Source organism: Anguilla rostrata, chromosome 9, assembly GCF_018555375.3.
Source record: "Anguilla rostrata isolate EN2019 chromosome 9, ASM1855537v3, whole genome shotgun sequence".
NCBI lineage: Eukaryota > Metazoa > Chordata > Actinopteri > Anguilliformes > Anguillidae > Anguilla > Anguilla rostrata.
In genome coordinates, this window is record NC_057941.1 from 15052710 (window position 1) to 15341067 (window position 288358).

At 43.0% G+C, this 288358-nt stretch overlaps 2 protein-coding genes and 1 long non-coding RNA gene across 14 annotated transcripts; all 3 read right to left on the bottom strand.

Moving 5' to 3' along the window:
- Positions 1 to 6743: 6743 nt before the first annotated feature.
- On the bottom strand, positions 6744 to 12607 carry LOC135263023 (uncharacterized). The gene is made up of 3 exons (XR_010332371.1): positions 12268 to 12607; positions 10605 to 10711; positions 6744 to 8467 (listed from the first exon to the last, which is right to left on the bottom strand). It is a non-coding gene; the product is annotated as an uncharacterized LOC135263023 (long non-coding RNA).
- A 6786-nt stretch (positions 12608 to 19393) lies between these two features.
- On the bottom strand, positions 19394 to 193041 carry LOC135263024 (ecto-NOX disulfide-thiol exchanger 2-like). 12 transcript variants are annotated; one of them, XM_064350561.1, is made up of 18 exons: positions 192872 to 193020; positions 177983 to 178110; positions 153737 to 153884; positions 141780 to 141879; positions 96495 to 96638; positions 68341 to 68472; positions 57818 to 57973; positions 50355 to 50561; positions 49868 to 50101; positions 46884 to 47096; positions 40152 to 40258; positions 36121 to 36235; positions 33287 to 33477; positions 31648 to 31788; positions 27616 to 27672; positions 26731 to 26836; positions 25204 to 25289; positions 19394 to 23322 (listed from the first exon to the last, which is right to left on the bottom strand). In XM_064350561.1, the coding sequence occupies exons 4-18, from the start codon at positions 141811 to 141813 to the stop codon at positions 23191 to 23193; spliced, it is 2055 nt and encodes a 684-aa protein (XP_064206631.1). In that variant the 5' UTR covers positions 141814 to 141879; positions 153737 to 153884; positions 177983 to 178110; positions 192872 to 193020; the 3' UTR covers positions 19394 to 23190. The 12 variants fall into 12 exon arrangements, with proteins under 12 accessions (XP_064206631.1, XP_064206634.1, XP_064206633.1 ...); XM_064350564.1 differs by having other exon boundaries at positions 153698 to 153884; XM_064350563.1 differs by lacking the exon at positions 177983 to 178110 and adding an exon at positions 171666 to 171766 and having other exon boundaries at positions 192872 to 193008.
- An 8896-nt stretch (positions 193042 to 201937) lies between these two features.
- Positions 201938 to 212458, bottom strand: LOC135263026 (matrix-remodeling-associated protein 5-like). Its single transcript, XM_064350573.1, has 6 exons — positions 212246 to 212458; positions 211582 to 211711; positions 210677 to 211067; positions 206914 to 210288; positions 205653 to 206556; positions 201938 to 204608 (listed from the first exon to the last, which is right to left on the bottom strand). Exons 1-6 carry the CDS (start codon positions 212434 to 212436, stop codon positions 202700 to 202702), a joined length of 6900 nt encoding a protein of 2299 aa, XP_064206643.1. The 5' UTR covers positions 212437 to 212458; the 3' UTR covers positions 201938 to 202699.
- Positions 212459 to 288358: the final 75900 nt, after the last annotated feature.

Here is a 288358-nt window from a genome sequence, read left to right on the forward strand (position 1 = left end):
AGTTAAGGTGTGGAAAGGAGGGGGGGTGTGGGAGTCAGGCTCATTTATGACAAGGACTGGCCTATCTAAAAGTGGACAGTGTGCTTATTAAGTGACCTTATGTTGTTGAAAACTCCGCTAAGAACCATTATATTATTATTATAAGATTAATTATTTTAGCCTCTTTCTAATGAGGCCAAGCATAAATATATTAGGAGGCAATTCAGCTGTTGAATACCTCTAAAATGTGGAAATGTATTTGTCCAGGACGGAGTGTAGCACAGTGGGTAAGGAACTAGACTTGTAACCGAAAGGTCGCAGTGACTCCGGTAAGGACATGCGTTGTACTGAGCAAGGTATTTAAACCTGCTGTCAGTATATATCCAGCTGTATAAACGGATACAATGTAAAATGCTATGTTAAAAAGTTGTGTAAGTCGCTCTGGATAAGAGCGTCTGCTAAATGCCTGTAATGTAATGTGCTTTTAACAACAGCTGTGATGGTTGTAAATTTCAACTGACAGGCCTGAACAACCAATTCTACATAGACATTAGGACTTGCAGTTGATGATCTCAATCGAATGTCACGGATTGCCATTCAGACTTGAAATGGAGGGAAAAAAATCCTGACCCTTATGGTGATCTGTGGCCACGCTGAGCCCAGACACCCAATAAATAGCTTTATGTTTGGTGTCTCTTCTGTGACAAACTGCAGGAGGTGGAACCCACAGATCACATGCCTAGATTAGGGTATCAGTGTAACTTTAATTTCCTTTTATGTTTGTGAAGGGGAGAACAGGCGCCATTTGTAGAAACAATACAATATTGTATCCAATTCACTGTTTCTCTTTCTGAGGCCATAATCTAAACACACTTGATATCTGACACCAAGATGGCGAAACAAACTTCAGAGGAATCAATATATATGAAAACAGCTTATGTTTTTTAAAGTAGAAATAAGTAAACCAAAATAATGTATTTTGTCAGTCAGTTTGCAGTTTTACACCGTTTCATTCTTCAATAATAAGTTCATTTTCAACACTTTTTTTTGTACTGTAGAACACTTACTTGCTCTGTGGCAGGCTGTATTAATGCACACAGGGGGGTGTGTTGGCGGCGCGTTGTGAGCTTCTCTGCTTGACGTAGTTCTCACTGAGAACAATGTATGCTTCCACTTTTAAAAAATCTGTCAACTGGTAACAGGTTGATGGAAAATTCCGTAAATGAATGTCGCCTTCAGGTTATGCAGTTATTAATTTGAGGGTGGTTATTATCTGGACATTTCAAAGCTTGATTGTGTGGTCCCATTAGACTGCATTGCAAACCAGAGTGGAAGTCATTACTGATCAGCATGGTGGAAATAGTTCTGAAAAATTGGTACAAGTTGAAAAAAAAGTTTAGCTCATAGTGCTTTTATATGTCCCTTTTTAATATGCTTGGGACAGTGATTGACAGCTTGGGTTGTTTTCTCTGCCATATATGAAACCAAAGCTGTATAGCAATGCTTCAGATCCTGGTGTGCTTAACTAAATTAGACAAGAGTGCAGGCCAAGCATGCCTGTGTAATTCAATGTGTGCAGGAAATGTTCCCTTTGAACCTGTGGCTCTTCGTAATGAGTAATATATTTCTTTGTGTGGGTAATGGAATGAGAAGTTGCATGTGTGGGGGAAAAAGTAAATTAAAAAGGCCAGAAAAATGGCTAAGCAAGCACTGGGTGCAACATGGCATAAGATGAATTCCTTTAAGCGGTTTGGAAAGATGAAAAAGGGCAATTGGCTTCTGTGCTCAGAAACGCTGGAGTGTTTGGAAGGAACAATGAGTATACAGTTCTGCTGCTACTAAATAAATTCATATCTCATCTCTGTACCCTGATTTCAGGCACAGTCAGATTTTTTCTCTGAGAACAAGCCATGCTAATTTGTCAACTGTGGAAGTGTCCTTATAGGATGCCATCCTGGAACATTTCTTATTAGGGGCTGCTGGGGCACAAAGAGACTGAATGCAGGGTCTGGAGTGTGGGTGGGGCAGCAGCCACCTGTTGCTGCTGCAGAAACTCCTTTTGCAGCCGAGACAGACGGGGACCATCTCTGAATCAGTCCACACAAAGCACCCTTAAACGCTGAACATTTGGGATGAGTGAGTTCTGTGGAACAATTGGTGGCCAAATCCAGTCCAATTCCAAGGAATGAGCCCTGGAAATTCCAGTTAGCATATACAGAGGGAACAGTACAACCAGTCTGGGAGGGGTGCCATTGCATCCCCGTGTGCGAGCCATAAGTGGTATAGCCCTGGGAAATGTTCGACAACAAGAGGAAGAAGACAAGTATTGCAGAAAGCAAGCTAGCATTTTCTGTGAGTATCTCGTAGTAAGTCACTGGAAAGCTTGAGGATTGCATGAGAGGCTAGACAAAATGTGTATTAAGGGTTGGGCATCACCTGGCACACTTGTTGTCCTGCTGTAAAGTAGGGACAGAGCAAGGATGAACAGCTTGGTCATGCATTGGGGATTTGAGATGTGAGTCAGACCTGCATTGAGTGCCCACCACGTCATCCAGTCTCATCCGCTTGGTGTGCAGTTGCTGTTGCTGGTTTTGCCATGTGTACGACTGGGTACTGCTGTTGCTCCATTCCCATCATGCCAGCCCTGGCATTGTGGGCATCATCCCGGGGTTCATGGTCAAGTTAGGTATAAACTTACCCGTGAAGAGGTTTACCCTATGAGACCCATTGTGACAAAAATTTAACCTTTCTTTTCAGGCACCCATGAGACACCACTTGGCAAATATCACTTTAGAACAATATTTCCCAATTCCTTAGACCCTGCACTCTATCTTATTGCTCCAAACTTTAATAATAATAATGTTCATTTTCAACACTTTTTTTGCACTATAGAAACACTTACTTGCTCTGTGGCAGGCTGTATTAATGCACACAGGGGGGGTGTGTTGGCGGCGCGTCGTGCGCTTCTCTGCTTGACGTATGTATCCTTCCGCTTTTAAAAAATCTGTCAACTGCAATTTTAAATGCCTGGTAACAGGCTGATGGAAAATTCCATAAATAAATGTCACCTTCAGGCTATGCAGTTATTAATTTGAGGGTGGTTATTTTCTGGACATTTCAAAGCTTGTTTGTGTGGTCCCATTAGACTGCATTGTTAAGCACAGTGGATGTCATTACTGATCAGCATGGTGGAAAGGGGAGGAACACCAGAGAATGTCAGACTCCAGTGCTGAAGAAACAAATCATTGAAGGTAAAGTCCCGATTTTCACATTTGAGCTTTGCCAATCAAAATGAGTCATTTTCACAATTTAGACAAAGCATGAGCATCCATGAGAATTAGCAAACACCTTCTTGTGTTCTTGTGAGCTCATGCTTCCATAAAGCTTCCACATCTGGTCACTATTCACAAAAAGATTTTCTGAGTTTCTCTGGTAGCAAGCCTCCTACCCAAGCTATTAAAGCCAGCAGACTGAAAGAGCACTCGGAACCCAATTGATAACTCAGCATTCCATGCTTGTAACAAGTGTGTTGTGAATGCTTTGGCGTGTGGCGTCTATTACACCCTGCTGTGTTGCTGGCTGTGTAGTCCTGGCCAGGGAAGAAAACAAAACACATTCTTATAAAAACTCTATTTGAAATCTGCAGAGATATTCAGATATAATGTTTTCTTTTGCAAATGATATTTTACTCAAGCATACCCCAAGACAGTCTTGTGCTCCCACTCAAAGCGTATCTGGTTAAAGGTGGCTTCAAAGAGACTTTTCCATAGCGACGTCTTTTCTCTGGAAACATCATTGCATGGATGGCTCCTGCTCCATGGGGGGCAATGGGAGAGTCTCCAGATAGTAGCTGTGCAGTTTGGGTTTCAGGTGCATATGGTATAGCAGGAGGCAAAGCTGTTCCTTGAGCTTGGCCACTTCGCAGTCCACTTGCCTTGTCTAGCCCCAGGTCAAGGTGGCCGACTGCTTCAGTTTTTTTTTTTTTTGTTCTAATTTTCTAATCAGTTTGTGGTCACACTGCATGAATACAGGTGTGCACATGCATGAGGGTCTACTTCTTCCATTTCTGTCAGTACCTCTCCTTGTGGGAGGAGGAACCCAGGTGCATGGCCCTTCTCCAGTCCCTTTCCTGTGGCCTTAAGTATATGGCCTGGCACCAACGTGGGCAGCTTGGCGGTCTTTGGGGCCACCAGCCAAACCCCCGCGTGTTCTGATGAGCTGCAAGCAAACACATGCACGCACCCACGCATACTGCTCAAAGGGTGGCAAAGCTCACAGCCACACTGGTGGTTAGTGGTGAGAAAATATATTTTGAACAAAAACAAAAAGAAAAAAGTCCTCCAGTCTATCCTTTGTGAGTCATACCTGTGGGTGTTGTGCAAATATAGCTACAAAAGAACAGCTGGCTTGCTGTGACATCTGACAGTTTAAGCAATCTGTCGCAGTGTTATAGTTAGAAGTATTCCCTAAACTGAAGTTACTTTACAGAGATATTGTTGCTATTGACATTGCTGTTAAAACTATTATTTCTCAGCAGATACCCTACCACTATTTTTTTTGCAGGGGAAACAGAGGAACTGAATTCACCAGAACACCTGTCTAGACATCTAGGTGAGGAGGACATTGGATGAAGTGAAAACATCTGAATGAACTTGGAGGCTCAAACCACCATCCACCCTCAATGAAAGCCCCTGCTGGTGGTGCTGGTGCCCTTTCTGCTCTGGGCAAACTAAAAAGTACACTACAAAGTATGGCATTAGTCTTTGCAGACTGCACATATTTTAATTTTGATCTAGGAAATGTGGGATATTCTAAATGTTTGCATTCCCCTTTAAAACCCAGACTCTGTTTTCATTCTAACCTATTAACATTGAATTGAATTAAAACTCACAAAAAACACATTATGAGGCCTTATATATATGGGATTTTCTTGTTTTCAGGATGCCACAGCTGCATGAAATATTTATCCTGGAAGAAGAGTTCAGAATGAGAGAGTCACTTTAAGCTTCTGTAGTGGGGGAAAAAAAAGTTTTGGATTAAAAAACAATATGGCAGAGACATTCCTCTCGTTCATGAGTGAACCAGATGTGAGATAATGGCCGTAGAGCTATACAGTAGTCCAGCTCTTAGAAAACAGTGAAAGAGTGTTTCTTCTGAGCCAATGAGCAAAGGGCCAGCAGGAACATTGCAGCCTGCTGGGATTTACCTTGTAGATGCTGACACTGCAGAATGTTGTTCTTGGTACTTTCCCTTGGTGATTTTACTGCATGCTAACATTTTCACCAGACTGTAGTAGCAAGAAGTTGCACTCAAGAGTTTTCTGCAAGCTTCAAATAGCAAGTTAAATACATTAAAAGCACAACAAAGATGGTAATCGTTGCAGACAAGTGGTTGTGGTTCTCACCTGCTGGCAGATGCTCAGCAGCACATACATGGGCTGTGCGTCTGTCACATACACGGCCTGTGCATCTGTCACATACATGGCCTGTGTGTCTGTCACATACATGGCCTGTGTGTCTGTCACATACATGGCCTGTGCATCTGTCACATACATGGCCTGTGTGTCTGCCAGGCTTTTAGGAGCTGATGTCATGCTTGACCATGCTGTCCAGCCCAGCAGGGTGAGGGAAACCTTTGACTCTGTTTGTCCTGGTAACACACACACATGCACACACATACATGTGATTGCAGAATGATTACCCAGTAGCCCACATTAATTTCTGAATAAAAATCTAAGCCATTTTCTCAAAACTGTATATTGCCCATAGGGTATTCAATTTATCACAACTTTAACAATAGATATAGCTACATAATTTTACATACTACTTCTTAAATGTTATAGCTAGGATGTGACAGATATGTTTTGTCATTTTCATTTTATATGGCATTTTATCTGTAAAAATAGGTCAAAAACATATTTTTCAGCATGTATCCTACATATTGTTTTTGGAATAATTAATTTAAAAAAACAATATTTTGACAAAAGCCTCTGACAAGCCCTAACTATTCAGTTATTGATCGCATAAAAAAATCCCAGAATCACATGGTCCCTACTCCTCCAGCTGCTGTTCAGATCACTGGGGCAGCGGGTGAGGGGGCCTGCGCCCAGAAATGGATAACACAGAACTTTGGCATGCGTGCAAAAATGAAGAGTACGCTGTGTGCTGACAGGCAACCCTGCTCTGTGTTTAACCCTCCCACTGCTAAGATTCTGCAGTGGAACACAAAGACCGTAGCAGATAACACAGCACACAGGATTACTTATGAATTTAACTTCTTTGTGTGCCCAGCAAGCAGACTAATGAAGATAAAGACTTAAACGAAGATTCTCAGTGATCAAAAGCAGTATGGAACTTTTGGGAGACTGAAGAAAACCAGAATCTACCAGAATGTCAGGGTTGTTCAGGAAGGCCCTCATGCATACAGAATGGTTGGGATTGCTACGTACGGAACCAAATCTTCACACTGTTGGGCAATGAGGATGGCGATGAAGGACACCGAGGAAATAGGACTGGATAGGTTGGTGACCTGGACAAATCAGAGAGAGATGGCACATACCAATAGTTCAAAGTATGGATGGAAATATCAATGCACTGCACATACATGGTTAATGAGGTATGGATGCCAAGTGAGTGTTACAGCCTCAATGCCAGCCTGGTTTTTTGGGGGGGGGGGGGGGGGGGGGTTCCCCACTCTTAATATCTTTCAAAACTTGAATCTGACATTATGGCTTAAAAACACTGGACTGTTGCCCTTCCTCATTAAGCACTGACGTGCAGTGCAGGAGCTGTAATGTCAGCTACAGTTTGTGACAGTTGGAGTGTCGCCCACTCATGTTCACATTGCACAGCAGGTTGTTGAAGCTGCAGTTTCTCTTGTTAGAGGAACAGAGGGCCATAAGGGAATGCAGTCACGCTGTGCTGAGGGAGCGACAGTACACAGTCAGCTCTGCATCCAGGATGCCAATGTCCTTCACCCTGCCAAGTCAAGTACGGAGCCAAAATTTTTTTACTTTCATGCCACTGTGAGTCCTTGTGGGTAAGGACCCAAGGTTGTAGCCAGAAGAATGCAGGTTCAAATTGTCATTGCTGGGGAACCTACTGGCTTCAAACTACTTTGGCAAAAATATTGCCAAGAATTATCATTGTTGTGTTTCCCACATATGAAGCACTTCTGAGCAATGGCTTTTGCACATGGACAGAACTAGCAATGTGTCAGTTGGCAATTGTAAGTTGGCAATTATAGAGGAGCAAAGTGCTTCTCACCAACCAGGATTAGAGAGAAAAGAGAGAGGAGATGGTCAAAGGGGGTTGGAAAGAAAATATTTTGTGACCAAAAGTAGTTGGTAGCTCCTGTTTTCCACCTCAAAATGTCAAAAGGTAATTAACTACTACAGCCATTACAGGAATTTGAATGTAGTTGAACCAGCAGGAAACTGCTGTAAAATTTAATTAAACTACTAGTTTAAACTACATGTGATCTACTCCCCAACATTGCAGATTGTTTGCGGGGCAGTTGCGTTTCACTCATATAGCCGGCTCCCTAGCCTGAATTGCTTCAGTACATCTTCACGATCAGCTTAGCATAAGAGTAAGGCAATTGGGTTTGTAAGGTTGCGGGTTTGATTCCCAGGGAGGGGGCACTGCGCTTGTAGCCTTGAGCAAGGATTTTACCCTCAATTGCTTCAGTAGATCAGCAGCTGTATAAATGGACTGTAATAAAAGGATGTAGGTTTTGTAAATCACTCTGTAAGAGAGCATCTGCTAAGTGCCTAAATGTAATGTAATGAATATATGAGCCATGAGTAAGAGCAGCCAGGGCTTGATAACAGCCACTAGCTCTGTTTACACAAGCCAATGCCGTGTGTGGGGAAACAAGGGTGGAAACAACCAGAAAATGAAGGCGTTTTACTTTTTCCCGCAGGTAAGTCTGGAGAGGAAAGCCAGCAGAGGAAAAAACCAGAATGAGTGAAAGTTTATCAACCAAAAGTGGTCTATTGCCATTTGTGATTTATTATGTTTGTTGGTAGACCATCCATTTTGTGATAAGCTGCTTTTTTAAGGGTATGGCAAGTGCTTGATCTCCTTTAGTATTTACATACTGTTTTACATCCTTGTATTGCCTCATTCCCTTATTGAATTATTGATTACTTTGTTGGTTTGTTAATTCATAAATGAATGAAGTTTTCCTATACAACAGCCGTCATTTATCATTCATGAGTAAGACATGATGGTGTTAAAAGCTAAAAATCAGTTAAATCTGTAAAAAAAAAATGATCCTGATTTGCTTAGTGGTCTCTTCTGCTGAGTTACATCACAAGGTAGTTGGGAGTGCACAAGTATTGTCAAAATGATGTTGTTGAGGATCTTGAAGTTGTGGGTGGAGAGCTTGCTGACCGTGCCCTCTGGTGCCCCAGCATATCGGAATCAGACGGGTCGATGTTGCTGTAGATGGTGTTCCCCTTGGATTTTCCTCAGAACAAAATTTGCTGCAGGAGGAAAGGGGAGATGAGGTGAGCTGTGAGCTGTTGAGGGCCCGTAGTACCCGGAGACAGAAGATTGAGGCTACATGTGATGGTAATGAGCTGGTTTGGGGCTTAGTCATTGACAGCATGTCTCACCTGATTATCTTGCTGAACTAACTCTCGAGGTGACTGCAGGAGGTGGTCTGACTGGTCTCACTCACATACTGCAAAAATCAGTGGCCAAGGCAGCTCGCGGAATATTGTGCCAGCAGGACATTTCAAGCGTTTTACGGTGACTCACTAGCATTCCAATAAAAATAACTTTTTGCCATAACTTTCCAACTCACAATAATAGCACAATAAATAAGGTTCGCCCAAAATGGATGGAAATATTCTCAAAGTAAAGTCTGATAGTCTGCACTTGAACCTCATATGCAGCATTTCATTTCTAATCCAATGTGCTGGGGTACAGTGCCAAAACAACAAACAATGTGTCACTGTCCAAATACGGACTGCACTGTATATCTTGAAGTCAATTAGCTGTAGACACTGAGCTCAGCCCCTATGCTGCTCATAATAAGGGAATACTCCATGGGGTCAAAGATAAACTGGATGTGCTGGATCAGGAGCAGGTGATATGACAACCCTAAAGCAAAGCTGCTGATCAGTTCCAGAGTGTTCCTGCCAATCCATCACAATGCAGACCAAAACATGCACTCCTTCAAACTAAAGGGTCGTGAGAAATGACTGCAACAATAAATGAACTACTGTAACTCATGTTAGTTAACTAACCAATTACGTAATGACAGCTGAGTAAGAGAAATGTATGCGTGTAATTCTTCAAACCAGAAAGGAATTTTTCAGAGACCTGACCTAAGAGGTGACCTGCTGATTGGAGAGAAAGAGTGGGATTTATGATTTGTTTTCTTTTAATATGGTGTGTCATGACTCCATGGTTGTTTGTACCATTTTAATATTGTGTTCTCAAATGTTTCCTTGTCTGTGGCAGGACTCCTCTGAAAAAGAGACCTTGGTGTCAGTAGGACCTCCCTGCATAAAACAAAGCTGAATCTATAAATAAAAATATCCTCAGCTGTGGGGATATTCTGGCTATCTCCTGTTCTTCCTCTGTCCTTTCTCTCACACTGCTGTGGTCAGAAACACAAGGGCAGCGCTTAATGATGCTGCTTCGTCCAACTGCGGCTCATTTCCAACCAGCACTCAGCATCTGAACTCTAATATCTCAGAAACTAAGCATTAGCATTCACTCTTTCAGGAATAGGCAATCACAGCTTGAACCAGGCAAGTAGCCCTGGCAAGAGGTGCACAGTGTGTTAAGCACAGATTCTGGCATGCAGTGGGAAACATAACCCAATTCAAGTAATAAAACCGAATGTGATTACAAAAGCCACCTGTTCAAAATAGACAAGGCTTTGTTGAAATGACTGAATGACTCAATTTAAAAGTACGGCTTGCCCCTTCTCTGACTGTGGAAAAGGTCAGACACCAGATGAACAGAAGACTGAGGCAGCAATCTACAGCGAGATGAATCACACAGAAATTATATATATATATATATATATATATATATATATGCTGAGCAAGCCCAGCTGACCTCGATTTTGAATCAAGATGGCAAGAGGAAAAGAACTAAGTGAGTTTGAAAGAGAGTTCATTATTGGGGCACAGATGGCAGGAGCTTCAGTCACAAAGACTACTCAACTGCCTAGTGTTTCAAAAGGAACAGTGATTAAAGTGACATCTGCATTTAGATCTATGTGAAAGACATCAGTAAATAGGGTTGGAAATGTTGGTCAAAAGTACATTTCTATCAACATTTTTACATTTCTACCCTGATGGGATTGATCTCTTCCAGGACGACAATGCCCCCATATAGCATACAGTTGATTGCTGAAAGAACATCTTGCAGAAAGTTCATTGTGGAAGAACACCTGTTCATAAAGTTGGTTAATGCGAAACATTAATGTCAACAAACTCATCTGAAAGCCATCATTCAGTAACATTTGCCCTAAAGCACTGAACACTCCCAAAATATTTCAAATAGTATTGAAAAATAATGACAACGGGTGACTACACTTTGTTGAACCAATGGGAGACTGTATCTTGTACCAGCCTCCAATGTTCTTTTCCAGTTCAGTACCTGCAGAATGACTTTGCCAATCTTTCTGATGGAGTGCTTCATCTTGTCCTCTGTTTCCCCAGGCCATACTGCAGCACCAGGCACTGGTTACACTGGGTGATCATCTCCTGGCAAGAGAGAAAGACAGAGTCTGGTCATACCAGGTGCGAGTATCAAAGTGGATTTGTCACAGACGGATGACAAAAAAACAGCCAAAATGCAGGGAAAAAAATACACTGCATTGATGCGTTCTGTAAACACAGATATTCTGACGTCTTTTTAAGATTACAAGGGACTTGACCCGGACTAGAACTACAACAAAATAATTACTCCTGTTTCTTTGAGCCAATCATCTTTCGGTGTCTGACATTTGTGTTTTTTATTGATTATTTGGATGGCAGGTATGCCATCCTGCCAAGTTATGCCTTGGCTAGGCGGCATGCCCCATACCTATACAGCACAGAGAGTTTGGTGCTTTTCAGGGTTCCCTACCAAAATAACCACAATGACCACAGACTCTCAGCCCTCAAAAACATGCATTTCTGTACCTTCTGACCCCATTTCAACAGACAGAATTAACAAACAACTTCACACGTTCACACAATAATGCCCCAGACATTTTTCCTCCTTCCTGCCAATCACATCAAAACAAATGCTGCTGGCCCACAAACAACACGTCTCCCCATTGGACATTCAGGTACATAAGTGAATAAAAACATTGGATGCACATGCAAAATGTATCAAGTTCCTTGAAACACTTCAGACAAACCTGGGTAGCATTGCTTTGAAATACAGCTTGTTTAATTTGTGTGAGCAAAGCCAATATTGTTCCTTGTAACTTGGCATAATTTTGATATCAATACTTTTAATGGCAGGCCTAGATTTGATATGACCTACAGACTGTGGTTGTAAGTGTGAATAACTTGCCATTTTTGAATGCTGAAAATAAGGTTTTCATGAGATAACATTGGTAGCATTCTAAGAGAAAGTGTTTAAGTTGAATATGAAGTCGAAAATGTCATGCTCGAGCTAGCTTGCTCAGCAAGAGTCAATTTTAAAAAATCACTCCTTTGTATTTAAAATAATATATAAAATAATATATTATTATACAGCATGCAGCATGTGCTGCAATTGTTTCGACCTACCCCGAGGAAATGGCATATGACTATTCTGCTGAATTGCGCTGCATTTGATTTAATCTTCAAAACCCCATACTTTTTCAGTAGTCCATAAAAGGACATGCACACATAAGAGAGTGGATATTGGGGACCTATAAGATCTTTAAGGATTCTCCCTTTATTCCACCTAATACTCTTGTGGACTCTGGCACTAACAAAATGTATGTGCTTCTCCAGTGCAAAGCACTATTATTGTATGTGCTTCTCCAGTGCAAAGCACTATTATTTTTATATGCTTGTGTAAGCTTTCCCAATTTTGTTTCCTGAAGTCAGAAGAAAGCTCAGCATTAGCATTTGAAAGCTCTTCCAGTCCCATTTTTTTAAATAGGCCACACCATTTGTGTCTTGCCTTGATTTACGATCTGCATTTTAAACACAGTCAACAAGTCACACACAATGTTCACCATTTCTCAAAAATCACCGTCATTCCCAGTGTTGTGCAAGTAGGAAAAAAACTACTTTTGCATTCCCATAAGAAATAATGGAGCAATTCTGTTTATAAATACCCGAATGTGAAACTGGAAGTTCAAGTACGACGAAAGGCGTTAACTTGTCAGGGGACTTTCCAAAGAGCAACCCAGTGTGCCGCTGGATACGGAAGGGATATCGCTGTTCTAAAAGTGCTCGAGAGGGGGATTGTCAAGATCTGATGTTCAGTAATAACATTTTGTTTAGCTTCCTTTCAACAATAATGTTTAAAAGTGAATCATGACTTCAGACAGTGAAAGTAATATTTATAATCCGTTGAAAGAAAACATCTCACTCCTGACGACCAAGCAAGACCAGCTAAGAAAATGGAATGTTTTCGTTCTGATCTTGAGTCTCATTCTTGGAGCGGAAGTAATAGTAACAACATTCCTCCTGTACGATTTGTCTGAAGAAATAAATCAGGTAAATGTTATTTTATATAGGTAGGCTACAGTTAAAGAAGATAATGGGATAGGCCTATTTACTTGCGGGATTTTTAAAGCAAAATATTCGCTGTAAATGAGTTTAGGCATGACATCGTGCTAAGCTAAAGTTCAGATTTATTGTTAGTATACATTTCCCTTCTGTTGGCTATTATTAGATTCACTTCTTATTTTACTTTTCATGAAATGAAGGTGAGAGGCAGTTCCTACTTTCGTCCAATGAAATGATCTGTAGACTTTAATCCACATACATGTGGACGCCAAACATAGTTAATAAAATAAAATAATATGACTGGACTGTGGAAAACGGTTGCCTGCCATACATTCTCCGAAGTCCTGTAAAGCGCATTAACTCTTGAATTACAAATTTTCAGAGCATCACATTTTCATTCACACAGGCTCAAGAGGAGGCCATAGTTGGCGAGTACCCGTTCCACTGCCTTTACCAGCTTGTTAATCCTCAGTATCAGGAGAGCGCTTCGCTCAACAACCAGAGTCTTGCAAGTTGCGACTTGTGGATTCACGAATTAAGGAGGAGTGCACACAAGGTAAGGCGAACATTGAGACTGTTACAGACTGCATTATTAACAAACGAATATTGCGTATAATATTGAAACTCTGACATAGTTTACTTTTATTTCAGCAACTTCTATCTGACATCAGGAATGCCCTGTACAGACAGCTAACCGGTAATTAGTTATATATGCAGTTCCATTATAAGGCATTTAAACATTAAAACCAATTGTTTTACACACCTGATGTTTTGACAATTGACAGTGTGCATGGTTAACACTTATATGTATTATATGTATTCTTTATGAACCCCCCCCCCCCCACAGCCAGCAACATAACACTCTCTCAATCTAAGAAACCTGTCATTCACATGGGGGCTGAGCAAGAACTGAGACAGTTTCCTAACTGGCTGAAAAATGGTAAGCGAAAATCAGTAAATATGGAGGCTTCTCGCATTTAAAACAAAACTTGACAAAACAAGAATTATAAATGTGTGTCAGGTTCCACAGCAATGATGCAACTGAATTTCTCATCACACCTTTCTTTGAGTTAGATGGGGAAAACAACATCAGAAGAACAAAGGATAATCTTCGCTGGGACAACATTAATGGATTATCTGTTCAGCAAGGGATGATGGGATACAGCCCAGATGGAGAGATTGTGATATATCACGAGGGACTTTACTTTGTCTATTCCCAGGTTTACTTCCAACTTCTTCCGTCAATCCAAGAAAAACATTCACAGCATTTTCTGCAGTATATTTACAAGAAGACTGCATCATACCAGGAGCCTATCCTGCTCTCCAAAGCAGTCGTGACAAAATGCTGGAACACAGCACCTGATTTGCAACTGTTCTCTAGCCACCAGGGGGCACTCTTTCACCTACAACAGGGAGACAAGCTGTCCCTCCAAGTAACCAACATCCAAACTGTGCGGTTGCAAGAGGATTCAACTTTCTTTGGAGCCTTTATGATAAACTAAATGGAGAAACTATACTCAGAACCTACAACTGTTTCCAAAAGTTTTCCAAAAGTAACTGTAAAGAAATGTTACCATTGTGTCAAATTAATGTGATTCTAATATTCCTCAGTGCCTTGTTTCTGGAATAACTAGGCAACAATCAAAAAAGTACATATGAGAAGGCCAATAAATTCAACTAAAAATATAACGTATGAAGTATATGTGATTTACTTCTGGCTGGTTATCCCTAAATAACAGGTTTCAGTAAATCTAAGTCTGCTGTATGTTTTTTTTCTTTCTCAATAAATACAATAAACATGATGAGTGGTGTGTAAACACTGTCTAACCCTGCTCCTGGAGATCTACTGTCCTGTAGGTTTTAACTCCAATGCTAACAAAGCACACCTCATTCAACAGCTAGAGATCTTGTTGAGCTGCTAATTAGTAGAATCAAGTGTGACAAATCAGGGTTGAAATGAAAACCAACAGGACAGTAGATGTCCAGAAACAGGGTTGGCCAGACCTGAAATACAGCATTGGTCCATGATGCATAGAGGTGTTCCAAGGACCAGAATTGAATCCTGAAGTGCCAGTGAGCATTTTTTTGTTTATGTTTTGTATCTGTGTATTGTGTATCTATGTGTGTGCACTGAAAATGCAAATAAAGAAAAAAATTCAAATCATAGATAAATTGATTACATTCAATGCCACTTGTTCATCTTTGAAATATGTACCTTTTTGTATTCTTTATAGAAAAGATAACTGATCTCTGATGCTTCATATGACACTCGATCAAGTACGAAGAAAAACAGTGACTCACATCAGTTGCCACTCTCTGAAATGATGCATGAGCTGCACGGATTTTGTTCCCTGGACTATAAAGGAAGCCTTGAGATTTGGAGTTTGCCTTTGCCATGTTTTGAGGGGCAGCTGACAGGCTCTTGCTGTCCTGTGATATTATGAGCTGAAAGCTTTCGGCTGAGACAGACTTGGTGATGCTGCTTGGAGGAGAGACTGGGCCAGGGAAGAGGGAGACCATCAAAGTATTTTGTCAGGATTAATCCAAAAGTCAGCTTGGAGACTCCTTGAATTTTCTCTTTGTTTTGTAACTCACCAAGTTATTGGCTGGCAAGGTGTAGCGCATGTGTACTTTAAAGGATACCACAAAACAAAACTGTCACCATTGCCTTCCAATACCAGAAATTGCCAGATGGCATTTCAAAATGATCAACTGATTTGCATTTTTGTAGTAAACACATTTATATTTAAGCTGAAACACAGATCTAAAATATGTGTTATGCTTATCATTTGACAAATCAGGTAGTGTCACCTGACATAGCAAATCTTTTTTTCTTGGTAGGCCAAAATGAAAGTTATCAGTTACCCAAATTGCAAAATAGGGTGAGATTTTGAACAGAATAAACTGTACACATCAGCAGGAACATTTTACAGTTCAGTCATGAAAATGACTCAGACTGACTGCGCTACAGGGAGAAAAGATGAAACGCCCATACACTCCAAATGCTCTCTCCAATGAAGGAGGGTTATAAACTGTGCTCCTATCATGTAAAAGCTATAATTCAAAAATGGCTGATTAAATGCCCTGTCGAGTGGTTGTGTTTTAAAGGATCATTTTGGCATAGAGTAATTGTTAGCTATATAGCCTCTTGAAGACAAAAGCATAGCCTGCTTAACAATGTCCATGTTGTCAGTACTGATACATAGACCTTTTGGCATGTTGGGGGAACAAATCTCTAAAACCTTGCTGAGATGCAAAACAATGCCGTTTATGGATATTGGTGATATATTGTAGAAGTGAGAATTTGTTAGAAATATGACAATCCAGCCGTTTCAACAGCTAGCACCCTCATTTAATGTCCGGCACTCTGAATACAGGGCAAAAGTGCATCAACAGTGAAAACTCCTCACTTATCCAACATGTAAAATATATTTATTTGATTTAATTTGTTAATACTTATCAAAGATACCAATCATCAATTAAATTGCCAAATTTGTTAATAGGCAGATCAACCTGTTGAACCAACCTTAATCAAAATGTAGAACTCACAACCAGATTAGAGATTTTTAAAATTACAATACATATTAAATGTCTAAAGGCAGGTCAGACAAGTACTAGCTTATCTAAATGCTGACAAATTTACTCATTAAGGTTGAATTATTGTTGAAAGCTGAGGTAAGCACCATGATATTATTATTATTATGAAAATACTATTGGTTTTTGCCTCTTTCTAATGAGACCAAACATGAATATGTCAGGAGGTAATTCAGCTCACTATTCATGACAAAAATAGAATTTACTTCTGCTTTTAACAAGAGAGGTGATAGTTGCAGGCAATAATATTTAAGTCCAGCCAGTAATGCAATCGCCATCTTCAAGCAAAATATTATATCCATGTGACAAGACCAGTCGTACCACATGGACCTCCACTTGAAACTGGAACTGTATCTGAAAATGTAAATTCCAAACTGCCAGGCCTCAACAACCATTATCTAGACCAGTGGTTTTCAAACTCGGCCCTGGAGGCCCCTATGTTTGCTGGTTTTCATTCCAACCACAATTGCAATCCCAGAATTTTAACAAGCTGTTAATTTTTCTTAATTGGCTGCATTTCATGCTTTAGAGAGATCATTTACTCTCTTAAACCACATTATGCCAGAAATAGCTATGCATGCCATGAATAATAAAATTCCCATGTTCATATTGTGCTATATTGAGCTATCCCACAAATAAAACATTTCTACAGTGTATAGAGAAGTCTTAGTATTTATTCTGATGTATAACCATTGGCTACTCTTGCTCACATTTATATTGCCTTAGGCTCAAATTGTATAGTTTTACAGGTCCTGTGGGAGATTGACTATGTCAAATGACATCACCTGAGTTTTCAGATGCTAGGTGCATCACATATTTCAGGTGTCTGTTTCAGCATAAATACTTTTTAAATGCATGCTATAAATGTTATCTGGCTATTGGGATTCATGGTACGGGAAGCCAACGGTGACAATTTTGTTTTGGGGTAGTTCTTAATTTATACATATGCCATGCCTTGCCAGCCAAGAACTTGGTGGGTGACAGAACAAAGAGAAGATTCAAGTCTCCAAGCTGACTTTTGGATTGATCCTGACAAAATACTTTGTCAGGACTGATGTCTCCCTCTTCCCCGGCCCAGCCTCTCCTCCAAGCACCATCACCAAGTCTGTCTCAGCCGAAAGCTTTCAGCTCATAATGCCACAGGACAGCAAGAGCCTGTCAGCTGCCCTTCAAAAAATGGAGAGGCAAACTCCAAATCTCAAGGCTTCCTTCATAATCCAGAGGGCAAAACTCCTGCTCTCTCCTTCAAATGTGATAGTGCAGCACCTGCTGCAGTCAGCCCTACAGGTGGGAGTTGTTTATTTTATAGATTTTCCCTACTCATATGTATTTAAACTTTATACAGCACTATCCTGTGTAATTGTCACGCTATGCTGCAGCTAGTATCGATACAAAACTAATGAAGCACAGGAAGGTCACATTTTACAGGATATTTGAGTGCATGATGTCTTAGACAGCGATGCCATACATCTTGCTTTCCTATTGTGACCTAAAGTATTGACTGCTTTTTTATTTTTGTAATAAAAATCTGATGAATGAGCCTGTGAATGTGTCTTGGACCCTGAGATTGCAGCTGCTTGTTTTACGTGGCCTCTTTACTGTGTCTGTACCAGAATGTAGCACCTTCACAGTTCTGCTCCAATGCCTACGCACACTCCCTCGCCCAGCCCATGCCCAGCCCAGCCCAGCCAACTCCCACGCCCAGCACAACCCAGCCTGTGGCCAACAGAACGTATGTATTCAGGCGTCTCATCCGAGATAATCTCACCAAAGAGTCTTATGTTCAGAGCACTGCAGAACACAATGGCGCTTATGGCCGCACCCGCAGAAAGTAGAACCTTCAAACAATCCAACACTTGCACAGAATATTCACTATACACTCCTAATACACTAATACACTCCAGTCCTGGCCATGCTTGGAGACCTATTTTACTGTTATTAATAGTACCTTGAATACCTACTTGATGACTTCCACATATATAAAATAAAAAAGGCTCTGGCCAGTAAAGTAACACAACTGAACATGGTAGGCACGTGTTATTCAGTTGTGCTAGCCCCAAGATTAATTTATCTTCCCCCTTCTTATTTCTTCCCTTCATTCACAGGTCACCAATTAAAATCAGTAAATTGAAGTGCTAAATGACAGATTTTCAGAAGTAGAATAATTAAAACTAACCCTTTAGCCTCGTATAGCTGAGTATTGCATGGGTGTCACAGAATTGCACCTTTACAAAGATTAATAGCAAAGAACTAATCAGTTCCATACATGCTCATGCCTTTGCAATCAAGTGATCTCTTTCCACCAGAGGTCAGAAATGTGTAGCTAATCAAGGTGCCAATTTGAACTCATTTTAGGAGGGAGAACACCTTTCATTCAGGTGATGAGGACTGCACACACTTAAGGCGTATCATTTTATTGATAAAAACAAATTGGAGCAAGATGTGTAAATGGCCCACTTAAGATTTGTTTTGCAAAGTGGTTTGTTTAGCATTAATGTGAAGTAGAAAAGAATCACTTGAAATAAGCATGAATTTCTACAGGATTTACACATTTTTAGCTTCTCCAAAATGCATGAACCAGTTGTTCAGAACAGACCTGACCTGTGGGGTTTCAAACAAACACTTATGCAGAAGCTCTACATTGCTGTGCTTGACATTGAGGCAAATGTATTTTATAATTACCCTTTGACCTTCACTCAGTGATTTTTATCCTTTCTGTTAGAAATTGACACATTTTATATTCAGGTTTTAGGTATCACATTTTAAAAGCTTACATTATTTAATATACAATCCGTTTATACAGCTGGATGTTTACCGAAGCAAATAAGGTTAAGTACCTTTCTCAAGGATACAATTATTAAACGGAGTGGTCCAGCCATTTCATTCCAATTATAAGGGCAGCTTTAAAATAAGCTATCATTTTTCTGTTATTAGTGAGGCAATATATGAGCAAGGCAAATTCCTGAATCAAGTAAGCAGATACCACAGAACTAGCACTCTGCGAAAGCCGTTTAAACCAAGCCAATAAGCACAAATCTGTATATTACAGAAGCACAATGTGGATTTAAGTAATTTAATTACCACTCCAACTTGTGCACGTACAAAATAAAAAAGAAATTAAAAAACACACTGGGGAAATTTACTAAAAACAGCTTTATTTCTAAAAATACATTTTTCAACAATACAGATGCTCACCTTCTGTACAAATATTTTTTTTTCCTCCTGAAAGATTAGAGGATTCAGGCCTACAGAGACTTTGAAGTGAGACTGTCAATTGTTAAAAACAGCAAAGCAGCACGCCAGCCCAAGAGCAACAAGAGTTTTTATATCAAATGTGTAAATATGACAAAATATTGCAAAAAAGCTATGGTTGAAGCAGCGTTAACATAACTGCAGCGACAACTCCAACATGCTAGCCAAGTTCACATGAGTAAATCTGAAATTAACCTATGATAGCATATTTAGGATTATAGTTTTTTTTTCTTTTTGGTAGAACGCTCACATGAAAGATAAATTGTGACAAAATAAGCATCCCCGTCTGTTGCACTTCGCTCTGCATTCGCCAAATGAATTGCCTCTCCTCCTGATTCAGTAGACAGAAAATCCCTTTAAGCAATGCTTTGGACACTGAACACCATTCAGAACTTCACGACAGCCAAATGGCTCTCCGACTGTGGTCTGACATTCTGCGGTTTTAGGGCACTAAACACAAAGATTTATGGCACTAGTGACGTCTAAACTCTCGCCAAAAAGTTGCGTTCAGCAGTGTGAAGACTTCAACCTTGAGAGCTTGACACACTTTTACCAGTGGGGGGAGGTACTGAATCAAGTCAAATCTCTGCGTTACGCTTCAAGGTCTGTTTTTAAAGCCTTGATTTATCTTTTGATTACCTCAATCCTCATTGCGACAGCCGTCATCTTTCACAGCTTCTCTTGGCTCGTTGCATGAACAGATGGACGCTGGTAGTCATCTACTCCTGCTGGATGAAGAGACCGGGGGGGGGGGGGGGGGGGGGGGGGTGACTGTTTTCCTGAAATGTTGATTCAACTTGTGTGTTCCCACCCAGTGTTTAAACACACTTGCCACACGGGATACCCCCGCCCACTACTGTTGCTGGGCATCAGCAGATACCATATAATTAGCTAATTTCAGTGACAGCAGGAATTCATTTCATCAGCCACAAGTTTAATGGAAATATTTCACGTGCGGACCATTGCCTTCCCTTCAGCTCCAATTCATCAGCACGACGGCAGAAATGTGTGCGGACTTGGAGAGATTTTAAAGGCTCCGGGGTCCTCGCTGGTTAACAGTTGCCGCTTTGTACTTCTGACATGTTCTCGCACTACTGTTCACTCTCCTTCACACGGACCTCTCTTCTAGGAAATCATCCGGTAACTGAATTTCCCATTTATTCAGTGGTAATATGATTTAGGCCTGACAGGGCTTTGTCAATTCTAATTCAATTTGAATGCCATAAATGACATACTGTACAACTTTGCATTTAACTAATGCGAGAAAGCAGATTGTGAAAATATATAGTGCATTTCAGAGGAACTCCAGTGAGATACAATTGGTCTATTTACTTCATTTGATTCCCAAACTAAAAAAAAAAACAGGTTTCTTACAAGACTTCAATTATTTATGTTCGATTCACTGCTCCAGTGTTTCCCTACTATTTAACTGTGCATTAAATAACAGACTTAGGATACGACTACTTAACAGTGAAACCTGCTACAATTGTACATCTGTATTCCCCGCATTTCAATGTAGAACAGAAAGTCTCAACGGTCTTGAGAGGGCCCATGAATTAATGGGGATACGTCTCAACAGAATCACTTTGTTTTAGTGCATTTCAACAGTGCAGATTTACTTCACATTATGGAAGAAAAATGAACAAAGCAGGATGTTTTTGTCCGCACAAACACTTCACCCTGCACATATGTACAATCTACATTTTCATGTTATTTTGAACAAAAAGCCTTTTGAACACAAGCAAGAAGGAAAAAGAACCCAACATATGCATCTGGGTGATAGGGTCTCAATATGACAGTCAAAAAAGGCCTTGTATTTGGTTAGGCTATTTAAAGGGAAACATCAGAAACATAATGAATGTACAAGACACCCCAAACACAAAGGAGCACATTAACACAGCCACCAAAATATACTTTGGCAATATCAGAAGAATCCAACTTTCAAGCACACTGCAGATTAGGACGGTGAAAGCGTTTTGCAGACGTTGGCCTGAAGGACACCCCTCTACCCTCAATGGTATGTTCCTTTTCGAGGGGTTGAGAACCAGTGTTACGTGTGACCTGTGCACTTGGATTAAACTCCACACTGGAATTCAGTAAGTCCTGGTACTGAAGAGTTTCAGAAATGATAAGATTGGAGAAATGTATTATTATTGTTTTTCTTTTGAGGGGGAGGGGTGGTACAATTGTACAGAAAGCAGAGATAAGCACTTGGATGTAATGGAGTGCACACATAACCTTAGGAAACAAATGGCCAACAACTGAAAATCATATGTAACAAATATAAGGTTTCCTAGAGCGACAAAAATGTAACAAATCTGCACGCGACTATAACTGCCAGCATTATTTACATCACTGAATGTGGGCTCCCAATGAGCTTGCCGGAGGCATAGAAAAAATCTGTCCCAACGTGCTGTCCGGCTTCTCTTCAACCAATTAAAAAGTGACGACCCCAGGAGCTGATGACTCAGAGGCCTCCAGTAAAGCACATCCTGCAGAAAGAAAAACACCCTATCCCATTTCCCTGACCACGGTGGCGGTGCAGTCCTGCACAGCGAGGCCTCGGAGACGGCAGCCCCGCTGGGACAGAGAAATGGATTTGACATTTCCGAGTAATAAATGACCCGAGGGAGGAGGAGGAGGAAAAAAAAAAAAAAAAACAATAAAAAAAACCATAAAAAAAAGCAATGGAACCGAAGAGAAAAAAGGAACGGGAGAAACAGTACTAACCGAAGCACCGAAAAAAAGGTCACAGATGCACTTTCCTCCAATTAACTTCCCCTCTTTCTCTCTGGAGGACCACCGTGCCGGGCCCACGCCCTCTGCCACCTTCTCCCGTGGCAGGAAGCAGGCGTCTCCATGGGAACGGGAACTAGCAACGTCCCATTGGGTCGGCCACCGACCTGTGGAGAACTGTGCGCGCTCTCCGATGCGTTGTCCCTCTGCTTGCTGGTACAGGCAGTCCAAATGGCATCAGAGGGGGGGAGGGGGTCGGTGGTGGGTCAGCAGTAACGCCCCCCCCCCAGGCTCAAGCAGGCGGGACACTGTGCCCGGTGACAAAGCTGAAGCCCTGTCCCAGAGAAGTCTCTCTGCAGCCTTGCAACTCACAATACGGGAAAATAAAACATACTGCACCTGCTTTTCTCCAAAATACTGGAATCTTTTTTTTTCTTCTTTTTTTCTTTTTAAATAACAATCTCCCCAAGGAAATGGCAAACTTGTATAAAAAAATTAAAACACTTTTTTAATGTTTTATCTCTTATATAAAATTTCAAGTCTTTTTTATGCGTTGTCACAAGAACACAACCTTATTGAGCAACTGTGAAACGTACAGTGTAATATATATATATTATATATATGCACATATTTTCAACAGGAAAGAAAAGGAGTAGAGAGAGATTAAGAGAAAGAGTGACAGAATGAAAGAAACGTATAGCAAACCCTGATAGTCCCCCTGTTGCCCAGACCCTCCTGCGTGGTCCAGGATGGAACAGACACGCCGTGAGTCGGGCGGTGTGGCGTTGTGCCCGCGAGGAGCGCCACAGTCCGGCTCCTCTGTGCGTGACCCACGGGCTGGTTCCCCTCCCCCCCCGCCCTCGTCAGGCAAGGGGGCGGGCGAGCGGTCAAAAGTGCCCCGCGCTCGCCGCTGCGAGTTCTTCCCTTCCCTCCCCCCCGGCCACCTACGCCGTCTTGATCCCCTCGAACCCGCAGAACTTCCAGCGCTTCTCCAGGCTGGCGCCCACGCCCGTCAGCTCCTGCATGAACGTGCGCGGCAGGCGGCCCAGCAGGGCCTCCACCTCCGCGGTGCTGATCTGAGGGGGGGAACAGAACCGGGGCGCGGTCAGGAACGTTCCAACCACAAACCTGCTCTGGATACACCTTAGCAACCCACTGGAGATGACAATCCTTTAACAACCCTGCAATGCTCTTCCACCAGGCAGCATCGGGTAGAAACTACCTGTTCTGTGATAATTCAGATGCCTTTTGAAAGGCTGCCATTCCAGAAGAACTGGTACTGGGGCCAGATTAATGGGGTGGAGACCAGTTTAAAGGTGCAAGCATCATAAATTTGGCAGTGTATAAGGTCTTGGGTCTTGGACAAAACAAAGAATGAGTGGGCTAATGTGGGCTACAGATGTGAAAGCAGTTGTTATATGCTCTATTAACTGCCAATGAGTAAAAACGTTACTGGGGCTCATGGAATAAAATCGCCGTTGTGAGGTTGTTTGTGGTGAATTTAATAACTGTCTGAGGTGGCTTCCTGGCACTGTGCTCTGTTTCGGAGGTTCAGAGGAGATCACAAAGAACCACTGACTGCTCGACAAAAATACACTATCATGTTTTATTCACTGGCTGTGTGAGTGAGTCAGCCTGGTCTTCAGTGGCACAATTTCAATTAGCCATCCATTAGTGTGCTTCCGAGTGGTGGTGGTGCGGTGGGTGAACTCGCATGTTGATGGGCTTTGCCACTCTCCACTCAACACTGAAAAGGGTCTTTGGTTGTGTAAGGCTAGGCAAAGACATCGGCATCACTGGGATACAGCAAAGCGGTCCCATATCTGACCCATGAGGGACGACTGAGCACAGCATCTTCTCAAGCCTAATTAAAATCTCACATCAGGACCAGGGTATTGCTCCTTCACTAATGTGTCAAGAGTGCCGCGGGAAATTAAACGCACCGCTGGCTGGAGGCTTGTACTGAACGCCACAGTTCAGCGGTTGGGCGTTGTGAACATTGAAGGGCATCTCTCTGAGGATGTTTGAGAGCAGGATAATCACATCGCTAATGACGGGGAGTGGCCAAGGGGCCAAGACTGCTATTTGTTTTTGAAGCTCACTTGCTGGTCTAGGTGAGAGACGATGCTCACTAGCGCTAGTGCGGTTGGCTCCAGTACAGGACTTCCACATGCGTCAAGTCAATAGTACCAATGCGGTCGAAATACAAAGTCAGTCATTTTTCTCACGATAATATGTAGTCACAATATGTTTTTTATCGTCTAAGACTCCCCATGTGCCTATTTGTTTAGTTATAGTGTTTGTTATTGTCTATTTTAATATTCTGTGAACCAATCAGGGACAGTTTGTGTTGTTTGTCATTGCGCATCACTTGGAAGTGGCCAGTATCTCACACAAATAGTGGATGACCTGGACCTGCCTGAACATCATAACCATATAAGGGCCCTCCCTTTTTCCTCCTGCGCAGCCTCTGCCTCAAATTTGTACAACACAGCAGCACAAAAACTGCACTCCTCCTGCTTCAAAAAGCACAAGGACGAGGAGGGCGTGGATGTTGACGTTACGCTACTTTCTCCAGTCGGGCGGAACGAGAAACAGTTTTACATTACATTATTTATTCCGCAGATGCATTTATCCAAAGCGACCGAAGGTCGCTGGAACAACTACAAAACACACGTCCATCAAGGTGCAATACTCATTATGTAACTATGTAACAGATATCCATAGCCATGAACGCATTAAGTCCAGTTCACACAGAAAGCATAGGCTCGGTCAGAAAGTTGTGGTAAGTCAAACTAGGAGGCATGACGAGGAGCTACAGCATCAAGATAACAGCTCTGCTCCTACATTTGCTGCGAGACCCAGTGGTGTACACCGATGCCACAGGCCATGCATGTTTGGTGGGTGTTAGTTGACTGTGTGAGGCCTCGGGGCTCAGGTCGAGCAGACAGCTGTACCTTAGTGTCCATGCACTGTAAGTAGGAGCAGATGTACTCGATGCTGGCTCCGAACGGGTGGACGTGGAGGAAGGTGGAGATGATTCCTGAGGAGGGAAACGGCGAAAACCGAGTTAATCCACGCAAGCACATACAAGAAAACAATTTACATTCCCTTTTAAGCACCAGCATGTTCCTGGACTCATTTCTGATGCAGATCATAATACAGAACAAACCTCCCCATACAGCATATGGAAATACACATAATAGGGAAATATATTTATAGTACAATTACAGAGTGCTCGCGGTTCCCTGTTGTTCGTTTACTCCGATCCAGATAATTACAAGCTGCTCTTGACGCAGAAACTCTGAAGTCCTCTCGTAATTATGGACTAACAAATCAATGGAGGGCTTGAATTAATGAATTCTGGGGTCCAATCAAGCCAGGCAGAAAAAAAAAAGTCAGTGGTGTCTGAAGTTTCCTGAACCAGTTGTCATTACCGGATAATGTGCTCACCTCCTCAGATCCAGCCCATTAAAAGGAGTGCTTAATTACTCCTCATTCCCTGTAAGTCCTCATGCCTCCTCTCCAGCTTATTAAAACAAATATGCTGAGCTTTTAGGCAGGGGCGGGGCGCGTCTTGCCGTGGGGCTAGCTTCTTAGGCACCCTGCCCTCGCATCTCCGTAGAGTCTAGTCCAGGGGTCGGCCATTTTTAACGGGAACTTGCGTGTTTTTTTCCCAAAATTCACTTCGATTTGCCAGCCGAATGGACGTGAGGAACGAGGCCCGTTTCTTAGCGTGCGAGTCCGAGCGCTCGCTAGGTGCCTCTCTTTGGGTTCCAGCACCTTTGAGAGGTCTCGCTAAGTACGTCTGACGGAAGGCGCGGCCTAACCGCGTGCCAGTCTCCTCTCCTTGAAGTATCAGAGCTGGTGAGCTCCGGAGAAGCAGCCCATTAGCTACCTAACCGTCTCTCAGCTAATCACTACACTCTGGCATGTAATCAGCCCACACCCCAGAAACTCACACTTTTCAAAAACAGACTGCGGCAGTATGGCGTCCGCCCGCACGCGTTTGTTCCCCCCCCCCCGCGAGGCCTGCAGTCTGTCGCCCGCGCCTTGTCGACGTTCCTCGACCCCGGGACCCGTGCGGTCTTGGATTTAGCGGGCCCGGCTCTCGTCGCGGGCAGGAAGACGAATGGCGGAGCTGCGGGACCTGTTCCCGGAACGCGGGGTGTGGAACTGAGCCAGGCAGCGGTCGGGGGAACATCGACAGGCAGCCGGCGCGCGGTCATTAAGGAGCCGAGGTGACAAAGGGCTCCTTTTGCCAGGCAATTAGCATATGTGAAACAGCGTGGAGAGGATAAGAAATAATGGAATGAAGACAACTGTGTGCTCTTACGGAAAGGCTAATAAAATGATGAAGCTGGAGAGAGACATAGATTCTGGATGCTATCTTTCCTGCAGCAATAAAACACCTGTTCTACTGACAAACTCGCTTCCCTGTTGCATGTCTCTAATCCCCTCAAAGGCCCCCTCCCTCCACTTACCCACAAGCAAGGCCTCTCTTTCTGACTGGATGGGGCTGGTGGGGGCCACCTCTGGGGGACTCTCCTTCTCCTGCGTGCAGGACAGCACCGTCGGTGCGGCCGATTCCTGCACAACAACAGGCTTTAGTCCACATGTGCCCAGCTCAGTCTGGAGATGCTTTAAGCTTTGCTAAACCAGAAAGCGTAAATACATCCGCAGTGACAGGACTGTCAATATAAAACTTTCCTCAAGCATCAGCATGTTTACATGTGGGTGGAAAAAAGGTTGCATTCAACATTCATTACGGCAACCCTGGTGACTGAGTACACTTCACACCTGGCTGATAGGCCTCGTTTCTACCTGCTCCGCGCTCACGTAAAGATATCATCTGGAGAGCTGAGAATATGCTGAGGAGCGGGGAAAGACGTGCGCGGCCGAATCGTTAGCGCTCAGAACAGACCGAGCACTGATGAGAGCAAATGAGGAGAGAGGGCAGGAAAGAGAAACGAGAGAGAGCCTTCGGCAATCCCTCTCGCCTCCGCGAAAAAGGGAGGAAACCGAAGATCTGAAGGAGCATGACTGCTAGCGGCGCTAATGATCAAGCAGTTGTTTGCCACTGCCTCTTGACAAGCCAGCAGGGGGTCCTGGAGGCTCACGCTGCGTAGCAGGCTGCGCGGGTTCAAGGGCACCTGTCCACAGCTGACACCTCCACCTCTGCCCCCGCACCCGCCGCTGCCCCAGCACGTCAGGCGGCGGGGGCTTGATTTCCGAGCCCGAGTGTGCCTGTGTGAGTTCATCTTACTCTGCAGCACTGGCCTGACACAAAGAGCTGAGAGAGGGTTGGGGGAGGGGAGGGGTGCTGCGGGGAGAAAGGGCGACTCGGGGCCTCCTCCGCCCGAACTTACGCTGGCTTGAGCGGCGCTCTCCTCCATGCCTCCGTCATCCTGCTCTGCTGACTCCAGCTGAAGGAAAAAATTAGGAAAGCAGTGAGTGAGACGTGACATCATGCATGTGGGCATACCCACGGATGCACATGCACACGCACACAGACACAGACACACACAGGCACACACACACAAACTCTGCTGTTGAAAAGTTTTCCATCCTTTCTAACTTTAATGAAAAACAACTTGATTCACGAGCTGCTGCCATTAGATATAAATGTGGTTGTGCAGACCTGAAGCCCGACCAATGCATTCGACAGACCAAATGGTATAAAATTGTCAGCAACCTATATTCACTGCTGTTGAGACAATGGCACCTTCTGGAGATTGGCTAGGAAGTAAATTGCAGTCTACCGCCACGCACTGTCATGCCAAAAAACAATCCATCAATCAATGCTTTTAAAACTATTTTGAACCTTCTGTTGGAATGAGATAAAGTTCAACAAGTGGGCAGTAGATGAAGGAGTTCTGAAAGCATTTAAATAACAATGTTTTATTTTAATGAGAATACCAGTGACAGAGTTTAAAAATGATAGCAGGGGAGCCTCAAAATAAAGCAGAGGATGAGAATGAACAGCTATAGAACAACACAGACACTGCAATTCCTCACTAAATCGCTGAATAATTAATTACATCCTAACAGAACTTAATTACATCCTTACACTCTACTATTTAAACGTGCACTGTAGCTTTCATTTATATATTTAAAACAGATTCTTGATACATTGTGACAAAGTTCATTTTGTTGTGTAAATTTCATCAAAGCCAACCATCATTAAGTAAAGGATTTACAATTTGCCACTCTATTGATTTGAAATAATAAAGCATCATCCGACCATAAGGCCTGGAAATATAAATATGTCAAACCGAGAGGAACATCCGTACCCACAGGAAACAGACGGCTTTGCGTTAGATGGGTTTGCGAGTTAAGACGGCAAATTGGCACCGTCGGTCTTCTGCTTGCCTGTGCGAGCCATCTGATTCCCGTCCAAACAAGTCACATTCATTTATTCTGAATACGAAACCGAACTGCGAGACTAATTTTTCCTCTCACCGAGCGAAAAACTAATCCATTCTGCGGCAGCCGCCGACGTTGCTGGGGAAACGGCATGGTAATGTATAACTAAACGAAAGTTTTTTCGGCTGGATGGCGAGGGGGGATTCTCACATCGTAGTCACGCGCGGGCTCTGTTTGTTTATAGGAGACTGAAGGAAACTGAACTCGAGCTTGTACGGCACATTATGGGGGTTTCCGCTTGGCCTTTTATTAAAGACCCATTTTTAAACAGTGTCTGGCTGGAAGAGAGCCCATTTCCGGAAATAAACTTCAATGCCCGAAATCCCTTTTACTCACCACTGCGATGTTGGCCGTTTGTCAGAAACTTCGGCAAGTACCAAAATTATCCTCTATCGCACATAAAAACTGTCTGGTTCAAAAACATACACTGGAACTGAAAGGATATTTCAGTATAATAATAGCATTGCTGAACAAACTTTTTTATTTTATTTTTACCCGAAACGTATTTTCTTGCGTTAAATTCGTTTCGAGTAATTCAGAAAAGGCAGTCTGTACAACAATGCTGTTTCCAGAGGTTGTACTGCCTTTAAACAGATTAATTCCGCAGTGTTCATTCACAATTCTGTATATATCCTGATGTGGGCCCTGGTGCAAATTTTTTGTTGGGGTCCCAGTCGCCACACTCAGACATACATCCTCTCCTTCATCACACAGACCTAAATGTTATATTAATCACAAAAAAGTTGAAATGTTTGTGTTCGACAAAGCCTGAAAAGACTGGGAATTTAACTGATCAGTCCTAGTGCTAAATTATGTTGCCGTTGTTAGCGTTAGGGCTGATCAATTAGGCTAAATTTCCTGTCTTTTGAGGCTTTGGGCAAATGCAGACATTTCACTTAAAACTGTTATTTTTTTTTACTTTTTACACCAGGAGGGTTAATTAATACTTGGTATTATTATGCAGATAAACTTCACAGGAAATTTTCGTATAAAATTCAACACATCGTATCAAATATTCAAATCATATTCTCTGTAACACTGCACTACATATGCACTAAGTGAAAACATACACAAAAATAGGAATAATGTTTTTTAAAAAAACACAAAATGAACTATCACTAATATGCTGGCAGGAAAAAGGTAATCTCAATACAAAAAAAAGAAAAGAAAATGAAACAATTGTTTGACGTGGCAAAGCCCTTAATATCTGATGTTATATTTTTCAAATATTTTTCAATGACTGAAACTCATTTTAAGTTAATTTCATTTTAATTAGAGTGCAAATCAGATATGGGTCATCCACATTTCTCCCCAAGAGCCTTTTCACCAAGCCAGACTTATTAATGTAGACCCCTTCTCCCTGGCAGACAGTTTCTGCGAGATAATAGCATTTTATCTGACTACCATTTGGATTATGGGACCGCAGTGTGAAGGAGGCGTTGATGAGTGTTCTGTGAATTGTGCCAACGGGGCTGTAGAGGAATGCCACCAGCTATCCTGGGTCAATTATCTCATTAGCTATAAACACCAATGCTGGTTTAACTGTCCATTAGACAGCAGTAAAACATTTTATATAGGGACACAAGACCTTCTTCTACAAGCTTATCAAAAAAGTTTGCGAGAATGCCGTGAAACAAATGAGTAGTCCATTTAAATAATTAAAAGCAATGGATCCATAAACGGACACTGGCCTAAATGCACACCCCTGGTGTAATGCCGGGCGCAGCTCTTATAAAAGTCAGCCCTGAAACTCAGCCCTGAAACTGCGGGATAGGTGTTTATTTCAGGCTCTCAGAAGACACAAACGTGGCGCACAGATGCTGGCTCAGTTTCGGAGCCGTCATTTCCCAGCCTGGCTGGCCTGCTATGTGGCTGGGAGCACCGCTCGCCCACGTAATTCAAAAATAATGACTTGGGTGAACCTGCCATCCATTAAGTGGCGGCAGCCCTCCCTCTCACTCAAACCTGCCACAGAGGATGCGTGAGTGTGGGTGCATGCGTGTGTGTGTGTGTGTGTGCGTGCGTGTGTGTGTACGCATGCACACTTGAGAGAAAGTGGGAGAGAGAGATATTGTGTGTGCGTGTGTGTGAGTGAGTGAGTGAGTGAGTGTGTGTGTGTGTGTGCGTGCGTGTGTACACATGCACACTTGAGAGAAAGTGGGAGAGAGAGATATTGTGTGTGTGCGCGTGTGTGTGAGTGAGTGTGTGTGTGTGCGCGTGTACAGCAAGAGAAAGTGGGGAAGCTATTTGCTAGACCTGCTGGGGAGGGCTGTGAGAAGCAAGAACAATAAAAGCGAAAGTCAGGTTACTGGTTAGCTGAACGATTCGCAGGAGAGAGGCTACTGCACTGATAATGATTCCCTGCATATGTACCAAGTGAAATTCAGTTAGTGGTCAATTCAACGGAATGTAAACAGATGTAAATAAAAATGAAAATATAATACAAAGCATCAAACTACAAATTATCACTGCTGCAAAAATGTAAGCATCAAACAAAAATTAGTCATATTTTCCATTTAAAAAATGGTGACTTCAGGTAACTGAAAAAAAGATTCATCATAATGAAAGATGCCTCAGAACAGAATTGATTAACAATCTAATGAGATCCCAGGTACTACTGGAGCTTGATTCTCGGCTAATTCTACTGTAGGAGGCTACCACAAGATATTCCAGTCACTGTTCTTCTAATTGGTATTCATACCACTTCTAAAGTCACGAACATTTCAGAGTGCTGAATGCCCTCTGTTCAAAATGATTTTGTACCCCAGAGGTTGGAAACAGATGGTCCCTTACAAAGACAGTAGTTTCCACCTTCTGTGACCAACCTACTGAATTTTCAGAGAGTGAGGGCGCTTGGCACAGACCCGAGGTGGGTGAGTCAGAGGTAGAAGGGCACCGTGACAGATGTTTGGGCGGTGGAGCGGGACAGTGTGAGGACGTCTGGCCCTCACCAGGGGCGGATGTGTGACTCTGACCTGGGGCGGCTGCGTCGGGGGAAAGGCCAGCGCTCTCTCCTGCAGGCTCTGCACTTGGGTCTCCAGCTGCTGCTTCTCTTCGGAGCTCTTCTCCAGCTCCGCCTCCCGCTGCTTCAGCTCCTCTCGGATCTTCAGCAGTTGCTGCGAACAGACAGGAAGTGATTATGGCCCAGATTCTGAGCAAACAGACAAGAAGTGCATAAGCACCAGATTCTGAGCAAACAGAGAGGAAGTGCCTAAGAACCAAATTCTGAGCAAACTGACATGAAGTGTCCAAGCCTCAGATTATGAACAGATAGACAGGAAGTGTCTATGCACCAGATTCTGACCAAACAGACAGGAAGTCCCTAATTACCAGGTTCTCAGCTAACAGACAGGAAGGACCTAAGTACCAGATTCTGAGGGCTCTCCATATTTCTAGTCCAGGACCACAACTGGGCCCAGATATTCACCACCGAGGCCCCCAAGTGTAATAAACCATCCTCCCCCATATCTCTCCCATATCTCCCTCATATCTCCCACCTATCCACATAACAGGCTTCTTTCTTTGTTCTTTCTTTTTCCACCAGAGCAGCTGATATCGTTCTCGATAGATAAGGCTTTATGAAAAGTGGGGGGAGGAAAAAAAACAAAGAACTTTGCTTTCATATGCTTTTCTAATCTCAGAGGGGGCCGGCGTCCCGAAATTCATAAGATGCGAGTCGGAGGCCCTCCTATTCTTTATTCGATACTGGTGGTGAGGATTGTGCGCGTCTCTCCCAGCACCTGTTCATCACACAGCGGCCGTCTGGGCCTCAGCTCCGCATCTGATACAATCGAACAGAGGGGCGAGGAGATGATATGAGCCGCAGGTGATGGGATCCGGCTACGTATCCTTTTGATTTTTTTAAAAAATTTTTTTTACAAAGCCGCGTGTCCCATGAATAGCTCTAGCATGTCCTCGCCGAAAAGGATTTCTCACAAAGCTAGACAGAAAGAAAGAAAGAATGAAAGAAAGGAAGCTTTCGCCAGGAGCAAAGGTATAAATGGCTCATGCCGGAGATCGAAAATTGGAATTAGAGCGAGCTAACAAAAAGAACAGGAGCCTCCCAATCAGCAAGAAGACCATGACCACGCAGAGCAGGACAAAGTGGTCTCATCTAATCTGGGAGGCGTGAGCGGAGCAGACGCGCTCGATATTTCAGCGCGTGACCGCGCCCGGCGGGGGGAAGCCGTATTCAACCGCCGACGCGCCGAAGAGCCCGGGCTTTCTCCCCTTTCTCTCTCTCTCTTTTCTCTCGCCCGTTCTCCGGTTCGCTCCCGTCACGGCCTCATTACTCACGGCGCGCGCCACCTCGGGGCGGGGTAATGAGGCCGGCAGGTCGCGCCCGGCTGGGCCGCTGGGGGCCGTCTCCTGGCTCTGTGTGAAGGGGAAATGGGCCGTGGGTTCCCTGTAAAACACTTCCCGCCGGCGCCGCTGAAGCTCGCCCATTTCGCGCGCAGCGTTTCGGAAAAACTCGCAGATTGGCTTCGCCGTTTACGGCGCACGGCGCTCGGTCGCGGGAAAAAACGGCTCCCGGGGCCCGTCCCGGCGGGCGTGCGTGCGTGTGTCCCCTCCTCCCCCGCCCCGCCCGCCCGCCCGCGGCGGCCTCCTCCGCACCTTCTGCATGCCCTGCAGGGCCTGCTGCAGGAAGCTGAGCTGCTGCTGGCGCGTGGCTTCCTCCTCGCTGTGCTGCGGCTGCGCCTTGCCCTGCTCCTGCTTCAGCAGCTCCACCTCGTTCCTGTACGCGTCCAGCTGGCAGCGCAGGCTGTCGTTCTCCTCCTTCAGGGCCTCCGCCTGCGCCGCCGGGCCTGCGCCCCAAAACGAGGGGGGGTGCAGAGTGAGAGACAGAGACAGGGAGGGATGGATAGAGAGAGACAGAGAGAGAGAGGGAGAGCAGAGAGAGAGGGAGGGAAGGATGGATAGCGAGGGAGGGAGGGATGGATAGTGAGGGAGGGAGGGGGAGAAAGAGAGAGAGGAATGAGGGGGAAAGGGAGGGGAGGAGAGAGGGTGGGAGGGAGAGAGTGTGGGAGAGAGGGTGGGAGGGAGGGAGACAGTGTGTGGGAGGGAGAGGGTGGAAGAGAGAGGGGGCGAGAGGGAGAGAGAGGGTAAGTGAAATAATAAGAGAACGGAGGAAGAGGGTGAAGAAAAATAAAATCAAAACTTCAGCACTGAACAGTTATTTATCCGCACATTTAAGTCATTCATACATGCAGGTAATCACACCGATTAGCACAGATTAAATAAAACACAGTTAAAACTTCAGTTCACATCGGCTTAATGTGCCGTGTGCGTTATTGCCAAGCCGTAATTAAATTTATGGAACGGGGACCTTTCCAGTGCGGGAGAAGGGGAGATGTTAAATTAGGGACCCATTTGCACTGAAGCGCATTACAAAAGCAGGGCCACTGGAAACCTCCGTTAATGTTTCCAGGCATAAATTTCATTAGAAACGCATTAAAAATCATTATCTGTTATAATGCTTCTGTAAACGTGACAAGGGCTCCTCGGCCGGGTCTGATCTAAAAGTCGGTGTCAATAGAGGGGAGGTGGGTAACAGGATGTACGAAGTGAGTGACAGAGCAGGTGACATCAGAGCCGAGCTCTTCAGTCACACGTGGGGAGTCTTACAAGGTGCTCCAGGCACCGTCGTCTTAAGAGGGTGTCCTCCTTGCACAGGCGTGTGAAGGGTTACGAGCGGTTTAACCGCGGTCATGAACGCAAGGAGACGTATCTCATTGTCTTGGCTGAAGGGTGGTGGGAGGGGGGGGGTGTACGGGGCAGGAGGAATAGCTCATAGAAGCCTCGTCTGTTGCCGTCGGCGACGTGGCAGGTTGTTATATCGACCACGGCGGCTCAACGATCTAGACGGGGGGCGGGGGGGGAAGAAACACGCTCCGTTTGTCCGCTGCGGCGTATCAATTGTCAGGAGGAGCTACCCCGCTGTCATTAATTGGCTTTCAAGAAGGTGTAAAGAAAGCCAAGGAGAGCAGGTGTCCTCCTCTAGCTGAGCAGTAGATGTTTTCCATGTCTGGGCTGCGTGGGCTGGTGTTAGGGTAAAACATGATAAGAAGGAAATCTGACAACATTACAAAGCGGGCCTCGTCTCCACTCCCAGGCTCTCCAGGGGCAAACCTTTCGGAACGCACCTGTCAGGGTAAATATAAGGTTGCGGAGCGGCGCCTCCTTTACAGTCGACCCCGTCGCCTCTCTCCGTCTTCCCTTCAAAACGGCTGACAGCGGCCCGAACGTGATCATTATCCGCTTCCTTTTAATAGACGGGAGCGAAGAACGAGCTCGTGCGAAGACGAAGACCCGGTAAACGTACGAATGCATCTGCATGCCATCTGCATATCAATGAGACGCAATGTCACGTTAGCGAGGGCGCGTGCGGAGCTCTGAAAGCAAGGCCGAGCACGGTGACGGGGGGCGCTCGCCGTTTAAGGGGCATGGTGACGTGTGGGGGGGGCGGGGTGGATATGACGTCCAGCCGTCCCACTGCTCCTACGACCTTTCCGAAAACTCATCCGTCCGGAGTCCAGCGAGGCACGTTACTCTGTATATAGCAGTGCGTGTGCATGTCATTGCATACACACAAGCATGCGTGTGCATGTATGTACACGTGTGTTCAGATGCGCACATCTGGGTGCACGGAAATATCTGCACCCATTTTCAGGGGCTTCCATGCAAATCGCCGCGCGAATCCATTTTGCCAGCCAGGCGTGGCCGGTGTGCGGCAATTCGTTTTATCCTCTCAGAGTGAGCCACTCGCCCGGGCTGTTCGCTGGTTCCTAACGGAGAATGACCCGTGCTACAGCGGAAATGTTCCGCGGTCAGACATGCGGCGGCACTGGCAACAGGCGAGGGGGGGGGGGGGGGGCTGAAACCTTCCAAATTGCTTTGACTTTGTACCTTCAGGGAGGAGACCCATTGGGTGAGCTCCATTAAGCCCAATGCAGATGGCTCCAGCTGACACCGCGTGCCCCCGCAGCGTGAGGCGGGAGACCGAGGGGCCGTCAGATCAGCTCCGGGGCTCCGAGCCGCCGCCTTGTACGAGCGAGCGGGCGGAGGAGGAGGAGGAGGAAGGTGCCTTCGGCTCGGCCGATGAAAAGACCGGAGCGGGAGGCAATTAAACTGTCTCTGCAGGTGCTTGCCATTGACTTATCTGGACCGTTCTGAAGACAGAACAAATCAGCCTCGGTTCTCTTCCAGGTCCCCTGCTTTATGGGCGCACGCAATCAGAGCCAGAGTCAGACCTCATAAATCCACCTAATTACAAACATATCTGTTTAGGGAGTTTGATGGCTCATTCAAGAGGCACCCCTTGAGACTTTGTGGGACGCGTCTCAGGAGCGGGCCGGGTTTAAGGTTCCGATAATGGAGGACCGACGCCTCCTTTTGGATCGGACCGCACTGCGGCGTCTGCCAGCATTTTTTTTTTTGTGCTGCAGTACCTGAGTCCTCAGAGTCCTTGCCCTCCGAAATGTCCTCCATGTCGTCATCCGACATCTCCATCTCTTCCTCTCTGCGGATGCCCATCAGCTCCTCGTTGTGGATGTTGCGGATTTCCTGCCAGAGAAGGAGGGGAGGGGGGAGAGCAGAGGGGACGGCTTAAGATTTAGCATTAATCTTGTACACTTTAACAGCCTAACGTTAGGTCTCAAACTTTCCCACAGTTTGGCCTGGATTCAGTGCAGGTAAATTAAATTGTTCATTTGTTCTTCGCAGTCATTGGGAAATGGCCAATTTGTGTTTGTGCTTAAAAAAATGAACCTTTGCATTTAATGCAAGCAAAAGTTAAAGGGCGTATGTCTAGCGCAGGGGTGCACAACAACATTTCATGATTTAGTGCCAACTTCTGCTCAGTTATTTAATTAGCTCAATCAAATCTTGACATTTGCACCAGCTAAAGTCACAGACTGCAAGTTTATCCTAAAGGCTTTACTGTGTTCAAGTACAGGAGTGAACCAGTGTAGTTTATAGAGTTGTTTATAGAGCTTTCAGAAATCTAAAACAATTGGTTGGAACAAAAACCAGCGCGCAGACTAACCTTCCAGGACCGGAGTTGAGCACCCTTGTGCTAGCGTATGATAATTCACATCATTCACAATCCATGGAACATCTAAAAGAGAGCTGCAAAGCCCTTTTGCCGTTGAGTAATGGAGCAGCAGCTCCAGAAACCCTGTGCTGAAAAGGTAAGGTCAGGGAGACGACTGGAAGCTGGTTCTGTCTGTCTGCTCACAGACCGCAGACCTGACGTTACGGTGGGTTTGCTGCAGTTAGGGGCTTCGTCTCCCAACTGTCGCCCGTACGGCCGAACGCAGCGGGCTTCGCCCCGCGGAAGCGCTGCGCTGGGGGCGACCCCGGGGGGCCCGTGCAGATGGCAACAGATGCCAGGCCCCGCTGCGCTAGGCACGGAATCCGGAGGGCCGGGTTGGCACGGCGAACGCGCGGCGGTTAGCGAGTGTTTGCCGAGAGCGGGCGCTCCCCGGCAACACGGGGAAAAAAAAAAACAGCGTGCAAACACAGCCATCTGTTCGGCGCCGCGCGACACGTGATCTCCTGCCGCGCCTCGGGGTCCAAGCAGGTAGCGCGAAAAACAAACAGAGCCATCTGCTGGTGGGGGAGATAAATCCCAGCGCCAAAGCCGCCGCAGCAGGGGCGTGGCCAGTCTCTTTAAGGCTGGCTTTAGACCTTCCGAAACGGGGTGTGGCCTCTGCAACCTCGGGCATGTCGTTCAGGACAAGAACTCCCGGTGGGTCTCCGCCAGCCTATTTTGCCCACAGGGGGGAGACACCGAGTCCGAGCTCTACAACCATTACTTACCGCAGCCAAAGCCAACACGCAGGGCGGCCAAACCAGACTTACCTAGGAGTCTAGCCTCCTGTTAACCGATAGACTTCACTGAAACACTCAGGAAAAAACATGGTCTGACACAAGCAATGTCATACCTCTACACTACCTTACCTTATGTAAACACAGTTCACTGCAGCTCTGAAACCCCCATCACCTTGAGAGGGCTGGCGACTGAACTGCATGGGCGCTGGGGTCACGACCCCCAGGTCCCAAACGAGGGAGGCACGAGGGATGGACTGAAGAACCGAGGACGCCCAGAGCAGCTCGTCCCGCAAGCACCGTTCTGATCCCGCCCCATCTTCCTAAACTCGGCCTACAGCCGAGCTCAGCCCGCCGTGACAGTCCCCCTTTCTTATTCTGTTATTTCTGCCACAGATCTTAGCCATGGTCCTTGCTAAGGGGACCCTTTTTGCACTCAATGTCATGGGGGACAGACATGTTTAGTCCCTTTTAGTACAAAAAAGGAAAAGGAAAAACCAAGGGGGTGTCCGCTCGCTGCAGCGACAGAGGGGGTTTGAGCACTTAAAAGTTACGAAATGCAGAGCGGACTCCTTTTTTCAAAATTCCCTTGGTAACTGCGGTGGGAACGAAAATCGCACGAAACAGAAATACCATTTAAATCAAAAGACTCTTTAAATTAAATGACCGGGCTGAGGGAGGACCCTGGGGTTCAATAACTGCTACAGCCCGGAGCCACGGGTTTCTCTTTAATCCAGAGGTTACGCACGCGGCTCTACTGGCTGCCGCGGCACCGAGTGTTAATCAAGCTCTGCCCTTATATGGGCAGCCGCGCGGGCGACGCAGCTGCTGTTGTAACACGGATCAGCGCGAGGGCGATCCCGAGGACAGGAACGTCTGTCGTCGCGCAGTCAGCGGGGCCGAAAGAGCGGCGTACGACCCGCCCCTCTCTCTGGAGGACGCGTCGCGCTCTTCAGCGGGAATGATATCCAGTAACGTCCACCAGACAACGGCTGCGGTAACGAGCGTCGCGACGGGCCGCCACTCGCGGACTGAAGCCGGGACTGCGCCGGCGATGATCTGAAGTCAGGGCGCCGGCCCCTCTCGCCCGCTTGTGTAAAACTGCCACGAGTCGCGCCGCTCTGAAAATGACCTCCGTGAAAACACAGGAAATCACCCCCATGGGGCTGCTGGGAAAAAAAAAAAATACATTCTGAATATCGGCACTGACAAAAGGCCAATTAAACTTTTAGAGATGGAAGGATCCAAAATCTGAGCTTACCTTTGTATTTGAAATGCGCAAAACCCATTAAAAGTGGAGGGAGCTTCTACATTTGATTTTCAGAGCGCCTTCCTGGGGCCTAGTCACACTTAAATATCACAGAGCCTCTCCCTGCCAAGGCCCCACGTCCCTGTGGCATAGACCAACGCCATATAATTCAAGTGTGCCGTGCCCAACCGCAGATATAACAGACACGCTATCCGCAGCAACAGTGCCATGGACATTGACAGGGGTCGCGCTAGTCCTTGGAACGCTACGTCTTTAGAACACAGGACAAAATACGATTTTTACACCAATTCACTTGGGTTCTTAAAAATATTATATTTTTGCCAAAATATGGCAACACTTTGACCTTTTTCCTGCATAAAATAAGCAGTCATGCGCTAACGCGACCACTGTTTGAGTATCACTTTGGAAAGGACACAGGCAAGGCAACACTTCAGACGTGTCTCTCACCCTTCAGCAGTGGGCTGATGACATCGGCGGCGATGCAGAGTGATTGCTACCTTTGTACCCAACCTGTTAAATAAACACTCCTGACCCTATAACATTCTGTAAAACTGTGCTTTACCTGTGTATCAAATCGAGATTAGGCACTTCTTTAAACACAAAAGATCATATTTACCCACGCAGCCCTGAGAGGCTTGTACCCAATTATACTCACTGACAGCCATAATAATCAGGCATTCAACGCCCCTGACTGGGAAAGAAGGCAAAAAAAGAAGAAATGACTGATGGTGTCAACAATGAGCAATGAAAGAAGTACAACCAATGCAGCCTGTGGGTAGAGACCTGTTAAATGAATCCAATTCTCTCTCTCAAGATGGATGACCCAGAGTTTTGATGAACTGCGGCAGCTTAAAATTTGACTGATCAGATCCTATAATGGGTCCCCATTAAAGAGGACTGCTAAGTGTTAACCTGGCTGTGGCTTTGGGAAGCATGCAGTGCGATCAACAAGTTTCTTGTTTTGCTACATGGCTAACACATTTACCAATTACCAGTTTCAGTGACCTTTTTCTATTGGCATCTTTGAGAACCCCATTAGACGAGTTTACCTTCTACAGGAGAACATGCAGTCCCGGGTGATTAGCACCTGCTCACTGCACTCCCCTGAGTGTTACCAACCCCTTGCTCCACCACACAACAAATGTTCTGTTGAGGCGAGAGAGACGATGAACTCCAGAGAAGACAGGTGAGGAGGGGGGAGGTCAGGAGAAGGGAAGAAGAGGTTGGGGGAAGGAAGGGGGATGGGGGGTAGTTCAGAGGAAGGTGTTGGAAGCAGAACAAACAGAATGATGTGCAGAAGGAGACTCTTACTGTACAAATGAAGAGAAACTTGGAGGGGGGGAAAAGTCGGAAGGGGGGGAGCAACTGAAAGAGACCCACCTCTGCTTGCTTGCGCCACACGTCCAGGTTCTTGCGCTGGGCTTTGGAGAAATGGTCCCATGCCTTTTGTTTGGAAGCAGCGTGGAATACAGACACAATCTGCTCAACTGGGGGGGATGCGGGGGGCCCAGTTTGAACCGTCCAGGGGGGAAGAGACGTTGGCGAGTGGGAGGGAGCAGAGGAGTAAAAAATTGGAATCAGGCAGGAGGGCAGTCACGCTCGCTTCTCCCCGCTGCAGCGCGGGGGGGTGGGGAGGGGTAGGGGGGGCGGTGCGTCGGCGTCGAGCGCGGGACGGGGGGGACGGGGGGGTTTGTCCCGTCTCGAGGGCGACGGACGGCCCCCCGAAACGGCGGCCCGGCGCTGGTGCTGACGCGCTGCATGGGAAACAGACGGCTTACTGCGAGCCCCGCGCTAGCGCCCCGCGTTAGCGCCCCCGCTCACCCCAGAGCGACACTGCAGAGGGACGTGTCGGGACGCCGACTGCTCATTTCTTGCCCCCCTTTTGTCTTTCATTTCGCTTCTTGGGAATGCTATCACCAAGTTGCATCATGAAAGCCCCTGTCCCCAGTGCATTCTAGGGGGTTGGAGGTGGGGGTGTTTGAGGGATCTGAGAGGGAGATTTACAAGGAAAGCAATCACATTCCACCACACGCACTTGAAAATGAATTTCCCTGTACCTTATCTTCCCCCCGACTGCCGACAGTGCTCACTCCCGTACAGATCGGGTGTTTGGAATGCAATTATCAGTCTCCCAGCACACTGAATTTAACATTTTGCTTGTAACCGGTTCAGCTCATTTACTTCCTACAAGATGGATTAGACTGGTTGCATTATACCCCCACCCCCCCAAGTGCGATATCGCTTGTGTGGAGCATGGCGAAACGCCTGCGCGGAGCAAGAGCGTGGGCCTCGCCGTAAGCCGCCAATTTCATGCAGTGGTAACACACCTCCGACAGACGGCTGCACCCTCCTCTCGTGATAGGACGGACCCACCTCAGCAGAACACAGCACGCAACAGTCACGTCCAACCGCTTATCCGCGGGCACCAGTGGAATCTGTGATTGGGTGCGTGTGTGTGTACGTGCTTACGCATTAGCAGGGAAACCGTTTCAGTGGCTGAGGAACTGCCTCTTTCTAAGGGTCCCCTCCCACCCACCCCTTCACTTAGTGATGTTGGTGTGTGGTCATTGGGCCATGGCGCATTGCACCTGGTTCTGATCCATTCCAGCAGTGTCAGAGATCACGATGAGCTCCTCACCCAGCCCTTACACGCCAGTGCGACAGAGCAGGTCTGGAGATTTTTGTATTTGCATGTGTGTATTAGATACAGCTCCCAAGCGGAAGCAAGCTCAATATTTGCCAAAACATGCAACCGAAGGAGATTAATTATAACGCTTGAAGAAGATTAATTATGATACATTATGCTTTGAAAAGGATTCTGATAGGCGCCTTGGCTTCCTGCTTCTAAATGCGAATTAGGTTAATTCCACTGAGGTCAGCAGCATGCGATAGCAATTTAACGCAGTTTCTGCACTGAATAATATGTCCTAATAAAACATCCTCATTAGTAATTCCGCTGCATAATTGCACCATTCTTACCTCTGCTCACCCTGGTTCTGGCCAGGCTAAAAAAAAACCACATAGGAAGATGAGCCAAAACAAAAGATCACATACAACAAAACCCCCGGGTTTGGGCGACACGCGTTGGTTAAATTCACAGTGACCTCTGACCCCAGCGACCGAGCATGGACGGGACGCGAGGCAGTTGCGCGTTCCCCCGGGGACCCGAGGCGCGTCAGACGGGGGTCGTTTGTTCCGTTTGCATCCAGCCAGGTGGTTCGCTAACGGCTTCTTGAGCGGTTCCACTCCCTCCAGAACAAAGCATTAATTAGCCAATCCCCCACGACAACACAGCAGGGGCTCAGTGCTTCAGTTCTCATTGCTCTCTAGTCTACTTCCTATTTTAAAAAAATAACAGACTCTCAGTCTCATTGAAGTTCTCCGCCTTTCGTTTCTCCAGCGAAAAAGGCAGAAATTCATTCCAAAAAAATGACACTCAGCAGCGTTGTTCGTTGTGCCCTGGCATCCATAAAGGGAGGGGAGAAATCTGCCACAGTGCAGCACCCACACCCATTCAAAAACATTTCATTTCATTAAATGTAATGGAATGTGTTATTGTATTCAATTACTTGATGTTTTATGGCACTGTAAATCATACCTTATTCTGATTTACAACTTTTATTGAAACTTTTTTAACCTCCGCATCATGTCTAATTGCACATTCCACAGTGTCTGCTGCTCTGAGTCATTTATTTTCATAGGTCTTTCTCACTGTATGAAAAGCCCAGTACAGATAAAGACACTATCACAATCAAACACTAAGCACATGCAAGGTTTGTCTTACAATTCTATATAGCCTGCAGCCCATTATTGCTTTCCTCCTGAGGTTCTCTCAAAAAACCCGTTTAAGTCTCTGTGATTGGCTGGTAAACAGGGAACAGACGCCCCGTGGAGGGCTGGAAGCAGGAATGTCCTGGACATCTTCGGTCTGCTGGGCATGTCTCAGAGGGTGCCATTCTACTTCCGATTTCCCCACAGCGTAACCGAGCTTCAAAGGCACAAAGTTTACCATCATTTTTTCTGTCCAGGAGTTGAATAACTCATCCTAGAAGTTAGAACTCATTGGGGGGTGGGGGGGGGCTGACTTTCCATATTCTGGTCAGGAAAACAGCTCAAACTCCAGAGTAAGCTAAAATGTCAGGAAGAGAGAGCTTGGTGGTTGTATCGCGTGCGAGCGCGTCAGACGCTCTGTGTTGTGTGTTTAAAGGGAGCGGAGGGAGACAGCCCGCATCATTTCTCTTAATAACCTCGGGCTGGAAGAACACAGGAGTGAAAAAAAGGCCTGCCGTCTCCCAGCCCTCTCTGAGGTGAGAGGGCCGAGACGCGATCGATAGCTACTTCAGCACCCTTTAATTTGATGGAAGTAATCGATGTGGAAGGCAGGGGAAGGGGTGGAGCAAATGTGTCCCTGTGTGTGTTTATGAGCATGTGCGTGTATTTATGAGCATGTGCGTGTTTGTGTGTGTATACATTCTAGTTAGCGTGCGTGTTGGCGTGCCTGCGTGTTTGTCTGCAAGTGTGTGCGCCTGTGTGCGCGTGCGAGTGTGTGTGCGCGTGTGTGTGTGGTGGAGCACGTGCTCATGTGCGTGGGCACAAGCGCGAACACATGCGTATGCACATGCACGTACGCAAAAAAGAGCCCCACACATACACACGTGTACCAACACGCATACGTGAGTGTGTGTGAGATCGTGGCGATGGCGATGTTCGGCTCTCCCAGGCTCCCCCCACCCCACCACCCCCCACTATTCCTGGATTAGTCCCTCAGGGGAAACATCTTTATTGTTGTATCACCGTTATGTTTCTTTTTTTTGTGTGTTTGTACGGTCATTTATCAGCAGGAAAAACACTATTAACACTGGCAGCATCACCAAGGCTGGAGCCTGGTGGGGACCGTGGGGGCGGCGGCTTTTAAACAGACGCAGCTGCTACTTCTTCATTTTTATTTCTTTTTTTACTCCGGAGCGACGCTTTTCTCATAAAGACACAGGACTCCGCAAGAGTGATGAAACACATTCCCAATTCAAAAAAAAAAACGGGATATAGTCAAGTGCTTCAAGGCTGTGAAATCTGAAATAAATCCACCTCAGAAACTGTGGTGCTTTAAAGCGCGCCCTGAATAAGGGAATATGAATTCGTGTCACAGTTCCGAGCGGGCGGATTTGCTGGATGTGGGCAGAGAGAAATTTAATTCAGAGACAGGTTCTACATCTGGTTTTCCAGGCCAGGCTTTCCAACAGACAGAAAAATTGTGGATAAAGCACATTTTCATTATCTGTCCATTCAAAAATCAAAAAAGCCTAATTGCTCTAGAAGGCCTTATTAAACCTCAATCAAATTGGTCGTGCAAGCCTTTAAGTATACAGGGATCAGCAACTCACGGTCCTCGAGGGCCGAGAACTGCTGGTTTTCCACCCTCCCTTTGATTGGGAGTCAGGTGTAAAGACAGTCTGGACAATCAGTAGCACTAATTACCTGGGAGAAAAGAAAACCAGGGCTGGATTTGGATTTGAGGGCCAGAGTTGATGATCCCTGCTTTAAGATATCTCTCAAATGTTTCTTTATGGCCGGTCATATTTTCACAACAAAAAAAAAGCAAAAAACAACAATAAAAATAAATTATGGAAACACTATCTCAGTATCCATTACCAGCTGCACTCTGTCCAAACCAAAGAAAGGACTGTTTACGTTTACAGCTGATTATTTTGTCTGTAAATCAGCCCCTGGGTTCAATGTAAGGGTGGGAGAGATTGGTGGACGGTGGTAGTTGTATGTGTGGCTGCAGGGGATTGGTCACTACGCTGACACTGCTAGAATGTGGTGTTCAGAACGTCCCAGGCATGCTTGAGCCATGGCCCTCCACCTAGATCAGCAGACCGGCTCTCCCACTGCACTTCCTGTCTGCGGCCAGTTCATTATACAGATGGGTTGCCTCAGACCCCCAGACTGAAACAGGAAAGCGGAGGACCTCTCCTGGTTGTTAAAGCTCTGATAGGATGCCGTGTCTGTCAGAGGTGTGTTGTGTGGCTCGCTGCGTCATAACGACCTGTCGTCAGTCACCCGTCCTTCAGTTCTCTTCGGCCCCTACTCTGGGTTACTTACTTTGCTTCGATTGGCAGATTTTCTCCTTCGGGTCAGCTGGCCAGTGTTTAACTAAGCTGGAGGGATAAATTAGCCGGCGATACGCCACGCGGCTCCTTGACTTACACGCGCCAGGGCTTCTCGCGCCGTTAGCCGCTAAATACCCTGCAGCGATCGGTCGTGCTGTTTGCCGTCCGCTTACCAGTGTGGTACCAGATACTCCACCTGTGTCGCCATTAATGCAATTCTGCCCAAGACTGTCAGACTTCTTATGGACTTACCTCACTTTACCCCCGAGAAAACCTTTCGCCCTCTTAGTTAGAAAGTGCAGACAGCTGGCTTTTTTTTAAATGCAAGGCAGACCATGTGCTAATGTTTCAAGCCAAGTGTGTCTAAACAGTATGGCATTAGTGGGGGTCGTGTGTCACAGTGTTATTAGAAGTGTTAATAGAAAACATCATCCATTATTCAGTTGAAATATGTGCTTGATATGTGAATGGTGCTGTTCACGGGCACTTATAAAGAAAAGAAATAAAGGTCAGTCTAAAAGCATATGGAACATATTCCATTATGCATTAAAAGTACATTGGACATATAAAGTGAGCGCCATGATGTTTGGGACAAAGACGTTTTTTTCTTGGATTTGGCTCTGTACTGCACAATTTTAGATTTGTAATCAAACATCTCACGTGTGGTTAAAATGCACATTCTCAGATTTTATTAAGGGTATTTTTAAACATTTTGGTTTCAACATGTAGAAATTGCAGCACCATAATGTTTGGGACATAGTAATGCTATGTAAATGAAAGTAGTCATGCTTAGTGCTTTGTCACATATGCTTTGGATCCAGTGCTAACTAGTTGCCTGCATCTTGCAGCGCAGCCTCTAGTTCTGTTTGTGAAGTCTTCTGTGGACAGTAGTCATCGACAGTAGTCATCGACACATCTATGCCTACCTCCTGAAGAGTTTTTCTGATCTGTCAGACAACTATTTTGGGGCTTTTCTTCATTGTGGCGACAATTCTTTCGTCATAAATTGTATCACGTCCAGTGCAATTACTCAGCTCAAATCGAAAATTGTGGGGTGCAGAGCCAAATCAAGAAAAAAAAGACTTTGTCCCAAACATTGTGGAGTTCACTGTATAATCCTCGTAGCCACGGTGTGTATGTAGGTAGTGGGTATATAAGAGATTTTTTACATATCACAGTAATATGTGTCGTCCTGTATGTCAGCCAAATGGCACAATGGTACCACTGAAAAGTAAAACCTGAGTGTCAGCCGTGTCAAAGTCACCCCTCTGAAGGACAGTAGAGGTGTTAGTGAGGGGGGCACCTGGGGTAACTGGTAAAATTGGCCACTGAGCTGGACTGCTCTGCTCCCCATTTTGCCGTTGCCAAGACGACTAGGTGTGCAGACGGGCTAGCCGCTCGCTCCACAGGCCTGCCCATTGTACCCTGTGATCAGCTCCCTCCTCAGCCCAGAGGGCTGGCCTTGCTTTTTCAACCGCCTTCATTTACTGAAGTGCATCTCCCGCCGACAGCCACTCAGGCCCGGTGCACACGGCACGGTGTCTGTAACCGAGACAGGCTCTGCGGGCTGGCCGCTCTGCGGGAGCGACGCGGGCATCGTTACTGCCGTCGCGGCCCTTAATGGCAATTCCAGCACGGGGTGGATTCTCGCAGGGAGTGTCCCCTGCCTCTAAACTGCACTGCACTGATGTTTCCAGGCGCTTCAGCGCACAGGAGACAGAGCGAATGTGTGCTTAGCACCTGTCACCAGTTTACGGTAACGTTATCCTGAGAATGTAGGCTGTCATATGTGGAGCCTTGGTCTCTAATGATAAGAGATGCAAGGAAGTGCTATCTGAGAGCGCATCCAGGACAGAGACTGCATTCCGACGAATAACTCTTGAAGCAGAAATTCAAGGATGAGGTTGTGCATGTTTATCCTACCCCTGTGTTCCCACTGAATCCCTGTAGGGGGCAGCATGGGGAATGGCTCTCCAATGGAAGGCACATAGAGGGTACTCACATTGCACCAGGATGCCAGCCAGGGCGTTCTTGAACTTCTCCTTGGCCTCCTCCATCTCCTTCTCGTGGGCGGCCTTCTCGTTCATCAGCCGGCGGATGTGGCTGTTGGACGACTGGATCATGGAGTAGAAGTTGTTGGCGTTGCGGCGGTTGACCTCGCCCCGCTCCACCCAGGTCAGCAGGACGCGGACGGAATCGGGAAACTGGGAGTCGTCTGCGGAGCCAAGGAAATGGGGCGAGGCGGGGCGGGGGGAGGGGAGGGTGGGCAGGGAGGGAAATGGCGACCAGGTGGCAGGAAAGGGAGAGGTCGCGCAGTTAGAGAACAGAATGTGTCCCTGGCCGAGGCTTACGTGTCCACATCAGAAACCAATGCTGAAACCGATTAAGGACCAGCTGGACGGTGGGGCATTAAGGAAAAACAGTCGCGCCGGCGGAGAGAGCGCTATCATTCCTGACAGGGCGGAACAACGGGGCCATCAATCAAGAGGCAGGGCCGGAGGCTGGAAAGACCGCATGCTAAACAGAAACCGCTGGCTCAGCGGGCATCGCGAACCGCGCGAACTGCGCAAACCGCTAGCAGGTGCGCTCGGGTTTTCAGACGGCCGTTTCCGTCCCAGCCGGGGTTCAAAGCCCCTTTCAGACAGGCGCTTCCTGGCTGCGTGAGTGGCGGCGGCTGTGGCGGCCGAGATAAGGCTGAGTGGGTAGCGCACGTCACCTCGAGGAGGGGATTAGCCTTCTGTTTCTGCAGTCCGGCTGCGCTAACGTGCTCAGGACCCCGCTGCAATGACTGCACTGAAAGGGACTCTGGCCAGCATTCGGCTGGGAACTGGGACAGGTGACTATCTTCCCTTTTTCACAGAGGTGAAATCTTTTCCCCACACCGGACCCCTCCGCCCCTCCCCCCCCAACCCGCTACCTCTGTCCTGCTGGTTCAGGGGCCCACGGACAGATAAGGCGAAACTGAGAGGACGGCGTCGGCGGTTTTCGGTCGCTAGCGACGGCGAGACATTAGCCTTCGCGCCCATTCACACGGAGGCCGTCACGTGCTGCTGAACCGTTCGAGCGAAACGCACAATGCCCCCCCGGCCACGCCGATTCCACCGCCGCCGCTCGTAGCGTTTTCATCAAAATGGAGGGCGGGGGACGCGGGTGCTCGTCGCGGCATTTCGCCGGCGCCGCCGCGCGACGCCCCGCGCTGAAGGATTGCTGCAGATTAGCGCCACGGGGCATTTGATTTATTTACCGTGCGCCTGACCGCTGAAAGCCACGGGTCTGTCAAGCCATTTGCTTCAATGCTCCATCACCGCTTCCATACTGAATCAACGCGCCGCAAACACAACACGCCCTGCGGCGCTGCTGGAGGTCCACTGTGCCCTTTTGCTTTACACACCGCTAACGTAGCGGGGCCCTAGCGCACAGCGCAACGCGCTATCCTTTATATTCTTCATTAACAGACCGTATGTATTATCAATAGCATTCGATCACGTGACGGATTTCATGTCAAAATGCTGCAGTACGTAGAATCACCTCAGCTTATAGCGCTCGCTTCAACCGCGCGCAGAGAATTTTGATTCAGCAAACGATTCAGTCGGGGTCTCCGTTAGCCAGCCTTAGCCAACGCTTCCCAGGCTACGCTCAGCATGTTAGCAACTGGTCCGCACTTTTCTTAGCCTGCACAACAAATGTGGGGATGGTAGACCGGTCAAACGCCTGCCTCTACTCTGGCCACAGCTGTGACTGTTCTGTCTTATCCCACTCAGCCGTTAGAGAGAGGAGAGCAGCCGTTCTTCATTTGCATTACAGTGCAGCTTGTGAAAGCGGAGGGCTACGATTTAAAAATATTATTTGCTTTTTCTTCCCTCCCCCACCGTAAAACTGCAGAACGGACCGAACGCACCGGTCTCTGTGGGCCCGGGACCTGCAAAAACAACGATACGGAACCGCCCGACGCCGGTACCCTGAGAGAGCATGAATTTTTCAAATGGCTTTTACTGCAGCTCTCAGAGGGCGCATTTGAGTCAGCAGGATACCGTTGGGGGGAGAGGATGCTGGGAAATTGGAGGAATGGCGCTGTCACTCGTGCTCGAGGGAAACAACCCGGGTTCCCTTTGTAAAAATGAAAACCAGTAAAGGGCAGCTACCTGAGAACAATGCACACCAGTATCCATAACTGGATGATTTCAAGTCAGAGATGGTGGCTCGAAAGAGAGCTAGGACATCCCATTATGTTACAGTCCATTATTTATTTATTAAGATGGCAAACATGGCAATATAGGTCTAATGCTGGATGATGTATGCGGCCTATATCTTACATAAAGCTGCGTGTTCATGGGCGTGACTGTTGTCCCCCCGCTCATGGGTACAATGGCTGTAACCCACATGGGACTGAGACAGTAACAGATACAGACTATGCTTTTAATATTTCATAGGTGTTTTGACAACACTGTTTGTCATCCCAAAAAACAATTCCCTTATGCAAATGGAATACACAGAAAAAAAAATTATGAAAATAAAGTATTGCATCTGTTTATCCAGATATTGCAACACTGCTCAATACAGACAAATGCTGGTTTTATTGCCACTTTCAGATACTGCATTATATACAACACGTTTCTTAATCAGACTTTTTAAGTTAAGATATTTACATTATATTTCAGCATATACCCACAGCTATCTGCAGTGTTCTTTCAATCAGCAGCCAATTACGGCCTTGGGAACAAAGTGAGTGGATAGTTTAGCCAATCAACAGCTTTAATGATTCACTGGTGCAGAAACGCCACAAAAACCAGACCCTATGGCCGCTCAGGCTGGGACTGTTGGGGCCCCACAGTCCATAGCCACTGCACCAAGGATACTCAAACACGGCCCTCGAATCCAAATCCGGCCCTGGTTTTCTTTTCTCCCAGATAAAGGGAGGGTGGAAAACAGGCATTTCTCGGCCCACTGGGACCGCGGTTTGAGTGACGGGGCGCGAGGCGGTCCCACCTTTGATCTTGTCCCCCAGCTGGCTGCACTCGTGCTCGGAGTAGTGGACGATGGGGGGCGGGGACGGGGGGCGGAGCAGGTCCTCCTCGACGCGGCGGCGGTGGCGCTCCTCCCGCGCCAGCATGCGCTGCCGGCACTCCCACTCGTACAGGTCGTCCCGCGCCTGGGCGAAGTCCACGTGCAGCCGCCCCGTGTCCTTCTTGTCCGTGCTGGAGCCCAGCCTGATCCGGTAGCCTGAGGAGGAGGAAGGGGAAATGGGGGGGCGGGGGTGAGGAGTGGGGCGGGAAGAGGAAAAATCAGACGGCTGAACCCATTCTCACTCCTTTCCCTGTGGCGTCACATGTCGTAGTCCGGCCCTAGGCCTTCAGAAGTCAGTTCATTGCCCACTGGGCGCACCAATGGCTGGGGAGGGAGAAACGGAGACGGGGACCTCGTGGCGTGGGGGAGAGAAGGGGGGGGTTAGGGGGTCTCTCCTGGGGACGCTCACCGGACAGGAACATGGCCTTGTCCACCGTGTACTCCTCGGCGAAGCGGATGTGGCAGAAGTTCTTCTTGCTCTTGCGGACGGCGATGATCTCGCCGCACTGCTCGAACACCTCCACGATCAGCTGCTCCGTGGCGTTCTCCGGCAGGCCGCCCACAAACACCGTCTTGCAGCCGGGGGGCCTCTCCCTGGTGGCCGGGGGCGGCAGGTCTGCGGAGGAAGAGGAGGAAGAGGGTTAAGGCTTACTCGCAAAACCCACGAAAGCAACACACGTTTACTCATAAACCCTACCGCAGTTGAGCCAACAGCCAGTCAGACGCCGCCAGATCGCGACACCGCTGCGATGTCATGGAAACTTACGAGACTCCCATATCAACACAGGGGCTAATGAGAATGTTTTTGTGGCAGCACAGATAACCCGATGACCTTTTCAGTCCGCTCGAACCAGCCTAATTACCATTTGAAAGATGATTCCCTAATGTGCTGCCGGAAAATAACATGCAAATATCCATCGGGCACAGGCAACAGTTTAGCAACTCGAGGCACCCAATTTGCTGTCGCCGTGTGTGAAAGGCCCTGGAGATTTGTTCAGACAGGCCCGCTGGTTTCGTTACGTTAAAGATAAATTCAGAAAAGATAAAAAGTTGAAACCACGATAAGGCATTTTTTTTGAAACAAGTAATTTTCTCCCCAAGCTCCCACAAAATCACAAACACATCCGTTTATGAAATATTTAATATTTGTTGATGCTAGACGCTTTCCTGCATTCGTAATGAGTTTCGGGAAGAAAAGCAATCAATCCGCGCGATGGGAAACGGTTCGTTTCAGGCAGAAATCATTCGCGGACGCAGCGCCGCACAAATGACCCGACGCCCAAAGCCAATGACGCAGAAAGAGGCTGCCACTGCCAGTGTAAAAACCCCAAAAAACGCAGCCCGGTCTTCAAAAAACACCTGCGCCCAAGTCTGCCAACACAGTTTCATACATATTCAGCGCTCCACCGCGGTGCTCCCGCAACGAGAAAAAACCTCTTAGTCTTACGCTGCATTGTTTCAAATGGATTCGGATGAACCTGCACAAGGGCTTCACCGCACGTAGCTCAAATGTGCTAACATTTCATTCCATGAAATGGGGGAGGGGGGGGGAAACAAAACAAAAACAAGTTAATGAGCCTTGCGGTTCCGAAACTTAAGGGGTGAACGCATGCTGCGCATGCTCTGCTTGCCGCGCATGCTCTGCTTGCCATCACCAGATCCCCGGTGCTGCTAAACGTAGCTTCCGTCGTCACCTTTCCTTCAAGCGAAAACTTAATTGTGGCCTTTGTGTCAGGCGCGGCTATAAACAGCCAGCGCTAACGCGAGCGACAAGGCCGCGCTCCCTCTCCAAACCCCCTCAGGCCCTCTCACTCAGCTCATACGCCCAACACCAGAAATAGCCAGACGATAGCAGGGTACCGGGGGGTGGGGGGGGCTAATACTGAAAGGCTGCGAGGGCACTGGAGGGGCGGGCACACGGCCAGACCCCCTGAACCGCGGTGATGCCCGGCGACGCATGCCATCCATCACGGCCCGGATTATCTGGATACCCGTTTAATGCGCTGTTAATTTTAAAGATGAGCCCACCCCCCCCCACCCGCCCCACCCCCCCCCCCCCCACCCCCCACCGAACGCCCGCATGCGGGAAAGTCCGGGGCTCAGGGCCTGACACAAGCACCCGGCCTCGTTAGGACGGAGCAGGAGGCTGTCGGCCACGCTCCGTCGCAGCTCTGCTGAAGAGCGCCTCCCCGCCTCCCCCAAATGCCAGAGCGGCGCCCTTCAGGCCCCGGCGCTTGAACCCGCGGCAGGCAGCTGCGTGTAATCACAGCGGACGCAGCGCGGAGAACCCGCGGCGGCTCGACTTTCAAGATCGCGGCCGCATTCCGTTTCCCTCTTCCCGCTTGAATCCAATGCATCTCTTTGTGCTGCTGGCTAATCTTGCCGTGTACACACAGAACAGAGGGCGCTGTCACCCACGAACGCGAGCGATAAGGACCAATGAGGGCTCGCCGTGCACCCAGGCCCCGGACAGCCAGGAGTCAGACGCCTAGCGCTGATCGGCCCCAAACGAGCGGCGTGCTGTCGCAGGGCGTCCTGGCGCGTCGGAGAGGGCGAGCGGGCGACGGAACGCCGGAGGTGGCGGCGAGAATACCGAGAGGAGAGCCGGAGAGAGATGAGCGTCTGAGGGGGTGAGACGACGACGCTAAATGAGATGAGTAACTATGACGACGACGACGACAACAACAGGCAGCGGCGGGTGTGATGCACCCTGGGAAAACACCTGGCAGGATAGCTGCCGTTTTGCGTTTAGGAAAAGCGCTTTGTTACATTAGAGCCTTTACTCAATGAACAGGTGGCTTAAATAGGACGTGCTGTATACGGCACAGGGGTTCCTGCTGTGGACAGCCACCTCGCATACTGCAGCCGCTGCTGAGATACACTGCCGCAATACCCGCTCATGCACATGAGCAAATAAGAGTGAGTGTGTGTGTTTCTGTGTGAGGGAGGGAGAGAGAGAGAGAGAGAGAGAGAGAGAAACAGAGCGATATACTTTTGATGTTCCTTTATTGAAACACAAACACTTTCAACAACTACCTTAAAATCTACCCCCTACTCCCTATTTACAAACCCAAAACCCACTCCTGCCCACCCCCCAAAAATAAAACTAAGAGAGCGAGAGAGAGGGAGAGATAAACAGCATTCAGAGAGACAGCAAGGAAAAATGATTGTATGAAAGAGCAGGAGAGATGGGGAAACGGGGGGGGGCAAAGTGTGTTTCTGAGGAAACAGGACGGCACACTTGAGCTCTACCAGGCAGCCAAAAAAAGACAGGGGGGCAGACCACCCGACAGCAGCAAAAGACGGCGAACGCACACCTCTTCTGATTTGCATTTGTTTAACACCGTTTCCTCCTCAAAGGCTACCGTTGACTCACGGAGCCTGCTGAGCCAGGACTGAGAGAGAGAGAGAGAGCGACGGAGACGGGCGAACGGGGGGCCGCGCGGGGGGGGTTACTCGGCTTACCGAGAGCGGACGGGCGGCGCTCACGCGAGAGAGGTCACGACGGAGCGCCGCTTCATCACGCTCGGTGATGAAAACGCCGCAAATCAATCCGCGGTCCCCCCGTCTTACGAGACAGAGACGAATGGCTCCGTCCTCCCCTGGAGGGGGGGCTCCGAGTCGCGCAGCGCTGGCAGGCCCGTTTGGCGCGGCTCGCCGTAACCGGAGGGACGGCCAGCGACGTGCAACTCAGCGAGGCGCGTGCGCGCACGCAGCCCGTCAGAGTGAACACCTTATTTTATTAGTTCTGGGTGGACTTATCTGTATTTTCGCTTCATCTGCTTTTACGCTCAGCGCCGTGTTCCGTTTGTCTCGTATCAAGCGTTTGCCTGTAAATGGTTTCTTTGTAGCGACTGCAAAAAAAAGAGTAATTCTCGAGTTATGGTCGATTCTTCTGTTTACTATGCTGCGGCGAAACAATGCAACAAAGCAAACAGAAACTGAAAATGGAGGGAGGGAGAGGGAGAGAGAGGTCTACGTGTGTGTGTGTGTGTTTGTTTGTTTGTGCTTGAGTGTGCATGCATGCAAAGGAAGAGAAAGAAAGGTGGCCATTTCCTAAGAAGTGTTGTGTGACGCACACGCAATAAAAAGCAAAGGTCAGAGTTCTGGTTGTTTGAAGTTCTTGTTGCAATGCTTAGTGTGTAGCTGGGTGAAAGGGAAAGAAGGGTAGCTAGGACAGAGAGGAAAAGGAGGAGGAGGGGAGAGGGACGAAGAAACACTCATAACACACACACACACACACACACACAAACACAAACACATACAAGCACACACACACATTTATATATGTATGATATAGGATATTAGAGAATGAGAAAGAGCAACTAGAAGATGGTTTTCCTGGGATGGAAAACTACCAGTGTTGAGAAAGAGAGGGGTGGGCGGGGCAGACAGCAAGTGAGTGACATTCAGATGCATCCATTTGGCATGGGCTGATTTGCAGCCCAGGGTGAACATGTTAATGAGCTTAATGTTCGACTCCGCCCCTCACTTATGACATCAGCGGAATAACGAATGCCTGCGGAGCTCAAGCGCCTCCTCCATTCTCACACCGCCAGCGCGCTGAACGTGCAGCCTCCCCTGAGGAGGACGCCGCCTCTACGGACGCGCGGTACGCGTTTCCTGCGTCCCAGTTCTCCCGGTCCCGAAGTCCGCGTCCGTCGCCGACCGACTGCGAGGGAGTTTTCGGCGATCCGTCACACCCCCTCCCCCGCCCCCTCTCAGCCGCCACGCTTTTACGGTCCCCCTCTCCCTTCCCGGATCGCCCCAGGGACCTCCGTACTCATCCGAGCGCTGGTCCACCGCGTCTGCCAAAAACGCGACGCGCCGACGCGTCAGAGATGGAGGGATGAGAAGGGACGGGACGTTACTTTTTCTTTTCAGCATGGCTGCTCCGGAGGGAGTTGGTCAGACAAGGTCTCTACGGGGGGGTGGGGGGGGGGGGGGTGGGCGTAACGGTGTGCGAACAGAGATGCAGAGCGACAGCGTTTCCCCTGGCTACGAAGGGAGAGAGAGAGAGAGAGAGAGAGAGAGAGAGAGAGAGCAGGGAATGCTGCAGACTGAAAGGCTGCTTTCCGCAGGGGTGCCGCGCGGTTGGCCTAATGCTCTGCGACGGGCGACATACGCGCCTCGCCCCAGCCATGACGAGCGTACCCGTGAGGACATCGCCGCAAGGCCCCGCCCTGCCGAAACGCCTGGTCAGCACTCCCTGCAGGGCGTCCTCCGGAATGCTGTGGCGAAATCCCACGTGTTTCCGAGCCCTGGGGGGCCGGGAACAACGGGCGGGGCTTAACGAAGGGTGCGGACTCTGGCTCCTGGCGCTGAGACGGCCTGCCGCCCCAGCCTACTGCCACCCTACCGGACCGCAAAACAACGATTAACTGAGCATTACAAGTCTGTACAGAGGGGGGAGGTGAGGAGATGCCAGCGATCTGAAGCGCGCTGAGAAACCTTCCCCCACATCGCTGCCTAGAGCCTTAAGGCTGCAGAAGTTTCTCAACGGTCGCAATGTTGTGAAATCACCTTGAAAATCATAACACCCGCTGGCCCGGCCAGACGTCCAGTTTTTGACTGGAATGTTCGGTTTCCTCATTACACACGTCTGGTTTTGCGGTCCCTGTAATGTCCAGTCAGAGTAACTGACGGAAAGGAATTTAATTAGTGGACTTTAGCTGCCGTTGGTTCTGTAGTCCAATTACAGGACTACAGAACGATTACGTTAGCTACACTTAAACATCAGCTCCAGGAGTCCGTTCAAAACCTGACTACAATCGACTATCTTCGATTGGTCCCCACAGTAAAACACTTTGCCTTGTAAACACAAATTCAGGCTGAATCCCCGGATTTAGAACCAGGCGCTGTATTTCTTTCACAGCAGCTCTTTCTGTGATTGCAATTCTTTCTATAAAAAATAAAAAGTTGCCAACTTAACAGAACTGCGAGGGAGGGGTGGGGGTGGGGGTAAAAACTTCAGTTCGGTCCCACGGAAACCCCGGCTGCTCCTCCCTCGGGACGCCGCGTCACGGATCCGCAGGTCCTGAGGGAGCCAAATTAAGCGGGAGCGGACGGCGCTATCTGGGAGCGGTCACGCTTGATTAAAAGCCGTAAGGACGAGGCGGCGGCCGCCGCCCGGCGCAGTCTTCCCGCTCGAGGGGAAAGCCGGCTCCGTTTCCAAGGCCGCGCTCGCATTTCACTCGGGAAAGAGATAGCGGGCGAGGAGCGAGGCTCTGCTTAAGAGACATCTCCCCTCTAAGCCTCCCCTGCCTCTGGTGACAGATGGACGCGTGACAGCTTGAGCTGAGTTAGGAGACAGGGGGAGGCAGCAGAGGGGCTCCTCAGGCCCCCGGGTCCCGAGAGCCAGGGTCCTAACGGGGGAGGGGGCTGATGGATAGGGGTGTGGGGTGGCTGACGTCCTGGGGGAGGGGGCTGACGTTCAGGAGGAGGGGACTGACGTTTGGGGAGAGGGGACTGACGTTCAGGGAGAGGGGACTGATGCTTGGGGGTTGGGACTGACGTTCAGCGGGAGGGGACTGACGTTTGGGTTCGGGGGCTGGGACTGACGTTTGGGGGGAGCGCCCCAGCCGTGCTGACTGCGATATAAAATCTACAGCCTGCCAGCTGTGTGCTGACAGCAGCCACGCCCTACATCATGGTCTCCTGGCCTCCCTGTTACAGGTAATGCTGCTCACACCGGTGTGTGTATGTGTGTGTGTGTGTGCGTCACCCTGTGTGTGTGATGGCTGGGGAGACAGCAGCAGCAGCAGTAAAAGCCCTGGGAACATTCAGCTGAAACTGAATCTTTGAGCAGTGGTGACAGGCCTGTCCTGGTCTACTCCTGCCTCAGTGATGTCACAGTGATAATCAGGTCACAATAGTCGCACACTCATCCTCTGACAGGAAAGAGTGCACAAATGACTTAATTTTAGGACAAATTAGACAGACATTACATTTTCAAAAGACGTAAGCTCTTACTGGAATTTGTGCAAGCTCCCTTTGACCGACAATGCCTGTCAATATTTTCCCAAACAGGCTGCTTTTTTACAGAAAAGGATAATTTGTGAAGACACAGGCATGCACACACAGACACGCACGCACGCACAGACACACACACAGCACACACACACCTTTCCAAGCAAATGAACCACAGGAGAGGGGAAAAAAACAGGATGCTGCGCAGAGAGCATTCCCAGGCCCGGCAGCTCTCCCTCATAAAAGCCCGCACACCCAGCCGCACCTCCGCCGCGCCGGCTCGATGAAGCACGCCGCACGCTCCGCACGCAGCCGCTCCGCTGCGGAGTTTATAAAAGTGTCAAAATTCTAATGTCAAGTCGATACTCCCCCGCCGTCTCCCCGCGGGCACCTTCCTCGATTCCGGGAAAGGCCTCTTGTGGTTATTTTCGAGCTGTTTGACCACTTTTTAGGTCAGCCGATTGAAGACAATTCCTGCCCGTTAAAAAGCAAGAGGGGGCAAGAACAGATCTTTACCGGAGAATTGACGTGTCTGTTTGAGTCCGAACCGGCAGGAAATGAGACGGCGAGTATGCTGGGAGCTGTGGTTGGTGACACAGCGTTGCACAAAATAGAGGACACAAAGTCATGACGAATGCGGATTGGTGCTGATCAGAGATGGGCGGGGCTGGGGGTGGGGTTATGTGCAATGCTATTCAGTTGATAGTATATAATGCAAATTTAGCAAATTAATCTGTGGTACATGGATGCTGTTGCCACCTGAATTTGGTGAATTACTCATCAAAAAGCTACACGCAGGACAAAGCGTTCTTGGTGGAATAGAGGAAGGACTGGCGACCCCGCAGGGCAAGTGCGCTGAGAGGCAACCCGGCACACCGCGGTGGCGGGCGGAGGCGAACTTACTGGGGTTGGGCGGGAAAAGCGTGCAGCTCTTGCAGTGGATGATCTCCTTGACGATGGGCATGTCCTGCGAGATGGGCGGCGGCACCATGCCCAGGCCGGGCATCATGGGGTTCATGGGTGCGATGCCCGTCATCATGCCCAGGCTCGGGTCGAAATCTGCGGGGAGGACGGACAGACACGGGACAGGGGGACAGACGTGAGAGGCAGAAAAGCACAGCCGCAGAGGGCCGCTTAACGCGCTCCCTGAAACGAGCCAGAACAGCCGACTGTGCGTAACTTCCCACTTAAAATATACACTCACTCATGCCAGTTTACAATTTCACTGAAAACTGTGTCAGACGACCGCGGTCTGGGTAGTCACCCAGACATGAGCAAACAAGCCACCTGAAACTTTACCTAATGTGTTTTAAAAAGGCCTTCGGAAAGCACTGCTGATTGCCCGCTCTTCTCAGCGGCTGTACTGCTGGCTCGAGGACTGACGGCTCAGTCAGCCGTCGAGCCGGACGCACGCGGACTCTTCACCGCCGGCCTTATTCCCAGGCTACTGAGGCGTGTAAAATACCCCCCCCGCCCCCCGGGAACGCGGCGGCTGCCATTTGCGCTTATTGATTCCGGATGGCTCCTGATTCCCGCGAGCGGCCTTTTTTTTCCCTTTAATGGAAGCGACCGCGTCACTCTCGCTCTGAAGATCTCTCCGCACCTGTGCGGCTGCGGGGACTTCAAACCCCCGCCCGCGCTCCGTTTGTTCGGCTCGAGGGCGTCAAAGCGGCTTCCTGTCCTTTGTTGTGGGCCGCGCTGAGGAAAAAGCTATCCGTGCGAAATGCTATCCGTGCGAGGGGAAAAAAACGACATATATATATATATATATATATGGGAAAAGGTATGCTTGAAAACATCTGTAAACATACATGTGCATTGAGGTAGCAGCAAACAAACAGACAAAAAATAACAAAATAACTATAAATAAAAGCGAACATAGTGGAATATCAACGCAACATGTCAACGGTTACACGAACAGCTTAAGTCAACGTAGGTAATTTCAAATGAAACCCAATAATATTTCATAACACAAACGCGGTCTGAAACCACAACGAGGAAACAGCTCATGAAGATACAACTACGGACGACGTGCATTGTGTGATCTCTGTTTTTTTTCCTATGGAACAACAAAAACAGATTTGTTGTTCTGTATGACCGTGCAGGTGGACCGCAGAATGAAAACGAGCAGAGCAAGCCTACTGCGCAGAGAAGCGGGGAGACACGTTTGTGACGAGTGCCACCTGAGGTGGGTTGGAAATGACGTCGCCCATTAGAGACGCTGAGCCAAGGCCCTGGTTCACTGTGCCAATCTAAACTGTAATGAACAGGGGATTCTCTGGAGCACAGCTGAGATTTACAGTACGACTGCCTAAATTTAATTTCCCCCCCGCTGTAACTGCCAAAAGTGTGGTGGGTGTTGTGGTTCAGACAGGCTGCCCTGCATCACCGAGGTAGGTGCTACACACTGCTGGTGTGAGGCTGGTGTGCCTATTGCCTTAATCGTGAAGTGCTTTGAGATTATCGTTTTAATCTATGTCAAATTCATTATTCACCATAATTGTTTCTGTGTGTGTGTGTGTGTGCTCACGTGTGACAAATAGCAGGATTTTACCCAATCACTAGGGATGCTTTTGCTTAACTTCTCTTCAAACCTTTCTGCTATAACAATCTCCACCTTACTGGGAAGACTTTATTCTAGATGCAGGAGCATTGTTGCAGGGATTTGATTCCATTCAGCCAGTAGAGAATTAGTGACGTTGGGGACTGATTGGGCGATTAGGCTTGGCTTGCAGTTGGCTTTCCAATTAATCCCAAAGGTGTTGGATGGGGTTGAGGCCAGGGCTCTGTGCAGACCACTCAAGATCTTACAAACCGATCTCGACAAAACCATTTCTACATGGAGCTCGCTGTGTGTCCGGGGGCACTGTCATGCAGTAAAGGGTCTTCCCCAAACTGCTGCCACAAAGTTGAAAACAGAATCACAGAATCATCTAGAATGTCACTGCATTAAGATTTGCCTTAACTAAAGGGGCCTAGCCCAAACTATGACAACCCATACCAAGGGGTGTCCAGATACTTTTGGTCATAACGTGGTTGTGTAGGAAATGATCTTCTAAGAGTGTGGTCCCCTCCTAAAACACTGTCATCTAATCAACAGCACAGTCTCAAGACTCCTTGTTGCGAGATAACACTGGGAGATTAACTTTCTTAAGAGCCGGGCCGGCTGTCAATAAGAGAGAAAGAGTCATTTATCTCAGACCAGTGTTTAGCAACAAGTCTGAGGCTGACAATTCGGCGCGGGGCCCGCAGCTGCTCCAGTTCCCCGCTCGGGCCGGCAGGTGTGCGCCGTCGTCCCCGCCGTCGCCGCGTCGCCCCTCTGACAGGCGCGTTGGCGGTAAGTTATGGAACCCGCGCTTGGCTTCCGCCACTGCAAATCTGTTTAACAGCGCCATTCTGCACAGACACTTCACGGCCCCCAACGCGCATCTTCACAGTCACGCTTTAATTCTGTGCGGGGCCGTTACACATTCAGTACATGAGCAGAGGACAAGAGCCAGGCAAAAACAAGCTTTTTTTTGTGAACAATTGTGTTTATTTACTTTTATTTATTCCTCCCCAGGGAAAGAGGCTCCTTATCAAGTCTAGGCCATGTATTCTGGTACATTTTCTGCTGATGTGAGTGTGAAAAAATTCTCTAACTTCAGTATGTTATATTTGAAGGTAAAGGAGTACCACCGCTAATGATGCCCAGGGGTGGGGCTATGGAGGGGTTACTGCAGGGGAGGAGCTTTGGAAGAGGTGGGGTTATGGCAGGGGCGGGGCTTCGAGGGAAGAGGAAATGCAAGAGGAACAAACACAAACTTTCTCATGCCAGAAATTGGGGCCATGTCCGAATCAGCACACTTACCAACTTTTGTGTATACAAGTGATATCTAAATTGTATACCACTTGTATACTCAAGTGCGCCAATTCAGACAAGGCCTGGATCTTAGACTCTTATCCTCGAAGCTGGGACTGGTCTGTACAGATGAACAGAATTAACTCCACATGAAATGCTGCTGCATCACAACATGATTTCTGACTTACTTTTGTGCAAGGTCTCTTCTATTACCATTTATTGAAGGTATGCATTACTAAAAAGGCTGTTTTTCCCAGAAAATCATAATCAGCAATGATTGAAAGTCCTTCGGTGTGTATTGTAATGCAAAAGTTATGAGAACGTCCATCACTTTGCCATCTTCTCAAGTACCCCCTGGTGAAAGGCAAGAGTTCCTTGACATATTCACTATAATAACTATTTCTCTATTTTCTTAAAAGTACTAGGCTACATGTAATGCATTTTTTCATTCATTTTGAAATTGAATAAGTATTTCACTCTCTGATAAGACTAGTCCTTGAGGATTGCTTAGCTGTCTCTGCAAGCGCAGATTCTTGATGGACGTGCTTCAATAAAAACAGTTCCAACAGGTAGAATGTTTTCACGATGGTGCCCAAGCACCATGTTTCAGAAAACAAACCTGGTTTGACCTGGCTGCAGGTTCCCAACCAGAGAGGCGTTCAGGACACTGCAGGCTATCTTGCGCACATTTTAACAAGGGGACACATTTTTGCCCCATCCCTGGAAGTGCACTCCGTCGCTCTACATACAGTAAGGTAGAACGCCTTTCCAATGGGTTTGCCAGAAGTGATGACACTGAAAAAGAGGAATGCCAATCATGCAGAGGAGGGGTAAGAGAACTCCTCTGGGCACTAGACAGGGCAGACCTTTTAGCAAATACTGATCCACACAGTGGGAGAGTAATGGGTGGATGGTTGAGAACTGGGTTGGTAAAATGGAGAAACCGAAAAGTTCAGTTTACAGAAAAGTTCTGAGGAAACAGATGGCCTTGAAGCATTTGGGTAGGGAAACTTAATTTGTTGAAGTATTCCCTGATAATTTACTTATAACTGAATTAATTAATTTATACTCAGCACTCCTTATTAAAACTGCATTTAGGTTTTCCCATGTAGGAGAGTACTGGGAGGGTGAAGGAGGAAGTCCCACAACCCTTGCCAGAGTTCAGTGTAAGGACTTCCCTGTGGAGGGTGTGCAGGCGGAGATCAGAAAAAAACATGGCGAGTTTCCACGTATCCTGCAGCCAAAGACATCCCCAGCGCGTCCACTGCCAAGAGAGCTACAGAGGCAGGGGGGGCCTATCAATGAGCCAGCCCTGTTTTTAAACAGGAGGAAGTAAAGGGAAGCCCTTTGGGCCTGCTAAACGCACACACCTCACTGTATTCCCACATCTCGCTGCTTCATTGGTATGGGTCTGGACTGTGGGTCTTCTGAAGAATGTCCAGACTAAGCTCCTTACAAGGCGGCCTACTTATCTACGCGTGCCCGACGCAATTGGGAGTTTAACCTGAAAAGAGTAGTGCTGGATACAGGAGCCTGGTGCTATTCGGCAAACGAAAAGCGCATTAACAACGGGGCGTGGCGGTTCGGATGTTCTTTCAGTGCATCCTTCTGAGACTCGGAGGCCAAAGCCATCTCGACACCTGCCGCAATCACAACACTATCGGAAATCTAAGCGGGGGATCGATGACCCCGGGCGCTTTGAAGCGACTCATTGACTTTCATTACCGCCCGATCGGGCCGCCCCCGCAGCAGCTGAAAATGTCAGGAGCGGGGGAGCCGTCCGGGGACCCCACGGCGAGGACGCCGGGAAATTCCGCGGTATCGACGCGAGGGGTCCCGCCGCGGAGCCCCGCCGCTCGTTACCGGGACACGGGAGGGACGGGAGAGGAACGCGCAGCCGGGCCCTGCCCCTGGAGAAGGCCGCTGCATGCGGGCTGCGATTGAAGATTCATCAAGCGTAGCCCGCACCTTCGTGCTCCGCAGGAGGGTATTATTACGGGAGCGCTCGGGGGGGAGAGAAAAAATAATCTGGAATCGGGACGAACTCCCACCTGAACCGCAGAAATATCTGCCAAAAGTACCTTAATTCCGCACTCTCATCGGCTCCCAAATGAGTTGTTTTAAAGACTTTAAACGGATTCTTAAAAATTTAGCAAAACAAGCAGAAAACAGGGAACAGAGCTTATAAATGACACCAGATTCCATTTGCTCTTAGCATCTCCATTACTATTGCAAATGGCACAGTAATGCACCCTGTTACACCCTGATCTTTTTCCAAGCCCTTTTCTTCAGCCATGAAACGGACATAAAAGAGATGTTGAAAAACATCATGGCGCAGCAGGTCATATGAGGACAGTACTGAGGGACGGACTGTACTGGGCGGCAGAGTCAGGCTGGGAATACAAATATTATTTACAGAACATACACAATGAGAGAGGAAATGACTAGGAAGAAAAATCACAAAAAAAAGCTTTTATTCGTTTAGAGCTTGGTTAAGAAATTACAGAAATAAACAGCAAAAACAGCCCGTATGTAAACGCACGAACATAGAAAATCGTAATAACGCGGGGCACGGGGTGCAGATGGGAAAAAAGAAAGTTGTTTTTTTTTTTTTAAAAAAGGATCTGAGCTTGACGGTGATCTCGTCACCCCCACCCATCTTCCATCTTTCAACAAAGGAAAAATGGCCCATTCAGCTGGTTTTGTGATGAGATCAGTGTCTACAGTGTCTACTGAACCCGGAGCCCCAGGGGACCGGCTCACAGTATGGATGAAATGATTAAATCCGTGTATAACCCAAATTCAAATATATGGGGTGGGAAGGACATAAAATAAAATAAAGTCCATACAGAGCACGCCGCAAGACCTTCATCTGGCTCTCTCCTGGGCCAAAACAGAAACATCTTTGATAGATTCGTCCGAAAACTTCTTCCACTGCTCTCCTGTCGGCTGGCTGCAGCTCGGGGCCAAGATCCTGCCAGAGCCCGAACAGACTCAAAGAGATGACCCCCGAAAGCTCTCGCAGAGGCCACAAAGAGGACAAAAAATAAATAAACCCACAAACTTCAAAAGGGTGTTTTTACAGGCGGAGGGGGAACCTAACGTTCAGTGTGCAAAGGCATCTGCGTGGCGGGGGGGGGGGAGCTCTGGGGGCCAAGGGCCTTAATGGGAAAGGTAAAATAGAAAGGGGTCACGAGCTCAGGTAAAGAGAGTCAATAAAAATTTTTTAAAAACCCTAAAAAATTAACAAAAGTTCCTAGAAATCACAAGGCCAGAGGGGCTTCAGAGTGAGGCTCCCCAGAGTCATTACCTCAGCAGTATGGGAGACACGAGCCTGAAATCTCTAAAGCCACACGCCGCTGCAATTAGGACAGTACCTGCCCTATAAGAATGAGCGCTAAATGTGGGTACAATGCTAGCGCTAGTTCATCTGTCTGCATTGCAGGCACTTGGCTCAGACCCGCGTGTTGCCGTTTCTTTTCATCGGATCTTACACGACGCGGTCAAAAGACAGAAGGACTGATGAGAGAGATCTGCACCAGATTGAAATCGACTGCATTGTCATCCAATAAAAGGTTTTGTTTATTTCGTTTTTTTGGGAAATTTTGTTTCCACGCATTTTTTATATATCGTTACGCTCAGCAGAAATGAAAAACCAAACTCCCACACACTGTGTTAATTGCAGGTTCCGCTGATTAACTGCGGCGTTGAAAACCGCCCACGTTACAGTAAGCTGAACTTGAGCACTGCTGTGACCGCCTGACAAAGGCCTGCCGACTGAAATTTTAGCACGCTAACGTGAAACTTTAGTGAAAACAAACAAGCAGGACAGATTCCGGGAGCTGCTTTTAATTCCTGCTTCTATTTGGACATCGGGCACCGGTGGGTGAAGTTTCCAGGCGAGCACATATCCTCGCCCAATCGCTACACTTACGGACATCTTCATAAAACAGCTCCATATCAATAACACGAGCGAGAACTGGCTTTGTAAGTGAGCTCGTACTGGAGAGAACTGGAGGCACCGGCCCAGTCCTTTTTAACTTACGAGCAGCTGCAGATTGATTTTCTGTACAGAAACCGAACCGTGTCAGCTTTGAAGATCAAACGCAGCAAAAATGCTGGAGCTCCGTGGCCTCTCTTGGAAGACGTGAAACTTCGGACCATTCGTGCCTGAATGGAAACACATGGATATGCATAAGGCTATGCCTTACCAGCGCTCGTGCTCTGCTGAGTGGTGAGCAACCGACCCGCTCCCTGACTCGACCCAAAACAGAGATGTTTGCATTACGTGCAGCGGTGTTCTGTACGTGACATAGATTAATTGAGATGCAGGAGAGAAAGCGGTCCAGTTTATCGCCGTACATCACCGCATGCGATACGACTGGTGATAAATGACCGAATTTGTGCAGCCTAGCAACACAGGGCCCTATATCTGCCTGCAATGAAAACAACATGATTCAAACCGCTATGACAACCGCAAAAAAGGGGAATGTGATGTTTGTGTTTGCGTGTGTGCGCGTTTGCATGTGTGTGTGCGCGTGTGTGTGTTCGCATGGGCGAGCGCGCGGTGATGGAAATTATGATGATTTCTCATAATTTCTTTGTGAGGGGAACGGACAAAGTGCTGACGCAGCCGATTTGGGGCGGTAATTAAGTCGGCGGAAAGTTCGGTTTGGAGAAGCGGGAGGGAACAGCTGCGGCCCCGTGTGATTAATGGCCGAGCGGAGACGCCGCCATCCAGCATCCCTGTGACAGCGGAACAGCGCCGCGCCGCTATCGCCGCCCCGCTCAGTCTGACCCGCAATTAAGGGAGGGGAGTGTCAAAGGGACCGGGCGCGCCCGGGACCTCCACAGACAAGCCAAGTCGCTCGCGCTGCCGAGCAAGACACCGAGTCTTCAGTGTGACATGCTTACGAGACTCCAACCACTGCTCCTATCATTTGAAGCCAGCAGAACCACATGTGTAACTGTGTAGGAACTCGTGATGAGAGAAGCCGCAGTGTAATGGCTTAAGAAAGGGCTGAAAGGCTGAAGCACAGCAAAGCTCGTGTCTTGAAGGGATATTATGACATAACAAATAGGCCACGCCCCCTTTTCACTTCTCCCAAGGCCTCCCTGGACGGTAGGCCAACTGCACCACCGCAGGCAAGGAGGAAAAACGCCGAATTCAGCTAGCGAAATACGTCTTAACCGCCAATGACGCTGACGTCCTGGAAAAGAGCAGCTCTTCTCCGGGTTAGACTGATCGGAAGCGAAGACGCGCTTCGGGAGCCGCGCTCCGGTTCTTTGCGGGATGAATTAGCCGAGCAGACTGCGGCTCCGGTCCTGGCTCGGCTCACAGATCAGGGTGCTCAGCATCTCCGCCAGCGCGCCCGCATCAGTATTCCACCCAAACGCACATAACTCGCTCAGCAAAGTACATCATTCGCTCTTGAGAGGTGAGCTGCTGAGGAGGACGGATGAAGCGCACTCCAGGAAAATTAAGAAGATGAAAAGTGAAAGGTGCACTGAAAGGTGCATTATGGGGGACGTATTTTCTATAAACGATCGCTTGCAGACACAAATGAAGTTAAGGATGTGCTTCTCGACGTAGGCGGTTTGTCCGTGGTAGCATTTTCCATTGTTGCAACCGTCAGTTTTTCTTTTTTTTCCCATCTGTCAAAGTGAAAGTGCAGACGGTTGGAGCAGTGGACACTAGACACACCAGAAGCCAGATGTATCATCAGCAGTCAGCTCTGGAGTTCGACTGGCCTCTGGAGTGGAGGCGGATTTAGGCAAGCTGAAATCACGATTCCTAAATCACCTCTGAAGAGTTCTCCTAATGAAGACTGAATAAAATTTGCCTCTCTGCACGATGGCCAAACTACTGAAAAAATGATGTGCGCTTCTGCTGGCTTAACGATGCTGAAAATGTCATGATGAAAAGACAACCACGCCAGGGCCATGCTCCGTTTAACTCTTATCTGACATCCTCGGCTTCAAAATGTTAACCGAGTCGCAGTCCATCAACCCGAGTAACTCTCTTAACATTAAGTCAGCCATTAAACCAGGGACATTTGTAAATCCTGTCCTGGTAATATAAGTGCACAAATGAGACCCCACGATAACCACAACGCGGTTTCTTCATAAGGATTTAAAAGCTTTAAAACAGATGGAGGCTGCTAGTCCCAATACCTCTGTTTTCTGGGTGAGCTCACACAATGGGGAACAGGTGGCTGTGTCAAAGCCAGAACAGTTTATTTTTAGTGTTTCGTTTTTGGCATTTCTTGTATGAGTTTTTTTAATTTATTTTAAAGCGAAGCTAAATCACTGCAGTTGCACAGCGAGGGTCGAGCCCAGGTCCTGCCAGATCCGAGCACGCCCGGTGCATTGAGGGAGCGGCAAATTGGACGCCATTCTCGGCGATACACAGGGAACTGAATAGCACTAGGGTACAAATGGCCACATTTGGATAAAAACAGGGAAAATAAAACACAATATTTTTTAAAAAGCTACCAAGAACAAGATACGTAGCTACATAGTCAGTTAGCAGTTCATGTTCACGTTCAGTACAGCACGCTAACTACCTTAAAAACAAGCAAACAAATGAAAACTACAAACTACAGTACCACAAGTATACAATAATACAACTGTAATAATAATATAATATCTTATTAATAATGCATGCAATATAATAAGCTTATATGATTAGTTAGATATATTTGAATATGTTTTACTTACATTTACAGCAATTATAAAATCAATGTGCTAGAAAGGAAGAAGGCAGAGCCAGTTAACAAGACCACTAGAAAGCTACCTTCTTTATTGGTGACCGTAGGTTGGCGTTTGCTGTTGAAAGAAAATCTGGTGGCGACTGAGACTAGAGGTAAGTTTCAGTAACCTGCGTCAAAGAATCTTCAAATCGGTCTCAAATGACCGGTCAAATGACCACCAAAGAAAAAACATGGTTTTGCGGTTAAATGTGACAAATGACAAATGACTCAATTAAGACCCGTTTTATTCTGAATAATTTGCCACGTTCAGGTCAAAATTGAATAAAATAAATCATGACTCCTCTTCTGTCTCTTCAATTATGTAAGTTATAAAATGATGTCTCCATTTATTGTATTATCCAGTGTGAATTATATCAATCAGATGCAATAAGAAAAGTGAAATCTCAGCATATCACCAAGGTGAAAGCAACTCCTAACCAAGCATACTGATTCCTGCACACTGTTTAACGCTATGTTCAAATTGGCCCAATAAGGAAAACCAGACCCTCAAGACATTTTTCACAGCAGACCTCAGACTGATAACAGTGTCAAAATTGAGTTTCGCTGACTCAACAGCAACGCTCGTAAGCTTTGTCACAGGGAAAGTGGTCAACAGCAATTAATGTGACAGGTCGGAGCCGCCTGGGACCCGCCTCTGACCGTTACCGCAGCGACAGCAGACTCTTCTGAGAGCCGTGGGCGGTGAGAGCGGCGGTTCTGACACAGGCCATACTTAAAGGGAGGGCGGAAGACTTTGGCTGGTCTACTGGGAGACGTGATGTCGATGAGGCCTTTTGGAGAGCGAGATGAAATCGGGGGAGGGATCACGGTACCTGACATGAGGGGCTGACCGGTCATGCCCATTGGCGCCATCCCCAGATTGTTCATGGCAGTCGCCCAGGCGTTGGGGTCTGATATGGGCATTCCCATCTGGCTGGAGTCCATGGTCATGTTCCGAATTCCTTCTGCAGAAGAAAAAAAAAAAAAAAAAAACCGTTTCAGAAAACAATTCTGCCTTCTGAAGGTCCTACACATCGGAAGCGTGGAATGACTTCATTTCAGCAGTAACCTTACCATTCTCCCACACACGCACACACAGTAATCACCACCCCTGGCATTTCTAACCCCATTTCCAGCCAACAGATGATTCTTGCAAGGCAAAACAAACACACTGACGTCCCTCAGGAAATGTCAGACAAGTAAAAAGCCACTTTGCATATTAAATGCCAACCTCTGCCCCTAATCTCTATCTCCCTCTCACGACCCAGAAAACAAACTGGGCCTGTCATTCAATTAATCATAGCTTTGTTAGCTAAATCATTCCCCAAGATTACCAAACTGTTAAGAGTAATACCCTTATATGGGGCTTCCACACAGATTGAATCCTGACTGTGCCGGTGCCAACTGTGGCTGGTAACCCCTCAGGGTTAGGAAAGGCTTCAGTTTGCCAGGACACTCATCGCTCTCTAGCAACCCCTGCTGCTCTATCGAGAGCCTGCAGTCTGCTTCCTGAAGCTGCACATGAAGGGTGTTCCTTCCTCGGACTCGTGTCTGTGCAAGTTTGGCTTCTGGGCTGCAGTGAAAACAGCATCTGCCAATTTCACACTTTGGAGCAGCTGCAGAGATTTCAGCATGAGTGTGTAAGACTGGGCATTCCAAATTGGGGAGAAAAAAAGATGGGGGGGGGATAAAAAATAAATGTGTATAACATAAAGGTGCCATAGGGCTGAAGCAGCAGGGGAAGAGCCTAATCTCAATTCAGTGTACGCTCACACTCTCTGTAAAATAAGCTAAATAAGTAATGATGAGCCAGCCAGAGGGTTCAGAGAGACATTTTGCTGGAGGTCAGAGCCCCAAAAAGCTGATTCTGATGTCACACTACAGACAATAACAAAAAAAAAAAAAAAAACAGTCTCAGCTGAGACGAAAGGTATAGCAAAACTTGCTCCGCTCTGTATCCGGAAAAACTAAACTAGGCTATTCAACTCGACTGCGTTAGCAGTCAGACGCTATGCTGCCTGCTTAGTATCACAAAGGTGAAGGTGTTCACTGAAACAGTAGTAGGCCCCGGGCTTGCTTGTACAGCGGTGTGTAATGTTCACGGTGGATTTAAGCACGTCTGGTTGTTTGGAAAGAGCGGTTTCTGAAGCGGCGAGGTCAATCGATGCAATCGCCAGTCAGCGAGTGTGGTTCAATAGCGCACCAGGAATGCGCACGCTCAAACGAACCCCAGCGAGCTTTGGAAATTGAATTAAAGGGTTCTCCAAAATAGACCGACACTTCCACTTCATTTCATCACAAACCAAAAAACAAAACTAGATAAATAATACCTAGATCCCTAATATTGTATTCAGTAAAAATACCAAAAACTACATAGATATTTCAATCAATTTAATTTCAAGCAAAAATAATAGTTACACACACACACGCATACAGCCAACCATTTTCAGTCCAGGTTAAATACTAGTTAAATAATGAGCCACAATAGATGCTAAAGAAAAACATAGAGGAAAAAATCATATGGGTCATTAGACAGATACAAGAGCCTAGCACAAAGAAGTTAAATGAGCCATGCAAAAGAGTGAAATCAGACAACATGAGGTGGAAAGGCAGAAGATCCTGTTTATAGAAGAGGAGATGAATGGTAATTGGTGCCAGTGCAGAACCTAAGTTCCAGGGCAGGTCAATACATAACAGGGAAGCTTTTCTAAGAGAAAGACAAAATATTGAAATGTTAAAGTACTTGGATAGAGATAGGGACCTCCTAAAAAAAACAAAGTTGCTGCCTGAAGTGATGCTGGTGGGCCAGTAGGGAGAGATCTTCCCTCTGGTCAAATTAACCCCAATTAAGCACCAGGGAAGTGAAGACTGCACACACTAAACACCGAGAAACACCAGCCCCAGATGCAACGCTCAGATTCCCCACATGCCAAAAGCACAGCAGCCCACAATGCCCACCGCAATAGCTGTTAACTGGCTGATAACTCCCCCAAAGCTAACCAAACGTAAAGAAAAGAGGAGGGACACCCCATCTTCTCCTGGCCCTTGCATACTGAATGAACGATCAGGGGAGGATGCTTGGCCTGATTGGGTGGGGTGTGGAAAGGTGGAGGTGTGGAAGAGGGGTCAGACAAGGACTGGCCTTTCTAAAAGCTGACAAATTTACTTGCCTTAAGTTGGCCATGTGTTGTCGGAAGCAGAACTAAGCACAAGATTTATGGTATTAGCCGATTTTTAACAACACAAAACATCAGTATGTTAGGAGGTAATCCAACCAAGCTATTGAGTACCTATATAAAAATGAAGTTTAATACTGCTTCTAACAATAGAGGTGAAAGCTGTAGACAAATAATTGTTAATTCCAGCCAGTAGTAATCTTAGTAGTAATATTTGCCATGTAACAAAACCAAATCGCACCACATTAGTTTCCTGCTTCAAAAAATGTAAATTCCAACTGGCAGGCTTCAACAACCATTATAAATATAGACTATAATACTTTCAATTGATGACTTCAATAGGATGTCATAGATTGGCATTCAAACTTAAAATCAAAAAGGAAACTGATCCTTGTGGCATTCAGTGGCCATGGTGGATCCGTGAGTCCCAACAGTTTGGGTGTTCAGCGCTTCCTCTGAATATAATAAAAGTTTCAAGGAGAAAAGTCTCCAGGACACTTCAGGTTGTATACTGAGATAAGACCTGCAGCATCACTTTAATCGCCCCAAGGATGTTTCCTTTGATCTTTTTGGGGAGTGATAGAAAGAGAAACAGACAGCATTCCTATGGTTTGCCATATCAAATTATACTGTCTATCACTCTCTCAAAAGCTATAATGTAAAAACTAGATATCCTTCACCCCTCATCACTGTAAAATGCTTAGACTCTGAGAAAAGCGCATTATAAATGCAAGCCATCATTACTGAGAAAAAAAAAAAAACCCAGATATCTATGCAGACCTCAGGAGAAAATATGAAGTGTTGGGGAAAAAAGATGTAAAGTTAGAGGAATTCAGAATTTTACATGAAATCAAATAAGAACTACTGCTAAGAAGAGAGCCAGTTGCAAGAATGGGTTCTGCCCACTTTTGGAAAGGGACCGATCTTACAAATATAACATCAAGAAGTAGCACCAAAAGCAATCCAAAACTTAAGTTTTCTGAGGGAAAAAATCTCAACAGTCAAGAGCAAATCCTTGTTTTTTCAGCTGAAAAAACAGGGGAAAGAGATTCCACAGAGATAAAGGTCAACTGAAGGACATAGAAAAAAACAGAAAGAAATATGATATTAGACTACAAATGAAAAGGAATGCATCCCAGAGGAGATGACTGTGAGAAATGGAGAAATACGAGAGGAAACCAGAGAAAAAAACAAGCTTGGAAGAAAGCATAATATGCATTATCAGCAGATGCAGAGGGATGCAAGAGCTAGGACAGGACAAGGGTTTTGGGGAGGGGACAGAAGGCCGGTGGGAGAAGAGCGGAAGAGAATCCGAGACCGGAGCCAAGACAACATTTAACGAGGGACTGATGGGTGTGAACACACTGACGGCAGACCAAAACGAACCCAGAGCACCTTGTTGTCAGAAAATCATTGAATGCACCACAGAAGGAGTAATTGGGAAATAGTGAGTTAGTGTTTAATAGTTCAGCATTGCAGCGCTCATTGATTTTAACCTAATGGGAGGACCATGGCAGAGCTAGCTATGGCTGGCGGCACTGCATGGGGGGCGTAAAACCGGCTGGAGAGTCACGCGGGGGTGTGAGGGAGGGGTGACGGCATCTCGCGGCGTGTCAGTGGCCAGCCGTCGGGTGCCCGTGAGCCTGTTCAGCAGCGCATGAAGGGTCTTCCACCCACTTACGATCCTGTGAACCGCACTGTGATATAGTGGCGGCTGGACATTTTTAGGAGAGAGCACTTTGTTTGTCTGCGCTCTCCCAAATCAACAGCAGAGGTTTTTTCCTCAATGAACGTTAAGCCGTATGATTTGGCATACCAAAACTGGGAGTAAGCATTTAAAAAGGAGGAGAGGGGATGAGATTAAGCTTTATTAGCAGAGCCTGCATGTGCTCAATGGTATCGCAAATGACAGAGATGCGTCGACAGATGGACAAGGGCAGACGTGAAAGCGAGTAGAACATTTACGATTTAACACTTCTTTCATATCTGTAAAACACCTGTGAGTCACCAGAGTACACGTGTCTTTGCAAGAGAGCCGCACAGATGCTGGTGAGAACCCTGGCAAATTCCACATTACACAAAAAAAGTCTGCAATGATCTACACGCTACCTGGGGTGTCAAACGGTGTTTTTCGCAAAATGGCCTCCTAGCATTCTGCTCTGGTTCACATGACTAAAAATGGGAATATGAGCCATATTGTTAGCATAAGCTGTGGCAGGGCAAGAAGGGGTCATTCACACTCTGACAGACAAAAATTCTCCACGCGACATCCGGCGCTGAGAGGGCTGCTGCTAAGGCTCAGGCGGAATCGGTGCGGCGGCTGTCCCCCCAAGCCTCAAAACCAGGCTGAGCCGCTCCGTCGCGGCTCTGGCCCTTGTAATGAAGGCTAATGCAGTCACCGCGGTGCGTCCACCGCGCTAATTATGACCCTGCATTCGTATCGCCACGACACGGTGTGAGGCGCTGTTACCAGGTCAACTAAACTCCTCGATGAAGGAGCGGTCACATGGCTCGTTAACCGAACCCTCTCGGGGGGAGGAGGAGAGCGCTGCGAGCATTGCCTCGGGGGTACAGGTGACAGGCCGAGGTCCCCGCTTTTTCCACAGGGTGAACTGCGGTCGCAAAGACGGAACCTTCCAGAAAGCCCAAAAACTAGAAAAAAGTTTTCACAAACCCGCTAGTTTTGATTAGCCTTACACGACGTATGTGGAAAGCGTTCAACGATGATCCAATCAGACGGCAATCTTCAAAAGAACGACCTTCCTCGCCTCGCAAAAAATTTCACAATAGACCGTCTTCCTGTGACTTTTCATTTGAGGAGTGTCTGGCGGACGCTTGCGAACCTCAATCAAGGAGCTGTCCCTGCGCAGCCGGCGCCGCGGTGCCGAGCGTTTGAGAGCGGTCAGTCCTCCATTGAGCATTCCGGGCGGATGCTCTGGAACGGCTGGGCGGATCTGGAGAACGCTGACGCTCTGCATCTCAGATGCGGCACGCGTCCGAGCGACCCAGAGGGTGGGGCCCTGGCGTGCTCTCCCCCCCCGGCGCTCGTCTAATCCATCAGCTCCACAGACCGGAGGGGCAAAAGGGCACGGCCCAAAAGCAAGCCGACGCCACGCTCGTTCAGACGGAAGTGGTCCGGGAGGGATTTCTGAATTTGACCTTCACACTTCTGCGCTTTTAGTGAAGGCAGTTAAACTTTGACTCCTCCTCGTCTGACTCCAGTACTTTGGCATGTATCAAGCACAATGCAGGAATCTGCGGAGGAATTCCGTTGCATGAATAAACATTCTTGTATGGAAAAAAGGGAAAAAGAAGAACAGGCTTCCCTCTTCTGCACGTCTGTGAAATGCGGGGAGGTGTCCCTTTCAACAGACTTGGATTTCCAGTGCTAACGAGACTTGATAGTGAGGTGTGTATTGTCAAAATTAACAAATCTATCAGCACTCTTCTTAATGGCAACTGCCACCTACGATTCATTACGAAACGATGCCCCTAAGTCTCTTGCCGTCTCAGGATCAGATGTGAACTAGTAAAAAAAAAAAAAAGCTGTGCAGATGTATCAAAGGCAAGAACAAATTCTGGTAAATACATTTCCATTAAATAAAAGGCCTAAACAACAAACAACTTCACTGTAATGCCTGGTTTATACTTTATCGCACGACCCTTTCGACAAGTGTCACATGACAAAAATGACATATTTTCAATGGAAAAAAGTGTCGCACAGCTTTAGCATTTTATTATGTCGCAGAACTTCATACTTTGTCGCACAGTGTTGACTGGACAGCCAAATGGAACGCCATTGTGGATACGTCATTATTGTTGGTTTATCTGAATGACAGACCATAACATCAGCAGTTTGGCACCTCGTTACCATAGACAACAAAGCCCTATCCACAGCCCTTTGCAGAAGAATAAATTAAAAACTTTGAGCGACACTTTCATTTTTGTCGCACGACACTTCTCAAAACGGGTGTACGATGAAGTACAAATTAGGCTTAAGGGAGAGACCACAGCATGACCAAAGAAGGCTATACAGAGAAGAGGGAAGTAATCACAAGGAGAAGCATCCTTCAATGTGTGTACTGTGTGGATCTGTGGACAGATTATCCTGTAAAAAAAAAACACGCCTGCAATTTCACATGGATGAGGAAACGTCAGTCATACACTGACGCACGCAACTTTGAAACAGTACTTTCCTTCAAACAAGCAAATTATAACTTGCAAATGTAATTAATGTCACTACTGCACTCTTGGCCAAGGATGTTTGAACAAGAGTTCAAACATGGCAGACATGATAGACGGCGAGAAAGCATCTGTCAGAAGTCTACGCGAAACGATGACGAGCAGTAGCGCCCATCTCCTTTTGTGTCCAGCTGCCATGTAGGAAAATGTAAACGGTGCACGCAAAAGAAACCCTCATTGTGACCTCCCTGTGTTAAGAGCTGCCATGTATGGGCGTAGAGAGGGCGGAGCCCTGACGGTGCTGGAACAAATACGGGGTCAGCAAAACCTCCTGACGCCGGACGGAAAAAGGCCCTTCTTAACGGCGCTGAACTGACGAGGTACAGTCTACCCACGCCTGGATGTGGTCTGTGTGTATACGCAACAGGACAGAATGTGCTTCGTTTCTAAATAAGACTTGGCCTGTGGCAAAGACACAGGAGACGCTGTCCAGGCTTTAAACATGTGGTGGAAATGTATATACACAGAGATTTCGTGCAGCTGAAGCTCAGGGCTCTGAAGGCTTGTCTCGGTGTGAGATAGCATTGATCCAGGGGCCTGCAGTCTTTTCCGCTCATTCATCTCTATCTGAACAGGGCAAGCTCACGCAATGTCGCACACACATACACACACACACAGACACGTAATGCCACACACATACGCACACAAGCACACAGACACACACACAACCAGCACAAGCACACACACACACACACAGACATGTAATGTCACACACATACGCACACAAGACACAAGCACAGCACACAACACACAGCACAACACGCACACAACACCACACACGCAAATGCCACACACATATGCAAACAAGTATGCACGCACGCACGTACACACACACAGACACACTCACACAAGCACACTTGCACTTACATGCACGCATGCAAAAGCAAACAGACACACACAGGCGCACACACACATTCCAGCTCTTTTTGAAGACCTTAATTATTATTTACTACTTTTTCAGCTCGCTGTGAATGGTACGCACTGAGAACTCGGGGTGGGGCAGACAGCAGATTGATTGAACAGCCTGGATTAGGGCTAATGAAAGCCAGAGGATCTCGACGAAAAGCCTCGAAACGGTTGTCAAATCAAGGGAAGCCTACAGCCCTGTCTTTTCCTGTGGCGCTTTAAAAAACTGATGCCTACGAGCTGAGCATATCAAGTGACTCCAGGCTCCAGCTCACAAAACTCAATCAGCTCCTTCATGTTTATTCCAGAAAGAAATATTCATTTTCACCAGGCGTATGCGGGGGGGCCTGGTCAGGAACACCTCCGCAAGCATATGGACCTGATATTAATCACCCTAAAGTCAACACAGGGACCTCCCACTCGACACGGGAACCATCGTTTAGATGAGCACGGGCGAACAAATCTTTCCGCCATCCTCACGTTCCATAACAGGGGCATGAATCATTAATAAACATCTATTCAGTGGAACAGACAGGAGAAAGACTCCATATGGTACGGACCCGCCAAGTTAAAACAAACACCGAGGGCCAGACCGAGCCACGGCATCGGGTTCCGCACGTACGCGTCACCGTCACTGCTGCGATAGACAAAAGGCAACGGCGCACAGAGAAAAGAGCTACAAATTCATTTTCATAAATTTAGTGGAGTCTTTTTTTATTTTTTTTTTTAAGTGCTCTCCACTTACAAAGGAGTGTCAGTGATTTGCTTGGAAGTAGAAACAGCACTGACTCTATTTTATTTGCGAGACTAACTGCTAAGCGCTCTTGGAGGTAGAGTAATGGCAGCAGAATGAAGAGGCTAACCCCGGGCTTTTCTTATTTATTTCTCTTTGCTATTCATTCTCGCTTGGCTCTCTGCCGCTCTAGCAATTTGCCATCCCGGAGGAACGGCGCAGGTTCGAGGAGGCTTCTAGTACCCCCTCCACCACCAACCCGGCTAAGAAAGACAGCCCACTTGCAAAGGGTGGTTGCCTGGCCATGTCCGAGAAGGTGGCTGATGAACAGCACTGCGTTAATGCAAAGTTGTCTGAATAATTCATCCAGACGGCTCGGGGTCAGTGCAAACAACAACCGGCAGCCAAATGTCTCTTCGTCTTCCCTCAACAATGTATTTTTCCCTTAGTAAACAAGTAAACAAACCACCAGAACGCCTTATCGTGAAATATTTTGCAAAACGGCAGTTGTACTCGGGTGGTATCAGATTGTATCTATCATTCATGGTGGCAGATATTAAAGAGGCACCTGTGATAAAAGCTGCCATCTGCGTAACACGACACAGAAGTGCCACCCAAACCCAAGCCCTTTTCTTTATCTGATAGCACGAGTCACTTCCAGCTCTACTCAGGCATTCTCCAAATGACAGCAAGGGTATCTTCTTCTTGACACGTCTGTTCCAAGCCACACCAGCGTAGTATCAAACTTCCGGCAGTCTCTAAATACAGTAATACAATTAAAGAAGAACTCTTTAAAAGCCTCCTTCTTTCCCCACTGAATGCGCAATGCTCACATTTCAGAATGGTTTCCCAGTTTTCTGAAAGACTACAAGTGCTATCTTCACAAGTACATCACCGCGACTGATGTAACTTGGGAAAGGACATGAGCACGATCCTTCCAACTGACTCAAACTCGGTTCCTTCCTCTAGAGGAGGACGGGAGCCTTTGTGGACCTGGGTGCAGGCACAGGTCTGAATGAAATTTAGGTTTGAAGCTCTGCCCAGACAGATGAGAGATACCATGCCCTACCACGCCTCTCTCTCTCTCTATAGCACATACACGCATGCACATGCACGTACACACACATACAGAGCTAGGCCGGTTTCAGCCAAAGCAAGCATCAGACACCCTTGTGCACCTAATAATAATCCCTCTTCCCCGCTCTACGCTTTTCTTGGCCAAGGGCTGCAAAAGTACAAAGTTTGGGGTTGAGCCAAGGATAGTTTTGGTTAGCAGTCAAACAATGAATGGAAAGCTCTGGTCCAACAACATTCAGCACAAAACCATAATCTCTGTTGTACAAATGATACTATTAATAGATGGATAAACAGACAGACAAACAGACCGAAAGATAGATCAAATGAAAAGCACAGTGTTTTTGGATGTCTAAATTGAACAAAGAAGCAGTCACTTAAGCACAGGGATGGTGAACCGATTTTCCAGATGAAAAGAAGGAGCGATCAGTCATTCTGTGAGAAATCAGGAGAACTGTGAGCACATCTAAAATTAGTGCACAAAAATACAGAGGGCGGCCCACATAAAAAATATTTCAGTTGGATTTTCACAATACAAGTAAATGACTCAGGAGGAGAGATGACAAAGTAAACTGAGGAGCTGAGTTCTCATTTGTAACAAATATTATGGTGCGGTTTTCCTCTCTATTCCAAAAGTAGGGCACATCAATCTTCAGTAAGGATTTTAATCAAATAAAATATGGTTGAAACCAAGAAATTATAATGCCATGGAATTATATCACAGTGATTAAAAGGGCTTGCACGTTGTGTGCCAGGTCAAAATGGCAAATGATGAAGAGACAACCTCCAAGTATAGGTAATATGATTTTTGGCAAAAAATTAAAAGGATGAAACTCCCAAGAAAAAGGTCTTTTTACATAAGCCAATTGCACAGAGAATCTAGGTAATGTTGCTATGGGAGGTTGATCGGGTTCTTTGGCAACAAGAATATTGGCACACGTAAAAATGAACGGTGAACAATCCAACAATCTCTATGAAAACACACAGTAAAGGAATAGCCCAAAGCGAGAAGGCACTGGCTGACTTGCCAAGCCTGAGAAGTTCAGGTCTGGGTCTTGCCCTCAAAATGTGTGTGTGTGTGTGTGTGTTTTACTGAAAGCCAGGTCCACAGTATAGTAGAGATTTTTCACCATTCTGCCAACATGCTGGTATCTAAAGGCAAAGCGAAATTTGTTTGCCTCCAAGCCAGTCTCTAGGTGAAGAGGAACCATCGCCCCTCCAGAGACGGACAGCGAGGGGCGAAGAGAGGCCATTTCAGGCCTCAGCCCAGGCATGCTGGGGTTCCGAACCTGGCTCTGCCGCTCCCTCCCGTGGAAGACAAAAGCGCGCGGCTTCGCCTCAGACTCATCTCTGTTTATACGGCGCCGCTGAAATGAGTCGCCCCGTTCGACGGAGCCCTTCACGCTCTTCAGAGACCGCCTCCCCCCGTCTCTCTCCCCAGGGGGGCTCCTCCGTTTCGCCAGGGACGCGCGGCGCCCGGAGGAACACAGAGAGAGAGGGAGAGAGAGATTGCGCGACTCCCCTGAAATATTGATTCCCCTGGCTTTCGGGAGATAAAAACCCAGCTTCAAAGAGACGGGGTCCTGCAGACTGATTGAAAGAATACGCTATTATGAAAAAAAAAATGAAAAAAAAATCCTTTCAAGTCTGCGGTAATCCTTCGGCCCGCTTTTAAAAACTGACAAAGCAGGCGCACGCTCGCTCGCTCGCCTGCTCGCACACACACGCGAGGACGCACGCGGACGTAGGGCTCTCCAGCACGGAGACCGGATTCAGATGTTCTCGAGACTTCCTATTCCCACGCCTTGAATCAACAGAGACAGATAGCTCTTACTGTTCATTAGCGGTGAAATGAGAGGGGTGGAGGACGAGATAAGAGCTTTCTGATAGCTGCTCCAGCAGCCTGTCCGCTCGCCTCACTTCCCCGCTTATCTGCCGGCTTCTCCCCATTAAGCCTTTCATTAATCAGCGCGGGCCAATTAACAGAATTCAATTAGAATTTCAGCTAAGGGGGGGGTGGAGGGGAGGCTCTCGTCTGAAAGCGAGCACCAGAGAACCAGAGTTAGAAGTCAGCGTTAGATAACTCAATGTATTTCATTCATTTAGTTAATTCGATTATAATTTGGAACAATTTACTTACTTAATGTCCAAAAAAAAAAAAATTTTTTTTCTTTCTAAGTCTAAGCGTTCTTACAGCCTTTGCAATTGACCTGGACATACAATTAGTAAATGTTCATAGAGATGTGACACAACCCTCTTATGTACAATACAGCAACAAGGTTGGGTATGCTTCAGACGTGACAGAAAAGGCCCAGTGAACGAGTGCACAAGAGCGTGAGCGTTCATCACCTCACGCTATGGAGAAACGCGACAGGGAGGTCGCGACGATGACTTCAGACGAGACTCGTCAGCGACACAGGGGGTCCCGCCGTCTCCGCAGTCACAGGAGAGGAGGGTGGGGGGGGGTTCTCTATCAGTACGAACTTTCATCAGCTCCCGAGAGACGCATCCCCCGCACACTACGAGCCTCGTCGAAGCTCGGCGGGCCCCGCGGCGGCTCCTGACGCCGACGCGTGCCGCTCCGTCGCGCCGGCTCCGCTTTCATGGAAGCCGAGCGGGTTTAGTTCCCGCACCCCCCCGAGTGACAGACAGCCGCGGTGCTTTGAAGCAGACATCATTAGGCTCCCGTACAGGATATCATAACGTCTCTCAGTCCCACTGAAAGCGAGCTACGGCAACTGACTGATTTTCTATATTAGCTGTAGGTTTTTCCAGCCGGCTACTAATGCAACTACGGCAAACAGGAAATTATTACAGGGAGTGCGGCAGTGCAGTGCTGCTTTGTGTTCATTCATAACAATGGTACTGTTCATGCTTTCACCTAAAGAACGCACACATGGAGAGTAACTGTCATCCCCCAACAATATGAACCCCAACTGACTTTGTCCCCCAGGCGTAGGGTGGGTTCAGATTAGGCAAGGCTCCTCAAAGCCGTGATCTTTGCTTTGTGGAGTCCGTACGAGCTCTGCTGTAGTTCTGTGTTCACTGCATAGTGTGTCCTGCGGTAACTTGAGAGGCAAAATGAAGAATGACATATTTGGGATTTTAAAAAAAGAAGAAGAAAAATTGTTTCAAAAATGGATGTGAAATTTCATCCCGCTGTTACCCAGCTGGAAGTAGGATTCAGACTAAAAGTAAGTGTCCGTGGGGGAAGGAAAGTGAAAAATAAAAGCAGCAGCAGTGGAGCAGGAGCTGAGCCAAAGTTTAAAACGGCAGCAGGGAATGAAAGAGCAGGGCTAAAATGACAGTTCAGATAAATAAAGGGTGAACTAAAAACAATAACAGCTGAAGTAGGAGCCACAGTTAAAAGGCTGCAGAAGATGGAGAAGCACAGGAATATATGAGACATGCAGAAGCGAGTGAAATAGAGCAAATCAGGAGGCGGGGCTAAAGCCAAATGAAGAATGAGTAGAATGGTAGTTTTAATCATAGCTGTGGTGGGAAAGGAAGAAAAAAAAAAAGTTGAAGAAATTGAGGAGGAATAGAAAAAGAAAGGGGAAGAACACAACAGCGAAAAATGGGAAAGATAAAAATCTCACTTTAGCCTTTCCGCGGATCAGCCTCCAGTGAGGCGAGCGGAGCGTTGGCGGCAGACAGAGGGGAAGCTGTTGTTTGAACAGCGTAACACCTGCGATTCCTCAAGGGGAGAGATGAAACAAGGACACTAAAGGCTCGTGCTCTCAAACACCGTCCAAAGCCTCCTTCCGCGGGATCGGGGTGGGGGGGGGCGAGAGAGGGAGGCAGACGCACTCGCTCTCTCCCACAGCGCTCTGGGAATCTCGCTGACAGGTCAGTAAACTCGTTCATCACCCCAACGGGAGCCCCAGTTAAAACTCAATGCGTTTTCCGATTGATGCTTTGCAAAAGAGACAGGATAATTACTTCCAGCTTGTGTCTGGGATCAACTCTAAAGCATTCCTCTGGAAAAAAAAGAAAAGGCTCTGTTTTTTTCCCTTTTGTTTTTTGTTTTGACGTTGACTGTTACTGTTGAAGGCAAATTCAACCCCCAGTGAAGTAAAACATTTGGAGTTCAAGTTTAATTGTCATCGGCCACCAAGCTACACAACAGAAGAGGCATGTTTCTGATAGGCACTGCTAATTCAACAACACTGACTGAATTACAGGGTGACAAATAATTAGCAAGCAAACACTGTCAGGAAAGAAAGACAGCGCAAGTTATTATACTGAGTGAATGACAGTGTAAGATCTCAGCACTGATTGTTAGATGAGAAAAGCAGTGATGGAGTATCTATTATAGTTTTTAGACACCGCATGGTTTGCTTGTACCTTACAGCAGAACTAAACAGGGCTGCCCCGACCTGCTCTTTCGTAACGAGGTACCAAGCAGGGCCTACCTGCCGCTTGCTTTCCATTTCTGCAGCAATCACCATCATTGTCTCAATCCTGTCGTCTGATATACTATTGGCATCTTTATGTACAGTGGAATGGCTAAGGAACCTGGCTTGTAACTCAGAGATTGCGAGTTCGATTCCTCTCAGTACTGTTGGTTGCGTGAATGAGAAAAGCACTTCATCTAAAACTGCTGCAATTAATATCCAGCAGCATAATCGGACTGTATGTACAATATAAGCTCTGTAAATCACTCTGGATAACACCATCTGTTAAATGCCTAAATGTAATGTAATGCATTTATAAATACGTTGGACGCTCTTATCCAGTGAGTCTCACAAGGTCACTGCATACAAGACTCATAGAGCTCATTGTGAGAGCCCCCCGTGTATCTCACGGGCATAACAGACCAAGCCGACGGCACGGTTACGGTTACGTCACGGTTTAACCAGGCACATTTCCAAAGCTTAATACATACATGATGGAGAAAATACGTTTTCTCCCTCTTAAGCACTGCACTGCAGCCTGCTACTGAACTCACTCAGTCAAAACATGCGCACAGGATTCTGTGAATGGGCGTAGAGGAACAAACCGCGCTCTGTTTCCAGGAAACACACAATAATGGAACACCCATCCAGCAGGTGCTTGTTGTGACTGAAGTGCACTTTCAAAGAGCCGCAGGGCACTGCATGCACACTCAGCTAATAAAAGGCAGGCCATGCAGCGGGGAGACAAGCAAATGGCTGCCACCCACAGCGCCTCGCTCGTAAGCATTCGACTGCTCGGGTCTCCCAGCAGAAGAGACGTGTGACTGAACACAAAGGTGCCAGGTGTGGCTAGCGCTGCCAGACAACGGGCCTTTCCCCCCGTCTCTGGTCTACAGAAGAGACTGGGGATGCAGTCAGTAAGCGAATCACAAGGAGAGAAAGAGACGGCGACATGCTTAACTCATTGACCGGAGTGCTGGCTTGGGAATTATCGGAGTCCTGGTGGTGTTGTAGCCAGGGCCTTATCAACAGAAGCCACTTTTAAATGGGGGCGACCCATTAAGGACATTTCAGCAGCTAGGTAACCTTGTGCCACTCTCATTCCTCAGTAGAAGGGCGGAGCCATGCGCCACCAGGGACATCGGCCAATCAGTGGAAAAGACACCGACAAAGCCCAGCAACCGCAGAACCCTTCCCAGCTGTCATTCGCTCCGTAATCTGCGACTTTACCCACACACAGCGGAAGGGTTATTCATTATTTACCAAGGAGATGAAACAGCCACGGCTGCACAGCCATCAGGGCCACGGGATATTACGGATATATTAGCCAGGAGGAGAGCAGGCGAAGGGCAGGAGCTTTAGATGTTAGCTCCTTTGATAATGTGGCGCTCCGCAGATCGATTATGGGAGGGGAGATGCAGAGATTACTTTCTGCTCTGCTTATTTTTTCCGCGACGCGGCGAGAGAGAGAGAGAGAGAGAGAGAGGGGCGTGCGTCTGCCCTCGAACGCCACCCGTTGATCAATCTGCATGCCGCCAATGCTCAAGTCTGCCGCTACGTCCAGGATAAAGAAAGGATAAAGGCTCCAGTGAGTAATAAAAAGAACCGTAGCTGGAAATTAAATATTCAAAATAACAAACCCTGCTTTTCACCCTGAGCATGATAGTAACAGGTTATCCTCAACGCAATGTGCAAGGCACAACAGTGCAAATATGTTTTCTTAATACTTCCATCTACCAGATTCTTTCTTCGTTATTCTTTTTAATGGACAGATTGCACCGATCTTCTGTGGATAAGAGCTTAAACTTCAACCACATAGAACCTAACAGGACACATTTCACAGCCTCCTTCCACACTGCTAGGAAGCTAGTAACACAGCCCAAACGACCTTCAGGCAAGTGAACGTTTAAATCTTCAGCAAGCCGGCCATAACAGTTGAAGGCAGATTGCTGTCCCGCAATCACCCAGTCACCCAGTCACACGGGAAATGGGCAGCTACAATCCTGCAGGGACTGCTACAGCACGTATTAGCAGCACACACATAAAGCAACACAGGAAATGGTGGAGACACAGCCGACATGACCCAATTCATATGACCAGTCCCAAGACCCGCAATCAAATACCCGGCGTTTTTGTGCGTCAGACTGACACACAATCCAAGTTGTGGAGGCTTTTACTTTTGAATGTCTCAATGGCATTATCAAAAAAGTTACCACTTTACACATTTCAAACAGCTGAAGGAATTCAATTGTGGCTTTAATTGTAGGTAATTGTAGGTCATGTCAGACTACAACACAGAACATCCATTATTGTCCTCCTGTTCATCCCGGGTTCACATGATATAATTTTTCCTATGCTACTATGGATGCATAAGGCCGTGTGCTGGGCTGCTATTTGTTCCCTGGACTCCGAGAGCAGATTTGGACTCCGCAGGTCTGCGGACAGCGCTGGCAGTGGGACAAATTGGTTTTGAGGACACGCAGGGATGAACGGCATGGAGCGCGAGCCTCGCTTGCTCGCGCGTGCGAAAGCTGGTCAGAGCCTTTGGCCGGCCCCGCGCCGAGCCGAGCCGAGCCGACGGATTTAAGTCTTTGCGCCCACTCAGTCGTGCCAAGGAGGGGCCGACACCCGTCGAGAGAGAGGAGACTCCCGAGCTGTACCTCCAGCAAGGGGGGGGGGGGCTCCGAGCAGGCAGGGGAGCTCAAAGCGGGCGGCAAGGCTACCCGCGTTTGGCCGCTAATGGACGCCGCGCCGAGGGAAGGGATGCGGCGGATAAGGCGGCGCGCTCGGGCTGCGGCGCGATAAAAACGTCAGCTGGATATTTACATTAAGCTCCGGCGATAAGGGCTCCGCACACCGCACCGGCTCAGCGAGGAGCTGGGCGTTCGCCAGGGCCTCGTATCCAAGGAGAGCCCGATTGGCCCAGGCTCTCCCATTCCCACTTCTGTTGGGAGAGGGAAATAAATAAAACGATTTTCCACACCTTTATCTGATGTTATAATGCCGCTATATTAATGGCTTCAAAAAATGGATGAGACGGCGGAGGTGCCAAAATGCCTTTAAAAATGTCTGAGACTGGCTTATGAAAGACGACCTTGAAATATCTTTTTTTTTTTTTTTTTTTTGTTTGGTGGGGGACTCAGACAAGCGGACGAAATGAGGACACATGAAGGTGTCCATTACATGTGATGGCGGTGTAATCTCAGAAACCATACAATCATTCATCTCTCTAAGGGATTAATGGTCTGTACTCTGTCATTTCCACTGGGTTAGTGCACACACCAGGAGGAATGATGGAAAAGGAAGATTACCCGATAAACTAACACTATTCCTCAATAAACAGCACAGATGACCTGACACACACACCCATGAGTGTGTGTGCGTGCGTGCGTAAATAAATCTATTAATCATATTATAATAATCTGATAAATCTGGTTTCATGCATTAAAGCCTTCATCATGTTACATAAAATATGCTTGTTGTTTGCTTCAAATGTTCAAATGAAAATAATTTCTTTGGTATCACTATGCAGAAACTTTAAGCAGAATTCTATTTGTAATTATGGTTTTAGAACACAAGAGTACTTCAAATTTGAATAAATCAGAAAACAACTGTTTATGCTGCACTTTAAAACACAAACACACACACACACACGCACACATGCACAAACAGGAACAAGCACCTGTGAAATATTCTAATTTACACTAATAATAAGGGCAGACTGGCATCTCATTTACGGTGCAGTAAATGTACCAATGCTAACGGCTTGCATATTTTCCATACCACATTTGCAGCTGCATATTTAGCCTGCAGAATTTTAAAGACATATCTATTTTCTTTCCCCACGACAAGGTTGCATAGTGAGCATATTAACAGGATCCCGCAGGTCTGAAAAATGTAAGGTAAAAAAGCTGAGAGAGAGACTGATGCCAATTTTCCTTAGAACTATAAACTGATGTGATGACTTCTGGTTAACACTTAGCAACAATTCCATTTTAAATATCCATAATTCTCATAGCCAAATGATGTCATTTCATTTAATAAATATGCAATTCATTCAGGAAAAAAAAAACAGAATTTCTTGTATCCGTACTGCCACCGTAATACATACTATGTTCAGAACATAAAATCAAATTATTAGCCTATATTTTATAGCTTATTCATGTTCAGGGAGCCATAGAAATCTATATTAATTTTAATCCAAGGTCACCAAAAAATAAATAAATAAATGTATGTATGTATGTATTTATGTATTGAGAGATTTGTTTAATTCCTCACTAGCCATGGTAGAGACAACGGTATGTACACAGATTGCAGTTTTAGAAATAGTGTACTCCACACACTTTTCTTTAAAAAAAAAAAAAATTTTATAACCTTGAACAGATAATTTTTCACAAGAACAAATAGGTGAATTCCCAAACATGCTCTAGATGGCTTGCCTCGATTTACTTGTGCTAATATTCATTATTCATTACAAAGCACAACGAGGACTCATTTGCACAAAAAGAGAATAATTCATCCAACGACACAATTGCGGCTCATTCAGTAGGAATAATGTCACTCTCAATGGAAAATGACAAAGATAGCTACAAGATAGGGGAAAAAAAGAAGGCTGCACAAAACTCATTTGAACAGTACTGACATCCCACTGAAACAGGTCCAATGATTTCATTTTTTAATACGAAAGAATGAACTGAAAATAGAACCATATCCCTGGTGACTGACAGCTGTCACTTTAAAGACCATTTTCCTGTCTCGCCAGCCTGAATAATGTTTCTTGTTCAGTTTTTTTTTCTCTGAAATTAACAAACGGTTGATTCCGATCATGTTCTAGTTCATAAATAATATTTATAATCATCCATTTAAACCATGTTAGGCAATTAACCATGACAAGTTAGTAAGGTTTTATTAGTTTTCTTTGGGCGGCTGGGTTTTGGAAACAAAATGGCTTTATATATATATATATATATATAGAGAGAGAGAGAGAGAGAGAGAGAGAGAGAGAGGCTGATGGCACTGAACGGCCATTAAAAATCTCATTTTCTCATCCAGGAACAGGAAAAGGGGAGCACTTGCCAATTCAACCTCCTTCTTACACCTCATCCTGAGCAGAACGCAGGACATTTGAAGGACGGCAGGTGGCTCAACACCGTGGAACTAATGAAAGCTCCCCATCTTGGTAATTACATTAGGATGACACCAGCTACAAACCGCGGTAACGTATTCGCACCGGTCCCAAGGTTTCATCTCAGACCTTTCAAATGTTTTCCGCCTTTCTTCCTTCTTCCTAGTTTCTGAAATTGACTGTAAAGTGCAATTCGGAATAAGAACGACTGGCAAGCAGAGAAAGAATTATTCTGCCTCCTCTCTCCCCAAAGAAGATCGATATTCCCTGTTTTTACTCATTACGCAAAAAAATCCATTATGCGCAGGGTGTTGTGCTTTTATTAACTTCATTAATAAAGTTCTGTTTTGTAGTCCTACCTGAATAAGTGCATGAGGTATGAAACTCATTCTAGCAGACGAGGCAGAAAAAGATTTTACAAGCCAGCGCGCGAGTCTTCACACTGCTATAATAGCACGACAGCATAATGGTGTCAGCATCAATTCAGAAACACTGCATTAACATCTGCATCACCAGTCCCTGCACATTAATTTCAGCTCTTGAAAGACCTCCACGAGGTGCACAGGGCACAAGTAACGGCCTACCAAACATAAGACACAGAACGACGTAGACAGAACAGCTGGAAGCTCCTGAGGCTTGGGAAGCGTTTTCGGGCAACAGCCGCAACGCGTTTTAGCAAATGCCTTATTCAGGCGACAAGCCACGCCATACCATGCGATGTTTTGCAATGAAGCTGTGGTCAAGCATGTAAACGGAGGAGGTTAAAAGAGTAGAATGAGGAGCTCTGTGCTCAGCCCTTCACCCCATTACATTACATTTACATTACATTTATTTGGCAGACACATTTATCCAAAGCGACGTACAAAAAGTGCATTTCATTGTCATGGACAACTGCTAAACACAGGTTCAGTAAGGTACAATACTTATTTTGTACAGTTATTTCTAGCCAAGAACACAGTTTAGTTCACACAGTGAACACTATTCAGACCTAACCTCTGCAAAGCCAACTAGGCAGAAGAATAAGCTACAGTATTAGGACAAATACAAATTACTAAAAAGTTCTGGGATGGTGCAACATGTAACAAGTGTCATGAAAGAAGGGGGGAGGGGGGATTTAGAGTGCCTCCGTACTGGGAGAGAGAGGCAGATTGGGATTATGTTTGGGGCGGAACAGTAACGAAGGGGAAGGGCTTTTTCAATACCAATTGCTAAAATTGAGAAACGATGACAAAAAGAACTTCGCTAAAAGTGAACGAGGGGTGAGCCTGTCGGTACACCACTAAGGCAGCAGCTCCGTTTCTGGGACCAGACCGAGGTTCCCTGAGCAGCGTCCGTGCGAAGGGGTTGAGGAACAGGGGGAGAGGAGGGAAAGTTTGCGGGGCTTTCCGTAGGATGACCGACAGGGTGGGCGTGGGGGGGTGTGAGCGAGGGCTCCCCTGCTGGGGAGGGACGGGACCTCCTGCAGTCCCCTGCCCGCGTGGGCGTACTGCGCGACGAGGTCCAGCGGCCCCTCTTGCAGCGATGGGTACGCAATCTCCCAGGGAGTGATGAGTCATTGTTTACGCCGACATCGCCCCGCGAAGGGGGGGCACGCTCCATCAACGCGAGGTCCACACAGAGCCACGCTTCTCATCCAACTTCTGAGTAGGTACAGGGGACAAAGCAGACCTTTGTGATACGCTGTTCCTTTTGAGGTGCTTCCCTTGTTCATGCGCCAGCACATTTAGTTCAAAGAAATCAGCAAAGATTTTAAGAGCTCCCTTTGCCTCTTTCGCGCTCGCTCTGTCTCCGTCTCTCGCTCAGCTCCTCTTTGATTATAAAAATGTAGTTCTTTTATGACTCGCTTTCTCACCAAACTCAAGAGCAGATGGCAGCTCTGCAGATTCTCAAAATCACTCTAATTGGATGCATGCGTGTGGGGAGGCGTATTCTGAGAGGGTGTGATATTGTATCGCGGTCTCTCTACTTTTTCATCTTTTTCATAGATTTATTTGCTGAAGGAAAGGAATAGAAAGGTATATTAGTTTACTTCCTGCAACATTTTAAACATAAGCAAAAAACTGGTTACCCTTAAAATGGCTCAGAAGAGTGTTCTACAAAAGTATACTGTGTGATTGGTTAGATTCTCTTTCGGATTTAAACTATAAACCCTTCTGCCCTGCGATTCAGGCTAAATTAACATTAACAAGACACTAACAAAAAACCATAATAACAGGAAAAAAAGGCAGAAAAAGGGCTCAAGCTTAATACTTTTGACAACATACGGGTTTGAATTTGCTTAAAGAAGGCCTTCTAATTTCACTCGCAGCAACATTCAAGGGCACACTGCCTGGCACATTCACCTCCTGCTTTTCGCCTACGAAGCCGCCTATCAACTGTTAATGTGTTTTGTTTACATGATAGCAGAATTTCTTCATGAATAAGTCAGGTGCTGCTATCACAGAATTTCAGTTGGGGCTGAGCTGAATGTGACATGAAAACTGAACTGCAATGTCACATCCTGGGAGCATATCACCTCTGCTGCTAAGCATGGCAAACATCAAATCTGGCAAGATTTACCTAAATCTGCAGTAATTTTGGGTAAAAAAAGAAAAATTACCAAAAATGAATACAATATTTGCAAACTCAATTGCAAAATTGATTGAGTAGGCTTTTTCGCATTTCTGAACAGTTGGTGTTTTACAGGCCGTAAGATGGTGAAAATTGCATAACATGTAGCTAACAACTAATCTTCCCTGGAACTACCTGAGTATATAAATGTAATGGAATTTCTGTGATCCTTTCACCAACCAGAATAAATATAAATAAAAACCCCATAAAGCATCTCATTCTAAACCATCACCTTCAAAGACTTTGTGAAGATCTGTGATTTGTCATTGGCTGCTTGTCAGGGACAGTTCACCCGACCAGGGCCTTGTGTATGTGATTTTCACAATCAAAACTTAATTCTTCTCAATGACATTTTCAAAAGAAAGAATCAGCCATCGAGGTAGGACATTGGTCGGGAACAATATACATGCTTTAAAGAGAATTTTTGTTCATTTTAGTCAATGTCCTGTGTTTTACTGGAAAAAACTGTAGCTGTTAAACACAGCAGCCACTACTTTTCTATTACATTATATCAGATTATTGATTATATTCTGAAATGGAATATTAATTGAGATTACAGGCTATTTGTGAATTCTTTAATACATTCAGAACATACGGGTAGCCAGAATGTCAGCACCAAGACAGCTATGTGCTTCAAAAAAGAACCACGTATGCCATCATCAAATTCAGATTCAGTTAAATGAGAAGTATCAGTGTTCGTATGCAATAGTCAAATGGAGAAATCCAAACGGTACAGCAGCTCAGGGGTAATGAACACATTAAGGCCTGATGCACCACGCAAACAGAATGGCTGCGAATGGAGGGTGCCGCTTCGGCAGAGACCAATGCGTATTACACTGTGATCTAAAAGACGGAGGCTCTTCGCTGAGTTCAGTCCAGGTGGGGTCAGAACAGGGCAGAGTTAATTCCGCCAGTGACAACAACGCCTACGCTGTTTACAAAGATCCTAATTAGCGCCGCCTCGCAAGCTAGTCTGCACACAGCCACCCACTGAAACACACACAGAGGCTGTACCACACAGAAAAAAGATATTCAGGCAAACCTGCAGGCATATCGGCAACAATCTTACCCTACACTGATAACTGTACAGACATTCACAAGAGCACAGGCATGCAGAACAGCAGGCTAGAATCCATGCACATCCATTCCTTCTGCTGCGAGGCAGCTTGCCTGTGGTGTAATTAGGGCAGAGGGGATTGGCTCCTACGGCCACCTTCACCGCACACTCCCAAACCAAGGGCAGGCTAGCTCATCAGCCGCAGTTTAAGGCCGGTCTGCTCCGCCCCCTCACCCCGGCGGCCCGGTTAGCGGGGACGCGAGCGGGGATACGCGGCTCCCGCGCCGCCTCTCTTCAGGTCAACGGGAGCGAGCCAACCCCGTCGTCCCGCGGGGGTCTGGCGTCAGGAGAAGAACGCTAAAGCCTCGGGAAGAAGGGCGGTGACAAACAACCGCCGTCAGCCGCGCGGCGGCCGCGTATATACGCGCGGACGAGGGGCGACGGGACCGGCTTCTCTGCTCGTATATCAATAGCAGGCCCACGCCAATAACAATCCCGCCTCAGACCGTTCAGCAGGAGAAGCGCGCGCCTCTACTGTCTCTGCACTGTAACGATCACCACTGCAATTCGCAATTTAGCCGACCAACTTACTGAACTCCGTTTCACCCAGTAAACAAGCATCACAATTATTTTTACATTTCTCATGTCTGACAGACAGTCGCCAATGGCGCAAGTTTCTGAAGGTCAGTCTTCTTATAGAGGTATCAGAAATAATTACCCACATAAAAAGAAGTATTCCTCATGTTACTGCTGTGACAGAAACAGAGACAAAAGCCTGTCTGAGTCAGCAGAAGGCGAATCAGAAACTATTTGCTCGATGTGCCCCCAGGCTGCTGTCTGGTCTGATTGTCTTAAGCCGAAACAATGCGAGACATTTATCCTTTTGTTGAAAAAGTGTCCCTACAGAAATGCTATATAAATTACAAAGAATTGTCAAGGACCTTTGAGGACAATTACCACAGTATTCACAGACCTTATTTATGAATTAAAAAAAACATTCTAATGAAATGTTGCAAACAAGCTAATTAACCACATATTTTCCCCATTCAACATTCTATCCTTTACACAGTTTATCAGGGACAATGGAAAGATGGAGTCACAAGCCTTTGGGGGAGGGATAATAAAGAAGGAACAAACACAACAATAGAGGAGAAAACAAATGGGAACTTTTGAATATTTATACACGTCCACATTCGACACTTCTTCAACAATTACATTTGTCGCTGCATTAAAACCTCAATCACCTGGTTTCTTCAACTGCCTCATTCTATTATAAATGGTAATTTACAGCTGGTTATGTGAAAATCCCATGTGTATCTAAAATTACAATGGTGGCAGAGCCTTCTCTCAAAGAGAACAATCTCCCTATGTATGTGCGGGCTTCACACACTCTCTGTCTTTAAGTGTAGGGTTAAAACTTACCTCTTAGGTCAGGCCTATAGTTAGCCATTCCTATAGTCCTATAATCCTGTTAAATGGTGAAGTATAATCACAGAGTTCATTAAATTAAACATGCATGTCTGGCCTGGGTAGGAAGCTTAGCGTTAAGCGCCAAGCTCGCTTCAACGAAGCAGCCACGCAAGTTAGCTTAGCCTCACTGGTCAAGCTGGCCTTAACCTTGTCGTCTCTGTTTCTCCTGAGAACAGTGAAACTACTCCCTTCCAAGCATAGGTTCCATATGCTAACATGTAAGTTAATAACACAATAATAATAGTTGAAACTATATGTTCAAGTTCGAACTAAAGATACAGTCTGCTTTACTGGATTGATTCAGTCACAGCATTACTAACTTAAATACGGAGGCACATCCATTTAAAATGAAAGCTGTTACAGTACGTACTCAGCACACTCTAACAAACAGAACATTTCCAGGTAACAATGCCTTACTTGCTATTCCAGTAAAAAATAAAAATAAAATAAAATAATATAAAAACCCACATTAACAGCTCGTCTTCTACGGGTCTCCTCTGCATTTCACATTAAACACTGTCAATTCCTACTCTTACAGGTCTGCAATCTGAAGGAGAAGTTAAGACACTAACATACGCGAGTCCCTGAGCCCATACTATGTGAGGCAAAGACTACAATAAATAAAATAACACTGGTACTGAGCCATGCATTACATCTCATAACTACCCCCAAAAGGGAGGAAAGGAAATCAAAAAACAGAGAATAGAGACGGTGCAGAGTTTTTTCCCGATTGCAGTTAGAGTAAAAGTGCTGATACGCAATGGATGTGTTCAGCGACTCGCTGACAGCCTTTTGCCAGGCTCGAGGCTACGGGAAGGATGGGGAAAGAGGCTAATTTATTCTACGTTTCTCTTGCGCGGCTTTTAAATGGGTCACGGCAGTGTTCCCGAGGTATGCCTGCTGTTAGGAGGGCAGAGTTTCCGTTTATCTTCTCTGGCATCTCGTGCGCTCCCAAAGCTACAAATGTGTTTGCTTCGTTCATCTTCTCCAGTAGATATTAACTACAGTTCAAGTGAAATGATAAGGGTACTAAATGAGGTGCAATCAGTGAAACAGCGGAAGCTTGTTAGTCTATTGGGGAAACTATGGAACTTGGGCGATTTGCAGCACCGATATTTAGCATTTATTTGATAGGGACAGATACAACGTCATGTGTATATATATATATATATATATATATATATATACATTAAATACAAATTAAAATGATAATCTGATGTATTGTTGTACTATATTATGACATTTGTAGTTTATTCTAATTCTCAGTGCTTGTCCCTAGAAAGGAGTTTCTAATCATTACAAATGCCCGTTCTTCAGAAATAGTCATTATTTCCTAGCAAGGACAAATCATTGCTCATTACGTCTACCCCTGTCTGTGTCATCCTGTCCCTCAGAGAATTCTGCCTTTTATTAGCACAAAACATTCTGTATTACTTTCCAGATGTTAATTCCTGGCATTTCAATTTGCTTTACACTGATCCGAGACTGATTGCATAAAAGATAAAGGAAAATATAATGAAAGATCGAAACAGGGCATTAAAAGGTAAATGGCAATAAATTATATATTTTTAATATGCAATGAATAAGCACCCTTTTAATCCTAGGTAGTGGGTTTAGTCTATGTAACCCTGATAATGCGCAGCAATGAAATTATAGGTTAAAAATACTTTGAAAACGGCAAATATTTTTTTATTTTTCAGCAATCAGACATCAGCAATTTTGTGGTGCAGACACAACAAAATTGTGGTGTTTGAAAACAGTGGTAGCAAAATAACAAGTGGCAAAGGGTCACAATGGTTTGGAAACTGGGCTTCCAACTTCAAGGTTGTGTAGTCGATTCCCGAGAGGAAGGGTCAATTTACTCTTGAGCAAGGTACTTAATCTGAACTGCTTCAGCAGATACACAAAGTATAAATGGATTTTATAAAAATAATACAAGCTGTGTTATTGACACCGGAAAAAAAAACATCTGCTAAATTTGAAAGTAAAGGTAACACATTAACAAATAATATCTTACACCTGGCCATGGTCACTGGGGCCATGAGTGCAGAGGTGAATTTAAGGTGAATCGCGCCAAAACACTCTAGTCATTAGATTCCTTTCTTAAGCCCACAGAAAGGAACATGTTCTCCTTCAAATAGACAAATTTAATTTGCAGAGGAAATCTTTGATCTGAATATGCAGCAGCCTGGCTTTCATCTGCACAATTTTCTGCACCTTATCGCTTCAGTGTAGCACAAGAAGCACCAATTCTATTTAATTTCCTGTGGCAGTTAATGAAGTGATTCATTATATAGGCACAACAGAATGCAAAAGTTTTGGCACCCTTAGTCAGATTGCATGTTTTGTTGTTTGTCTAAGTGAAAAGGTTGTGTAAACACAACATATTTCTGTAAATGTTAATGTACATTACTTCTGACTTATTGAATGTATTAACAAATTGAAAAAAAGCAAAACCATTTAGATATATTCTTATAGCTTTTCTGTGCTTTGTACTATAAGAGCTTAGAGGAGAGCGTGTTTGTTGAGAGAACGCAGAACACCTTGAGAGGTTAGAAGGATTAGAGTGTACTTATTAAGCTCTGGAATCATTTTCACCTGGCTTAATTTAAGGCTTAATGAGTAAATCCAGTTTTGAGACCTTTTTTTTTATTAATGGACCAACTGGAAGGGTGCCAAAACTCATGTCAAATTTACAGTTTTATTCAACAAATAAATTCAGCAAATAAACAGCAATTGTGCATTAGAATGTGTAAGTTGTGCTTAGGTGCTTACCATGCACCGGTTGTGCTAACTTTTTTTACAAGATTCAAGAAAACATGCAATTTTACCAGAGGTGCCCAAACTTTTTCATACCACTATAGGCTGTGAACAATTTGATGCAAGATCCTTTACTACAATCTCATTCATAAATTTATTATTCTCAGTTTCCATAAGGATGTGAAATATATCACTTTATTTAAATTAGTTTCACAAGGGAACACGGATAATCAGACAGGACTGAATGCACTGCAGATGTCTGTAACAGCAATGGCTTGAAATGATACAAGTGGTTTTTTTTTGTGTAGTTTGAGAGAAGGCCCCAACCAGACCAATCAACAGAAGGCTTTGTCTTAACCCAGAGGTCGCTGTTCCAGGTTACAGTAATTCTGAGGCATTTAGGACAAACTGACCTATAAGGAACACTGCTTGTAAACGTGTGCCTCCACCCAAGTCTAACACCAACCCCTGAAGGGTCTGGGTTCTTCTGCAGACCCCTGTTCCCACAAAACTCAAGAGGCTCCACAGAACCTTCCAGATATCACCATTAAAATTGCAGGTATCACAGGTCTCTGCAGTAGCCATGTTTGGGGAACGAGGTTATTCTTTTTCCTTTAATAATTCATTGGCTGAGCTCAAAAGGTCATTCCAAGAGTATGCTGCACAAAATAAACTTGGAACACATTCAATGGTTCAACTACAAACATTTCAGATCGGGTTCCAATGTAGGCTTTACTTTACTTTTCAAAAGATTGAGCTATCTTGTTTGTTGAGAATAAATTAAATTTGGCTATGGAAAACAAGCCATGCTCTCAGTAAACAATTGTAAATGTCAATGATTTCCTTAATTTCCAGCTATGTTTTAGTTTACTATTATTTATACTATTTATACTACTATAGATGAGAGCTACAATATACAGTACTTGGGCACAATGAAGACAAATAGTTTAAATCACGCCGTCCAGCTAATGTACTGACTGTATTAAAAATTATTCAACTCCTCTTTCATTAGGAATGGGTTTTATTCCACTTCTTAATATGCAATTGAGATTACAGCTCATTCTTTTAATTAGCACATCATAATTCAAAATGAGACCTAATTTCATTAAGACAAATTGTGACAATTAGGCTGGCTGCAATTCAAGCACAGCATATTTGTTTCATCTTCAGATGATCTGCAGCAAATTAAAGTTTAAAACTTTTTTTGTTCTCAATTGTGTTCTTTGTTTTGTTTGTAAGCAACAGTTTGCGTAATTACAGTTCAGCCATTGCACTCTTGTCTCTGTAGTTACCTGTGTTGTACCATTCTTCTAAAAGCCTTTGTGAGCTGCACCTGCCGAACATTTACTTTCAGGAATACTGAAACCAACACAGAAAATCTGGCTCTCTTGGGAAGACATGAGGGTGATGGCCACGCATCCTCCAAAGCTACCATACCTGGGGGCAGGTTGGGTCTCTTCCTCTTCTTGCTGTTCTCTGCTCCGTTCTCCAGTGGACAGTCGGTCACCAGGGGCCCATTGGAGTTACTGAACTGTAGGGGTTCGTTGTTGGTGGCTGGGTCGAAGGGGAGCGGGTTCAAGCCTGTGCAAAACACAATAACAAACGTTCCCGTTTAACTTTGGCTCTCTATCACATGAAAGTGTCATTAAAAACAGATAAGGATTAACGTAGAGCGGGAAATACTCGGAGAAAATATGCACCATCAAAGCTAGTCCTTTTGTGAAGGTCTTGTATGGGAGGGTGAGCCAGAGTCAATTCAATGTGGGCTGATTGCAACTCTGTTCCTTACAATTCGGTGTCTTCACTTCACCACTAGGCATGTTTGATATGAGACACAACAAGATGAAATTGTATGAGTCATTCGGACTCATGCACAGCAGCTATTATGTACTCTAAACAGGTAGTTAACAGAATTCTAGCATGGAAATTTTTTCTTAATTGGCACAGGGGCCCAAGCCAACAGTCAATTAACGGAGACGGCTGGGCCGAGGAGAGACAAGGCTGGTAAAAATGAAATATTCAGCACCTCTAGGTTTTCCTTCGCCATGCTGGGGTTTGTTGTTCTAGAATAAACTGGAAAAATACCCAGCCAGGAAAAATAAGCATAGAATAGCCCCCAGCCTCCCCCCGCCCCTGCCAGATGGAAAGGGACTCGCAGCACAAATGCAGGACCTCGACAGGAACGGCGTAATCTTCAGGATCGCACCCCTGACGGAACTGCGATCGGCTCCTGCCGGGCTTCGTGTCGCCACGTCGGAACAGCTTGCGCCGAACAAACAGGCAGATTAAATCTCCCCACCGCTTTCCCCATCTTCGGGAAGATACGGAAGAATTCAGTCGCTGCCGAAACTTACAATAACCCCCGTAATGGATTTGCTAATGACAGAACAGCATAACAAAGTATTCCCAATAGTGTGGGGGAGGGGGCGGGGCTGTACAAACAAGGATGAAACAAATAACACATCCTTGTCTGGAGCTTGATTAAGTTCTTGGCAGACAAACTTGTGTAAATGAGATAGCAACGCCTGTTATCTTGTGATGATTCAGTGGCTAAAAGTCTCGATGAGGGAGAGGAATAATATCCCCAGCTGTCAGTAGGTCTGGGTACATCGTCTTGACTTGTATCATTTAAAGCACCATTGTAGCCCTGTCTTCTCCAGGACAAACGTGGAATGTTTCAGTATTTAAAACGAACTGAAATTGAAATAAAAAACTCACATTTTCCATCCATGGGTATGCCAGACTAAGGGAAGGAGTCAAAAGAGCAAAGCACTGAAATTAATTGAGAAGAACAGGCAAAGAAAAGAGGCAAAGAGCCTGAGCTGGACTGCCACTCCACAGACCACTGCTTAATGCATTCTGGAGCAATTCACGCAATCACTGGGAAAATGTTTCCAGGCAACCCTGAACCTTTCCAATACACATTTAAATGCAATTGTAGCCCATTGTTAGCTAAAGAGTGCAAAGCATTGTCGGTTAATGCATGAATACTAAATGCATAATTTGAAATGCAGATGATGAGTAAAAATCCATTTGAGGACGTAAAGTATGATGTGTAACTGGCAAATGCATTCTTGAATAAACGTTTTTAAATACCTGTGAAGGACTAGCTCCACTACCACTTAGGAACTCATCCATCTATTTCAATGGCACGTCCGAATCAGATAAAATGATATAGGGCAATAAGAAAGAACATAACCAAACAGGGAAGACATACACTAAAATATTTTTTTTTAATGAGCCAGCTGTCTATAAACTCAATAGACAGATATAAATAGATATTTTCACACGGAGCCTTTAGTGATTCTGCAAACAGAGCAACAGACTCAAAACGAGGCATAAAACATACATCTGTGGATGCACAAAGGCTATATTTTTGAAGAATATTTCTCCATCGTTGTTCCCAATGAGCAATTCCCCGATGCGTTTACAGGGGGGATTCTAAATGTCGCCGTCGATATACCGCTGCGTTTCTCTCACTATCCACCCATTGCGCTGATGTATTTGACGGGATAAGCAAAAGGACTGCTTCCCCAACAGCCTTTTCATTTCACTCTCCTCGTTATCCCCCCCAGATCCGCTTAAATTTTTCCCCATCTCTTTGCTAGGGGTGAATGAGTTTCCTTCATAATTTCATGTGATGTTTTTTAGCTTAGGGAAGCTTCGCATTGCTTTCCTCTGCCAGCTGGGCTTTGCGACACTGCACGTCTTACTGGCATTATTCTGCAACCTTTCTAAAAGATGCATAAAGGCAATAAGGGGTGACAGACTAGGCAAAAGTGAGGGAAATTATTTCCTGCTGGCATTTCCTCAGCCCAAGAGAGGACTGAGTCTATTCATAATTCTGCGGCTCTTCTACCAAAACATCACAGCAGTCGAGACAGAGGCCCTGTGACTCACAATAAATGCTAGCATTAAGTCTGTCTATCCACAAATAAGTGAACAAAGAAATAGTTTTTTTTTTTCTTTCCTGTTTTTCCACCCCTCAGTGCGGCACCAGTCTAGGGAGTCTCTGTCACAGCTCCTGATGCTGCATCAAACAGCAGCCCTCCCATGCAGACGCCCACGCACATCTGTCTGCCTCTGCTTGCTCAGCTCAGCCTATTGTCACCTGTCGACTGTGTCTGTCACACTAGCCCTTTACTTCCCCAGCAAACTCACAGGCATGGTGGGGTGGGAGTAATTTACCCAGGAAGCAAGCAGAAAGACACTAACAGGCAGCACACCGTGCTTAATAGCAATCACACTTTTTATTAGGTAGTGAAGGGAATGCTCTGCTTTCTGCTCTGCTTTTGGGTTTCATCGACGCTTCGTCGTGTTCCCCTGTGGTGGGAGTCCCTCTGTTTCGGGCTCCAGAACCGCTAGCTCATGGGCCTGGTGCCCGCAGCTGGAACTTAAATGTCAAACTAGAGAGGGTTCCGGAAGCATGACAGGGCAGAGGATTCATTAGCGCGCCCTGGAAGAAGCCCAACCTTGGGGTCTTAGCACTGAGGGACTCCAGCAGGGGCACTACACGTGGCGCTCTGCCAAATGAACCCGACAAGTGATGGATGATCAGTTTAAACACTCGGCATCTGGTCAAGCTTCGGAACATTCTGAAAGGACTTGACTGGCCTACACACAGCCATGACCTCAACCCCATCCAACACCATTGGAACAATTCGAAAGCTAACTGCAAGCCAGGCCTAATTGCCCAATCAGTGCCTGACCTCACAGATGCTCTTCTGGCTGAATGAAACCAAATCCCTCCTGCGATGCTCCAACATCTAGCATAAAGGATTCCCCAATGAGTGGGGGCTGTTAGAGAAGCAAAGGGTGGACCAAGTCCATATTAATGCCCATTATTTTGGATGAGATGTTGGATGTCAGGCGTCCACATTCTTTTGGCCATGTAGTGTATAAAGCATCAGGAAATCCTTGATGAGAGGGCAGATACTCATGTGCAACAAAAAATACAAAATAGGAACTAAAACTGCATGCTGGTACTGACATTTTGTTAGCATACAGTTGGTTGACAACAAATACGGTAATATACAGTATTGAAAGTTAGCTTGTAATAAATAGGAGCATCTGTGGCCTTAATATTGGACCTTATAACTCCAGGATAAATATGGTTCAAGGAAGGCATGAAGAGAACACCAGTGCCAAGTCTCATTAAAATCCAAGCACAAGAGCCTTTGTATAAGGGCAAAATTAGCATAAAGTTTCATCAAAAGGCATGCTCAGTTGGCCAAGTCTGAGACCAGAAATCAGAAGGAATCACAAGTATCTCTGACCTTAACTTTTCACTTTGTGACCTGGAAACTTTTGGAATTCTATAAAACAGTGATGACTGAACTTTCATCAACACCTAAACAAATATGGAAAACTTGAAAACAGGAAATAGGAGGGGAAAAAAAGATTTGGTGACCGTGGCCACTGACATCTTGACTTGAAAATTAGAAAGATTTTGGAAATTTTTATCCAACTGTATCAAAACCCCACATTGTGCATTCATGCTAGAGGGCACATTAATGAGTTCACCACCTACCTACAAAAAAGGAAAGCTATTTTCCCCTTTAGGGCTGGGTGATAGCGATCATCGCCACCATGTGGTGTATTGCTTTTTTTAAAGTTTTTTTTTCTTTAATTTTACCTGATGTGGGTGTGAACATCCAAACTTCAGAAACCACGTGAAATGTTTTGGGGGTAAAAACATCACTGGTGTTATCTATTGGGTAAGACAGCCAATCAGCAGCAAGGCCTTACAACTTCCACATGACTGACAAAAAGACATCACATGATCACATGGAGGCTATACGACCTTGCTGTCACTTGCCTGTTTTATCAACACTCAACAGTTATCAGAGGTGATGTTTTTTTTCTTCTGGGAGCATTTCACATGGACTCTGAAGTTTGGAAGTTTACTACCGCATCAGGTACAATTAAAGAAAAACAACAAAAGGCAATGGATCACATTGTGGCGATTATCAGTATTCCATTTGGTGATTATTGTTGTGGTATCAACCACCCCTAGCCTGAAATTCAATTAATTATGGTCGATGGTGGTAATGCTGGAGCGAAGAAACCCAAACGGTTTTAAAATCTTGTGTCCAAAGCAGGTGCTAGGACCCCACCCCTACCCCCTACCATGGTATCACCCTCTACACCTGAGGACAGCCCTGAGGGAACAACTAGAGGACAGAGACGTTGTGAAATTGGGGGGGGGGGGGGTTTGGACCCTAAGGGGCCTCTGCAGGGAACAGATGTTTCGCGAGAGGCTCGACGATCCCCATCACATTCGCAGCGCCACTGAAGCAGCTTTGCCTCTGATCAGCGCAAAGAGGGATCGACTCCACCAGCCTGAAGCCTCCGTGGCATGCAGCACAACGCGTGCCGGCAGGGGAGGAATTTCAAATCCAGCTGAAACTGGAACGAAGAGACCGGGGTTCCTGAGAAGCGCTCTCTGACACAGATCGCAGACATGTTTGGAACGCTTTCCAGGCGAGGCGTGTTACAGCGCTCCAGGTACACGTGTGTCCCACATGGGGCGTGGGCACGCCGACTCCTCCGCTGTCCTGCCGCTTTAATGTCACGGCATGTTCACCGTTTGCTTTCCCCACCCCGAAGCTAAATATAAAATGGGTGAAGCTGTCTCGTTTACGTGATTAATTCAAGGAAGACGCCGCCTCAGAAACCATATCAAACTTGCTCATTTGGAGCCCAAAATTGAGGCTGAGCCTGTTTATGACAGTGGGGTGGGGAAGCTTGAGACCATTAATCATCTCAGAGCGTGAAAAATAACAGCAGACAACAGAATTTATTTTGGGGAGAAAACAGCCACGCTTTTTCACAGATAATTAACACATGACCAAGTTATATTGTGTCCCCACTTTAAATTTGCCATCGATCTCAACTCGCCATTGTACCACTCACACCTGCACAAGGACTGCCAGAGCTGAAGCACTATAGGATAACCTGGCTGGCAGCCGGTGAGATGTATCTTTCAGACTGTTGCTTAGTGACAAATTACAAAGATAAGGCTTACTTCTTTTATTCTTTCTAACACACCCATAAAAAAGGCTGCCTTCAAGAAATTCAGCCCCAAAGCGTTTGGATGAAGCTGTATTTGTAAACTTTTGAAAATGTTAGCCTGTGAACGCTAGTCACAATAGAAACATATTAAACAGATTAGGTCTAATTGAGTCTTTACTGACAACCATACAAACAAAACGACAGAGAAACTTGCCAACGTAAACATTCATAAATAGACGCAGTCATTCCTCTTTTACCACACAAAGACGACAGGCAAGTACAACACACTAATGGATGATACATAAATAGTATTCAGAGGTCTGGTTTCCAGGCACAAAAACGTGGCCCCCTTGATTTAATTCACTAATGATTCCAAAATGAATGAGTTTTTCCGTGCAACCACCCACCAACGTGAGAACACATGCCGGCACAAGACCACAGCCCAAGAGCCTAAAACAGATGTGTTATTCGAAAAGGATGAGACCAGGTTTCTTCTTGCCCCTCGAGTTATGCTGTAGAATTAAGGCAAAAATCGTTACAGCTTCATGAACTGAGCAGGGAGTTATAAAATCCTAAATCTGTTTTATTACAAAAAATATCTTATTATGGAAAATCTGCCTTATTACGGCAGCTTCCAACTTCCGTGTACTTGGTTCCGCAAACCATGGAATGATACAGACCCCTCCCTGCTATGGTCCAGTCAGCTGAAAACAGCATTTAGGAAAATTGTGTCGTCTTTTATACCATACAGGGTTAACATTCTGCAGGTCATGGCCACTACACTGCCTTTTCTCAACCGTAAAAAAAAAAAAAATATATATATATATATATATATATATACATATATACATATCAGGTAAATATGATAGACGTGCAGACAGCAATCTTAGGACAGTTGAACTGGATTGTGTTGTAGATAATTATATGTGTGAGTTTGAGGAGAAAAAAATAGAGTAATTAAGGTTGACAAACGAATGAGCAAGATACAATGATTATTGTCCAGATGTTGCAGTTTCAACCCACATTCTTTTTATGTTAGATCGTGGGCTGGAAATCGTAATATATTAACAGTAAACATTGAAGTTGGCTCAGTCTTTTTTCAACCTCCAAAGTTTCTTTTCTTTCACTTATTTAAAACAAAAGCATATCATCCATTTTAATTCAACACAGAAAACTGCATTATATAAGATATTTGAGAACAGGCTAACTCAGATGGCAATGAAGATAATATCATTATCAGAAAAACACTTTCAAAATGTACAATATGAACTTGGACAGATATAATTAACATTCAAATCGCTACAATACAAGGCAGAGCTAGAGAGAACAGACTTCCTCTCATCTCAGGAATGCCAATCAGGGGTCAGCACTGTGAGTTGAGGTCCCAGAATGCATTAAGGCTTTTGAGCAAAGTGCCTGTTTTTATAGAAAACTCCCTGAGGATAGTTCAGGCTTCAGGTCCATACAGAACAGCATTTCACTGCTTGCGAACACACACACACTGGTGAATAAATAATGATCACCACCACAATCCAAAGCGCGGTCTAATTTCTCCCAAGGTCAAGTGACATGGCACTGGCATTCCCCTTTGTGCTGACAGCATGCACCCCAGGGTGTGCAAACTATAATTAGAGAAGAGTACAAGCTATACTCCACAAATGCTTTTTGAGCACGGTGTTGAAATGGAGTCACATGGTTACAAGGCAGCGTTAGATAAAGAACAAGAGAAGATGCATTAAATAAGTGGACCATTACGGGAAAAAGGAATTGCTGTCCTTAGGAGACCAGACACTGGCCCTCTCTCAATACACAGCCAAAAGTAACTCACACAGGGTTTGAAGTTTAGGATATTGAATAAAAAAAATTCACCTGGCTGATTTTGATTGTCACATCAACGCCGACATGCTAGTTGTCTTAGGGAGCTCATTAACATGGCTTTTCACCTGGTGCCAAGCATACACCAGAGTTATATTTAACGGATCAGTAGTCTATCAGAAGGGCGTCTGCCAAATGAATGTAATGTAATGTACTGTGTAGATATGCCATGATCGCAGGATTCAGGTGGAAAATGGAAAAAAGTGTAGCTCAGTTTTACAATAAATGAATGAATGAATGAATGAATGAAATTCAATGTCTCAAAACTAACAGTGTACATATACAGATACGCACAAGGAATAATTTTTTAATGACACACGCAAATATTTTGACAGATTTAATAACCCAGGTGAATAAGCCCAGATTCCAAGGTCTACATATGAGTGCAATGAAAGGAATTTAATGAGCAGCAGTGCCTTTCTTTTCTATAACCAGACCACTGAACGTGGAAGGGACTGTTGACCACCTTCCCTAGACATGCCTCTGCCACTTAGATTAAATCAGGGCCAAAGACGAAACGGACAGGGGCACAGGTATTACCGCGAAAGCATTCATTAAAAAATTAATTAAAGTACCACATGGGCAGCATCTGTGGAAATAGGCTCCATCTTGCAGTTTGACTTGAATGGTTTAAGGCAGACCTTCAGTTGGGTATCCACAGGGATTTCCTTGCTTAATCTGCTCAGAAATCAGATGAGATTAAGCAAAAACCAGTTGGTTCTGTAATGCGTTTTCACATTCAAACAGCTGAGTTTAATCGCCGCAGCCTGTGTTCAGGTAGCTGAACACTACTGGGGAATCCAGACAGGCAAACTTGTTCACAACTATCTGCTGGAAATGCGTAGGGGTAGAGACCACTGAGTGGGAAAATATGGGGATTCCAGACGGCTGTCAGAGCGGTCTGCTGCATCACTGGTGCGGTACTCTCTCACAGACAGGTATCTGTTGCCTGCGAGTGCCTTCAGTCATCGTTTAATTGCTCCGGCTTTTCCCAATCAAGGCGGGGATTCTCCCAGCTGGCGCTCCGCCGTGAGGCTGGCAGACGTTAAAGACTCGGAAGACGGAGGCTGTCACAGAGTAGCAAAGAGTACCATCGAGTACAAGAGAGGAACATAGAGGACCAGAGAGGACCATCGAAATGCTATAGTTCTGTTACTCTCATCAGGGTGGCATTTTGGAAAAGGTTCCCCCTCATACAGGCTGTGGCTGATTCAAGGCGTGCTCTCCAATGAATTCTTCTGAGGGGAGGAGGTGAATGTGTAATCTTAAGTAATGTAATTTGCCTGGAACGAGACAGTCGTATGCAGAAGCGGAAAAGTACAGATTTAAAAAGACAATACGGCTAGTTCAGCCACTTCGCCATGATTGCCAACCGCTAAGCAGGCAATGTTTGATGAGGGATTGTGTAGCATTTGACCCAAACAGAATATCATCATCAAATATTCCCCAAACTGAGTATGAATTTTATTTTCGCAATTGGCCTTTAAATAACTCTAGAGGACATGTCTGTACTATTAAACTAAGGCTAAAATTATGAATCATCCCACAAATTACAAATTAAATACTTCCACTTTTATTAACTTCTGAATTCTAAGATGCCTGACTGATATTGGTTAACTTTAAAGCACAATGAATGCCAATGTCCCTTCAACCAGAGTATACTTTAAACAAACGTTCATGAGCTGTGTACTGAGTGGTCACAATACAGATATAACCCAATCTATTTAAAAAGCTGCTAGAAGAGCAACACATTCTGTCATGGGTTAAATGGAAACATACTCGCTGGAAAACTAATGTAATCGGTATTCATTATATCGGTGACAAGGAGAATATTCATCTTCACCCTCTCTGTCATCCCAACAGCTCTCGGGGGATTCAGTGAAGGTTAATTTATTTAAATCGTCCAAACACTCATTTCAATTCCATTAAACACAACTAATGAATCTTTCGCTTACTGTATAATCAGCTTACACTGCCCCCCAAAAGCCCCCGCGTCCCTCCAGGGACAGAACATTTGTGGGCTTAAAATGGTAAAACATCCCGAGAAAAGGTCATACTGATTTGCGTTTGTGCGTGTGCATGTGTGCGTGCATCCATGACTGCTTTTTCTAGACTGATAATCTTGTCCATCAGATAATGGTTTCTAGAGACAAATGACTGCAGACAAGGATATCAACACCATCTTTGAGGCCACAGAACAAAGAATCAATTTCCCATCTTTCAATTCTCCTTGAGTGCACTGTTATACCATTTGGACAGGGGTCTATCAAAAGCTCATATTCAGGCCTGTGTCAACAATTGAGCACCCCTGCTGCATGAACAGCTTGCACATTCTGCAACATTGGGATGACAGGCATGGGCTTGGTGGGGCATGTCCCATGCCTATATAGCACAGACAGTTTGGTACTTTCCATGGTTTCCTACAGAAGTAACCGCAATGACCAGATCACATGTTTCTTGGTATAAATGTCTGTAAATGTGAATGCTACATACTGCTGCAAAGATTTTCCCATGGGGATAATCAAGTATTCTGTCTATTTATCCAACTACAATATTTATTTTAGAATCAATATTTATGAGGCCACAGAAGCTCCGTGAGACGCTATCATCGCGGCTGAATGAATAGCTCAGCAGCACTTACACGGTCCAGATTTCATGCCAAACCATGTGGCCCATTCATGTATTGAACAACGCCTTAAGAGGATGAACCACCCAACAGCCACAAGGCTATTTTATTTAGACAAAATAATATTCAAGAAAGACTGGGTTTGTGCCACAAAGAAAGCAAAACAAATCTGAAAATAAAAATGAAATCCCACAAGAGCTCTAAGAACATGTTCTCAGCTGCAGATTTCCTGAAGATGCCCTTTTTATGTGCTGGACTTGGGAGAAAATGAGTGGGAGTTCGTACAGCAGCTGGGATGCCACGTTACTGGCCAAGCCGGCAAACAGCTTAAAGAGGCGGACACGGACATGACGGTGAGCTTTGTGGGGTTATGATTTAAGGCCTGAACTTAAGCCAATCCATCATCTGCCTGAATAATAGATCCCAGTGTTCCTAAAAATTGGCTTGGAGAAGACAGAGACGGGAGGTGCCTAAGCACTGAGCACCCAAATGGACTGGTTGAGTAATGTCGTGTCAGTCTGAAGGCAAGGAATGTTCTAGAACCTGAATTATGGCCAATGTACATTCAGGTCACTCAGGAACGCTCAGACCCTTACCTTGGGTAATTAAATAAATAGTTACTGGAAGAATAGATCTCCTCTCTAAGGATCTGTTCACAACAGTGCAAATAAGATTAAAAGCTCAACTGTTGTGATGGAATTGAGCATTAATGTTGTGATAATATCCTGTAATATCCTGTTGGCACTACAAGTCTGCTCTGCTGCCATATTTTTCTCATACAACCTCAAAACCTGGTGCCTGCCTCCTTTGTGGATTGTCTTCACATACTTTTTTTCCTGGAAAAGCAATGGATTCTTTTTGTTTCCTTGCTTTGCCTCAATCATAATTTTTCAGGAAACAACAACAGTAGACTCCTTCCAACTGAAAAGGTGCATTGGTCTATGAATGATTAATTTTCAAATCTCTGTGCTCCCTTGTTTTTCGATAAACAGTTTTGGATTCAGGCTACACTACCATACTGCCTAGTTTTATTCCCCAGGACAGATACTGTTTTAATAAAGCAGGTAAATTATTCGCATCTCAAAATTAAAATCCATCTCCAGATGGTCCCCCGATGTGCATTTGAGAAGGATTGTAATCAGGGTCATTCCCTGTGCAGTAAATGAAGCGCCCACACCGAGGAGACTGAGGAGGTGTCTGCATCGTGGTGACCTTTTATTTACGATGATGTGGATACCCCCTCAGTGTGGGTACTTTACACCCTTCTCTCCCTCTGAGGGGAGCTTACTGCACAGTGTGCAGTCAGTGTCATGGCAGGTTTCTGGTCTCCCCCATTAAGTACGATGGTCTTATGAATCTTGTCTGCAAGATTTGTGACTTAATTTTATTTTCACTGCAGGATGTATTTAGCTCTGATTCTACACTTCGAACTAATTCTACACTTCGGACTCTTCGGATTGGGATGTCAAAAAAGTGTGAGGTGACAACACAGTAATTGCTTCAAACAAAATGTTCTATCTAGCAATCTTTGACATGTCTTTGACATGACATGCTCAATGCCTCTGAAATTATGATGGCCCCACTTCTACATTACCACTTTATTGCAAGGACCTCAGTTTAATTGTAAAGGCTTTATTCAAATACACCTGCCCTTCCCTTGAAGCAAACCCCTTTGCTAATCCAGCATTGGCCTCAACAGCACTCCATTTCCAATCAAAATTAAATCTTGGGATTGTCTTTCAGCTACCCTTTGTTTCTCTTTCCATGTTGAGAATGAGGAAACGTAATTGAATTTTGTGTCTGAAATCCGATCGCTAAAGGGAGCATGGAAGAGAGAGCCTGCCACCGCCGCAGCTACAAAAGCATGCTTTCAGAAGAAAAACTGCCATCTGAGGCCACTTCACAATACACGAGATATGCCTTGATGGCACCCCAGGGAAACAGACATCCCCCCATGTCTAAAATTAACCTCGGTCTCCCATTTCAACTGATGCAGACCAGGCTCTCACGGCTCAATGACCCCACTGTCATATTCCTCATTTCAGTCAAAGTGGGGGGTCCTTCCTTTGGCAGGTTTCTATGGCGATAATCAACGTGTGGACAAACAGGGGCCTTTCTATCAGATCTGCCACCCCGATGGTCATCGACCACACGGAGGGGAGCCCGAGGTGCTTTTTCTCCTGAGCAATGTCATTGTCCTCTCACTAAACTGTGCATGGGCACACTGTGAAAAAACAAGAGCCCAACATGAGGTGATAATACAATGTTTGGTCACATGAAATAAACGCTAATGTACTAGTGGGCATGTGGCGCTGGGAACTTGCTGATGAGATTCATTATGCCAGGATAGGGCATAGCCTATTTAAGTAATTCTCTTTCTGTCTTTTTTTTTGGTAATCTCCACAGGAGACATTATTTAACATGTTCCAAATCTGAAAGTAAGTAGGCTTCAGTAGGTAGGTAAGTAGGATTTCAAAGTATAACAAAAAATTTTTTTAAAAACACGAAATGGTGAAACACTTGGTTCTGCCAGCGATAACGAGGAACTAAACAAGGAAATAAGCAGAAATAGATCAGGCAAAGTGAAAAGGAAAAGGAATCTGCACAGCACAGGGGAGACTGCGAAGGGCCGTGCAGCACAGGAGCCAGGCAAGGCTGAGGGAATACCGCACTATTAGCAGCAGAAGGAGAGTGATGGGGCCGGCCCAAATCAGACACACACGCCACGGGCCTCGCTGATGTCTCGCGCTCCAGCTGCAATCACCTACAAAGAGGGAGCAGTTAGCGGCAATATCCATCAGAAAATTCTCTTCCCCGTTTCCCTTGAAATACACTTATTTTTTTTTAGCTTCTCAGATTTTAAATTATTTTGTTAAAGAGCACTTCAGGGCTCAGAAAGAAAAACTTAAGAGTAAGAATGAGGGGAAAAAAAGGTTGAGTCATCATCACCAATTCATATTCCTTTGTATAATTCAAGAAAAAAAAAAAAAACATGAATTCATACATTCTAAAAAAGTTTCAAATTTGTGATGGTCTGTATTAACTCAGGATTAATCCCACAATTAATTAATAGTTTTCACTGACCACTAAGCAGCAGTCAGACACAGGGAGTTTGCAACAGACCTCTAAACAGGTTAGCTATTAGACAGCACAGGAGAAGAATTTTACCATTACCAACAGGGCTTGACATAAACACCCGCCATCTGCCAAATGACTGACATTTGGAGAATATTAATGGCAAATATCAGCAATGCGCAGAATCTCTGATGTTAATTATCTTGAAGTGTATGTTTTGTTAAGAGTTTGTTAAGAGAGGCTGCTTAGAGATTTTTCCACCCACTCACTCTCTCACAGTTTACTCAGGCTGGATAGATATAGGCTAATGGTTTCCGTTCAAATATAATGATATGGCCAAACAAATGCATGCAGTTGCATTCCCCAATTACCTAATTATATTTATTTATTTGTTTGTTTGGCTGTCAATGTATTTATTTGAGGGGGGGGCGGGGGTGTTAGGTGAAAATGCTGAGTGGCTAGTGCCTTTGGAAAACCACTAGCCACAGTGGCTGGTGAGCCAAAAAGTTAACTTCAAGCCCTGATTACCACTTACCCATACAACAATAAATGTGTGGCTTGTGCACACAAAACTACAGAAGAAAGCAGTGCAAGTCTTCGGGTCATTCAAGGCTTCTTAAAAATAAAACATAAAAAACTTACCAGAGGTATATTGTGAATACACCCTTTACTTTTAATCTTCTTGTTTGCCAGAAAGTGACCCCTACAATAGATTTTTTTTTTTCACATTGAACTTACAAGGGATGGACTGCCACAGTGCTCTGGAAACAGATCAGTATTCTGTGAACAGCTCGATCAAATCTAATTAATTAAAAGCACTTGAAACAAAAACAAGCATTCATAGTGTTCCCACAGGATCTGGGGATTTGTTTCGAATGCTGCCATAGAAGATAAAGGACTATCCCCCGGCCACACACCAAGTGCCGAAGACATGCATGCGCTTAAACACTCAAACACACAAATCAGAATGACAGCCAGGAAAGAACGCCCCACTTCAGATTATTCTGAAAAACTCATCATTTTAAGTAAGTTAGCCCTACTGACTGATGCTCAAAGCTCACCGCAAAGAGTACATGCTCATATCTGCTTTTGCAGATTTGTTGCAAAAATGTCTTTTAAATGACATTAAGCCAACTGTGCATCCCTAGCTTGTGTTTCACTTTATTTTGCATGGATGCCTTGTTAAAGAGGGATAAAGAAATAATACAACCCCCTAAGGATAGCCCCTTTTGCAATAAAGTCAATTTATGTAAAAATGTGCATCAATGCAGATACACACAGTACTCTGTACACACGGAAAAGCTACAGTAAGTAATGAATGCTAGCCTGCAGTAAATGTCAGGTTTTATTTACCAGGTTCATAAAGAAAAATGGGAAAAAAATGAAGTATACGTGTTTTCCAGAAATGTCAATAATTGTAATCATTTCTATTTAATGATGTATTTTTTCTTATCTCTGGGCGAGCTTTTCAGCCCATTTTTGTTATAGTAAAGGATGAATTGCCAGTTTCTTGAATTGGCGCCGGTACAACAAAACTATCCACAGCACTTCAGCTGTAAAGTCACTCAGGAAATGAATGGCACAAAGGCCTCCTCCCAGATTAGCACTAAGCCTCTTTGAAAACCAGGCAAACACAATAAAGCAAATAAAAATACAGCAGGAGCTTTGCTATAATTTGATGTTGCTGGTTTTGATACAAGTGTCTGATACCGTGCTCATAAATACTGAGCCTGAGGAGAAGTTAAAATACCTTGATGTTAAAACTGCCTTGATTAACTTAAGTGTTGCGATGCAATAGTTCACAGTCTTCCGTCTTATCCCAGCATGCTCCTCTGGAGGTCTGAGGTCTGACAGCATAGAGGTGTCACCTTAGGGCTAAATTGTGATCTTCTATTATAATCCTTGGTGCACATAATGTGCAAAGGCAAGGTTGGAAAAATACTCTGAAATGAAAAATTAAACATAGATTTTGTTTCTCAATGGCTTACATGAACTTCAATATAAAGTTCAAGTTTTGGAACTCTGCAAATCCTGATGAAAAACATTTGAAAGAAAAAGAGATAAAGTAAAGTACAATAATAAACATTTAAGTATACAGGGGGCACAACCCCAAGCAGTACTCTTGGCTGATTCAATGAGGAGACGGTCAAAAGGTCATTGTGCTCTATTTTCAGACTGCATGGGGAGAAAGGGGTCGAAAGACAGGCACCGGTTAAAGTTGCCTGAAGATGGGAGTTCACTTGCACATTACTGAGAATGGGAATTGACTTGTCTGATAAGGGGCATTTTGTCAGTTAACTACAATAACAAAGGGTACAAATTTAATTTAGGCTTTGAATTTGTATGGCTGTTCATTGCTATGGTCTGTTTCTGTAGTTTCAGGTGGATTGTGAACAAGAAAATACTATTTGACAAAAGAAAAAAAAAAGACTCATATTAGTTAACACTTTAGATGAGCATGTTCCTTTCCAAGGAATGATAGGGAATGGGTGCTTGCAACTTGCGAGTATGATAAGAATATTGCCATGCAATCTGGAGTATTATAAGTTATAATTATAAACCTGCAGTCAAAATGGCAGAAACTCTGCAGCACTTCTACGTGGTAATGCTTCAACATCACACTGCATACTGTACCGAGTGATGCAGAAGCCTTCAGGTAGACCACTTACTGGAAAACCGAGGAGAAATGGGCAGGCATTTCATCTTATGCACACAGTGATGACATTATTGACTTTCCAGAGGAGAGAACCATCTCCGGCTCTAATCACATGCACGATAAAGAGAGCAGCGAGATAGCATTTAATATTTAAACACACTGAATCTGTGGCAGGCTTTCAGCTTAATTTTATCTTTCAGTAATAGACATATCTACAAGAGGAACAATTTTTTATTATTTTGAAAATATTTTCAAAATACAACTCGTCCCCATGACCACAGGGAGACACAAAACCAATAAATGAGCCCACAGTCTTTACTGTATTCCTATATTTGTCACACAATAACATTAACATGGAGCCAACAAGAATGTGTCAAAGTACAGCCTAGATTAAAAACCATGCTGTTGTAAACCTGCTGAGTGACCACCTTCTTTCTCATTGATATGTAATGGAGCTAGTCCGTTGGCCTGAACTGTGAGTGTATTGGCTCCTCCGGTCTCCTGTGTTCCTCACCTCAGTGCTGCTGGGCCATGCTGCCTGGCTATCTGCATGGAAGAAAAATGCGAGGCCTTTCTGAATTACAACATAACTGCAAGCATCACAGATAATCTGGCCTGCAGCTGGGGCTCATGAGCTCTCCCCTGCCATCCATTGATTTTTGCACAGTCGCATCCTCACTTGGTATTAAAAATTTTACTGTTTGCAGCCCAGGAGTAATGGCACTCGCTGAGGCTGCAGACGAGGGCCATTTAATAGGGGAAAGAGACAGCGCTCATACTAAACGCGGGAAATGAACATCAAGCTTGATAGGAGGCCCTCGCGGCTACCTAACCGATTCCAGCATGTCGGTACTGGCGTGAAAAGAATGGCTTCTTGAATGAAGGATGCCAGTACGCCATAATCAGTAGCCATGTTTAATCTGCCTGCCACGGCAGCTTTGTTTCAAGGACAGACCCTGCTGCAATGGACCATCATACTGAAAAGGACTGCAAGGTAACCAGTGTCAACATGCAAGACCTGCGCGCAAGGACAAACGGGGTCTCTCAGACACGTTCTGTCAAAAAGAGAGCCGGACTGATATAACCGCACTGATTCACGAGAGGCCGAGAAAGACAGTTTCAATATGCGTTTTCGCGGCTGAGCTTCGAGACCGCTCAGCGCACATGAAGATTAAGTGCCTGTTTTTCTGGCCGGCAGTGTCGCTACAAGGATCGGAGAAGAATATCTGTGCTACTCTTAATTGATTTCCCCAGCTGTGAGGACATCTCTTAGGAGACCAGCTCATAGAAAACACTGCCAAACACCAAAGGGCACGCTGTCCGATATTCCATACCTATTTAAGGCGTGATTTGAAAGTGTTTTGCAGCTTGACTGTGTAATAGAATAATGCCCTGTTCCCATCATAAATTGCACCCATCTATTTCAGGTCTGTTCTATTACAGATAATTGCACGCACAGCGATCCAGACAAAGGCTTCATGTACCGCAAAGACTTCAGACAATGATACTTCCACCAGATATTTCCACACACCATTACGGCATACCAAATTACTTTCCCTAATTAGACAACCGAAAAGGGCAGCTTTGAGTGCCTATGAATCAAACCTTTCCTAACCGCAACAGGGGGGTAAAGAAACATCAGCTGTACAGATTCTCAATCACCTCACCAATAATACTGAAGGCAAAAATGTAGTGGATGTAAATCACAGATTTCCTAAAGTTGCATGGCCAACTGTAAATCATCACGATCTTCTTCTGAAGAAACAGACACCATCGGTCTGTAATATACAGCTGAGCCAAAGGAGGAAGGGAAACTGCATAATGACTAAAGAGGCAATGAATGTTCACACTGTAGACCAGCATAGCAAAGGCCATTCTCAATTCTGTCCTGGTGATGCAATTAGGTTTAGAGGTCTTTCCGTAGAGATGACCATGACAGGAGCCCAATATATATATATACATATATATATATATATATATATATATATATATATATATATAGTCAGGGAAAAGAGGATTATGTGAAATATGTACAATTTTCTGAATCCAGCGGTTTTAATCAGTTAACACCCCCGTTTGACGTCCGGCAGTCTGAATACCGAACACAAGGTCATCAACAGTTAAAAACCCGTCACTTATCCAACATGTAAACTAAATTTATCCGATTTAATTTGTTAATTATTATCAAAGATATTAATTATTAATGAACTCAAAACAAATAAATGAATTAAGTTACAACACATATGTTTGATCTAAAGATGAGGTTCAACTACCTTAAAATTTTTTAAAAATATTACGTACGTGGGCAAGTTACAATCACAAAAGAAATGAATGAAAGAAAATACCAAACCACAGCTTATTTCTTCCCAAAATAGTCCCAGAAAACCAAGATCAAAGTCCAAATAGTCCAAAAAGCCAGGAATTTAAATGTAAAAATGCCAAGTGAGCTGTAAGACAAAAATGTTGGTGCACTGAAGCTGTTCTGGTTTGTGGTGGCCAAACACACCTCACTAAGACACTTTATGTTGGTTTTTACTTTACTTCGTAACCCATCTGTGTGTGTGTGTGTGTGTGTGTGTGTGTGTATATATATATATATATATATATAATTTATGAAGTCCCTGCTGAAAAAGCAAACCTCGGTCAGATGAGCATGCTGAAGAAGAACATTGTGCACTCTCTGGGAAAAAAATATCAAACACCACAACCCAGATAAAGCTCTCTGGTTTCCTCCATTAAAGCAGTGCTATGACCTCATTCTCTTGAGATATTTACTCAGGATGAATGAATTTAAAAGACAGCAATCTTCTCAAAACCCGTCATGCCATGGCAACCAAACACTCAAAACAGGGACAGCTAGCATCAGCCTCTCTCTTCATTCATTCATTTTCTAAGCCAAAAATGAAGGGAAAAAACATGCTGCTTAATCATAAGGGCTAACATGACGTTTGCAGGGGCAATGTTTGCACATGAAAGTCAATTGCTGCTAGTTGATATTACCTCTGTGTCTATACCAGAACTGCATAGCTAAAGTGACTTCTGAGTGGGTAGGCAAGTTTTTGGATTAATAATGAATGGATGTCTACCCAACTGGGCTTGATATTAGCATGCGCCACAGCACAAGTAAGCTGGGCAATTGCCTCGAGAGAGTTACCAGGCAACAGCTGGGATGGTGGTGGTGTGTGTTATTTACAGCGGAGCTTGACTAGTTGATCCTCCTTTTTTAAAATTGAGCAAAGAAAAATTGTGCCTTGGTGCAGAAGGATCCAAAAATAAATAAGTAAATTAATTGGGATGGCAAGTATGTTATCCTGCCAAGTTATGGCTTGGCGAAACATGCCCCATACCTATACAGCACCAAACTTTTTTTTTTGCACTTTGATTTCCTACAGAAATAACCACCGACTCTCAGCCCTTGAGAACATAAACGTCTGTACCTTTGGACCTCATGTAAACACCCAGAAGTCAGACAAAACTTCACGTCCACACAATAGCACAAAGCCGTATACTTGGGTTATTTTGCGTTTTTCTCCTCCTTTTTCCTGCGGATTTAGTCACAAATGCCCCAGTCCCACAATCAGTAATTCAATGACATTTAGCTACATGTTCTGCCAATAACAACATCTGATCAAAGTAGTCTGATCAAAGTAGCCAATTGCAGGATACTCAGATGTGCAGGCAAAATGGACACGGTGTGTAAAAGGTAGTCAAAGTTCTTTCAAATAAAGAGAAAATGATGACATTAAAGAAAGTATTTTTTTTAATGCAAAGACATGTCCCATTGTTAAGGTAAAATACATCATATTTTAGACAGTTTTGCTTTTGGAATTTTGAACAAGTTTAACATTAGCTAGCTTGCCAATGATACGTGCTGTCACTGACTTAGACGACAGAGCGAGTGCAACGTTACTGAAGACTACACTGAAATAATACACCTAAATTTGCGTTGTGATGCGGTCTGGTAGGTATCGGTCGTATAGGAACCTGCGTCATACTGCTACCGGGTTTCAGTACCCAACCCCACACATGAATCAGACAGGAACATGACAACAATATGAAGGATGCAGCTACACAACGGGCAGCAGTGTATTATAATGGGTAAGGAACTGGTCTTTTATCTTAAAAGTCACAGGTTCAATTTCCTGGGTAGAGCATTGCCATTATACCCTTGAGTAAGGTACTTATACATTTATATCGGGCTGCATAAATGGATGCAATGTAAATCCTATGTAAAAAGTTGTGTAAGTCTGGATTAAAGCATCCACTAAATGGCTCTAATGCAATGTAATGTACAAGGCAGACCTACTATTACAGGCTCTGCCCACCTAGGGGCTGGTTCTGCGGGGCTGCAGCTGGGAACAATTGGAGTCCTTTCACAACAATGTTACATGCACCGATCAAAATGATCAAGCTGTATAAATCTGACCGGTCATGGCCATTGAAGTAAATAAGTGTTGCAATACTGATATTCAAATTACATCACAATATTCAATAGATTTGTTTAAGAAAAGTCACAAATGGGGGGCATCATGGATTTCATCACAGCAGATTTATAGATTTTCAGTAAGTGACTGTCAAATTGACTGCTGTGATGTTTTTTTTAGGTGAACTGCATTTTAACTAGGCCACTGTAGCTACCTTGCAGATGCGGCAATTTAAAATCAATGTTATCCAGGCCTATAGATCATGTACCGAGATACAAATTTTATAGCAGCATAACATTCACATTTACAGACATGTATACCAAGAAAGATATGATTATTTGCACTAAAAAAAGGGGGAATGTAGAAATAAATAAAGATTTTGCCCTTTAAATAAATATTGAATCTTATAAACCAAACACAAGTTTTTGCCATTAATGTACTGTATGTTTGTGGGTCAGATTAAGTAAAGCCGATTAAGTAAAACACTATAATTTATTTTACAATGTAAAGTAATAAAAAAATATTATTTCTAATAAAGATAATAATGAATATTTCCTAATTATTATTACTATTATAAAAACAATACCAATTCTCTTCAGATGGTAAGATGAAAAATCACAGGGCTAAGTTACATGAAATAATTTAGGAAACATTGGGTAGCACTGCCTTGGAATAGAGCTTGTTTAATTTGAGTGATCTAAAACAGCCAATATTATTCATTGTAACGTGGCCTCATTTTGCAATCAATACTTTTAACAGCAGAGATAGATTTTTAAAGTTTTAATGAATGACTTATAGACAGTGTTTTGTATGCTTGAGTAAATTGGCATTTTTGTATGTTAAAAACATTTTTGTTAAGATAAAACAGATGACGCATCTCAAGACAATTTTAGTGGTTACACTCTTGCTCCCCATTACTTCCTTCGCTGTCCCATCTGCTGGAAGATCTGACATCATCAGCCAGCCCTGGAACACCCTGCTGCACCTTCCCCATGTCTCCTGGGTGCTTGTTACTCAGGCACGCCAGCTTTGAACTTGATTACACCCAGGAGGGCTTTGGGCCTGAGCGCAGCTCCAGGGCCAGATGCAGGCAGTGGTGCAGAGCAGGAATGGAGCTGTGAGCACACGCCATGCATGAGCAGGCTGACACGAAAGGGTGAGGAGGAGGAGGAGGAGGAGGAGGAGGGGTAAGGCAGATTTTGATTCGTCAAATATAGTGAGTCTCCCAGCATTTGCCTCCTCCCAACAGTCCTGGAAGCGGTCAGGCATAGCCTGGAAGTATCTTCGCCCTCGTTTCCACACTGACCGCCTAAAGCTATGCAGCCACGTCCCCTGCCCGCTCGTACCACGTTTCCCTCTCCGTCTCTCCCTCTCCCTCCCTCACTTCCACCATCCAGCACACAGTTCCTCCACACTCCTGACACATGACTGCACAATACAATCATTTCCCTTTTGGTCTGAACGCCACTGCATGAAAGCTGTCGGTGCAGTCTAGGTTGACTGGCCCAGCGCGGGCTAATGAGGGCCGTGGTCCTGCTCCTGGAGGGAGAGGACAGCTCTTCAAACGCACGTCTTCACCTCAGCCGGCGCCGCCGACAGACGAGCGAACGGCGCTCTTCCCCAATGGCAAAGGCTCCACTGCTCGTCTCCCCTAACCTGTCATTGTGCCCTTTAACTGATTGGAAAGGGGGGCAGGGGTGTCAAAATAATGATCCTTCTTTCACTCCCAGAGCTGCGAGACGGACTCTGCAGACAGTCGAGTTGTCTTTTCACAAGGTATGTAGGCTAACTCAAACGCTGAAACACCGGCTTAGGCTGTATAACCACATATTTTCGCCAAAGCACCAGGTCCAAAAACATTGCGGAAAGGACAAAGAACAAATTTAGCTCTAAGCTTTCTAATTAAATCAAACACACTGCCCTCCTTAATTTCTTTGAGCATTCACAAACTGAATATGGTATACACACGATGCTTTAGCATTGGACAGCCAATTCCCTCAGGGGGTGGGGAAAGACATTCTACTGCCTTTTCTGTGTGGCCCTATAAAGCTTTGCATCTTCATTTATAATGGAGCATAAACAAACACGACCGTAAGATAGCTGGATAATTAGAGTGCTGCACAAATGAAGCCTTGCAGGGACTCATTCATTTACTTCTAAAGTAGTTTGTTAGGAGAGATTTGGCCGCATACATTTACAGCCAATAGCATTTTTATTAATTTCGGTAATGGCATTAGTGTGATTAAGGGACGTTCAGAATTGTTTGCAGGGTTTTCATCCATTGAAAAACTTTAAATTGGACCCCTTCTCCCACACTCTCATAGTGTTGGTCCATCATTACTACTCCTCCTGTAGGAGGAGCAAGATTACTTTTGAGGCATCCAGTCCATTAACCCAATTCCCGGCCTACCCTGGCCACCCGTCATTTCTTCTGCGGTCATAGGAGGACAGGAGGAAAGAAAACAGAAAGGATGTCACTAAAAAATGGACCCATACACATGCAGACCTCCTGTAAAGGTGTACCTAAGGTAAATAAAACAAGCATCTCTGCGCTTGTGTGGTCAGGCACAAGCTGACAGTCTAAACATATCAGTTCAAATAAAGCGGTGCAAATAAAAAGCTAAATTCTGGCAGACAATAAGTTCAGCGGTAAAATGCATCAAATTACCAATGAAAGATGCCATTAATCATGAGCACTGAATTGGCAGTTATGGTTTTGTATCATCGAGGCGATTTGACCACAAACAGACTGTATTTTTGTTGAATCCAAGAGGACACCAGAGTTTACATGAAGAATTTAACTAACATTTAAAATGAGGAACATTCTGCAAAATTACATAAATGGGGTGAATGTGGTTTTTTCTGGGCCTGTGTGCAATAAACAGATGCACAAATGTCTTCCTGATGTCCACATTTCACAACTTGTTAAATTGATTTGAGTTCAATACTCTAGGGAGTAAAAAGAAGTATAACATACTTAGACAATGGATTTCTACAGGGATTATATTAGTCAAATGATTAGTCTGATATCTCAAGAGAGCATGGATTGTTTCCTCTTTTTTCTTATTAAAAATAGTCGGTGGTGGAAATATGGATTTTGAAAATGAACGGCTAGAAAACTAATATGATAATGGGTAATGGCTCAAGGCACTACCAGAGTATGTTAACCAGTATACCAAGTTTAATTTGGGGTAAGCACAAATAGATGAGGTCCAGGTAGCAAAGAATGTGGCAACAGGAGTAGCTAGGCTAAGTGATAACTGGTTATAAAATGGGCCATTATTAGGATTTTTTACCGTTTTTTTTAATCATATGTTTAATAAAACTTTTTATCCATTTTAGCCTGCTTTAAAAATCACACAACTCCTGAAAATATAAACAGGCTACCCATTAAGAATAAGCAAAAACAAAATTCTTAAAATGTTTATTTGAACGTTGGGTTATTACGCATTTAAATGTGGCATTCATTAAAAATACACAATAATAGTTTTTACTTATATTTAACATATATTTTATAAAGGTTACTTAAAAACAATAATTATTAAACAAAAGTTTTAAATGTATCACTGTATTATGTTAAAAGAACAAGAATCGGTGTGTTTTCAAGCATTAATTGCCACCTAGCTTGATGACAATTGCTCTTCACAATCCCAGAAAGCTATCAGTGGCATTCTTATTCCTTTCTTTATAGCATACGGGAGGCCAATTTAGAGAGCACTTTAAAAACGAAACCTCTAGCAAGTAAAAATATAGATATATGTGAAGGAGATGTGTCATAACCTATCAAATGCAGTCAGAATGCGCGATGAAAAGTACTGTGAACTAAAAACTATGTTCACAATCACAAGAATAGTCCTTTCTGAAATGCACCTCTATTGCAATCTCCCAGCATCACAAAGGCAAACCATTTATTCAGTACAATATTTACTGAAGCAATTCAAGTCAAGTACTTTGCTCAAGGGTACAATCGCTTGCGAATCGAACCCAAACCAAATACACAACCTGTGAGCCCAGTCTCTTCAAGCATAGTTCCCTAACAATTATATTAAACTGTCACATTACTACTTAAATCAACAACAGTAGTGTGGATTCTTGGCAGTTATCCACCCAGATAGCTGTCTATTCACTACGCAGTGATGCCAACAGCAATTATCACTATTATTATTATTATTATTATTATTATTATTACTATTATTATTACTACTATAATAATCATTATCCATCCATCCATCTATCCATAGTCTATACCCTATCTATTATTCTGGCTAGGGTTGCGTGGGTTGTTCGAGCCTATTCCAGTGTGCATTGGGCGAAAGGCAGGAATACACGCTAGACAGGTCATTAATCTATCGCAGGGCACCATTCACCTACCATTCACTCATACACTCATACCTATGGGCAATTTAGAGTCTCAAATTAGCCTACCTGCATCTTTGAACAGTAGGATGAAACCGGAGTACCCAGAGGAAACCCACGCAGACACAGGGGGGGCATGCAAACTCCACATTATTTTTTAATATTATTATTCTTTTTATTATTATTATTCAAAATAAACACCTAATTTACCTGAAAAGAGTCATTAGAGGATTTCTCATTGGGCGATTCACAGCCTTATGGAAGCCATCTTATAATTAGCCCAGGTTACACGGAACAGTAGGCAGTATTAATGGCCTGAGGATTCTGACAGACCACTCGTTCCACTGTGGTGCCTTGACTGTGGTGCTGAGGAAGCCCTCCCTAGTCCTGTGCTTCCATCTGAGCTGGCTGAGAGTGCACAATTAAGCAGGAGAAGGGAAAACAGATTTCTCAAGGCATGCAAATAAGGCCATGACCATAAAAAGCTGCGTCTTTAGAACGCAGGACATTTAAAAAAATCTTTGTTTTCCACCAATTTATCTGAACACATCTCACATGTGTTCAGATAAAAATAGATATGTTTGCCATCATATGCAAACTCAAAAATCCAACTCAACTGAACTTTTCATTCAAATTAAGCCCTTTCTCTTTGAATCTCATCATTGCTACCAACTGCAGTGTAAATATTATGATGAAAATAACAACGCAAATGTCAGATGGCGATAGACGATTGGCTCAAAGAAACAGGAGCAAATATTTTCTTGTGATTCAAGTCTGGGTCATTGCCCCTTGTAATCCTAAAAAAACACCTTGGAATATCTGCATTTATAGAATGTAGCATATTTTCCCCAGCATTTCTGCACTAAAAAACACAGAATCCTGCATTAACGCAACTACTGGTGTATATTTACACGCTTCTTTAAACTGCAGAGCCTTTCATTCTTTCTTTTGGCTTACTGACATTTTTAGTTGAGAGTGAGGGACAGAAGAAGGAGAGAGAGCGAGAGAGAGTGTGTGTGTGTGTGTGTGTGTGTGTGTGTGTGTGCGCGCGTGTGCGCATTATAAAATAAATAAAAACTTATCTACCTCTGAAAACAGTCACTGTAGGATTTGTCATTTTGTGATTCTCAGCCTTAGAGAAGCCACCTCATAATTAGCTTAGGTCACAGGGAGCCAGTGCAGTCAATAATCTCATTGTAAAGGATTTCAACAGAAGCTTACAATCATGAGAAGCATGAGAGAATCACTTAGTGAATCATGTGCTGCAAGCAACGCGTGGGTACAAAAAAAAGTCAATTTTGAAAGTGAAGCACGGACAGTGCTTAAGTTCAAATTTCCTCCTGAAATCTGCCATATTCTATTTTTGCATCTGGTCACTGAGTTTCTGACTAGCGTAACATTATCATACGAGTCGCTGATTCAACATGCCTGTTGTGGCTGGCCACACTGGGCCAGTCGTCTGCCAGCACAAGCTACCAGAACTTCAAAGCACAAGTGCTCAACTACTATATAGGCTACTTAAAAGAGAAAAAATAAAAACAATGTTCAAAGAAAGACCACAGACGCTACAGACACCTGGGACTAGGAATGGATAAGTATGACATTTTCAATACAAAAACAAACTGGTATAATCATTACAACCATCAAGTGCCACGTCAGGGAGTCGAACCCTCCGCCGCATGGGGGGGTGGGGAATTCATATATCGGTTGCACCCTATGGACTGCATCACAAACTCTCCCCAATGCACTGAAGAATTTCTAACAGTATCCTGGCCTGGGTACTTCCCCTGGAAAAAGTCACGACTCTCTATTTAGCTCCATTTTTCTGTTAACAAGCCTAACAGAGCATGCAGTCGAGTCCTCAAGGGAAGCAAACCTCGGAGCTTTCTGGAGTGAAGATGAAGGAACTAAATAGAAATATAGTAATTCTGGAACATTCGGTCAGAGCGTCAGCAGGCGATTTATCTGCCTTGCTCCCACATCGGCAGCAGGGCTCACCGTGGCACGTGCTCCCGGCATCCGCGCCACACCAACTGACTTCATTAGTGAGAGGCTGCTGATGCCACACATCCACAAAGCTGACAGGTGTTCTGTTCATACCTCACAAAACACTGTGTCGACCATGTTTCTGCCTCGCTGGCTCTTTTATCTCTACGTTTTCTCAATCTCAAGACAAAGTCAACAATCTCCTTATGAAACGAAGGTACGGTAACTGCTAGCAGAAGCAGCGAAGAACCCGGTTTAAGGTTTGCTTCATCTCAAGCTGACTTGACGCGCCATGACGACTGTTCGGCGCTGCTCAAGATGCCAACCATGGACACTTGACTCCAACTGCATGAGCCCAAAGGGGCACTGCACTGTGGCAGGAAGGAGCGGATTCGAACAGGAGGACGTTTAAAGCGAAACGAGTCCCCTCTAACCTATCGCGGCATGAGACAATTACCAGGAGGCTGGGGTGGGTACAAACGCCACAGAAGGTGAGAATTAATCTTTCCTTAATAGGCAGGATAGAGCCACATATTTTCATGCAGGAACCGAGAAAAAACAATAATCTGGGGACTTCGTTCTATAATGGCAAGGGTGGGGACCCTGGGCGGTTTAGAGCTTGCTGCATCTCGGAGGGACCATTTCAGACACGGAACAGTACGCAATATGAATGGGCTGAGGATGCTGACAGACCAGCTGTTTCCACTGTAGTGCCTTGTCTGTGGTGCCCTGGAAGCCGTCCCTGGTACCGTGCTTCCTCTGAGCTGGTTTACAGCGCGCAATAAAGCAGGAGGACAAGGGAAACAGATTTCATGCGGCATGCAAATCAGCGAGATGTCTGTTCACACCTCTCTTTAAGCTGGACAGCTTTTCATCCTTTCATTGGCTGACTGACATTTTAGTCAGTTGAGAGTGACTGAAGGAGGGGTGTGTGAGAGTGTGCGTGTGAGAGAGCAAGAAAAAGAAAGAAAGAGAAAGAGTGTGAGAATATAAGTGTGAGGGAGTGGGAGAGAGAGAGCATGCGAGTGAGTGTGTGTGTGTATGGGGGGGAGGCTTGGAAAAATGGAAGAGGTACCACACATTCTCACTCCACCTGCACAATCCCCCTCCTTGGGGGCAGAAGACTGTCGTGCTGATGTGACCTTCATATGACCCAGACTTATGAGAGCTCGGTACATCTAACAAAAAGACAGAATACTTCAATCAAACTAAGAGAGTATCAAAAAGAATGTGGAGGCAGGAGAGCACGCAGTAAAGCCATTTTGAGAGGGAGGGAGAGAGATGGAGGGAATGAGAGAGAAAGACAATGTAAGAGCAAGGCCATAGACCTCTTTGGTGAGAGGGCACGTTTGATGTTTGCGAGAGCGAGGGCGAGAGTAAGAGAGCCAGAGAGAGAGTAAGAGAGCAAGAGAGAAAATGTGAAAAAGGCCACAGACCTCTGTTGAGAGGAGATGTTTGCAGGAGAGAGAGCGAGAGACAGGGAATGCATTTCAGAGATACATCAAGGCTAAATGAGAGTGTGTGAAAGAGCAGGAGAGATGAGGACATGGGCAGGGTGAGCGTGTGTCAGTGTGTGGGTGTTCATGAGAAACGGAACAGCACACTTGTGTTATCAGGCCCCAGAAAGACAGGGGCAGATCACCTTACAGCAGTAAATGATAGTAAACATATACATCTTTTGACTTGTACTTGTTTAAAGGTATACTATGCAGGTTTTTTAGCCTTGCTGTGGCTGTTTGATTGTCTGTTTACAATCAAAGTCACCTCCTCTGTTAATCTGTTTTTATACCGTTTTTATTTTTATATCTCCGTTTTCCAATAGCTGTCACCATTGAATTAAGGTGGATTCTGGTTCTTGAATGACCCGTCAGCTCATCGTTTTGAGTCGCGGTACTAGTGCTTCTTTACCTCTGCCAATGCAGTAGCTAGCTAGCAACAAAGGCACTGCTGAAAGCTAATCCCACCCCACATTTTCTGCAGCCACACCCACCCGTCCCCAAAATACAAAAGAGCGTCATGGCCAGAAATGTCCCAAACACATCTTAGAACGTTACATTACATTTATTTGTCATACGCTTTAATTCAAAGTAACGTACTATAAGGGAATACCGAAGGTCACTGGAAGAAGATATAGCCTACAGGCAGAGGAGCACAGATTCGGCAAACACGAACAGAGTGCATAGTCCCTGCCTTTAACATTTTTTACTTCTAAAAGGCTAGAGAGAGGTGGAGGTCTATCCCTTCTTTTATATTACCAGCTATAGAAGGAGAAATAGGGAGTGTGCTGCTTTACATCCAGTACCCAGCCTCACTGTGGCATTCCTGTGACTGTTTAGGTCTTTTTTTTTTCTCCTCCAGACAAGATCTGGAACTCCGCATCAAGTCTCAAAGGCAACTTCCCTGAGCTACTCAAGAGCAGCTGCTGATGAAGCCATTCAGTTAAGCAGCAGAAACACAAATTGGGATGTACTCAGCGACTCACCAAAACAAAGGTCAGTCCATCTCTACTTTGTGCACTTCTTAATCACAAGGGACTGTTGTTCAACAAACAAAGCTTGCAGTATCTAGGCAAAAACATCGAAGCTGGTAGCCCCTCTCCAGATAGTGCGGTAATAAACATAGCTTTTTTTAAACATTGTTCAGAATTTAATTTGTGGGTCATTTACTTCTGTCTCTAGTGAGCAAACGCACACAGATTCCTAATTTTGAGAATAATGTGTGCGCGTGCAGTTCTTTTCATGCCGTCTTGCAAATAAGAGCAGTGCAGTTCAAAGGCATCCATTTAGCCTCGGCTGCGTATTACTACGGGGCTCTGCTGAGCTGGGAACTGGTCACCCACAGCTCACTGCTCACATTTCGAAGCAAACAAGCAGCAGCCCCCCCCCCCAGCCCTGAAATATGGAACTATAAAGCTGTGTGAGGCCATAAAGCTGCGCCCATTTGCTGATTTGTGGATTCAATCATCTTCCTGCCATAATGGCGCTGAGACTCCTGATGTAAAGGCAGGTGTGGTCCGCGCCTGTCCTGGGTGTAAACTGTCCTGTGGGCTCAATGCAGTTCAACTTGGGGCACCCACGCCCAAAGCTGCTAAAATACTGCATGCTGCCAAAGAAGAAACGGCAACAAGAGTTGCGAGAAACTTTCCGAGCCTTGAATACAGGCTATGCTGCAGACAGTCTGATGCAAAGAGACAGACTAATGACTAAAGGGTGACTCACAAGGGGAAAAAGGGCAACCCTGTGTGCTAAGAGTGGACGGCACTCTGTCCACTCTGGCTTTCCCCGGCCGTGCTGTATGTGGGTGGGAGAGCTTCCCGCCCGGGTCCGGTGTACATGACCCGGCGACAGACGGAGGTCGCGCTGCGGGCCGACGCTGCCTCTCGTCGGCATTCAGATAAGGACAGCGGGGGAGCGGGGGGGGAGCGGCGTGACGGCCTGCTGACGGCCGGAATGTTTCCAGGGCCCGGCCTGGCGCACTGGCTGCAGAGCGAGAAGAAACGGCCTGCCAGTCACGCCACCTGCCACCTTGCCTCAGCAGGTCTGGCTGGGGTGGGCACAGCGAGGGGGGGGAACGGCAGCAATGACATTTAAGAGTTACATTCCCAGCACTTAGCAGATGCCCTTATCCAAACATACACAGCTTATGTTCTTTGTACATATTTACTAAAGAAACATACTATCTTGCTCAAGGGTATAACAGCAGAGCCCCAACCTGGATTCAAACCTCCAACCTCAGAGTCAGGAGCCCAGTTCTCTCTCTGACCATTATACCACACTGCCACAGCGATGCATTAAAACGCCACTGCTGAAAAATCACGCTGCCCCTGGCCAAACCACACATTCAGGTCCTTCCCCTGGAAAGCTCCAGGAACAAACCTGGCTTAATCTGAAACGCCTCCAAAAAACAGAAAGACAGCCCGACGACAGGACCCTTCAGCAGAAAGATGCTGAGCGCTGGAGGACTGCGGACGCGGAAGGTGTTGGAAAGGTGAGGACAGCCAGGCAGGGGCAGCGCCAGACCCGCGGGTGGTGAGTTCTCACGCCCCGAGCGGGGTGCTCTCACGCAGTGAGTGTGTGTGTGGGGGGCGGGGGGGGGGGGGGGGGGGGGTGAAGAAATGAACACTGACAGAAACGACGGGGGTCCGTGTCTTCCACCGGATAAGCTTTCAACAAACTGAGAGCCCTGCGCAAGTCGCACTATGTGCCAAGACCCACCCCACGTTCCAGGCCTCCGAAAGGATCCCTGGAGGGCGTGAAAGGATCCTGTCCGATGGAAAACCGCTGCCTCTCTTTTCTGGTCTGAAAGGCGACGAGTTCGCAGAAAAAATGCTCTTGTCAGAAATGAATTTTTCAGGCACAGGTTTTGCGCGATGCTCACAATGCTGTCTTGAAACTCCCAATTCAATCTATATTTTCTATTTGATCTACGAGACATGATATTTCATTAAGGTCTCGGAGTACAACTGTGAAACAAGAGCAAACACAAAGGGAGTGAAACACTTTTTCCTATCAAGGACGAAGCTCCAGGTTAGCAGATAATGCATGTCCTGTGTCCCAACATTTATGAAAGGAAAATCAATGGACACAAACAAGCTGCATTCAAAAGCGGTTTCAGACCTGAGCCGTTCACTCTCCAGACACAGAGAATGACAGAAGAGAAGTGGTCTGGAACACCATTGCTGAAAAGCATCAGACATACAGGCTTGGCATCCCTTGCAAAGAGATGACAATTAAAGGTACAGCACACGATACAAAAAGTACGAACACTAATCCAAGAGCACCTTTAAGAACGTGCAACATGGATGACATATGCATAACATGGCCTTCACAGAAAAGCATTACGGAAGGATTAGGGCCAGCTTTAATATACAAGTGACCTCTCCCCTTCTACCCCCAGGTAGTGTGTAGAGTTACAGGACTTTGCAAAGGGCATGCAATACACATGTAAAAATAGACTACATTAAAATCAGTGGCAAAACAAAAGTTACATTTTCTTTTCTATGACACTGCACACCTTTTCATTTCTCCCTAGTTAATGCTGAGCAGTGTAAGACGTAAGGGCATCGGGTTTACCCACATGGAAAACACTCCTTGTTGACCATTTGGCTGGAGTCAACATGGCAAGATCCGGAGGTCAACATTGCTAGCCTGAAGCGGCAAACGGTAAACAGGCAGACTGGCTCCTTTGACAGATGTTCACTTAAAATCAAACACTGTGGAGTTTATTCTTCTTCCAAACTGGTTGCCAGACCCCTCCCCCCCCAACGTTTTAAAAGAATTCTGAAATAAATTCAGAAGCACAGAGCGAGTCTGTGTGTAAAATCACAGGTTTTCTGCCAAGAAGTCTGGAAAAAAAGCTGACAAAATCATCAACAAGCCCATTCCTTTATGCCTGGAAAAGGATGGAAAATAACTGGGCAGGCTCATCAGACAAGCTAAGCTTTGGGCTCTTTTCTCCTGTGCCTGAAAGTGCTCTCACACTAATGGAAGTCTTTGCTCGGTTACTCGTATCTTAAAAATGAGAACCTTGAAACAGCTCAAACTTTTGAATGAACTAATAAACAGACAAATCACTTTTTCCCCCGCTCCTGCTGGAATGCATAAAAAAGCACTTTGCTCTCGAAGCACTTCAGGAAGCGCTCTCCAGGGCCCAGGATTCTCAGCTGCTTGACTAGCAAAACGTGTCCAGCCCGTCCCCAAAAAGTCTGGATTCTCTGCGAACGCATTAGTAATTATCTGGAGCTGCGGTCTTCGTGCCTTCGGCAGACGGCCGATGGGACCGCGGGTACGGTTTTGCGCCGCAGCAAGTCGCACAATCGGGCTTCATTCATCCCACAGCCTTCCAGGCTCGCCCGCGCGGTCTGAGCGAACGTCGGAAAAGCAGCGGTCCGACCGCCCGGCGACAAGTTTCTATTCACCATTCAGCTTTCAGTTTGATCTAAACCCATTTTCTGGCCTTTCATCTCATCTAATTGGCCTGTTGAGATTAAGATGTCTTTTTTTGACGAGGTACTTGATCTCCAGAGCGCTTATTTTCAGACAGCATATTTAGGGACATGCATGTCGGTAAGAGAGAAATTCTTACATATTTTTTGTTTTGTTTATTTTGCCATACAGTCCACTTAAGAATACAGCGGTGTTGCCGTTTCTCCTCCCGTGTCACGGAGGCCCTAGAAAGGCGGGGCATCTCCTCACTGAGAAAGCGGCGGCGCCCCACTGGCACCTAGCGTACCGAGCGCTTCTGAAGCATCAGCTGGCACTCTGCCAACCGCGCCGATCCGCGACTGAAGTTCCCCCCTCCGACGTCTCCGCAACGGGGCCAGCGAGAAAACAAGTCGCGGGGGGTGATGGGGGAGGGGGGGTGGGTGTTCAGGCTTAAAGCACCCCGCTTATAACAGCCAACGTGACCCACGCGACCAGAGGGCCCCGACACAAAGCGCTGCTGGGTAAATGGAGAACTAATTTGATTCAGACAGGTCACGTAAGCAGGCCTTCGGGACCCGCCGGGGGGGAGCAAAGCTACGGGCTGAATCTTACAGCGCAATTATACACGTCCCCGGGCACTTCATCCTGTGGCACAGGGGAGTCTTCCCGGGCATCGCCAACAGCGCTCGCGCTATGGGGAACTGCAAACACATGCTCTTCCTATTGTCGCTTTTAAAACTAGCACCACTTCACGCGGCTGGAGACTGGGCCGGAGGAAACGGGGGCGCGGGGAGATGCAGCTTCCTGCACCTCGCCTGTCATCCGTCATCCAGCGCGCCAGTGCCACCGTCGACTCTTTTTCCTGGCTTCATTTCAAATGTGGGGGAAAAAAAAGAGGGGGGGGGGAAATGTTTTGCTTTATCTCCCGGGCAACACTCACATGCTCTGCAACGGAAGTGTGGGCAAGAGCGTGATATACTGAGGACCAGATTAGTGTGCCATGAAGGATCCATAAAACTGCCAGTTTGTGCCGTCATGCTCGAGCTTTTAAACTGGCCTCACAAATTGCTGTTGAGAGCAACAGGAGAGGAAAATAACAAAGCACGATCAATTCATTTGCAGGGACCCCTGCAATGCCAGAACACGGTCGTACACTGTAAGCACAAAGTAAGTATTCACTGGGGAAGAGTCAGCGCCTCAAGTGAAAGTGCAATTTAGTACACCCCTTTCTGTCCACACCACAGCTTTGTCATTTCAGCCAATATTTCCCCTGTACTGCCAAAACATAGCTGGGAGAGATAGCCAGGGCGAGAAGTCAAAATTGAAGAATCCGACCTGAAGCCCATAAAACTAGACTAGACTAGACGGATAGCCATCAGCGAGGTCTAAAGGCACGTTCCCTTGAGAAGATGCGGCAAACGCACAGAAGACACTTCCTTATTCTTATCCACCGAGCTCCACTGGGAGTGCAGACCGTAAGCATTTTTCAACTGCGGGTTCATTCAACGAAAAAAAGGTTTCCTTAAGAGAAAAAAACACACACACACACACACACACACACACACACACACACACACACACAGCACACACCTTGAAATATTTTCGCAGCAGGGCGCAGAACGACGACGCTTCTAATTATCAAGAATGAAGTAGCATTTGTGGCTCTGCCAATTATCAGTCATGCAGCTTCTCCGCTTATGGTAGCGCTGCTTTCAATTAGCCAGTCATGGGCTGCTGGAGCTGTGAAAGATCTGCAGGCATGTCGGGAATGCACAAATCAATGTGAATACCACAGTCAATTACCGCCAATACTCTCCCGGAGACAAGCTCATTCCAAAAGCAACATCAAATGCACTTGACTTTTCAGAAAGGTTGGAGCAATTCCAGTGCACTATGGGGGCCTGAGGGGCTACAATTTGTATGACTGCCAGAGGGGATGGAGAAAAAAAGAAAACATTACCTGTAAATTTTGTAAAGGCCTGAATTCAAAAGTACAAACTGGATGAGACAACAAAAAGATAAAAGAACATATATGATACGGCCCAACTTGACAAAGCAACAGAAATTAGGCCTAATAATTCTTCAGGCTGATCATAGGCTGACACGGCAAATATCACTGAGCAGCGCAATGGGGGAAATTCGACTTGAAAGAGGCAGAATTAAATGAAAAAGCATTATCTTGCAATTAAGATGTAAGCATGACAGAGAAAGATAAGACTAGATATTTTGCCTTTGGTTATGAGAATTTGATATGCATAAAGCTCTATTAATTTGAACGAGGCACTCATTTTAAACTCTTGAAAGAGAATATTGGACATTTCATCTCATGAGCTAAAAAACCCACGTGCACAAATGACTGCGTTAAACTGCTAGCTGCACATTTTATAAAAATACTTGTGCTTGTGTCCTGAAGAATACAAGGCTCTCAAACATTAATGTTACAAAAAGCAGGAAAGCTCACTCCATACATTTATACTGTACTGTATGTGAAGAAATTCTTTCTAATAAAACCTACAAAAAATCTTACCAATTCATATTTCCAATTCACTTCATAATTCTAACAAAAATGTACCTATAGTTATAAACAAATAACTATATATCCTGAAAGTTGGGTGATTGCTCGCCAATGGACATCAATAAGAGGTAGGCTGAGTGTGTCACAGCAGTGTTCAAAGATGCAAGTAATTTCAATTTCCACTTCCAGGTGTCATTCATCAAAGGTCATGCTAAAGTAAAAATGGTTACTCAACCACCATAGCGTGACTTCAGTGGATAAACAATGCTCATTCATTCAATGGTACGAAAGGATTGCAAGGACAGGTTTTTCTTATTTTATCTACAATATTATTACAAATTGTTATCAGTTTCACATACAGTTCAGAAGGAGCCCTGCTGACCAGTCAAAAGGTCCTACAAGGCTAAGGTAAACAACTATACTGTTCCAAGATGGATCTTGAGCCCTGGATTAAGGTAAGCAGAAGAAATGTATTCATACATACCCTTCCATGAGAGGAAAGGGAATAAAAATACAACTGATTGCATTCTGTTCCCATGGCTATCCAGAAAAGAGTATTCAGAAATAGCAAAAATTCAAAAATAAGGATTAACGCAGCCTTGTCGACATCTGTATTTCCTCTTAGTCAGAGCTCACACCAGTACTCATTCAATCCAATCCTGTGAAGAGATCAACAGCAATGTGCAGTGTTGTGCCGTGTTTAAAACTGTCAGCACTTTTTAAAAGCAAATTAGACTATGTTTAAAATATAATGCGGTAGAAGCGGCTCCAGAGTGGGTTTTCCGAATGTCCCAGCTAAGAATGCATGCCGGTCGCTGGTATTGTTTCTTAATATGTAGCTCTCATTCATTACGCTGAGGAACTAATAGACTTCAGTAATCATGTGTAATAAATTCAGATTGATTAAAAATTGATACTAGGCTGTCACTCAGTAAACTATGCCTATTAATGTTTTTAAAACTGAAACCTCAATCAACATAGCTTCTCCCTGTACTTACATTACGGAGGAGTCGCTACTGAGATGAGTAACTGTAGATCTGACTGTGTTTATCGATCAGAAGCAACAGAGTCGTTTTCCGAGTACTGTGCTGGAGCTAGCGGCTCCATCTCCACCTGGCAGCAGGGAGGAAGCAGCCCTGGAGGCTGAGGATGTGGTCAGAGAGAGTGGAGCACTGAACACCAGACACACTCTGGACCAGAGAGACGGATAGCCAGTGGGTGAAGCCAAGAGCAACTTGGGATCGTTTGCTTCCACTACTGGTGAGCGGGGCCAGACTCTGCACAGTGTGATGTGGGTGGACTCCTACACAAAAGATGCAGCCTGCCAAGCAGTGCACTGCACACATTACAACATTAAATATCTCTAAAGGGAGAAGTATTTCCATTTCCAATTCATTAATGACTACATCTACCTCTGTAAAGTTGATGCAGAATGCATAATCTTCAATCATTTACTGTCTGAAAAGGATTAGGTAGGCTACAGAATTCTCATGGCTTGCCTTAAACAACACTTAAGTATATGCCCTCAAACAGTGAAGCACATGGCCCAAAAACCATATTAAGGAAAACAGACAGCCATAAAGCAGATAAAAATAAAAACCAGATCTAAAATCAAACGCAAACGGAAGACGTTAAGATCTGCGGACGAACCGCGATGTAAAACTTCCGAATGATTCTTTGAGTTATTTTGATGTAGCATGCGCGTTCATTCATGCGTCTGGGCAGAATAGTGTGGAGTCGTGAATACAACTCAGATGTTAACAACTGGGAGAGACAAGAACAATAAACGGAAATAAACCGCAGTAGCAGTTTGTGAACTGAACGCCAACAATGAAGTGATACCATACCTGTATACTGTACGAGAAACATCGTGCACAGAGCTTGCGCGAAAGAATGATAAGCTCCTCTTGGCTTTAATCCTCGGTAATGAAAATGTAAAGAGAGTCGTTGAGGGAGAGAAAAAATCCTTGGGCTGCGAAACAGCTCGAGCTTGTGCTCCCGTCCGCTCCGCTCGGCAGATTGAGTTACAGTGCAGCAGGCAATCGAGGAAGGCTCCTTTTAGCTATTACCTGCGTGCGCGCACATACACTACATATTCAGATGAATGCAAACACACGGGCACACGTTCACAACATACAAAAAACAGACGGTGGGTAGCTGAGAGGGGACAAATGGGTACATACGGACATCTGCGATCTGTCCAGACGTATGTCACTGCCCGTCTCCGCAGACAGACTGATTAATTCTGTCCGGTCTCAGCGGGGACCACGGGGCGTAAAAACGGGTTAGAGAGAAGCGAGTGGCTGGGGAAAGAACAGGAGACAGGGAGGGGCGAGGAATAGCATAATTAGCGCGGTGTTGGACTGCAGCGGTTCAGCGGATTTCACGCATCTAAGGAAACGGCGAAACTTGCCGCCTGGGTCTTTGTGAAAACGGAAATGGAACTTTAATTCGAAAACATTTCGGCACTGTTACTCTGAACGCTGTTGATTGTCAATTCATTAACGTATACAGCCAACCTACTAAAAAGAAAATGTCTTAACTTGGGAGTTCCAGATCAGAGATACAGGATATAAACTTCCCGTCTGAGCAACACCGAAACGGACCCTCGAAATATATATAATATTTATTTGCATTTTTCCTGACAGTAAATTAGATATATCGCTAGAACTACATGTATCAAAAACAAAGCATAGGTGTATCAAATGAACATATCGTAGAGAGTAGACACAACATAAATTATACCGTAATGCTCAATACCATCAAATTGGGAAGTATAGTAATAATATATTCTGGGTAAAAATTGTAATCTGTTGTAACACAGCATAAACGAGGAAGCAAGCAGAGACAATATGGGACAATATTAGGGAGAATATTTCAGATGGGGCGAATGAATGTATTTATATGAACCCGCCGTTAATCCAACTTTTTAAAGATAAAAATCTCTCATACAGTGAATGAAGGGTGGCTACACACTGTGAACAGATGAGACAAAACAGACGTGCGGTTGAAACAATCTAGGCGTGCGCATGATGAGACGAGGTTAGGCTCGAAGGCTGAAGAAAAGATTTATATTTTAGCACCCGTATAATTGCGAGAGTTCCTCTCTGGTTAAGGGAGGTGGCGTGTTGGAACCGCCAGCAGGGGGCATCAACTATGTGCTGTAGCCTCAGATTGACTGCAAGCAGGTCGTGTAGTGTTGACCTCAGACATACTGTCCTCCATATAGTCGCACAATTTTTTGTCTTAAGAATAAGACAGAATAAACCGATATTAGATCAGCTGCTGGGTACAGAAAGTTATCGGGGCTATATAGACCTTAGATAATACTAAATAATTTCTACGGACAATGCAGGCAAAACTCTGGGAAAAGTCTGCATGTTTTATTTAAGGTTTTTCAGCAGCCCACTACCAGCTCCAATAAAATGAAAGAGAACACCTAAGGGCCCGAACACCTTTTGGATTAATGTATGTCGTGACCGTTAGTTAAAGCCAATTATCACAAATGCATACAGTACTACATTCATGTATAAACTGAATATGGCACGCCAGGTTCTATACTATAGTAAGACATAAGGGAATGCATTTTCTGTGATTCATTTGCTCAGCAGTCCTTGGCGGTTAAATAATGTACATATTGTTCTGCACATAATTTATGCAGCAGGATATTTTGCGCAGTCCAGATTACTGTGCTCAAGGCTAGCATACCACAGCCCCACACAAGATATGACAACACCAGAACAGCACTTGGGACAGGAGCCTGTGACCAGAGTCACAAGCTCATCAGCTGACCCACTACACAAAACGGCGACATGACACAACAGCATGTTGGCACATCACAAACTTGACAACTCTGCATTTAAAAAAAAAAAAAAAAAAATTATTTATTTTTAAAAATTGCATCGCCAAAAGTTAGAAGTTACGGTAGGTGGAAGGCAGGGCAATTACTCCCAGGCCAATGGGAGAACGGCACAATCCTGGTTCAATACAAACACTGCAGTTCAATTCAAGGCTTGGCAGACTGACAAATGGCCAGCTTCACAGTTGGCAGTACTCTTCCAAATCTGGCCTTTTCTACTTTCCAACACCTTTTCTCTTTTTTGCATATCCCCAGCCTCACCACCAGTTCCCATAACAGCGTGAACGGAACACACCGAATGAGCTGCAACACTAAGGCAGCTGGGTTGATTATCTATGACCTCACACAACACTTGACAGCTTGACAGAGGGTGCTTAACTTGAAATAGATACAGAACTTACAGCTCATTGTCACTTAATAGACTTCACGAGACAAGCCACACTAAGCCCCAACCTTCTGCACTCCCTCAAGTCTTAATGGTGGCCAAACTTTCTAGGTACCAATATTGCCTATGGGTACCGGGGCACCATGCTTTCTTGGTCTTTTATGGGGTCACCGAATTTTAAGGGGGTTCACAAATGCCACTTGCACATATGAGCAAGAGACAATCGAAGCCTCCCAGCCAAACGTTTCCTGAATCGATTATGAAATGCAACTTAAACGCAATTAGCAAAACAAACGAGCCGTTCCATTTTCACGGAAGTGTGTCGTTTATTGCACAATTTATGAAGCCATTTTCTGTAAATGGAAATTGCACAGAGATGCAACAGCTGCGGAGCGATAGTGGTTTACCTCAACATAAAAAACTGACCAAAGTCACATTAAGTAAAGACCGGAGGTGAAGAATTTAATGCAATATATTAACACATCAAGATAATTAATATCAGGTCTGAGACAAAGTGAAAGAACAAGGGAGAATACAGGCAGACGAGAAAATGCAGTGTAATACAAATTAGTGCCCATGAGCAGAGTTGAAACAAGGTCTGTGGGGTAGTCATTTTGTACGGAATTAATTATCTTTTCGAAAAGAAAATGTTTAGAAACCGCTGTTAGTTTACGGTTCAGTGTGGATCGGAGTCTTAATAGGACCCAAAGCCAGCTTGCGCTAGTGTAATTTAACCGGAACTCTTTCTTCTATTTGTGCCATTGACACAAAGTCAGTCTTCAACAGATAATGTTTCACTGCACTTGCTCAATACAACACAATCAACAAAATGCTTCTTTGGAAATTACAGTTTAGCATTTAGCAGATGCTCTTATCCACAGCAACTGTCGCAGACTACATTCTTGCATACAGACCATTTATATATTTACTGAAGCAATTCAGGTAAAGTACGCAGCTCAAGCAGAACAGCAACTCCCCAGCTAGAATCCAATCTAAAGTCTAGGAGCTGTAAGCCCAGTTCCTAAGCCATTATGCTACACTGGCACCCTTAACAGGTATAAGCTAGACTTAAGTTATTTTTTCAGCATGCTCACAACCATGCCTTTGTGAACCTAAACAAGGGATAGAGGGGGCTTTGGACCTGCACAGGTACCAGGTTACTGCAAAGAGAGGAGCTGAAAACTGAAATCTGCAAGAATAAAAAAACATTCAAACAGACAGATGGGCCTTCCATTAATTGATTAAGTAAACACAAAAACAGCAAGAATATTCAGCCTTTTTGAGTGAAGTGCCAAAGCCAGGCTTGAAGCTGTGAAAGACAAATCCCTCCCCGGGTGCTTGCCTGGACACGGTCAGGGTAAAGGTGCGTGTTCACATCAAACATTCACGCTTTAATTGTGACGCTTTTATAGCAAACGTTCAACCTTTATTTATTTTTTTTTAGGTTATTTGCCGGTTCAATAGCTGCAACGCCCTAGGTTCATTACAATGGAATGCAACAAGGAGGTGGAATAGTCAGGCATGTGTATTAGCTGCAGGTGACCTGTAAGCACTCATGTAATAAATAGCCATGTGGTAGCCTAATTAGGGAACAAACAGGGAACTACGCTCTTGACACCTGACTTTTGAACTCCAGGATCAATAGGATTCTGGCGACCAGTGAGAACAACCCTTTTTGTCAAGGTTCAATAAAATCCATGTGTAATTGACCGTGCAAGAGACAAGAAACTGCATCCCTGATGGAAACAGGGCAAGGAAAGCTGAAACATGAACCCTTTCGATTTTGCTGAAGGGGGAAGAAGAGGTGGCTACACAAAAGGCTGACAGACTGTGGAGCTCCAGGTTGTCCGGTCAAAAGCTTCGTAAATTGACATCCCTTTGAAAGCATTTTCTTTCACATCTTTGTAAATATGAAAATGAAAAAAAAATCTGAGCCCGAGTATTATCTTTATCTTTGTACTTTTTCTGAAGCCTCATTTTTCATACTTTATTTCAATGGCTCCAGTGAAGTTGTATAAATAAATTACACCACTTGTCAAGGCTAAAACTGTAAGAACTCTTAAGTTAGCCTGAATAAGGATGTCTTTGAAGCAAATATTAAACAATAAAAAAAAAGAAGCTTAAATCGTGCACGAAGTACCACACACGTCAAAGAGTAGCCTAGTAAGAATAGAATGAAGCACAGTAATTTACAGAGCCAGTTTGTCAGGAACCCGCCAGCGTGTCAAAGGACCTCTGTGATATTTAGTGCGGTCTGTTTCGGGATCAATAAAATGCATCATTACAGCTCAGACGGACACAGGGGGAAAATGTCCAGAGCAAAGGTACATCGTGTTTAATGAACTTGGCTTCTGGCAGGCTGAATGTCTCTGGTCATCGACCTGCCCAGGTGAGTTCAGCCTTCTCCCCCCCGGGTGACAGCAGCTGTCCTGGAGTCAGGAGGGCACTGCCGATGTCTTCTCCCCCAATTTGGAGGCATCACAGCACTCAAAGCTTCAATAATTCAGAACCGGCCATTTGTGAAATTTTCAAATGGTTTAAGCCAAGGTGGGGGCTTATAAATGGAGATGGAGGCAGGATATTAAGCTCAGAAGCCCTGCGATAAACCAACTAATACTGGAGAGGAGAGGGAGAGAGAGAGGGGGGGGGGGGAGGGAGAAATACAGAGCAAGGAAGGGAGAGGAAGAGAGAGAGAAACAGAAGGAGAGAAAGAGAATGGGAGAGGGGGGGAGAGAGAGAGAGAGAGAGAGAGAGAGCACATCAGCAAGATTCTGCAAATGCAATTGCGTGAGCTCAAGCGACGTTCCTCCGTGGCATGAATATTAAAGGGAGGACGGCGCTTGCAGGGCTCCTGCAATTCGCTCCCTTAACCCCCTCAAAGATTTTTATCCAATTTGCATACAGAAACTGTGCTGAAGGCAGGTGCTGGCACCTCAACGACGCAAGTCCCAGTGTACGCAGCCGGCACGGCATTAATGGAAAACGCTCACACTGGCTGCAGTCAGCACAGACAGACCACGACTCGTCTGCCGCGTGTACACAAGCAGACACTGGCTGCCAGTGGGTATTCTAATTTGTTCTGGCAGCCAAACTTTGCATCTTGCACGATTCCTCTCACCAAAAAAGTGTCAGCTGCTCAGAAGAACATTGAGCAGTTCCAACACCGGACTTACGGGATGAACACTCACTATCAGACCAAATAATCACTGGTACCAGAAGGGTTTCAGAAAGAAAACTACTTGTACATAATGAATGCCGAGACCATCCACCTGCAAATTATGAAGGCCTGCAGAGGGGAAACATTTTACACACTAACTAAATGTTTTTTTGTTGTTGCTTTTGTTTTCGCGCACCTGTCATCAAGCTCCTGACGTGCACAGCGATGCATTAGCTCAGAGGGTCAAGCCTGCTCTTTGTTTGATTTGAAGATATTGATTTTTATTTTTTATTTTTTTGGCGAGAAACACAAAACGTATAAACTCTCGAGAGCAGCTGACACAGGGTGGCCATTTAGTCGATAAATGCGATTCGGCGAAGATGCATTATTCATCTGCTCAACAACAACTCTCATCCGCGGCAAACTTACACAGCTAACGTTCGCACATTAGCCTCTCGGCCTTGCTGCCGGACGCCGAGCGAGTCTGAAACCGAAGGGCGGCCCCGCGGCGGGCCGAGCCCGTTTATCGAGGGACGCTGCCACTCAACTTCCCGACAACCCCTCCCTCGTCCGCTCTGCGGCCCCGTCTCTCTCCGCCGGTAATCACCGGCTTCACACCCACCGTTCGACCTCCACCGCTTCACCCCGCGCCCCCTAATGCCTCTGGGACACATTTCATTCCAACAGTAATTTTCTGAACGCCATTAAAAATAACACGGGCATCATATTCCGGCGGACATGAGCTGGAAAATATAGGATCGTTGACCACGGGTCATTATTCGGTCGTGATTCAAGAGAACGGCCCAAGGTAAATTGGAATGACAAGTTGTTAATATATCCTATATATAAAAAACACCCATTACTGTTCACTGTAACTGAACGAAGACGGTCGCCGTGAATGCATTAGCCTACAAAATAGCCCTGGATGGATAAATAACCCTGGAGGGAGTGCTTCAGAACCCCTGGTTTCATCGGCCTCAACTAGCCGCCCTTGACTTTCAGAACTTCCAGAGACAGGCACCCTTTACACCCAGTTGTGATGCAATATGCTGAATGCAAATCAGGTTGCATGAGTGGTGGGCTCTGGCCTGCTTTAGCACGTTCGCTGGATTCTGAGCTTAAAGACGGCCAATAAAACGGAAACCCAGTGCTATCCGATAAGAAACTCAGAAAACCCATTACGTTTGAAGTGAAAGCCAACGTGATCAAATTTAATAAGACTGGTTTGTCAGAAGCTGGAATCGGTAGGCTTTTGGACCTATGCTACCGTGCAAACCATATTTAAGAAATGGATGGGGTAAGATAACGGTGATTTTAAGAGTGTAACTTCACTGCAAAGCACTATTACTGTACAAGGCAACGCGGGGGATTAAATATGGCGTTAATGGCAATGTCCACACAAAGGACTTTTTTATTTGGACATGGGTAATTTAGACTCGACGCCTCTTTCCGGAATGCGACCTGCTGTAAGTGTGATAACCGGTTATGTTTTCGGTCTGTTTGTTTTGACGCTAAATAAAAGTGTGCGCTGCATTGCTTTTCAAAAACCCATTTCCTTCTTCCCCGGCTCTCCCCGTGCTTCGTGGTGGCCCGAGAGAGGAGCAGAGCAGCAGGAGCGCACTGGAAGCACTCCCCTCTCTCCCTCTGACGACCCTCGCAGTCTACGGCTGCCCGGCGTGTCATTGGGGGGGGAACTAATGTAGCGGTAACCTGAGAAATCCTGGCCGAACGAAACCCGCCATATCACTGCTGAGAGGAGGCCAAAGGCCCCCCTGCCGCTGACCGTCTCCTGGCATATCTGGATAGCGCCGCAGACGAGGTGCAAACGGGCGGCAGAGTGGGCCCGGGCGTGGTCACGCGCCGACCGCTCTGACCCGCCACGGCGCTCGGGAGCTCCACCCTGCGGGAGGCGCGCTCTCTCCCGAAAGCCGTGCCTGCTTCCCTGACCTCCCGCGGCGTTCCTCCGACGTCCCCTGCGGGGCGCAGCGGTACAGGCCGAGCGGCGCTGGGAATCTGGGGCAGGCGTTGCGACGCGAGGAGGGGAGCGGCGAGGTACCCGCGGTGCGATGATCGCACAGACGGAACGCGGCTCAAGGAGAGCAGCTGAGGCAGCAACCGAGGGAAAGCAATGAAAAATAGCACAGGGGAGAGGGCGGTGCCAAGGCTGCGCCCCCGCTGTACCTCGGATTGGTCGGTGGCCAGCTCTGGGGGGGGGGGGCGGGGGGGGGATGGAAGACCTACTTAAAAGAGACTGTGAAAGTTCTGAGTCTATACAATAGGGCTCTAGCTGAACCCAATAGAGATGGAGTGGCAGGACCTGCTACAAGCAGTTCATGCTCGAAAACCCACCAATTTGTCCGAATGAAAGCAGTTCCGCAAAGAAGAGTGGGCTAAAATTCCGCCACAGTGAAGTGAAAGACTGATATCAAATTATAGAAAGTGTTTAGTTGCAGTTATTGCTACTAAAGGTGGTCCAAACAATTATTTAGTTTAAGGGGACAATTAATTTTTCACAAGCTATACTGCATGTTTGTTAACTTTTTTATTAAATAATAATTTGAAAAATGTGTTTTATGTTTACTAAGGTTTCCTACGTCTAATATTACATAATATTTGTCTAAAGATCTGAAACAATTCAGTGAGACAAATATGCAATAACTGAGAAAAACAGGAAGGGGGCGAATACTTTTTCATGGCACCGTATATCCATACAGCTATATGAACAAATCCCCCTCACACAGTACATGTCCTCAGGAGGCTCTACACCTTTTTGTGAAAAATGGTCAGGAGCTGCTTCTGGAGCCTAGGAGGACCTCCAACCCACCTCCCCCCACCCCCCCTTCAGAAACCTGCAGCAGCAAGCTCCTTACCTGCAGCTCGGCCGGACCTGTAGTCCTTGTACATCTTTACGTTGCCGATGCCTGCCCTCCAGTAAAGGCTCTAGCGGTTTTCCAAGTGACAGCTCTGTAACTAAAAAAAGAACAAAACAAATCAACAACCATGAAATATTTATCCCCTTTTTAATCATGCCACTCAGCTCCCCAACAGCGCCTCCCCAACTCATAAATCCCCCTCCCTGCTCAAGGACACGGAGAGAGAGCGATTTAATGCGGATCTGCCTGGATGCGCCCGTCACGAATGAAAGGAAAAAAGAGAGCAAGAGGGAAAAAAAAAAAAATCTGTAATTTTGCTCACGCCGTGAGCCAGGCAAACACTGCTACCTCAGTGTTCTGTATGCTGTGAACCTTACCCGGGACAAAAATAGCCCCGTGACTGACTGGGAGAAGGTACCGCTGGGCGTTTCTTCAGTCCAGCTCACGTAGGGGACTTGGAAACCCGTGCAGGACACGTGCCTGCAGGGGCGCTCGGTGACGCGTGACGCTAGCGGTAAGCGGCCCGGGCGGTGACGACAACGACAGCGCTAATTGGTTCCGTCGCGCAGAGCCGGGCCCCACTGGGGGCTCGTGTGCGCCGCCAAAAAGGCCACACGCCACCCACGCCTACTCCGCCCCGAAGGTGCCTTCTGAACCTCCGGTGCCCTGTGGGTTTGTTTTTTTTTTTTTTTCCGTTTTTTTGGGGGGTGGTATCTGTTGTATACTGCACCAGTTAAAATCGTGTGGGGAAAATCCGGTCATCCGGTGACTCGGGATAGACATGCTGTAATTGACGGCTCTTCCGCAAAGCGGAACACGCGTACGCTCGGCTTCGCCTGCGCGGGCACAATTCCGAGGGAATCCCGTCTTTCTACACGGGCCTCCTCTCTACCGTAAATATTTCTTTCTGCAAACTACGCTTCAATCTCCGAGGCCTTCCCGGTGGCCCGCTAAGTTCCCGTGGAGACGAGCGCCCCTCAGCCCGGCGGGGGGTGGGGGGGGGGGTTGGGGGCGTTCAGCGGAGCCCATTTCTCCTTGCTTCCGTCCCATTGATCTCTGCCCGTGTTACAGATTCACACAAGCCAGCCTTTGGTCCCACGCGAAGCCCAGGCCTCCTTCACACAGGGGGGCCCTGGACTTCTCTAGATCAATAGCCCAGATGGACAGATGTATCTCTGGCTCCCTCGGAGGACCCCCTGCGCTCTTAATTTGCACAAGATTTGTAGTCGTATGATGTGCTTTGTGCGCAGGGCAGGTTAAGAGGTCACAGCAAGCCCACCTCCATAAACCCCCCCCCCCAATGCTGCGGAAACTCCGACAGAGAACCAGCTGATCCGCTCACACGCAGTTTGAGTCCCCATTTGTCACACTGAATAATGGCTAAGAGGCTGAACTTGTCTTCTCTAGGAGGACGCTGGCTTTGCCTGTTATTTATTTCTCCCGTAAAATGTAAATACATTGACAGAATATGGAGAAAATTAGGGGGGAAAAAAACAGCCTTAAATGTTTATTACAACACTTTTTCAGATCACCTCAAAATATTAGTTTAACTAGAACTTTCATAACGTCCAAGGATTATTATATTCATTAAACAACAAATCAGCACTTATACTGTATCTGCACCCCGTTCGTGTTACAACGCCCAGTGGCAGATAAACAGAACATTTCAAAGGAGAAACGGATAAATCCGCTAAACTAGAAACACACGCGACACTGATTCTCTCATTTGTAGGAGACAAAAGTGGAAGAGGAATTACGGACTAAAGGCGCTTCGCTTTCCTCAGAGAGACATTATTTCACAGGAAATTACTCTCGCTGCTTCCAGTTCTGTCATATAGAGCATTACTCCTTTTTAAATTTCAGTAATGCACGATTACAATATGCAATTCCACTGGCTTCAGATGCTTTTTCTTCTGGTGATACATTTCACAGGAAAAAGTTTCATTTTGGAAACAATGCACTGTATGAAAAACTCCTGCATGGGAATATATCAAGGAGGGCTTTAACTCTGTCCTTATAACTAGTTTTTAGTTCAGCCACTCCATTAAAAAACAATAACATTGGGAAGATTTTTGCGATTTTTGTCTAAGAGCTTTTATCAGTACATATATACAGACTAAAAAGCAATTCATTACCATTTGCTTTGTTTCTGTTGTCGATGTGTTTGTTTCCAGTAGACTACCATACATTTTTTAAATCCCTAAACTTTAAACATTTGAACGCCACTGTGATTATACATTCCTTATGAATTAATTAATCAGTCAAGCAAATTTGTATAAACTTCGCAAAATAATTATCTGCCAATGAGTGCATTATCAAATGTGACTGCACAGGCTGTTCAATATCTGATGTTTGATTAGCAAGCCCATAAATGAATAGGGGACGTTCACTCTTCGTTCCTGACATTCATTTCTGTGGAAAGGTAGCCTTGGCAGACAGACTGCCTCAAGTATTTCATTCAAAACAATTAACAGCTAACCGTGGGACAATAGAATCACAGGTGGAACAAACTCAGACATACAGAAGCTTTCCCCTAGTGTACGAATTAGGGAATTAGGGATAAGTCCCATGTGTTCACAATAATATTTCAAAGAATCAGCATCTGAGCAAAATCCATTTTAACCACATACTGAAGCAGCTAAGTAGCTTAACTAATGCCTTGCACTGCCACTGCATATAAAGTTGTAAAACTGTTGAGGGGGGATGACAGATTCCAATGGTACATGAAGTAAATGAAATGCAGAATGTTTAACAGGACTGTTCGGGTGGAGAATGCAACTGCAAGCACCTGTTTGTCGACAATAAACTCTTAGTGTAGAAGTGGTGTCTCAAATGCTTTAAGACTGACAAAAATATGCCCCTCTAGTTTGCGGCACCAATGTATGTGTGATAGTAGTTAAATTCAATTGAGGCAGTCAGGCCAGACTTATGAATCTTTAGTTTCTCGACAAACAAATTATGAACCTAATAAAAGAACTGGTCGAACAAACGATCACAAGCCAAGTGTTAGAAAAAGGAACAACATGGACTCTTTCCATTTCCACTTCCTGACCAAGCAACACATACTCCAGCTTTCCACCCAGTCCTTCCCTATGTCTTGAATATTCAGCCTTTTGCTCTGTAATACAGTCACCTACACATACTACTGTAAGGAATGTAGGACTCATGAAATGAGCGAGTACGTGTTCAGAACTACAAATGCCCACAATGCAGTTGTTTTCTAAATTAAGAAAAAAAAAAAAAAGGCATTACGCCCTCCTCTTCAGCGCAAACAATATGGCACTTATCTGAGCCGAGGAAAGTGGCGATTTGAACGGCAGTCCCTATGTTTACCAAACAGTCGCTTGGGCCGTCCTCCTAAATCTTAAGGAGCCAGGGAGGCAGCTGAAGCAACCAAGGACAAAATGAAGAAATTACATACTCCATAAGCCCTGAATGTATCATTACAGAGGTTCCGCTTGGGTATGTTATTAAAGGTGATTATGCATGCGATTACCTCAAAAACGCACTGCAGTCTCGCATCTAAGTCGCACAAGCAGAAAAAGATTTCAAATTATGAAGTATATGTTCTAAATAAGAAAAACAAAATTATGTATTCAGCATGTCAAATTAACTGATATTAAATAAAGATGACTATATATTAAGAGCCAATTTATTCAGTCTGTCCACAAAGTTCCACGTAGCAATTTAAATGGTCTCATATGATAACTTTGGAAAGTTGAACAGGAAAGCCTGGTAACTGGGAAGGTTATAGCTTTAAGAGCCAGAATTTTTTAATACTGGAAGGAGGACAACAAGAATCCAATGCTAGAAATGACAAGAAATGAAAACCAAGAGCATATGACAACACCTGGTATTGAGTGCAACTTGTTTGCCAATTCCAGTCCAGTATAGCCATTCAAAAGAAAACCTTACTGCCATAAAAGAATGATACTTAGGGTTGTTGCAAGTGCAAGGTAATCTGTGTTTTGCAAGTGTGGCAACACAGATTCAAGATAATGTTTCCGAATCATATTTAGTTTGTTTGTGTCCTGCCGGATTCTTGTCCAATCTTGGGCATGCAGGGAAAGCAGCTAGAACTGCAATTTATTACAAGTACACTAAAATTCAATTAAGGATCTTCACAGCCCACTGGAACAATGATAAATTATGAGTGTTATTTTCAATTAAATGCCTAAATGATAAACAGGGTTTCAACATTTTTTTAGCAATATTTGTGCTAAACTCATGTTTGCACTCTTACGGTTCTTGAGGATTAAACTGGTATCCACCCATTTTCTTACTGCGCTGACAGATGAGCAATAGTAGTTGGGGGGAAAAAAAAGAATTCACTCCTCCGTTTTTATCTGCCTAAAAGGATGCCAACGGCCGAAACCGTGCACGTTTCCAACTTGGAAAGGAGCAAGAGTGTAATGGTTAATGGTTATTCATGGCCTGATCTGTCACAGGGGAGATTTTTGGCACGACTCTGTGAAGTCTTTATTCAGAGATATAATTTTAAAAATCTGAAAAAATTGCATTAGTAGTCCACCTGGCACGCAGATACCATTAAAAGGGGGTAACTAAACAAACCCAAAAAATACAGGCCTAAAATTTTTTGTCACAAATAATAACAGCTTGATCTGGCCAAGGGGAGATGGCGACAGAGGAAAAGGACTAGGACCTGCTCAGTTGCAGCTATTTTTATTCGACAGTGAGTCAGAGCTTCGAGCTCATTACAGCGTACTGCACAGGGACGTAACTGTCAAGGAATTAGTACTTGTGTACAGGGAAGTTTCTCTTGATACAATATGCATCGCAACAAATGTTCAGCGTGCGTATCGCAACTCTAATTCAGCGTGCGAAAATAAATGTGTCAACTATACTCACGGGTATACAATTACCGCTGCCGCAAAAAAGTTCAGTCCACAGCTATTGTTCAAACTTTCTAACCTTAGAATAATGTCAAATATATATCAAGGTGTTGGTTTACACATCCCCGATGCCAATAATAGCCCTCACCTGCTGTGATAAATATCCACAGCCGCAGGAAGAATGCTATTAATTGCATAAAGCTAACTCTGCTGTGCCATTCCGAAAGCAGGGGAACTCTGCTCATCGCTATCCTGTGTGAAGCGCTTCATGACTGGGCACGCTCGTAAACACGACTGCATGCACAGTCATACATGTAAGGCTGAGATAAAACTGAAGTCCCAGAAACTATGCGAGAAATAATTAATGAGGCCACACGGACGCCGGACCAGCGCAGAGCGGCAGGTCCCCGAGAACGAACAGAAGTTTATCTGAAGGAGTCCGAGGCCACGCCGCGATGGCCAGAGATAAGAAACCCGACATCCTGGGCCGTTTCATCCCTCCCTCGTGCAGACACACACAGCACGGACGCTGCTGAGCGAAAGACACTGGATTAATCACACAAACTTCAACCTTTAAGCTCCGTGCATCAAAATGGCCACTCGCTCATTTCTCTCGGAATGGACATCATGCACTTGTTCTGGTGACTGAAACTGAATACTGAGAGGCATCAAAATGGTAGGGGGCATAAGAAATCAATGGTTAAAAGGACTAGGACAGAAACCAATCGCTTTAGCTCTTTCCCTGTCGTCTTAATGCAAGGTGCAGGACCGCTGCGTGGCTTCACTTCACTGTGGTCTTTTCTCTGAGCCACAGGCAGCACTGCGTGCACAAGGCTGTTAGTTACCATAGTCACCAGTGCAAATAATGCCCTCATGGGCACAAAAAAAAGAAAACAATACAATTCCACATCCAGTCATCTTATCTCATTTGTTTTCAGCCATCTTTATCTGCACTCACAAGCTGAGGAGATTCAGTTAAACCATTATTAATATTTAAATGTGCACATCTGTGATTGTGTTATGCCAAAGTTGCAACAAAGGAACTGACAAAAAATGGCAAAATAAGGAACAGCACCATACAAATGCGTACGCAGACACGCGCACGAACGCACGCACGCACGCGCACACACACATTGTGATTCTGCATAACCAGCCTCTTTTCCATGATAAATTCTATTTGCTTGCCCAAACAAATGTTTGACAGGAAAAGGCTAAACTCTTGACCGTAGCTTTATAACTGCAAGATGGACACAAAATTGAAACTGCAAAATTGGCCACATGTCCAATTCCCCCTCGCACCTACTACAGCATCTAACTATGCACTGTAAGATGTTTTATCGGTCGTGAGCCCAGTGACTTCGCACGAGCACTCTCCGTACTTTTCCGCAATGCAGAGAGATGGACACTTTTAAAAGCACACACGCTTTCTGCGGGATGCAGAAACCCCATTAGCCTACAGTAGAATTCCCTCCCAACAGCACACCACTCTGAACCACCTTCTTTAACGTAACATTGTTCACCCTCGTTTGTCACTGTCATGGCAACCAAATGTCTCAGCCAGCAAATGACAGATGTCACATTAGGGTAATTGTTTGGCACAAGCTATTTATATTGGCACAGCTTGCAGGCCACCAGGCGTCAAATGACCAATTAGAGCTGGACCGTTACGATACCTAGTCTACACACACTCATTGTACAGCTACAATGTGAAACGTGCAATTCTCCTCTTAGGTTACTAATCAAGTAATACTGCATTTTCAGCTTCCAAAGTTAAATCAGGGAGACCACATCAAGAAGAAAATGTTCCTTAAAAAGTGATACATGGTTTATGATAATGTATGACGACCCAGTGCGAAGTCACCCCTGCGAATGACCAATGTTCTGACTGCTCTTGTGAAGTTGAGGAAAGATTGCAGGGCTGACTGCTCTTGAGCCTGGCCCAGCCACGGATCACTCACGCCAGTGGAACCGCAAACTAATGAGCTGAGGTTGGGTGGAAAACCTTATAGAACTCCAGGAAGTGAACCGCTCAAAAGAGATATGGCTTTATCTAAAAAGACACAATGATGAAAACAACATAAGGCATCATCTTGTACTAGGGCATCACTACAAACACACAATGTGCTATTATATGTGGAGATGACTCAATATCAATATAGAAAACTCAAAGCAATATTTAGGAACAACAGTCAGTACAATGGTGGCACAGCTTGAAATGTGTGCTACTAAAATTGAAGGCAAGGTAGCAGACGTACAAAGGTCCCTGTACGACACTGAAAAGACAGAGAAGGAGAGGAGGGCAGAAGGCATGGTGCTTAAACACATGTACCATACGCATCTATGAAGCACTACAGGCAGACATACAAGCACAGACACAGCAAAAGATGATCAGTGTAAGCTCAGCTTCCCTGAAAGAGAAAACGAGTCTTCAGACTCAAAGGGGAACGCATCACGTGTTCACCGTGGGTCTGATATCTCGCCCACGTATTTCTTTCCAGGCAAAGCATCATTCGGGGGCGTCTTTGATTTGGAAAAGCAGAAATGGTCAGCGCTTGCCCGGACCGCCGGGAAGCACGCGGTTAAGGGAGAGCCGGCGCTGGTTATCCGCGAGAGGAGCGCCCGCCGTCCGCGCGGCTGCGAGGGAAACACTCGGGGCAGGAAGCGCCCGGCGCATAATTTATTACCCTGAGCGCGCCCACCGGCACACGTAACCTCCGCCCCGCCGAGACCGGCAGGGTGATGAAATCGGATTGCCGGGATAATGGGATTTCACCCGCCGAACGATTCACACGGCTCTGTGTGAACGGGAAATCCCGCTAAAACCACTGTGGTTTAACGGAAAGGGCCGGCCCACTTCGGCTCTGTTTCCTGGCTACGTGACCGAAGCGCTTTCTCAAACGCGCCGGACCCGACGGCAGAACTGCAACATCGAGAACGGGCGAGCGCCCGACCTTTTCCGTCAGCAAACACGCAACTCCGTCAAGCACTTACAGGAGAGAAAGGTCCAGAATGTAGGTCTGTGTAGGCAGCTGGAGAAGCTGTGCGCTCGGCCAGGAGACATCCGCACGGCGGGACACCCAGCCAGAGGCCTTCAGGTTTGAGACACCAGCCCTTTAAATATGGTGGAGGTGGCATTTATCCAGGGCTGATAAAGGCATGTCCAGCATGCAGCAGCGAGTCATTCCCGCACTCTCACAAATAAAGGTGGAGGCACACTTTTGTTCTTTAAGGACCAAATTCCCCAAATGTACCCAGAAAGTACAATAATGCCTTACAATAAGTACCTTTTACAAGAAAAAAAAGATAAAAATGAATTATGTAGTGCTGGCTAGGGGTACAATTTTGTGTTCCTAAAGGGCATCACCCCGGTGATAAGCATTTGTACCTTTTTCGGCACCTTTTCGTACCTTTTTTCCCCAAAGAGTGTGGTTTTACCAAAACTAGGCTAGAGCACCGCCAGCTGGCTCCCTCTCTGAAGGCTCAACTGCATCAAGCCTTCCCTTGTGGGCTTGTACCGCTCCACGATCCTTCGCTTACACCATATCTGGGGAATGAAACCGCTGAGATGGCTGACAGTTGGATTGGGAACAGCAGGGTCGTGGGTGATTGGTAATGGCCCTGAATTCGGCGTGTCGCTCGGACGATGCCGGCCCGGCCCGGGCTCAGCGAGAGTCTGAGCATCAAAGATCCGCAGATCGAAGAGAAGACCGAGACGGCCGAAGCGCCGCGCGGCTGTAAATCGACCGGGCGAAAAGAACGCGCGCGCACGATGCTGTAAATTACACGCTGGCCCCGCGCGTTATTACGCGGCCCTGCGCCAAGGGCTGCGGACGGGTTCTGCAGTTCTGAGGGAGGCGGCTTCCCTGCGGTCTGTTTGGTTTTTAAGGTCACGCCCTCCGGGTGTGCACACTTGTACGAAGGCTGTTATAATTATTATCATATTTCATTCATTCTTTTTTTTTTTTACCTAAAGCTAGCCAGCCACGCATTTTGTTTATTACTGTGAAGCCCACATTTAATCTTTAATCGATGGCTTTCTAGTTAGTTAGTTATGTGCAGTGACTGTGCTCTAAAGGAAGCTTAGAATATAGCCAACAGACATCAACAATACAGACACAACAGTTCAACCTAATCCTCGGAAACTCACCCCACAAAAATGTGAACGGTGAGCACAGGCTGTTTAAAATGCAGCCCTGTACGGTACCCTACCCTTTTGAAAAGCAGTAAAATAAAAAGCATTTATAAATGTGCAATTTCTAATGTTATTTCTGTTTAGTTTCATCGTGAAAGGTACAAAACAATGAAACATTGCCTCTGGATATTAAAAATGAGAGGCTTTTAAGTTACAGAGAGTCCCCTAAAATATCCAATTTGTACACATGACAAGTCCTCTCGTTTGTTTATATTTCACATCAATAGTGATATAATGATTTGCTGCTTGTGACAGCATACACTTAAAAATGGAAATGGTAAAAATAGGCAATTCTCTGGGGTATTCCATGGACTAAATATATTGGCACTCAGAGGTAAAATACAATTGAAGTGCATTAAGCTTAAATCTTCAGACAACAATGGATTTTGTATCAAATTTTAGGCACATATTATAAAATAGCTGTCAAAAAGAATACTCATCCCAGGGAAGGAATAAATTCAATTTTTATTTTACTACAAACATTATCACTGGGAGATTGGCCAGACTAGTGCTATGGCCTGTCCATTTGTGATGACTGATTCACATATCATCACAAATTTAGTGGACCAGTAAGAAAGAAATAAGCCGCAAGCAAACAGGCCAAAATCCTAACGGTAAAACATAACCACTGGCATTTAAATTCAACCAATGTATACCTAGATTACATTGAGGTTACATTTCAAAACTTGCTTTAAACCTGAACTGTTTGGAATGCAGAATGGCTGTCATTGGTGGATTTCTGTTTAATGGTCTGGGGAATAATTCCCAACTGACTCTTTGCGTCTTCCCCCTGGACTGGCGGGTCCACTGGCATTTAATTTCACAAACAGCAAAAGAGAACACTAAAATAGAGCAAGGACAGAAACCAAAGCTGGGCGGGTGTCAGGCTCTATTCAGAAACTAATAAAAGCGCGCGTGACTGCTTTCAAGGATTTCTTAAAACATTTCTTTTGCGGAGCGCTCACATTAAAGTCTCTTTAAAAAAATGACACTTTGCAGAAGCTGTTTAAGACAGCAGCACTGCGCCAGTGATTTAGGATGATAATACGGGCATTCCCCCACTGAGCCAATAGAGGCTCCTCTTCCAGATGCACTGTGGCTGGAAGTCGTCAGGTAGGCGGATTTTATTCCCCTGCCGGTAGCTCACGGGCTCCACGCAGCCGTGTGAGTGATGACCAATCAGGCTGCACCACGCGGCCCGCCGGGGCTCAGCGCTACCGAAACGCCGGGGTGCCAGGTAATGGAGGAGTCGCGAGGCGGGAGAGGACTTAGCCGAGCGGCGCTGGGACAGGGGCTGAAGTATCGCATGCTGTCTCCTATCCCCCACCCATTTGTGTAAACAGTTAGAGATAAAAGGGAGACAAAATGGATTATCGTGACCGATGAGACTCTTCTAGTCATTTTACGATGAGTTTACGCAAAATGGCTGAACGGCAGGAGAACCAAGAGGTTCGGGTGACACGCCACACAAAGTGGGTCTTGGATCTGGGCACTGATAAGCCATATGGTGCTATTCGTGATAGCCCTGCAAAGTTATAAACAGGTATAGGAAGGTTATCAACAATTACCTCATGTCCAGGTTTATCCAGTGAATGAATAAATGAATGAATGAATGAATGAATGAATGAATAAATAAATAAATGGCAAAGAATGGATCAGAAAAACTCCCATTTCCAAATTTTCAGTTTAAATTTAAAACAACTCTTTAGTTCAAAAAAACAGGCTTTAGCTTGTTCACCAACCAACTGCTTGTGTTCAGCAAGCAGAACAGTACACTGAACAAGTTCAAAAGAAAATACAATATTCTACTGGTCCACACTGATTGTAATGTAGCAGAGGCTCTGAATAAAATGATTTCAATTAAACTCAGGTTTGATCAAAACCAATGAACCACTGAAGGTACGCGCTATAATCTAGTCCCCATGTCTCTGTACTCTATAAGAAGAGCAGGCCTTTGCAGTTCTGCACCACATTAACTTTACAATTCTGTGACAAAAAGTTTCAATCAATTTGACTTGATGTTTATTATAAATTTATAAAATATTAATTTATAAGAGGTAGTATTTTATGAACCATTTCATACAAGAGACTACTTCCAAAAATAAATGCCACCGTTAACACATCTCACACCGTTGTGTACTGAGCACTCAGTACGAAACTTGTCAAAAAAGGACAATAAAATAGGGAAGGAAATGATCCAATTATCCTTATTTTTTAAATTTGCCCGTCTGAATCTGCAGCGTGCTTCCCGTTTGAAATTGGAGCAGATGTTTTGTCATTCGGGAGGCGGTATCACTTAGTAAGTACGTCAAGGTGGTTTTTTCAATTCTGAGAATAATTGTGTTGCCATTATCACATCTCACACAACAGCGCAGAGACGAGTCGTGACTCAGAAAGAGAAAACCAGGACACGCAAAAATGGATGAAAAACAGCAGATGACATTTTAAGAACCCAGACATTACCGCATATAACATGACGTGTATTAGGGGGGGGATCTTAAAACACCGCTGAGACGGTAGCACGCAGGCCACGAGGAAGCTCACCAGCGATTTGAAACGCTTGTGAGTCTCTGAACATAAAGCGCGTAGCTGTCGACCAGATTTTAAAATTCAAATGAAACATAAATGCGCAATGTCCCAGAACTACCAGCGGTGATTGAACTGGGGGAACTGTAATTTCTCCAAATGACTTGAACTTCTGACGATTAAGATGCTGATGGAAGGCTTCTTTCGCTTGTTTAAATTTAAATTGGTACAAAGCAGCTTTATGAATATTTCTCATCCCCGCTTCTTGGCCCTCTACATTACTTCCATTTGTTATAAGAACACAGCATTCGCTTTAAGCAAAGCATAAATAATTCATTGTTTACCGCCAACACGATGAATACTAATCTCCCTCCATTACCAACCAGAACCGGCGAGGCTGATTGCGGGACCCGAGGTCGTCAGCTTCACTGCTCCCGACGCTCCGAACGGACGGTGCAGCCGACGGTCGACCGCCAGGTCCCCGACAGCCAGGCTCGGTGAACCCGTTCGCCCGTCTCGCAGCCAAGGAATCTGGGAGGACATAAGGAGGAAATCGTGTTCTGGAGTCAAATAGGTTTCACACGAGGCTTTGCCCCTGGTCTCTTCTCTGAAAGGGGAAGTATGTGTATTAAGTAAACGGAGAATGAATACCTTAGAAATGAAGAGCCAGGTATTACAGCCACGTGTTACTTGCTCAATGCTACTGACTCTAATTCATGCACTCATTCTCCACAGACCAATTAAAATCTGACTCTGTGCCGCCGCGAGTTTCCACCAGGCGCCTTCCGCGATGTCCAGTGCTGGGGCGAGCGCGGAGGAACGCGAAAGCAAGGGAAGAGGAAAATATTCCAAGGACCAGTCGAGGCAGGGCACGCCCTGGAGTGGCCAAAAGCTACCCTGTCCACGACTACCAACTTCCAGGGGCAACCGTGCGCGCTGGCCGGTGTTGCGGAGTGCAGCCTGCGTGGAACCCGGGGCTCCGGACCACGGGGGAGCCCTCCGTGAGTTTCAGCGGTCGTGAAACTCCGCTGAAACGCATTTCTCCAACGGGTGACAGCCGATTCTCAAAAAAAAAAAAAAGCGCCCAGAAGGTGAAGCTATTAAAAGGAGTGAAGGAAGAAAACCGCTTCACGGCTCCCAGAATGGACAAATTGGCTTGGCAAACCTTGGCCTGCCGTCTCTGAGAAGTTCCCGCTCTCATTCGCGGCGAGACCATGAGAAATATATAAATAAATTACAAGGACAATATTGTCTTTGCGACCCTGGTGCAGCAGCCTCGGGCACAGGCGGCGTTTCTCTTTCCTTTAAACTTCAAACAACAGCCGTCGGAAAAAGACTAGGTTTAACTACCTACAGTATAAATCCCGGTTTTAAAAAAAAAAATAGAGGGGGAAAAAAAAAAAAGATTTGAGGTTGGAAAATAATTTCCTCTGGGACCTGAGGTTCTGCAAAGTGCTTTCTGCTTAATGGCAGACACTGGTTACAGTGACGCTGGAGCATTAATCCGTCTCTGGCCCCCTGAACCCAAGTGATTTCCCAACCTGCTGCACCAGTTCCATAATAGGTCGGCCATTACAAATCAACCTGAGTGGAAACACTCTCCTGTGGGGGGGGGGGGTTGTTGAGCCTGCCTGGTCCCTGCTTCTCTGCGGTGGTTTACGTACGCCGAGGTTCAGAGCTAACCGCTGGTAGCGGTTCATGATTCGATTCGGGCTAAAAGAATCACAAAACAGGTTATACCGCAACGGCGCAGAAGTGCACAGAATATGCATTTATGCATTTCCCATTTCATTTCCCTCAAGCCACATGGTAATATTGTAATGCGCTGCAAATCAAATGGGCTAATCAAAAATTCAGACGCCCAGAGTGAAACACGTGCTCTGGCTATGAATTTAAACACACGTCTTACATGAGAATGGCATTAGAGCGTTCAGTGGATCATATAGGTTACTGGCTCCTTCAGATATTTTCCTGGTCAAAGATGCTGCTTTAAAACTGATCGACAATCTTGGAAGCCAGCAAACCCTGCACTCCACAAAACAAAGCTGAAATCGAGATGCCCTTTTCCTGACACGAGATAAAAGAACAATGCTACTTTCTTGACTGAAATGCCCCTGCACTGGCAAATGGGATGAACCCTGTACACGGGCATTGTTAAGGAGAAAGGGCCATCTTCCACAGAGAAACACGACTTCCACAGCTCGCTAAAGTTTCTGTGCCCCTTGGTTCTCTGCCAGCGCGAGAGCTTTCCATCAGGGACATTAACGCCCGTCACCGCTCAAGGGAAGAGCTTCACGCCATAAACAAACGGAGGGATGCGGTCTTCAGATGGCAGGTAATTCACTCATAAAACCGTACATGGCCAGGAAGAGAGAGGAAGAAGGCGATGGGGCGCGCTTCCGTGACCTGGTCTGCCCAGCTGGAGTCGGGTTTAACTCTTCTGCCCCCAGAGGCTTTCGTGCACCGAAATCGGTTATTAAAATCTCTTCTACTGCACACAGACACACTTATACTTTGTCAATACCAGAAAAATGCATGGGTTTAATGCAACCTGAAAGCATTCAAAAACATGCCTCCAGCATCAATTTTCTCTTTTTTTTTTAGCCCATAAATCTTCTCATGACCATGTTCTGAGGAAATACGCAATAAAACATTACCTATGAAAAGATTTAACCACAGTAAAGTACATGATGACCAAGCCAAGATGGTCACATTAATACAATGCTAAAGAGATTAGTACCAAGGTCCTCAATCCAATTGTTTATGAGTTGAATACATTGAAATCAAAAAAGTCAAAAAGATTAAAGGTTCTTCTCACGCCCAGACGACCCTTTCCTACAAGATCTACGAGTATGGCAGCACGTCCCCTGGACATACAGCTCCAGAGTACAGCAGAGCTTATTGACAGTCCGACAGAGGGACTTAAATCTACCGCCATCTTGACCGCCGATGCGCCGCTCGCTAACCCGTGCTCCGTGCCCTCGCCCGTCCGTCTCTTAAGACTCTCAGGGCGGCCTTGCGAGTCACTCCAAGTAAATCAGAAATGGTATAAATCATTTAGCCTCCCGGCGGGCCTTGGGAGGCGGCTCTCTGCGGTATGGCGGACCTGTCCGGGAAAGGCGCCTCTCGGGGGGGACGGCCCGCGGCCTTCTGCGCAGACGGGACGGGCGTCGCCTTTCGGGGCGGGGGTGGGGGGGGGGTGCGGCGCTGACTGTGCAGACCGGACCACCTGCCATTCCGTTTACACCCGCGACGATAAATTACTGCTGCAGAGAGGGGGGCGGGAGAGGGGAGGGCTTTCCGTTTTACCAGAGCGAATGAAAAGTGTGTGTCGGGCCGACCCATGTGCTCTCCGACAGTGTGGAAAATAATGGCGGTGAAACCTAACACTGCCACGCGTCCGACCCGAGGACGGGACCTTTGAAGACAGAACTACACAGTACTGCCAGGTTTAAAGTGAGTAAGCACCGGTTAAGGGGATTCAATTTTCCCCAACACCCAAGCGTTTTGGCATTTTGCACTGCACAGAGCCACGGTGAGTGAATCCTCAGAGATTTTTCTTTCACTGAAGGGAATTTTGGGAGAGGGAGGGGTTGGGGGTGGGATCAGTGACCAGCACAATGACCAGAGTCATTTAAAGTTTCATGCCTTTTTTTCAGGCTGAGGAAAGACCTGCTCCAAGGCTCCCATCAGTCACCGCACTTACAAACGGACACTTAGCTGCCCAGGCGGTGGAAAAACCCCGCAGAAGCGGACGCACTGCATGCTGGGCCGGGCTGCCCCCGCCGCGCGGTATCCGTGTTCGCGGACTCGCTCGCCATAATGGATTCCCGAAGACGAAATCATTTCAAAATCAAAAAAAGTCACCTGGGGAGACGGCTCCAATCATTCGTGCAAACTAAAACAAATGGCAGTGGTTTAGCGGGCAACCGGCCCTCACGCCGACGTGAGCTTCGCATCGAAGAAATCCCGAGGAGACGTTTTTCAGCCGGTCAGAGATTGCTTCTTCTGTGTCCGATTGTTTTGCTCGGCCTCAAAGACGGCAGGTCGATGCACTCGATATCCAGTAAAAACCCCCTTCCCTCTGTCCCACCATGTTTTTTTTTTGGTTGTTCTGGGGAAAAAAAGGAAGAAGCAAACGGCCTCCTGTGACAAGAAACCAATGGATGGAAGCGTCATTTGTGGGTGCAACTCCCAAAGCGAAGGATGCCAGTCAATTGGATCAAAACCAGTCAACTGACAAAAATCTTTCAGAAGGATTCAACTGGAAGTACTACAGGCACTTACTGAGGAGTTAGAGATCAACCTGTGTATTTTCAGGCTGGTCTATCAGGCTGATATTAGCATTTTTACCATATTGTAATCATCAGATAAGGATAAAGTGCAATTTTATCAAGAAACAAATGTATGAATCTGCTGAAGGTCTCTTAAGACCGACAGGCCCGCTTACTAATAAAATTGCACTTTTCAAGATGTGGTGCTGTGGGAAATTTCTTCATTCTACACACATATACAATGTCGGTGACAAAGATGTATTTTTTTCTTGATTTGGCCCTATATACAATTTTAAACATCAAACAATTCACATGTGGTTAAAGTGAAAGTTTTCAGTTTTTATTTAAGGGCATTTCTCTACATTTTGGTTTCACCATGGAGAAATTACAGCATTACAGAAATTACAGAAATGGGGGGACTTTATAAAAAGTCCCCTAATTTCAGGGCATAACAATGATTGGGACAAATGGCATCACAGGTATTTCTGATTAATCAGGTGTGTTCAAATGCTACCTTGGCGCAGGTATAAGAGAGCTTTCAGTATCTAGTTTTGATTCTAGCCTTCTGATTGCCTTTGGAGTGTGTCACTGGCGTTTGTTAACATGAGGACCAGAGCTGTGCCAATGAAAGTCAAGGAAGCCATTATGAGGCTGAGAAATAAGAAAGAAAACAGTCAGTGACACACAAAATAAGTGAGCCAACATCTGCTGTATGCATAATGTACATATCAAATCCAAAAATAAATACATCAGGGAGATGAGCCGCAATTAGCCGCAGACACTGGAAACTGAAAACACAAAAGAAAAAAAATGTGGAATAAAGGAGAGACAGTACAGATATCAGCCCTCCAAACTGTCGACATCAGTCTCACCCATTTAGTAGAAGAGGAGAACGTGATCCTAAAGACAACGGGCAAAGTAACAAGCGAGGTACGGCCTTCGGCTACTTTAACAAGCTGGTGGTGTGAGCCAGACGTAATATCTGAGCGCTATCAGCGGCAAAGAGAAAAGGTTGCTTTGCGAATTTCCCAGGGGGCTTTGCCTCGCTGTGTCGACGCCTCTGGAGTTCATATGCATATCCGCACGCGGTCCGCATTGCTGAAGTGTCAGAGGGCCCTGCGTTTCGGGCAGCAGCTCCGCTCGGTCCGCGGCAGAGCCTTATTTTACCGCACCATCACCTTCCGCTCGGCGGGAACGGGGCTACCTGCTGGGAATCGGTGTCAAAGGACAAAATAAAGCCGAGCAAACGCGCCAAATCCCCGTGACAGCCAGCAAGCGGGGGATGATGGGACACAATCTGGTGCAGCCGGGACTCGGGTCTCTGTCCCGATGACAAATTGCTCCCCACCACTCAGCCACAAGGGCTGCGCGGAGGATGAAATGGAATTGTTCCACCTTTAACCCCCGTCGCTTCGCATTTCCATGCGGTTTGGCATTTTACATGGCTTCGGAAAAAATCCCAGCCTCTTATTGTATATATTCTGGCCATGGTTTCTGTGCCTGACGTTCCAAATATCGCCCCGACGCAGTGACCTTTGTTTATCCGTGGGTTTCCGTGAAAGCCGCAAACTCTCGGAAACGACCGGGTGCGGCCACATGCGACGGGACGCGTCGCTCTTAATTTGCGCTAAAGTTTAAGTTTGGGGCGACAAAGCGCTCATGAAAAATTGCAGACAGACAGACAGCCAGCCTGCAGAGACGGGACGGATGAAGAACTCTGTTCTTTTTGAGAGGCACAAATTATGCGAGTTTACCGAAAGGCAAGTTCATTCCCGGCAATTCCCACGGAGGCAGCTCGGGAGCGAGCCGCGTCACGCGGAGCGCTTGAAACACAGTCGTAATTTGACAAATAGAATCCTGCAGAGAACGCAGCCCGTGCGTTTTCCCGCGCCCTAGGTAATGCGTACGTCCGCCGAGGCCCGGACTATCCGAGTTTCGCCGTCCCTGCTGAAATCACGAAGGCGGCTGGGTTCACATTCCCGCTGCCTCTTCACAAAACTCAGAAAACACCAGAATGTCGTTCATATTTCAGATTGTCCTAAATATTTCACGGGACTGAAGCGAGAAATGAAATCCAATTTGAAATCCCAGAGTGGCCGTAAAGCCCGTAAAGGAAAATATCTGATGTGTTCACGACCAAAGCCGAGAGTACATATGACGCAGACGATGGATACAACAATCGTAAAGAGGCTCCCAATTTGGCAGCCTTTAGGCCAAATCAGCCGACAAAAAGTAAATAAATGGCCTGTCCGCGGTTCCCAAGGCATCTGCAATAAAGCCTTTAATGATAACTCGGATTAAAATTGAATGTTGTGCGACTCGGATATGAATCATAAATCCAGATGAGTGGCTCAGCATAATGCGGGTCAACACAATAAGCTTTTGACTGCCAATAAAGCATACTCAATTTTTTGTTGTCGTTGTTGTTCTGCCATGGTAGGGAAATGCAGGGTCTCCAACGTTGGTGCCAGCTACCATGCACATGGGAATCAACAGTTAAACTGGTAAGAAAGGTGGTATGGTATATGGTTCAAAATGGGCGCCAGGTTTATGCACTGACATAGAAGTCTAGTATAGAATTCAACATCCAATCCAAAAGTTTCTGTTATTCCAAAAAAAACGGTATTAATTCAAACTAAAGTTAAATTCCCAATGCACCCTTTTTGTTTAATAACAGCAAAGGGCCTTTAATGCACTGCCATTATAAACAAGAGCAATTTAGAAAAATGTTTCAAATAGCATTTCCCCATTATATAAATTTGTTAGCTAATTGCTTTAAAAAAGGCTGTAAAACCTTGCATCCCCCTTCACCCCCAGCAGAAAATTTACCAATGCTCTATCAAATTAGGTGAAATTTTAGCATTCACATGGACTACAGATAAATGTTAAACATATTAGTGCACTCGTATGGACCCATTTGCGCTTGAGGACTGCACAGAAAATTCTTGGCTGGCCCTCAGATTCACATCGTTGTGTGAAACCGGCCCCTGGTGGTTAATAACTGGGGTCCCCTGATGTAAAATACAGGCTGGGCAGGCCAATGCGTGATTACAAACAGCCCAGGGTCATTACAGACAGACCGTAAACAGCTCTAATCAGACTGTCCCTGCTCCAACACTGACAGGGCACATAGGAAAATAAGAGCTCTTCTCAACGCCGTGTTTGCCACGGGCTCAGAGTCTGGGAATGAGATCAACCGCGGCGAGACTGTTTAAGGGCAATGGATTTAGTACAAAATAGCCTGTGAGGAATCCTGGCTGCGCTGTACCTGCAGGCCCGTACGCTTCATTATCATCGCCGATTTGACCAATCACAGCGCTTTCAGACAAGCTTAATAAAACATGGTGCGCCTTTCACCGGAAAGTGGACGGACTCCTTAATTAATTTTTTTTATTCCCTTAAAGTTATTCGATCATTAGAAAAGAAAATACACGATTCTCCCTCTAATATAAGCATCACGAATGTGATTTTAGAGGACAAATTACCTCTCCGAGATGGATTTTTAAAAAGCTTTAATTGCACAGATGTCGCAGCCCAAACAAATTGGCGAATGAATTCTGCTCATTATGTGCAGCGCTCAGAGGACTGAAAGCGCGTTCCAGTGCGCGGCGGTGGCGCTCAGGATGACGGAATGCCGCAGAGTGGCTAAATCCTGTCACCGGTTCATCACATTATCTCAGAAATGACGGCCCGCGCTCCCATCTGCACTTTCCCCTGGCGCGCCCCGGCATCGCTGGGCTGAGTTTTAAAAGCACGCATCCCCGCTTTAACTCGCTTCCTTTGGGGTCGCGGACGCTTTGGACTGGCGGGGAGATTGGCTGCCTCGACTCATGTTTTTTTTTTTTTTTAATTTTTAAAGCAGCTCAAATGTAACCTTTCGTTTTTCACGTGAAACATTTATGGCGGTTGTTGCCGGCTGTCCGTTCCTTCCTGGGATCGCCGCGGAGGGTGGTGGATCCGGCTGTGGCCGCGCTCGCCTGGGGATGGAGTGCAGACCCGAGGCGAAACTATTTATGTCCGCAACCATTTTCTGCACAGAGGACTCATAATACTGCATTACACGCGCAGGGACGAGCGGGTTCACTTCTCTCCGTGCTGGTGTTGCTGCTGGACTGTGACGCTGGTTGTGATGTTTGCAAAAAAAACGGTTGCTGGATGTCTTCTCTAATTAATACTTTTTTCCCTCTAAGGCTCTAATTAATTGAAATCAATCAGGACCATTTTTACCTTGTGGGGCTAATTTAGGTAGCCGTGTTACCATGCATTCGGAGACATTTTCCGTGTTTAATAAATACTGCACAAACTAATTTGTGAAGCTGTTCTTTTTTCTTACCTCCTTGTAACCTATTGCTAACATGTAAATATGCAAAACTGAAAGGAAGGAAAAAGCTGATTAGCGCTACAGTGTCATAAACAGTGCCGCCATGAGGGGTGTGTGTGTGTGTGTGTGTGGGGTGGGGGGGGGGGGCGTGCATAGTAGATACTCACATTTTTGTGTAACATACAGATTTACACTAAATCAGGCCGTCTTCAGAATCCCAGTTCTTTGAAGGCTAAAGAAACAAGTGGTCTGTCTGTACCAATAGATACTGAAAGGGCCCAGAGACAAAATTAGCCTTGTAATTTATTCATATATGCATAATTTCTTTGGGTAGCACTGCTCACGCACACTTTCAATACAAAGCTATATTACCCCAATAAACAATGACTACATTTATATGCAGAGCAAATTCAGATTATTGGGAGATTTTAAATGTGTAAATGCATGCATTAGGAATTCAAATTCTGAATATGCCTTTTAAATGCAAGCAAGTCCTACTGCATTCATAGTTGCTATTTACATATTTTATCCCACATTCAGAATAAACAGGACAGTGGCCATGCATTGTGGAGGGTACTTCTCCACTGTGAAAACGGATAAGAAAAACTTGTCAGTTTCAATTTAAATGTGATTAAAATTAAACATTTATTTCCTTTTAAAAAAATGCAGAACTGTGAATTCTACAAAACATCAGGTCTTTACTAACATTTGTTACAAACTGAAGATGACTTAGCTAAATCAGAGAGGTGCCAAACAAACAAAAAGTACCTCAGTACCAAACACCAAAATAAAATGCAGCCACCTCCAGTAACCAGGAATGCAAATCTGCCACATCCATGTTAAGTGTTCTGGGCTGATTAAAATGGCAAATATGGCGCTTACATGAATAATGACCAATGAATTTTTTATAAAAGAAAATGTTAACAGCACACTTCCTTACTTCTCAGTGTCTGTATTTGGAATAATTGGCTAAGTTGTTCTTCTATCTACATGAAGACATATTACTGAATATTCCAACTAGAGAATATTAAATTGCATTTGAGCACAACAAATGGTCCACTCTTCCCACCCACACACCCATTCTACTTAAGCAGATTATGACAATGACCCTCTACCGCACTAACTTTCAGAAGATGGCAGCACAGCACAATGGTTAGGGAACTAGGCTTGTACTCAAAGGGCCTGACTGAGTCGATATCCAGACATATAAATGGGCGCTATGCAAAAATATAATCTGTAAATCACTCTGGATAAGAGATTCTGCCAAATGTTCAAATGTAAATGGAACTTCAATGTGCCATTGATCGCATGGGCTGACACCCAGAGTAATTTCATAGAGCTGGTGGTTTTTCGACAGGGGTAGTTTTCCTGCACAAGTAAATATCCCCATGCCAAGAAGTGTCTACATTCAGTGAAATAAAGAACATAAAATAAAACTTAAGAGCTAAACATTATCAACCGTGCTATTAACTCAGAGCTAGCCTGCCAGAATTTTAATTATATGAGGAAGTTGGAAAGACAAACATTCTGTTCAGCCTACAAACAAGGAATCCAGACGACCATTCAAATAAAGTATGGCTCAAAACAAAAATCTAAAACTGTCCCGACCTTTCTCTTGCCACCCCCTCACCCCAAAAGGGAGGGAAGAAAATCTGCCTTTTAAGCAGCAGATGTTTGCGTCCGACATACAGCGCCCTACAGAAAAGGTCGTTTGGTTCTCTGACAGTGAAAATCCCGTCTGAGCGATCCCAGAAGGCCGAACGGAAAAAGGCTCCTCTCACCCGTTTAACGTGGCTGGGGAGGCGGGTCCAAGGCACTTCGGTTTCATCACCCCCTTTTTGCCGTTGTGATTCGTATCAGGGCACCATAATGTTTGGGTCATGTTAATGTTTTGTAAATGAAATGTAGTCATGTTTAGTACTTTGTCATAAATCATTTGCATGGAATGACTGCTGGAAGTCTGTGACCCACGGACATCACCAGGTGCTGAGTACCTTCTCTGGTGAAGCTCTGCCAGGCCTGTACTGCAGCCCCCTGTAGCTTCTGCTTGTTTCAGGGGCTAGCTGCCTTAGGTAAAGTTCTCTTCAGCATATGAAAAGCATGTTCAGTTGGATTCAGATTAGGGGAATGACTTAGCCAGTCAAGAATTTTCCAGTCTTTGGCTTTGAAAAACTCCCTTGATGCTCGTCCAATGCATTTGGAGGAATTTGGGTGAACGTGAATAGATAAGATGCTTCTGCACACTTCAGAATAGATTCTGCTGCTGCTATCAGCAGTTACATCATCAATGATGACTAGTGAGCCAGTACCTGTGGCAACCACACAAGCTCAGACCATAGCACCCCCACCACCATGTTTCACAGATGGGGAGGTGGGTGCTCTGGATCATGGGTAGCTGCTTCTGGACTCCATAATTTGCTCTTGCCATCAATCTGAGATGAGTGAGACAGGTATTAGGCTATCTGTTCACAAAAACTTTTTCCAGAACTCTACAGGCTCTTTTAAGTACTGCTGAGCAAGCTGCAACCTGGCCATCCGGTTTTTGCAGCTATCTAGTGGATTGCATCTTGCAGGATAGCCTCTGAAGTTCTGTTCTTCATTAAGGTGAGAATTATTTTATTATCAACTATAGAGATCTTCCTTAGCCTTTGTGATTACTGAGCTTAAGAGTTCTCTGTCTTCATAATGTTGTTCCAAACAGTAGATTTTGGTTTTGGTTTGGCATATGTCTCTGATTTTATTTTCTTATTTCTCTGCCTCATAATGGCTTCCTTGACTTTTCATTGGCACAGCTCTGATCCTCATGTTGACAAATTGCCCCAAACAATATGAAGCTCACTATATATACAAACACAGAGAAAGATATTTTATTTTATTTCTTATGTCCTTGACAGTACTCTGCAGGAGCAAAAAAAATGAAGTTTCCACTTGGAAGAAATTAAATCCACTCTTCTCCCTCGGGTCTTGAGTCACTCTGACATCCGAACTCAAAGCTAGAGTATCCCTGCGAGCCTCAAGGTCCACATCAATCCAGCCCAGAATATTAGCGCAAGAGCACTTATCGTAAGTAGGGATGCGCCTGAACATCCTCTAAGCACACAAGAAAACACTATTCCCTTAGCTTGTCAGCATGAATGACTTTTACTTACGTTTCCATTTGGAACTGTAAATTCTTTATAATGCTGCAAGTGAAGTTACAAGCATTGCTGTGCAAAGTATCATCTGGTATAAGGCACACTCTGCTATATGGCAAACATTTAAAAGCACTTATGATTGCCTTCCCATTGTCAATGGCAGTTTCCTGCGCTACTCGCAATTTCATTTTGCTAGCGAGCTATGGCGACGTGCGGCTTTTACAGGCATAGGTACAGGTATAGCGTAATGCAGCCTGCAAAGGATGAGGGAGCGCCATCCTTTTGTTAGCCGAGGGTTATACGTGCTTCCATCCAGCCTGCATTGAACGGTAATCGAGCTGTTCCAGCAGTCTCCACAGGGAACCATTTTTAAAAAACCATCCTGGATGTTTGTAGACTTACATGGAAGGAATATTTTTCAGAAATGGAGGGGGGGAAACCTCACAGAAAGATAAAATATTTCTATAATTTTTGATTACACTGGAAGATGTAATGGCACCTATTAGAATGGCCCACTGAGAGCACATTCGATGTTCATGCCACCGGCTTTTCAAATTAGTGCCTATGATGCAATTCCTAATGATATTTTGTAGCACAGCCCTACTCATGTTGGCTACATGCTTTGACCATTTTATGATGACCATGCCTTATGATGACCATGCCTTGCCAGTAACAAGCCTAGTTTTTAATAATTAGACAAATTGAACCAATTATAAATATTGTGTACACATTACTTTAACGACTACCTTGCAAATATTTAGCTAACCCACGGTTTTACTTCTTTTTAAAAAGACTGTTTTGTGCGTGTGTGCACGTGTGTGTGTGCACGTGTGTGTGCGCGTGCATGTGTGGAGGCAGCGGTACGGATATCCAAATAGCCGTACTTGACAGCCGTGAACCATTGGATGCTGATTTTACACCGTCGTGCTGATCACTAACAGTAAGGTCGAGACGGTGATAGGCTGCGGTAGCGTAGAGCCTCCCACACTACCCTCGTAACCCAGAGCCGGGAACCGTCTGATCGGCTATTTTTTGCCACAGAGAAGCCTGGCTGTTGCACTTATTTCTGCAGACATCGTGAAGAGGATCAGCAGCGATAAGAGCAAGAAGTGCGCACGCACACAAACACACACACACACACACACACACACACACAAAATGCAATACGCTTTTCAGGGAAATCTGCAGTTGGTTTAGAAGCGGGGTCCATCTGACCTTTTATCCTGTCAGTAGTTTCTTTTTTTTCCCCAGTTGTTTTTTCGAAGGGGAAATTAGGGACAGTGTGCGCTAAATATACCAGCGGGTATGTGTGCTGAAAGTCTGGGGGGGGGGGGGTGCTCTCTGCATTTGCATTTTATAATCAAACAGTTGAATAAATCAAAGCGGATTCATTCATAGCTCAGCTAACATTAAACGAGAAAATTTTAAAGGTCAGCCCTTCCTATTAAACACATAAAAACATTATGTTCATTTATTTTGAAATTGAAATTAGTCCAGTAATATCTGTAATTAATGAACGGCGATTAATGCAATGGCTTATTCATGTGGGAAAGGGTCATTACCAGGCAAACAGTACTGTGGCAAATTAAGTGGCTCTTCTTTTGGTGTGCCGACTTCACAACTCAAAAGGCAGAAGGATGAGTGGCAGCTCTAAACGAACAGCTTAGAAATACACGATCAGTGACACACATTTTCAACGAAAGTAACTACGTAAAATGATCACCACCAGCAGCAACAGTACCACAAGCGCTGGATTACAACTTTGCGAAGTATCGCTTCGTAAAAGGTTTGAGACGTTTTGAAGGATTGAAGCTAGAGAGAAGAAGCTGTTTGGCATGCAGACAGCCTTCGCGTGAGCCACTAAACAATTACATAGATTACCACTGCCACCCTCCACTGTGTCCAATTCCAACCGCCTCTCGCCTGAGGAGTAAGCACTTCAGAGGTAATAGAAGAATGGCCCGCATACTGGCAAAGAACAACACTCCTCGCAATGTATGCTTCGTACATCTTTATCAGACTCTTAATATATTTACCTGAGGTATGTTAATGTACTGACCTGAGGTAAGCTAATGAACTGACCTGAGGTATGCTAATGTACTGACCTGATGGATGTTAATGTACTGACCTGAGGCATGTTAATGTACTGACCTGAGTAATGTTAATGTCTTACCCTGAGGTATGTTAATTTACTGACCACAGTAATATTAATGTACTGATCAGAGTCATTTTTAGGGATGCTGATTTTCAATTATTTCAGAGATGAAGCGATTGCATACTGTGCTTTCTTGCAAATTGATTGCTCGCATGGTGAAGAATCTATATACGATGCATTTTGGCTGGGAGGCCCTTCTTGTTGTCAGATTGGTTTATTGCCTTCATCTTGTTTTCACGTCACACTTACAATCACTCATCTACAATTACACCTTTTGTGAAGACCAGGTACTCCTAAAAGCTGAGGAGCCTGAACATCATTCATTTTAAGAGAGCCGCAAACAGGGAGGGAGACCTGAGTTCACCTGTACACTAATCTGAGCCAACGCAACACAATGGCATCACAAGGGAGTCCATAAACATGGATTCCAAGTGCTTGCTAATTAGAGCCAAAGGAGCCAAAAGAGGATATCTGCATCTAAACTCAGCAAAAATATGCAAAGAAGTTTTAGAAGTGCTAAAAAGGTGCTAAATAAGAGAAAGTTCAGCACAAGTCATGCAGAACACTGAGGAAAGTGTTGCTGCAAGGGATTGCTACGAGATCGCTGCTTTTCATTTGGCTGCTGCTTTAACAGCCTATCCGGAAACTCGTCTAAGAGCGTCAGTCTAAGCTTTGCACCAATACTTTCAATGGGTCTGCAGGGAAGGGCGAGCGTACCTGACAATGATGAGCGCAGCGAGCGGACGGGCTCACCCTGCGTCCGAGTTATTAAGCGGTTCACCTCGTTAAGCGAGGTTGCACCTTTCCCCACTGGAGGCGGCCCAGACCACCGCCTCCCCACCCCCCCGTCCCTTCTGACAGGCGCCCGAACGCCGCAAGGTCTCGTCTCCCGAGCCGGAGTTCACCCCTCTCGGCCCCCCCTCCTCAAACCGGGCCCTGCCCTCGGCCTGCAGCCGGCCCCCCCAGGAGGAGGGGCTCGCTGTGCTGAAAAAGCTATTAGACGAAATGAGGATCAATTTCGACTTTACGAGCATCGGCACCGTGCCCCTGAAGGTGCTCCCGGGGCGTTCATTATTAGCTGGTAAACAGAACAATGCCCACCCCCCTCCCCCCCCTACCTTCCCCCCCAAACCGTCAACAAATGGGGGCGCATTGATTTACCGGGGCCGACGGGGTTAGCTCGGGTCTTTTAACTGCGTGTGTCGCTCCTGGTTGGGGCGCATGCATCGCGGTGCAGCCGAACTCTCGCCCGACACTGGGCTGCGGAGGTAGGCCGGGAGCAGAGGAACTCGCTTCCGGAGTTCAGACTCAGGTTGAAGACCGAAGACTGACAGGCAGGCTGAAGGGAGAGGAAGCCTAGCGTGCATCACTGTCAATGGGCAATCAAGGCCTCCTCATCAAATGGCCCTGAAAAGGCAGACATTTCCACAAAGAAAGACATTTCCAATTATAATGGATGTCAGCTTCCTTTCTGAAAATTCCCAGACGTATGCCTTACACCTCACCTAAGCCGCATTCGCGCGTAGAGGAACTTCATTATGTCTAATCACACTCTGTAAAAGTTCAGTCATTATTGATGGGTGAAGTGTACCTGGTGATAAAAGTAGGCGACAAGTCTGCATAGGATCTCATGTTCGTATTTTAATAAACTGAAGTAGCTCTTTATTTCAGAGGTTTTCAAACCCGATACTGAATTGAAAATTCAGACATGGAATTGGCAAGGTCTCAACTGCTGAAAGTGAAGTCACTTGAATATATTTGTGGAAAGCGAACCATTTAAAGTAAATGGCCACAAACTCAATCTGCATCTTGTTTGTGTGAAAGCATTTAAAAGTAGGAGGAACATAAACATGTTTTCATCAGCCTTAACTGCTCAAGATGCTGGTGACAAGATACTTCAGCCAGCAGTGATTACATATGGAACACATCAACCGATTTACTCAAAAAACATAACAGATAACAAATAGCTGGCAATAATCCAGACACAGATAATGTGTTTCGCATTCAGCAGAATGCAGTGAAAAGGCTTACGTGGTGAATGACTAGCCCATAATACTACAAACACAACCATTTGTACGATTTTATTTCCTTTAAGTTGGTCCAATTAAATTCCTACCTGACACTGCTGCATTTTCACCAGACGCATGCAAGTTCCCTTTCTAGCCCTGCTGCTACGTTCAAACTACACTTCCTAAATCCTTAAATCAACAGCATCTGTCGTCTTTCAACAGCATATAGCCTACCCAAAGAGACAAGAGCAAATTAAATTTCACAACTTTGAATTAAATGTCCCCCACAAAAGCCTACACAAGATTACAATTGTAGGATCATATTTGAAATGTACACTTTTTTTTCAGAAAACTACCAGTGTTTTAACACCAAAACCATAATTCATGTTTTAGCCAGGACTAAAATGAGCAACTGACAAAATTTCCTTTAATCAGCCATTTATGTGCAACATTGCTGCTATCAACTGTATTGAATATTAGTAATACTGATCTCCAATTTAAGCCAAATGTGCACAGAAATGGATTCATTGAAAAAGCAAGAACAGCACATTTTCTTTAGCAGGTAACAGATGGTTAAAATATCAACCAGGAGACAATCATCAGCTCATCAATTTGTAAAACAAGAAATAAAAATAATACTATAGGCATCCATCCGAACGAACAATGCAGCCTGTACCACACCATGAGATAATCAAGCAACTGCACTGGGGTGATAAAGGTCCACCGTTCAAAATACTGAGGCTCAATGGGGTTGTTATAAAGGGTTCAACTGATTTAATTAAACTCAACAACCCTCGTATTCCTAGTTTTAATATTTTAAAAAAAATATCAACTAAAGTGCCTGTAATGTATACACTCTCCTTTCTGAGGCATAACGCCTTCAGTTTTGCAGCATCAGGTACTTCAGTACAGCTGATTCAGTAAATGACCACAGCCACGTGGAGACTTCATGTAACATCTCATTTTCGCAGCAAACCCTGTGTCACTGCTGGAAGCACTAGCGCCTACTGGACTTATTGGGAAATAAGACTGACATGATGCACTTGACCGAATGACCGAAGGGGGTCGTGACGCACCCATTTAAACATTTCAAAACAAGATCAGCAGCCCAATTACAGAGCGCTCACCTAGCGCCATTGCTAAAGAGCCGTTTGCTTTGCATTAGCGGGAGTCGGTTTGGCGCGGTGCGCTCTCGCAGTGCGTAATCACACCCGACCGTCTGCGATCCCGCTCGCCTCGCGCGTTCTGGCCGCCGCCGCTTTCTCCGGCCGCGTGTGAGGAATCTCATCGACGTGTCGCGCCCGGGCTCGGGGGCGCATTAATCCGTGAACGAGCCTTTAGTTTCACCCGATTTCACGTCCTGTGTTCGGCGTGACGAGGCCCGTCTTGTTTTTTTCGGAGACCGTGGAGATTAGCGGCGAGAGGTGCGGCCGCCCCCACCGCGCGCCCTTTAGAAGCAGCCGCCGAAGAGCTCTCCGGCCCGACTGTCAGTCAGTCTGTCCAAAGCGTCAGTCAGTCTGCCCAGCACGTCGAACCGCACTGCAGGAGGGGAGAGGCTGAAGAGCAAATACCATGCAGATGGGGCGGAAATCCAAAAGTCAACTCTTTCCAAGAGGACAGGGAATTTAGGGAGAGAGAAGCAGCTGATACCACTCAGTGGGGGACAGATTACACCAGCGGGAGCTGGCCCTGATCTGATCCTGTTCGGCACTTAATTGACCAATTAAAGCAGTTCATTACAGCTAGAGCTCACCCCACCTCATTTCCTGGGGTTAACGGATTCCTGCTTTTAAGACTGCAACAAAAACTAGCAGGCCAGTGGCTCCCAGGCTAAACTCTACAGACCGAACCATAGAGGGAGGCCTCTTCTTAGAGCCAGACCCCAAGGCCCTGGCATAAACACAATCGCATGAACACGGGTGAATGCATTTCACCAGGTAGTTTACAACAAGTGCCAGGGCATCTTTTATAGGCAGTGATAAATAACATTTGGCAACAGACAGCAATAACAGCTAATAATATCAGCCGGATGTTCCTGCCACACTTCAGCCTGAAATATGATTGGAAATGGCAGTTGTGCCCCCACCCCGACCCCCCCGGTCCGAGTTTGTGACAAGTCCGTGCAATTTCAGGTGAAGGTACCAGGCTTGTTTTTAAACACTACACTGCCACAACCAATCCAGGGTACCCACCCCAAAAGGAAGGTACATGAAAGACTAAAACCCACTGCTTTGTCCCTGTCAACACCTCCACGCAGTGCAGTGAATGTGCTCGTCACGTAACATTAACTCGCCAGCCTTCTCCAAACCCGGTGAAATCCCCCAGTTATAGCACAATGATCCCTTTAATTCCCGTTTCTGTTTTATGTGGGGGGGGGAGAAAGCTCAAAATGCACGCGCGTAATCGGCTTAAAACTCACCTACACGCGTAATTAGAAAAGCAGCAACTCATTCTGCCATTTTCCCCTCTGTGCTTCCGTATTCAAATATCGCTCTCCGACACGTTACAAGTGCGGCAGTGCTGGGGAAAACAGGGGAAAAAAACGTTTAGGCCCGTGTTACTTGCAAAGCAGCTAAACTATTAGCAGCGCGGTTTATGCACTTTTCATCAAGTTGCATCAGCAGTAATACCATTTCCCTTAAGCTAACGGATGAATACACAAATGTTCCTTCCTTGCAGCGGCTTTTATTCACAGTATTGGAAGGAAAGAACGAGAACCAAGCTTCTCCGAAAACAGGCCGGCGAAATATGACTTGTTTTAAGATTTCAATCTGCATGTTACGCAAGTTAGGCACCTCATGCATATTGTAGCGCGACACATCCAGATAAGACATAATAACAGGAGTATACGGCCACCGTTTACTTATTCATTTATTCATTAATTTGTTCAGTCCATTTGGAGTGCGCTATTTTTTTCTGCTTTGCACATCAATCGAGTGTACACATTATTCAACATGAAGTGGACCGAACCAGACCATATCATAAGGGGCCATATCCGTGGCATCTTGACAAAGGCTGACAATTTTCCCCGTGAAAGTGTGATGGTGGGGCCAGCAACAGCACGGGACATAGCAGACACCTCGTTTCTCAGTATTGGACCAAAGCACTTTTAGGGGGTCGCTGTGTTGTTTAAATGCCAGTGGAGTAAGGTGGAATAATGACGCTGTCCAATCAATTTGGCGGAATCCCCGTGTGACCGGCAGTCGCCGTGCAGGTTTCAGTCCCGTCGGTGTGGGGGCCAGGCTCTCTTTCACTCACCCGATCGCCCCGGAACGAAGGCCAGAAGGTCGCGCTCGCGGCGGTGACGGTCGCTGATCTGAGAGTTAACGGGGCGTGAAATTAATTCCCATCGCACCTTTCGCGCGCCGCGCTGAATTAGGAGCCCCCGCGCTGGGCCAGGCCGGGCCGCCGCTCTGACGGGACGGCCCGCCGCGCGGGTCTGACAGCCTCACGCCGCCGCGCCAGACGGCGGGAGAGCGGGAGAAAATCGCCCGCGCCGACTTCGAGCCGGTCACCTCCGGCCGCCAAGGACGACCGGCTCGGTCTGATCAGTTCGCGACAATAAAAAGAACAACAAATAACAGAACAAAATAAAAAGAAAAAAACTGCAGGAATCAGTTGTACACAAACTCTAAGAGGTCCAGTTACTTTACTGCGGACTGGGCTGCTGTGAAGCTGCCCTGCTGACAGGTTGGGGAATGGGACCTTGCAGGAGCGAGGTCACAAATGAGATACGTTCTGAGGCTGAACTGGCTTTCTGGTGCAGTGGTGACCTTTTCTTCATGTGCTGAGCCCCCAGGGTTATTCGGTTAGCTGCGTTCTGTTAAACGCGTGCCCGCCGCGGCTTCCGAACAGTTCCGTGCTATTTCGGACCCATCGGTTCATTTTCCGATAGCCCCGGCCCGTGGAGCTAAAACCGATGAGGAACAAAGGCGGCCTCCTTTAATGAGCTGAATGACAGCAGACAACAGAAGGTTCCCTAATCCCGAGCCCCAGCAACAGCTGTGCCATATATACAGGTATACGTGTGCATGTGCGTATGTGCAGCAGGGAGGTAAGCTCAGGTACGGAATAGTCACGCGCTATGCTGTGTGTTGCTTCTGGCACCGTTCTATCTTCCCAAGCCTGCATGCAGTCAGCCTTATAAGTTCCCACTCAAACTCTGCGTTGCGTCTCGACAATTAATCAGTTTACGCCCGCGATGAGTACAAATGCGCAGACAACAATAAACCGGAAACGCGGCCCGCGTACTGCCAAGCGCAGACGCGGGTTTGACAGCTTTGCTTTCCCGTTGAGCGGGCTTGTACCGAGGTAAAAGCTACAGTCAGGGGAACGCGGAATGGAAGCCCTGACAGGCGACAGTCCACTGGCGCAGAACAAAAACCACTTTACACAGAGTCGGGGCGGAGAGCAGTTCTACGACAGAGCCAGATCAGATTAGCCATTTTTAACCCGGGACCTGCCGCAGTCACTGGAGCATAAACGCATGCAAAGCCATGACAAAGACGCACGCCACAGAAACGAAACATCGATGCATCGTTCGGCTATGAAAAGCCAATTCGGTACAAATGATGCCGGGAGATCAGATCACTAGTAAGAACAGAAGCATCTACTTTTGTTAGAAGAGACAACATTTCTGTTACATAGCCTGTACCGTGAGTGCTGGATTGTATTTCTCATGAGAGAATGCCATCTCCAGTCTAATCTGAATCACTGCAAGCCTAAATTGAGACGTCCTACAATTAGGGACACCGGTTTATCTAGGGCAGGTGTATTTTTTTTAAAAACCTGCAATTCGGTCATCCCTCAGCAAGAGGTCGACAGAGCCCACATCAGTTGCCACCAATTAAGCAAAGACCAAGACTGACAGCACTGTTGTCGCATGCTGCTTTAGTGTTTTTTTCCCCTAAGCAATGGGAAGTAAATCTAAAAAAATGCAATGACATTACATGCGCAAAAAACTGTTCAATAAGTAAGTCATAACAATTAGCTAAATAGTCTCCAGTTCTTGTAGCCTATATTTGGATGGTTGGAACAGACTGCACAATTTGAATGGGGAGATTTGGGTCTGATAAAAGGAATGATATGTGCTGTACCTGGTGGACTAGTTCATGGCGCTCCAGCAGCATTCCTTTCAAAATAAAAGTCCACGACAATTTTGCAATTATTGAGGAGAACAAGTTTAAAAGTTTCTTATACTGTTATATAATACTAATACTAAGGGGGGGGGGGGGGGGCATGTACAACCACCCCCCCGCCCCGTCTCCCCTGCTGCCTATGCCGCTGAACACAACGTGTTCTCTCCGTGCATTAAGCAGTAAAGCCTGCAGGGGAGAAGGTGTGCAAAGTGAACATAAGGAATAACAGCCTGAATAACATGTGGAGTGTGAATAGCACATTCAGAAGTAATAGCAGCAGGAGCAAGAGCGACACAAGAGAAGAGGAAAAACTCTAACTGTTTGACGGGACAAAAATCTAGGGCAGAACCTTTGCAGCTAGACTTCCAGCTGGGGGGGTGGCATGTGACTGATTATTATGGGGATGATGAGGAATTAATCAGGCACCCCAATCATTGCAGAAATTAGGCCACTGGGGGGGGGGGGGGGAAAGGGGGAGGGGTAGGAGGGATCAAATACATAAAAATTCCCAAACCAATTTTACAGCAAAAAAAAAAAAAGATCCCTGCCTGGTCTGCTCAATCTGTGAAAAAAAACTGAATTCTCCATTTTGCCCCCCAAGCTCAGTTGTGAAGCAACGTGTTTGTCTTCCTCCCAGCAGCCCAAGCGTGGAGCGAACCGAGGGAGGCCAATTAGAAGTTGAAGCTCGCCGTCCGCTTGTCAAGATGTAGGGCATCCCGGACATCGACGCTACTTCCAGTCCCGCAGGCGCGACGGCATTTCAGAGTGTAGCCGCGTCGGACCGCGCGCCATTAAAACAAACTGCCGCCGAAGCGCGAGCACGTGCAGCCGCTAGCTAAACAAGAGATGCTTCAGATGAGCGCCACGTCCAGCCCCCCTCTACAGAAGCCGTTCAACACGTTTGTCGGGCCCCCGGACTTTCGCTTTTTTTTTACGGCGAGGAGAAGGGGGCACAGCCGCGCAGGAAAATGAGCCAAGAGCGCGAAACGGCACGCACCGATGGCGCTAGGTGGCGGAGGTGGCGCTAATGTCATCTTTTCTCATTTCACCCGTGCCCTTAGGGGTCGACATATGCCTTTTACAATGGAGAACACCATTGCATATCACAGACAAAGGCAAAACAAAATGAAATAATGGGTGAGATATGGAGGGGGGGGGGGGTGGAACATTTGCAACCTCCCGTCAACATTTGCATGTAAAGTGCTCCACGGTTGCCTGGGGCGATAGAGCACATGGTTTCTAACGAGCTCAGGCTTCACATTACAGCCAGATGTGGGACAAAGGCTGCTGGATTGGCAGTTGCGCCACCGTGATCGTGTCGGGTAAAAAGCGTAGAGCCGTCCCATTTCAAGGCGACGCTTCATTGCCCAAACACTTGGGTCATTAAGCTTAGGTCATTTCTTCTTAGGCTCCTGGATGGAGCATCCAACCAAAGAGCCAGCTCGTCATGCAATGATGTCCCCCTGGCCCAGAGCTGCTCCCCTACCAGTGCCAGCTATTGCCGAGAGTCCACCCATGCCCGGGTGGGCCACATGCGTCAGCTGCACACAATGCGCAGTCCCCCAGAGCAACAGCTGCACGCCTGCACAGTTCAGGAGGTGGACTGCAGGGAGAAACTGGGCCGGCTGCACTCATTTCAGAGGATGTGCATGCCAGTCTGCTCTCTCCAGAACCCAAGCAAGAAGGGACAGGAAGAGATGGAAATGAATTCCAAATAAAGGGGAAAATGAATAGGCTACATTTTGAAAGTTTAAAAAAATCTTAACTTTAATTTCCCTCAAAAATAAATCCTTACATGGGTTTTACCAAAACAGTGCATTTGTTATTCATATTCAAATTTCAACCACAAAGGGGGTTGGTTCATTCCAGTGACTGGACAACAAGGCTCAAATAATACAAAAGGGTCAGTTATCACTGTATCTCCATTAAAGAGAGCTGGGCAGACAAACATCATCGCATCATCACCGAGCCCAAGGAGCTTTGTAGCTTACGCCAAAGCCCCTTAAGGGCAAAATTAGGATGAGCAACAAATAAGAGCACACTTTCATTTTTCTGATATTAGACAAACATTAATATGTGGTATGATTACCCACACATACAACAACACCCTGGTTCACAATACCTTTGTTATGACATTTCCAAGAAAGGAACAGCCCATATACTGTGCCGGGGGGGAGAAACACAAGCAATTTCATGTTTTCAAATTAGAAACTGTTCTCTAGCACTAAAACACCCTCAGAACCCTGCACAGACCTCAAGATATCCACTCATACCTTTCTGAAAACAGGTACACTACGCTCAATTTTCCGCTTGGAGTGCAGAGTTTTCTTCCTTAAGTCCCAAACGATTTTTTTAAACAGCTTCTGTCATTCAGTCTGTACCAGAGATTTGAATTCTGTGCTTTATATTACAGCTGGGAGTCAAGCGCTTAGCTGCTTAATAGGCATCTGAGCCTGACATTTATTGCGGAGCAACAATTTGCTGACGCCTCAGTGCTCATCCTCAAACAGTGCAAGAATAGAATCACCAGAAGGTCTGGATGCAGACAATGCTTATCCATTCCCTCACTATTTCGACTATGTAGGCTACTCACACACGCTATACAGTATATTAGGTTAAATACCTGCTTATACGCACGACAGCTTTCCGTAAGCTCTTCACAGATGCAGTGCGCAGTGTCAGGGCTGGATTGGACAGCTCCACATTTGGATAACGGGGATAGTTATCAGCAGCGGATTTGGCCTTTGGAGTGTCATCTCACTACATCGTTTTTACACAGCATGCATTGAGATACGACTAATCACTGTTGCTTCTTTTGAAAAGCCTTGATTGTGATGGACTTAAATATTATACTGGTGTAGAACTGCAGTAAAAACAGATATCCAATTAAAATTGTTAAAACAAACCTGCAAAACCCTTTGTTTATTAATCATGATTACTCTGTTGATATATGAGAATGAAATGTCAAGAAAAAATGTGTGATACTTGAGGCATATGGCCCACCAGTTTCCATACATATCACACATACAAGGAAGTTGTCATTTACTCATTCCTGTGAGACAACCACACCCACCGCTCAAAAGTGTGTCCTGCAGTACCTTGCCTCCAAATGATTTGCCAATGAAGTCCATTCCCCAACATTCTGAAAGATGTTATTTTCTGCCCATAAATGCGTTAAGCTTTAATAACACTACTTCCAAAAATATTTGTATCATTTTATTTTTCAGCTCATTATTGAGTACATTGTCGTTCAGGAGAATATTCCACAAAGACAGTTTATATGCTTTCAATGCAATTTCAATTTCAATTTCACTTTATGGTTCAGAACTATACTTTAATATAAATCATTTAAAGTGTAGTTATGTTTTCCTGTTGTTTGTATTCTTCATTTGTTTTTTCAACAAATAGGCTATTTTGCAAATAATAATGCTGGGGAATCAAGGCAAAGCTATTTCTATGGCTTAGGACCAGATTCACATGTAACGCAAAACTGGGTACAATTTGTCAATTTGCAGAAATATGAGGCAGACAATGCTTCACGCTTACAGTATATTCCTGTGTGCCTGCAGGATGCCACAAAAATGCAGAGAAAACTCACCAGTGGAACTTGAGGTGTTGGTTGCTGCAGAGTTGAAGCGTCTTACCAGCACGTAAAAATGCGCTATGTTCAAGAGTGCGTTCAGGTGGAAGGCGTGGTGGGTGGAACTGATACCCTGGAGGACAGCTCTGAAAGTACAATGATACTGATACTACATACTGTTTGGGACCAACACATATACATTTCTCGGATTTGGCTCTGTACTAGAATTTTAAATTTGTATTCACACAATTCGCATGTGGTTAAAGTGCACACGCTCATCTTTAGTTTAAGGATATTTCATACAATTTGGTTTCACCTTGTAGAAATTACAGCACTTTTTATAAACACTCCCCATTTCAGGGCACTAATGTTTGGGGACATATTAATGTTATGTAAATGAAAGTAGTTGTGTTTAGCAATTTGTCCCAAACATTATGGTGCCCTGAAATAAGAGGGCAATGTATATAAAGTGCTGTAATTTCTACATGGTGAAACCAATCTATAAAAATACCCTTAAATTAAAGTGCAGCGTCAGCACTTTAACCATATGAGAATTGTTTGATTACAAATCAGGGGGAGCCAAAACAAGAAGAAGAAGAAAAAAGTATTTGTCCCAAACATTATTGAGCTCACTGTACATTTATGGCTTAGCGCAGTTGTTTGCACATACACCTACATTTAAGAGGTGCCCTCTGAAACTACTACAGGACCAGCTACAGACCTGGAAGAGCCAGCCATAATAAATCCCCCAAATCATCCCTCCTAGCCCTGCTGCTGCAGGAGATGCCCAGTCAAAATGAACTAAATGGAATTTTGAGTCAAGCTGAACTCGCTAATGAACTGGCTGGCATGGCAACAATGACAGCCCTACTTAATACTTATCCTGTCACGGACAGGGAGATGTCGCCCTCACAGTCAGAAAGCAAGACAGAAACCCCTCGGTGCATGGTGAGGCCAAGGTAGCCTTGTATTATTAAGTTTGCCACTTTTCATTTATCATTGTGGGTTGTCTGCAATTTTTTTTTTTTTTTTTAAATGCAACACCTCACTGCATCAGTATTCATGATGTCACATTACCTATTTACATTCTTGGTGTTTTTTTTTTTTTTTTTTTTTTTTTGAAACCATCCTTAGACAATCTTTTTGGATTCTCTTTCTCTGATGTCTCTGATGTTGAGCAAGCTACTATTGCAGCCATTGTGTGCACAAAGCAGACACACTTGTCCCACACGTACAATTCAGTGCGTAACTAACAGGTGATCAAGAGCAATCGGCTACTGATAAATCGTCCGTGCCTGCAATTCCCATAATCCCCTCCCATTATTTTGTGCCTCATCTTAGGGACACCCACAAATGCACATGCAATTATGGCAATTCAGAAAAATTCCCATTGTGCCGTCTTAGCAGGTCAGAAAACAAGGTTTTTAAGCCCGCAATTCCATTTTCACTGGTGCAAACCTTTTCTACAGTCATTCAATGCCAATGCATAATTCTCCCTAGTTCTTAGGCCTATATTTCCCCTTTCAGAACTGAAATATGATGAAAATATATTGAAATAAAATATTTCACCACAATATATGGGCAATTAAAATTCCTGTGCCTCTAAGATATTGCAATGTAGGTTTTTATACGTACATATGCATATACATACACATCTGGGTCGCCATCTGCCATGCCAAAGGAAAAACATGCCTGGATGTATGACTGAAAGCTTTGTGGTTGTCTGCAGATGGTGGACCACAACATGGAATAAACATTGGCAACAAAAACAAAACAAGAGTTTCTCACACCGACTGTACGGCCAGCAGGGAATGAATGAAGCCAACATGACATTTACCTATAAAATTTACACTGTTCTGCAATGTTCTGCGCTGCTTGCAAATTCTGCTTACAGACCGTCGCCACCAAAACCACCGCAAATTGGCCCAGAAGAGAACGGGCGACGCAAAAGCCCAGTGCATAAATATCTGACCGAGTTTATGCGTGACAGAACGAAAGAAACACCACTAACCCACAACGTAGTCTAGGTGTGATTTGCGGACCTTGCCATCCGTACCTGCAGAAAATTTCATACCTTCACCACTGCTAGACATACAATCACTAAAATAATATTCCATTCATCACTGAGACAAATGTATAAATTAAAGCATGTAAAATTAAGTCTGGTAATGATTCACTCTAAGCAGCCTTTCCAATAGCAGTTAGGCAGCTTTTGAACTCTTGCTGGTCCTGGGCAGCTGGTGCGGGGCTTCAAACGATAGGCTTGGAGTACGAACAATCAGCATGTCTCAGCAGCCCATCAAAAAATCAGTATTTTAATGGGGGGGGCATTGCAGGGCAAGACTGAGGATTCAGTCCTGGCTGAATAATACCAAGGTGCTATGGGAACCAGTGAAAAACTCTTGTGCACAAAACAGAGACACTCCTCTATCCTAGTCAATCCCACATCACTACACCAAAATGTAGTCTCTGTTAAAGCATTAAAAACATCTTGAATAACCTTGCAGGCTTTAATCTGACAGCTCTTTCGTCCATTTTCGGAACCATTTTCAAACTCCTCATCCCCCCGAATTTCCTGAATAATATGTTTTCAACAAGAAATGTGCATCATTACTCAGATTCATTATGATGATTCACGTTGTCAGACTCATTATGTCCCAATAGCACAGACTCTGAGTAACACAGGATTTAAACACCATTTTGATACTTTCTCTTACTCTTCCTGCATCAATAAGAGATTAAAGGAGCAAAACCATGTGGTTTGTTCTTTCTCACAAAACAGCAGCAAAATCTGTCTAATGCTGCAAACTGATGCCTGCCTGGACCCCTTAATATAAGACGGCAACATCAACACAGATATCCTGAGGTAGGCTATGTCAAGGAGGGCCATCTCCTGGGCAAAATCTGACTGCATTAAAAAGCTGCCGACTTGTATTCCCAACCAAGCAACTGATGCATTGTCTGAAAAATTAAAATAAAAAATTTGATACAAAATCCAAATATTCTGCTCTGCTGTACAACTGACACCACTGGGATCTTGCAGTGCACAACGTTTAAATTAGACAGCGTGGTGTTGTTCAGTTTGGGGGTAACTAGCATGATTGGTGAAATACAAGAGGACGTCAGAGCTACGGAAATCATTTTTTCTTGGGTAAATCTTTCAGCCTCACACCAGCTGAGGGGGTCCTCCCCAAAACAGCACCCAAATACAGCCGTCAGGCCTTGGACTCCATTTCGTTTTTATTTATTTTTTATTATTTTAACTGCTGGAATTTCCCAGTAAAGCGTGTAGCTCTTGGACGACAGAAATATTGTGCAGTACTGCGGATAAAATGCAGCAAGCAGTAAAAACCTGCCTGCAACGAGTATATAGAAGCCTTACCACTCTTACCACTGTAAGCAAGCGTTCTTTCATGCCAACCTTCTCCTTTAAAGCTGTTCCATTTTATAAACCCAAACACCCCTATATTTTTTAATGCAATTCATCTTTCTTACCATGTCACCAGGGGACCACAGATGCTGTTAAATAAGAAATTGAACATTTAAATTTGAATCGGTCTAGGGTGCTTATTCCAACTGCACTATACGACCAAAAGTATCTGGACACCCCTTGGTCTGGGGCTGTTTTTCATGGTTTGGGCTAGGCCCCTCCAGTGAAGGCAAATCTTAATGCTGCAGCATAAAATCACATTACAGATGATTCTGAGGTTTCCCAAAAGTTTTGGGGAAGGTGCTTTCCCATTTCAGCATGACAATGCCCCCAGGCACACAGCGAGGTCCATATAGAAATGGTTTGTCGTAAATGGTGTGGAATAACTTCACTGGCCTACACAGAGCCCTGACTTCAACCCCATCCAACACCATTGGGCCCAATTGGAAAACCAACTGCCCAATCAGTGCCCAACCTCACTAATGCTCTTCTGACAGAATAGAAGCAAATCTCTGCAGCAATGTTCCAACATCTAGTATAAAGCCTTCCCAAAAGAGTAGGCTAGGGGTTGTTATAGAAGCAAAGGGTGGACCAACTCCATATTAATGCCCATAATTGTAGATGAGATGTTGGATGCCAGGTGTCCACATACTTTTGGCCACGTAGTGTATATAGTAACCACATGGTGGGGATTAACATTTTATGCTGATGAAATTTCATTGTTGCTGAAATGATACTGAGGCTCCCCAGCATACAAAAATGCAGGGTTATACAACCAATTGCCCCCATCTCCAGAGAACAAAATTGAATACAGGCCAACGATAGTGTTGGGCTTAAAAGCTTACTTAATGATTCCAGCTGTGTAATCACAAATCTCTAAACTACAGATGGACAACAATTTTAAGAAGATGAATATAGCCTAATCATTCTTGCCTAACACCAGCTCGCTATACACAGCAGCAAAAGATTCCACAATGGAGAAAACCACTACAGCACGATGAAAGCAAATCAAGCTGTGTCAAATCATCAATTGGGATTTTCTGACTAAAAGCCTAATCATTGCACTGCTTCTGCTTTCGCTTCTCCACCGCATACAGCTAAATGGCATGGGGTCTTTGCATCAACATTCAGTGCTTTAGCACACCTGCGGTATTTTAAAGTGTAGGCACAATTTTTTTTCATTACAGATCACACTTTAAACGTTAAATGGCTTTCCAGATATTTCTTCATAAAAGTTTTCAAGCATAAAAAATAGCAATAGGCTACATGATGCATGCATATCTAAATCAGACATGAAGGTGCAGGACAAAATAACAACATCGGTAAAGGTACTGGAATCTGCACAGTGCCTTAGCAGCTCCCAAATAACCAAGAATTTATTTAAAATAAACCATACCATGATGAACACTTCTACCTGCACTGGGTCAGTCATGATCAGCATGGGCCAAACACTGAAAATGTGTAGTACACTTTCTACAGAAATTCACTGCACAAATAGGCTACATACTTAAATGAACAAAACCCTAAAGATACCATAATACAATAGAAATTCAATTGTATAGATTGCATGCCTAGCTGGATGAACGTGTGAAGGATGTAGCTACCACTATCAATGCAGTTAGCTACAATTTGGCTAAAATAAGTACCAGCTGTGCTCTACAGAATGTTGTTGGAACACCATTTAATCACAGCCTGGCATCGCTAAAAAGCTTTGGAACCCATAAAACTTATACCATTTAAGATAATGTCACAAATGTTTATTCCATTAGTAACAGAAATGCGACAGAAATGAAACACACTGATAGCCTTGCCACAGCCTAGCAATCAGAAACTAAACAACTGATGCTTCTTTTCATTTTCTAACAGTCTGGATCACCTCAAAAGTTATCTGCTCTGAAAACAAGATTTTTTAAAAACTTGTAATAGCAGATCACTACAGACTACAGACAGTCTTTTAGCATTGGCCAGAACCTTCTGCGAATTTTGAGAGCAGATGGCTCAAAATAGACACTAAATGTATTTCCTGTTAAAATAGCCATGTCAGAATAAAATGTGGGAAACGGTTGATTATGAAATAATGCCATTATATTTGAATAGCACTTGAGTAAAGCATTTCATCTAAAAGAATAAAATAGCGCCTTATTATTTCCTGGTCCCTCTTCTTATAATGAGGCTACAAATGGTTTCCTGGCTCTCAACAACCACAGAGCACCTTCAGAAATTATGACAATTTTGGACGGATAATTCAGAATTTACTTTAGGTGAAACTGCAATCTGGCAGGTCTGATTTTATGAGTTTGTGAGTAAACTTTCAAAATTAAAATGCAATCAAGACATGATTTGCCGTGAGAGGTTATACAACCCAGCACATCTGCAGGCTGTAGGCCTAGGTGGGAGCATAGGGGTTGATGTATCACATCAGAGACCACATGCAGGCTGTGAACATGGCCGCTAAGATGTGAGAAAAATTACATATTCTACAATACTCGCAGTTTAGCTATAACTCACTTGCTACTGACTGTCTTAGGCTTCCAAAATAATTATTTTAATGACTAAATATTTTAGGCTCACATTTTATATTTTCTAATCAGTTTTAACACTTAAACATTACAGGACAAAATTGAAATGGATTAAAAAAATTAAACAATGTGATATTAAAATATCCGTAGTCAGAACTGTAGCATAAACAGGATAGGCACCATTAACCTACAAACTGTAAACAAACAAGACACAGTGAAGAATACCAAGATTTTCATGTTTCCACTCCTGGGCATGCACCATAAACAGTAACCAATGGCCATAATGGAGGGGGCAGAAATGTCACACGGACCTTCACTTGCCTCAAGTTCTTCTAAAGGCTGCGAGGAGCTCTGCATGCGTCTAAAGTGCCCGCACTCTCCGACAGTACATTCTGACCCAAAATGTCCCGGGTTCAACGTGTATTTCAACTGCATACATTTCGAGCTGTCACTCGGCACAGCACGCAAGTGTCCGGCCGCTTTTGACGCTGGACATATCTGTCATCAGGGCAAGAACGCTTGGCTTTCCTTCATTAGAGACGGCCCAATCGAACGTCCAACGGAAAGGCTCTCTCTCTATGTCTTTCGATGTAGGCTACATGGTTAGCACACCAATAACAATAAAAAATGACTTCAACATGTGATATAAAAAAGACTAACATAAGCACATCCAATAAGCCTACTATGCACAGGTGCAAGGATCAAAGGTCAGCCGAGCGGAAGAAAAAATAATACAATACAAACACACTGTTTGAAAGTCCTCTGTGATTTATGTATAAACCAGCAATGTTTCAACGTGCAGGCCAACATTAGGATGAAGAATGTGCGGGTCGAAACATCACTGGTTTGTAAATAAATCACTGGGAGAACTGAAACTGTATGTGGATATGTTTTTTTTTTCCTCCAACATTAGGACTACCGCCTAACAGAGGCAGTGTTATGGTGTTTAAAGAGCAATGTATATTACACTCTAAATCCCCCCCCTTTTTTCATGACACTTGTCACATGTTGCCCCATCCCAGCACTTTTTGGTAATTTGTATTTGTCCAAATACTGTAGCTTATTCTTCTGCCTAGTTGGCTTTGCAGAGGTTAGGTCTGAATAGTGTTCACTGTGTGAACTAAACTGTGTTCTTGGCTAGAAATAGCTGTACATAGTAAGTATTGTCTCTTACTGAACCTGTGTTTAGTAGTTGTCTATGACCATGAAATGCACCTTTTGTACGTCGCTTTGGATAGAAGTGTCTGCCAAATAAATGTAATGTAATGTAATGCAATGAGCACACAATACAATGAATTCTGAAGTGTACAGAAACATCCACTCAGATCCAACCAATTGCCACAAAACTCACTGGACATCACTTCACCTTGCAGCAGGACAATGACCCCAAACACACTGCTAAAGCAAGCAAGGGTTTTTTCAGAGCCAAGTCATTCACCCGACCCGAATCCAATTGAACGTGTGTTTCACTTGCCGAAGACAAGACTGAAGGCTAAAAGCCCCCAGAGACAAACAGGAACTGAAGATGGCTGCAGTGCAAGCCTGGCAGAGCATCGCCAGGGAAGATACCCAGCATCTGGTGATGTCTACAGGTTACAGACTTCTGGCAGTGATCAAATTGCAGAGGATTTGCAACCAAGTGCTTAATATGATGAATTTAAAGTAGCAAATTTATCAAATTACTTTTGGTCCCAAAAAACGGAGGGGACTATGTATAAAAAGGATCGTCATTCCCACAGGGAACACTTCATATGGATGTAAATACCCTCAAATTAAAGCTGAAAGTCTGCAATTTGTCCTCATATTCATTTCACACCCAATGTGCCAGAGTACAGAGCCAAGACAACAAAAATCGTGTCACTGTCCAAATACTAGCAGACTGCTACTGTAGTTCAGGGCACTCATTTCACAGCTCCAAGCACGCAATATATATGAAACTGAATAAATGCCAAACAGTCTACCTGGATTTTGTGAAACAAACATTCAGTCTGAGAAAATCTGGCATTTCTCATTTACACATAAGCCTGTAAAAAGTACTTGCGAAAAAGTTAGGCTAAACCCATAAATATTATATTTAATGTCAATCATATAGATAGCATTATGCAACTCACAAAGAGTGAGTATTAAGCCTATGTGAGACCATGTAATAGTCATTTAAACAAACTGGTGTTTTTTTGTGCACTGTTCATGGAGAGCATGGCATTTCTTCTAAAACATTCAGGTCTAATTCAGGCCATCCAAACTGATGGCAATTAGCCTAATATTCTTACATTTTGACAAACATCTGTCTGAATGGTTCCATTGCTTCCTGACTATGAATATAAAAATATTCCACATCAGACAGAATATGGTCCAGTAATTACAGTTCATTTCAGAAAAAGATTAATCTGAGCTCTGGAGTGATTGCTTCTCCAAAACACTACGGGACTGTGCGAGTCTTGAACATCATAAAATAATCGCCGCTGTTGATTATATGCAAAAATTCATTCATTAATTCAAAAAGGCAGCATTTTTCACCACCTCTGTGCTTAAGGACCCACAAGAAAAAGCCTCCCCTTTGTGTTGCTAGGATACCAATCACCCCAGTCATTCTGTGGTGTGCACTTACCTGCCCATCCAGCAAGACGGACACAAATGTGAGCGAGCAGACAGACAGACAGACAGACAGACCAGCCACAAATGCAAGTACAATGAATATGTCAAGCTGAAAACAGGTTCAAGTGAGGAAATAAGATGATGTCCAACTGCATGATGTGAAAATTGTGTTACAACTACTGCACAACCCATTAAAAATGTGTTTCTGTGAATGGACACTGAAGACATAGGCCTATCACATGCTACCGATGGCCCTCACACCAGTATTACATTTATCACTAAAAGTAAAACTGGCTCTCAGATTAAAAAGTAGTTCAAACAACGGCAGTGAATTACCCGGAGGGGGATTCAGGCCTAGCCTATGTGCTGAGGACTACTTATTTATGACAAGAAATAAAAAGCAACTCCATTTTTGCACTGGTGGTGTCACAGCTCAGAAGCAAAACAACTTTGTAAACAGAGGTGAAAACTTATAGGGTCATTCAATCTACAAAAATCACATAGCACGGCTTATTTTTCAGACCATGTGAAGATTGCTTGTAGTTTTTTTTTGTTTGAGGAAGGATTGTAAAATAAATCGAGGAAGTGATTGTAAAATAAGGCATAAAAACTAGCTTTGAAATATGAAATCGCATTTGACAAATCCAAACAATAAAAGAGTGCTGTTGTGAGAGGTTCTAATGCGGTTAACACTGATCTTACTGATATTAAAGAAACAAATTTTCAAATGGCCCTGTGCAACAGGTGAAGCAACTCTCTGCAAACAAGGGCAGCAGTGGTCTGGTCATTTTAAAACTAGGCTTAATTGTGTCTCGTTATGTCTCTACCCAATATAATGTAGACTCAAACTTTTAATTAATGATGGCTACATGTCACACTAAGAGTTGAGGTCCCACAATATACAATGCATTAATTGTTGAAAGATAAGAAAAATATACATTTAAATTAAGCAGGTGACAAAAGTTCCACTTCAACCCTCACGGACGGGCAACAAGAATAGTGGTAAGATTCAGGCAAATTCTTCCCCAAAAAGCATGTGCTCACTTGCATACTGCACACAAACTGTTTGCACGTGTTCCTCACAAATAATATCAGCCATAGCTATCCCCTTGTGGCTAAAAAGGACAGAAGAGAAAACAATCGCACATTTAGGCTAACTTTGGATCTGAAGCGAGGGACTTAAAATTGCAAATGTACTTTGGGACTGAAAAAAGGTTATACTGCAGTGCTGAATGGTACTGCCACACTGCCTACATATAGAGAGCATGTCCCTCAAAGTCTAGCTTTCCTCAGAGCTCTATGTTCAAGCAGATAAGGTAGGCTTTTGCTCCTTCTGACACTGCAAGAAAGAGTTTTACGAGGACTATGATGAGTAAGCTGTAAGATAAGGGGATTTGTTCTGCTTAATAATTCAGGATGACATGCTTTTTGCAAACCAGCAAGGTACTGATATTGACAAGTGGCTAAATCACTTGACATGCTTAAGTTAGACAACCATGTGTGCAAACAAAGCAGCTTGCTTTGAATTCAATTATGCACACGTCAGGTTTTGGAAAGCAGATATACAGGTGGCAGGAATCATGCATTTTGAGCCAAATTGCTGGCAAATTTACATACCCTCCCTGTGAAACAGGCCAAACACAAGACAAATAAATGAAGACAAATTACATAGAGCAAAATCTCAGTTTAGTGGCCAGGGTCTAAGTAAACATGAGACCTGGTCACATGCATCGCAAGGTCATTGCGAAGGAAAAGAGTGGGTTCTATGACAAGGCCCAGTTGATTTTAGACAACAAAAAAAGCCTATAATAAACACATATAGATGACAATACAGACCCTATGAACAGTAAAGATAATTTTGTCAAATTTGAGTCAAGCAATGGAATGAAAAATTGCGCAAAGTTAATATATTGCAAACACATAATGCATTGTTGGGCAATGCCAAGGAATACAGCTGAAATATGCATAGTTCATAACTGATAAACATGCATAATATGAGATGAGTAACTAAATGCTGTGGCAGTAATATGCTTAATTTGACAGCTTTATATGTGATGCAACCTCAATCTGAGGGCAAGCATTTTACTCACACTCATGGACAATTACCAACAGGAGCACATTATGTCTTTGAAAAGCTAATTGTCAAATAACCAAGATAACGACAACGAGCAAGCTATTATTGTTTTCAATGGGAATAAAGTGTCACTGCAAGCAGGTAAAACAAGTTCTTGCATCCAAATTACAATGCAGGCAAGCCTTTACCTACTGTAGAGCAATGGAGCTTCCCCCATCCCACTTAAAACTTGATGGCTAATTCTTTAAAAAAACAAATAAATAAATAAAAGTTGCTGAAAAAACTTGTTCCATTTTATTATCGTGTCCTGTAACCCTTCTGTCAGGTGACTTGAGAGGAGCGACTGGGCTTAGATACAACACTACCACTCCCACCCCCCCACCCAACTGTAAGACTAGTGGGAGAAAAAAGCCAAAAAAATGACTGTAATTTAGCAGGCATGCTCATCATCTTCAATCATTAAAAATGAATGTGCCCTCATTTCCACTTAGCAAGGCAAAGCTGTGTGCCGAAGAACACCAGAAAAAAAAAAACAAGTCAAATTAATTGCGGTGGGGCAGGATATATTTGATATGTTTCCAGCTTCTACCTAAAGATTTAGTCAATGATTAAGATGCTGAGCATTCATACGGCCAGCCATGTCAAATTTTCCCATATGAGCTCACTGAACAATGTCAATTTGTGTGAAACCATACAGAATGCTGAGAGGGGAGCATCCCCTAAACCATAATTGAATTTAAAACTTTCAAATCGGAAAAGTCTTGGGACTGCAAACCACTCGGTGGACAGACACATTTCATAATCCTGTGTAATTGGAATACAGCAGAGTTTTCCAGCTTTGCTCGTGGCCTAGAATCACTCAAGAAGCTCAGGAAATCAGGAAAATTTGAGCCGGAAGGCAAGACAATTGGGCTGCATATGGCATCTGTCCATGTATTGAAAATGTGCCAGTGGGCCTGGTTTTACCCACCATTCTTATGTTATAAAATGAAAGACCTGGTAAAGAAATAGTAGGATTGTCTTAAAAAGAAGGCAGCACAAGTCTTAGGCAACTCTTCCATGGGAATTTGCAAGAATGTTACTGCTTTACCCTTCTCCACCTTGTTAAGCAGTCTTGCAATTGCAGTAAACTGTATCAGGCCCCTGCATGCAATGTATTACATGAAGCATCTCATCTCTGTGGCAGCCCATTGCTTAACACCACTGCTGGATAATCTGATAGCAATACGAGTGAGAAGATGTTATAATGCCTTTTCATCCTTTGAAGTCTGAGAATTAAATTGATCCCAGGGGGCTGGTGGTGATAAGTGCGTACCCTCAGTTGAAAAGGCAGTCAAGGACAGGCAATGCTATACCAAGTATGAAATGGAACAAATCGTCACTCATCTGCAGCTAGCTGCATTAGTAAGGCTAACGCTTTCACTTACCCTCGCCCACACCACTCTCACTTACTTTACGCCAATGAATTGTACTTTCTGGATTTATCGGAAAAAATTTCACTTGCTTTTCCAAGTGGTTTAAGGAATTTAACCCAAACAACATCTTAAATTGTTTGAGGATAATCCTATTTTAAATGGAAAGACCTCCAAAAGACACAGCAGCAAAAAAACACTTTCAGAAAACAACAGTATTGCGCAAATACTTGTACAAGGTAAGATCCTAGCAAACATTTAATCAGCTCAGCGACTGACAAACCTTCAGTCTCTGCAAAAACCCAAGCCAGTGATTTACTCAAATTTTGTTGAAAGGAGGAATAAGAAACTGAGATAGTCTCCTTTTTTTGTCCTTGAAGACAAGTTGAGCATTGTAATTTTATCCTATCCTCTCCAAACTTTAGTCACATAAAAAGCTAACCATCTAATTTTCCCAAAAACCTCTTGAAAGAGGAAAAGAAAAATGCTCTTTGCACGCCCCCCCCCACACCTTCCCATCAATCCCAGGTATGCACGTTTAAGCAGTTGCTTGAGTAATGTTCTACATACAAAGCAAAAGCACTATACTGACATTGGCAGAGAAGAAGGCCTACACGTTTGTTCCATCAATCCCCAAAGCCAGGCTTGTCACTTAAACACCGTTCTTCTTTAGTCACTGGGAAGTTGTGACTGGACCTGTCACCTGGGAAAAATTACCAGTCTCCGTTTAAGGGTGAGAAAGGTCTATGTGAAAGATTCTGCCAGGGGCAAATTATATTTCTCCAAAGTGATGATGAAACGAATGTTAAATCGTCAAGAGTACACATCAATGTCAATGCAAAACAAAAAGGCTTTTCAGGGGGGAAGTCACACAAGCCTTTTGATTCAAAGCCAGCCGGAACTAGACTAAAAAGCAATCTAATAAAATATGCCGAGGCTATACAAGTACAAGTACAAGTCTGACAAAAGCACAGCTTTCTTATTTTACTGCTGTGGAGTCCAGACCTAAATATCAAAATGATGAAAATGGCTAAAACCAGAAAACTTTCGAGACTGCAGCACACATAGGCCTACGTGAACTTCATAATTTAATGTGGCACATTAACTGGGACACTTCATAATAAATCTCCATTGCTTTATCATTGCAACATGTCATATAAATGTGTCAATGTGGTCAGTTTTATTACAGTGGTGAGACTTCATTATGGTCCATACATCGCCTGTTCCTCGTATGGCATGCACATACGTCAGATCATGTCATGTCTTGTCCCACCGTCATTCTCAGTCTGTGAGAATAAAGAAGCATCATGGAATGGGTTCTCCTACAAAAAATGTTTGTGGTATTTGTCAAAGCCAGGACCCATTTCTAAAAAAATATATTCATTAGTTTAATCTACAATCGTGGAAAATATGACGTGTTTATCCACATTTTATTTGACCTTCATTTACATTTCAGGGCTTCTTATACACACCGGAAATTTGTATTTACAACTTTGCTCAAGTCTGAAAGCTGGAGTATTTCAAAAGATTAGACTGCGTAACAGTTAACGTTAGCAGTTGGTTTACGAGATAGCCGACATTAGCTTGTAACCGATGACAAAATAGTATCAAATCAAATCAAATCAAATTATTTGATAGGTATTTACAACAGTTGTCACAATACGCTTTACAGACAACCCTAGCCTAAACCCCCACGGAGCAAGCCTAAGGCACCAGTAGCAAGGAAAAACTCAACATAAGTGTGGCAACAGGACTAGTTTGGTAACTCTCACGTTATCTTTATAACAAACAGTTGGCCAGTACAGGACTTTGACAGAATGTGAACTGGCTATGCTGAAAGGGAACAAATAAAAAGAATTATAAACGTTGCTACCATATTGTTAAGCTTACGCGGCATCAAGCCATTTAGCCAGCCTGAACACCACGGTCTAAACTGCGCTTTGGAGGCAATTCCATAACCAAGCTTAGCTACGTATCCAGCATACCGAGAGGAACGTGAGCTACAGCGAGCAAGCTATGGGCATGGGGCTGAGCGTTTTTAGCTAGTTTAAATGTAAAAGGATACATTTTTATTTGAAAGCATCAAGCCAGATATAATTTTTTTTGAAAACTTGCTATGTTATTTATCGGTAATAGACTGGGAATGTAGATCGCTGTAGTTCAGCAAGTTCGTATCCGCAAGCCGTTATGTCAGGGACTCAACTTTAAACGTATCGTTAGAAGTGGTAACGAAACATTGTCTTAAGATAAACGACGATAGAGCGATGGAAGTGTAAGGCAAGGTTAAGCAAACCATTTCCAATTGTTTTGTGACTCGCGTGCGCAGTTGTTTTCTCGCATCTTCCTACTTATTTGCTTCCGATTGTCAACGAACGTTATGATACCAACGTTACAGTATAAACATGCATATTTCGACATAGCCCATGCTCTGTTTGCTACAAAACCTTCCAAAGAAGAATTATTTGATCTCGTTAGGTAGCTACGCGATGTCGAGCTATCTAGCTAGCTAGATAGCTAGCGAAGTCTCAAATCTCAGGGACTGAGTTAAACCAGAAAGACTTTGACATGGCTTAATTAGCTAGCTAGATATGATGAAATTTGGATAACCAGTTTATTGGCCAGCATGAACTAGTTAGCTTCAGCAAATAAGTTATTTGCTATCAATTTAACTAACTGGATAGTCATACCAGCTCAACTACAGTCTACTTCTAGCTGGCTAACTCGATAGCTAGTCAGCTAGCTACATAATAATGGGCTGCGCATAAACGTGCGCTTTCGTCAGCAAGGCAGGAAGCGAATGTAGCACCAAACTGGATAGCTTATGTTGCACATTTGGTCCAGTTCCTACTGAAACAGTATCTTTTTCCAGCTACTTACTTTTTCTGGACTTAACGTCTCGGCCAGGAGTCCGTTTGTTACATATACTTCAATCTTGTATCTCCTCTTCTTGGTTACAAACCATGAAGATGACAAATAGCAAGCAGCCAACATTCACTTCTATAATGATGAGGTAGTATTTCTATGGTCAAGTGGAGTTGGACTCAGAACTATGGGAAATTGGAGGGCATTTTTAAACAAACGTGTCTTGTTGTTCTTGGATAGCTGACAGCGCCACCCAACGGCAAAACGTATAACTGCATATGTGTATTTTTGCGAGCACCGTTTTGAACAGGTCGAATGGCAAAAACGTACGTTCAGAATCTGCCCAACCCAATGAGCGGCTGCTTAGGGCCCCGCGACTGCCTGAAAAAATTTTGATCACTTCAAAGTTTCTGAAGGCAGTGGACACTGTACATTTCTATTGCCCTCTACCATTGTCTTTTCCCATCAAGCGGTTTCTATTCAACCATAATGAACATTTTCCTTCACTTTCAGTAACTTTGCTTAAATAGGCCAAACATTTCCATCATTTAATATTTGCATTTATGAAACCTGTATTACAGAACAACATATTTCAAAGGTAGATGCAACGCATTCTTCGTGTTTGGTTTATTATGTAGTAAATCAAGACTGACATCAGCAGAAATAGGCTACAGATGGTAGATCTCAAATGGAAATACAGTATTGGCATATCTTTTTACAACAATAGACAAATTAATAGTTTCATCTACATTTGCCTTTTTATCAGCTCGCGTAGTAGATTGATTTATCGGTAATCAATCGATCAAACTTTATTAGTAAGCGCATTTCATCCAGCATATGGAGTTCGGTGTGCTTTAAGGCATAGCAATGTCAAAAGGCAACAGAAAAGAGAAAAATAAATATACATAGAATAATCAAATACATAGATACAAATATAAAAACAAAAACAGAAACTCGAGCCCACTGGGACTGAGACGCAGTAATTAAAAATGTATTTCAAGTGAAATAATGACAAGCTAGTCCGGATCGAGGCTGAGATCGACGTTTCGGGTTAGTGCTTCTTGCTGCCCTTATGTAATGGCTTTGAAAAGACAATTGCACGGTGGTAGTTTTTCCAGTGAATAAAGTTTTTTTTTTAATTTTTTTTTAATTGTATCCGGACACGGCGTAAGCATGGTAAAAGTAAACAGGAAAACAATTATGCCAACTGCAGTGGGATAATTTTTTTTTTTTTTTGTCAAACGTTCTTAATGTAATTATGGTCGCAGAAAATCCAGAGGATCAATTACTTCAACAATATCCAACTAGAGCAGCAATGCACTCTGTCTCTGACAATGATAAACCAAATCCAAAATCCAAATACAATTGTAAATCAAATCTACTCAGGCAAATTAGATATAAAAGTTACTTTTTCTGGGTTGTTTCATGGATTAATCAACAAATTATCCACTGGCTGCCACAGCTGCTGCATATGAACAAGATATGAACATTTTTGTGGAATACAGTTGTATCAAAAAACATTCCCACAAATTGTTCCACAATGAGGCATATGCATACAAATTATTTTAACATGAACAAAGACAAATGCAATGACTAAACCAATAATTCAAATAAATATAGAACACAGAATGTTCTGTCACCTTTCATTGTGCTTTGGAACTTTTATGTTAGTAAAGAATACTTCACAATCACTTTGGAAGTATGAGGAAACTAGATAATTAACCACCTGTTAGCAGCTATAAAAATATGCTTCTTCATCTTTTTGTGTCCAGTCTGACACCTTCCATTGGGCAGTTAGCCTTTGAAAAATGATCCCTCAGTCACACATAGCGTTCCTGGAGAAGGCTGCATTCTCCAACCCAGTAAGATGAGTTCAAGTTTCACTTTGTAAATGGTCCCAGTTAAAAGATCTAGAGATTTTATGTCTGAAAGGAAAAAGTGATTGTTTACATAAGAATTTATTTAATCTATAGAAAGTTTTATTTTTGTTTCTATTGGTGCAGCCATCATTTAATTAATTACTACATTATACAGGATTTACAGACCTCTTATCCAGAGGACTTCACACTTTTACATAGCTTTACATGTCCATTATACAGCTGATTATAACGAGCAAGCAGTTAAGTACTTGCCAAGGTACACGGTGCTCCGGAATACCGCGCCGTTAAGCCCGTTCCTACCCACTTGCACACTCGTCCCTGTATCCCCCATCATTTATTATTCTGTTTTCAATCATTTGTTACAGCAGCATATACTGTAAGGTTTTATGAACTCCATGCAGTGTGGAATGGGAACTTTATTTGAAAGTGTGAGTTGTATGGACGTCATAAAGCAATCTTTGCAGTGTTGAGGAGGAATTCCAGCAGTGTGCAATATGTGACTTAACTGAAACAAAGCCTGGCTGACTTGGACAGTTGGTAGAGGATGAGTGAGTGACATTAGATGATTAGTATTTGTGGACGACTGCCAATCAATCAATCAATCAATCAAATTTTATTTATATAGCATATTTCACAGCAATTGTCATGATACTCTTCACAGACAACCCTGGCCTAAACACCTACAGGAGCAAGCCTAAAGCAGCAGTGGCAAGAAAAAACCCCCTGTGGCAGATGGGAAGAAACCTTGGAAGGAACCAGGCTCAAGGGGAAACTCATCCTCCTCTGGTCGGCTCAGGGTGTAGATTTATTTGCCATTTCTCATTTCCCTTTTCTTGTACATTGTGTCAGCAATGTACATATTTTAACATTATGATACTGTCTTTATTTTGGAATTATGCACCTCTCTACCACCTCCCATGGCCATGCATGTCCCAGAACTGAACAGCAAGACCCCTGTTCCAGGATACAGTATCTCTTGCTATGCTTGCTTGCTTGAGTTCCACCAGATTGTTTTGGCTCATCAATGGCAGGAGCTGCAAGATGGATTGGGCTGATTCCCATCTCAAACAGAACCCAATTACTCAATACATGTACACCTTCAGAGGTACAGCGTACAGCTTTGCACATTAGTGTGTTTACAGATCACAATCAACAACAGCACTTATTGACTTGTTACTACAGTCATTTGACAGGTTTGTTTATCTTACTGAAGCTACCATTAGAACTGTGTTGGTAATGTACAACTCAGATAAGATTTCAAGGCCCCCAAAATACAACTCCTAATTTTAGTTTAAAAGACCACAATAAAAAAAGTTTAAAAGCAAATACTGTAAATTAGCTGATGACTTCCAAATCAAGCAAGCACACACCATAATTTATTACCATTTATCGTCTGATAATGAAAATGAATGTTTCAATCAAGGTGACCTTTTCAAGATTCAGTCTTCCATTAAATAATGTTGTCTAAATGCAGTGGGAGATAACAAATTATCTGAATCATAATGTTTTGTAGGTTAATATGAGAGCTAGTCTTTGAAATATAATGTCAAACTAATATCAAAGCACTATGTCTAACATGTAGAATACCCACAAATCAAATGTGTGACATGAGTGGAAGGAAGTTTATTTAACTCTATATAAATTTTCAACAATCAACATCACCTTGAGAGAATATCTAAAGGCATTGTCATTTTGGATGGAATTTACTTTGCATGATGAAATATTTCACACGTATGGCATAAAATACCACAATTACATTTGTGGTAAATGTTTGTTGTCATTTTTCACTGTTATGAAGATTCTATAGTATATTAATTAATTTAAAAAATCTTTAAGAACCGCATGGCATACGAAGTCTGACATAGAAGTATTTGGGTGAAATCGCTGAAGGGTGCATGTATCATTCCATGTCCAATCAGCAGTGTCAGACTTTATGTGATTTAACAAGATTAGCTCAAACCAAAGGAGGATACATCATGGATACTGAGTGGCTGTCAAAGGCAGCAATTGACCACTGAGACTACAACTCCCAACAGCAATAATAAATCTCATCAGATGCCACTGACACAAACAATTTCAAGTAATGCAGATCTACCATAACCAGTATCATTTGAAGGAGTACCCCATTGCAGCAAAGTCTGCTAGGCCAGGTTAAAGTGGAAGCAATACAACGTCCTTCAATGTCCCTGCCTGTTAACTGAACACTAAAACTGCCTGATTTCAGTGTGGCAAATATATTTTAGAAAGTCATTTACCATTCTTCAATCCAATAACAAAAGACATTCACCTGTTCAATTAATTTTAAGTGCGCAATAGAAAGGGGTTTTGTACTTAATTGCATCCAGTAGGCCGAAAAGCCCTCCTCTGTGCACAACAGCAAGAGATGTAATCGGATGGAAATCAACACAAATATGAACACTGTCTGTCATTATCAAGCAATGTACAGGGTGAGGTAACACAGTTACCCAGGGATAGGGGAGAATGCCTGTTGGAATAAAGTGGAAATTGGTTCATTGTTGCCTGCTTGGCAAAACGTAACACTGAGATGTCACTCCTGAGATTAATGAGAGACTGGCCTTGTGTCTGTGAGATTCTAGGTTTGAATCTTAGATGGGGCGTTGCCATGATAACCTTTAACAAAGTACCTGAATTGCTCCAGGAAATATCAAGTGGTATAAATGGACTACATGTACAGAATCTAAGCTGTGTAAGTAACTCTGGTAACTTGGTCTTACTAAATGCTAAATGTAAATGTAATTGAATATAACTCCAGGATCCTGGAGTCGAAGGAACCACTTCGACTAAGCTGAAAAGATATGTTGTCAACGTTATTCGAGTGATTATCCTTGGATGAATATTTTCAGCTGCATGAGCTTAGACCATACTGGGTTATCTCCAGGATACGAGAAAATTGGAGAAGATGGATAATTGTGCTAAAATAATACGATTATTGTGAGAGGAAAAAAATTGAAAATTGTGTACTTTCTACTTTTTTTCAAGTAACAAGGTCACGTTCCTGTCATGACATTTAAAGGGAGATATGAATCAAAAAACATATCAAAAGCCTGAAAATATGTATGTAAAAACCTGCATGTACCTAACTTCACATACACAAAAAACAATGGTGAAGTTAATCATCCCACAATTGTCCTAGAATATTTAAAAATAGTTACGCTTCCTGTATTACCTATGTTTGTGTCTTTCACTGCTGAACAGAGGGCAAGAGGAGATGTAGGGAGACTTGCCTTGTTCTGTTAACTGGGACATAGTGAGAAGACGATGCTTCTTCAAGCTGAAAGGTCATGCAGCAGATTATAGTACAGCAGAAAAAGGTTCTGCTTATTATACCTACATGCTGATTCTAGCAGAAAGGCCGAGTCAGACGTACTGTACTTAAGGTGTACAACGTATAAAAATTGTCTTCTTCTGCAGGTTGGAGGAGGGAGGTAAAAACATTATTTTTGGACTTTGACACCAAGTGTCACAAAGATATGCAAATCCTCAATTTAATATGTTATTAGTGGGATAAAAATGGCACCATGTTTTGCAGGCATGTTTTGCAAATCATAAAGCATGTCAATGATCTGTTTTTATATTGGTGCTGTGGGGCTTCCAGAACTGTGATCCAGCATTATGTGTACAGAGATGACAACGAGGACACATACAATAGTATTTACACAGTGAAGAAAAATGAATGGAAAAAAAAATCCTAGGAGGGAAATTAAGTGTGAAGTTTTCATAAGGCTGCTGAATTAGTCCACTTATAAAAACAACACTGAGAAAAATGACCGCAAAACACACATTAAACATAGATAAGGAATGGGTCTCTATTGTGCCTGTGAAAACAAAATGTTATGAGGCATGATGTGTAGGGAAGGGGTTTTGTCTACCAATGATCAGGATAATGGTTATTTCCATGTAAACCGCAACATTCTATACCAATATCTCTACATATGATCCTCTAAAAAGTGCAAAGGCTACCATAATCTCTTTGTGATGAAATTATGTTAAAAACAGTATTAATTGCAACAGAACAATAGATGACCTACTTGAAATGTACTGAGCAGAGTCCAAATGCCCTCTTTGGTCTACACTGATTCATATCAATTGTTTATAAGAACAATGGACTACAGCAGTACAATAAAGCTGGCCTACCTCTGCACAATTTTAGTCCCTTGTGCATTGTTCTAACAACCTAAGCAGCGTTTTATTAGTGGTGCAGTTAGACCAATAAATGCTTACTGGTACAGTTCCTAGGCTAATTTTCTGTCAAAGCTGGCATCCTCTGCTTATGGTCATATTGTAATAAATGACATAGGTTATACTGTGGCTGGGTATTGTCTTTTCAATTCTTACTATTGTTTTGTTACTTTACCTGTGTGACGACCACCAAAGCTTATGTTTCTCACATCTTCAAAGATACAGGGAACCATAAGCTACCAGAAAGGAAAGATTTTGCTCTGTACAAAAGAGGCAACATAGAGGCTCATAACAGTGGTGCTAATTTGGAAAAGAGCGTGTGACAGTAAGGCAGTAACAATGGATAAAACCCATTCTAATGGTCCTATAGTGAGAGGGTGGGACAAGCACAAAGCCCAGAAGAAAATGGAACAAGCATTAAATGAAGTGTAAACCTGCATGAACATGTTAAAAACTTACATTAACATGCCACTTTATACTTCAGTCCTGAGAACATTCAATGCACCGTAAAGGACAGTTATGTACTGTACATTATAGACATTATGTAAAATGATTTCTTAATAAATTAAGTCACACCTGATGTCATTTGACATAACATATACCCAAATACCTACACAAATATGGGATGTATGAATTCTTTATAAAGTTATTCTGTGGTCGAGTGTGACAAATGATTTTTTCAAGCTAAACATATGCTTTCATGAGTTTAAAAACATATCCCTTGATTTTGATGTGCAGAAACAAATGGCTTATTGACTAAAGATACTAATGGAAATCTAATGATATAGCTGTAAGCTAGGATTGGTATAGCTATAATTAATATAACTATAAGTTAGTACTCTGGCTGCTATGATGGGTTGATATGTTGAAGTAACGTACATGCATCAGAGAAGCAATGCATTTGATGCACCGCTGATGTTGTATATTTAGTGAACATATCATGCTACAATGACCAAAACACAATAAATGCTTGTCATTCATAATTTTATTGTGACACTTGTAACAGATGTGGGATGAAATAGCGGGATTAATAAGCAAGATACAAACAATGTTTTGCTCTTCTGATCAAAATGAATTTTTGCCACACAGGCTGATAATATTTTAAAGAAAACCCCTAGGAGCTATTTCTGTTTTAATTTACTGGCGTTGGGCAAGCTAGCTGGAGCATGAAATCTTGTTTACGACTTTTCATTCAAATTAAACACTTTCTCATTGAATCTCGCAATGCTGCCAGTGGCTGTGTAAATATTATGAGCTATAAACAACACAAATATCAGATACCAAAAGACGACTGGCTCCACGAAACAGGAGTAATTATTTTTTTGTGGTAAAAATCTGGGTCATTGTCCATTATAATCTTAATAAAAAGACAACACAGAATATTTGCGTTTATAGAATGCAGTGTATTTTTTTCTCCTGCATTTTGTCTCTTTTTTTTCTGTGAAAAAATGCAGAATTCTGCATTGACGGCGGCCTCTGTATCAGTTTTTGATATTGGCCCCAGAATGTTCGTATTATACACCCTGAGAAAAGAATAAGTTATAAAATAGAGCATATATTTTGAATGACATACACTCAGGAAGACCCCATAGATTTTTATGTACTAACATAGAGTGCATGGTTGAAACTGCTTCTTGGGCCTATCAACCCAGACTTCTCCTTCCTGACACTATCAAGGATTTGTTGAGCTTCAGCCAGTTGCGATGCACTTTGTGATTCCTGTAATAGGCCTAGCACTTGTTTCAGGTTTGGGTGTTTATAATGTCATATTTTATACAGGGCCAACTTGCTTTGACTGAATATCAAACAGTACATTTGTACTGTTTCATTTTTTCATATGTAGTATTCAGGAAGTTGTCCAGGATAAGTGTGTCTGCTAAAAGCATACTGGGCCCATTACAGTTATATACGTTATGTTCAGTGACAAAAAAACACATATATCAGGACTAAATAGTGCATATACTGTAAAAAAATAAAAAAATAAAAATAATAATCCCCTGAACAAAATGGCTACCTGACTGCACCATACACAATACAAAAATTGTATTTTTATAGTAATATGTGAATATTTTCAGGATTTCAGTTTTTTTTTTTTAGTTTTTTTTTTTTACAAAAAACACTGTCAAAGTCATTTAGAACAATGGCAATAACTCCTTATGTAATGGCCATCCCATAAAATAACAAGATTTATACAGTTGAATAACAGGATTTATATCATTTTTTTAACCTCTTCATTAAATGGTTTTTCACTGGCAACTGGCATTGCTGTAATTTATGGTATTTTTTAGTGTACATTTTAAATAATTTTAAACCTACTTAAACCCAGTGAACATGCATATTGACATAAATATTTTGGTATTTTATATTTGCAGTAATATGTATTTAAAATGTGGTTTTATATGCAATGCACTACTTGCTTGAAAGGAACCTGTAATGGTAAAAGGTACAATGACAGTTGCAGAGATTAATAGTACGTTACCGCCATCTAGTGGGAAATATATGATACTGCCACTTCGAAGTACTTTTATCATCTCAAAAATGTATAATTTTTTACAATTTATGACATTCAAATATAATTGTTGAGAAGATTCCAAGCCCCATACCAGATTATTATACCTGTCTCAGATTCCTCTGAGGCTCAAAGTCTGCAGTCAAATATTTTTTTTTCTTATTTCTTACTTCTCCAAAGCCAAAAAAGGGCATATATATATAGATATATATATATATACTTAAATTATTATTATTAAAAATACTGGATAGTTCTCATATTGTATTTATGTTGGCTCAGTAATCATCCCTGCAGCAAAGAAGGAGTTAAACATTAGAAATTAGGTCCATCAATAATTTATTTAAATCACTTATGAAAAGCGCAAAACAAATAAAATTGATTTGATTTATGGTCATTCATTACTGCATATACATACTACACAATCAGCAATGGAGGCCTCAGACAAATTGCTTCTTCAATGCATTGAATACATTATTTATACACACTATAGGCCTGCTATTGTTTACACCTTTGTTTATTTTTTCCTCACATTTTTAGTGCAGTCTGTTTCAAATGCTCTGCAAAGTGTGAAATAAACCTTCAGATTGGCAACATGACATTTATATAAGAACATGAATATTTTTCTAAATCAGTGTCCCACACTCTAACAGCAAATTAATTGTGGGAGACTAGCATGTTCACGAATAAAAATAATATACATACATAAAAATAGTTGCATATTTCAGAAACGTATTTAAAAAAACATACAAGTATTATTTATCATTTTTGCACATGTAGATTTGCTATTTAAAGATGTGACTGCAGTGTTTTTTACAAAATGTTGTTTATGGTTTTGGCAGACTTTAAAAATGTTTTCCCTCTTTTTCGCCCCAATTTGAAATGCCCAGTCATGCCTCATGCTGCAAAACTCTTTGCACAGACAAGCATGTGAGTTCAGCCTCCGGCTCTTACCATACTGCAGTTTGCAAGTTGGGCTCACACAGACATGAGTCAGAGGATGACCCTTCATGCATAGCTGAACGGACAATTTGCAGGTAACCAATCAACCAGCGGGGGTATTTAGGCAATTCTAGACCAATCGTGTGTCACCCTGTGCGGTTGGCTTTCACAGTCCTCATTGATATGTCCCAGTTTCAGTACCAGACCATGGGGCCCATCCATGCAACAGAAAGACCTCAACAGGACAAGCCACCAGCAACCACATTTATGGCACTATATATACTGTATTTTATGGTACTATATATGTGCTGTTTCTCATAGTACTTGAAGGTATGTGGCTTTGAAGTCCATTCCCACAGCACTTCTTGCATTGCATTTATAAATCCCTGAATTAGTTAGCATTGGGTTTTGTATGACTAGGCTGCCATCTGCAGTGACATGCATTCCATTTTGTGTCGTGACAGGGCCGGTGGGGGTGAGACTGGTGCTTCCTGGTAGAGTCCATGAGATGTCAGGTTTAGGTATTCCAACAGCTCTGCAACTGAGCCTTGCAGTGGCGCCCCTGTTCACCACAATGACTGATGGAAAGGCATTGGTGATACGTGGAGGATGCACTGTTACTGTAACTGTGTGTGACAGTGCAGATGAGCCAAATGCATTCGTGGCTTTGCAGGTGTAGGTCCCTCTGTCAACAATGGCAGCTTCACTGAGCTCCAGTGTGCCGTTTCTTAAGTAGGCTAACCGTCCAATGGCCTGAGGTATCCTCAGGACACGGCTGTTGGGGAGAGTCCAGGAAATGGCAGCCTGTGGCCAGGCATCAACTGAACAAGGCAGGTTCAAATTCTGCCCAAAAGAAAGCCTCACAGCCATAGGCTTACCCTGGATCTGAGGCTTCCATCCCGGTTCAAGAGCAAACCGCTTTTCGGCTCGCCCTGCTGTGTTATTTGCCAAGCAACGGTAAACACCCATGTCACCATTCCCAGGCTGCAGTATACGCAACAACCCACCGCCTGGAATGTGATGGAAGCGCTGAAGCCTGGCACCGGCTGTCAACATTGTGCTATTGGGTAGCACCCACACAATCTCTGGGGTTGGCTTTCCGCTGGCATAGCACCCTAGAGTGACCTCGGCACTACCTGGCTTAAAGGACATGACCTCAGTGTTTGCCTTTGAGAAACTCGGCTTTTCCGTGAGAGATTTCACTTGGAGATCGACCTCCAGCCTGGCTGCACCCAAGCTGTTCTGCGCCAGGCAAACATACAAACCTTCATCTGTTTTTCTCAGGGTATGCAGCTCTAGACTCCCGTTTCCGTAGACCTGGAACCTGCCACCCAGGTAAGGCGTGGGCAGGTTGATGCCGTAGGAAGTGGTCCAGGTGACCCTCGGCTCTGGCAGGCCCTCTGCTTTGCAATCAAGCAGCAAAGTTTGATTAAACACAGCTGAAACCTTCACAGCAGCCCTTCCTACTTGTCTGTTTATCCGAGGTGCTCCTCCCTTCACTTCCAGATGCACTTTCTTTACATCGTATCCTGATAAGCTTTTGGCCACACAAGCATAGTTGCCCCGGTCAGCTAAGCCCACTTTTCTGATAATCAGTGTGCCATCTCCCAAGATTTGGTACCTGATCGACGATGTGGTAATGGTGGCATTACTTGGTGAAAACCATGTAATTGTAGGGGTGGGTTCCCCAATAGCTTGACACCTTATGTGTACAGGCTCTCCAAGCACGCCCCAGATGGAAACCTCATCCTTTGACAAAATCCTTGGAGAGTCAGGCAGCAGGTGGATCCTGACCTTCATCACATCTTGCCCAAATCGATTTCTAGCCTTGCATGTGTAGTCACCTTCATCCCCTTTACCTATCTGCATCAGAAGGAGGGTGCCATTCCCAAAGACCATAAAACGAGGAGACATGACCCACTTGTCTTCATGTTGGAGAGTACTGTCAACAACAGTGCCTTCCGGAAGGCTCCAGGACACCTCTGGAGCTGGAAACCCAGAGGCTAAACAGTCAATTTGGAAACTGTCTCCATACGCAACCCTCTTGTGGACAGCGGCCAAGCGTTTGATCTTTGGTGGCATCATAAGGACCTCCACCTGAAAGAGCTTGAAGTCCTGGTCACGAGATGTTCGGAACAGACAGAGGTAGCTGCCTGCATCCTTTTCTGTGAGCTGCTGGATTTTGAGAGTGCTGTTGGGAAAAGCAGTGATAGGTCCCCCAGAGCTGTAAAAAAAAGTTTAAAAAAAGAAAGTAACTTAAATCACACATATCCATATATATGTCTGGAAACAAGTTACATTCAACTGGCTTTACTTTTCAATTACTTCTAATTGGCAGTGGTTGCTGAGCTTTTCAAAACTAACCAACATGAATGTGAAAGGTATACTATGTAGGCTTTTTAAGCCTGTGTTTACAATCAAAGAAGTCTCCTCGTATGTCTTCAACCCCACTCCTTCACCCCTGAGTACCCGACCAAGTCATCAATTGGACCAGAAATTTTGTGGTTGGGACCACAAACCAGACATGAACAAATAATTTGAAAACCAAATATTCCCATCAAAAACTGCAACTGAAGTTTTTAAATGAGCCCTCTCAGATAGTTTTTTTGCTTTGCTGCATCTAGGCCATTACAGTGGCTAGCTAGCTATAGCAACAAACACTCATGAAACCTGATCTCACAGGCTTTGTATGCCACACCCACCACTCCCCACTCAGACAAGAGCGCCATGCCCAGAAGTGTCCCGAGCACGTTTTAAAATAACAAATATAAGTGAAGATGCACAAATTTGGCGAAGGTGTGTAAAGACAGAGATTGCCAGTGCATCATAGATACGCCTTAACATGGCTTTTCACAATAGAAATCCTGCATAGTATGCGTTTAACAGTAGACATTATTTCAACGTTACCATGTTACCTGTCATCTAAACCTAAATATAAATATATATATATATATATATATATATATATATATATATATATATAATCATTTTAAAACAGTAAGATCCCTTATAAATTTAACATCACTTATCATAACTTAGAGATCAGTTACACCTGTTAGTGATTACATTATTTCTTGGAAGAATTCATGTTGATTCAAAATAGCAGGTAGAAAAATGAAAAAAGAGAAATGAAAAAAAAAAACAATCATGGAGAATTTTGGATTATATGTTATTGTGTTTGCAAAGTTTTTCATCAATAAGACAGCTGAATGACGATGTTTCTGCTATTTACATATGCAACATATCATAGCTAACATAGCAACCATACCTGTTGCTATAATCCAGGAACATTCCCGAGGGCAGCTTCCAGACAGCACCATGTTGTGAAGTAGTGAACCCTGAGCAGTGCAGATACAAGGTGGAGCCATAAATTGCAGTAATTCCCTGTTGCTGAGGCAGAGGTTCTTCGGTGCTGGCCTTATCCTGTTTTACTTCCAGTTTTACCACTCTCTTGGTTACACCTGCTTGGTTGGTGGCAGAACATTGATATGTTCCCGAGTCTGTCAGTGAAATGTTTCTCACAAGAAGTGTCCCATTGGAAAAGACAGAGACCCTACCCCTGATGAATGGGAAAGCTTTGCTTTTTTCCTCATCAGGGATGATCCACTCAATCGTGGGCTTAGGTTCCCCTTTTGCTGTGCAGTGGATGTACGCATTGGTCCCGGTGCGCAATACAATATCTTCAGTGGCTTCTTCATTGATAGTAGGTGATGAAGCTACTGCATGGATGTGATAGGTTAGCGTGTCTGCACCAGCCGTGCTGCTGGCAATGCATTTATACTGGCCTTTACTTGATAAGTTAGCTGCTTCAATCCTTAGCGTGCCATTGGTCAGAACTGAGACTGTGTCATCCAGAAGGCCTCTGCCCCATATGGTTTTCCCATTCGGAAGGATCCAGGAGATTTGTGCTTGTGGCTTGCCCTCTGCCACACAATCCAAGTTTATAGGATGTCCTAAATGCACCAACATATCTGTTGATTTTGGTGGCACAATTTTGGGAGGCTGGGTTATCACCAAAAGGGTGATGACCTGTTGATCTGACCCGAAAGCATTCTTTGCTGTGCAAATGTACTGCCCTTTGTCCTGCAGCTGAACATTTTTTATGACTAAAGTGCCATTACTCAGAACTTTGAATCGTTCCCCATTCTTTGTGCTTGCTTCAATCGATGCACCTGTTTGGAAAAAAAAAAAACAGTAGGAAAATAGATGGGTTTCAAATTTGTCAAATTTTTAGTATGCATGTGTAAGTGCATTTAATATGCAGTAGCATACAGTAACACTAAACAGTATGATATTACTTGCAATCAAATGCAGACTTTAAAAGCAATTTCATGGAACGTTACTCCATTATGGTGTACTACAGTCAACAAACTTTTACTACAATTCTGTTTAAAGAACTTCTATGACATAATCGTCAGCCAGTCTTGTTGGGAATAAACATAATTTCCCACACTAATATACTGCTTTCATAAAAGCATTGAACTTTTGACCTAACAATGTATTATTTCCAAAATCATATTGGTTCCTACCTCTAGTCCAGGAGAGGGTGGGCCTTGGCACTCCCGACCACTCACAGGGCAGAGACACATCTGTCTCTATGAAGGCTGACAGACTGTCAGTGTTAAGTGAAGAAATCTTTGGCTTCATTCCACTCTCCATTAACCTTGGAGAGGGTGGAATGTTATTTAATTTCTGTTGTCCCTGATGGCTGTAGTGCCTTTGGCTATCATACTGGATTGCGGAGTGTGTCTGATTTGTAGCTAACAGAGAATATGCCTGGGTCACAGCGCTGTTGTACAGTGCGGTAGGGGCTGGCTGGGGCTGTGGGTTAAGGAACTTCATATTTGGTTCAGTTGTTATAATCTTCCTCGCTTGTGAAAGACGGTAGACATCAAGTTTATGTTGTCTGTATCTGTTTCTGAGCCTGGAAAACCATGCAAAGTCTTTAATCTTGCTGAGTGCTCCAGTATTAGGAGGCTGAAAGGTTGGAGGTATTGGTGTTCTTCCTTTAGGGGATACTGATCTTGCAGAGAGGAGAGATATATTGCTTGGGAGAACTGTGATTCCTTGGGGGACAGTGACCCCGGCATCTTGACCTTCTGGAGAAAGGTTATTCCAGGATCTCTTTGGGAAGGAAGTGTGCTCCTGTGAACTTTCAAAGGAAGACCATCTGGGGACATGTTTGGGATGGGGCCAGTCAGTTGGTGGGACGGTAACCTTCCCCTGGATGTGCCGTTGCAAGACCCAGGGGTGACCTGCTTTGACTTCAGAAGATACGGAGCTCTCCAGTACAGATTTTAAGGAGTCTTCATTTGATTTGTTTGCTCTCAGCTTTTCCCTCACCAGATAAAAAAAATCTCCACTTGAGCTTGTGCTGGAATCCTTTGAAATAGTTTCTTTTTCTGTACTTGATGAATATTCAGAGGTTTGATTCGGAAATGTCACTGCTGGAGGTGGGGTCACATTCACTAACAAGCTCACTGTAGTAGTCACGGATGATGACTCAGTGGCAATGGGCACTGGGCGTCCCATGACTCTGCTGTGATTAAATCGAGGCATGTAATCTGCTGTTGATTTCCTATCTGCATTGCCAAAAGGCCGAAGGAGCTGCTTGTCATGTTGTTCACGTCCTTCGGCAATATGAAGCCTGTTTTTTATAAGACCTGTTATTTCTGTAGATAGTTGATGTTTTGCAGAACCCTGAAATGCATTAGTATATGGCCTAGATCGTGTGTTAGAATTATAAGTTTTGTCCATGTACTTTTCTGTATGTGATGTGGGGTTGATGTGAATGTGAATGGGTTTCCCAGTAACAGGCCAAAGATTTGCTTCTGATGTTACAATATATTGTTTACTTGCGCTATCAATGATATTGGATCCTCCAGGCAGTTCTGCATTATCAGTGTAGATGATATTTGTCTCCAGCACTTGAGATTTTACACTATCCCATGATGCAGAAGGCTTGTTCTCTTGTGTTCCTGTTGAAATGAGACTGTTGGCATCCTGTGCAGACTTTATTCTGTTGTGCGGAGGGACAGAAGACTTTTGAGAGAAACGGCCGGGTTGAATCCTGCGCTGAAGTGGTCTCCTTCGCCTGTAGTGGGGCCGTCGCCTGGGCGTCGCATGACTTTTTCCCATATAGCCAACTGTGACAGAGGCTGGACTAGCCAAAGACATTTTAAAAACATCTGATTCTCCGCTGCCTTGGTAAATAGTAGTTGCTTGGTGTTTAGGGGTCTCTATCATGTATGGCATTGAGCTTTTGGCAGGAATTGTGGTTGTGGTAGTCCTGTCTGCTGCAGTTGTAAAAGTTGCTGTTGTGTGAGTATAAGTGGCAGTTATGTGCTGTGGAGTTTGCAGGACGACTGGAGCCTTTGATCTGAATCTTGCTCGGTTCTGAGTCCAATGGCTAAAGCTGTTAATTTTCCTTGCGCTGTCAATAACCTTTTCATCACTGTTCTGATACAAGGGCACCCAAGAGCTATCATGCCCATCCAAAACGTGAGAGCATTCTGTTTCTGGACATCCTGACCCCTCATCCACAATCCTCTTGCCCGTTTCAGAAGTGCCACCTTTCTTTGGTTTCCTGCTTGTTCCACCAGCACTCACTTCTTCAGGATTTATTTTACCCCTGATCACTACCCTATGAGACAGCATATCCACCCCATAGAGATTGACAGCCAAACAGCTATATATCCCATCATCCTTATATGTGGCATTTATAATAACTAAGCTCCCATTAGATAACATTTTGATTCTACCTTCTGGAGATGATGGCCACAAGATTGTATTTGTTGGTAGGTACCAAGCCATGTCACTGGGCTCAACTGAAGACATAGAGCAGGGGAGAGTGACCGATTCCCCACTATCCAATGATATTTCCTTGCCATTTATGTGATCAGGGCTAAGCACCCTCTCTCTTACAAATACCCTAAAGGACACTATATCCACATCAGCCTCAGAACGCACCAGGCAGTGATACAGCCCAGAGTCAGATGGGCTCACTTTGTGTATAACCAGTTTGTCTTCTTCAGAAATCACAATTCTAGCATGAGATGTGGTCAAAGTGGATAAATCAGGGAGCATCCATTCAACAGATGCTTGTCCAAAACTTGACACTTTACAATCCAGACTGACATCAGAACCTTCCAGAACAGTATGTACCTTCCCTGGTGCCCCTCTATGGACAAAAGCCCAGTTGTATTTGGTGACCCTTTGCCTATCCCATATGCTTATTTGCTTTGAAATAAACGTAGAGAAGTTCAGGACGAGAGTTTTACTTGTAGTTTTACGCCTGTTCAATTGAAGTGTTACAAGAGGCTGTAACAGCCATGTTGGCTCAGCTGATAAATATCCTTTGAGATCTGTAAAGTATGGAGAGTCCTCACTGACTACCTGAGAATACTGAAAAGTGGTTCTTGAAGCATTTTCTTGCCTAAGGCCCTGCTTGAGGATGGCTGGTCTCTCATAATAATAGGCAACCAGTCTCCACAGTTGCTGAAGATCATCTCTGTTAATCTCGCACTCCAGAAAGCTCATCAATGTCACATTGAGTGCCACCTGACTTGGAGACTTCAGATTTTGCCAGCTCATGGTAGATCCCTCGGCCTGATGCTTCACAACACAGTCGACATATGCCATGTTAGTGTGGCTGTCAGACAGCATTAAGGTGAGATGACCCAATGGAGGCTCCAGGTCTTTGATGTATGGGATGTCGGAGTCAGTGTCCAGCCAGACGTTGCTCTCTCTTAGCTTCAGTGGAGAGTTTAAAGTCGGTCTGTCGCAGGAGAGCTGAGAAGTTGCCAGCTGGAAGACCTGATTGTTATTTAGGGACTGAGGTGAGGAACACATGGCACAGTTCACACTTGTGCCAATCTCTCCTTCCTTTCTGCATTTAATCACCCCTGTGAAGAGGGAAGAGAAAGAATTAGAGAGCAAGAGAGAGGGGGTGCCAGTTATTTATTAATCTGAATGGTGATTGGTTTCCTTAATGATCTTTAGTCTTTAAACTTGGAATATTCTTAAATCTTCAGATTTCTACAGTTATCAACATTTATCAGGGATAATTTCACGCAGCTAATAAATCATGTTTATGATAAGTAAATTTACACTTCTAATTTGTAGTTCTACTTGTAACTAGAATTTGATGTCTTAATCAATGGTATCTGGTCATTTTCAATAAATCTTCAAATGGAGAAAGCTGACTAATTGCTTGCAGTGTTTGTAACATGAATACCATCGGGATTCTCAAGCATATAAAAGTACAATAAAACAATTCATGAACATTCCTACCCTTATTCTTGGTATTCCACAGTAAAAGCCATTGTAGATTGCAATCGCATGCCCAGGGGTTGCCATGAACAGTCAGTGCTTCCAGCTTATTCAGATTCTGTAAGGTACCTGGGAGCAGATACCCCAACTGATTGTCTGACAGGTAGAGGTAGCGAAGGCTAGAACCCCAGAAACTCCCCAGAAAGGACAGGGTGACAAAGGTGCGGGAATGCAGGTCTCTCAGCTGGTTGCCTTCTAGGTTTAACAGTGCGAGGGATGTCAGCCCGCTGAATGAAAATGGTTCGATGAACTCAATGCTGTTGTGATCCAAGTGGAGGCGCACCAAGCTTGACAGGCCTTCAAAGATACCGCGGGTGATGTTTCTCAGCTTGTTGTGACTTAACTTCAAAATCTACGGAAGACACCAGCAGTCAATGTATGTAAATACTGTTAAGGTGGCAGAGAAGAGAACTAGACATTAATTTCCTGTCTTGTTTTGAACAAGTCTTTTCAGAATGTATGCAAGAGGCACACATGCACAGCAATATTTGTGTCCTCCAATATCAAATGTCTGAGTCTAATGAGAAGCTGTGTGTCAGCGGTGAATACAGTCACAGTTACACTGTTGGTTGCACACAAATGCATGTGCATTCAGCAGTCCCTAACTGTGCTTGACTTTCGTAAATTTGATATTCTCAAAGCTAAATGCAAACAACCTGTGTTTCCATTAAGTTCATGATACTATATTTCCAAAAGGAAAGCCAGCTTAGGTAAGTCTAATGGAAAAAGAATCAGTGATGAAGAGAGCATCAGATGGCAGATGGAGTCAGCATCACATAAACCTCTTAAATGACAAAAGTATTTACGTGTGCAGGTACCAACACACATGTTTCAGGTTAAGAGAAGACCCAATTCCCAAGTCATACCCACAGGGAGCGCAGGTTGTAAAAGGCTCGTAGGGGCAGTGACTGGATGTCGTTTCCATGAAGCATTAACATTCCCAGACTCCTGAGTCCTGTGAACTCTGAGCCATTCAGTGTTTGTATATGGTTGAAGCTGCAGAAGGAAAACAAAGTAAGGTTTCTCCAGACATGGTATGAAATGACAAGAAATGACAGACAACACAATTTGTAATGCAGATGAGATTCAGAAGCCTATGCAATGCCCTTCAAAGATTAGATAATGTCCTTAGTGTCATGCACACACTTTGCATCAGACACTTTCCAGAGCTCTTCTTCCTTTTAACAACACAACTTTACGGTTTAGTCACGTGGGAATTTGAAGCTTATAAGTTATCTTTTAGACATTTATGGGACACCAAGCTAAATGGTAACTTTTAATGTATTAAAAATCGAATTGATGGAAAATGGACACACAAGGTCTTTGCATGACGCACATATTAAGTTTGAATAGCTGTACAAAAGGACCTGTTATAGGTGCATCAAAACAAAACATTTGTATCTTTGTAACGGGTTCAGGCCTGTTACTGCTTATGCACATTATTCCCCCACAGTTTTTCATAGATAAACATGATAAGTTAACGTAAAACCAGGTGCCACATGGTGAGATAGGTGTGAGCACGCAGCCTACCCTAGGTTGAGATGTTTGGTGTCCCTGGGTATGCTAGGCGGAACGGAGGTGAGGTGGCTGAAGGTGCAGAGCACCTCTCGAGGGGCAGAGCAGCTGCAGGACCTGGGGCAGGCTCGTGTCATGAGGGGCAAAGCCAGAAGCAGCGGCAGCAATGCCACAGCCCGGAGATGAGAGGTGCCAATGACCGCCATCTCTCTAAGGCAACAGAAGGATGGTTTCGGCGATTCACAGGTCCACCATTCAACTGGGAAACCAAAAGCAGTCAATGGTTTTAGAAATGAGAAACAACCACTTCTGAATAAACTTTTATAATAAATTATATCCTTAACAAAATATGTGCCGTGTAAGTTTTTGTCTGAACACACAATGTGCACATTGGAAAAGTATTTTAACTTTCATACCACAAATGAAAGTATTTAAACAGAATTTTAAAAGAAATATGAAATTGACTGCAGACTATGTTTAATTGAACGTTGGTAGCCCTGGTCTGATTCATTTAAGCAGAAACGAGCTATTGTCTTGAGATTGGACTTTAGGTCAGCATGGAAGAAAGTGCGTCCACAGAGAAACTGTATTAGAAGGGACAGCAAGCAGGGAACCAGGTACAAGAGCAATATCCTATTCTTTAAATTGCTCTACACAGCAATCCTGTACTATCTCTTGTGATAGTTTAAAGTCCTACTCCATGCAGTTGCCTAGTGCAAAGTCAGTGTACCAGATGTTTTGCCTTTTATCTGTTGTTAAGTGCTCTGCTCTGTCCTGTTATCTGTGGCTACTCATCACTGCTGTCCCATAGACCTAACCACAGCACGGTTTGTCCTATCGGGCTGGAATCGCTAAATCAAATCCCAGGTAAAGAAGGCCGTTTCCCCCATTTTTATGTGTTTCAATTTAGCTTTTTATATTTTATTCTCTTTTATTTAAAGGTTTTAATCTCTAAGTTCTACTATGCTGTTTATCCCACATCATGGACTTTTATTATTTATTTTTTATTCTGTAATTTTTGTCTCATCGTGGGCTTATATGATTGCTTATTTCTAATTCTGTCATGTTATTTACCATTGAAATTTGGGAAAGCCCCATCCTGACATTCTTCTCAGTACGTAATGTTAGTGTGTTTTACCGAAAGGTGAAAATGTAAATTTAATTTAAATGTCTCCCTGGGGCCAGGGTCCTGGATGTCCTGAATGTTGTTCATGATGATTTATTATGAATCAAAACTATAATTACCCAGAGTAATTATATAGTGTCAGTGTCACAATGTCTGATCATTGAACAATAATTCCTTTATTGTAAATGATTTTATGATCTCTGAACATATAGACTGCAACTTGGCTAAAAGTTGCTGAATACAGTCAGCTAATTGATACCCTCTAAATTAAAAATATATGAACAAACCTAGAAAATTCTTGAAAATAGATGGGGGTTGGCCTTTTTCCCAGGAATAACCTGAAGTGTTGCCCAGTTTTCTTTGATGGCTTCACCTTCTTTGAATGACTTACATTCACTGTTCATGGGCTTTTGCCAATTTTTTGTTCAGTAGCGTAGAGACCTAAACCCAATAGCGCTTTCTTCATAGAATTTATGTCTGAGGTGGTTCTGAAGTATGGCAAAATACTGATTCTTGGTGATTTAAAAATTCATGTTGATGATCATTCCAGTGCATTTGCATCTGAATTTTTAAATGTGATAGAATCGCTTAACTTGGCGCAATGTGTTTCAGTTCCCACTCATTATCAGGACTGTAATCGTGATCTTGTTTTGTCTCTTGGCTTTAACCTAAGCAATGTACTCACAAAAGATATGTGTGTTTCTGATCACCTAAATGTTATATGTGATGCGCATCTTTCAATTCCTATTAATCATCTGTGCTTCGTTTACTCTCACATCACTAGTTCAGTAACTTCTGAATGGTTTCAAACTGTTTTTGCAACTTCTCACCTAGTCTCAATTTGCAGAGGATTTAGTGAATAATTTTAGCACTCTAAGCCTGTCTACACTGTATGCAGTTGCACCATTCAGAACCAAGGCTATGGGCTCTATTTTCTGGAATCAATGTCACACAGTGGATGGGCTCAGTCATTGAAACATGGCTGTTGAAAGTTGGTATTTTTGTGGCCAGAGGCATGGAGCACAGGCCAGTGCATGCTGTAGCGAGTAGAGAATATGGTGGACTGTGCTGAATATATTCATAGCCAATCAAATGACCGCCTTTAATTCCCTCTAAGGGCCATGTGCTGCTAATTTCAACGACTGTTCTTGGTGATTTACGGGAGATATTTGGTCTGAATGTTGAAGCCCTCTTTTCACCCAGCCAAAATGCTCATTCTCAACGTGTCATGTAACATATTTTGGTTAATCATTTTGCTCATTTATTTAGTAGTATGTCAAGAGAAAAAAATTATATATTGATTTGTGTGAATGTATTTCTCCAATGTCATAGCATTGGCTAGCGAAACTGGATCTATGTGAAAACACATTTTCAACGCAACTCTCTCAGTGAACATTTTGCGGCTGAAAAGGCTTATTAACGCTTGTGATAAAATATGATAGGTGCACAATGTTGGTTATGTGTTGATGCAATGGACAGCATAATCAGGACCATCAAGATATACAAGAACGATGGAAACAGGGGCAATATATATTTGTATCCAAGCAAAAACGGTGTTGCACCACAGCTGGAAAATAGAGCCCTAAACCTTACTCAAGCAATACCCCCTGGATCGATGATCATATACGTTCCTTAAAAAGGCATTGTAGAAAGGCTGAGCATAAATGGAAAGTCTCCAAGTTAAAACTTCATTACAGTCTTTTGAAGGATCTTATGCATAAATGTAAATTCAATACCACTGGTTGCATTGGAAAGGTGGTGTCAAAGCAGTTATTAGCTTTTATGAGTACTAATAATTTGTTTGAAAAATCAAACTAGCTATTACGCAATGCATAGCACTAAAACCTCTCTTCTTAAAATAACTAACAATCTCCTTTTAAATGCAGATAATGGTACTTTATCGGTACTGCTTTTATTGATCTCTGTGCAGCCTTTGATACGGTCGATCATACAGTTTTAATTGACTGCCTTAGAGACTGGGTGGGCATTACAGTAAGTATACTGCGCTGAATTGGTTTGGTTCTTATCTCACTGGCAGACAGTTTTCAGTCCCTTGTGTTGAGTTTGTATCCTCTCTAGCTCTCATTATATGTGGTGTCCCACAGGGGTCTATTCTGGGGCCAGTTGTGTTTTATATGCTCCTGCTTGGCCATATAATTTCTAAACATAATATATCTTTTCATTTTTATGCTGATGACTCATAGCTTTACTTCTCAGTTAAGCATAACAAAATGGCAAGGTTACAGTAAGTTGCTCTTCATGACTTTGATTACTGGATGGCCCAAAATGTTCTGCAACTGAACAGAGATTAGACTCAGGTTTTATTTATTGGTCCCAAGCTTGATTCTGAACTTCCTGTAATTTAAACTCTCTCACGCTGAATGTGAAGCCTGCCTCTTGGGGTTATTTTGATTCTCACCTAAATGTTGAGCCTCACATTAAAAAGGTATTGCAATCTTGTTACCATCAGCTCAGGAACCTAGCTAAGATTAGGCCATGTTCATCTTTTTCCAACTCTGAGAAAGTAATTTGTGCTTTTATCTCTTCTCGATTAAATTCCTGCAACTCTCTATATGCTGGTTTAAGCGGTCATGCACTGTCTAGGCTCCAGCCTGTTCAAAATTTAGTAGCAATAATTTTGTTTAAGAGCTGTAACATGACACACATCACCCCACTCGCTGCACTCCATTGGCTTCCACAAATTTTAAAAATTGATTTAAAAATTGTATTCATTATTTGTAAAGCTTTGCATGGCCTGGCCCCGACCTTTGTCTCTGAGCTTTTAGTGCCCTGTAGTTCTGGGAGATTGTGATCTCCTTATTGTCCTGTGCTCCAGACTAAAAGCTAAAGGTGACAGATCCTTCTCCGCGAGGGCTCTAAGCTCTGGAATTCACTCCCTCTTAACATTAGAAAGGCAGAGACAGTTGGCAGTTTTAAGCCACTTTTGAAAACACATTATTTTAGTTGAATCTTTTGTTGAATTATATTTTCATTTTACGTTATTTCCATTCTTATTTTTATGTATTTCAATCTCTTATCCTTTTCAGTGCTGTTTGTTTTGCTGGTTTAATTTTACTGTCATATGTTATTGGCATATTTATCCTTTTTTATTGTTTTGGAAAGTGCCTTGAGCACCATGTTCTGAAAAACTTTATTTATGTAAATAAAGTTATTATTATTATAGGCCTGATTTGTGAAGTGCAACATACTTCTTCAAAATCCGTTTTGTCGCCAGGGAAATTTCAGATTTTATGGTTATTTCATGGTTTCTTCATTTTCGTGCATCGCAAATTCTTTGAATGCTTATGGAACAGAACCGTCTAAAATCTGTGCTGATGAGTTTAACATTGGTGAAGTTCACACACAGGAGGGGGGAGCTTTGCTGTCATAAATCACTAGTCCTTTTTTAAATCAAAGACCACATTATTCTTCAGATTACTTTTTAATATATAATGCATATTCTTCTGGTATCTTTCCAGTTGGAAACATATGAGACACACCTAATATCACAAACAATTTTATTTTTTATCAAGTCCAGCTTTGTCGGAAAACCCATTTGAGCTGGATCAATCCAAACATTCTACTGTCTTTGTCAAATGTATGCTATTTACATATCACACAAATAAAATGTAGTTATTACTCTTCTGTCACTACTGATGTTATCCCTCCACTTCCTACACAATGGTTGCTCTTAATGTGATAACTGTATATTAAATCACTAATGTTCTGTAACTTCTCTGATGCTAATTCGACGTGAAACGTTTCAAAGAATCAGAATAAGCCAATCATTTTTTCCCTTACCTATCCAGTGGTGTGATAATAACTTGCCAAATGTGCACACACAGCCCAGTACCCTCTTGCTATAGACAATATCAATTAGTATCACAAAGGAATCATGATATGACTTACCTGGAAATTCACTCAAAGAATTTGTTCAGCAGTAGACAAATCCTGCAATGAGGAAATGAATCTGAGCTTGTTTTTGTTTTCTAGTCCCAAAGTGAAGTAAAAAGGGTGTCCAGTTCAGTGTCTGACAGTCCCGATTTAAAAACATCTGGTTTCCCCTCGTTTCCTTTGAACACTGGGCCGTCCAGTGGAAGTAGCATCACAAACTGGGTCTCAACTTCCCCCTCCTCCGCTCTGTCTCCTGGGACTCTCACTTTCTGTTTTTATGGTCCACCTTTCTCCTCACTTTCTCTGAAAGCTCCTTTACTGCTTCCTGTGGAGACACTGAATCAAGTATGGAAACAAATTCTGAACAACTCCGTGGAGCAAATTTCAATAAATAGCAGATGAAACCTGTCTCCATTACTGTAATTTAAAAAATATTAATAAAACCATAATTTACAACTAAACAAAATAAACAGTGCTACAAGTTTGAATGCAAAATTAGTAGATCAGCTAAATAAATGTTCATTTTCTGAACTGAATGAATGTTTTATTCAGAATTCTCCATGTATACGTAGAAAAAAATGTATACATCCAATGTGTGGTTTCTGAAAGTTATCCTCTTTCTCATACTCTTATTTAACTCATACACTCTATGCTTTGAGAATATGCACTGGCCAACTGGAACCTGACCATACCCATTTCCCCACTAGTTCTCTCTGTGTGGATTTCATATTGCATCGATGACATGAGCTCTCCATTGTGGAACAGCAACAGCAAAAAAAAATCTCTGAGATAATTAAAAATTAATATTCTATACCCATTCAAACAACTTCATAAAAACCTGTAAATACAATTTATGTAAGGGCCTTACAACAAAATAAGGACAGGCTGTAGCAAAAACAGCTTGGGACTTTTTCTATTTAATCCTATTAGCTTATGGTGGCCCTCTGAATAAATGGTACCCCACCCCGCACTTTGCTTGAGGTCCAGACAGTGGCATAAATTCATTGACCCATATAGCTGTAAAGGAATGTTTATAGCTTCATTTATATTTCTTGACTGGAAATCTGACATTAAAGAAAGACCTAGCCTATCTGTCATTCAGCTCACTGCTTTCCAGAAGGGTCTAATGACAAATTATTGATTATGTAGGCACAAATATTAAACCTGTAGACTTAAATAGTACTGATATTGACGTTTATCCAAATGATTTGTATGCGTAATTTATTTTCTTTTAGCAGAATTCATTTATTTGACTTTGAGTATTTCTTCTTGCTGACTATAACACAGACACAGAGGTTCTGTAAGAAATAAAAGTGCACACAAATTATGAAAGTATGTATTATAATTACCAATGTATTTCAAAATGAAATGAAATAAGGATTTTTGTGCAATTTATTTTTTGCCAGTGTATCGTCCGCTTTCTTTTTTTTTTTTTGCCAGTTTCTTCTTCAACAGTGAGCAAGTAAATTACAAACGGAACTGCAAATATTTTACCAAACTTCCCAAACAATTTTGCTCTACTTGTTTCTGCTGCTGTCTGCAATGTTAATGTCACAATTGTAAATAATAATAGGAACCCACTAAAGACAACATGAATTTTTGCACAAAAGCAGTGTTGAACTCCAGGGACATATCACATGTCATGAGAAAGTATTCCCTGTATTCTCAAGGCGATGCTGTCAGCACCTCATAAATAAATCTCTGAGTCTTTAATGTAGAAAACAACCTCAGGCTAAATGATCACGATACAATCAAAAAAAATTCTCGTCAAACTTGCTCAAATTTATATTCACGTATATATGCAGAAAGATAAACCAAAGCATGTCGCCTGTGAAAGAATATACAGAATGGTAGCATGGAGAAGATAACTCTAGACTGTTATTGTACTGGGAGATGGCTCTTGTACTCTTGATTAAGATAATGAACCTGTCCTGATAATATGCATCTGTGTAACTACATATATAAAAATTTCCCTTGACTCAATTAGAGTATTGGCTAAATAAATAAATGGCATGTGACATTGTTCCGGAGTGAACGCTAGTTATTTACACTGACAGAATCATGCAAATCAACCTGAATAATTTGCAGACCAACAGCATATTTAAAATTCATTCTTTGTCTGGTGAATGTGGAATTTGATTTCTTCTGGCCCTTTGCCCTTTTGGATGAGGTTAGATTCTTGCTCTCACCAAAGATATCTGGCAAAGCCCACAGTAGTGCTGTATTTCAAAGCCCTGGACAGAATGCTCTGACTTTGATGTACTGTTATTGGTCTGCAAAGATGCAGACATTGTGCTGATATTACCAAGCAAAACATGCCTTTGATCAGAGTAAATATGATTTGAAGAGATCAAGAATAGAAAATCCCAGTCCTCTTTTTTCCCTCATGTCACAGAATGACTTGTATGCTTGATGTTTCACAAGAATATTTAACACACTCTATGTGCATTTTTCCAGGGGTTGCGAAATGGGGAGCTAGTTGCCAAAATTTGCCCCAGGGGTTCTTTGATTGTTATTTCTGCTTGCCCCCTTTTAAAAAATGGAATGGTATTTAACCAGTGACCTGACTCTGATTTGTTTTAAAAGCATGCTTTCACTGTGTATCATCATCTATACTTACAGTTTCCATTTATAACCCCATCAAGCCTCTCCGGTAGGGTCTACTTGACTGTCACCTACATATTGCATCAGGGTTGTACGGTATACCAGTACTGGAAAAGTACTCCACCATAAAAGTATGTGAACAACTGAAGGGAATATTTAGCCATTTTTGGGAAAATGCATCTTCGATTTCAGAGAGTAGCAGACATACATAGCCTGCCATTCTGACTGGGCAACATATTATATATTTTATCCTTTGGAATGTTCACATATCTTTATCTCTTCAGATGGTAAGATGAAAAAACACAAGTTACATTAAATAACTTATATATGCCTTTAAAGGGTAGATGGTACCCTTGGTAATATGACTCTGGTTCCAGATATGACCCTGCAGCCAAATCTGAAATTTGAAACCCATGTTTGCTAGGAAAATACACTAAAGTCTTGGTCATGACATCACAAGAATGGTTTGTCTCGGCTGCTCAAGCTATTGCTACTACTAGGCTGCCAATGTTCAAGGAGTTTATTGGATTGAGAGGCAAAAGCAAAACAGAAAACCCTAGGAGGGTCCTTTTGTTTTGTCCTAGGATGCTCAAATGAGTATCACCACACAAGAGAGTGTGGAAAACACATTTCATTTTCATCAACTGCTTTGAGAAGACCACGGCGCTGGCTGACTGCTCTGAAAAGGCAGAGTCCACCTGTGGGATGGCGACGATGGGTCTGCAGTGGCAACTTCATTATTAAGTCAGATTACATGGAGGAGTGGGCTTGAATGAACTTGGACATTTGAACTTGGGCCACAAAATCGACTGAAGTCAGATGCATACACTCAAGTGAAGTTGTTGCTTAGCTTACTTGAACATTATTTGAATTGCACTGGCCATGTTGTTGCTTCTCATGGAAAATCACTTGTGCTTGGAGAAAGCACATGGGCATACTTATTTGATAATGTATGGTTAGCTTTGTTACCAGCTACTCTCAGGTGGGTGGATTGAAGTATTCTAATCAGGATACTCCCCAGCATCTCGCTTCATCTGAAAATAGTGCTAGACTTTGTCAAAACAAATTAATTTTTCAACACAGGTGACATGAGATTTCAATCAAAATTAAACAGCCAATGGACATGCAAGAGATTTTGTGGGTGGCCAATCAGATTTCAGAGGTAGCCAATACCACCCTGGCTACCAGTCTGACTCCACCATTGATAAGAACATTGTCATCTAAAGGTGTGCGTCATACCACTATAAACAATACATTTTTGTGCATGCAAAATTGGTTAGTACAGTACTGTAGGTCAATTCTGCAAGTTGAAAAGGAATTATTTATACTTTTAATTTTGGAAACTAAATTTCAACTTTCAATCATTTTCACATCAAAATAAAAAGTTGAGACAAACTGGACTTGAGGTTTGAGGTGAATTGAACACGTATCTTGATATGCCCCAGAGACAACACTGTGAAGCTACTGACAAAAAGTCCAAAAACCTTGACAATGAAGGAGGTGCGGAAAATACTATCAGAACTGATAGACAAAGTACCATGAAAGGGTAAATTCGAAAAAACGAATAAAAAAATGTGCGTTTATTCCTTCAGACAAAATGCTCTACAACTTTTCTTGGCAATTGTTTACTTTATCAACAGCACAACTGGTATACTGATGGTAACAGATAGAGAGGCACAGAAGATTGGCTTCATTCCTTGGAGGCATTTGCATTTCACACGGTTGGCAGTCTAAAGTTCCTGTCAACTTGGCCAACACCAAGACGCTTCGCAACAGCATAAAATTTGAGTTCAACCACCAGGCACCCCAGTATTGTTTGTAGTGCTTATTTGCACTTTCCCTCCATAAACTAGAAACTATGTTAAAGTTCAAGGCTCACAAAAATCAGTTCCTATATGAACATTCAATCCTGCATATTGATTACAAACCCACTAATTATTGATTAATATGTGTTGAACATTTAAAAGACCCCTGTGATATTTGTCCATTCAGTTTTGTTTCCTGTTTTACAGCAGAATTGTGTCTTGGGGAAAGTAGTAGGGAATTTTCTTCACTTCAGCCAACAAAAGAAAGAACAGAAAAAGAGTTTAGCCAGGATGTTAAATAGTCCTGTCTGTTTTGCATGTCAAAAAGGAATAAAAAGGCTTTCATTTCATAAATAAAGATTATACATGTGTCCATTTCAGAGAAACTGAAAACTATTGATTTGAATCATTTCATTTTTCTTTAATTTCACTGGTCGATTGATTGCAAGCAGTCTCAGTATCAGAAGTGTAATATGTGCAGTTACTTCCAGCCATATATCAAAAAAAGGAATTGCCATTTAGAAAGTTTTAAAATGGACACTACAAATTGCTGCACAGCAGGCTCTGAGCTGCAAGGATTGAAAAGAACTTGCAGACTGAATAAAAGCAATAGCTAGGTACAGTACATGCCTTTTTCAGGACCTGTGTGCTGGCCTGTGATCTCTCGAATTGAAGGAGGATGTTCAATCCTGTCAGTAAGTAGTTCATTGTGGGGTGTCTAGAGGGTAATAACTGACAGAGGATATTGCAGTGATGTGTCAGGCTTACAAATGTGGATGAGCATTCTAAATCTGGAGATAAACATGATTCAATAACGATGCAACATTCGCAATAATACATGCCCTCTTGTACCTTATTGCTTTCATAAAGACTGTTGTACAACAATACATATGTAGTATGTATTGATAACTGCACATTTTCAAAAAAGCCCAAAACATTCCTGGTTAGTTAAGTGTGCCTGAAGTGCATTTAATGTATTAAGAAACTGAGAATGAATGTGTCTTTCACTCATGAAATTTCGACTGAACTCCAAGCAAAACATGCCATTACCAAATAATCTTCAACTCAGTTTTTCTCTCCGTCTTCTGGGGCTTATGTTTTACTCTTTCATTAAAATATTCCAGTTCACCGTAATGACTGCTGCCCCTTTCCCTATAAACAATGAAATTCCAAAATAGCCTCATCCTAAATTTGGTAGATAGCAATTTAAATAAACTTTTTCCATTCAGTTTCGGTGGAAAAAATATAGTTCTTTCTTCTGGTATAAAGTGTGGTAGAATCTTAAAACTGACTCTTTTAAATTTATTTTCCCTTTCACATATTTCATAGTTCATTGGCTGGCTGCTGTTTGCCCATACTCTAATACTATTCTAGTAATATAACATTTACAGAGTCACTTCTGCAAGAGTGGGCTTTGGAATTTGACTAGAGCTATAAATTGCTCTCTCAGGGTCTGTGTGGCCAAGGCAACACTGTCTCGCTGGGCAGATCCAGAAGGGTACTGTATGATGCTAAAGACAGAATCACTCAACTGCTTTGCAGATTTGTATTTCTGCTTGGTCCAGAATGAACTTTATTCATGTATAGACCCCACAGAGCACTGTTCACATATATGGCCAAATGCTAACTCCAACTTGCATGGAATGGAATTCATAGCATGTGATCCACGATGTGCATGCTGTAAAAAGCCAGTCCCTTTGATCTGAATTGAACAGCTGATGTCTGAACTGATTTGCACTCGAGACTTTGTTACGGTTCATTCAACTTTTGATATTGAACGAGAAAAGGAAAAAATACCAACAGATGTTATTACAACAAGCATTGTAAACAAAGCGCTTTCACGATAGCCCCCTTGAAATGTCTTTCTCTGTATTGAATTGGGTTTGAAGCATCAGAACATTTCTAGGCAGGTAGTGCCAGGGGAGGATGTCCCCATGCACACCGGGGGACAAGAAAATGTACCAGCAGGAGGTGCTGTGGCATGTGCAGCCCCTCATGGCTCTCTGATGACAACCATTAGAGGATTCTACAAACAAGCATTTGATAGCCGCCACCTGCTGAGAGAACCTGTTTGAGCTTCTTGCCATAAATACTTGATGAAATCGAGACTTTGAGGTCTCTTTGAGATTGCCTTCCACAAATTGGTGCCTTGGATGGCGTGGATTGTGAATGGGGAATTTGAAACAGACCACATCTCTATGAACCCATTCATAGTAGGGAAGCAGGCAAAAATGAGCTCCCTGTCAACATGAGCTTTACATAACAAGATGTTCCCCAGTGCTGCTGAGGCCAAGGGTTAGTGGTGACATATGAAATAGCACACATGAACTAAATGAACATGAAATGGCCATTACTCAACATTCTAGAGCATAGTTAACATACAAAACATAAAAATTTAACTAATTGAAATTTCAGTTATTCACTAATTCATGGACATACTTACAAAAACATTGTGAGCACAACACTTTTCTTTAAAGTAAAACATTTTCCATGGATTCACTTTTAAACCCCTATGGCTTGAGAAAGTTCATCTCACTTGACACTTTGACTGCAGCCATTATTATTTTTGCTGTGTAACATGGCCTCCAGCACACCACAAGCAGTGTGTTTCTTCAACAATAAGCATTGTGAAATAACATTTTCTTTTGTAAGCATGAGGAAGGTTGAATAAGAAGCCGAAGTAAAATGTTTCATATACTAGACTAAAGCTTTATTGTTAATGATATAATCACTAGTATCATTCTTGTGAGTTCAACCAATATTTCTTTTTCAGCAAGGAGACTGTCTCAGTGTATGTTTTTACAATTATGTGCAAAGCAAGAAAACACCATCCATCATTCTTGTAGCAAAACTGAATTAAGATCAAGTGGAGCAGGTGGACTGCAAATGAAACCAAGAGCAATCTGCATCTTTCAAACTGCTTTTCATGTTTCCAGGAAAGGCATCATATCCTCAGAAGTGGGAACAATCAGCTTATAATTAGCAATCCTCCTGAAAGCCAATATTAAATATACATTACATCTCATGGCTTATTGGGGAATGTGAGGGCGAAAGCCATCATTGCCTCTGAGTCATGGAATCTTGATGAGGTGTTCCTTAATTTTGAGCCTAGGAAAGATCTTGTTGTTTTCTTTGTTACTCGGTTTGGGTTTTTTCTAACTTGTGAATACAATCAGGTTTTAAACAATGCAAGTCATGATGATTTACTCCATTTTTTACTCCCAATTCTTCTTTCCACTTTCTATTTCTGGAAGCTTTTTCCAGCCATCCCGCATGCCTGGCTAGCTGAATCACCATTTAGAGTGTGTGTATAGAAATTGTTGCTAACTGTCCACCACGGAGTCCGTCAAGCTTTAGTTTTGAAATCATTGAGGATTGTAACTAAAATAAGGAGTTTTAGCCAGTCTGTATATCAAAACTAAAATAAAAATGGTTAAACTGTGTGCACAGGGCGCAAAGACTAGAAAAAAATTCCATGTCACAAAGATTAAGTAAAGAGCAAAATATAAATGTAATGTTCAATGAAATTGTTGGCTAGTTACTCAGCAAATGCCCGTCATGACAGTTCTGCTCTCTTCCACTGACAGCAGATGAGGCTTCTCTCATTTATGCTGAGAGCGATAACATTTTGCGCTAAAATGTTTCTTGTTATTCGTTATATCATTAATATAACCCTGGAGTGAATACTGGAGTCCTGCTGTCGACATCTGGATGAAATAAGAGGCTCCAAAAGTGGTCATTAATAGCCGGCGATAACTCACTGACTAACAAAAGCCATCATTAGCTAGGTAACGATAACGTCAACTAGGGATTGTTGCCACATTCAGATCTGTGAAAACTGCTTTCAGACACTGGACTTTGACTCAATGATACGAGAATAAAAGTGGCACCTGGCAGCTTTGAATACGAAGCACCATAAAAGGCACAATATGAAGGATTTTTAACTTGAAAATATTATAAATGCTGGCAGTCTCTGTCTTTACACACTTTTACTGAATTTGTGCACATTTAGGTTTATTTGTTATTCTAAAATGTGTTTGAGATGTTTCTGGGTGTGGCGCTCTTTTTCGTGTGGGGAGCGATGGGAGTGGCTACAGAGCCTGTGTTTTGGGATCAGATTTCAACTGAGTGTTTGTGGCTATACCTAGCTAGACACTGTAATGGCCCAGATATAGCCAAAAAAACTAGCTGACAGGGCTCATTCAAGAACTGGAGTTGCTGTAACCTTGGAATTACTTTTCCTCTGTGGCATCAGCTGAAGTTAGCCAAGGGGATAAAAAGTTACACAGAGATAGCTTGTTTTCTGTTGGACCTGTGAGGAATATTACCTCAAGTTATGCAGCTAGGGCTGCCAGCCGTATGGTTTTTGATTGAAATGCCTGGTTTTCGTATTATTTGTACATGTCCCATTCATGGTTTACACTACTTTTAAATAAAGCTTTACAATTTCTGGCAACACACAGCAGAGAGATTACAGCATTATTTGAAGGGCGCATGTGTTCCACCAAGACTATGTATCAGAATTTAAGAAATATGTGAAGAATTAGTCATGGTGTACAAATAATGTACATAAAAATTCACTCCAGCTAGCGGCAAAAAAAAAAAAAAAAAATCATACACAGTTCACCCCCAACTTCCCACCACCGCAAAATAAATAAATAAACAAATAAATAAAAAAAATGCACAGATAAGTAAAAGCAGTGACATTTTGCAAGGGTTTTTCCAAGACCTCTCCAAATTGCACATTTTGGATAATGTTTTGAACATGTTATCTACACCACAAAACAAGATTTATGTACTCAAAATCGCATATTCTGAACAGATAACAGAGGAGAATCACCTCTAACATGTGTCAATATGTTACAAGAATTAACAGTATGTTGAATGTTGAAGCATGTATGTTAGCTGGCAGGACTGATGACAGGACTAAAATTAGTTGGGTTGAATTTGCTTTGCTGCTGCTAACATTACTGCTGCGAATGCTGCCCACCAATTGTCATAAAATTTGTACATGAAAAGCTTGAGAAAAGAGCGGGACGGTCTGTATCTGTGGCAGCTGCAGGGACTGAGTGTAGCTTGCAGCTGCAATTGTGTTGTTCACATTTTGAATGTGTTAATCAATCGGAAATTTTCAGATGTGAAATCGTAAATATCTGAAAAACAATATCTGCCCTGTTGACACAAAAACTAGTTAGATGAAGCTACTAGCCAAACTTGGTAGGTCTTGCAGAAAAGCTGTAGGAGGAGTAGCATACAGAATCTTGATGTATAAAACTTTTTTCTGAATGATTTATTCTGTGATCTGAGGTGCTATTCTGAAAGCTGAAAGGGTATACAATTTCTTTATGCAAAAATAAATTAGACCGTAAGTAAGTAGAAGTAACCGTAGAAAGTATTTAAGAAATAAGATTTGTGATGTGGGTTTGTGTGTAATAAGTATTTGGAGGATAGGGGCTCCTTTTATTTTACTGCCATTTATTGCCCTGAGCACTGATAAGGGAACGAGTTGCATTGTTGGCCCAAAAGGAGCTGCTGCAGACGATGAGTTCAAATTTGCAGCATACTTGTACAGTAGCCCATTTTTAAATAAATCGTGGGTCTTCGCTTTATCCCCATTCTGTGGGCACCGTTGCCCACACCACTACGAGAGAAGGTGCTACCAAGGGGATGATCTGTGTTCAATCTGATAAAGTCCATAAAAATACAAGTGAAAATAACTTATGTGTCCTCTCAATGGGTTTTCCTAAGGAAACTTGTGTAATAATTGATTGGCCACAACTTGTGCAAGTTGGAGACAACACCAGTACGAGATAACAAGAAACTATTAATTACAAGGAAATTAAACACGTCACTGACAAACATCTGATGTTACCAAACATGAGGTGTGAAGTGTAATGCAAATGGAGCGTGAATGACCGCTTGTATGTGCACCATGAGATCAGTAAACAGGTGTTGCATAGGCAAAAAGAAAACCAACAAAAATAAAAAGTAAAAATAAGCTGACTGCACAACCACAGCCACCCAGTTGCATGGTGGAGAGGAAAAGTGTGAGCTGCCACAGAGTGGCAAAACAGCCTTCTAATAGACGCAGGCCAGGTGTTGGCAATCAAATTAGGTTGAGCACTGCCCCTACCTGACACACCTGTAAATTACTCTGTTTCCCTCCAGCTGGGAAACAGAGGAGCACAGAAGACACGGTCGTCACACTTGCTTTCCAAAGTGAAAGATAGATGTAATTATCAACAGTTACTAAGGAGAGTAGAACTTAAGCGGGACTTGACAAAGGATCAATTTTGCCACAAGAGGGCTCTGTTTACATAATGTCACATGAACATGAACAAGTTTTTTTAATGCGTGGAAACATAAAATTTGGGTGAAAATCAGGTTAAACTGATAAGCACCTTTTTTGAAAAATCTGAGTATTTTTCGGTGAAAATCAGTACAAACCAAAAAAAATAAAAATAATAATTAGCCTTATCTATGGAGTTGCAGGTTCATAATGTATGGAGTTCCCAGTGTTTGCGTTGGTTTCCTCCCACAGTCCAAAGTCAGGGCTCACTTGCAAAAGAGATGTTAATCTGAATGTGACTATTCTGTTTAAAGGAGTACCATGGTGATTTTCACACTTTCTCGGTTTTATGTGCTATTTGCACAAGAGGCATTGAAGAAACACAATGAGTAAAGTATTAAATATGTCCGTTCTGTATTTTTGGAGAAATATGCGTTTTAAATTTATCGTCCTATTTTCAACCGGTTGAGAAAGTTGTCAACTTGGTGCGTCACGAACACAGTAACCACTCCCCTTTCCACGCCCCGTAAACCCATGGATAACTCGAGACCCATAGTTTGCGCCGCTGGCTTACAGGCAAGACAATGCAAATATTTGACTAACGTTAGGTTCACTTAAATTAGAGTGCCTTTTAAGGACTATTAGATTATTTCTGGTTATATTCATTTAGCTAGCTAGCTAGCTAACGTTAGCTTGTGAAAAGTCTCCCAAAAAGAGCACTTATCATGGGGGTAGCTATGGTAACGGGGCACGGTCTGTCAATCATAGCTAACTGACAGTTCTCATTACCACGCCCAGACGGTTCGGGTGAACTTTTATAGTGGGAAATTTAGGCTTAGAAAAATACGTTTTAAAGTACATTGAAATGACTGAATAATAAAAAAATATGCACATTTGTTTTGTTGTTGCCTAAAGACAACTGGGAAGTGTCACGTTCAGCCACCATGTTACTCCTTTAAATAATACAATAAAAAAATAAGGCTGTGTTATCATCAAACATGTGAAGAATGTGCCTTTTCAGAGCAAAAGCTCACCTTCCTTCTGCCAATCACTCGTTATGTAATCCTTTACATGGAAACGTTCTCTTTAATAATTAAGATAAAAATTTGTATCAGAATACAAGGTGAGTGCTGGGAGCCTGAAAGACAGGACACAGCATAGATTGAGAGACGAAGTGAAAACAGGAAGGAATTATAGATAAAACTGGATCTCCCTGGAGCAGGGAGAAATGTTGTAAAGAGTATGTGGTCTGAACAGGAGACGCAATGCAATCAGCTTTTATGGTTGGCAGTGGATCACTTATATGCCTCTAAACTGAATGGAAAAAGCTATAGAGGCAGAAAACTGCAGTTTTCAGCCAGGGAGATTGAAAGGTTATCTTATTTCAACACTGACAGCATTCAGAATTTACATTGCGCTTTTCCAGTGACTGAAGCAAGACCACATTCTCGAGGGGAACATCCGTTATCTGGGGATAATCTTTCAAAGTGTGGCTGAAGGACAACATTTCTGTCATGTAACATGCCAGAAGATAGTATTTCTTACACAACTTGTGGTTCTTGGGCACGAAAACCCAGCTGCTGTTGGACGTCCATGATGTAGGCACACGTCTCCGAATGCCGGTTTGTGAGGCCTCTGTGGGAATTGTCACAGTCGTCATTTCGTCTTCTGCTTTTCCCAGATTGTCAACCCGTGTGTCTGCTGCCTGCTGGTGCACATCTCAGCGCCGCTGTGGCTCGCTCAGGTGCGGGAAGAGACAGTTAAACGTTCTCTTGTCTTGCTGGCTGCGCTCTGTGTTTCTCCGTTCCCGTAGGTGCGTGATTTGATTCAGGAACCATCTGCTTCAGAAGATGTCCCTGTGGCGTGAGGTCCAGGTTTTAAAACGGCACGGCCCTATCTGCGATTAAAACTGCTGAAGCACTGAGAATGTTCACGGCCCTTGTGTGCAATGAACACAGCTGAGACCTACAGACGACCGGAAAATGGATGTTGTGGTTCAGTATGGATTCAAAGTTTTCCCGTCTTTTGTTAAACAAACTTTTGAATTGCACATCTTTTTGGCAGTCCTTTCTACAATAAAACTCTTCAGGACTTTCCAAATTCAATTAAATAAAACCCTTACCAAACTGAGTATACAAGCTGCTCCGGTTGGAGAACAAATGAAGGGCTTTTTCAAAACACCAATAAGTGGTTGGCTTCCTCAAACCAGTGGGGGGTTCAAAGTTTGGCTCTGTGCTGGCTCTGTACAGGTATATGGTCACAGATGGACTCACACCATCAGTGGACTGACGCCAAACCGGTGCAAGTGGGTGGGTCCCTTGGCTTGGACCGCAGTGCTCTTCTCCTCAGGATAGCAGATGGGAACAATGCCCAGAGCAACCTGCGTGTGTAAGTGACATCAACGCACTTGGGCAACAGCACCTTGCTGCTCTGACACAACATGACACACTCCTCTCCGTTTTGTTAGTAAGTGCGGCAGTCCATCCATCTGTGTATGCCTCTCTGCTGCCACATAACACCTACCTGAAAATCAGCTCTGTTATCCTGGTTTCTGTTTCCGTATATTGCAGTCATATTTACACATATTTAGGTGTGACTTTTTTGGCTTTTGATAAAGCAATTTGGGTAAATGTCTACAGTGTGATGCAGCAGGAATTTGAGCCTAATTTGAACCTAAAACCTTCTGGTGATGCTCAGTTGCCTAATCTCTACACAACGTTACCAAATTATTCACAGCAATTCATTCGCTATGTAAGGAAAGAACATGATTTTGAGATAGAAATAAGATTTCTTCAGATTGCTTTTAAACATGGTAGAGCATGTACATTAGAGGTCTGCATCAGGAGCAACACCTCAGCCAGTTGTTGACAATAATTAATAGTCATTGCACCTCTACAACAGACAGCACAGGAGCAATGTCCTCTTTCTTACAGTATAGTTTATGCAAACACATATTGAATCTGTAAAATAGATGATCTAATCATCATAACAGGCTAGCCAGCTAGCTTTAGCTGTGTTTATCCTTCTGTTAAACATGACGTTAATAAGGCTGTTTTAATTTACTAGTTGAGCATAAAGGTACACTACGAAAACTGGAAGCTTTGTGCCATTGTTATCAATCATTGTTAACAGCTGGCAGAAGTGTTGCTATGCTACTATTTGTAATCTTCGTCACAGAGCTTAAAATAGGCCCAATACATGGCCCAATCACTGCATACCTTCAGACCCTGAAGGTTTGGATCAGAACACAGACCTCTAATGTAAATGGAAGCTCTGCTGAGTGCTTAATACTTCCAACCCAGCACTCTCCCTTGGCTTCAGTTCTCAAATGCATTCGTAGAAAGAAGTTAAACTAAATAGCATTTTATGCTCTAATTAGTGCTCTAAAAATATATTTGAAATGGTCATAGCAAACTGAAGAGTTATTTGATCCTACGGGAACCTAAAGATCCTCTGTGGCTTTTTGGCTAAATAAAAAGAGAAAGCAGCCAAGCGTTTCTTTCAAGCCTGCATACTGCAGTCCTCATTTGGAACACAGTGGGTCCAGTCCATGTCATTACATCATTCTGCTCTCACTTCAGGAAATGACAAAGATGACACCTTTTAGCAGGCAGGGTAGCTAAGTGCAGGCGTTCCTGTCCAAACCATCCCACAAGCCAGCTTTGTGCACAGAAGAGGGGTGGGTGGGTGATAATTATCACTGCAGGGTAATTTATAAAAACAACCATAGAAATTGAATCATATGCCCTTTGCTTACTGGTTACACAAAGACCAGGTGGTAAAAACTGGACAAAAGCCTCTTATGAGCATGTTTTTTGCTGTTTACTTTACTTACCTGACAGTTCCTTTACACATTCAATAGGTTGCAATAATTATTATGGGTCAGCATCGCAGAGCATCTGTCGCCAAAGTTTCCCTTATGCAAGGATACACAGTTCCATGCAACCAGCTTGTAACATGGAGTTACATTCTCTTGAGATGACTGAACATTTGTTTCGGAGATAATTAGGTCTCAGCAACACGAGTTGCATGTTCCCACAGAATTCGCACCTTTGTCTACCCTCTTCTTTTCTATCTTATTTTATATTGTATTTTGTCTTTTGTTTTCTCCTTTCCTTTTTCTATTTACTTACCAAACATGTTCATAGGCTTGTCTCCTCACTGTGAAATCCTCAGCCAGTTTGGAAGAGTATGTGCTTGTCTGAGTTCTCCAAAACTGTCCGAGAATGTGTCGCCACCCGTTGTGTCTTTTCACTCCACAACTGTTCAGTAATTTCATGCAGATAATTCATTAGCACATTTCACGAAGGCCCCTATCTATCATCTATCAGATGAGTTACTGTTGAACAATGACACAGGGACCATCCTGCATTACTGAAGCTGCCCCTGTCAGCCAATTATAAACTGCCCTGTGAGGCTGCCAGCTACTAGACCAAGGCAGACCTCACACACTGAAACCCAGTGTTTTAATGGGATGAGCCAAATGGCAGGCCAAGGCTGTTTATTTAACATAAGGATAATGTTCTGGTTATGTGCTCAAGTCTGAGTAAAATAGCATTTCCATGGAGTTTTGTTCTGCAGGACTGAGGCATGAAAGCTTTCCCTTTATATCTTGTGGTTGACATGAAAAGAAATGCATATGAGGACAATGAGTACAGTTGCATAATGGTGTTCTGGTCTGTCCTGTCAGATGTCAACTTAATAAGCAGGGAAAATCCAGCTTCTGACTCCCTCCTTTTTTTTTTTTTAAAGATGAGGGATTTCTTTCGATTTAAGCCCATCCGGTAATAGATTCGGCGCAACCACGATTGTGCTCTGCCACCCACCCCGTGCAGCGGCGCTGTGACAGGGCTGACAGAGACTGTGTCCCTCACCCGAAGGCATGGAAAAGCCATTGTGATTGTTCAGGGAGAGAGGGAGCCCCCCCCCCAGCTGGTTATGAAAGCTCCAGCCTTGAAAACACTGTTTGCTGTAAATGAGTGGCTTACGCCTTCAAATGCATAAAGGAACAAGGGGCTTGCGTTTTGGCCACAGCCCACACTAGTCAACGGTGGCTACGGTACAGGTTTGAGCAGCCCATGGAATTTCAGTACCACCTGAGGGGGCTGGCCATTGCAATGGGAGTTTTATGTACTGCTTGACTGCAGGGCAGGGCTAGACGTACACGAGCAGGTCAATCCCGGGTCTCTCAATGACACTTCGCAGGGTGGGCTTGGGAGAGATTAATGCCTCTCCAGATCCTCCTCTGCCACTCCTGCATTCAATTTCCTGCACAGCCTTGCCTAGAATGCTTCATTCTTCTCTGACCACTTTGTTTGCCATTTGCGTGGGAGGAGGCGCACCGATGTCCTTGTCTGAAAGCAGGAAGGAGATTGCTGAAAGGAGATCAGGACAGAGGGTGCTCGGTACACAGCTGGACATTGCAAGCTACTTGTAATTGAAATACCAGGACACAATAGTCTCTGGACAAGGAAGTACATGTACGTAGCAATGTTCTCTTCTTTCGTACAGCATGAAAATGTGCATGCACATAACCATTCCACTAGATGTCACTGCTCATCTCTAAATGCTTCAGTCAAAACAAGGAAATTGTACAGACACCCGTCACAGGAGAATGTTGGATTAAATAATTTGACATCAGGGAGGCGTATCGCATACAGGTACAGTGTGTTTTTTTAACTGGAAAATCCAATTGAGGTCACTACTGAGCTAATTAAACAGCTAAGGCACAGCTGAAATGTGTGGCTTTGTCATATGCACTCATGGGTGAGACTGATATTTTTCTACACTGCAGGCCTTATGGTGCTAACTGTAAGCTTGTGCTAATCAGAAGAGAGACATTTTTCTCACTGGTGACGCAGGTAGCCTGTGGGTGCCTGATGTATTGTTAGAGAAGTTAATATAAAAGTGACCTGAAAAACCCTGACTGACTTAAACTCACCCTGTCATTGGCAGGAGAATAAGGCCAGTCACAACTACCCACTGCAGGCTCTTTGTCATTGTCCACCAGTGACAAGCCCCAGTATGGCCTAATGTTTATATACAAAGTGCAAAGCATTATGATTTGATGTTCCTAATAGCTATATCTGTGCAGAACAAATTTCTGAATTTTAGATATATTTCATATTAATAATAACATTTACCCCATTCTAAATTATACTTCTGTCATATTCCTTATTGTTTATCTTTCCCTCTATATTTATGCTTCCTTTGTTGTGCAGTTCATAAGCTCAGTTTTAAGGGTTTTAGCACGTTGCCTTATCCTTACAGAGCCTTTTGCCATGTAATCCTTCAGTGTGGGCTTCTTCACCAAAAAATGAACATTAAGCCAGATAGACTCCCTATTGCTCAGAACGATTCAAGTCAATAAGTCCCGCCGTACATTTCACAAACTGCCCCTGAACCCTGTTGAGCGCCACTTGTGTCCTCTGTAGTAGAGATGATTGAGCTCAATCAACCTTTAAGCCCTCAGGGGTCCAACCCGACTGGACTCCAGCCACAACACAGGCGTATTTCACGGCACTGTGGCATATTGTGCTGCGTCCTGGGACTGCAGCCCGCATCAGGTCCATGTCACGCATCTCAGTGCAGTACCTCCTGCTGACAGAGCGAACGGGATGAGCCCTAATTCCACTGAGGCCCGGCCTGACTGAGTTTGCATCTGATTAATGGTCTCCCTCCCTCTCTCGCTCTCTCTCTCCTGCTCTCTGTCTCTGTCTCTGTCTGTCTCTCTCTCTCTCTCTCTCTCTCTCTCTCAAACAACAGCTGGTGCCTGCCTTGCAGTATGTCTCCTCTGGTATCTTCATCCCTCGGAAACCGTGCACATCCTCACTCGGGCAAAGGAAATACTGACTGTGTGCACTTTCCACGCTCCCAGCCTCATCATCTGAGCATCGCTGGCCTTTTTAGAGGTGACACCCATTCACATGGCAGGTGTTTGCATTGCATACATTTCCCACATGATCTGCCACTGATATCTTTTTATTGTCGAGCAAGATGATGTGCTCTCAGCATATTAAGTGGAATGACCTTTATTGCTATGGGGCAGGCCCATTTGTCTGAGCCTGGCAGGACATGGTGGAAGGTTATCACAGCCTCACGATGCCTGCCTCTCTCAGACTTATGTGTCATGGGCATTGCCATTTTTTTTCTTTCATTTTTCACGTAGCAGAAGATCTTATCCAGGGTCATTTCATTTTAAATGAGAATTTATTCTCGGTTGACCCTCCCAGTTAAATAAATGTCTCTCATTATTCAGTTTAAATCATCACTTTAAATGTAGGAGGAATATATGTGTATTCACCTGATTAATAATGTGAGCAAGCACCAGACCTGGTTAAAAACATTCTCAGACCATTCTCAGATTCTCGGGTACAGATGCAGAATCACTGAAGTATTAATGCTAGTTGACTATGCTGACCATGGGCAGAAACACGCTTCAAACCTAGAAAACACATTTTCCATTTCAAATAATAGATCTTTGATCATAAGTGCTTCGGAAAATGCAAACATTTCAAAAGGCATGCTGTAAAACTGGGAACAGCAAGATGCCGTTCTGTCACGTTTATAATGCCCCCGAGGACATCAATACATTATAGTGTCACTCATGCAGGACAGATAACTCAAGGCCTTGTGCTGCTCTTCAGTCATGAATCTACATTAAAGGATTTGTTCCCAGTTAAACTAAAGCAAACTGTACCGCATTGCTTCATTTTTGTGCAGTGTTTTCATTTTTTATAACAGTTAAGCCTGAAAGGAGTGTTATTAATGAAATTCCTCAAAAAGACCTTGCAAAGTGCCCTCCCGCTCGACAAGTAATTTACACATCATATCCACAAGATGTCACTATCTATCTCTGTTAGTTCACTTGCACTGACATGGCTGTTTGTAGAGTGCGCAAAAAGTGTTCAGCGATAATTAGCGTGTAACCTTCCTTCTACTGAAGATTTAAATGAAGCATATTTGCTCCGACAGTTCATATGCGCTTAGAGCTGGACATGCAGAGTTGTTCCTTTAATGCTCGCCTTATGACTCATATCTAATCTTCTCTGAGATATGCAAATGTATGCGCAGCACTTCCTTTTGGCAGTGCTGAGGCAGGGAGGGCGGCTCTCGCCTGGCCCCCGTCCTGGCGAAGACGAGGCGCCATCGTAAAAACATCCACGGGAGTTACAACAGTCACGGACACGCCAGATTATTACGGGCTGTTCCACCTACTCATGTGCCATTAGTTCTTATTGTTAACCAAAAGCAACTCTGGAGGGCGAAGGAAGGGACAGTAATAAGGTATCCCTACTCCGGTGAGATGGTAGGAATGCCCTCATTCTATGGAACAGGTCTGCAGCAGCCAGAGAGAGGTGAGTGTGCTACCAGGTTATGATCAACCAAAAATTACACTTTGTTATCGGCAGTGGGTTCACCACAGCCTGAGCTGAAAGACGGAAAGCAAGAGGAGTAGGAGTTGAGAGGCATGAAGAATCCCATATTGTTAATAATGGCCACAGCTGCTGTGGGCTGGGCTTGCAGTGACTGTATACATTTGACAGGGGCCCTGTCTGTCAGCTTCTGTTTGCAGCACACAGGAACGAAGGTGACAAGATCCCCACTCCCGCTCGCCTACCGGTTACCATGGTGTCTGCCTGCGTCGTGATCTCTCTGCAATTATCAAATCAGGAATAAAAACGGGTTTTCTCTTCTTTTCAACGCTTTGAGTACACTTGTGTCAGAACGAGGACTGACTGTATTGAATCACATTGTTTCCCATGGAAAACTGAATCAGGGGATACATAGTTTTTTTCTGAAGAGGGAATCCAAGCCATTTGTTGACAGACTCAAGCACTTCTTGCCAGGAACCATGAAATATAGAATCGCTGCTCTGTACCTATCATATATACTGCTGGCACAGGCTGCAGGCAGCGCTTAGATGAAAACGGAGCCCTCTCTTTGAAGTCATATAATTTTCATCCTAATCTGATGGATTCTTGGTGTTTTCATTGGCCCGAGAATATTGTTGCTGTTTGAAGATTAATAAATATGACTGAATACCAGGGTTACCTTGGTGACCGGGTCTAGCTTATACATTGGCGACAGGGCCTAGCTTATGCAAAGGAATACAAACATGGAATATTCACCTACACTGTATACACTGAAGATAAAGGGAAAAGGAGCACTGGGTAGGTTTTTAAGGATGTTCATTGAATCAGACACCCTTAGAAAATACAAAATACACTTGTGTTTATCAAGGGTGTCCATTGAATTGGCGACAGCTAAATAAAGCAATTTTAATGATTGTAGATAAACAGAACATTATGCCAATGCAAAAAGGCAGAATCATTTAAAAACTGGGCCTGGGCATAATCTACATTTGCACACAGCTCATCAGCTGCAATTTAAAACATAATCAAGAAAATAAATAATTATATTAAAAACTCTCCAAACAGCTGTACACCAGTGTATTTCTTTCTTTTTTTTTTTTTACAAATGTGTCCCTTGTGTGCTCGTGCTGGTGATTATGAGGAACAATCCCAGTGACAGATGCAGACCCTCTGAGTATAGCCCATTTTAGCTGGGTTGGCTGCTTCTTGATTGGTCAATGGCTGCTATACAGGAAAGAGGCCTGGATCATGGAAACCCTTTAAAGTGGGCCACGGGTGAGTCAGATCCCTCGGCACCGGAGCATTATGGCAGCCAATGGCATTTGGAGGGAGCCAGAGACACACAGAGACTGATAGATTTACCAATTAATGAGGCATCAGTGCCCAGATGGAGAGGCTGAGGAAGAAATGTTTTGCTGCTACACTAGCAGGAGAAGGTTAAGCAAAGTGACAACAAATTCAATGCGCTTGTTTAATAACAATTGCAGCATATTGAATGGAGCAATCACATTGAGCAGGAGCAATCATACATGGACACCATTCATTCACACTGCATGTAACTGGAGAACAACTGTGCCAATATGTTTTTCAGGCTCTAATCATCAGGACAAAAAGGCTGCTTTCCATGATAAACTGGCTCTGAAACATCAGAGTTTCCAGAATTTCAAGAAACTCAGTGTGTAATATCATATTCCTGCCACCATGTGATGCCATCCAAGAGGAAGCAGATTACATTTCCCTGGTTAGTAGAGCTAGAGTGAGCCAGACCATCTGTGAAGAGATGTAGTGAATCCTATTAAGTTCTGTGTTTAGTAACAGGGAATATTTGGAGTTCAGTCACTTGTTAAGCCAACGAGAGAGAAGGGTGGGAAGGATGCAAGTAAGGACAGAGAGTTCTACCTGTTAATGCTGTTGACATAATCCGTGTCAGAGGACTGCACACTGGTGTTTCTGTGTCAGTTGTGCTACTAAGCTAACCAATGAAGAGAGTTGGAGTGTCTTCAAGTGTGAGAATGTAAACTATCGACCAGTGGTTCTAAACCTTGGTCCTGGGGGACCAAATTGTATGCTGGTTTTTGTTCCAACCACAATTTCAATCCCAGAATTTTAACAAGCTGTTAATTTTTAAAAATGAGGTGCTTTTCATTTTTAGATGGATTATTTACTCTCTTAAGCCACATTATGTTATAAATAGCTAGGAATGCCATGAAGAATAAAATACCTGTGTTCACATTGTGCTTATTGTGCTATATTGCAAACAATTACATGAACAGATGAACATTCTTTTCAACTGACCAAAATAGAGGCTGAGGTGAATCAATCGGATGGATGAAAAGTGTGGAAATATGGCTACTAAACCTAACGATTTGGTAGATAATGAAGAATTAAAAGACAAAGTAAATGACAATGAGCCAAACCCGCATTGTGTGATGCATTTAAGAAAAAAAAAAGACTTAAACATTTGTTCAACAACCTAATTAGGAGCCTATTGATTAATCTCAGTCTTTAATTTGATCAATTTAAAATCGTTACTTCTTTATATCACTTTGTAATATAGCACAATGAGTACATAGGACTTTGATTCTTCATGGTGTGCATAGCTATTTCCCTCTAAACGTGAACACCTAATTAAGAAGAATGTACAACTTTTTTGGTATTATAATTGTGATTGATATGAAAACCAGCATGCACAGTGGTCCCCCAGGACCGAGGTTGGGAATCACTGATATATACGAGTGTAAGTTTGGCATGGATCATTTTTCATGCAATATATGCTCTTAATGTTCACATGCTCCAATCTTCAAGGACATTCCAGGAGGAACTATCTAATGATGAGTTTACTGCACATACATTTTGTTGACTGGAAAATGACTTTGATGCTATTGATGTGTTTCCCTGTATCTTTAAAAATGTAGCTAGTGAGCTCTCTTTGATGGTAAGGGATTGTAGAAGCTGAAATGTACTGCAGCTGAATCACAAAAACACAAATACAGAACCCTGGCTCTGGCTATTGTTTTGAATCTCAACAAATTTAGAAATCACAATCATGCTAATTTCCCCGTTGACAACATTACATGGCCAAATAATGTTTTTAATAGTACCATTAAAAACTGACCTGTTTCCTGTTGTTTCAGAACCCCTTCCAAATTTTCTCAGAAACCTTGTAACAATAAATAAACTAGAAATTAACATACGAAATATTTCCTGTTGCTACTGTTGTTTGCTATTGTCATTGAGTCATTAATAATCATAAACATGATAAAAATAAACATGGAGAAAATAATGTTTGGTGCACAGTTGCAGCACTCAGGAGGGAAATGCCTACTTGAAGAACTAAGAACATCCAAGAACTGGTGTGTAAAATTAAATCAGTGAGCACATGAATTAATGCATAAATGTGTAGGCCGCAGGGGAATAATCCAATTGGCAATGTTTAATCCCTGGATAAATTATTTCATCACGATTGAGCACATATCAAAATGCTACTAATGGAAAAAAACCCTCAACACTGGAATCCGCCAAACATCTTAATTTCTGTTGTATATGGGAGGTCTGAAAATAGGGGGTAGATGTGGGAGGTTTATAGTAATCAGGTTATCTTGCCTTCCTCTTGTGACAAAAGCTATAAGATTACATTTTTATCAGATACAGATTCATTCCTCCCTTTTTGGAACTGCAAACACACAAAACTGGGGATTAAATAAGTAAACAGACCACCAGGAGTGGGTGAGAATGATTTTATTTGACTTTCATGTCACGTCCCATTTCTCTCCAAACAAACATGGACATTCAAGCCTTGTCTTGGGAAACTGGTTATTTCATGTATCTGATGCCACAGTTGTGGAGGAATTGCACTTCACTTTGCTCATTAATTTTCTATTCGCCCTGAAGAGCTGTGATGTGGTTTGGCTTCTGGCTGTCTTTGTGGGACTGGAACAACACAAATAAAGAAACAAAGTCATTTCTATTAGAGAGGGAAACTTCAAAGCCTTTATGCAACTTGTTTTTCAAGTGTGTATCTGTTAATGCAGAAGCTTCAGCTGTGATGGCACAATGGTTAGGTAGACCTTTTCACCCTTTGAAGAGTACATTTTTTGGAATATTTTTTTCATCATTCTAAATCGGTGTTCTAGAACTCCCTTGCTTTCAAGTACAAATAGTAATTGTTACATCAGTGTTAGAATGTTAAGTTAAGAACAATCTAATCACATATTTGTGATTTTACACCCTAAACGGCTAATGGAGGCTGGTTCACATCACTCACTAGGTTCAATATGCATTAATTTCTTGTGCACATAATCCATTTTGCCACACAAATTGCACCAATATCTAAATCTGTCTTTTAAAGAACTGTCTGTCATATTGGCTCATATTGGCTCATATTGCATGACAAATATGACACAATGCCAATAGGGTAGTATTACAGTGCTATTACCGACTTCAGCTGTATGGTCTGATCAAGGCTGTCATTAATATCCCTATCTACTCTGCTCATACCTTTCATCCCCGGGAATTTTCACTCTTAATTGTTGGAGGGTGGGGGATTAGGGTGATTTGTGGAAAACCAGGACACAGAGCTGGAATACTGGTTAACTCTCACCTCCACCGCTTGCCCATCACTTTGAGGTAGTTAGCTAATAATGGGGAGGATAAGAACAGCCACTAGATAGTCAGAGTGGTAGCAAAATCAAACCACAGATAGTCCTTCAGACACACACACAAAAAAAAGAAAAAAAAAAGCTAGACCAGACAAAAAGAATGAATGAAGTAGAAGAATCCCTTGCCACAGTTTGAAAGTATGAATGTGGAGTATGAAAAAGGTGAACGCTTACGTGACTCAATCCTTTTTCTTCTAATTCAAATTTTGTTATGGACCTCTTCACTGATGATTTAATACCTGGGAACTATGTACTAGTTCACCAGAAAACATCAGAATGTGTGTGAACTTACATGACATGCACATATACTGCATAATTGATACTTACTGCATATAATACTTACTGGTATATATCGTGGCCCAGAGATGCAATCAACATTTATAAAAATACATTTTTGTTTTGAAAAACAACCTCATTTCTAAATATATGATAGTAAGTGGCGAACCAGTTGATGATCACACACAGATTTGTGAAGAAATGTTTATAATTGATTTTCCCGGTGAACTGCCCTTCTTTGCCAAAATATTATATTATACTATATAATATATCATATTATATAATATAAATAAACTTTATAATACATACAGTTATTAACTATGTAAAATGGTCCCTGCAAGGGGATCGTTGACATCAACCACAGTTTATGTCAAAGATGTGTTTTGTGAGATTGAAAATCTCTCAGAAATGCTGTTTACTCGTAAACAGTAAGCGTGCTAGTTATTGTCTGTCACAGGTCAAGTATATTGTGAGGAGTTATGTGGTCAGAGTGTGGTCAATACCAGCAGAAACCAAAAACATTAGCCCCCACTCATGCCTGCCTGCTTCTGGTCATAGAGAAGGCATTTTGTCTTGCAACATGTGCACTACATCTGATATTCCTGAAAAATGCCTGGCTAAGTATTTAAAACACATTTGTATACAACTGCTTTACTGTTTAATGGAATATCAAAATAGACACTGCTGAGGACATGGCCATAGAATGTCCATTCAGTTTAAGACAATATTAAATAATATATTAAATAATATTAAATAAAAGACTACTCAGAAAACATCCACAGTAACATGAGAAGCTATTGCGGTGTAGTACAGCTGTCCGAACGAATCAAATTTGTCATGCCACAGGGGTCTAAACCAATGTAAACAAAACATTATTTATGGATTGAAGTTGAATGGATGACTATTGACCGTAAAAGCAGGGATCAGAATCACAAAATGTAGCACTGAGCTGCTGCAAGAGAGCAATCATACCATACAGACCTGATAGAATGATCCTGAAGGATTTAGTTAAAACGTACTAGCTGGCGGAAAATAAAAGACAGTATTTTGGTGCTAAATATGTGCAGTTAATAATCCAATAGTCTAATCTAATACATGGCATTGTTCGAAATGAGACAAATCAAATTAGATTATAAGATTATTAACTTCACACTGAGAAATAGCACTGCTGCTAATAATGAGTGGCTGTATTTATAATATTTTGTGTTATTGCACTGGAAAAATTTATACCGAATGAAACATAATTGAGAATTTATGTAAGGTTTAAGGTAGGCTTAAAAAGAGCAATAAGTACTTTTCATACCCCTATGAGACTCTAAACACATAAAAGACAGAAGATACTGTACATTTATTGTCTTTTTCAGCTGGATCCGTTTCTACAGCATCTGCAGCCATGGCGGTTAAATAAAAACCTGTGCAATTACATGGCTCGGTAATGAATCCCCAGACAGGTGAGTAATATATTAGCCTGTCGGTTGCTTGGCTAACAAAGCTTTGTCTTCTTTAGTTCCATTGCATGACGACGACGCGCTCACTGGCTGACAAATGAGCCTCATTGTCTAAAGCATGGGTTTGCAGACAGCGTTCACTATTGGGACAGTGGCCTTAACTTAGTCTCAAAGCAGCAACCAACACCTCACTGCAATCAGTCCCCAGTGGACCAGAGAATCTGCTGCTCCTGGTTTCTTCGGGAATCTGATTCAGCACGAGGTTCAGGCTTGCATGCTTCAGATTCATGATTTACTTCTGCACTTCTATATATTTTTCCTTTTAATATTTGGATTTGGACTGGTGATTTCAAAATAGGGGTGTGTGGGGTTGTGGGTTTTTCCGAGATTTCCCCGTAATTGTTTATGGTATATTGGGACGATTACACTTTGGCGGGGTGGCATGCCCCATACCTATACAGCACTGAGAGTTTGGCACTTTTCAGGGTTTCCCACAGAAATAACCACACTGATGACAGCCTTTCAGTCCTTAAAATCATTAACTTCTGCACCTTCTGACCTCATTTCAACATACGGAATTCACAAACAACTTCACACAACAAAGCCTGGGGGATTTAGCATTTTTCCCCTCCTCCTTCTTCTTCTTTTTCCTGCCTATTACATCATCACAAATGCTCTAGGCCCACAAAAGATACGTCTTCCCATTGTACATTTACCTACATCAGCCAATAAAAGCATGAGATACACATGAAAAATGGACATAAAAAGAAGTACATATATTTGTGAATAGAATTTTATTAACAAAAACAACATTATTATTATTATTATTATTATTATTAATAATAATAAACTGCTAGCAGTTTTAAGGTCCTAACTTACACATAAAACTCAAGGACATTTGCCCATACACTAGTGTCGTCACAAGATACTCAGTTGTATCTATGTAGGCTGCACAAGCCAGAGGCACGTCTGCATCTACCAAAATAGATAGCAATCCACATAGAGCCACACTACTGGTGGATCATTTGCTGTCTGCTTCCATGTGTAACTGTTAGCACAGAGGAAAGGCTAAACGCTATTTTGGAGTCAGATATCATTATATTCATCTTGCTCCAGTAGCACCAGGTAAGACTAGGCACATTCCTTCGCCACTCAAATACTGATGGATTTATCTGAGGGGATTCTTACATACCTGAAAAACCGTAACGCACGCCACAACTGTGTACTTGAACAGTGCCTTAGCAATACCTTTTTGTTTATATTTATTTATTCATTTAATTCCTGGTAGCCTCCTTGCTCAAATGCACAACAGGAGTCACTCCCCCCCAAGAGGTTTAAATCATGACCATTTTGCACAGTTATACACTATATCATTGCTGCTACAGACATAATATAAGGGAGTGATATAAAAATTCAGATTCAGACAACACTTTTCCTTTTAATATATTTCACCATAAAGACCACCAAGAAGAGTTAAGCATTTGTTTCACTTATACTTTCAAAAAACATTCAGAAAAACATCCAAGGTAACATTGCAAAAGAACACTTAAAACATTTGAAATATAAATAGACTGAAATAATCAGCAATGTCTCTAATAAGATACTTCCATTACTGAGCCACCTTTGACTGGAAGAGTTCTACGTAGCCAATTTTGATAAATACTCAAGTAAGCCAATAAGAAATCTTGAAAGCAGGTCATGGAGGTTATATCCTCCTGAGAAAAAAAGTGTTTTATCTTTAGTATAAATACAAATGTTCAGGAAGACAAAAAAATGTTTTCTAAAATATCTGTTATTTTATTTTTATTTAATGTTACTTCCAGTGTAGGCTTCAGCAGTGTAGAATATAGAGTTCCTGAGATTAAGACCAGAGAGTCATGTCCCCTATAGGAGACTAAATTAATTGCTGGGTCTTAGGATATGTGTAAATTCACTGCTCTTTGTCACAAAGTGTAAATTTTGTAGTGTAACAGCCCACAGTATGAAGACTGATATATAGTGTTATACACTGTGTCAAGGGGCAAATAAACTAGTTTCATTGGGATGTATTTTGTGACCGTTTTTCTGTATAGAAGCAAAGGGTTTTGCTGTTCAGAAGGCTTTGCTGTGTAGAAGGTTTTGCTTTTATAAATAGAAGCAAAAGTGTTTTAACAAAATGTGTCCACATTACAACCGTCATCTACGCCTGTCATAAGTGATAAACAGATATACAAACAACCAATTAGATGATACCAGCGAGAGCTTCTCTAAGGTTCCATTACATTTTGAGATTACCACTGTACAGTTACTGATAGTATGTGGAACAAAGTACTTACAAATCCTTAAATGCACTCAGTATCTTTATGCTGAGTTGTAAGCATGATGGCATTAAGTACTGCAAGCAGTCACAGATACATGTCATGCATGTCCTTGGTGATGAATATTATCCTGGTTTTGTGTTTTTTGTTTATGCAGTATGTTCACGAGGCACAGGCAAATATATACATTTATACACATGTCTCTTTATCTTGGCTGCTGTAATGGGCAATCAATGTGAAAGCTGTACCTTTTAACACGTCAGCAATATGCTACGCCAGGATATCTACATGGATTAATGTACCTTTTAACAGGGGAAAGGGACTGATATGATACTCTCATTTAAGATGTAAGACATAATATATTTTAAAGCAAAACTGCTTTCAGCATGACACTGAACTGACACCGCACATCAATCCTACTGCAAGGCTTTTCACTGCATTGTAGACAGGCTCACAGAGAGGATCACCTGGAATCTGATTGAGATGAACTAGTTCCCGTATCCTTTTATTGAAGCGCAAAATCAGATGTGCAACACAATTTATGTGATGGAATGAGAGACTGAAGGGTGATAAGATTTTTGCGGGAACAAAACATTTCCACAATGGACAACTAGCTTCTTATTGCGTGCACAGCTGACTAACAGTCCCTTGCTATTCTACTCCTTGCTTTTCCTAATGCCTAAACTCAGTGGGTGTGATGGGGGATGGACAAAATGTTTTGGGGGCTGGATTGGTATTGATATGCCAGCTGCATTCTCCTTCCTTGGCCTAAGTTGATTCCAGTGTAATTTGGGGTAAATTACAAACAGTCTCCCAATGACGAAAGGTTCTGCCTTACACCTTGTCATGTCAGGCTTGGTGAAGAAAGCCTCTGCATACACTATCATCCCTTTAATTATATATATATAATCGATTGCCAGTTATTACATTACATTACATTATAGGCATTTAGCAGACGCTCTTATCCAGAGCGACGTACAACAAGTGCATAGGTTTCATGATGTAGAGGCGCAAAAGAAACACTAGAGTGAAGATGTAAGTTATCCTGGATATACCCGGCCATGACTCATTCATCATGGTAATGTCCTCTGCCTCTACAACCTTTCTGAGGGATGATGAACAGGTGGCTGCTTGGGAACAATCATGACCTATTAGATGCATCATATGTGACTCACTCCACTCAACACATTGGCCTTTTAATAGTTAGCTGTGGTACACTGCATCATTAAATCATTTGGAATCTCAAAATGTGTTTTAAATGTTCAGCAAATTGGGAACCAGCTGGACAAATGAACTTTTCAAAACATTTCAAGTGGATGTTCTTCTGATTTTAATGGTTTACAAACACATCTTTAAGTAAGTGTTTTGGACTTATTGACAAAGTAGCTGTTGTGGTGTGGGGATTGTTAAAAATAAACATTAAGAAATGTCCCTTCAACATTGTTATTCACACTAACCAAACAATACCATCAAACAGGCTTCAAATAATGCAGAACATCTTGAAATTATGGCAGGGAATAGTTCCATTTCCATTTCAATTCATGAATGCAAAAATGCCATTATTGCAATAAAATAGGAACATAATCATGCAACATGAAGGAGTTGCGAGGAGTGTAACAATTCCAGTATACCAAAACTGATTTATGCTTCTCTAATTCTGTGCTAGTTAACTGCATTTTGATAATTACATTTATGTCACTAAAACAGGACTAGATTTATAAAGATCATTAATGTAACTTTTCTCGGTGTTCCCAGGGACATGGTCTTTGACACCAAATTGTTCACATTTCTACTGTACAATCAAGGCATTAGTATTATTTTTCAAACACAACAATCAAAAATGGTATACTCAAGCAAATATGCCTCCGTGCCACACTCAAATTAAAATGCAGCAGTGTGACTGACCGGGCATACTTGTATGAGGATGTACCACTGCATTCAGAGATGCATTGCTGCCACTGAGTTTGATTATGCTTTAAGCCAGAAATGATCTGGTAAAAACAACAAGCTCTCTGAAAAATAAGCACATGACTAGCTCTATGCAAACTGAATGTCGAAAGAGCCATCAAAGTATATTAAATTATGTTCTTGTCCGACTCACAGAAGTCGATTCATTTCCTTTTCACTGTAATCATCTTATTCAGCAGCTCACTCAGATTTACACAGGAATCAATGCTCATCATTGTGGTATCGACAAAAAGTTTGTCTAGTAAGCAGTGAATTTGTCAGGGCTCTTGTGTTGTATCAGAGGCAATTATGATCTTATTAATTTCAACGTTTGGGTCATTGCTTATGAGTAAGGGCTTCAGCTCTTCTCTGTTGCCTTGTCTCCGCCATATTCTCATTTTTGAGAACAACCACACATAGAGGGGAGAGCCAGTCACCTCATGTTTGTAGAACAGAAACCTCTGGTTGAGGCAAAGGGTTTAACAAATGAACACGTTGTTCATTGCGGATGGCATGATAAGCAGAGCTTACAATTATAATTTGGCCAAAGGAGGAAGAAGAGTGAGGCAGGCAGCCAATATCACATTTTTGAACTGACAGAAACCAAAGAAAAACAGACAATGTTGTTCAATTTGGAAAAAAAAAAAAAGTAAGAATCCAAAAAAGAGAAACAAAGAAAGTTGACATGGTTCAATGCTCACACAAGGCAAATTGTTCGTGTCCCATGGTGAGAGAAGGTTTAATGTGGCAATCATTTAAAAAGGCAAAAAAATAGATCTTTTACTTTGAAACCCCCCATGGTTTTTCTTGATAAATGCCAAATTTATTTGCAGATATACCTGTTCTGTTCATCTGTAAATACAGTGAGCTCCATAATTACATTTTTTTCTTGATTTGGCTCTGTGCACAATTTTTGATTTGTAATCAAACAATTCACATGTGATTTATAGTGCAGATTCTCATCTTTGATTTAATCATATTTTTGGTTTCACCATGTAGAAATTACAGCACTTTTAATACATAGCCCCCCATTTCAGGGCACCATAATTTTGGGACATATTTGTGTAATGTAAATTAAAGTAGTCATGTTCAGTACTTAGTCACATCTCCTTTGCATGCACGGACTATGTGAAGTCTGAGACCCATAGACATCACTAGGTGCTGGGTATCTCTTCTGGTGATGCTCTGCCAGGCCTGTACTGCAGCCATCTTCAGCTTCTGCTTGTTACAGTGGCTAGTTGTTTAAAGTGTTCACTACAGCATATGAAATGCATGTTCATTTGGATTGAGATCAGCTCGATGACTTGGCCAGTCAAGAATTGTTCAGTTTTTGGTGTTGAAAGACACCTTTATAGCTTTAAAAGTATGTTTAGAATTATTGTCTTGATTCTTGATTCTCAGATGCTTCTGTACTGCTATCTGCAGTTACATCATCAACGAAGACAGGTGAGCCAGCGCCTTGCATGCCCAAAACATAATAATACCCCTACCACCATGTTTTACAGATAATGGGGTGTGTTTTGAATCTTGGGCAGTTCCTTTTGGCCTCCACACTCTGCTCTTGCTATCAATCTGAAACAAGTATACATCTTGGTCTCATCTGTCCACAAGACCTTCCTTGGCCTACCAGGCCCTTTGCAATGACTGAGCTTACCAGGGCTGTATAATTGATTTTGGTAACCCTAAGGTTTGGCCTATGTCACTGACTGTTTTTTTCTTATTTCTCAGCCTCATTATAACTTCGTTGACTTTGGTCCTCATGCTGACAAATGCCAATAACAGACTCCAAAAGCATTCAACGTAGAATCATGAGTAGATACTGAAAGCCCTCTTATAGTATACTTGCACTAATACATATCTAAAATTGTGGAGTATGGAGCCAAATAATAACAATAAAATGTCTTTATTCCAAACATTATGGAGCTCACTGTACATCTAAATACATCTACATACTGCATTGTTAATATTGAAGCCACTGGGAATAGACATTTCTGCTACAATGTTGTCAAAGCCTTACAAAGCAACTGAATATTCGGAAATGTACAGTGCAGTATCCATGTACCCAAATTAGCTAAGTGGGTGTAGGGTTAAGAGATGTGCTGTGAGTGTTCTGTAAATAAACTTTTTTGGAATGAAATATGAAATATAAGACTTAAATGAAGTTTAAGTTTATAATTCTATGGGGGATATTCAGGTTACAATGTAAAATAAGCAGAAGATTGCAAAGTAATATCATCTCTCAATTCAAATCTAATCTTCAGTCTTAGAGTAAAATATTGTAACATCAACTAATAGCATATGTTATATATGTCAGGTGATGATGGATTTGCAGGTGAAGTGAACTGTCACAAAGTGCATGCATCGACAACATATTTGCTAGCTACATAATCACTCATATATTTTTAAAGCATTAACATTGCAATGAGTTCAGAACGCCAATTTCAAATGAACCAAATAGTGTGTCCGTTTGAACAGCGCACAATATTTGCATTCATACAAATGGAGGTACTGATTTATGCAGCGACCCCTACTTTAATGCTGCTGTAGTCCAGTGGCAGAGAACTGAACAGGAGATGCGCACTATGGTTGCAGAAAAAGGGTGACGTGCCTTCTCACAGGACTGGGGAAATAGCATTTAGATGCAGGAACAAACTTGCTATGGAAATAAATACATTTACTATATGTTTGACTATCATCCACAGTATCATTTTTGGTATCAAAAAAATGGAAGGATTCTTCTGAGTGGCTGAGATGCTATGGTTCTTACTAAATAACACAATCAACCAATTAATTTGAGACCTGACTAATGCCTGTTGGCTCTTATAAAATACTCTCACAATTTCTTGATCACTGCCCCTCCCCCTCACATGGGATTATGTCACAGCCCCCAACCCCTGGGTATAAATCTGCAGCAGCATGCAGGCTGTTGATCCTGCCAAACAGTGGGGGTGGCAGTATATCAGAGATGGCAACACATGGTTATTAAGGTTAATGTTCTCAGGCAGCACTTTCACTGCACTGGCCAACCTCTGAAGGTAAGTAAAGATCCCATTACTTCAGGAGAAAAAAAAAAACTTATCACAGGTCTGCAAGCTGCAATGCAATTCATTTTAACATAGAACAACGAATGTGACCACTGCTGTACTTACGGTTCCAGGGTCATTCTGTAAGCAGAATTCTGCATTTAACATGGGTCTAACCTTGCACGGTAATCAGTTGTGTTTGGAAAACTCCTACACCAACATGCATGTCCTTTGTACTGTGCTTTTTGCTCACATAATCACATAAATATGATGTCTTATTAACTTAATTCCTCAAGCTCTAAAGTGGTTCTTAATAGAAAGATCAGAAAAATTCCCAATAAAGACGCCTTTGCAGTTGATAGTAATTTGTCATGACGTCCAGTGTTTGATACTGATCGCTAAGTTACAGTCTAGATTCAGGTTAAAATTGGCTGAGTGTTTCACAGGAGTCATAGTTAAGGCCTATTCATAAAATTAACGAGGGACAAGCACTGGGGTCCTGCCAACACTATGTAGATAGAGGGGCATCCTTAAGGTGAACCAATTGGTCTCGTACAACTTAATCAAAGTCCTGAAATTGTATGAAGGGGTGGAGATGCGAAATCTCATCTCTCCGGTGGTGCTAATTTAATCTGTTTTGTGGGGGGAAAAGAATCCCCAGATTGAACTCACAGTACATAATTGCTTTGGAGAATATTGTAAATAAGGATTATGATGAATACATACTTTTAACTCAATCAAGCACAATACAAAACCAAGGTAATAGTCTACTGAGATCTGTTTTCATTATGGAATGGAATGCAACCAGAAAATGAACACAAAAGGCCAATGCCGTGTGGAGGCCTTTATAAAGGGAGAATAAACACAAAGTACCTGCTCACAATCTCCTTTACACTTTTTGTTCATAATATCCTTTATCCTTTTTGCTTTCATTATGCTTTACCCTTTTTGTATACAATGTCCATTAGCCTTTCTGCTTACAATGTCTGTTACCCTTTTTGTACACAATCTCCCTTAACCTTTTTGTATACAATGTTGGTTAGTCTTTTTGTATACAATGTTGGTTACTCTTTTTGTATACAATGTTGGTTACTCTTTTTGTATACAATGTTGGTTACCCTTTTTGTATACAATGCTGGTTACCCCTTTTGTACAAAATCTCCTTTACCCTTTTTGTATACAATGTTGGTTACCCTTTTTGTATACAATGCTGGTTACCCCTTTTGTGTAAAATCTCATTTACCCTTTTTGTATACAATGCTGGTAACCCTTTTTGTATAAAATTTCCATTACTCTTTTTGTATACAATCTCCTTTACCCTTTTTGTATACAATGTTGGTTTCCCTTTTGTATAAAATATACATTACCCTTTTGTATACAGTATCCTTTACCCTTTTTGCTTACAAAAGGCGCACCGGGTCTATTCTCACAGGTGAGGTGACATCTGGCCCACTTTGGTGCCACTGCGCAGGGCAGTCAGCGTACAGCTGTTCGAACAGGGCTGCAGGCCTGGAGCAGTTTAGCTGTCCCCATCTGGCAGTCTGTCACGAGGGAAAGGCACGGATCCCTTTGTACCGTGGCGACCCCTACAGCCAGATGAGGTCCCAAGCTCCTGGGTACCTGCCTGGGCCAGGAGATAAACACATCCCTGCGACGCTCGGGTCCTCCAGGAGGTGACATAATGACACGGTCCCCCGCCAGTGGAGGCCGTCCTTTGTGAGTCACCCCGCGACAGCCAGCAGAGAGAGGAGGCAGGAGGGGGAAAAGCAAAAGGGAAAAAGCATAATTATCCAGAAGGGAGAGGCTATTTTAGTGCCCTGCCTCGCAAGACCCAGTGCCAATCTGCATGAGGTAACTATAAGATATATATATTTTTTTAATTTAAATATATTTAATAAAATCCAACAGAAATATGTGTCCTACATTTTCCTCTTTTCTAATTCTGATGTTAACATTAATGCTTGTCAAATATAAAGGCCCTCTGTAAAGCTGACTCTATAAAAAGAATGATTGTCACATTCATGGGCACTGTTTTTGATACTATCACAGTAGGACACCTTGAGGCTTTGTAGCAAGTGAGCTGGGAAGGTTGAGGAGAAAAAGCACTTCTTGCACCTGGAATTTTCAAAAATGGCTTTTAAAGGTGAAATGTGCACACTCAAATCCGAAAAAGAATTAGGTACGTGCATTTGCATTTTAGGTATTTATCAATAGCAACACACAGTGTACAGTGTTAAAATCCACTTATACAGCTGGATATTTACTGAAGAAATCCAGGTTATGTACTTTGCTCAAGGATAGAACAGCAGTGCCACAACTAGAAATTAAATCTACAACCACAGAGTTTGAAGCCCAGTAGCCTAACCATTACATCACAATGCTACCCCAGTGTATACTACTGCCCCATGCATACAGTCCAGAGACTTGAGTTGCAGTTGAATGTGTATGTTCATTCTTAATACTTGATGCTTGCACAGCTGTGAGTAGGAGTGCAGTATGACGCCATCTACCCAGAGGAATTCCTTAAATCGAACTGACGAAGAAGAAGAACAGAGAATGACTAAAGTTTCAGCCTGGGAAATGAAAGAATTTGACTTAATGAGCCACCGTGAGGAAATCAACTCAGAATGTCTTGTTCCTCTATTTTATTGTGACATTATGCATTGCGTGTTTGAGTAAAAAGCTTTTACTGAGCACTGCGTGGGTTCAATGCAAAGTATAGCTTTAAAGGTTTTGCATGCAGAAGGTAATTTTCTACACAAGCTGGTAACTATGTTGGTTGCTATGACATGCACAGTGAGAGCAGCTGTACTGCTCAAGCACTAATTTATGCGTGGTGGAAAAATGAAGGCTTTCATATCTGAGAAGTGAAATGTGAAGTAGAAGTGAAAATGTGAATGGAGATCTAAAGTGCCATTATATTCTGAATAAATGCATTTATTTCCCATCAAAGCTACATACACATATTAATAAAGGTTGTATTATTTCTTATACTATTACATAAATGTGTCAGGACTAATTAGTTTCAATGTAGTCTCTTATTATTTTAACAACTGACTCTGGGATTCATGAACTCTTGGGGTGGGGGGTCTAAAATTATATTTAATAATCAGGTCTATGGTAACAACTACTATCAGATCACTTCTACTTCCAAAAGTAGATGGAGGTGGGGGGGGGGGGGCATATTCACACAAAGATATACAGTACGACACAGAGGAAAGCTACCGTAACAGAAATTATTGAAGTCGCTTTAAGACTGAGGTGATACAATTTTGTCCAATGTATTTTCTGGGTTGCTGAATACTCACTGAGCTGTTCAGAGGCACCAATCATTTTTTGGGGAGGCAAGGTAATAGCCCAGTTACACTTTCACACCACGGACCGATAAGCTCTTGATCTGTCTGATTCTCACTTACCTTTGAGTTTTCTGATCCCATATACTTCACGAGTTAAAAGGAAGAACCACAAATGAAATGCTGGCTTTGTTCCCTGACATGAAGGGAAAAAGTGCCTGGTTAAACTGCCTGCCTTCCATAGACAATGTAATTATTCTGTTTTCCCCCACCTGAACCCACCATGAGTGTACAGCAAAAATCTTAGTCATGTTTAGTTCAAATTTTATTTAATGAGAAATTCAATTCAACCCCCCACAATTGTAAGTACATACATATCAAGAAACAATGTATATACATATCAAATTTCAAAGTAAATATAGCTTTTATTGCATGATATCTATATTCGACATAGCATAGGGGCGACATAGCTCAGGAGGTAAGAGCGGTTGTCTGGCAGTCGGAGGGTTGCCGGTTCGATCCCCCACCCTGGGTATGTCAAAGTGTCCCTGAGCAAGACACCTAACCCCTAATTGCTCTGGTGAATGCAAGGCATCAATTGTAAAGTGCTTTGGATAAAAGCGCTATATAAATGCAGTCCATTTACCATTTGCCATATGCGTACGTTTTTTAAATTTTTTGATTTATTATTTATTTGTTTACCGAAACAGCAGTTTTTGTATTTAGTTTCCCTATTTTCAGCTTTTTTGGAGGGCACTGAATATATCACAGGAGGGCCATCCATGAAGGACATCGAGGACATTCTCATCAAGAATTTGAAACAAAAAAATCTATATAAATAATTCTATAAAATAACAACAAATCAAACAGATCACTTTCACATCCATTTCTAAGCATCTAGGATTCACAAAACCCCTATTGCTAATGTTAAAGTCTCAACAGCGGCCTCTAGTGGAAAAATGTAACAGGGAGGACTGTGCCCTCTTGTCCTCCCAAGGCTTCCATAAGCATCTATTCAAATATAACTTTGTTACGGTGGCTTCTCGATAGGAGATCTTTTACACTGCAAAAATGACACTTAGGGATGACATCCTCCCTAATGGCATTATCTAATATTAATAAGCAAGCTAGCTATGTTGGCTAGCTAATAACTGGTCAATACTTTTGTTTTTTAATATCCCTTACAGATTACATTGTGTACGTCCCAATACAAAAAATGTACCCTCCCACTACCACGTTGGCTACATTTACACTGCCTGGTAAAAGTGATCCAATTCCGATTTTTTGCTCACAAGTGGCACACATTGGGTATGTATTATCTGTAAATAGGAGAAAAGCACATGGAACTGGATATTTTCAGATACATTTTGGGCCACATTCATATGTGAAAATAAATCTAATAGGAATCTGATATCTGCCAATGCGTCTGTCATCTGAACGCACAGATTGAAATGTAAGATTTGCACGTCATTCAAAATGCAAAATTCTCATAATTCTCATACTCAAACAGGGGTCCAAATCCATATTAATGACCATGGTTTTGGAATGAAATGTTCAACAAGTACATATGGGTATGATGTTCAAGTGTCCACACACTTTTGGAGATGTAATATAAATATATACTGTATATACTCACACTACATTGCAGAAGCACTTGCTTCTTACTTGCACATATATGATATTGGATGATATTAACTTAAACTGGGGCAGATATACAGTATTTATATGTATACATGGGATTAGGAGTTGTATTGACCCCTATATTGACTCACCTATAGGTTAATATCTTGTTTTTGCTGAATCACTTGACTAATCTCTCAAGGATGGGGATCTGAGCAGGCAACAGAAATCCTCTTATTAATCTATGTATATTGTTTGTGAGTTCTATTTACAGTCCTGTGTTAAACCACATGTACATTTTAAGTGCTAAAACAGTAAGTATAGTATTTTTCAATTACTTTGTTAGTTATAATGGATTTATATAATAATGCTACAGAATTATCTACAAGTGGATGCCATCCAACATCAAGTCAATACTTACCCCATTTTCCCCATTACATGTGCTGGTATGACAAATACAAAAACTCACTTTTATACTCTTTGATTGCAAATTTTTAAGTCTGTCAGTTTCAAATCATGTCAGTGCCAGTTTAAATGCGTTACCAAATGAGTCATCCTCCCTTATACCCACTCACCATTAACACTAAGAAAAGCAAGATGTTGAGCATTCTTAAGTCATAATTGTAAAAACGAAATTTAAATTGACAGGCAGAAGCCGCTTTCATTCCAAATGCTGAGGTTCAGACTCAGGGGCATTTATTAAGATTTTTCCTGGCAGACAGTACAATGATGGTAAACAATTTGTTCTACAAGGCGATAAATTGATCTCGATAACATTTACTTTCATCAAGTCATCACACATTTTGTTTCAATGCCAAAATGTATCAACTTGAATAACAACGTGAATATGTCAATTATATATTCTGTTTTCTAAATTTTAACAGAGGTGTACTGCTGATTTTTTAAATTTTATTTATTTTTTAATCAGTGAAACACATTGATGCCAGATTGCTGCTGGAATGCCATATTGACTGGATGACAAAAAGATTAACCTTTATCAATTGTGCACAACCCTACACTGAGACTCTCAACAGCGCTTTTGGGATTTTGCATCAAAAATGCTGCCACATCTCCAGGAAACTAATTTATTCAGGTTTTTCCATTAAGTATGACTAAAACCTTATGAATAATACCAAGGCCTAAGGTCAAATCTTATGGGAGCTGATTATTATTTTGTATCTCCAGAGGTACAGAGGAATATTGCAAGCAGATAACGCCATCTTGAAATGTTAATCCTCCACTTTCAGTACTTCAGCTGCAAACAAACATTTTTTTTCCAGGGGATTTACACTTGACGAGGCTCACAAATTATCCTGTATTGAGAGGAGGCTTAGGACAGAATTCTAAAATACATTCAATGGTGATTAAAGGAAAAGAGGTGCAGATATGAATCAAAGAGCTTCACACAAAAAAAGGTCATCGAAATAGATTTTCAGAAACATCTTAGGCATTTTTTTTCACGCAGTGAAATTACCTCAAGTATATACTTCAATTAGTGTCAAGCATGGGCGTTGATATTGGTGCACTTAGGCTGCAGTGCCATTGTTTGTGAAAAGAGAGGGCGGAGCTGCACCAAAGATACTTGTCATAGCGATATGCAACACATATATTTTAAATGCACAGAAGCACCTAACACTGTGTATATAGCATCCTGCTATTTAGGGAGACAGCTTAAACCAGCCACATTTGCTGCATAAACATAGCCACAGATTCAAATGCGTGAGTTGGCTCAAGGGGATGTAGATCCTGGTAAATTGGATAAACAACATCGAAAATAATGAATATAATCTCCTGCCACCGCATTATACATACATCTCAGTTACTTTCTTTCCCCCCAGAACTTTGCATATTTCCTCTCAGGCTGTCTGTGCTTATTACTGTGGTTCCTCCTTAATGAACAGTGCTCAGTTCCCTGGGCTCTTTCAGCACTTGGGCAGTAATTTGACGAATATCTTAAACCTCAAAGACTAGAAGCTGGCACCAAAAAAGGCTAATCCCTTAAACATCCATCAAACTGCCACCCCTGTTTATTTACATACTGGGTGGGATGAATGAAACTTGTACGAGGCAAGGGTGCCAGAGAGAGATGCCTATTATAGGTCGCCCTGTTACCTATGAAACTATTAAGATTAAAATGTAAGAATTATGGCTTAAGGACAGGGTCTTCTTATTCTGCTTGATAGGTTCTTATCTTTACTGTCACACTGTGGCCACTTAGAATAACCAATATAGCCACTGCCAACCCCGACAAGCCTGGAAAAATGTACGGTTATTCATCACACTGCTACATACTGTATGTATGACATGGTTCTAGAGATGGAAATATGAGATATAAATGGTAAAGCACCCAAAAATATAGAATTGACAAGACATTCAAATTTTCATTCACTAAGAAAAAGTCAACTGGCTCTGAGCACTTGGATTTCTGTTGTATTGATTTAATCTTACACATGATGGAATTAATTAAATAAAGAAACAAATCAAAGGGAAAGCAATTGTGTTATTTTTACCATGAATGTGACTTCTATTGTACAAGACACTCAGAGCACAACTTGTCAATCACTGTTGATCATCACACAGAGCCACAGGAGATGATTGATTTGAGATTTATGCATTCAGCAGATACTCTTATCTAGAGTGACTTACACAGTTTGCAGATTGAGAGAGACAACAATCTCAGTTTCAGAGCCACAATTCAAGTCCAGTTGCCTAACCATTATGCTACACTGTCTTTTCAAGGCTAGGGAAATAGCTAAACACTATTCACACAAACCAAAGGAGACTGCTATTATAGAAACCAATTTTACTAAGGTAATCATCTTGTATTAACTACTACTATCAGTTCATACTGGAAAAGGTCTTCAGCTCTATTCATTGCCTAAACCTTTTTGTTTACACTTCAGTCTCTGCGTACAAGATCACCTGCTAAATGCCTTGAATGTAAATGCAGCAGATGTAATGTAAATATGTGCAGTGTAGATTAGATTTGAACTTTTGAGTATGGCACCATTAAACTTTTGCCAAACTTTGTCTAAAATTATCATGCCATGCCATGACTGCTGCTATTTTAGATTCTATCTGACATTGTGAACAGTTTGAAAATGGAAGGAAGAACTACAGTGTATTCTCCATTTGGAAATTACTTTAAAAATGACCTCCTCAACCTTCCTCACTGTAGCCAGGCAGACATGCAGATCCTTGTTGGTGAGCCCCCAAAGGCGGGTCTATGCCAAACCTACGCATTGTTACCATGTTAACTGTACCATGCCTGCCTAGTTGAATTTTAAGCAGAAAAATGTTGCACACTAAGACACTAAAACATAAGCCAACTGCAATGTATTATTTAGCTATCAGGAAGCAACTCGTTTAATTTGATATTGGGCATGATAAAAAATGAATATGGTCTTAGTGTTGGAGTTGGAGTTGCATGTGGATCCAACAGTGTGGTATAATGCTTGAGGAGAAAAAAGATAATATGAGAAATGTAACACTGATAATGAAAAGTAATTATTAATTACAGGAAATTCTGCTCAAGCACGAAGTTTAATATATACTAAATAAGTTTAGTATAAGTTTAATTGAAAGTGCCTCAGAGCATTTACACAAACAATAACTTTTCTTGCTTTTCAAATAAGACACTCATTTTATTATAGAAACATTTGAAAAAATTACCCTCCTCAATATCACAATGTCTTTATGGGGATTAGCAGACTAGTTTTACACTTACAGACAATTTGTTTCAATGTTTTCTGATTATTGAGAAAGTTGTAGATCTGACTATGACTATGAAGCCATTAGTCTGAGCTACTCAATTCACATACTTTATATTGACTAATGGCTTGTTATGTGGTTGGTTTAAAAACCAGAGTGACCTTTTAGGGTTGACTGAAAAAACGGGACCAACCAGATGTTGACTGTCCTTTGGGAATCACCACTGACAGCTGATGCTCTCTGGCTCAGATAAGAGAGGTTCTGGATCATGGAGTCTGCTCTTTAAACCTGCTTTCATTCAAAAGGGATTTGTTCAAACAACAGCAGGAGAGTGTGACCTAAAGGTTTTAAGAGTGTAATCCTCTTGAACAAAAAGCACATTTAGGCCACAGCATCTGGAGTTTTGTGAGAAGCTTCTTTATTATCTAATGGAGAGAGAGAGAGAGAGAGAGAGAGAGAGAGAGCCTTCATTTTCAACTTCAATTGATAACCTTCAGAGAAAGGATGTTAAATTAATGACACACTCTTTCAGAAAAAATATACAAACGGATGATAGATAATGTGTTCACAATTAGGTAGGTAGATCTGCTACAGAATAATATAATTTAATAAAATTGGTAGAGCAAATCTCGCAATCTGATTGGTTGATAGCCGTGGTTACGGCTATCAACCAATCAGATTGCGAGATGACGTCTAATGCAGTTCTATTTCAATTATCACTCCGTGGCTAAGCAGTCATTGAAGTCAAAATAAAAAAACCGTTACATATTACAATCATCATCAGTCACAAAATGGCAACATTTGAAACTATCTAATGTGGGTCTTGAGGCAAGAGAGATGATAGCTGAGAGAGATTATAGCTGATAGTGTTGTTTTAAGAAGATACACACCGCTAGCTATAGCTATAACGATAGCTATCATTCTATTTATATAGCAGCTAGTCAGTTAATGTAAGATAACTGGATAATTGAAAAGTTTCCACTAAGTTGATGCTGCTCAATTATGGGAAGACTTAAAAATATAGGTGCTTGTCATCTCTGCACCAGCTATCTTTGATCCACTGCGCCAGTTAACACTTGACTCGCTGCTAACTCCTAGACAGACTCCACCAGTTGTCCTCGATCCACTGCATAGGATAACACTCGACAGGCCCTGTGGTGTTCTTGACAGCATGAAAAACATCCCTTAGCTGTGATATAATCACAATATTGCACTGCCTGTCATGAGCTATTGCTTAAATATACTAGATATAAAAAAACACACAGAGTGCCGGTATTATAGGGAAACTGACGGCTCTGCAGAGAAGATTCACTTTTCCCTTGAGGATGAAATTGAATACACAATACAAAAATGTTGTCCCAAATGTCCAGTGGCTTCATAGAATAATTATTTCTATGAGGAAGATACACCACTTGCAGTTGTATTATGATAAAGGAAATAAGTTCTCTCCCTTAAGATCTGATCTGAACAGGAATGCAACAAACATGACATTTTTGACCAGCCAGTGTTAGAAACTTCAACAGTGCTGCTGGTATTATAGAGTACTCTAAGTCTTTTTATATTAATAGCCTGATTTAATATGGAATGAACTAGCTATATAGGCTATAAGAAAAGCACACTCATGACAAGCACATTGACATTGTTCAAGATGGATTGAAAATGAATTCAAATGAACTACACTATAATCATAAATACAATTGAGTCATGAATTATACATGAGAGGTGAAGCTATATTTTGATGAATTCACTGGCAATTAATGGGAAGGAAAAACAAAACTCACAGTGGACACACATTTAAAAACATTAACAGAAGCACTTTCCCTATTTTAACAGCTGCTATTGCTGAATAGATTATCTCTGATGCAAAATACACCCACACAGGTAAATACATCTTGAATTCTATGCAAATGAACAAAATAGGCCCTGGAGCCCATTTTGCACAATTTAGTGAACAGAACCGGAGGACAAGCATGGAAATTAGTTTCAAATTCATTTCACACCCCAGAAAAGAAAGCACACCCCAGTACATGCAGATAGATATTGACCAAAAACAAATTGCCAAGATTTTGAGAGGAGTCCAGATGACTCTGAGGCTTGGTGTTTAAAGCTGTCTATGTTTGGTCTGCACTTTGGCCTGCAATAAAACAAAAAATTGGGATTTAATTAAAAAATGATAACAGTAATCTTTGAGATAAAAGAACAGATTGACAATGACAGTGCATTGATCTGTTACTGGCAAGCTACTCAAATGTCTTAAATTCAAAGGAAACTCAAATACTGTGTACAGAATACAACAGCATATTCCTCCCAAGGATGCACTGAAAACCAGTCTGCACCACAAACTAACTCCTTATTGTTGACTTCCACTGTAAATCTTGATTGGAATAACTTTGTTTTCTTTCACCTTTTTTAAAAATACAAGTTGTCCCAGAGGCATGTGTGACAGTTAAAATAGCCACTGCAGTCCTCACAAGTTGAAAATAACTAATTACCAACTCAGGCAACCACACACAAAGTACAAACTTTTTCCGTGAAATGGTTCCCCACAACACAAGTTTTTTGTTCAGACAATTCATAACAGAAAAATGTAATGATGGCTCCATAGTTCCTGTGAGATGCCTTTTCCTTGCCATTTTCTTTTGCCACAACAGCACTGTTGCTCCCCTAACAGACCTGTGCTCCTCCACACACACACACACGACACACACACACACACACACACACATTGCTTTATTCTGCTGGCCCCCAATACTAGAGCTTCTCTTCACTTCCACATCTCAGAACTATACCAACAGATAAGATATTAAATACACACACATGCACTAATGAGCACTGGAAGGCACACTTTCAGGAATAGCTTCTCAACCTCATCCCAAACTAATATCTCTCTCACACACTCAAACACGAGCACGCAGTGGGCAGTGAACACAGTGCTCCTTATCTAGACAGTGTCAGACGCTCTATACAGTGCATTCATCTCCCGTCAGCTTAGATGACATCACAGCCTCAGGCAAGCTAGATGGGTCATCTTCGGGTCATCTCTTCCCACTGGTCCCGTGCCCCAGACAGGTCGGCTACTTTCAGCTTCAGCTCCTTTAAAGTCTCTGTAGTAGTGCCACTCCACGCAGACACAGGTACTGTACATAAACAAATGCCACAAAGCCAAGCGCCACCAAAAAATCAAAGGGCATATAGCCAGCGGGGTAGTTGAAAGTCTGGTCTAAATCCAACTAAACTAATGGTGAGAATGGCACACAGCATTCACACATATAACTGAAGGTTTTAAAGCCATTTATACTGAAAAAAATCAACTAATGAAATCAGTGTGTGTATCTTGTATACTAGAATATTTCCGCTAACAACATAATCTAAAGCATATGTCCTCTATTTTTGATTTTTTACAATACTGTAAGTGCGGAGCTACCTTTAAAATGTAAATTCCAAACTGGTAGACCACACCAACCATTATCTGATTGGCATTCAAACTTAACATCAAAAAGAAAACCATGATCCTTATGATGTTCTGTGGCCAAGCTGGACCCTGAACTTTGTGTTCTGGTGGCTCTTCAGACATAATTAAACTGACCAGAAGAGGAGACACCATGACACTCTAGACTTGTGTGCATAGAAAAGGGTCTTTGATGCCCATGGAGGGGACAGAAAGAGAAACAGACAAAACTAGACAATATCTGACACACATTGTTGCTCAGATAATTATTTATTTATTTATTTATTTACTTGCTTGCTTGCAGAGGCTTAACACTGGGAAGAAACCAGGATGGGGAACGTAGGGGATAGATCTTCACAAAGCTGACACAAAATGGGCAAAAACACAAACCATCTTGGAAGACAAAGAATGCAAAGCCTCATTCCTAAAGCCAGACACCAGATTGACTCTGCAGTGAACATATGCTTTGACAGGAGGCAAATCAGCTCTGAATTTTCATTGAGCTGAGCATGACAAATCCTACTTCAGCTGCTTTACAGTGAATTCACCAGCAATACCTTCCACCAACTAAAGGCCAGGTAAGCCACACACAATCAAAAGGCAGAGGCAACTTAATGTGTTTGAACTTTTGTTGGCACATGAATGTATCTTATTACTTACACGCTCATTTAATTCTCACCCTCAACATTTCACAAAATATTTCAAAGATAATAGAGCTCTTTATCTTGTGGTCAGTACTGAATCACAACCCTTCTGATAAACCAACTTTGTATGCCTTGCAATGGGTTTTCACTTATCATGTTATAACATGAAATGGTTCACATTGTTCATTTCCATTCAAAACACCCCCAATTTCAGTCAATAATTATTGATGGCAAACCACAGCTAATTACAAAATATAACAAATTTTGAAGGACAGTCATTATAATAGCAGTGGCCTCAAAGTGGTTGTTTCTGGTGAATATAAATGACTGGATCATCCGTTTCTTAAATATAAACAATGGACACTAAAGTTCTGACCAAAGCATTGAGACAAGACAAAGATCCATCTTTATTAAAGGTGCAGTATTCAAGATTTTTGAACTCTTTTGTTCATATTTGGCTAAATTTCCTTCACATCTCGACAGATATCAATAAGTTCTAATATAAGAAAAGAATCCAGTCTCTCTGACCGCCCTAGGCTTTGAAATCAGCCACTCTAAATTCTGGCCAATCAGGATAGCTGCAAGGGGGCCAATCAGGACAGCTCTCTGCCTGTCAATCATGTTTTATGTTCATAGCTTTGTCAGAGCAGATACCGCAGAGATAGTAGTATTGCTAGCTAGTTGCCAAGAGAACAAAACTGGAATGGCATTGAAAAATCTGCCAAAATGAACAGTCCTGCCTATGACTGAAATGTGTAGCTGATGTAGCTAGAACATGTGAGCTAGTTAGCTGATGTATTTAGCACACTATTATAACTATGCTGTAAATTAGGTGTTATTTTGTAGCTTACCTGTAGCTAGCTAGCTATTTTATTGCTACCTATGCTGCTCAAGTGAAAAAAAAAGAAAAAGAAATCACACTTTCCTTTTCCAAATGCATTTATTTGACCAATGTTTTGCCTGTAACTTCGTCTGGGTCTCATACACAACAGTGTCTGCATTTATTGACTGTTGTTAGCCCATATCTGTAAATAACAATCGCTGGCTATGTTCATTGTTTATGTTCATTATGATGCCATTATGTGTTTTATTTTCTACCTGTGCATAATGTGCTTCACTTCCCCTACTTTACTTTTCAACACTATTGTCCTCTCTACAGTTCATAGATGACAGGTGCACTGCATGTGTTTGGATGGCGGGGCTTTGGAGGGCTTTGGAGCTCTCTCTTGCATGTTTCTCCAAACTTACATACTGCACATTTAAATAGTGTATAATAAAATACAGAAGTTATACAACTGAAATGTTGATATAAATTCCACATGGGAAAATGGATTCATACTGCTCAACTGTATGCTTTCAGTGCAATCACAAAAATTGGCCTAGGAGGACTGATAGTTAAAGAAATGTATAAAATTCTTATCATAAGCTGGAGTGATCACACTCTCAGTCAGGGATAATGTCTCTCCAGTAATATTGCTTATTATCTCATTGACAGCTAGAGTGTATGTGCTGCATTTGACATTCATTTATGTGTGGTGATCCTTTTTTTAATTTAGTCTTTCAGCTACAGACCACTTCTTAAGAATTTCTTACAGAATTCAACGCTATTTATTAGCACTGAGCTGTTACCATGGTGATATTTTGGCTGGATATGCATGTACAACACCCAACCAAATACTCTTTCAGGAAAATACTGTAGTGTTCATGACACAGCATCACAACCCATTACTATAGACTACATCAATGTTTGATCAGTACGAATAAGAAAACTACAGGTTTTATTATTTAGGATATGCATATAGGATATGGGCTGTATTAAACTACAAATTTTGAAATGTATTTTTTTTTTTGTCGATAAATGAACACTATTTTTAATTTCTAACTGCAGTCAAGAGTTGTCCACAATAATGCACATGTGAAGATAACATATTTACCTTTCTGTAATTCATTAATATAATATGTGGCCTGTTTAACTCATAGGCCTAATTTGGTGAGAACTGCCATAGAAATATAGTTGGGTTTTATGAGAAATGCTTTTTTAATGGAATATCTCTTTTCTCCACAAGGTTTGGTGGTCTTCTGTTTTGTGCTAAAGCATGGGATGGGGTGGTGCAATATGGGGGGATGTGTCAAAAGCATTGCAGATTGTGCAAGTTTGGTGTCAAATGACTTGTTGGTATTTTCATCCACCCAGACTGCTCTGCAATGGTTTTACCAAATATGAAAAAATGGTAAAATATTTTATTTAAACCCTATGAAAAAGAATGAAGCTAATTTTGATGTATATTCCTATCAGCATACATTAGTAGCAATATATACGTTTAAAAATTATTGTACATTTTTTGCTTCAGTTATAAACCTCAGTATTTCAGGAATAAATCTATACTGCAACAGGCTTTCTCTGTTAAAGTCCGACCCAAGATACAGATTTATCAAGATAAAGAAGAACCTACCTGAACAATTGTTACCATAGTAACATGTTTCCCATCTTTGTGAGCACCACTGCCCTCTTTTTTTTCTTCAAATAAGACTGACAGCTTTTTTTTTCACCAAACTCTTTTTATTTTCAAGGACAAATGGAACATCTTTATGGCCTTTGTAAAAGTAAAAAAAAAACCCTACACCATTTCACTTTGTGGCAATTTCCTTCTGGCCATTAGAGTGCTTCCTAGGACACTCACTCGGATAAATTCCAAGTTGCAAATCAGAGTTTGTGGTCAAAGTTCAAGAATTGATACAGTTTTGAAGGATAGCTGCCTTTTCCTGATCAATATCAAAATCAGTGTCCCCTATAGTATGAGCAATAGTCTCTAAAAACTTTTAAAAATGGGCTTCCCAGCATCTTTCCCCTGAATTAAAAAAACATAGAGAGTGACAGGCATTTCCTATTACCCTCCATGCTTTTCCTCCTCTCAGCCACTCTGCCCAGAGCAAATTATTAGCTGTCCGTTACAGTTTGGTGAAGGTACAAGAAATACACTCATTAGCCAAATATGGCCAAAAATCCAGACCTTTTCAAACCAAGTCATTAGCCAAGGAAACTATTCTCACTGATCATGAAACCCCTGACTTCCCACACATCCCATTCCCATATATTTACATTTTATGTAGTAAATAATATAAATGTTAGAAATTAGGTGCCAAAGTGAGGTCATATAAAACATCACATTAATGAAAAGCAGATTACATAACATATTGTATTTGTATTGTCTGGTGAAAATGAAATGGTAGTTGTGCTCAGGTTGCCCTTTATCTCTTTGTCTTTAAACTTGTGTCGAGTGAATGTTTGGGGGTGTATGTTGTTGCCAACATGGGTTACAGTATCTTTAAAAGTTCACTTGGAAAGCTTGCCATTTTATTGAAAAGACTGTGGTAATAACACAAGAACAGGTGATCTGATGGGGAAGGGGCCATAGTGAGGTTTTCTATCTGTGATAACAGCTTATTTTATTGAACAAGACCTTTTACTCTTTTTAGAATGCCATTGATTACATACTGAGTATAAGAAAGAAAATTTGGCTGGCTGCCTGACTGAAACCTTCTCATGTGACCCACTAACTGGCACAGCACAGAGGCTATGGCAAAACACTAATATAAGACAGCGATTCCACAAATTAATTATTTTATTTGATTTACCTTGTTACAAAAAAGACAAAGCATGGAGTAACTGTAAAAGTAGATTATAATGACTTTTATATGATAATATGATTATTATTATGTTGATGAAGTACAGTAAAAGACATATAGAGGTTATAAGTAATGCTGTGTCTGTGTTGTTATCTCCCAAGGCATCCCAGACAGTCATCCACTGACAAATAAAACAAGATGTACAGTAATTTAGAAGTAATAAGGCACATTCATAAAGTATGACGTAAAGTTCTGAGGTCATTTTTCATAGAATTTTCATTTTTGAGGGAAGTTTTTCCAGTGTTATGTGGGTGACCATCAGTTCTGTCCAGTGTGATATTGCTTTTTTCAGCTTATAATAATGGCCTGTTTTTAAGATAAGGGCAGTATCTTTATATTTCAGATGTGAGTTAAGGACAGATATCCAAGGAGGAATAATGGTGGAGAGAGTGGGATTTTTCAACCCTAGATGGAAGATCTCTCACTTGTGATTAGTTTGTTGAATTGTGACATTGGCAATAGAGCCAGTGTGTGTGGAAGTAATTATTGAGCATGTTGGCGAGGCAGTGTGCGCAAGTGGTCAAATCCACAAATACAATTCAATGCACACTGTTGTTTGAAATGTAGTCTGTACCTGGATGTATAATGAATGTGCAGAAATGTGTTAGTTAGCAATCTCTAAATGTATGGCAGTAAAAATAAAAATGCTTTTTGTGGCGGCATGGTATTTTTTACTTATGTAAATTCTAAATTAATTTGGTATTCATGTATTCATATATTTTAGGGATTTAAGTAAAGGACATGAATACATTTGATGAAAGATTGAATGTCTGCAATGCCTTTCTAAAGAAATCAATTTTACCCAGACAGAATTTCCATTTTTAGTGACTGCAGCTGGATATCTACACACATGACATGTGCTTAATAAATTTCTATATGTTTCAATCTGTGCTGGTCAACTGTGGCTGCGTTTGATATGTGTATTTATGTATTTCAAATAGAGCACCATATAAGAATAGTGCAAAGATTTCCATCATCCACACTATTACAATGAAAAGTTTTACAAATATTTCTTAAACCTTATTTTAGTTTGGAAGACAGTCAGGAGGGGACAATTTCATGATGTCTTTGAGGTGCACGGACATGCATGAGAGAGAAAAGCCCTTCACAAAGCATTGGTGCTGGAGATGTGCCATGCAAATTTCAGGCCATGCAAGAGGGCTTAACTGTTGCACGTGTGGTATTCATGTTAGATTATTCTCCTGGTCTTTGGAAATGTAAAAATGAACACATGTAAAACTGGACTGGGCAATCAGCTTCCAAATTGAATAAATCTGACCCACACAAAAATTATACTCCCCTTCAATGGAGATGGTAGCATTTTGTAATCCAAAATATGTTTTCCCATTGTGCCTCACATTCCCAGTTGTTCTGATATTTATATTGATGCTGATAAGACCTGGAGAGATATGGTTAACCTTTAATTTGGCATAACTGTGACAGTGAAATGTACAGTCAAGGCTGACTCCAAGAACTTACTTTCTTCTGTGGTATTACTGAAGCTGACAGACAGTGCAGATAATGTCCTAAATTGGACAAAGTACAGAGCATTTACTTTGGATGTTCTGCCTTACATCATATTTATTACACAGCATTCTATCTGTGTGCTCTGTCTACTGAAATTCATCATAAAAGGAACAGTAATTAATTGGTACAGGCCTCCATTGCAAGCCAACTTGTGTATGTGATCTTTCCAGTCTGTGAATGAGCTAGCCATAAAAAAGCCTAAAAAGCATGAAAATGGTTGACATAAGCATGACATCACATTAAATGTAAAAAGCATTTTCTGTAACATGAAAAGTGAATTACGTATATGTTGTTTTTTTAAGGTAATATGGCGTGTATCAAACAACCCAAAATGATCCAAGATCCTGTGCTTTGTGTTATAAGCAGCTCGAAAAGCCGCAACATAAGGCACGACACCAGTTTAGATGCAAAAGAATATGGACATTTATTTACAAAAGGACAACAACAGGGAAAACAGAAAACCAAACATCAATGCTGTGTCTTGTATCAGGGAGTGAGAGAGTGTGAACAGGGCACTTATATAGGCCCAGTAAACACCTTCACACAGGTGTCCTCACTCAGCTCATCAGTGAGCTGCACCTTGAATTTAAAGACATACACACACACACAAGCAAAACAATAACAGGACACAGTAACATGCAACATTTGCCTTGTTCATCTCCAGGTTTAAGATCCCGATCTGTTCATCGCTATCACATGGAGCACCAGATCTCCATCTTTCAGAAGCGCTATTCCTTCTCCCATCACTTCCTTCCTGGGTATGTCTGGATGTGTGTGTGTGTGTGTCTGTATACAAACCAGTGGCCTGCCAAGTGCTGACTGATTAATCCTGAAGATATAAGTTTTTCTTCTCACGGTCTCCTGCACCTTGGCTATCATCACTTAATTATACATCTGGTGAGTGTAGTGGTGGGTCAGTTAGCAGTCTGACTCCCTCACTCTCATGGAGTTTGCATTCTTTTGGATGCTGGGCTAATATATGCCTAATTATATGAAACTTAATCTCTGGGGGTGGAAATGTTATGTTTTAACATTTGAGCCTTTCAAGATAGTTGTTTTACTGTCTTCATGCTGTGCAGTCAGTTGCATGTAAAGCGTCACTATCAACCAATTCTTTCTTCTAACAGGAGGTTGAATTGCAAGAAGCTTATATTTTACCTGATGCAGTGAAGACAGCACTAGACTGTACATATATTTACATATTCAGCAGTGTTGGGGAAGCTACTCTGAAAATGTAGTTATCTAAGCTACCAATTCTCCACACTGGAAGTAGTTAAGCTACAGCACAGCAACCAATAAGAGAAAAGTAGTTAATTGGACATGTTCAGCCCCAAGTTGAGTTCCAAATTTATAAAAAGAAATGTGTCCATAATGGATGGCCAGGGCCAAGGTAATTCAGTTTAAACATAGCATGCTTTATAATGTTAGCATGAATTGTAAAAAAAAAACAAAAGAGCATATTTGACATGTGCTGTAGCATTCGAAAATAAATCATCCACTACAAAAACAGTTGTATTCACATGCAGTATTGATGACAATTTAAAGATGACAGAAACACAGAAAACATAATTTATTTATAAAGGACAAATTTCACTGGCTAATTATGCAAGGAAAAGAAAAAATCCAGATGGTTCTGGAAGCAGCTCGACCACCCATCATTAATCACAGCAATTACAAAAGTGAGTAACACTAATGGTTTACATTTATAGCTGTTTAGATAGCACTTATTGTTCCTTAGAGAAATGCAGCTCCTCTGAAGGGTGGAAGAACTCCTGCTACATAAATTCCCACATCTCTCTCTCTCACTTGCTCTCTCACTCTCTCTCTCTCTCTCATACTCTCTCTCTCTCACTCTCATGGCAACCATGCGTTCATGCCATGCTGTGATCTATATCCCTGGATTGGCCACTTCTGACTACTTCCTCTGTTGCTATGCTTGGATGGTTTTTATCTTCCCCTCTTTTTTAGCCTCATCCAGCTTCTTTCTCCTTGGTGAGGATTACCTGCACCTCTCCTGGGTTCTTCACGCTACGCATTAGAGCCAGAAAGGGAACACTTGCAGTCACAATGTCCTCAATTCTCAGCCATGATCATCCATCTATGCCAGTGGTGCAGAATCTGTGGCCAAAACCTAGGGCTCATCTCATCAGCAAGCACTGACTTCCTGAGCCGATTCTCTCCCTGAGACCGAGAGGCTTTTCTGCCTCATGCTCCAGCTAGGCACTTCATCACATCAGAGACTGGTATACGGCAGTGCTATAGGGACGCTCTTCTTCTCCCCTGCTCCTGTTGTTCTGGTTAACAGTGCTGTAGAAAAATACAGCAACATTTTTGTTTCTTTTTCATTTACTGGCAATGCGAGTTCTGGGGTATGGATTAGTACCTAAGTAAGGGCTTTTCCTTCTTAACAATATTGTTTTCTCAATGGGCAGTGAAACACTATTAGGCCTATGTGTCCTTTCTAAAAATTGCTCCCAATATCATTCCCAATATCACATGAAAACTTACCAGACGTGGCACATTGGTTTATAAATAGAAGTCTGTTCATTATCCTCATTTGGAAAGGTTTTAAAAATAAAACGAAGTGGTTCTTGCATTAATGATGAGTTTAACCCAGTGGCATTCTCTTTTGTGTTTGAAGAGCAGCAGGTTGGCTTGTATTTGTTTTCACCTTAAAATTAGCAGCCAATTCAGACCCAAGAAACCAGATGAGGTGAATTATCCAAGTAATCAACTGCTTTAATTGATCAATTAAATGCTGAGTAACAATAAAAACCTGTGCACCCTGCGGCTCAGCAAGGGTGAGAGTCAATACAGCTGGTTTATCCTAATGCAATACACATTATCTTCGTCTTATCAGTGCATTGCTTTTTTTCTAGAATAGCAGATGTACGCCACATATCTGCTTTTTGGACATGAAGAATTGCTGGTTCATATCTGGCTCGAGATAAAGACAGGAACCATTTTGTTTTGTTCATAATTCATGTCTTTTGTGATTCTGTGTAATTACAATTCATTATGTTTCAACCTAGTTTAAATAATTTGTGGACTAATATAGTGAACGAACAAATTAACAACACTCACAGTTGAACAAAGAAATTGATATGAATGCAGTAAAATGAATCCATGTCAATAGCAAAGGCCATTCAAGTTCATTAAACAGAAAGTACTTTCATGTTAACAGGAAGAGAAGCGTGATAAATGCATTACTTCTCCCTTCATTGTATTTATATATTCTATATATTTACAGATATATATCTCCAAGTTGTGCTGCACAGTTATGTATATGATTTAGTATTCAGTAAAAGACAGAAACCTGTCATTTCACCAAAAACCATAAACTAATATAAACATGCACAGTTAAATTAAAATTTTGAATAATGCAGTTAGCTGAAATAGTTTTAAAATATATATATATAATCAACATCGTGCCATCTAAAATGTGCTTTCATATAAAGTGTGAATAATTGCAAAAGCATGGAGCACATGTGTGCAGACAAAAGCCTATTTGAACGGCAAATTATGTATTCAGTCAACAGTTAAAGTGACACTACATCAAAAAAGTAAAAGATCCTTACTTTTACATGCTTTCCCTTATATAATTAACATCAACAGATACTAAAAGGATTGGGATTCAGAAATACTAGGTGATATTTTTGGATCTTTGGAAAGAGTTCAATGCCCACAAAACCATTGTTGGCATCATTTTTGCACCTACACGTATGAAGAAAAGCCCAATAGCTGAAAAAGTGATTTATTCTCAATATTCAAGGTAAGACAATTCAAAGTCTTTTTTGTCTTTTTTGTGAAGGCAGCTTTGAAATGTGTTGTGTTCATTAACTGAAACAAAGCTTGGTCTGTACATTTCTTTTTGAAAAGTCAGATAATGTATCTATCAATGTACCTTTACCATCTGGATTGGAACATCTTGCATTTCATTGCATGCCCACAGATACCGAGAGCCAGCAGGAATGAATATAGCATTTCACAGCTGTGCAGCTGGGGATCCTTGATCCTGACCTAAATACCTCTCCCTACTCCATCCTGGGCTCTTGCCAAATAGCACTGCAGGCTTATCTGAAACGACAAATTTTTTGCAGGAAACGCCCACTAGAGCAACACTGTGAAATAGAGGGGGGAAAAGGAAGAGATTGTACTTCCAGCCCCCAGCTGCATCTTCACATTGATCTGAAGACTGGATACTGTCATAAGTAGCAGAATTACGAAAGTGCACGTGGTTGCTTTCTGTTCACTGGCCTCAGTCCACTACCATAGTCCTATGCAGATGACTGGGGAAACCCCGTCATCTGCACAGGCAATCATGAAACGCCACTCTCATCCTCCCAAAGAGCCCAGATGCCTTCAGCAGCTGGCTGATGTGCGACGTGCCGCCTCTGTTTCTATTTGCAGCATTTTATCATTCTGTTTTATAACAGAATTAGACTCCAGAACTCAAAATAGAACATGTCTGTAGCCAAGCATCAGAGCTGCCTGATCAGCACTATTTCACATGGTACTGAAATGTCCAATGATAATCATATAATAATCGTATAAATGTCATGAAGAGGGGTACATTGTAACGGGCTTGAGTGTGTCTTCCCATTATTTTCAATTATCAACAGCTCCTCATACAGGAGAATGTACAACAATTGGAATAGTATTATCCATTGAGGTATTTAGCAGCTTTGCTACCATTTTTGTCATTTTACATTCAATCCGTTCAGTTTAGTACAGCAATTCAGCAAACAGCCAGGTTGAGCTACAAGCCCAATTTGCAACAATTATGCTACATTATTGCCCAAGAAAAATGATTTACAGGATTTATAATGGAACCATCGTCAGTAATAACTGATGACAAGGTGAATATATCCTCAAAAATAGTCATTTTACAGTTTGCCATGGGGTTAAAAGACATGTGGATTTTCGGAAAGGCTATTTCCTGGAAAGCTATTTATTGTTGGGGCTTGTCCCAATATTGGTCATGGTGAAACAGGGGCATGTAGCTGAGATTGGCTGAAGTCATCACCAAAGGGTGTTAAATGAGGTCAATAAATACACTGCAGTCATCTAAACAGGCAAAGTGAGAACATGTGCAACACAGTAATTCTCTGACAATATTGACTTTTACGACAAGGGAAACAATTACATCATATGTACTGAATACTGATTTACAGTTATTCTTGTTTTAGCTCTGAGACACAGTATTTTAGAGCTGACAGTGGCTTGGATTCAATCAACATTTGTCCTTAATTTTAAATTACAGATAATTGAAAGTGGTTTTTCATTCTCAATCACAGTTTCACACAATATCAGTAATCAAAATTGTCAGGACATGTTTGTGCATACAAAAAAGTAACACTTGCATGTAAATGTTAATCAAGGTTTTTAACAAATGTTGATTGAATCCAGGCCTAAATAATGAAAACAACTAACCACTAACAACAGAAAGAAACTGTCTAAGGGTATAGAATATAACATATTTGGCATTTGAAGTTAGCTCCTTGATCTGTAGTTACTGTTACTGTTACAGGAAAGTTAAGTACACCTTTGCAGTGTCAATCTCCACCAGATGGCGCTTGAGTCAAAGTGAACCAATGTGCACGTTACCTCAGAGCTTCTGACTGAAGGCTGGTTCTTATTCTCACCATAGCGACCATTTACAACCAAAAATGTACATATTGTTGTAATGTCTTCTGCTTATTGGACAAGGCCTATTTTCTGTCTCTCTCTCTCCTCCCTTGAACGACAAAAATCGATGTGGAAGTCTGAAGAAGACGCTCCATTTAAATTTCCCTTCAGGGATGAATTAAGCTGTGTGTGAGATGAGGGCTGAAAAGTGAGATAATGACAGGATTACTATGGGATGTCCCTCCGTGCCAACTTGCTGCAAAGATGCATGGCCATTGACTCTGCCAAATAGAAGCTATGCTGATCCAGCAGGCAGGATGCTCCTAATTTTACATTATGTGGCTGTGCTATGGCCAAAGTTTGTATTAATAAAGTGAAGCTAATAGTAACACTAAATTATGGTCAACTGAATTTCCTCCAGATGGTCTGCATTGGATGAAGTGCTGTATTTATGAGCAGAATGGGTCCTGTGAAGAACTCAACAAACAGATGCAGTGTTTTGGTTCTGAAAATGTGCATATTGTAGTCAGCAGGAAATACAATTAGGAAGTTCATTAGTCTGCATGGAAACAATATACTGGCCCTACAACCCATCTAACTCTTTTACCTTTCCTGAGAAATCCAGCAGAAACTCCTGGGCAGACTTGGTTTGTCTGTCACTTTAACCTGCAGCCCCTCCCTCAATTAAACTGGGATTCCCTCCATGCAACTGCAGGGGAAGCCGATGCATTTAGTTGTAGCTAATTATCAATTCTAAATTGCTTAGTGCACTTAAAAAAAACCCTTTTGATCAAGCACTGAATTATGTATGCGTCTTTATGTCTAAATAAACCCATTAGAGCTTGTCCAGTGCATCAAACACAAAGTTATGAATGCCCTGGATGTGGGAGGGAGAGTGGAGGGGTTGTGTAATAAACACCTCTCTCTCAACTCAAGAGCCGAGTGCACCAGCCATGCTTCGGATGAAAGGCAATTGCCAGGCAAAAACCTTTTAAGATAGCTCTCAGGGGCACCTAGCGGGTTCCAGCTAATGATTTCTGTTAAAACACTTCAGCTCCATATTTGGTCATTTTCCCAGCACCTGCCTTACCCAGGGTACATTGCTGTGCAGTCCACAGTATAGGGGGTGCGACTTCTATGGACCACTGCTTCTCTGGTATGGTAAATAAGAATAATAGACCGAATCTAGAACATTTCCTTGTTAATGGCACAGGAAGGCAAGCTCAAGATTAGCTGACCTAAGTGTGGGGGGCAGGGTGGTGTTTGCTATATACACAGAGGTCACCTGTAGAAGAAAGCACGCTTGGGAAAATGTAGGACATGCTCTGGCCTACTTGATGAGGGATCTCAGTGCACAGGCATACCAAGAATTTGCTTTGCATGAGTGACCAGTGCAGGAAGTCAGAGCAGTATTTAATCAACAACCTGACTAGCTTGCAAATGAACTACTGCTGCATAATGGCTAATAATTCCACGTGATAGGTTCTCAGTGGGGGAGAGAGAGTAGAGGTCAAGGACATGGGCAAGTTCTACTCATATAGCAATCATCTATTGTCCTTGAAATAGCAACATTTCACTGGATGCCAGGTGAAATATTATTTATATTTCATTATTTGTGTGTGTGTGTGTGTGTGTGTGTGTGTGTGCACATGTGTGGAGGAGAGTAGCCATTACATTCAAAGAGAGTATGAATTGAACATAAAGTACTATTTCACATTTATGTTGCTCTGAAGCTTCAAGGAAGCTTTGTGTAGAGGCTGATGCCTAATCGGTCACCTCATGAGATGTTATACCAATCACTATTGATTTTCATAATGTGAGGTTATAACTGTAGATATCCTACTGCCCTTTGCACAAAACCCTCTTCTCCACACAAAGCTCATTGTGAAAGCAGTGGCCATTTTGTTTCAGGTTTTTACTAAAACATGGTTTGTCAGGTCGCCCGGGATGTCTAGTCAGCCATTTCTTGTGTGCCACCAGGAATGATCAAACGTTGCAAAATAATGGATTTAAAAAGTAGAATAAACCACTGCAAATGTCAGTCAAGGGTGCGATAGGACTTAAAATTGCTGCAGCATTGATTTTTAAGATAAGTGATGGAACTCACAAAATGGAACTCTCATTTTGGAGAGGCAGAGGTAAAAGCCACTTTAACCTCTAGGTTACTTCCTAGGCATCTGATAACATCGGGCAGAAAAGCTCCCTTTGAAGGCTATCAAATTGACCTTCCTCAAAGGTCACTTCATTTACACAGCCCCCACATAGCTACTATACTTTATACAACAAAGCTACATTAGTGGTTGAACTGAATCCTTCTGTTAGTGCTTTCAGCTGTAGAACAAGGCTGTGTCTGCCTGTTATTCCTAACCGTTATATGAACAATGCACCATAAAATCACAAAACATATATGTAAATAAGAAACATGTCACGGAAAATTTCTATCTGAATATCTGGCCACTACAAGATATACTGCCCATAATATTTCTTAGGCAATTGGCTTGTGATGTAGTGGTCAGCACAATATATCAAATGTACATGTTTTTTATAGGTTGTATATTTACAGATTTATAAAATAGAGCCCATAATAAGGTTGCTAAATTTAGGTTGCAGTAGGTCAAATTGAAAAATACACTTGCAGTAAATAATAAAATATAAAGACATCTTTACTCTAACATGAAAAATATGGCAAAGCCCCATCTCTTCCTTTCTACTATTAACATTGCCCTTCAGGAGTAAGATGAGGCTTCTTGGTGGCTGACAATGAATCAAAAGTGGGCTTCCCACAAGCTTGGAAGTGACCTCTGAAGATTGATGTGCAAAGACACTCTGTGTATTGAAAAGCAAATGGAAAAAGAGAGCCGAGAGAGAAAGGTAGTTTATACTGTTCTGCGTCTCTGTTTCCATGCAGTTCCATAAGAACTGATACCTCGTTTAAAATTCAGATTTGCCAGCTGTTTAATTCAGTGATGCAGAACAGTATAATATCGAATCTGTTCCATAATTAAATGTTGAACCTAATGTGATGCATGAATGCACTGACAGGGCACATACCACTTTAATAAGGGAAGCCAAAGTTGTGAGTGGGGCCAATGCTGAAGATACAAACAGTGTATGAAGAGCCGATAAATAAAAGTGCTATCAGACCATGAAATTATATATTACAATGAGAATCAACCTCATGGGTAGTCAGAATTAGCTGAGCTTCGTTCAATTTCCAGAGTATGTATAGCAGATTTGAAAGGAAGGTGTCAATGAACTAAAGGTGGTGTTACGCTTAAAAAACACTGTCCTCTCTCAGAAAACATGGGCAGATTTTTATATTCTGTGCCCATAACAGTCATATAAGCACTCAACAATTACACAAGCAAACACTGAGCAAAGTATGAGTATGGACTTTTACATTTATTTGAATGTAGTTACATAAATGTAAATATCTTCTTCCAGTTTAGTAACTGTCTCAGTACTGTGTGGAGCAGAGAGCTAGTGAAGGGAGGGATTGATGTAGGAGCCCTACTAACCCATCACTGCCCCAGAGACATTACTACAAGTCCCAGAATGCCTTTAAGACAATTTTCCAGACCAGTGGTGTAATGATGATTTATTTAGGCTGTGTGTGTCCTTCCTAAAGGATAAATGATGGACTACACTCTCATTAAAGAGGCTTACCCAAACCAAGGGCATGTGAGCAGCTGTGAATAGTGGGTAACTGAGGAGAATAGTTTGGTTTTTGTTGGCAACAAACACTTCAGACAGAGCACATTTTAAAACAGAGGGACTATGAAACAGTAGATTGTAAGAAAATGAAAGGAGTGAAGTTTAAGCTAGGAAACCTCATTTTCTTATTGAAATACCGTATAAACATTGGGCAGTGTAATGAAGGACAATATAGCTGCTTTAGAGACAGGATAACCCTTTGTTTGTTAGTAAACATGCTAAAAAGTAGAATTGCCCATGTGTGAATTGCCCATCATACACCTATTAAAGACTTTCTCCTCAATTTACTGAAACACAACTATTCATGGTGACAAACATGCATGATTCTCATGAGTTTATGATGATTTCAGCCTCACAAAGATGCTACTCGCCAAGCCCCTGATGACCACAGATGTTGTTTTTTTATGGGCTGAATCTGGTTTGGTATCTGGTATCAGGTTTGCCTGTCATTTAGCCCAAAAATAGTCACTGAAATTTTGTCTGTTTAATAATTATCCAAATCCAGATAATTATTAAACAGCTTTTCTTAGTTGTCAAAACAACCTTTGTAGATTGCCCGTTAATTTCAAATGATTCTTGCCAACAGATGAGTTAACTGTATATTTAATAGAATAACTAGACAAAACAGGATTGAATATCCTTTATTGTTGATTGGTTTGCAGGAATTTTTAAGAATGAGAAAAAAATCTATATTGTGGCACTGTGCACCTGAAAGTACGCCTCTACCGGGTATCTGTGGCCTCGCCCACCTCCCCGCCCGTTCTGTGTCACCGGCAATCATTCAGTCAGGGGCGACCAGCCATCCCTCATTACCTGACTCAGCAGCCACTCATCAACTCTGCTCGAATGAGAACCTAAAACCAGCCAGAGCTCACTCTCTGGTAAGCTTGCTTAGACTTCCAACTTACACTAAACCCTGTGTGAGGTTGCTACGGGAACCGACAACAAAGCCACGTGCAAAGACGAATCCTTGCCTTAAAACCTCCCTGTCTCTCCAGAATCCAGCTTGCTGTTTTGTTGAGAAGCTGTCCCCGTCTAAACCCAGCTTCTCCCAAGCCCCAGCACTCCCGCGGCCCTGCCCAACTTCCTGTACTAAATAAAGCACGCCTGCTGGCTTGAACATACTCCTCAGTATCCTAACTGTCATTTACTCGGCAGCAATACATATACACTCACCGTCCACTTCATTAGGTGACAGGAGTGGCACCCGGTGTGGTCTTCTGCTGCTGTAGCCCATCTGCTTCAAGGTTTGATGTGGTGTGCGTTCAGAGATGCTCTTCTGCATACCTCGGTTGTAACAAGTGATTATTTGAGTTACTGTTGCCTTTCTATCAGCTCAAACCAGTCTGGCCATTCTCCTCTGACCTCTGCCATCAACAAGGCAATTTCGCCCAGAGAACTGCCGCTTACTGGATATTTTGTCTTTTTTGGACCATTCTCTGTAAACCCTAGAGATGGTTGTGCGTGAAAACCCCAGTAGATCAGCAGTTTCTGAAATACTCAAACCAGTCCGCCTGGCACCAACAACCATGCCACGTTCAAAGTCACTTAAATCACCTTTATTCCCCATTCTGATGCTTGGTTTGAACTTCAGCAGATCGTCTTGACCGTGTCTACATGCCTAAATGCATTGAGTTGCTGCCACGTGATTGGCTGATTAGATATTTGCGTTAACAGGTGCAATTTGCAGTTGAACAGGTAGACCTAATGAAGTGGCCGGTGAGTGTACATATATATATATATATATATATATATATATATATATATATATATATATATATATATATATATATATGGAGCTCCCTAATGTTTTTTTTATTTATTTGGCTCTGTACTCTGCAATTTTCATTTTTAAACATAAATCTTCTGCAGATTTTCAGCTTTTATTAAGGGTTTTTAAAAAATATATATCTGGGTTTCACAATGTAGATATTGCAGCACTTTTTGTTCATAGTCTTATGAATATACTATGTATTATATACAGTTAAATGCAAGAAGTATTGGGACAGTGGCACAAATACTCCAGCACATTAGATTTGAAATAAAACAATGAATGTGAGATTAATGTGCCATCAGCTTTAATTTGAAGGTATTTGCATCCATATCGGGGGATCTACGAAATACAGCCCTTTTTACATAGTCATTGTGCATAAATGCTAAATGGACTGCATTTATATTGTGCTTTCATCCAAAGTGCTTTACAATTGATGCCTCTCATTCACCCATTCACACACACACACGCTCAAACACACACCAACGGTGAAAGGCTGCCATGCAAGTTACCAATCAGCTCGTTGGGAGCAATTAGGGGTTAGGTGTCTTGCCCACTCTTCGACATGCCCAGAGCGGGGGATCAAACCGGCAACCCTCCGACTGCCAGACAACCGCTCTTACCTCCTGTGCTATGTCACCCCTAGTCATCACATAGTACATAGTCATCATAAGTGAGCGTACATGATTCAAAACATATTTAAGAAAATAAATATTATTTTTTTATGTATTAAATTATATTTAAAAAGATCACTTAGTAGTCCCATCAAAGGATGCAGGCCAATGTAATCACAATAATTTCCAGTGCCAGAATAATTTTTAGAGATATCGCCCAGTCATTGACTGCACTTGATGCTCAGGCTTGCCATGCAAGTAGCAAATAGCTAGCTGGCTAATCACATCACAATTTCTACCATGGCTCTTGCAACCACAGACAGTAATTTTGATATAAGGGATTTGTACAAGTATTCCATATTGTTCCTAATTTTGAAATTAATAACGGTCTTCATCCATAATGAGGAATGGTTTATCCCAGGATTATGGATTTCTTGCATCTGAAAACCTCAAACCTATCAAGATTTAAAACAAAGATTTTATTAATATAATCATAAGCAGAGTTTAAACAGATGATGAGATGGATATGAGATTACCGTAGGAAAGTGGAATTTGTAGGAAATGTGGTACAAACTGTTATCGTAAAGCTAGTGCTTAAGATTTAGATTTATGTGTGTTTGAACCTTAAACTTTATTTTATCTACTTCTCTAACCAGAAGACCTACACATACAGTATCTCTCTCCAAATGAGTGAGGCTTTTAAATATTCTTTGGGGAGAATGTCGTCTATTAGAGGATAATGGACATCCACATGCTTTTCATGCTAATTTATTTTTCTCCTTCCGCTTGGATGTGGAGTGCTCTGTAAGTGGGCACCCCCTTCCACCTGATCAAAATAAATAACACTGAAAAGAAAAAGGGGAAAAAACCTGGCATGAATAAATATTAGTTGTCATCGTGCATTTTGAATGAAAAGCCTTTTAAATGGGGTCATAAGTTCCGCACTGGAGTCAAGTCATGCATTTTGGGATATGCAGTTCTACATTAAGAATTATGTGGTGTTTTACATTCTCCTTTACATGCAGAACACACACACACACACATATATACAGTATATAAGACAATTACTGTTAGAGCACATCATCCTTCTCCTCCATTTGCTAATTGCCAACTCCTCATTATTACCGAAAGTTAAATAAATAATTTTCATTTTCTCTTTCAGCTTACAGTCACACTTTTTAATGGAGTGTTAATTAGGAGCTTCCCTTTACATGTGTCAGGAAAACAAACTGCAACCTTGGGCACATCAGTTATTCCGCAAGGGAGCTGGAATGTAAACAGACCTGGGGCCAATTTCACATCTATAAGCATAATTTAAATTGTTAAGTGAAGTGATGAAAGGTGCCCTGCTTTCATAACCATTTGTTACCACAAACATAATTATGTGATACCTGATACCTTTTAGGGAATATAGGCAAACTTAGCCTAAACTGGAAGTGAGGTGAAATGTTCATTGCATCAGTTCTGACAAGTTATCACATTAAAGACTAAAGAATACCATTACTTGACTGATTTTCCAGCAAGGTCGCAATATCTACATCGTATATACCGAATGGTCGCAATGGGCCAAAATCGCTATGTGGATGTATTTTGCAGAGATTACGTCACTCTGTGATTTTCGTTTTGAAACATAGTTAAATGTGTTCATGCATATGTATACCTGCATTGAACGTGCTAAAAAAGGTGGAGATTATGTAAATTAGGTCAATTAAGCATTCTATCTAATTTATTAAATTATGCATTAGTTGTGACTCTCCCCTTTGTGTGAAAATGCATAACAGACTGCAAAGGAGATGGGATTTAAAATATGTTTCACATGTTTCAACCAATTACTTCTCTTTTATTTTCAGATATAATATGACATTATATTTGTTTTATTAAAATGATGCAAATCTTCTATTCAAGTCATCAGCTAGCAGTTAGCATAAAAATGCTGTTGTGAATTTAAACAATTTATACAATTATTCTGTGTATGCATTCAGCAGGGCATGTAATGAATTGTGAATACAGTTTTACCTTCAGAGGCCCTGTGGGCTTCTCCCATCACAAGTTCATCCGTGTCTATTTCATCCACCCCCACAACCTGCACATTTTCCTCCCGTTGGTCTGCCGAGAATAATATTCTTTCCTTAGTTGGACCATCACCTGTGTATTTTTGTACATCGCCTAACATCTTTTCGTTACATTCTTTACTGTTTGTTTCATTGTGCCTAATGAATACATTTTGTATGTGAAGTCATTTCAATTTTTTTTTCTGCCTGTTGGTGTTGTATTCCTATTTTCTTTATTTTTTAAAATTTATTTAACCTTTATTTAACCAGGAAAACCCCACTGAGATCAAAATCTCTTTTGTAAGGGAGACCTGACATAAAACACAAAGTTACAATGTTACACAAGACAGTACACAAACAAGTTAGAAATGTCAAATGAGGAATGAGACCCAATTAAAAAGCAGAGCATCACATCACTAGAGCGGAGGTGATAACTATGTGTATTTCTAATTAGTAGACAGCTGACGTATGAAGGAAGTAGACCAAGGAGGAAGCGTTCATGTCAAGTATGTCTCCATGGTCTAAAATGGGTTAAAAAAAAACCTAAAATGAGTTTCCTCTTGATTTTATAACTAAAGCAAGATTTATTCCTGAAATAGAAGCCTAACTTTGTCCTAACTTTTTCAATTAATTTGTGTATATTCAATTTAAAACTAAGCTTATCATCAAGCCACATCCCCAAGTATTTATAGCAAGATACTCTTTCAATGCCCTTGCCATCTAGAGTGGTGATATTCAATTAATCTATGGACTGAGAATGTTAATGTGTTGGTACCTGTGACCGAGACACAATAGAGAAAATGTTTTGTGCTGTGATTATTTCCTTTGTAAATCTAGCCTTCTGTGTCTTACTAGACAGGCTTTTACAATTTGTGGGGTATCCGAGGAGTCTATCAGTGGAGATATTGTGGACATCACTATAATTTCAACATAGCCATCCTTGCATCATTATTCACCGATTCACTTTCTCTAGTGCACCGTATCTGGTTAATCATTAAAATTCTTTATTAGAAGTACCAACATTAAACATTAAAACCACAAAACCATGAAAATCAGTAATGCATAGCAAATATTTGTTTGAAATCAGTAGCCTACATGCAAAGTACCAGGGGAATATACAGGGGAAATGGACACTGAATTCTGCAGCACACCAGGACCTGGATCAAGTTTTTTATTGCTACCTGCACTCATAATTCATAATTTTTGCTCTTTTCTTTGGCACCCCTATAACCCTCATTTATTTCTAAATATTGTATACGCCCCTGTCACCAGATGTTGGGTGTCCTCCCTGGTGATTCTCTACCAGGCCTGTGCTACAGCTATCTTCAGTTCCTGTTCATTTTGGGGGATTTTTGCCTTTAGTCTTGACTTCAGCTAATGAAACACATTTTCAGTTGGATTCAGGTCAGGCATTTCACTTTTTGGCACTTGTTAGTGCATTCTTGCTTCCTAACTGTGGACAAATTTAAGATACTGTCTATTCTTTTGTGGAAAATTACAAAGACGACCTGTTTCGAGTGTATATCTTTATGTCTAGTGCCTTATCTTAGTTTACGAGCAGCCCAACATATAGTTTGGGCATGTTGTCAAATATGTAACCTCTCATGCTCAATTAGTTCCCTTAGAGAAAGGTTTATTGTTGTTCCTTATCTCTTTGCAAAAGCTGTAAGCTTCTCTGTCTGTCTAGGAGGTATAAAACTTGCTGAGTAAACTGCCAGTTTTCAGAGAACGACACAGAACCTCAGATTCTGTGTTTCTCTTTATGATATCATGTATTAAAGCTTCTCAACCATGATTGAAGTCTCTGTGTGGAACTGAGTTGTTCTTGACACTAACAATGTACTGGTACCAAAGAGTTTATTTTGACACACCTAATAATTTGACTATGTCTCTGATTAATTTATTCAGATTTTTCACAGTAGCTTTCAGTTCTTCATTTCAGGATTTGCCTTAACCCATACATTGAACCTCATATTATTGGCCTCATTTTGTAAGTAATTCCACAAGTTGAAACCATTATGTTACAAATCCCACACTCCTGATCCCACTCTCTTGATCAGTGGTTCCCACACTTTTCAGGCCCTAGGAGACCCTGTAATAATTTACATTTCTGCGGCACCCCAAAATGACGTGCAGTTTGCAGCACCTTGTTTTTACGTGATAAAAAACTGCTCACACTATCAGTTGGTTGTAAATCTTATAAATCTGTATTGAAGACAGGAATAGATGAACATGTCGAAATATTAAATCTGTTTCATTCAACAAATCACTTTTTAGAAATGACATATTTAGGTCATTCTCACTAGCCAGTGGGCCTATCACCTGAAATAAATGATTACATAACAATTCAGCTAATTTGGTGCAGCGGTTAGTGCAACAGCCTCTCCCATTGGTGGTCAGGGTTGAAGCCTTGTTGGATCCCTGCTCTTATACTTTGTCTTGCTTATTTTTAAAAATGTAAACAATAATGCATCAAGCTACTTGTCATAAATACAAGGAGCTATGTCAAAACGAGTCCAACAGAAGAGGTGGGGTGCAGAAAATCTTCATTTCTGTGTTTTTCTCATTTTTCTTCACTTTCCGTGGGGAAATTTACAAAACCACCACATGTCACTAGTCCAGCTATAACATAAAAATTGGTTGTTTCAGAGAATTTGATCAAATATATTACATTTAGATCACTCTGCACAGACAGAGGTTCAATACACAGGTAGACCGAGTTCAGAGGTCTAATATTTTCAGTATGAGATTACAAATAATCCATTATGAAGTGAAATCAGTTGAGCTTAAAAATGATCCATCATTAAATTAAATGTTTTTTTTTTTTCTTATATAACGGAACTTAAATTTTGAGGCACCCCTAGAGGGATCTCACAGTACACACTTTGAAAAATGCTGCTCTAGATCACTCTATTCCTCAAGCCTCACAAATCTTTTTTTTTTTTTCTATTGGAGAATCAATGACTGATTGCCAATAAAAAAAAAACGTGATCCTGTTCGGCAGGCATACAGAGTAGTTTTCATCCAGGCAGTGATCATTATCTTTATCTAGAGTAAAAAATGAAACATTTTTCCAAGCCTATTTGCAATGAAATGGTATTCATTTCCATTTTGAAATCAGATTTTAAAAAAATCTCAGTCTGTAAGCATATCCACATGATTGCCCTTGGAATAATATAGATCTCAAAGGTGGCTGGGTCCTTGGTGCAGGGGGATGCGTGGGTAGTCAGGTAATTCAAGTGATTTTCCCTTCTTGCCTTCTCCAGCAGACAGCTTGCTGAAGCGAAGGTTATTTCGCTCCTTTATACACTCTCTGTTTCCTATGGGGTGTTTGGGCTTCTTATGAAGGCTTTATCTGAAGGTGTATTTGTGTAGGTGTGGCAGAGCACTGGGTTTTCCAGCTCATAGCTCTGTTGTGCCTGCAAACATTTAACTGCAGCTTCAGGCTGGCTCCATCAGCCCCCGAATGAATGAGCCGGAGCTACTGAATAGAGCAATACAAAAAATTTTTAGTAAGTAGGAAAAGGAAAAGCACTCAAGAGTTGACTGCTTAGTGAAATTTTGATGGAAATCTAAATATCTTCACTTTGATTGGATATTGCACCAACTGAGCAGGGTCAGCTGAGAAGAATAGGTTTGGTGTCTACTTTGTGCAATACGTTACAAAAAAAATTGCAGGGGGTGCACAAAGCAATCTAGCATGCATTTGCCTTCAAGTGATGCAAGTTGTGTGTAAATTGCTTTGTGTAACCTGGGCTATAGAGTTTAGAATTTATACGGTGAAGATATTCCAAATTTAAAATGGATGGCTGCTTCATAGTGGGTATTCCTCATTTTCCACCTGAGTGGTGTTGAGGACACCACAACAGAAGGCAATATCACGTTCCTTCCTATTGGGAAACATCTTTCAAAAACAAATTATCCGATGAGACTAATTTATATCCCACAAGGGTGCTGCAAATGGGAAAGTGCTGGACTATGTTTCCATAGTACGAAACAAATCCCATCAATCTTCTCATCTGTGGCTTCATCTTTTGAACCCGAGTCCATGGAATGATTAATGGTACAGGTGTCAGGGTGGAGTGAGGGCACAGAACAGTTCTGCTAGGTGACATGTAATTGTTTTAAGGCAAAGGTCTGCGATTGGTGCAGGAGATTGTGAATATTGATCCAGTACTTGTTAAGGCAGACAAAATTCAGCTTTGAGGTTAAGACTCTGTAACACTGTGATGATCCCAGATACTCTATCTCCATTTTGTCTGCCTGGATCCCAGCTCCCATGGAAATGCTTGGGCACAGCTTAATGTGGGCGGCAGGAAAATAATTATAAAGGTAAAATAGGTTGACAATCTGACAGACAAAGAGATGGAGAATTAAGGAGATCGTTCCTCAGAGAAAATGTGAGGCACGGACGGTTAAAAGAATGAGTTGTCTTTGCATATTTTTGAGAAATGATGAAAGAAAAGACAGTTACCCACCTGGGTACAGTGAGTGTAATGCTTTAAAATACCGTTAATCTGAGTTTCTTTCTCCACAAATATTACCAGAGACCCCCTGAACATCATCATAATTAATACTTTTTTTCCTTTCATGTGGCTGTCTCATACCCAGGCTTCCCTTCAATGCAATAGTAGAGCAAATTTGCTGCTAGACAATGCAAAGGTCACCAGCCAAATACAATATTTCCATAGGGAAAATAATACAATATGTAATATCAAAAATACATAAAAAGGTAAATAAGAGCTATGATGCAATTTAAAACATCTTGCTTAGTCAAGTCCCATGCCCCGTATCTGTGCCATAGATACCCCTCAAAAAGATTTGTCAGCTAGTGCTTTTATAAATTGAATAAAAATCTGAGCTTTCATTTTGAGAAAAAAACAAAAACTTTTTTATGGAGCGCAAATAAAAAAATACCAACAAAAACAAATACTAGCTCATGTTAGAGCAGAAGTACAATGACTTTTCCATTTGTAAAGATATACAGATAAGTGGTTTACTGACAGCATACAAGCAGGCAAACAAGAAGCAGGCATGAGAAATGCTCAAACTGGTATGAGAAATCTTATGGGGGGGAAGAAAAGAAAGAAAGAAAGAATTCACAAACAGTAACAATCCTCAGGCTCTTTAACACAGAGAAGCTCCTTAACTACCAAACCTTGTGCGTGGGCTCCTTTTAAGTTTTACTGATGATCAGGAATGGGTTTCAGGTGTGTATAATGCAAGGCAAGGCCAATTAGGAAGGGATTAGGAAAGGGCGGAGCCACTGATTTTTTTGTTTGTTAAAAAAAAAAAAATAATAATAATTACAAACAATTCCCATTTTAATCAAACAATTCCCATGTGGTTAAAGTGCAGATACACAATGCAGAAAGCACGGCTCTTTTTATACATAGCCCACATTTCAGAGCACCATAATGTTTGGGACAAATGGCTTCACAGGTATTTCTGCTCAGTCAGGTGTGTTCAATTGCTTCCTTAGTGCAGATATAAGAGAGCTGTCAGTATCTTGTATAGGTTCTAGCCTTTTCATTGCCTTTGGAGTCTGTTATTGGCATTTGTCACATGAGGAACAGAGTTGTGCCAATCAAAGTCATGGAAGCCATTATGAGGCTGAGAAATCAGAAAAAGCAGTCAGAGACATAGGCCAAACCTTCAAATTGTATTTTGATCAACTGCAACACTACTCCGCAAGGGTATGCCCAGTCCCGGAGCACTTTCATGTTACACTTGTATCTTCATCTAGTACATTCTTGTTGTACTTATACTATCATCTTGATGTTGTACCTCTATCATATCTCTTGTAGTCATGCCTCACTTCTAGTTTGACTTGCCATCACTTTACTGGTTTAGCCTATGTTTTGTGTGTGAACTAGACCAGATGTTCATGGCTATGGATAACTGATACTTAATGAGAATTGTATCTAATCGGACCTGCGTTCTGTAGTTGTTCCAGTGACCTTCAGTATGCAGTTGTTGAACATCACTTCGGATAGAAGCGTGTGCGTAACAGGATTCGTTGTTTATCTCGCCACAATCCACACAATCCGCAAGTTGTAGAAGCACACAGTGCACAGGAAGGGATTAGTCAATATGTAGCTCCTGCATGCATCTCACATTGCAGAGCCCCGATCTCACGGCTGGCAGAACAGATAAAGTATTACCAATTACTGCTACTACAATTGCCTACAGCTGCAGTCCAGCTAAACCACTCCACCTGCAGATGGTGCGCTAACCACACCACCACTCCACAGTCTGCCAAATAAATGTAATGAATAATGTAATGGAAAGAGAGCACTGGTGAGCTCAGTAATTGCAAAGGGCCTGGTTTGGCAAGGAACAGCTCTACTGTTGATGACCAAAAAATTCTCACCATAATAAAGAATAACCCCCAAACACCTTTCTGACAGACAAGAAAGACTCTTCAGGAGGGAGGTGAGAATGTCAATGACAATTGTCAGCAAAATATTTCATGAATAGAACTACAGAGGCTACACTACAAGATGCAAACCACTAGTTTGGTGTAAAAACAGGATGGCCAGGTAACAGTTCGCTAAGAAGTACCTAAATGATAAGACCACAATTCACTTGCGTCAGGGTGATGGCAAGAGCAAAGTGTGGAGGCCAAATGGAACTGCCCAAGATCCAAAGCCCCCCCCCACCTCATCTGTGAAACAT

What these genes read in the sequence shown, in the direction of transcription:
- LOC135263024 (XM_064350560.1), bottom strand. Translation starts at nt 192,985, where the DNA reads ATGTTGGCTGCTTGCTATTTGTCATCTTCATGGTTTGTAACCAAGAAG. An exon ending in GGCTGGCATCCTGGTGCAAT is followed by an intron (nt 40,259 to 46,883) that starts GTGAGTACCCTC and finishes CATCCCCCCCAG; the next exon opens with TTGAGCAGATTGTGTCTGTA. An exon ending in CAAGGACTCTGAGGACTCAG is followed by an intron (nt 33,478 to 36,120) that starts GTACTGCAGCAC and finishes TTTGGGGCGCAG; the next exon opens with GCCCGGCGGCGCAGGCGGAG.
- LOC135263026 (XM_064350573.1), bottom strand. Translation starts at nt 212,436, where the DNA reads ATGGCGGTCATTGGCACCTCTCATCTCCGGGCTGTGGCATTGCTGCCG. An exon ending in ACAACCTGCGCTCCCTGTGG is followed by an intron (nt 211,068 to 211,581) that starts GTATGACTTGGG and finishes TGTCTTCCGTAG; the next exon opens with ATTTTGAAGTTAAGTCACAA. An exon ending in CACCCTCTCCTGGACTAGAG is followed by an intron (nt 206,557 to 206,913) that starts GTAGGAACCAAT and finishes TTTTCCAAACAG; the next exon opens with GTGCATCGATTGAAGCAAGC.